Source organism: Pristis pectinata, chromosome 1 (assembly GCF_009764475.1).
Source record: "Pristis pectinata isolate sPriPec2 chromosome 1, sPriPec2.1.pri, whole genome shotgun sequence".
NCBI lineage: Eukaryota > Metazoa > Chordata > Chondrichthyes > Rhinopristiformes > Pristidae > Pristis > Pristis pectinata.
In genome coordinates this window covers 67,285,071-67,538,235 of record NC_067405.1, presented here as the reverse complement: position 1 = coordinate 67,538,235, position 253,165 = coordinate 67,285,071, and the positions used below count along the sequence as shown (strand labels likewise).

General features: G+C 42.0%; 5 protein-coding genes across 13 annotated transcripts; 1 reads left to right on the top strand and 4 right to left on the bottom strand.

Moving 5' to 3' along the window:
- Window positions 1-12,718: 12,718 nt before the first annotated feature.
- On the bottom strand, window positions 12,719-45,057 carry LOC127570995 (cytochrome P450 20A1). Its single transcript, XM_052016970.1, has 13 exons — window positions 44,697-45,057; window positions 40,874-40,923; window positions 36,762-36,928; window positions 32,432-32,577; window positions 25,261-25,428; window positions 24,022-24,100; window positions 20,012-20,127; window positions 18,955-19,009; window positions 18,282-18,402; window positions 16,596-16,707; window positions 16,250-16,314; window positions 15,123-15,212; window positions 12,719-13,818 (listed from the first exon to the last, which is right to left on the bottom strand). The coding sequence occupies exons 1-13, from the start codon at window positions 44,766-44,768 to the stop codon at window positions 13,668-13,670; spliced, it is 1,392 nt and encodes a 463-aa protein (XP_051872930.1). The 5' UTR covers window positions 44,769-45,057; the 3' UTR covers window positions 12,719-13,667.
- Window positions 45,058-49,681: 4,624 nt separating this feature from the next.
- On the bottom strand, window positions 49,682-79,248 carry LOC127574108 (transmembrane protein 237-like). Of its 3 annotated transcripts, XM_052022818.1 has the most exons (12): window positions 79,189-79,248; window positions 70,451-70,482; window positions 66,127-66,180; window positions 65,659-65,778; window positions 64,510-64,609; window positions 61,596-61,747; window positions 60,087-60,210; window positions 59,221-59,412; window positions 55,438-55,511; window positions 54,731-54,830; window positions 51,827-51,948; window positions 49,682-49,935 (listed from the first exon to the last, which is right to left on the bottom strand). In XM_052022818.1, exons 3-12 carry the CDS (start codon window positions 66,170-66,172, stop codon window positions 49,868-49,870), a joined length of 1,098 nt encoding a protein of 365 aa, XP_051878778.1. In that variant the 5' UTR covers window positions 66,173-66,180; window positions 70,451-70,482; window positions 79,189-79,248; the 3' UTR covers window positions 49,682-49,867. The 3 variants fall into 3 exon arrangements, with proteins under 3 accessions (XP_051878778.1, XP_051878769.1, XP_051878759.1); XM_052022809.1 differs by lacking the exons at window positions 70,451-70,482; window positions 79,189-79,248 and adding an exon at window positions 68,390-68,401 and having other exon boundaries at window positions 61,596-61,730; XM_052022799.1 differs by lacking the exons at window positions 70,451-70,482; window positions 79,189-79,248 and adding an exon at window positions 68,390-68,395 and having other exon boundaries at window positions 49,683-49,935.
- A 3,433-nt stretch (window positions 79,249-82,681) lies between these two features.
- Window positions 82,682-130,824, bottom strand: mpp4b (MAGUK p55 scaffold protein 4b). Of its 3 annotated transcripts, none has more exons than XM_052027371.1 (20): window positions 130,592-130,824; window positions 128,354-128,477; window positions 121,034-121,151; window positions 120,008-120,085; window positions 117,592-117,672; window positions 113,313-113,444; window positions 112,492-112,573; window positions 111,586-111,671; window positions 109,942-110,016; window positions 105,610-105,806; window positions 102,458-102,522; window positions 100,701-100,718; window positions 100,564-100,602; window positions 99,289-99,309; window positions 92,042-92,212; window positions 91,179-91,259; window positions 87,943-88,036; window positions 85,831-85,939; window positions 83,784-83,918; window positions 82,682-83,333 (listed from the first exon to the last, which is right to left on the bottom strand). In XM_052027371.1, exons 3-20 carry the CDS (start codon window positions 121,085-121,087, stop codon window positions 83,142-83,144), a joined length of 1,710 nt encoding a protein of 569 aa, XP_051883331.1. In that variant the 5' UTR covers window positions 121,088-121,151; window positions 128,354-128,477; window positions 130,592-130,824; the 3' UTR covers window positions 82,682-83,141. The 3 variants fall into 3 exon arrangements, with proteins under 3 accessions (XP_051883331.1, XP_051883321.1, XP_051883339.1); XM_052027361.1 differs by lacking the exon at window positions 99,289-99,309 and adding an exon at window positions 93,088-93,129; XM_052027379.1 differs by lacking the exons at window positions 99,289-99,309; window positions 121,034-121,151 and adding an exon at window positions 93,088-93,129.
- A 1,920-nt stretch (window positions 130,825-132,744) lies between these two features.
- LOC127567320 (RING finger protein nhl-1-like) lies at window positions 132,745-141,455 on the top strand. The gene is made up of 2 exons (XM_052010112.1): window positions 132,745-134,369; window positions 139,788-141,455. The coding sequence occupies exons 1-2, from the start codon at window positions 133,011-133,013 to the stop codon at window positions 140,496-140,498; spliced, it is 2,070 nt and encodes a 689-aa protein (XP_051866072.1). The 5' UTR covers window positions 132,745-133,010; the 3' UTR covers window positions 140,499-141,455.
- Window positions 141,456-143,956: 2,501 nt separating this feature from the next.
- Window positions 143,957-239,335, bottom strand: als2b (alsin Rho guanine nucleotide exchange factor ALS2 b). 5 transcript variants are annotated; one of them, XM_052016193.1, is made up of 35 exons: window positions 239,276-239,335; window positions 233,696-233,782; window positions 230,251-230,405; window positions 226,313-227,626; window positions 221,633-221,801; window positions 219,913-220,009; window positions 219,470-219,547; window positions 217,317-217,502; window positions 212,079-212,250; window positions 210,969-211,158; window positions 208,345-208,410; window positions 206,951-207,113; window positions 205,645-205,776; window positions 204,860-204,892; window positions 198,136-198,264; window positions 195,752-195,822; window positions 194,963-195,029; window positions 193,727-193,926; window positions 193,303-193,368; window positions 192,286-192,384; window positions 185,176-185,340; window positions 181,198-181,311; window positions 169,130-169,241; window positions 166,353-166,430; window positions 163,668-163,801; window positions 160,817-160,981; window positions 159,802-159,919; window positions 157,912-158,069; window positions 157,716-157,811; window positions 156,617-156,796; window positions 155,390-155,435; window positions 154,257-154,318; window positions 151,111-151,260; window positions 150,810-150,906; window positions 143,957-148,804 (listed from the first exon to the last, which is right to left on the bottom strand). In XM_052016193.1, the coding sequence occupies exons 2-35, from the start codon at window positions 233,713-233,715 to the stop codon at window positions 148,766-148,768; spliced, it is 5,121 nt and encodes a 1,706-aa protein (XP_051872153.1). In that variant the 5' UTR covers window positions 233,716-233,782; window positions 239,276-239,335; the 3' UTR covers window positions 143,957-148,765. The 5 variants fall into 5 exon arrangements, with proteins under 5 accessions (XP_051872153.1, XP_051872170.1, XP_051872161.1 ...); XM_052016210.1 differs by lacking the exon at window positions 181,198-181,311; XM_052016201.1 differs by lacking the exon at window positions 204,860-204,892.
- Window positions 239,336-253,165: the final 13,830 nt, after the last annotated feature.

Here is a 253,165-nt window from a genome sequence, read left to right as displayed (position 1 = left end):
CCAGCAACCACAGCCTATCCTCCCCTAGCAACCACCCAACCCGGCAACCAACATCCCCCCAGCAACCACCCAACCCAGCAACCGGCATTCACCCGCTGAACCACCAGTCTCCAGCAGTCACTACATATCCTGATAACCATAATTCCACCCTAGCAACCACTGACCGTAACTGTCTTGTAACCAGTCATCCTAGCAACTAATAACTATAACCCATCAGTCATCCAAGTATTTACCGTTCATACTAATCACCGCACATTCGAATAACTAACATATTCAGAGCATTCATCACTTATCCTAGTAGCAACAATTGCCCCCTGATATAGTCACCATTTACATTATTAAACAATCCCCCTTGCCAAGCAATAAACTCTACTCTGACTTTGCAATTAGTAAGCCACTCTCGCAACAACCATTTATTTTAATAAACATCACCCACATAGCAACTATCTTAGTAACCAACATCATTCCAATAATTGACACAACAAAAGCGATCAGAATCAACCATGTCACCTCACCCCAGCAAACGCTCATTCCAGCAATCAGCACTCAAGCTGGAATCCATCCCATCTCTCACAAGCTCCACTAATTTGAGCAACCACAGAGGTTACACCAGTACTTCTATAATCCCACATAACCTGTTTTACCCAACTGCAGCATCTGTAGCTTCATCTATTATTGGCTAATAAGGCAAATAAACAGAATAGAGCTTCCAGTCCAACACCCTTTATTCATGGTGAACAACACCCATCTAAGAGCTGTGCTTTATACATTGTATCCCAGTTAATAATACAGTACATGAGACACAAAGCTCTTAAAGGTGTAGACCCACACATATGTCCTCTACTGCTTTCCCCTTAAGTAACAAACCCATGACAACAGTAAGTTTATATATAATAAAATTTTAATCAATTCTTTACATGTAACACAAAATTCTACAATTATTTACAAAAAATATGCAGTCAACACTATAAATGTAGCTAAAGATAAGTCTACTTGTTTTTCCTAACACTCTCAGTTACATCACCATATAAACTGGACTTTACAACTGTGTACCTGATACCAACTAATCCAATAAATGACTTCCACAATACTAACATTGTGTGCTAAAAAGTTACTTCAGCTATACATAACAATGAATACAGCATATCACATGCTTTTTCACCCAAAACTTAATACAAACCAACTCTTCTTCAGAAGTCTTTGGGATTGAGGATGCTTTACTGCCACTGCAGTTTTGTGGGTTCTGCGGTGGTTATGAGGTGATGAAGTTAACGTGGAAACTGCAGGTTCTTCCACACGTGGGTCAGGAGACAACTGACTGGCCAGTTAGGTGGGTAGTTTGTGAGATGTTGCTAATGCAGGGCCTCTGCTTGCTCCCGATGCATTGCCTGAGGTTCTCAATGCCATTTCAGATGTTCTTTCTCCACGTTGTGCAGTTATGGCCCAGAGATTCATAGGGGTCAGTTGAGATGCTGCATTTCTTCAAGGAGGCTTTAAGCACATCCTTGAATCCTTTCCCATGACAGAGTTGGGAAAGTTGGTTTTGGAAGTCTCAGGCTGGGCATGTGAATGACATGGCTTGCCCAACAGAGCTAAATGAGTTTAACTCAGGGGCTGATAGTGGGGATGTTGGCCTGGAAAGGACAGACATTGGTTCACTTGTCCTTGCAGAGAATTTGAAAAATTTTTCAGAGACAGTGGCGCTATTTTTCCAGTTTCTTAAGATGTCTGCCGTGTGTAGTATCAATCTCAAAACTATAAACGAGGGCGGAGATCACTGCTGCTCAGTAACCATGAGTTTTGTGCGAGGTTGAGAACTAGATCTTCAACCATCCTTTCACACATTTGATCAATGGCTGTGTTAGTGCACTGAAGGCAGTGGGGCACCTCATCATCACTATCTGTCTTTGGCGAGAGATAACTACTGAGAATATGGGAAGTGATCCAAATTTTCTAGGGTCGTGCTGTGAACATTTATTATGAGAGGATAGTGTCATGCAGCAGGAGAAAGTTAGAGGACCTTTGTCTTGTGGATGCAATCATGAAGAAGGCATGCCAGCGGCTCTACTTTGTTAGGAGTTTGAGGAGATTTGCTATGTCACCACTGTTACAAATTTCTATAGATGTACAGTGGAGACCATTCTAACTGGTTGCATCACATTGATGTATGGTGGAGAGCATCCTGCCTGGTGTGGAGCCTCCAATGCACAGGCTCACAAGAGGCTGCAGAGGGTTATGGATTCAGCCATCGAGGACATCTTCAAGAGGCGGTGCCTCAAGAATGCAACATCCATCATTAAGGGCCCTCACCATCCAGCACACGCCCTCTTCTCGTTACTACCATCAGGGAGGAGGTACAGGAACCTGAAGACCCAAACTTAATGATTCAAGAACAGCTTTCTTCCCCTCTGCCATCAGATCTCTGAATGATCCATGAACACTACCTCATTATTCCTTTTTTTTGCACTATTTATTTATTTTTGTAAATTTATAGATTTTTATGTCTTTGCACTGTACAGCTGCCACAAAACAACAAATTTCACGTCATACGTCAGTGATAATAAACTTGACTCTGATTGAATGCAAAGCTCATCCTCTCATATGCTTCAACAAAAGCATGAACAATGGCTTGGAGCGCAGCATCTGGATCTGTGCAAATCCAAGGATCAACTGCATACTTCTGCGGAGTAAAAGCCATTTATGCTCCCAACACACAGAGAGCCAGGAACAAGGGTAAACTCTTTGGGGACAGAGAGACAGTCAATGCCACTAGAAGAAACAGTTCAAAGATTTCTTCAAGCGTGATTCTACCCTTGATGCAAGTGCACTTGATTATATCCCACAGCAGCCTATCCAGACCAGCCTTGCCACTACTCCTAACGAACAAAAAATCAAGATGGTTAGGGTTAGGAGCAGATGGTATCTCTGCTGAACTCATAAAATTCAGCAGTGAAGATTTTGAGTCATCAAACTACAGCCTTGTCTCCCACATCTGGGATGGGGATGATGTTCTGGGGGCCTCGGAGGTGCCATAATCATGACCATCTTCAAGAAACGAGGCAAGTCCAATTGTGTTAACTACAGAGGGGTCTTCCTGTTATCTGCCACCGTGAAATGCACCACCCGACAGACACTGTCCATCCAGAGCACAGTGGACATAATCTTCACTGTGAACCAACTTCAAGAAAAATGCAGGGAGCAGCACCAGCCACTATACATGGTCTTTTTCAACCTCACCAAAGTGTTTGATTCCAAGAGAGATTGGATCACACTCCTCAAATTCAGCTGCTCACAGACATTTATGTCCACCTTATGCTTGTATACAAACTGTGATATTAACAAAACCAGTCTTGGTGAAGACCAGTGTTAAACAAGGTTGTGTCATTGCTCTATTGCTTTTCTCAATCTTTCTTGCAGCAATGTTGCATCTCATCTCCAACAACCTTCCTGCAGGAGTGAAGCTCATCTTCAGGACTGATGGGAAATTGTTCAACCTGCAGCAACTCCACTCTGGAAACAAAGAACAATATCCCATAACTACTATATTAATGGAATTATACTTCATTTCCAAAAGTATTCCCAATTATCTCTAACCCATAATGACAATTTCTAATTTAAATATTTCTTAACATTTTCCATCTTCATGACTTCACAGACACACTATTTCACACTGCATTTCACATTTCAGCTTCCAGTGGACACCAAACCTTTTCTTTCCTCTGTTGACCCTTTTAAAGTTAGGGAGCCATCACTTCTGACTGACCTTGGTTCTAAGCCTCTCTTGGCACACCATGGCTACAGTTCACAGGCATCATTTGCTGGTGGAAATTCACAATCAATACTGCAAATGCCCAAGTTTTGAAAAGCAATCTCAAATTCATGGAAGGTATATTCTCCGTTAATATTTCCAATTTGCATTATAACGTCACGTCTGGGAGTTTCACCTATCTACAAACTATATCCAATTCCATTATACCTCCATGGTATTGGATTTTCTGGCACCTCTACTGTATGAATCCACAAAATTGGGGCAACATAGCAGCACATCTAGTAGAGCTGGTGTCAGCTGCAGAGGCCCAGGTTCAACCCTGACCTTGGGTGCTGTCTATGCAGAGTTTGCATGTTCTTCTTGGGACTGTTTCCTCTGGGTGCTCTGATATCCTCACACATCCCAAAGACATGGATTGGTAGGTTAATTGCCCATTATAATTTTTCCCTGGTGTGTTAGTGAGTGGTGGAATCTGTGGGAAGAATAAAAAGGGATTAGTGTAAATGACGGTTGGTTCTGACATGGTGGATCAAAGAGTCTTATGTCACAGAAACAGGGTCTACGACAAAGCCTCTGAAAACATCCTGCCCTAAAAACAAATGGCTCCCAGCAGTGTCATGATGTTTTCAGTTAATAAGGAAGCCATTAATGTATTGTTGGTAACACCTTTTGTGTCCTTGCATCCGAGGCAAACAAGGGCTATCGGCCATACCAGCAGCTGTCTGCTCGACAGTCTCCGCAACATGCTCTGTGCAGTGATAACTAAAAATGTCTTTTAACAGCTATTCCAAGGCTGGGTAGCTTCCTCAACAGCTACTGCAAAGCCTCCCAGTTTTTTCTCCCATATGAATCACAGCCTTCCTCCCTTTGGCACTCATGGCCTATTTTGCTGCCAAAGTTACAGGTGACTCGCCCCAGAGAAGACCACGATGCCATTCCCACCTCCACGGGCTTGTTCCACACCTGCAACTCTGGGTTACGTCCTGACTTAAACAGTTTCACATTTGTTCATGCCTCATCCATACTTGAGGCAGCAGGAACAAAAGCAGCAGGTAAATTGTTTAAAATCAAAAGGGATAAATAAAATAACCACAATCTAATCCACAGGAAGAATACTATTACTCAGCAATTTAACAAACAACACAGCAAAGGAAGATAGGCTTCATCAATAGGAAACCACAGACCACAGTAGCATCAGTCTTAGCAATAATCAACTCAGCCATTGTGGGGAAAAAAACACCACAAAAGGACTGTTGAGGTTTCATCTAGAAATCACCCCAAAACATAGAAATGAGTCAGCTGCAGTTGACATCTTTCTTGACAACAGCAATAGTTCATTGACATTCATTGCCTGCAACACAATTACTCGTGATGTTCTCCCTGCTGCATCCATCGGCAGGAAACAATCAGGAAACCCAATAACCAAAATACATGATCAGGTAATGCAATACTCTAGAACAACTGACACTGAATCACACGGAGAGAGGTGACAGATGGAGAGGGTTGGCTTTTACACTGAATGGCATGTAGAAAGAGATGGCACCAACATTGAATGCAATGTGGAGACTGACAGCAGAACTCTGATCGCCATGCAGAGACAGGTGGCAATGGGACCGAGTGCCATGCACAGTGGGATGGCAGCAGCTCTGTTCAACGTAGAGAGAGTATTGAGTACAATGCAAAAGGAGGTGACAGCAAGACTGTGTCATGTTGACGGTCGCAACATTGAGAATGTGTTCATTCTTGCAGGAAGAGGGAAGATATGGAGGTCAAATTATTGTATTTTTGGATTGAATGATTCTATAATATTAACTATCTCAAGCTTGTTCACATTTTCCAGAACTGCAGAACTAGAGAATGGGACCCATGCTAGAAGGAAAGTCAATTGGAAACTAATAGTGGAGACAATATTTCAGTGAATGAGGAGTCAGTCCATGGCTGAAAAAGCAAAACAAAACTGCAGATGCTGAAAGAACATGAAAATAACAGGTCAAGCAGCATCTGTGGAAAAAGGAACAAGAGTTAATGGTTCATGTCAATGGCCTTTCCATAGAACCCCCATGCTAGCAGACTATGGCTAGCAATTCATATGTTGCTGCAAATGTAAATTTTGTAACACTATAGTTCCCACAAGTCTAATATTTGCTGATTTATTAGCAATTTGAAGTTATAAATTATGGCTACAGGAGTTAGGTGAGCTTCAATCTTTACCTTCTTCATCTCCAATCTACACATTACAATAGTCTTGGTTTTAAGCCCAGCTAAAAGGTCTTCCCATCACTTCTTCTGTGATCATCACTCATAGTTTAACATTGGTATCATTAGCTCAACATACCAAAGATTCAAAATACAGCAGAATGTTACAAGAACTACAATTTCTTCTCCATGTACAGATAAGAATGAATTGTGAGAATACTAGAACTACCCCTGGTTATTTTAAAACAATGAGTTTTGACAGATTCATATAAACTTATCCAAAAAAGTTAACATAATTCAATTTGTGAATTGTATTTAATTCTGCATTCTACTCTTCAAGAGAGATGGAAAAACTTTAGAGAGGGTACAGGAAAGATTTATTGGAATAGTGCTAAGGATGAAAGTTTCTGGTTATTTGGCTAGGCAGAAAAGCTGAAGTTATTCTCTTCTTCTGTAGGGAGACTAAGAAGATACCTGATACTGAGTCACTTAGCTGGAGTAAGTAAGGAGAGACAAAAGTAGAGGAAACACAGGGAAAAGCATCTCTTCCTCAATAGTTCGGAACTGGAATGCACTGCCTGATTGAATGGTGGTAATGATCAAAAAGGGATAAATGAATATCTGAAAGAGAACAAACTGTAGGAATATGATAAAAAAGTAACAAAATTGGATTAATTAGATTATTCTTTGAAAGACCTTGCACGGATTTAATGGACTGAATAGTGGACTGTACAATTCTATGATCTCAATTTATAGGCATTTTACAGGTACCACATATTAGATGCATATGCAATTTTTAAAAATTCTATAATCCAAGATAGTAAAATGAAATCAAATCACTATGTTATCATATAAATAGATTTCTTAACTGCTTGATGAAGTATTCATCAGAAATTGCCAATAGTTCGATTGACGATCAGCACAGACTTGGTGGGCCGAAGGGCCTGGTTCCGTGCTGTACCACCCAATCTATCAAACCTGTGACAGCATCCCATTTTGGAAACTCTGGGAATTAATTTCCCAAGATCCACACCTCATCTTGCTGCCATCACATGCCACCCTCAGGTCGTTTGCAAGTTTCATTTGGTTAATTTATACAATAATGCTGCAGTTAAAGAGAATCATTTAAAAATTATACTAAAGGAAACCTAAGGCTCCTAGTACCAATACCACATCATCAAAAAGCTTTCCCTGGATTTATAAGATCTTCCAGCAGTCTTTTTACTCTTGTGGATATTTTTGAATAATAGTTATTCAGAATTAATTTCCAATTTCTGTCACAATTCTTCCAGTATTTACTCGAGGGAATCCACATCTGAATTTCTGAATTACAAATTCAATACTATTCTCTACTTTAATTTCAATATCTTTGACTGGAACCAGTTCCACATGCGAGTACCTTGCATAATTTTGAAGAAGTCATTTGACATTAATGTACCTCATTCTCCTGAGCCACATAAACCTTTTCATGCACATATGTCTTTGACGCGACTGAACATATCTAAGAACTATTCTTCAAACTCCTTGTGTTATGAATTGTGCATACTGGTTACCTCATAAGAAACAGATCATATCTGCAAACACATAGATCATGCCACATTTTATGTCGAACACGAGCCATCTAAAGGCGGGCATGGGAAGGTGGTGTCAAGACATTCATGATGAGGATTCTTCTCATTGCTCAGCGGCGGTAAGGCTACAACCATATCCAAGAGAAAACAATGAAATAATTATCCTTAACTGGTCCTTACTAACTTTCACTAGCTTGTACATAGATTCATGATTGAAATCCTTCATGAAGTTATTCCCGAATCATGTATGTATCACTCAAGTACAATCACATGCCTGATGAAGGGTCTTGGATTCGAAATGTTAACTCTGTTTCTCTTTTCATAGACGCTGCCTGACCTGCTGACTGTTTCTTGCATTTTCTGTTTATATTTCAGATTTCCAGCATTTGCAGATTTTATTATGCCTTTTTGCCCGATGGCTTTTGATAATATTCTTCTGAGGTCTGTTTCTTTCTACAGATCCACAAATTATCAGCCTTACACAAAATCTAAGCCACTTAATTTGAGCCTTGAAAATTTTCAAAGATGTCTAACTCAGTTCTGTTACTTAGGAAGTTTACTGAGTATTTTAAAGAAAGTATGAGTGTGTGTTCTTAAGTAATAAAATATGCAGAAAAAAAGACAAGATGTTAATTGCTGCATTGGTTGCTCAACACATGCATTGCAAAAGCTGCAGCTGTTCTGTCCAGGCTAAGCAACAGCATGTGGACCAACAGCAAAATATACAGAGTGCCAAACTGTGAGTCCACCAAGCCTGTGTCCTTTGTACTTTGAGCATGGTCAGGCTACGTAGCAAAGCAGGAGTAAAGGCTTAACAGTGTACATCTTCACTGCCTTAGATGCAGCCTAGGCACCACTGGGCATGGGAGGTGAGGGGCACAGAAAGCTTGTGATGAGAAGAGAGCTCAGAGAAAACAGAGACCGTCAAACTGAAGCTTCTCAGCCCGCTGCTTAAAATGCTAACCTTTCTCCACAGATGCTGCCTGACCTGCTGAGTATTCCCAGCATTTTCTGTTTTGTTCTTACTGCTGCAGGAGCAGCTAAGAACTGTTTCCTGAAGAGAATGCTGAAGGAGGGTTTGCATATATGTCTCCAACTCTCCACTGTACCTTCTGTGATTCTTAAATTAATCTATTTTGCTAGTTTGAAATTTCTCTATTTGAGCAGACAGGGATATTTTCTGGTAATTTTGGTCCTCAGATTCATTGTCTTCATAATTACGTGAGAAATAAGAGCAGGAGGACATCACATGACCCTTTGAGCTTAGTCCTCCATTCACTGAGATCAAGGCCGATCTTCTGTCTCAACACTACGATCCCCATACAGGCAGTCCCTGGGTTACAACACTACGATCCCCATACAGGCAGTCCCTGGGTTACAACACTACGATCCCCATACAGGCAGTCCCTGGGTTACAACGCTACGATCCCCATACAGGCAGTCCCTAGGTTACAACAGGGTTCTATTCCTGAGAACTATTTGTAAGTCAGAAGTGAACAACAGTGCGTGGAAGAGGATCACAGAAACAGCTGTGACAGGAGAACGAGCAGGCGCGGGAAGAGCAGCCACCAGCTGGCCTCACTGATCCTTTGAGTGAATGAGTGAGTCTGCCTAGCGTCCCCGACTCTGCTTGGCTTCACTCAGCCCCTGACTATTGCAGCTGCAGGGATGGGGGGGGGGGGGGGTGTGGAGGGAAAGAAGGCAACACAGGAATGCCCTGTTCCCACCAGGCAGAAGATGCCTGAAGCCCCGCAGCAGCCGGCAAATCTATTCCCATCCATCCAGCCAGTCTCCCAACCGCATAAGTACAGGGTGTCCATAAGTCAGGTGTTCATAACCCAGAGAGGGCCTGTATTCCTTGATTTCCTATGCCCATAGTTACCGATCTGTTTTGAATGAACACAACAACTGAGCCTCCACAGCCCTGTCCGTGAAGAAGTTTCTCCTTATTGCAGTCCAAAATGGCTGACCCCTTGTTGAAACTATCCTCTGGTCAGGGAAAACATCTTTCTTACAACTAGCCAGTCAAGCCCTTTAAGAGTTCTGTATGCTTCAATGGTATCTCTTATTCTTCTAAACTTTAGAGAACACAGAACCAATATACTCGATTTCTTCTCAAACAGCAAACCCATTATCTCTAGAATCTTTGCTGTGTCCTCTCTATGGTCAGTGCATCCCACCTTAGGTAAGGTAACCAAAACTGCAATACTCCAGGTGTAGTCTCACCACGGCCTTGCACAATTATGACAAGATTTCCTTACTTCTGTATTCAAATCTTCTCACAATAACATACCATTTGCCCTCTTATTCACTTGCAGCATACAAGATGAACAAGTGGTTTTATTGAAGGATTGAAGTCTAAAGCAGATATAGAGCTGGAGGACATTACAGAAATACAACTTGTTACTTCAACATAGACTGTCAGGTCCATTTTACACATACGTGTGTGTATGTGCATGAACATACATTGGTATCAGAGTGGAATAGTACATTGATCTGTAAAAAGGGAAAGCCATTTCTCCTATTCCTGTTATGAGGACCAACACAAGCTTGAGGAACAGCACCTCATTTTCTGTCTAAGCACGTTGCAGCCTTCTGGACTCAATATGGAGTTCTACAATCTCAGTAACTTGATTTCTTGGTCTGTATCAGCCGTCCATCTGTGATACTGGCACAGCCTGTTTTTTTTTCTCTTTTTCTTTCAAGAACATAAAAAATAGAAGCAGGAGTAGGCCATCTGGCCCATCGAGCCTGCTCCACCATTCAATAAGATCATGGCTGATCTGGCCGTGGACTTAGATCCACCTACCTGCCTTTTCCCCATAATCCTTAATTCCCTTACTATGCAAAAATCTATCTGTGTCTTAAATATATTTAATGAGGTAGCCTCTACTGCTTCACTGGGCAGCGAATTCCACAGATTCACTACTCTCTGGGAAAAGCAGTTTCTCCTCATCTCCATCCTAAATCTATTCCCCTGAATCTTGAGGCTATACCTCCTGGTTCAAGTCTCACCTACCAGCAGAAACAACCTTCCTGCCTCTATCTTATCGATTCTTTTCATAATTTTATGTGTTTCCATAAGATCCCCTCTCATTCTTCTGAATTCCAGTGAGTACAGTCCCAGGCGACTCAATCTCTCCTCATAGGCTAACCCCCTCATCTCTGGAATGAACCTGGTGAATCTCCTCTGCACCACCTCCAAAGCCAGTATATCTTTCCTCAAGTAAGGAGACCAGAACTTCACACAGTACTCCAAGTGTGGCCTCACCAGTACCCTGTACAGTTGCAGCATAACCTCCCTGCTCTTAAATTCAATCCCTCTAGCAATGAAGGCCAACATTCCATTTGCCTTCTTGATAACCTGTGCACGGGCAAACCAACCTTTTGCGATTCATGCACAAGCATTCCCAAGTCCCTTTGCACAACAGCATGCTGCAGTCTTTCACCATTTAAATAATAATCTGATCTTCTATTTTTCTTTCCAAAGGGGATGACCTCGCATTTACCAACATTGTACTTCAGCTGCCAGACCCTTGCCCATTCACTTAACCTATCTATATCTCTCTGCAAACTCACCACATCCTCTGCACATGACACTAAATTGAGCTTTTCCACTCAATTTAGTGTCATCAGCAAACTTAGATACACTACACTCGGTCCCCTCTTCCAAATCGTTAATGTATATCATGAACAGTTGCAGGCCCAGCACCAACCCCTGCGGCAACCTGCTCACCGATTGCTCATCAGTGAAACACCCATTTATCCCTACTCTCTGCCTTCTGTTGGTTAACCAATCCTCTATCCATGCTAATACATTACTCCCAACTCCATGCATCCTTATCTTATGGATAACTAACTTATCAAATGCCTTCTGGAAATCCAAGTATACAACATTCACCTGTTCCCCTCTATCCACTGTGTTCATTATATCCTCAAAGAACTCCAGTAAGTTTGTCAAACAGGACCTGCCCTTCCTGAATCCATGCTGGGTCTGCCTGATGGAACCACTTCTATCCAGATGTCTCACTATTTCTTCCTTAATGATAGCTTCAATCATTTTCCTGACTACAGACGTTAAGCTAACAAGCCTATAGTTACCCGCCTTTTGCCTACCTTCTTTTTTAAACAGTGGCATGACATTCGCTGTCTTCCAATCTGCCAGGACCTGCCCAGAGTCCAAAGAATTTTGGTAAGTTATCACAAATGCCTCTACTATAACTTCCACCATTTCTTTTAGTACCCATCAGGACCAGGGGACTTGTCTACCTTTAGGCCCACTAGTTTGCTCATCACTACCTCTTTAGTGACAGTGATTGTATTGAGCTCCTCACCTCCCATCGCATCCATAACATCTCTCTTTGGCATGTTAGACGTGTCCTCCACTGTGTAGACCAACACAAAATATCGTTCAAGGCCTCGGCCATTTCCACATAACCCAACATTAATTCCCCCTTCTCATCTTCCAATGGACCCAAGTTCACTGTAGCCACCCTTTTCTGCTTTATATAAAAACTTCTACTGTCTGTTTTTATATTTTGTGCTACTTTACTTTCATAATCTATCTTTCCTTATCGCTTGCTTAGTGGTTCTTTGTTGCTTTTTAAAGTTTTCCCATTCTTGTAGTTTCCCACTACTCTCGGCAACCTTGTATGCATGAGCTTTTAGCTTGATGCCTTCTTTTATTTCCTTAGTTATCCAAGGCTGGCTCTCCCCACCCTTATTGTGCTTGCTTTTAACTGGAAATATACTTTTGTTGAGCACCGTGAAAAATTGAGGCCTGACCTGCTGAGTATTTCCAGCATTTTCTGTTTTTATTTTTAGATTTCCAGCATCTGCAGTTCTTTTTCACCTTCAAGTTACCCTATCCTGCGAGTCTGTTCTCTGCTCCTGAACCCCGAGGTCAACCAGCTCCTCCCTCCCACTCAGAGGCCAACTGAGCTCCAGCACTGCACACTTTCAGGGCTCACTAACCTCCAAAATTGAACCACCCCCAACACCAACTCAGTAATTTCTGAGACTGGACATGCTCTTAGCTGTCATCAAGTGCCATGTCTACATACGTCTCAGCTTGTTGGATTGCCACAACTGACTTAGCAGTGAAGGTAAAAAGGCTTAAGCACTTTGCAGACATGTATTGTTAATGAAGAGTTCCGATCTCATGACAGAAGTGACAGAAACATATTTGCTATAAGTTTATTGATAAATGATTATGGAAATTTGTACAGAGTGCTCTTGATATGTACTGGTCTCATGATAACTATACCAAATAACGATGCTATGTCCAATAGCATTTTGAAGGAGAGATCCTCTTCGGACAGTGATGACTTGCAGGATGCTGCAAGCGTAGACTTCCTGTGGATGCCAAGTGTCAGGAAGATATTCCGATTGGGGCTTCAGCTGATTTTGTACAGCCACACTCCACCAGCAGGGTTCCTGGCCAGGAATTTGGAATGGGATCCCTGACCAGTTATTCCATTAACTAAGCTGGAAGTGGGAGGAGGTACATTGAGGCTAAGTGTGGCACCATAACACTGGCAAAGATCAACTAGCTCAGCACGGACCACGAGGTGAGCCCAATGCTTCTTCCTAAACTAGCTTTATCACTGGAAACAAAAGGTAAGGCATATTCTGAAGACAGGCTTGATCTCACCATAAGACCCACCAAAGCCTTTACCACGAAAGTGGTTGTGCACCTTAATGCAACCCAACATTGTTTGATGCTATTGTGTTCACCATGATCTTAAGTTATTTATCATCACTTCTTCTCCACTCTTGCTCCACAAAACAGGTAATTGTTTCCCAGCTCATTGTGTATATTACACTTATGAAAGTTGTGAGTATCCCAGTAAAAAAAAAATTAGAAAAAACTCCAAACAACTGTGATACAAAGAGACGGCTCATCTCTTAAAAGAGGTTTCACTGCATGAATCTTTCTGGTGATGAGACACTATTTCTTTATGGTTAGCTTCAGGTTTTTGTAGAGGGGCCAGGGCTTGGGAGCTGTGGAGTTCTGTTGTACATGGGTACTGTTCCTGGTGTGAATCTTAATAGCTATAGCCACATCCTACCAACAAAATGCCCTCTTCATCAGCACTCGCTCTCCTCAGGCAGGCTTGTTTGGGGCAGGCCTAGCTTCTCTTGCTAACAGTGATCCAAGCCTCCTCTTTTGGGGTAGTTACAAGGTCATATTTCATCTCCACCACCTGGCCTTCCACGGGGTGCAGGCTCAGCTTCCTGATCAGTGTACTCAATATTATTGTAGCCACAGTGTAAGCGAACCTACCAGGAAGGAAGACAAAAAATTCAGTGTGACCAAGATCAGCGATGGTGCAAGTGGTTACAGCAACCTTACAGAGCCACAGGGTTCAATTGCTACTTATATTTCTGACTACAATCCCTCTCAAATCCCCTGATTTTAATTTGAATCATGTCTTCGGCAACTGGGAAGGAACAGCACCTTTAAGAATTGCATGAGAAGCAGACTAAAGGAGGCAAAGTTGTGACGATATCATAACCCAAGCTGTGCTGCAGTAAGACAGCATCTAAACTGGGGACTGAGTGCCGCAGTGATGGTATCAGGTTTACAGCCGGTCAAAGGCCATTTGGCACATCTGATACAAGCCCATGCTTATACTCCAGGAGGCTTCTCCCGCTCCATTTAACCATATTTTTTATTTCTTTCTCCTTTATATGTTTATCCAGCTTTTTTTTCCTTTCTGCCACATGTGGTCATTTGTTCATTATGAAGTGACTCAACTAATTTGCAGCAATAATGTATTCAATACTCCCTTCAATATATTTATTTGGGAAACAGTATTAGGGGTTTAAAGGATGTGTTACAGAGCTCCAGAGAGGAGCAGAAAAAATAGAAGCCAACCAATGACACTCTCTACCAGGGCACAGGTTCTATGGACATTGCTTCACCTTCCAGTTCATCTCTCAAGGGAAGGTGCTTCACAGGGAGGCCAGATGTAACACGTCCTTAAGGGAACAACTGGGAAGCTCAAATTGCTCTCTGGCTGAATTTTGGCAGCAATTACTTTACAGTTTAAATTCACAAACTCCCAAGGGCATGAGGCATCTTTAAACATTTGGAACCACTGTACTTTCAGGGTAGATATGGAAGATCTGCTGGCACTATTTTGAAGAGAGAGATTTCCTCAGTGTCGTGGCCCATATTTAGCCCTCAATTAACAATATATTAATTAAAAACAGATGAACTGGTCATCACTGTTTGGGAGAGCCTGCTGTGCATAAATTGGTTGGCATTTTTCCTGCACTACAACAGTGATTACACATCTAAAAGAAACGCAATGGTTGTAAAATACTTTGGGGCAATCTGAAAATGCTTAAATACAGGTGCTCTTTTTGGATGCATATATAATGAGAGATATTTGTTACAATAAGTTGTAAGAACAATGTGGTCTCAAAAGCAAACAAATCCTTGGGAGAATTGAGCCCAACTTCTCCATTAGGAGCTTGGCCAAACTAAACTCATCTACTCTGATCCAATCACAGGGTATTGGAGAAGGGTAAAGATTACAACTTGAGCCTGTCTTGTACAAAGTCTCTTACTGGTTTACCTGAGCTCTGGGCATTCCTGACTTCCGGAAAATCCCAATAATGTAAACTGTTTCCTGGCTGCTTCATCATTGAACCTTTCAGGATCAAACCTGTAGAACAATGGGATGAGAGTCTTAATTAGAAAAGATTCTCTATCTGATTAACTCACAGAAGTTTGCTGGTCTAGTGCAGCACAATTCTGGGGTTATTTAAAGACTAGACGTGAAGATTTTCAAAGACAAACATATAGTCTTGCGGACATTTTCACTGGGATACATTACAGCAACACCTTGATCTTAAAGTTCACACCCCAGTTTTCAAAAGTCTGTTACCTTGCCTGTTTCCATCTCTGTAATTTCCACCAACTCTATGAGATATTGGTATTCTTCCAAATCCATACTGGGGCCATGTTGTCCGGTGCCAAGGTAATATTCAAATTCCCTGTCTGCCTCTCCTTCCTTCAAGTCACTCTTTGAAAATGATCAAACATTTGGCAATCTGCCCTAATATCTCTTTATGCAACTCCTCATTAATTATTTTGGCCAATAATGCTCTTGAAGTGTTGGAATGTATTTGTTCTGTTGAAAATGCACAAATAGAAGCCGCTGTTGTTCAGCACAACACTATTTCAACAATAAATACCGATAAGTTGAGGCCCTGGAACAGATCTCTGACATAAACTAATTGTTATATCTTGCCAACTCAAGGACCTACGCATTAATCCTATTCTCTGTCTCTTACCTTCAAACCTACTTCCAACTTGTTAAACAACTTATGCTCCCATTTTTACTAAAAAAGAGAGTATTTTGTTGTGTTATATCTACCTCATGTTGTGTTAGATCTTAGGGGACATTGCAAATGGAGAGTTCTACTGTACCCAACACTATGCTGCACTTTGCAGAGAGTGTTTGATGGGATGGTGAAGAGCTCTGCACTGCATGTAACCCACCCTGTTCCTGCCATCAGACTGATGGGTCAGTGCAGAGGAAGCATTACACTCTGTCCGAGCTTAACTGTTACTGACCTGGCTTTGATAGTTACCGACTAAAAAAATATTTATTCCCCGATGCTGATAAGTGTCATTTTATTCAGGACAAAAATTCACAAAACAGAAAGCGGGCACGATCAAACATGAGTACGAAGATACCTGTAAGGTAACTGCCACGAAGCGTCATCCTGAAGCACTACTCCCAGAGCGTAAATAACAAGAGTCTGAGGAAGAGAAGGGCATAGGAATGTGAATGACACAAATGGGGTTGGGGTGAGTGATTGGGTAGTGGTTCGCATGAGGTTAAGTATCTGCAACACCCTTTGTAAAGCACTTAACCAGGTTTGGTATCTCCCTCCCCACTCTGCCCCATTCACATATTGAAACCACATGGGTAAGGGTGGAAGTGCATTCCAAAGGAGAGGTGGCACCTTCAACGTGTGGTCAGCAAATAGAAGGTGAGAGATCAAGCAGAATTGCTGCAGTCCTGTCACTCCTGCCTTACCTCTTTTGGGATGAGGTGTTGATTGATGCTGCCTTCCATCTCCTGAAGACGTGCCGCAACTGGAGTCAGCTTTGCTGTTCGGACCGTCTCATTTAGAATCTGCTGGCAGTACCTGTGCCAGAGGACTACACTGGTCACACACTTGCCTTTCTTATACACAGAAATCTACGACAGGTTGAAACTCTCACATGCTTTTAATCTGTAGTACCGATCTGTACCAATCAATTAATTCTAACTAAGGTCTAAAACGTAAAATTACCTCAAATCTGTGCTAATCTGTAGCTAATTAACCTACCAGTGCAATTTCTGCAATCTCAGCCAAAAGCATTTCTGACTTAGAAACTTCAAGTTACATGGTTCTCAGACACTCCCCTGGTCACGTAATGGTTCTGTTAAGAACAGTTTGAAAGAATAGTTCTTGCTCAGAGGGAGATAATCAGGGGCATTTTCTGTGGTCAGGCACCAGTCAGGTCACAAGGGTGCCGGACGAGAGAGTTTCAACCAGTACAAATAACAATGTAATATAATGGCCATTTCATCTCTGCATCGGTTGAGGTACAAACATTGACCTTGCCTTCTACTCTTCTTCAAAATAGTGCCATGGGATCCTTTATACCCAACTGAGAGAACATCTGAAGGCAGTACCTCTGATAGTTGAGCACTGCCACAGTGCTGCCTGGAGAGTCGGCCTGGATTATGGCTCCAAGATCCCATAAGGCACTTGCACTCACAATCTTTTAACTTAGAGGCAAACATGACATCATTTCGCGAAAGCAGATATCCTGAGGAAACCCCAAGAGCTTTGTAACGGGATTGCTGTTTGCCTGATCCTACTAACTGGTGAACTGTAATGCATAAATTACTATTAAAAGAAACATTAAAAAAAACAGTAAAACTGTCTGACAATAAGGAGACTACATATGAACCATATGACGATATGAACCATTAGTGAACAGGATTATTCCAGTTATGAACCCTTGGTCTTTGGGCAGGGAAAGGAGGTGGAAAAATAACCTGGGTTTTCCAGATTTGTCAACATCCAATGCCCTGTGTTAAAAAGAAAATTGACCAGGACTTTTACCCCTTGTCAATGTCCATTGGCTACTGGGGTTAGTGATAATGGAAATCATTCAGGGCTTCTGTGCCTGATCCTGTAAAATAGCCTGACTCCAATAGATCCAGGCCAGGAGATAATGATTACTTAAGGTAGGACTATTTAAACAGAAGTAAATAAAAATGATTAAAAACTAAAATTAATTTAGGACCACAAAATATTTAGAACTATAAAGAAAACATATTTTTCCCTATTCTCCATGTAGTCATTATTCCACTGAGTAGGCTCCTAGATCCCTGCCAGGTCCACCCTGGACCAGAGTTAGAGAGCAGATGGTCCAGCATAAACGTTGGGTGAGCTTCTCTTCTGTTGCTGTACATCGCAATGAGTCTAATGGTGAAATGCAACCAAGAAATGGAGCTTGGCCAATGCACTTGGGACTTCATGTGGGACTCCTGAAACTTTACTGGCACTTGTGCTGAGAAATACAGGCAGCTCCATGCAGAACTGTTGGCCTTTTCCAACAAAATCTCAGCCAATAAGCTTGCTACAATCAGAAACTACTTACATTTGCCTTTTCACTGGGGATACATCACCTGAAAAGAGAACTGAAAGCAAAAATTGACACGTACCTTAGTTCCTGCAGCTTGTTGAAACTTAGTGGGTTCTTACCCAGAACCTGGTTTACTTCTTGATATAGCTTCTCCTGCACTGATTTGGAGGTGGCCAAAAAGTACGTGGCCCAAATACACACTGTGGAAGAGAAATCAGGGTAAAATCTGATAATTTCAAACAGTGGATATCCACATTGTGTAGGGCTGAGAGAGATAACAAGGAGGTGGGAGAGAACTTCCATGGAGCACAGGGCAGAGAGGATACAAGAAATGCATAGGGCTGAGGGGGCAGGTCTATATGCCAGAGGTTGTTATCTTGAACTGGTTGGGATTATTCAATTTAATTAATTTTCTAAAATTCTATTGTATAATTTTTGAAGATAAATAATAAGGACAAGAATCCATGAGGGGCAATGCTTAATCATTAGCAAAGCAGGACGACTTGGAGAGACTAGTTTGAAGCACTTGCCTCACTTAAGGGAAAGGTTTTCACTCACTGACTTGGAAGGGCAAAATATAAATACGCTTCCATACATAAATATTGTGACATTATACAGTGATAAACTTTGGAACAATTTACTACCTTAAAAGTTTAAACAGACACAAGTTGTGATTTTTGTTTTGCAGAATTAAACTCATGATCAGGTGCGTGCCTTCCACTGCTATTCTGTTTCAATGAGGTGGTACTTACAATTTGCCGTAATCACAGATCCGGCCAGTGAGAAGATCATACAGTCCTCCAGCACCTAGGGAAACAAGCAAAGCTTTCACCATAACACTTGTACACAGAACTGAAGGATTAACACTGCCAGTGTTTCATTCAGTCAACAGAGCATTGGCTCATCAGGAAGGATGGCCATGTAGAACGGGAAACTGGTGTCAGCCTGAACAAATTTGCATGGCGACTGCTTCCACGTGACTTCATGTTGTGAACAAGTAAATTGATCTGGTACTGAAGATGACAGGCCGAGAGCCTGTGACCAATAATGACAGCAGTGGTCCATATCTATCAACTTGTCCTGTGACAAGATGCATGCAGAGATTATTTCCAACACTCTCCCCACCGCCAACCCAAAGTGGTAAGACAAAAAGTCCGTGTCCAGGGTGTATGCACAAAACAATGGGACGTGGAATTGTAAAGCTGATCCTCCCATCCAGTGATGGGGGCAGGGGTCCATATCTGAAGTAGCTTCACACAGTGATCGGGCAAGGTTTGTCCCTGTGATTCCCCCCCTCACCCTTTGGAAGGTTGAGAGTCTGTGCTGTGATTCTCCTGCAGGGTGACGGGAAGCCAATCTGTGTCTCCCCTGTGCACTGTTTAACATATCCACCACCTCTAACGTGGTTAAATGTCCATAGCACTTTCCCAGAGTGATTAACAAAATCTGGTATCGTGCTCCAAAAAAAAAAACAAATTTGCAAAAGTCTGGTCAAAGAGTTCAGCTTCACGAAACATTGCAATGGAGTGGTCCAAGGAGGGAATTATAAAGCTTAAAGAGATACACAGGCAGCCAGAATTGGAAGAGTGCAGAGGTTTGGGATGAAGGGCTAATGGAAATAGTTCCATCACGTAGTTGCCCAATCCTGCTGCTCACACAGTCATAACCTGCCCAGCGACGGCAGAAGGATCTTCCCACAGCCTGTCCCGCATCTGCCCACAGTCCACCCCCCCACCCCCAGACAGTCATCTGTCCCACAACCCGCCCCCATGACAGGCACTCGCCCCTAGCCTGCCATGCCACCTGTACCTGTTTCTCACTCAGGTCACCCTGCAGCAAGGAGTCCACGAACACTTGGCGGCTTGCACTTTCCCCCTTCCTCTCCTTTGCCACCTTCTTCAGTGTAGCTTCCATTTCCCCAAGAGCTAGTAAGATAACAAGAGTTTGTAGCTAGTAAGTATTTGAAAATAATAGGGTACTCCAATAATCAATTACACTCAATGAAACAGATTGAGTAGGTCTGTTAGCCCTTGAGTTTGTTCTGCCATTCAGTAAGATTATGGCTGATTGTGGCCAAACTCCATACAGCCATCTTTCTAGTAATGGCTGCATTCCCTTCAATGTGAAAATATATCCTTTCATAGGTCTGACACCCAGAACTGCCCAGTGTAGTCTAACCAGAGCTTTACATAGCAATAGCATTAATCCTCCGAATTTGCCCTTTAAGCTTAAAGGCCTGCATTCCATTAGACTTCAGGATTATTTTCCACACCATACACCTGTATTCCTAAAGATCTTTGGACCTTCACGGTTTCCAGTTTTTCACATTTAGAAAACACTGTTCTATTCTTCACCTGTCCAAATGTGACAACCTCACATTTGCCTACAATGCAAATCATTTGCTGCAGTTTCCTAATGATTTAATTTATTAATATTTCTTCATAATTTAATGCTTCCAAATACACTGCCCACAGTGCTTCCTCTCTTTCTGCTCTCAGTAAACCTGGATTTGTGATTTTAAATAAAATAGATAGTTGCAATCCCAACAGAGATTCTTGCAAAAAAAAATGAAGGAACTGCTTACATTTCCACAAGGTTTAACTTTAGCAATAGAGTCTTATGAGGGGCTGAGACAGACAGAGAGACAGACAGAATCTTAAGACTCTTGAGTTTGTTTGGTTATTTCTCACTAGTAGATGTTAAGGCCCCCTCTCCCCCCTACCATGTTTCTTCTCTTCTTCCCTTTCCTAGTCTCCTTTTTAGCTTCTAGCTTCTTACCTTTTACCCATCCCCCGGTGAATCTGCTCTCTCCTCGTCCCCAGCACCTGCCCATCACTTTCTCTCACCTGCATCTACCTATCAGCACCCTGTGCCCACCCCGCCTCCCTTCTTTTGTCCACCTATCACTGCTCTGCTTTTCCCTCCTATATATTGGGCTTCCCCTTTTCTTATCTTCAGTCCTGAAACGTTGACTGCCTGCTTTTCTCCACGGATGCTGCCCGGCCTGCTGAGTTCCTCCAGCATCATCGTGTTTTTCATCTAGATGTTAAGGTGATTGGGTTTATAGTTACCTGGTTTCTATCACTCACCAGGTTTAAAAAACACAGGCAGAATCACTTGCCTGACTTTGAACATGCTGGTTCTTAGAGGGGGTCGGGTTCACTCATCCTTAATGTGATGGAACAATTGCACATTGTGATGTTATGGATGAGCACTGGGGTTAGTACTCAAGCTCCTACTTGCGCTTATCCTTATAATATGCTGTAATAAGACGGAAGAGCAGATCAACTGGCCCAAATTCACAAGCAGGATGAAATCTCATGAGTACTACCAGCAACTCCTGTTGAGAGTACATGGCTCTGCTGAGTACAACTTTCTACTTCCAGCCTGATATCCTGCTGCAACTTTCTGCTCACAAGAGAACAATCCCCTAACAACAGAAGAATGAGCATCAGCAACCAGTAGGAAAGAAGTGAAATCTTCAGATTTAAAAAGGAAATAATTCTTCAAATGTGACCGACACAACCTCTTCATGCCTTTTGCCATGCAACAGAGGTTGGTTCAAAATCAATAAGAAAAATTCTCAGTGCCAATCTCCTCAATTTCATTTCCTGCCTGACACTAGTAACTAATGGCGCAATCAATAGAATTCTAAAGTCTAAATGCTAAAAAGAATTACAGGAAGTCACCAGCCCTGAAATCTGAATCAGATATTGATTCTCCTTGCACGATACTTCTTCTGCTATATACTTTATTCCCATAGAGATGACAAGACATGCTGACAGATCTGAACTACTGCCATTCAAATTATCATAGGGTTCCTTCACAAGTGATGCTCATGCAGTTCAGCATGCTAGCTTCAAACAACTCACTGTGTTAAAACCCCTCTCATCTATATGGCTCTTTTGACATTGATTTTAAATCTAAGACCACTGGTAACCTAAAGAGCAGGCAGGGGCATGAACATGGAAAGAGAGAAGGGAACAGGGAGAGAGAGACAGACAGAGAGCAAGCGAAAGAGGGTGGGGCACAAATATACCAGAGAGAAACAGCTATTTGTGACTTGTGGCATCCGCTGTGTTAGTCCTTCAATTATTTACTGTTTTAATTCTGAATGTAATTTAGATGATGGGATAGAAAATCATACATTCAACTTTGCTGCCTACACAAAGATTGGTGGCACTGTAAGCAGTGTAAAGGAGGCAGTAAATTACAGTGAGGAATTAAAACTGAGCAATTGTGGAAAAACAGAAACTAGTTTTAGTTTTGCCAAATGCTTAGCCTTCAGTTTTGCTCTCAAATTTTTCTAAATGGTGAAGAGCTGGGAACAGTGGCATTAAAATGTCATGGGATGGGTACAGAAAATATTCACCAGGGCTCATAGAATGCTGGCCTATATGTAGGGCACAAAGAAAAGCACCAACAGATCAACTATCCTGGGCTCCCTTCCCCTTGCCAAAGGAATGAGGGAGGACACGGCAGACATGTTTAAAGTGATGCACAGTTTAAACAAATTGAATCCCACTAAGGATTTTCTGTTGTGTACAGAATTTAAGCACAAAAGGGCATACTTGCAGATTAAACACAATACAATAAATACCAAGTAACAGTGTTCCAGCGTGGGTAATGGAGCAAAGCACATTAATAGACTTCAAGGAATCAGACCATCTTTTCTCAACATATTGGATTCAGATTCTAATAAATACAAAGGATTCAGAGTTACCAGAAGTGAAGTAATACTGTGGATAGGACTGGATAGACGGAGTTTTTGACCACCTAGACTTTTTTTTTATTATTGTGCTACTACTGTTGACTACTTTACACTCATTCGCTGTTCCCACCTCACTGAATTTCAAAATGACCTGTCACACCAAGGGAACTTTCAATCAAATCCTAGACTTGAACTGTAAGGTTCATAGCTGTGCCAATTCTTTGCTGTCCTGAAGATGGCTGAGGAAGATCTGCAGGTGTTAGCCATTCTCAAGTCGTTCAAGGGAGGGAATATTGCTGGTCACTGGCTGTCCACTGTCACACCCTTCAATGTAATTTCACAATATATCACAGCCAACCTGCCCCCAACAATGACAGTGTCATAGAACAGTACAGCACAGGAACAGGCCCTTCGGCCCACGTCTGTGCTAGGCATGATGCCAAATTCAACCAATCCTTTCTGTCTACAGATGATCCAAATTCCTCCATTCCTGCATACTCTGTGCCTGTTGAAAAGCCTCTTGAATGCCACAATTGTATCTGCTTGCCCTACCACCCCAGCAGTGTGTTCCAGGCACCTACCACTTCCTGTGTAAAAAACATCCCACACATCCCCTTTAAACTTTCCCCCTCTCACCTTTAAGCTATGCCCTCTAGTATTTGACATTTCTACCCTGGGAAAAAGATTCTGGCTGTGTACCATATCTATGACTCTCATCATTTTTATAAACTTCCTTCACGTCTCCCCTCAAGCGTCCGAGAAAACATTATTTTTTCCTCCTTCCTGTACAGAATTCCCCTTGTACGATAACAAACCCTTGCTACATCCATCCTGAGAGTGCACAACGGTGCAGAGCACAGTGAGCCCTTCATCCTCAAGCAGTGATGCCCATGTACATCACTAGGTAGCAGTCAGAATGGGAATCCCAGAAAGCTTACCCACTTACTCTCTTGATCCCAGATGCTTAACAAAATTTAATGATAGCTGGTGAGACTAACACATTCATCACAAGTCCAGAGTCAAAGCAGTAACTGAGATCTCTGGATTAGGTTACAGTCACGACTTGTGCAAAATTTCATTAGAAATCACAACCACAATCTGAAATTACCTGCTTCATAATGTTCCTTCCTGGGGGAGCTTTTATCAAGAGATCCATCCAAAAATCCTTTCCCAATCTCAGACCAAATCTGAAAGCAAAAGGAAGGAACAGTAGTATGCCTCTTGGAAGGCTGGGGTTGCTGGCAGACATCCCTGGAATTTGTGGTTTGCGTCCCCAAATACCAGGATTACAGGAATCTTTTCCAAACACCAGGGCTGTTTGCAGGCATCCCAGAATACATGTGATGTTCGTGCACATCCCAGAAAATAAGGATTAAAGTCATACACTTCAGAATAGGAGATGTTGGAGCAAACATCCTAGAATACAATGTGTCCTAGAAAACCTGAATTTGCGGCACACTGACACTCCCAGAATTCCAGGTAGCTGGCACACCTTCCCAAGTACTCACACATCCAAGAGGACCAGGAGTAGAGTCACCCATTTCATACGTGGGGTAACAACGTGATTAATTTGACAAATTAGTATCCAGGGGCTTTAATCACTGACGCAGAGAGACATGTTCAAAATCCATTGCGGAGACTTGAAATTCAGGGAAATAAATAAATCAGGAAGCAATAAAAGCCATCATTGGTAATTGTGACAAGAGTCCACCAGATGGTTGTAAAATCGCATCTGGTTCACTAATGTCTTTCAGCGAAGGAAACCTGCCATACAAATCCAGACCCACCAATGTGACTATTAATTGTCTCATCAGTTCAGTGGCAATTGCAAATGGAAGGTAAATGTCAACCTGATCAGCAGAATCGACATCATGAACAAAACAAAAAAAAATCTGGTAAAGGAGCGCATCTCAACTTCCACAGTGTGCTGGTACTCACCTGGCACTCCTGCAGCATGCTAATAATTGCAAACTTTTGCCACAGGTCCTTCGAAGCAGAAGTTTTGCTTCTTTTTTCCCAGATCACTGAAGTAATCTCACTGATACTTTTGACCTAACTAAACATGTAGTTCGTTCCAGCTGCAGTAGGAGGGCCATTGTTGAAAAATAAAACTGATCTGACAGCATTCCATGGTACATACAATCGAGCTCAGTTTCAATATCCTTTGTTTATTTGGGTCAGGTCAATAGCACTGAGGGAAGAGCTTCTTCTGCCAGTGTAGTCCCATTCTGTTGTTTTTTTTGAGACAATACATTTCATTCAATTGGATGGAATGATCAAAAGCGAAGTTGGAAACACTATCACTCGCTGCACAATATTGCTCTGTATTCCACCTGAATACACTCACCAAATCATGGTCCTTCCGAAAGCGAATTACTTCTTGATCACTTTCGAAGCGACTGCCCATTGCTGTCTGTGTGACGGACTTCATGGCAAAGCCCAACAGGTGCTGGCACAGAGGGACATGCTGGGATTCAGGATATGAAAGCCACTTTGAAACCAGCTCTTCAGCTAACTGATGGAAGGGAAAAAGAAAAGACAAGGAGGTATTAATCAGCTCACAGAATCATACAGCACAGAAACAGGCCCTTTCACCCCACCTCATCCATGCTGATTGTGATGTCTATCTACAGTAATCCCAAGAGGCCTATATCCCTCAACTCTCTTCCTATCCAAGTCCCTGTTCAAATGCCTTATAAACATTGTAATTGTATCTGCCTGTACCACCTCATCTGGCAGCTTGTTCCAGATATTCACCAACCTCTTTGTAAAATAAAAATTATCCCTCAGGCCTCCTTTAAACTTCTCCCCTCTGTTACGGACTCAGTGAAAGTCCCTTTAAGATAGAGAGTGTGTGTGTATGTGTGTGTGGGGCGTGCTTACGTCAATAGAAGATAAAGGACGTAATGACGTTGTTGAAGAAGTAAGAAGAAGAAGAAGAAGAGAGAGAGAGAAGGGAGAGAGACACCAGCCTGCTTGTTTTCTCTATCGATGGATGAGAAACAATAACTGTGTTTGCCACTGAAATCCATGTATGGAAGTTGGAAGTAATCCGGTGGAGTTCACTTTGTTGCTGACCTGTAGAAGGAAACAGGTATTTGTGTGTGGACGACCACGGTTCGGATGCTTTTCGGGGTGAGGAAGTCACTACCGAGTAAACACTGAAGTGTCGTTTGGGTTCCATCGTGGAACATTTGGATTTCGTATGTACTCTCTCTATGTTTTTCTACATCTACATCTTATCTTCAGACAACGGTGGTTGTTGAAGAAGCCCTTGCTCATGTTTCACCTTATGGCTTGCGGAACTGAACTTTAAGAACCATTCAGGAACTGGGAGTTTTGGACTTTGTCACACACACACACGAAGAGTTTAGTTTTGGGGTTAACGTTCGAGGTTTAACATTTTTGAATTCTAACATACTAACATTTTTACTTTTATTTTACGTATTATCATAAGTAGTGATTAATAAAATAGTTTTTAACACTGAATCATGCTCAGTGTGTTTCTTTTGCTGCTGGTTCGTGACACCTCTCATCTTAAACCTGTGCCCTCTAGTTCTAGACTTCCCCTGCCCTGGGAAAAAGATTCTAGCTATCCCGTGTATGCCCCTCATAATTTCATAAAGTTCTATAAAGTCACACCTCAGTCTCCTATGTTCCAGTGAGAATAAACCCAGCCTATACAATCTCTCCTTATAACTACAGCACTCCATTCCAGACAACATCCTGGTAAATCTCTTCTGCACTCTCTCTATTGCTAGCATCTCTTTCCTGTATTGTGGCAACTAGAACTGTACAAGAGTGGTCTAACCAATATTTTGTACAGCTGCAACATGACTCATGCACTCAATACCTCAGCACCTCACACCTTCTGGATTAAATGCCATCTGCCACCACTCTGCCCGACTTTTCAGCTGATCCATGTTCCACTATCTCCTTAGACAACCTTCCTCGCTAACTATGACTCCACCAACTTTCACGTCATCCACAAACTTACTGATCTTATTACCTACATTCTCAACTAAATCATTTATATACATCATTTGTATATCATTTAAATATATATTAAATCATTTATATACATCACAAACAACAATGGTCCCAGCACCAATCCTGGTGGTACACCACTGGCTACAGATTTCCAGTTAGCTCAATGTTCCTGGGTTTCGATGCTTTAGAAGAGATAGAAAGGGAGGTAAAAGAGGTGGAGGAGTTGCATTACTTATCAGGGAGAATGTCAGACCTGCACTCAGAGAGGACACACTGGAGGGCTCATCCACTGAGGCAACATTGGTAGAGCTCAAAAATAAGGAAGGTGCAATCATTTGTTGGGGTTATGCTACAGGCTTCCCAATGGCTACCAGGAGATGGAGGAGCAGATACGTAGACAGACTACAGAAAGATGTAAAAGCAACAGGGTTGTCATAGTGGGTGACTTCAACTTCCCCAGTATTGACTGGGACTTCCTTAGTGCAGTAAGCTTAGATAGGGTAGAATTTCTTCAGTGCACACAAGAGGGTTTCTTGAAACAGTATGTAGATAGTCCCACCAGATGAAGGGCCATACTGGACCTTGTTTTGGGAAATGAGTCTGGACAGGTGGCTAGCCTTTTAGTGGGAGAGCATTTTGGGAACAGTGATCATAACTCCTTCAGTTTTAAGATGGTTATGAATAAGGACAAGTCTGGACCTTGCAGGAAAGTATTAAATTGGTGGAGGGCAGATTATGACATTATTAGGCTGGAGCTAGGGGAAGTTCATTGGGAGCAGCTGTTATCAGGCAAGTCCACATCTGACATGTGGGAATTGTTTAAAGACCAGCTAATCAGAGTTCAGTACAGGCATGTTCCAGTAAGGAGGAAGGACAAGGATGGCAAGGTAAGGGAACTTTGGATGATGAGAGAGGTTATGAATTTAGTCAAAAAGAAAAGCATATGTATGGTTTAGGAAGCTAAAATCAGTCAGGCCCTTGAGGAATATAAAGACAGCAGGAAAGAGCTCAAGCAAGGGATTAGGAAGACCGAAAGTGGTCATAAAATGACCTTGGCAAGTAGGATTAAAGAGAATCCAAAGGCATTTTATATGCATTAAAAACAAGAGGATAACTAGGGAAAGGGTAGGACTGCTCAAGGATAATGGGGGGAATTTATAGAGTCAGAGAATCTGGGCAAAGTGAATATTTTGCATCGGTATTCACCAAAGAGAAGGGATGGAGGATAGTGAGGGCAGTGTGGAGCATGCTAATGTGCGAGGGCATTTTGATACCAAGAATGTGGTGCTGCTGGGTCTCTTGAAGATCTTCAAGGTGGATAAGTCCCCAGGGCCTGATGGGATATATCGCAGGTTACTGAAAGAGGCAAGAAAGAAGATTGGTGGGGCCTTGATGGAAATCTTTGCATCCTCACTAGCATAGACAAGGTCTCAGAGGACTGGAGAATAGCCAATATTGTTCCTTTGTCCAAGAAGCAAAATAGTGATAATCCAGGAAATTATAGGCTGGTGAGCCCCACATCAGTGGTAAGGAAGATATTGGAGTGAATTTTTCGATATAGAATTTACATGCATTTGGAAAAACATGGCCTGAATAGGGATAGTCAGCATAGCTTTGTGCAGGGCATATCATGTCTTATAAAATTGCTTGAGTTTCTTTGAGGAGGTAATGAAGGTGATTGAGAACTTAATATTAAGAAAAAGAGGATAACTAAGGAGAGGGTAGGTCCACTCAATGATAAAGGAGGGAAATTGTGCTTAGAGTCTGACCAAGTGGCTGAGGTACTAAATGAGTACTTTGTGTCAGTATTTACTGAGGAGAAGGAATTAGAGAATAGTGAAAACAGAGTGGGGCATGCTAATGTGCTGGGACATTTTGAGATTAAGGAGGTGGTGTTGGGTCTTCTGAAAAGCACTAAGGTGGATGTGTCCCCAGGGCCTGATGGCATATATCCCAGAATATTGAAAGAAGCAAGTGAGGAGATTGCTGGGCTTTGACAAGGATCTTTGTGTCCTCACTAGCAACAGGTGCGGTCCCGGAGGACTGAAGAGTAGCAAATGTTGTTCCTTTGTTCAAGAAGGGAAATAGGAATAATCCAGGTAATTATGTGCCAGTGAGCCTCACGTCAGTGGTAGGGAGGCTATTGGAGAGGATATTGAGGAATAAGATTTATGCACATTTGGATAGGCATGGCCTGCTTAGGGACAGTCAGCATGGCTTTGTGCAGGTCATGCCTTACAAACTTGATTGAGCTTTTTTGAGGAGGTGACAAAGGTGTTTGATGAGGGCAAGGCAGTGGACATTATCTACATGGACTTTAGTAAGGCATTTGATAAGGTCCCTCTTGGTAGGTGTAGTAGGAGAGCACATGGCTGTCACATGACAGTAACAACACTGACCCCTCTGGTCGGAGGACAGCATTGCTCCTTGGAGTGGAAGTGACACCACTGTCAATCAAGCTGTGGCTCCACCCCACCCATCAGGTGTGGGCATAGGGATTGGCCCTGGAGAGCACCTTTGTTCCTGAACCTGCCTGACCATTGGCCTGTCTAAATCACCTGGCCAGGCTCCACCCAGCACTATAAAAGAGTGTTGCACTACCCTGGCCTTCTCTCTTTCGACTGCCCTAGGAGTAGTGAAACCACGCTGCAGAGACCACTGGTAAGTGTGTGCACCACCATATGGTTTGGGAGCATCTTAGTCAGATTCCAGGCAGTGTTGGAGCCAATGCTTGCCTAGGTCAGGGTATTCAGGCATTGAAGTATTTATCAATTGATGAGCTGTACCTTGTTTATTGTGTGTACATGTGTATGTATCTCATCCTCATTGCGATTTCCCCCTCATGTTCGTGGTCTCCTGTGTGTGTGTGAATGTGCTTCTGTTCCCATTCATTCTGTCCCCACGTTTGCCTTTGTGATTAAACTACCTTTAAAATCCAAAGCCTGTGTCCAGAGCCCTCCATCTTTAAGATTCCAAAAGAACCTTTTCTGAAGAATTGCAACTTTGGATTCGGAACTGGCTTGCCCATAGAAGACTGAGTAGGGGTGGAAGGTTGTTATTCTGGCTGGAGATCCGTTACCGATGGTGTTCTGCAAGGATCAGTGCTGGGACCTCTGTTATTTGTGATATATCTCAATGATTTGGATGAAAATGGGTGGATTAGCAAGTCTGCGGATGACGCCAAGATTGGTGGAGTTGTGGACAGTGTGAAGGACTATCAAAGAATACAGCAGGTTATAGATCAGTCATAGATATGGGCAGAGAAGTGGCAGATGGCGTTTAATCCGGGCAAGTGTGAGGTGTTGCACTTTAGGAAGTCAAATGAAAGCAGAAAGTATACAGTCAATGGCAGGACCCTTAACATCATTGATGGATCATCTTGGGGTCCAAGTCCATAGCTTACTGAAAGTGGTCAGGCAAGTAGATGGGGTGGTAAAGAAGGCATATGGCGTGCTTGCCTTCAATCATCAGGGCATTGAGTACAAGAGTAAGCAAATCATGTTGCAGCTATATAAAACTTTGCAAGACTCACTTGGAGTACTGTGTACAATTCTGGTCACTCCATACAAGAAGGATGTGGAGGCTTTGGAAAGGGTGCAGAAGAGGAATACTAGGATGCTGCTTGGATTAGAAGATATGAACTATAAGGAGAAGTCAGACAAGCTCGGCTTGTTTTCTCTGGAGTGGTGGAGGCTAAGGGGAAGTTTATAAAATTTTGAGGCACAGAGAGGGTAGACAGTCATAATCTTTTTCCAAAGGTAGAAATCTCAAATACTAGACAACATGCATTTAAGGCAAGAGGGGCAAAGTTTAAAGAAGATGTAGAGGGCAAGTTTTTATTTTTTTTTGAAAACAGAGTGGTAGGTGTCAGGAATAGGCTGCTGGGGTAGTGGTGGAAGCAGACGCAACAGTGGTGTTTCAGAGGCTTTTAGATAGGCACATGAATATGCAAGAAATGGAGGGATATGGATCATGTACAGACTGAAGAAATTTTAGTTTAATTTGGCATCGTGTTCAGTGCAGACAATGTGGCCCATAGGGCCTGATCCTGTGCTGTACTGTTTGAAGTTCTATCGTCCTTTGTCTCACCCCTCCCTCTTGCCTCTTCACTCTCAGTCCTGATGCAGGATCTCAACTCATAACATTGACCATCCCTTTACCTCCACAGATGCTGCTTGACCCACTGAGTTCCTCCAGCAGTTTGTTTTTTGCTAGAGGGGGCTTAAATTAGTATCTACCCTGGTCATTCCAATGCTTACCCTGAATGCTAAAATTGATAACACAAGATGGGCATCAACTTTGTGAAAATAGATGACACTCAGTTTCTTACCGCTGAGCTCGAATATAGCCAACCGTTTGACATGTTTTAATCAGGTGTACAGTTAGGAATGATCCATTAAAATTAATTGTAATGTCAAAGATCCACAGGAAACTGTCATCCAGGCAACTGGTTCTCATTACAGTAAAACTCCGATAATCTGGTAATGTTGGGACCTTAGTAGTGTCAGACCAACAGATTTTCCACGCTATTGGATATTATTTCTATGAATACCTCAACACTCCTTTAATTCACTTTTTAAAAAATATATTACACAGTACGATAATAAATGTTCATGTGACCTTGTTGCGTGGAAAGGGAGCACAGGAACCAGGGCCATGGTGAGTGGGAAAGGAGCACAGTAAACATCACCTGGTGAGCCAGATGTTAAACTGTGGAGATCCACCCCACTCCTGCGCACACACGCACACACAGGCAGTTCCATTATCAAATACCTGTTCTTCTATTGCTCATAAACATTCTCTAATCCATTCTGAGATACCAGTTGCTCTCTGTCTCAAGGGCCAAAAGTAGCAATCCTTGATATAGGAGGCATATTAAAAGATAAATTTTGCAGATAAACAAGATGTAAAATGAACTAGACCACAGAACAGAGTTTTTATTGGGTGAACAAACAATACAGAAATCATTAAGAGAAGGAGAAAAGGGGGAATGGGAATAGCTGTAAGAAACACATAAAAAGCCTTGCAGATAATGAGAAAGGAAATAGCAAAAGCTTTTATGAATAGCTAAAAAGATAAACTATCACTCCTGAATGTGCAAATGATGTGGGATGAAGAAGGGAATGTAATTGTGGAGGGTGTCTTTCAAGCAGACATTAAATACTTTGGCAATAATTTTTTTTACAAATAATGCAGGAAATGAAACAGAAACTGTCAAATGTACTAGGAAGATTTGCACCAATTGTTGTGAAACAGTTAAAAGCTCTCCTGAGGAATTCTGGAATATTTACTACATTATAGGTGCAAATTCTTTGTGTGATGACAATTAGGAAAGACCAACATTTTTAAGGAGTGAAAAAGCTGTAGAGAACAGCTCAGAGTTTACAGGTAATACTTAACAATGATGTATCCTAAAGAAATTTTCTCCAATTGCAAAATGATGTCTTTCAATGAGGAAAGGGAATTGTATTGAAGAGGTCAACAAGGATTGGCACAGGGATTGTTTGAATAGTCCTGATTCTAGTTACCTTCAGAATAACAGTGAAGTTGCTCTCGATTGCTTTATTCACTGCAGCCTCGTAAACTTTCTTCCTTGCATGACTCTCTGCAGCACTACCTCCAAACCCAGCCTGGTATCCTAGCAGCGATTTCAGCATTGTCTCGAATGGGTCAGCTAAATGGAGGTGAGAAGAAGTTAAAACAGTAAAGTGGGCAACTTGACTTTCATAGAACAGTACGGCACAAGAACAGGCCCTTCAGCCCATGATGTTGTGCCAAACTAATTAAACTAGTAATTAAATGCCTAACTAAACTAATCCCTTCTGCCGACACAACGTCCATATCCCTCCATTCTTGGCACATCCATGTGCCTATCTAAGAGGCTTTTAAACACCTCTATCATATTTACCTCCACTACCACCCCTGGCAGTACATTCCAGGCACCCACCACTCTCTGTAATAAAAAAACAACTTGCTCCACACATCTTGTTTGAATTTACTCCCTTCTCACCTTAAATGCATACCCTCTAGTATTAGACATTTTGACCCAGGGGAAAAGATACTGGCGTCTACGCTATCTATGCCTCTCATAATCTTTTAAACTTCTCCCTTCAACACCTGTTACTCCAGAGAGGAAAAAAAACAAGTATGTCCAACCTCTCCTTACAGCACATGCCCTCCAATCCAGGCAACACCCTGGTAATACTAGAGAAACAAAGGACTGCAGATGCTGGAATCTAGATGAAAAAGACGAGATACTGGAGGAACTCAGCAGGTCAGGCAGCATCTGTGGAGAAGAGCAGGCGGTCAACGTTTCGGGTCAGGACCCTTCTTCAGGACTGAAGATAGGGAAAGGGGAAGCCCAATATATAGGGGGGAGAAAGAGCAGTGATAGGTAGACAAAAGAGAGGCGGGATGGTGACAGGTCGATGTAGGTAAGAGATAGTGAATAGGCAGATGCAGGGAAGGAGGGAAGAGCGGATTCACCGGGGGATGGGTCAAAGGTGTGCAGGCAGGCGGCATGGGGGGAGAGGAGAGGAGGGGGCGGGAGGACAGGAGAGGAAAAGGAGAGAGAAAAAAACGAGGAGAAAAAAAGAGGCTAGGAAAGGGGGGGGGGGGGAAGGCAAGGTGGGGGGAGGGGTTGGTTTACTAAAGTGGAAGAACTCAATGTTCATCCTGTTAGGCTGTAAGGTCCCAAGATGGAAAATATGGTTCCTCAAGTTTGTGTTTGGACTTTTCCCAGCAGTGGAGGAGGACTGACATATCACTGATGGAGTGGGATGGGGAGTTGAAGTGACTGGCAACGGGAGATGCAGATCGCAGTTACGAACAGAGTGCAGGTGTTCTACGAAATGGTCACCTAGTCTGCATTTGGCCTTGCCAATGTAGGGGAGGCCACACCTGGAGCACCGAATGCAGTAGATGATATTAGGGGAGGTGCAGGTAAATCTCTGCCTCACCTGAAAGGACTGTTTGGGTCTCTGGATGGAGGTGGTGTAGGGGCAGGTGTTACACCTATGGTGGGGGCAGTGGAAAGTCCCCAGGGTGGGAGCGGGATAGGGGAGGAGTGAACTAGGGAGTCACAGAGAGAGCGGTCCCTACGAAAGGCTGAAATGGGTGGGGAAGAGGAAGATATGCTAGGTAGTGGGGTCCTGTTAGAGATGGCGGAAGTGGCAGAGAATGATGTGTTGGAATGGCTGGTGGGATGAAATGTAAAGACCCTATCCCTGTTGGGTCTGGGAGAGGTGGGGGTGAGAGCAGAGGTGCAGGAAGTGGCAGAGATGCGGGTGCAAGCTCTCTTGACCACAGTAGGAGGGAAGCCATAGTTAGTAAAGAAGTTGGACATCTCTGATGTCCTGGAGTGGAAAGCCTCATCATGGGAGCAAATGCAGTGGAGGCGGAGAAAGGGATAGCGTCCTTGCAAGACACAGTAAGAGGAGCTGTAATCAAGGCAGCTGTGGGTTTGTAGAAGATGTCAGTGGATAATGAATCTCCTGAAATGGAGATGAAGAGATTGAGAAAGGAGAGAGAGGTATCAGAAATAGTCCAAGTGAATTGGATCACCGGGTGAAAATTAGTGGTGAGACTTATGAAACTGTCGAGTTCCACATGGGTGCAAGAGGTGGCACCGATGCAGTTGTCAATATAGTAGAGAAAGAGTTGAGGAGTGGGGCAGAGTAGGCTTGGAACAGAGACTGTTCAACGTAACCAATAAAAAGGCAGGCATAGCTAGGGCCCATGCTACACCTTTGGTCTGTAGAAAGTGAGAGTGGATGTTGCTTAGGGTGAGGACAAGTTCAGCCAGGCGAAGGAGAGTGTTAGTGGAAGACCTGGTAAACCACCTTCTGCCACTGGAGAGGGAGGGGTGGGGTCAGGCGAGAAAGCTCCTAAATATTGTAAATACGGGACTGGGTAGCCCCCAGGGAGCCACATGTGTGGCATCAGTGCTGTTTTTTTAACATAAAAAGGTAACACTAATGAATGATGTGTACAAGAATGTAAAGGCTTGCACTGTTTTATTGTATATAGTTTGTTTTTTTATTACGAATGAAGTTTATTTTGGAATAAAAAATTAAACCTCTTCTGCACCCTCTCCAAAGCCTCCACATTCTTTCTATAATGAGGTGACCAGAATTGAATGCAATCCTTCAGATGCAGCCTATAAGTTTTATAAAGCTGCAACATAACTTCCCAACTCTTGAACTCAATGCCTCAACTAATAAAGGCAAGCATGCCATATGCTGCCTTTACCACCCTATCAACCTGTGCAGCCACTTTCAGGGAGCTATGGACTTGGGCCCAAGATCCCTCTGTACATCAACACTGTTAAGGGTCTTGCCATTAACAGTGTACTGTCCCTTTTATATTTGATCTCCCAAAGAGCAACACTTCAAATTTAGCCAAATTAAACTCATCTGCCATTTCTCTGCCCATATCTGCAACTGATCTATATCCCACTGTATCCTTTGGCAATCTTCTATGCTATCCACAGCACCACCAATCTTTGTACTGTCTGCGAACTTACAAACCCAGCTATCTACATTTTCATCCAGGTCGTTTATATATTTTGACCTCCAGCCACAATGAGTCCCATTGATCACTACCCTCTGCCTTCTATGGCAAGCCAATTCGGAATCCAAACAGCCAAGTCGTGTAGATCCCATGCATCTTAATCTTCTGTTGAGCCTCCCATGAGGGACCTTGTCAAACGCCTTATTAAAATCCATGTGGACAAAATCCAGTTCTACCTTCATCACCTCCTCAAAACTCAATCAACTAAGACATGACTTGCTCTTCACAAAGCCATGCTGACTATCCCTAATTAGGCCATGGTTTTCCAACTGTTCATAAATCCGATCCCTAAGAATCCTCTCCAATCAATTCCCTACCACTGATGTGAGACTCACCAGTCTACAGTTTCGAGGATTATCCTCATTTCCCTTCTTAAATAATGGAACATTAGCCACTTGCCAGTCCACTCAGACCTTGCCTATGGCTAGAGGGGACACAAAGATCTTGGTCGAGGCCCCAGCAATCTCCTCTTGCCTCTCTCAATAACCTGGGGTATATTCCATCAGGCCCTGGGGATTCATCCACCTTAATGTTCTTTCAGAGACCCAAAACCACCTGCTTCCTTATCTCAAAATGCCCTAGCATATTAGCATGCTCCACACTGATCTCATTATCTTCCACATCCCTCTCCTTGGTAAATACTGATGCAAAATACTAATTTTGGACCTCGCCTACATCCTCTGCCTCTAAGCATATGTTTCTTCCTTTATCCTCAAGTGATCCTACCCTCTCCCTAGTTATCCTCTTGCTCTTGATGTATGTATACACATTTCTTATGTTTTTCAGTGACTAGTATAATGTTGAACCATGACTCAAGCTTTGACCTATACCATTTTAACAGCCTACTCTGGTTCAGAAGGTGGGCCACCAAAATTGGCCTCAGTACCTTGGGCTAGATGGTATTCCCAGGCACAAATACCATCTTGGATTCTTACTACAAAGCCTGTGGGCATATCTAGTTTACAGACAGCAACCAAGCCTATTGCTTGGATTCCAGCATTCCTAAATATATGTAATGTCTGAGCCATTCTGAGATCCCATCTCACAGGTATCTGTTATTCAAAAGCCCTAGATTTCATTCCAGCCTGTAACTTATTCTGGTACCTGTCATTCCAAAATATTTACCAATCTTGATTAGATTCTGTTTCTTAAATCTTTTCCTTGCATCAAACCCTGAATGGTTAATTGATTTGAAAGTGGAGACTGTTGGCCTAACATTGTTCTGCTGCCTCCTGACGAGTTGTGCCATGATCTATCCACACTCTACAAAACGTAAGCAGTACTTACATGTTCGGTTTGGATTGATGTGCTCTTTCAAGAGGTCCAAGGAACCCAAACTGATCACCAGCCGTCGCCCAAACCAGAAAGATGCAATGGATCCATACTTTTCATGAAGATTAACCAGGAATTGATGAAGACTGCCAGTGCTCACAATATCTGGAAGATTCCCATCCCTGAGGAGTTGGAACAAATAGTTGCCATCAGATAAAGCAAGAAAAATGGGGATCTGGGAGGCAGGAGATGGGGACCTAAGCTTTGGGCAGGCCAGTGGGAAATGCTGATATAAAATCAACTCAAATGACCTGATGGCACTGTTTTGAATAGAAGAGGAATAATCACCAATGACTGTTTACTCATAATGCAAGTTCTCAAATGAAAATTGCTGTTCTGGGGAGCTTATGTTCAAACTGGCTGCCATAGATTCCACATCACAACAGTGATTTCAAAATTACTTGGGTGGTTGTAAAGCACTTGGGAAATTCTGAAATAGTGAGATGCACTTTAGGAATGTAACTTTCCCTTTTTATTAGTGTTTTATTAAAACAGCTGGATACAGGGACACCAGACTAGGAACAGCAATGTCAAACAATACCAACACCTGAGTGATCGATTTGAAGCACATACTTTATGACTGTCCTCCAGTCACCCCATATTCTATTCAACTTTGGGAGAAGTTGGTGTGGTGTCTGTCATTTCTGAATCTTCCAGTGTTTGAACAATCTTTCCTGAATATTGTGACTGTTTGCCATGAGCCTGACATACTCCCTTCAACTCAAGGGCTGACACAATGTTGCCAATACAGACTGTTTTAATTTCGAGTCATGTGAGGAGCACAGTAAACAATAATAAAGTATTCTGATGAAGGGCTTTTATTTTTGCCAGGCCTTTTTTCAGCAATTTTGTTTTGTTCAAGGATGAATTCTGAGGTCATCATTCATATGACAGCTTCTCTCCTATTCACAGAGAAAGAGGGAAGTGGAACGAAGTGAGAGGGCACAAGTCATTTACCCAGAGACTGACTTCACAAGCCAATTCATTTCAAACAGCATGCCATGTTCCTTCACGTAGCATATATTAGTTATTCTGGGCATTTTACCTTTAGAATTCGGCCATAATTCCAAGCCAGACTGAAGGAGCAAAGTCTCTGGTTAGTTGGAGGCCTCTCAAGTAAAGTCTGTCAAAGCCCTTCCAATCCATCTTTTGGTGCAGGTAAACCCATGGCACAATGGGAATTTGAAACCAACCTAACCAAATTACGATTCTCAAAAGTATATTGTCAGCAGACATCCAAGTTGCGTCCACACCCACATCAGAACTGCCCTCAGCACAGTTTATTGGCTGATTATAAATACTTAATGCCATTACACACTGTTTGTTATCTCTAAGACGTTCTTCTCGAACTCAAATCTTTTCTTTTTGCTGAACCTGCTTAACATTTCTACATAGGAAACTCCCCCAGAACCTTCTTTGAACCACCTCCAATGAAATATTCTATCTTTCCTTAAATAGGTGGACCAAAATTATTTACAGTACTCAAGATATGGTCTCACTCATGTGTTTTACAGTTGCAGTAAGACTTCCTTACTTTTATATTCAGTCCTCCTTGAAATAGGAGTCAACTTTCATTAGCCTTCCCTATTGCCTGCTGCATTCGTGCATGAGCAAGGACCTCCAAATCCACGTGTCACAGCTTTTTGCAGATTTTTCTCTTTTTAAATACTTCTCTGTTCTTTTGTTCTTAATTCCAAAGTGAACAACTTCGCTTTCTTCCATATTATGCTATCCATTTGCCAAATTTTCACGCACTCACCTAACCTGCCAATACCTCTCTGAACTGTTTAAATCCTCCTCACAGTTTACCTTCACTTCTATTTTGTCTCATCTACAAATCTGGCTTCTGCACATTTGCTTCCTTCCTACAAGTCATTATTTTATACAAATATTGTACAGAGCAGCAGTCCCAACACTGGTCCCATCATACCCCTATTGGCCACAGGTTGAAAATGACCTCTTAACTGTATTCATTGCTTCCTGTCATTGGCCAATCTTCCATCAATGCCAATACACTACCTCCAACACCACGTACTCTTACTTTGTTACTCAACTTAAGTGAGGCACCTTGTCAAATTCCTTCTGTAAGGCTAAATATACCTACTGGATCCCCTCTGTCAAGATTACGCCAAAAAATTGGGACAGATGCGATTTTCCCTTCATGAAACCATATTGACTTGCTTGATTAGATACAACTTTCCAAATGTGCCGCTATTACTTCCTTCATAATTAATTCTAACATGTTTCCATCAATTATTTGGCTGATTAGTCTACCGTTATCTTTTTCTCGCTCCCTCCTTTTTGAATGGAGCTGTCACGTAGGCAGTTTTCCAATCCTCTGGCATTTGTCCAGAATCTGAGGACTTTTGGAAGCTCATAACTAATGCAACTACCATCTCTGTAGATACCTCTTTTAGAATCCCAGGATGAAAGCCATCTGGTCCAGGGATTTATCGTCATTTAGCATAGGATGCTTGCAGCATATTCTACTGTAAAAACTGATGCCAAATACTTGTTTAATTCTTCTTCCGTTTCGAATAATTATTTCCCCAGCCTCATTCTCTAGGGTACTTGAACTTTTGGCGGTGAGGACGTCTAACATTGTCTATATTGCTTTCAGTGATTAGCATACACATAGTATTGTGTCGCAGCTTCACCTTGGGTGCTGCTCCTGACATGTTCTCCCACCCTCCTTATTGAACATGTCCCTGGCTTGATGGCAATTACAGAGTAAGAAACAGAGTAAGTACTGTGCACTTAACTATTAATATTGATTTTAAATATTAAATAAGTCAGAAAGTAACAGAAAGATACAGTACCCTTAGGCCTTGCCAACTATCAACCACTCTTTTATTCTAATCCTGTATTAATTTCATTTTTTAATTCTTGCTACATTCTTGTCAACTACTCCCAGATTCTACCACTCCCTAGGGGAAATTTACAGCAGCCAATTAACCTGCCAACCACCATGTCTTTCGGATGTGGGAGGAAACTGGAGCACCTGGAGAAAACCCACAAGGTCACAAGGAGAACATGCAAACTCCACACATAGACAGCACTGGAGGTCAGGATTGAACCTGTGTTTCTAGTGTTTTGAGGCAGCAGCTCTACTAACTGTGCCACTGTTGCACGCAATACATTGGAATACTTACATCCATAAAGACTGTGCAGTGGCCACTCCTACGCTTATTGTTACGAAGAACTGTAACTAGCAGATTGGTGAAGACAAGGTTGGTTCTCCCTCACTTAATCTGCTGCACACCTAACTCTGGCACCTGCTCCCTTCAGGACTCAGCCAGTTCCATTACTGAGCCATTTATGGTGATGGACATTTAAATTCCACCAACTGTGGCAGACACTGTGCTTTTCCTTCTCAGTGCTGCTTCATTGTGTTTGACGTGGATTAGTGCTGATTCGCCAGCTGAGGAACGGTAGTAAGTGGCAATCAACAAGTTTCCTTGGCCCATGTTTGATAGACCTTGGATTCTGGATTCACTGGTGAAGGCAGTTAAGGCCACATAACTGCTTCTTCATCACCACCTGTATGCTATGATGGAGATGCCTGAGGCATCAACTGACAGGAATGTTACATTATTGCTCGACTGAGCTGTAGGATAGCTTTCCCAGTTTAGGCACAAATTCCCAGGTGTTAGTGGGGTGACTGTGCAAGGATGACAGAATGTGTATCTGCTAGTAGGATAATTGGTTCCTGTAAATTGTCCCTAGTGTTGGTGGGTGGTAGGTGAAGAGGAGTGGGCCTGATGGTCATGTGACAGAGAATATATTACAGGCAAATGAATGGGGAAATGGGAATGCTCCAAGAGCTGGCATTGACTCGATGGGCTGAATGGCTTCCTACATCATAAAGAAATATGAAACGACACTCACTGCTGTTTGCGAGTCCTTGCAGTGCTCCAAAAAACTGCCAGATTTCCATTTTTACAACAGAAATTACAGTTCAAATTACTTCATTGGCTTTAAAGGGCTTTGTCTCATCCAGACGAGAAAAACATTTTTCTTTTTACTTTATACAGAATGTCTAGCCTGCAGAGTGAAGGTTGACTTACTTCTCTTCTGTAGGTGTCATTCCTGGAATGCCAGATGCTTGCCTGGATGCCTATTAATAAAACACAGAATAAATATTGAGAATAAAGCAACTGAAGAGAAATTACACATGTCAAACTCTCCTTTCTTACTGCTAGTCAAATAATGGTATGAAATGTGAAGGCACTTATTCCAACATCATCCCTTCCAAGGAATTGAGCTCTACTAGGAATGGCAATTTTAGTCAGGTTATACAATTCCTAGCAGGAACTCACCCACATATGATCCAGCACGGGTTCAATGAATAAGAATCAGGCTTGGTCTCATTTCCCCACTTACAGGTGAGTCTTACAATAAGTCCTGTTTGTCACCCTAGTCCTGTCAGTGACATGTACAACTCGTGAATGGAAAAAAAATGGTGTAAGAGATCCAATGAAGACAGGGCACATGTATCATGAGGTTAAAGTAAATAATTAGGCAGATGTGCAGAGTATGGATATTTCAGCCATACCTCTCAATTTATAACAACTTTTAGAAAAGTACCTTAGAAGTGTAATCTCTATTGTAATAATGGAAATGTGGCAGCTATTTGGTGCAATGCATTGTCTCTCACAAACAGCAACGAGATTTGTTTCACACTTCGTATTTCCTTATGACACTGAATGAAGGAGAACATTCAGCCTATCGAGTTAATGCCAGTTCTCAAAGCAGTTCCATATTACCATATAGATATCTACCAGCACTGTGTCCAGAATTATAGTGGTTGTCCATTACCCAATCTGTAACATGGTGACGGACCACTACCTACTCATGTAAAACCACATTAACAATGACAGTCCTGTACCCAGTGTTCATAAACTAATAGGCCTGTAGCTACCAAAACTTGAAAGTATGAACAGGAGTGTGCCACCTAGCTCCAAACCTTTTCTGCCTTTCCATAAGTTCATATGTGCTAACCCCACAAACCTGCTTCTGCTGCACACCTAACAATATTGATTAACAAAATTTAGCATTAATTCCTATTAGATTTGCATGTAGAAGTGTTTTCTAACTTCACTGGTGTTCAGGCAGTTGTTTATCCCTCAAATAAATCAGATTATCTGGTCACTCACTGCTATCTATGGGACCTTGCTGTGCACAAACTTGTTGCTGGGATTTCATACAAAGTGAATAAACTTGGTAACAAGAAAACACAAATTTAAGAAAATTGGCAAAATCCCAGGAAGTCAATGAGTTATTTTTATGCAGTTATGCTTGTGAAAGTACATTGGTATAGAACACAAATTCTCCAACTGTACAGTACAGTAAGTATACTGCTTCTTTTCAAATTCAGGGCATTTCCAGCACTTGGGTTTTCCCATTTATCACATCCAGTAGAAATATAAAACTTCATTTAATGTAAAAACAGGGAACCAATTCAATACAGACATGACTGTTAAAGCTTTTACAGCAAAGACACTAGTCCTTCATTGCCTTGCTCAAAGATGCACATAAGGTGGCTCATTAATCATTGACAAGTGATGAACCAGCTGCAAGAACACAAGACACTTATTATATATTTTACATGCAACCACTGCAATCAGATATGGGGAATTGCTCTAAGGATATCAACCTCCATCAAACTGCACAGCCCTGCTGTAAACAGCTAGGCAATTTATGCGTAAATAATGAAAATCATCTAAATCTGATTCTTTGCACTTGCATATTTTTGTGTGCACCCAGTTTGCATATTTGCACAAACAATAAGATTTCTTTATTAGTCACATGTACTTTGAAACACATAGTGAAATACATCTTTTGCGTAGTGTTCTGGGGGCAGCCTGCAAGTGTCGCCACGCTTCTGGTGCCAACGTAGCATGCCCACAACTTCCTAACCCATATGTCTTTGGAATGTGGAAGGAAACTAGAGCACCTGGAGGAAACCCACGCAGAAACAGGGAGAACGTACAAACTCCTTACAGACAGTGGCTGGAATTGAACTCGGGTTGCTGGTGCTGTAATAGCGTTACGCTGACCGCTACACTACCATGCAATAGCAAGTAGCCACACAAGTAAATTGGGTGGTAAAGAAGGCAAATGGCATGCTTGCCTTCATTGGTCAGGGCATTGAGTATAAGTGTCAGGAAGTCATGTTGCAACTTTGGTTAGGCCACACTTGGGAGTATTGTGTGCAATTCTGCTCATTCCATTATAGAAAGGATGTGGAGACTTTGGAAACGGTGCAGAAGAGTTTACCAGGATGCTGCCTGGATTAGAGGGTATTAGCTATGACAGGTTGGATAAACTTAGCTTGTTTTCTCTGGAGTGCTGGAGGCTGAGAGGAAACCTGATAGAAGTTTAGAAAATTATGAGAAGCATTCATAGGGTAGACAGTCAGAATCTTTTTCCCAGGGTAGAAATGTCAAGTACCAGAGGGCATGCATTCAGGGTGAGAGGGGGAAAGCTTAAAGGAGATGCGCAGGGCAAGTTTTTTTTACACAGAGAGCGGTAGGTGCCTGGAACAGGCTGCCAGGAGTCGTGGTAGAAGCATATTCAATTTAAGAGACTGTTAGATAGACATGAATATGCAGGGAATGAAGGATATGGAGCATGTACAGGCATAAGAGATTTGGCTTAATTCAGCATCATGTTCAGTGCAGACACTGTGGGCCAAAGGGTCTGTTTCTGTGCTGTACTGATCTATGTTTGAATAGATTCAGCCATATGTACAGAAGCATATATACAGACATCAGCTGTTGACAAAGGCAGACTCGTATCCTTGTAATCATGCAACTACAGATGCACACAGTCTCTCTTTCTCTCTCACATATTCATGTAAGATCATGCATGCAGATTCATATACATACCAAGAGACTTGTACACACAGGCATGCATATGTACAGTCAAGAGAACTTGACTGACTTCAACCCTTGCTGACCACATATATAGTTGGGGACTGGAGAAGGGGTGGGGGTTACCATCATCATAACACAGAGCAGAGATCAAGTCTGGTAATGTAGCTTGAATAAAATCCAAAAATGTTGGAAAAACTCATCAGTCAAGCAACATTTGGTAAGAGGTTATCAACCTGCATCGTTAACTTTGTTTTTCTCTCTCCACAGATGCTGCCTGACTTGATGAGCATCTCCAACATTTTGTGTTTTCATTTGAGATTTCCAGCATTTGCAGGTTTTGTCTTTTAAATAACCATGGCCAGGAGCCCATCTCCAAACCCAAGAGGTCTGCAGTCTCTGCCTTCACCACCTACCAGCAACTTTAATGTTTACTGAAACCACTCACAATGAGCAAGTGAACCTTTAACAAGTTAATAACAAAGGAAGCAGAAGTAATAACAGAGAAACAAAGGACTGCAGATGCTGGAATCTAGATGAAAAACACAATGATGCTGGAGGAACTCAGCAGGCCAGGCAGCATCCGTGGAGAAAAGCAGACGGTCAACGTTTCGGGTCAGGACCCTTCTTCATGAATATGCAGGGCTGAAGGAAATGGAGCATGTACAGGCAGTACAGATTTGGCTTAATTCAGCATCCTGTTCAGTGCAGACATTATGGGCCAAAAGGGTCCCGACCCGAAACGTTAACCGCCTGCTTTCTCCACGGATGCTGCCTGGCCTGCTGAGTTCCTCCAGCATCATCGCGTTTTTCAAGCAGAAGTTATAAACTGTTATCATGCATTAATGAGTTGCGAGCTAAGATCAGGAGTTCAAAGGATATTGGGACGAGTATGTAAACCAATGGCGAAGGCAAGGAGGTGGGATTTGGGGGAGAGGCCGGTAGAGGAATCCCCGGTTGGTGGGCCCTCGGTTGCAACCCCGGTGAACGGGAAAGACCGGGCTCTAAGCCTTACCGGGTACAGGTAGAGCACGGCGCTCATCAGGAACACCACGAAGGTGATGGCGAAGATCGCGAAGTCTAGCATGGTGCCTAGCGTCAGGCCTCGGCCTACTCACGGGCTCGGCCGGAGCTGCAGCTAGAGCCCGATCCCGCCCTGCTGTGGGCCGCGTCCTCCTGCAGGGACACGTCCCCAACCCCGCCTCCAAGGCCAGATCCGCCCCGCCAGCTCCGTCTCCACAGCAACCCGGGCCGGGCCCAAATACCCAGCCCCCGCCCGGGCTGCCCTCAATCCCACCCTGGAGCCCGACCCCATCAACCGAATCTGCCGTTGACTCGATCTCTGTCCCAATAAATCAGCATAACAATTACAATCCAGTTACTTCAAATTTCCAAGCCACATTTTTATTTGGTCTCCAATTCCCACTCCCAGTTCCTCAGTGTCCCAATCACAATCTGTCAGTATCCCAAACCAAGTGCCCTCAGTTTCCAATTCCAGTCCATTAGTTTCTAAATCCCAGTCCAGATCTTTTGGTCTCCAGTTTTCAATTCCAGTCCATTATTATAGAAATCCCAATCCAGATCTTTTCAGTCCCAATCATAATCACCACGTTAGCATTCCTAATGCCAAAGCAGATACTTCAGTTTCCTGGTCCCAGTTCATCAGTATTTCAATCCCATTTTTAAACCTTTCAATCCTAATCCAGAGCCTCCAGTCTCCCAAACCCAATGAGTGCCACAATCGCGATCTTTTACTGCATTATCTCGAGTAATCCTGACAAACCAAAACTAAGGGATGGGGAACAGGAGTAAGAATTTCTTTGCAGGTACGAGTCTATCGGGATGGAAGCAAATTGGGTTAAGGGGAATCCACGGAATTTGCTGGCCATTTTAGGGTTCTATTTCCCCCTTGAGATCAGGCACCTGAGCTTCATGCAGAGCACTTGTCAGGCTGTTGCTACAAAAATAATACCTTTGTTCAATAATTGGCATTAAGAAATGCCGACTTCTTGGTAGCTTTAATTTCTTTCTTTGTTTTAATGGATTGTAGATTTGTAACTTGTCAGGTGCCACTTACTGGGCCCTCAACTATTTATACTTCAAATTAATGGCACAATTGAAAGGAGAGAATGTAGCATTTCAAAGTTTACTAATGTTTTAAGGACAAATGGGGAGGTGAGCAGTGAAGACTCAATTAGTCTGCGAAAAGAACCAGAGAAAATTAACAACACAGGTGACCTGTCATTCAGCCCACTGTGTCAATGCCAATTGAAAATGAGCTACATAATTTAATCCCACCTTCCAGCACTTGATCTGCAAATTACAGCTCTTCAAATACTCATTTAGGTACTTTAAAAAAAATGTGATGGGGATTTTTACCCCTACCACCTTTTCTACCAGCAAATTCCAGATCCCTACTGCCTTCTGGATGAAAAGCCTTTTCCTCATTCACCCTATAATTCTTTTACCAATTACTTTAAATCTATTCTGAAATTTATATAGGTCAAAAAGAGTAGGAAAGAAGATAAAGGGTGGGATATGAGAAAATGTAAGGTTATGCACTTTGGTAGGAAAAATAAATAATAACTCGTTTAAACGGTGAGAAACTACTAGATGTTGGTGTACAGAGGGATCTTGATATGCTAGCTTGGGAGGTGCAGAACATAAATATGCAAGCAGTTAAGAAGGAAAAATGGTCTGTTGGCCTTTATTGCAATGCGGGGGAGGGAGGGTTTGGAGTACCAAAGTCAATAAGTCTTGCCAATATCTTGACATGAGACTTCAGATGCTGGAATCTGGAGCCACACACAACCAGCTGGAAGAACTCAGTGCATTAGGCACCATCTATGGAGGGAAATGGACAGTCAACATTTTGGGTCAAGACCCTTCATCTGGTCTCAACCCAAAATGTTGACTGCCCATTTCCCTACATAGTTGAGTTCCTCCAACTTGTGTGTTGTCAATATGTTGTAGAGTTTTTGTGAGACCTTATTTGGAGTGCTGTGGGCAGCTTTGGTCTCTATACCAAGGAAAGGAAAACTTCCTTTGGTATCAGTTCAGTATAATTTCATTGTACTGATTCTTGGCATGAGGGGAGTTGTCCTTTGAAGAGAGATTATGGAATATTGGTCCATATTCTCTGAGATGATTACATTGAGAGACAGAGTTCTAAGAGGAATTGCCAAGGTACTTCCATTAGCATGAGAGATTAGATTGAGAGGAATAGGCAAGAATTCAAACAAGGAGCTTACTTTTAATGCAGAAGGTTGTAAATCTTTGGAATTCTCTCCTTCAGAGGTCGATGGAGTCAGTTATTGTGTATATTCAAAGCTGAGAGCAGTAGATTTTTGACAAAGTCAGACAAAGGATGTGGGGATCAGGCAGAAACATGGAATTGAGACAAAGGATCTATTGTGATCTTATTAAATGGTGGACTAGGCTGGTAAAACTGCGATTTACTCTTGCTTCAATTTCGTATGTTGCTGTTGGTGCAGGTTCATTGGAGAAAACTGTTCTCATTTTGCACCATGAAATGCAATCCTGGACACCCTCACTTGAATTGTCCTTGAAATTATAGAAACCATACTGCCACTCAGTTAGAACACGGCTGATCTGTTCCTCAAATATTTTTACCTATCTTTGCTCCATATCCCTTGATACCCTGTTCTAAAAAACATGGTCATTTTCAGCCTTCAAAATTTAAATTGACCATGGTTTGCTGAGGAAAATTTTCCCATTTTCACCATCATTTGTTTGAAATGGTGCTTTGTCAGTTCAATCTTGACTGCACTGGTTCTAATTTTAAAATCAAGACCACTTGTACTGAATTCAGCTCATGTGATTGTACAGCTTGCACAGTTTTATAACAAGAACCCGCTACATCATGTTGCTTAAAATGTGAAGTTGAGTGAGATAATTCTGACTAATTGGCATCTTGGGAAACAATTGCTTTTCTTTCAGCCAAATGCTTTTACAGATGGCTGCCTCACTTGAAGCTGAGCTTCCAACCCTTACCCTAAAGCATGGAGACAGCAGTGTGTCTTATCTGGTGTGCTCTCATAGATTTCAATGCCTCTGCACTGAAATAAGAACTATGGTTTCTGCAGGTGACAGCTTTCAGGTAATTCATATATGAACATCAGGCAAGAATAGAATCAGGCAATGCCTGCAGAAAATGTACTGGCATAGTGTCCCATCCTAGGCATATTCTAAGACTACTGCACCCCTGGAAATGTTTGCCAGTAACTGTTCTAAAGGGGGGGGAGAAAGTTAGGGCAAGTAATTGTACTTTGAAGCTTCACTCTTCACATTGTAATATCACAATGACCATTTTTATTCAGATATTTAAATTTTCTTTAAGTGCAAGACTGCACATTTCAAACAAATTTGAAAGAGAACTTGAATGCGTGCGGCACAGTAGTGTACCGGTTAGCGTAACGTTATTACAGCACCGGCGACCTGGGTTCAATTCCACTGCTGTCTATAAGGAGTTTTTAATGTTCTCCCCATGTCTGTGTGGATTTCCTCCAGGTGCTCTGGTTTCCTCCCACATTCCAAAGACTTAATGGGTTAGGAGCTGTGGACATGCTATGTTGGCGCCGGAAGAGTGGCGACACTTGCAGGCTGCCCCCAGCACATTCTCAGTAACGCAAAAAAGACACATTTCACTGTGTTTCAATGTACATGTGACTAATAAATAAATATCTTATCTATATACATAGTGCCTTTCACACTCTCAGGATGTCCCGAATAATCCCGCAGCCAGTGAAGTGTTTCAGAAGCAGTCACAACATATGGTGTGACAAACACAGCAGCCAATTTGTCCACACCAAGCCAATGAGGTAACTGACCAATTCGTTTTAGTGATGTGAGTTGAAAAGTAAATATTGATAAGGGCACCTGGAAACCTTATTTTCTGAAATAAAATGTTTGGTGTCTGCTGTTGACTTCATGATGTGGCCTGTTTCTCTCAACCTCAATCTTCTGACTCAGCAGTCGACATCATTAAAGTACCAGAAACACTTTGGTGAGCTATGGACTTTACCTGATGCCAGGATTATCCAGGCAGGTCATTCAATCCAATTTGTTTCATTATTATTCGTCAGCTTGTCTGGCTCGAATTTAGTGGACTTTGGAAGGGACTGTTCCTAATGCTGGTGTATAAATCCTCAAACAGAACCTTGAACTTTTCTGGTGTCAATAACTATAAGTGCCATCAAAGAGTGGAGGATGAGGCCCTTAAGGTCACTTTTGCTTGGATAATACTGCTTCAAAGGAGGAGCATCTATCTGAAGGGTTAGATATTTCTACAAACCTTTCTTGCAAAAGCTACTTCTCTAACTTCTGCAGGATGGCCATCATTTCTCAAGGTACTGCTTTCATCGCATTCTGATATCCATGTTTAATCCCATGTGTCGGCATGCATACCCTTGATCTCTCTGCAAGTATCTGGATCCCTATCCAAAGAACCATTTTAAAGAAAAGTGCTTTTCACTCAAAATAGAGAACTCATTTTCACTTTGTGAATGAGGCTGATAATTAGTGTGCGTGCAAAGGCACTGACTGATTCAGCTCAACCAACTCAAAGGTATGTTGCATTGTATCCAGTCACCTCTTTTTCAATCATCAACAGGTTCCCTCCACACTGTCCCGACAAACATTCCTTGGGCACTGTCCAAGACAGGTTGGATAAAGAATGAGGATGCTTCTGTAGTGTCTCAAAATGCTCCTTGGTGTCAGTAATGCACAATGTAATCTTTTTACCCTTCTGTGTAAATGCCACTCCCATAATCTCTCCAGGATGGCCATGTTAGTGGCTAAGCGTGCCAAATGAGGGCAGTTTTGAATCATAAGCATTGAACTTCACTAATCCAACTTGATATTGGCAGAGCTGATTTACACTCCATCATTCCGAGCTGCGTTCAGACAAAGGTGCCAGACACTGATCACAGTGTGCTGCTCTACACCGAATTTGCAAATGCTACTACATTTATTGAACAACAATTAATGTTAGGTTGTAACAACCACTTTCCAACAAAGCCGGTCTTTGGTATAAAACATGAGAATACCTACACAATATAAATTCATAATACACACTACAAAAAGGATTTTCAAAGTAATCTATAGACAAACCATTCAGAGAGAATGTTTCATATAACTTCATTCAATATTAAACCATACATTGGTTTATGCTTGTGCTTTGGATTTCTCATCAGATTCGACCATATCATTCATAGCTGATCCAAACTCCACTTCTGCAAAGAAAAGTAAGGAGCTTTATTACAGTGAACAATGAGACAATGTTTAGACAACAGTCACAAAGGGTCACCAGCCAAATAATAACTTTGACATTCTGGACAATGTTTAACTATCTTCATTATATGTAACAAAACAATGGACAGAGTGTGATGGAGACAAGTTCCAACTTCTGTTATTTTCCCTGCAGTACATAATTTTTAAATGGAACTTTTAAAGTGATGCAATTTCAATAAATGTCCTCAGAAAAGTCATTTTCGTTTCTGAAAAAAGAGATTTATGCTTAGGTTATAGCAATACATAAGATCATGTCCATAGGAGGGTTATGTTCAACTGGTTCACCACAGTAAGTCAATAATGGCAAAATACACCCCAACAGAGGTTTACCTTGCCAATGTCAGCCTAATACAGTTATTTATACACGATACAAGGTTATAATCATATTCCTTTCTCCATTTTCCACTTACTTGGCTTCAACCTAAATGCATTTATTACCCAATACAGGTCCTATTAATAATATCCTGTACAGCAGTAAATCTACCATCCTCTCCCCAGTTCAAAAGGTCATCATCGCCGGTTGTGTCAGCTCACACATATCCAACTGGGTGATGCAGGCTTGCTATGCTTGTGGAGTCAAATCCCTCCAAAGCTAATGCTTTCAGCAGGACTAAACAAGCAGGTAAAGACAGTACAAACAAAATGCCTACAAGCAGCAGAAACTTGCTTAAAAGTACACATTTTCCAAGGTTTTCCATCAGACACCAACCCAAAGAAGACGAGGACAGGTGATAGAGAAAAGTCTTAGAGAAGGAAGTAAAACAAAAGGATAAACAGAGATTTAGGAAGGGAATTCCAGAGCACAAGTCAAGGATGCACAAGGGGCCAGAATTCCCAGACGACCGAATGCCTGGAGATTAGTGTTATGGAAGGAAAAAGCCATGAAGGTATTTGAAAATCAAAACATTGTCAAACCTAAAGCCGACGTTAATCAGCAAACAGATTCAAGAGGTGAAAGGGGCTTGAGGTAGGACACTGACAACATATTCAAAGAGTTCAAGTTTTAAGAGGGCTTAAAAGGCAAGACCAGTAAAGGGAATGTTGAAGTAGTCAAAACTGGGATAACAAAGTCATGGATGAGGGTTTTAACTTCAGAAGGGCTGAGGCAAAAACCGGGGGGTTTGAGGGGGAAGATGTTCCACATTGTATTAGGGATTCTTGGTGATAAAGAGGAAATAACTTTGAAAGCTTCATACAATGCCAAGTAGGATTTAACAAACATAGAAAACCTTTAATCTTCAAATAGCAACCCTTCCTTCAGCATCACCAACTCAACGTTACAAGAAAACCTTAAACAGCATACTACAACATAAAGAGCACAGGGGACATCACCAACCCCAGGCAAATACACTGCAGTGGACAGTGGAGAAACTAAGCTCATAAATCATTAACATTTAGGGAAACTATTAAAGACTGCAGATTTATGGTGATGTTTGATCAATACATTGGCTTCCAATTCAATAGAAAGAATCCATTTCTGCATCAGAAAAAAAAAATCAGAAATACACAACAATCCCATCATCAACTATAGAGCAAAGTAATGACAAAAGATTTCAGTTTGGCTCTTCTCTTCACATATTGTAGGGACCTTCCATGTATTAACAGCATTTTCTGTTTTTGTTCTGCATAACCTGTACTTCGATTCTTAGTTGCATTTATGATTTTTTTCTATCCAAAGTACAATTTAAAATTCTTGCAGCTTTTCAGACCCAAGTGTCACTACTTGCCAATTTAGCCTTTTCTTATCCAGTTCACCAGAGAGCGATGATCTAGACTATGGGCCTTGTGCTTTTACTGATTTCTTACCATTGATCAGAATCTTTGCTCACGTACCTTCAGTATGATCAAGCGTAGGTTGATAAGACAGGAAGATCCAGGCGAGTGCAACTAAGATGGTAACTACTAGGTTCACTACAACCCAAGGGTGCAGAGTCAAAAACTCTGATCCAGAGGGCCTGTGTAGAGTCAAATGGAGATTCATTTAGTGACAAGGAATGCACTGAAACACAGTAAATTATATACTTTACAATGTACCATTGGAGCAGGGCAGTGAGGTTACAACACTTAAATGGTTAAGGTGGTCATTTTCAGGAATCAAATTAGATGTTAGAATTTATTCCAGCTTGACAAGTTCTGATCTTTGGTTGTTTATGAGCTGCCACCAGAAAAAATAATTGTGAAAGCTGCCAATTGTTGCAAATTCTCAGGGAACTGCCTGCCATTCTTGATCCAGTCTGAGTTGTAAGTGATTAGTGTTGAACACTATTGCTGTTGATTCTTATTGTTCATAAGGCAACCAGGAATGGCCAATACATTTGGATTTATGGTGTGACCTCATCCCAAGAACATATGGATATGGTGGAGATTTCAAAATTTGACTCATTGAAATCCAATGGAGGTCCACCCCGAACGGAGGTAGAAACACTGATTTGGGTGCAATACTGCTGTAATTGGTGCAAAGGTTCAATGTTGTCCTTGAGCGGAGAAAGGAGCCTCCATGATCACAAGAGGTAGGAGATCCAATGCTTCCCACAGCTGTGATACTATAATGGAAATATGTAAATAATATGGTTCTGCTCACGTTTCCCTCATGCTTTCCAAGTTCAAATGCAGAAAATAAAATCCTGTTAAATCATCTGGGGCAGATATTGTCAATGAACGAAAACATAAACCGGCTCTCCCATTTGTCTAATCCTTTCAGATTTAATGGCAAGAGCAGCCAATCGGTTGGCACAATAACAAATGTACATGAAAAAATATTAAAGAAAAATACATCTAAAATTGCTCTCAGGAGAAATGAAATAGGCCCCCAGCTCAAGACTTACTTAATCTAATAATATCTGGGAGAATTTTTTTGTAATCTCACCACCTCTAAAACTAATTTTAAGTTGCTCAGAGACAAATCGCAAACTAACAACTTGCTCTCATTTTCTCCCCCACTCTTCCCACCCCAACCTTCACTGCCCATTCCCATGGGTACTGATGATTCCTTAGGAGCCTTTGGAATACATTGTGGTAGATAATTTGACTCTGAACAGTATCATGTCAAAGTCCAGACAGTGCATGTTGTGCTGATGCTGGCCAATTTGGTGGCTGAGCCCAAGGAATCCATGTCCTGCTTGAGGTGGGCTCTTTCGTGGTAGAGCAGAGGCAGCTGTTTAGAGGCAGAGCCTTCAGCAAGTTACCAAATGTTGCACTTTATCAGTTTCTTGGATTCCTCTGCTCTGGTACTTTAACTCTGTCAGCATTGCACAATAACTGTTCTCACTGCTACATGTGTATTCAATGAGACAGGAGGGGCTCAGATAACCCTATCACTCAATATCCCATAACCACCACAATGACAGCTCTCCTTATTTCATAGAATGCCAGACAATGTATAGCTTATAATATAACAATATAGCACGTGTCCTATATAGTCTGTGAAGTCAATGCAAGGTAATCTCAGAAGTCAAAGAGCCACAGAGTTGTAAAGCACAGAAACAAGCCCTTCAGCCCAACTCATCCATACTGACCAAGGTGCCTTCATGAGCTAGTCCCACAAGCCTCTGTTTGGCCCATATCCTTCTAAACCTCTCTTATCCATGAACCTGTCCAAATATCTTTTTAATGTTGTAGTTGTACCGACCTCTACTTGCTCATTCCATATACCCACTACCATCTGTGTGGAAAAACCTGCTGCCCTGGGAAAAAGATTGTGACCATCCACCTTATCTATACCCTGCATTATTTTATAAACCTCTACAAGGCCACCCACAGCTTCCTTCACTCCAAAGTGGATTATAAACATTTGGAATGTTACACTGCAAGACGAGACTATTTGGCTCATTACACCTTTGTTTTCATTTAGAGCATTGGGTAAGGCCAATATTTCATGCTCTTCTTTATTTGCACCTGAGAAGACACCATCTTCCTCAAACAATGAGTGGAATGTTAGAGCCCCAGGAAGTACTGGGGAACAAAAGGGACTTTTGGTAGTGTAGCGGTTAGCGTAATGCTATTACAGCGCCACTGACCCAGGTTCAATTCTGGCCATTGTCTGTAAAGAGTTTGTATGTTCTCCCTGTGTCTGCATGGGTTTCCTCCGGGTGCTCCGGTTTCTTCCCACATTCCAAAGATGTACAGGTTAGGAAGTTTTGGGCATGCTATGTTGGCGCTGGAAGCGTGGTGACACTTGCAGGCTGCCCCCAGAACACTCCAGGCAAAAGATGTACATCAAAACACGTGACTAATAAATATATCTTACCTTACATCCAAGGATCCCTGAAAGTGACAGCACAGATACACAAGGTGGTAAAGACAGTATATGGGATATTTGCCTTCATTAGTTAGGGCACAGAATATAGGAGCAGAGCATCCGAGGGGAACCTGTTTCACCCAGTGAATGGTGAATACCTGGAATACACTGCTGGAGAGAGTGGTGGAAGCAGAGTCACTGGCAGCATTTACAAAGTGTCTAGACAAGCACTTGAGTCGCCTAAGCACAGAAGGATCTGGGTCAAGTGCTGAAAAATGGGATTAATATGGACGGGTGTCTACTGGTCACATGGATGTGGAGTTTCATGTGACCTGTTTCCATGCTGTATGACCTATGCTGAGGAACAGAATGATTGCAAGGGCTGATTAGCGAATTTACACAGTGCTGCTACAGATCTGAGTAGCAAGTAAGACACATGCCAAAACAAAATCAATGCATTTTGTTAGACATTAACGTAATAATTGTGGCCTCCAACTTACCAAAGGGTGACATTGGTGATATCTTGTGGTGACCGATACCAGTTAAATTTGTCACTGGTCATCTGCTGGCTGAGTGATAGTATCAGAGCTGCAACATATACTGCCAATAGAAATTAAACTAAATGTTACCAACAAACAAACCAACAAAATGAAGGATGCACTCTTCATTATTACAGATACTGCTTAACATCAATAAATAAAAGAAGATAGCTTTGATCACCGATTTCTGCTGTTAACTGACAGTGCTCTTGCAGAAGGGTCATCACCAAACGACCTTTGAACAATACCTTAAATGGAAAGTATGCATTTGGATATCTGGCAGAACGGGATCAGGCCTGGATCTAACCTACCTTAAGTGTCCTGCCAACAATCCATATCATGAGAAACTGAGGTCAGAGGGAAATTGGCATCTTTGGAACAACACCCAAATGCTCAAGTGTACACAAAAGTAATACTTTTTCTTCACACACCTTGAGCATTTCATTATCCATGACGCTAGTCTCTTTTCGAGATCATCAGTATGGAATTCCAATTATACAAAATAAAACTAAATATAAATAGTTAAAGATCCACAAAACCAGTCAGTGACAGACCAACCAAAGCCAGCAAGCAACATCAGTGAAGGGCCAGACTTGCCAGAAAGCAACTGGCCAATGAGGGGCTGATTCCAGGATATTTTCAACTGCATGAGTAGTGAAGGTACTTACAGAAAGAGGCAACTGCTGTGGGGTCTAGTGTCACCATTCTGCGGAGTGCCATTGATGCATCAGCCATGTTAAGCCTGAGGAGAGCAGAACAAGTAGTAATAAACTTAGTATCAGTGAAACTCATTACAGTTTATTTTATAGGATTCATCAATCTACAATGTCCCCATCACATACCATAAGACTCACTGATGACAAGGGCCAGTTCAAAACCTACTTCCTTCTTCTCCAAACCCACCAATGGGTTTCATTTCCTTCCATAAAAGCAGGAGGAACAGGAGGCCAAACAGCTGCTTGTGTTTCTCATTATCCAACATCACAGATGATCCTCGACCTCACAATCCCCATGGCCCTCTGCTCTCTTCGTTTGCTGATGGTACAAAGCAAGATGGTCGTGTAGGCTGTGAAGAAGATGCAGAGGGGCTTCAAAGGAATATCAGCAGACTAAGTGAATGGGCTAGGACTTGGCAGATAGAATATCGTGTGGAAAAATGTGACTCTTGTCTGATTTGGTAGGCAAAAATAAAAAAAGTCACAGTATTTTTTTTAAAATAGTTACAAGTTGTGTTGGGAAGAATGAAAGGCAATCTCATTGAACCTACAAATTCCGTAACAGCTGCATAGGGTAGATTTTGAGTTTGTTTCTTCTGGCTGAGGTGTCCAGAACTTGGATTCATTGTCTCAAAATAAAGGGTCGTTATTCAGAATGGTGATGTGGAAAGATTGTTGGAAGCAAGTTGCAATTTTGCAGTGAAAAAGATCAAATAAAATGATGTAAACCTTGCTCTGCAGCAGACAATATCCCTGCTAAAGGTCTAAGAACTTGACAGAGAGGAACTTTGGTCACAAATTTACAGCCTGAGCACCCACATCTTAGAAAAGGAGGACATGCCATGGGATTTCTGACCTATTGCAATCATGATCATTGAGAAAAGGAGACAATTTCAACTGCTGAAACCACAGAGAGGTCTTCAGGCTACCTTCAGGCCCCCCTTTTGTGTTATCAGTCACATAGATAATCAAAAATATTGAAAAATCAAGGTACAGTTGATGACTGATTTAAGGCTGGGGTATACCTTTTACAAAAGAACTTATGATATGATGCACCACACAAAAATTGAGGACATCATGTAGCGGTCTGATCAATTGAGAGTTTGAGAATTTCAACTTGCTGTATGTAATGTACAACACATCAAGGGTTTTATGGAGCTTAATAACAGTGTTGTACAGACATGAGTTTTTATTTTGGTCTTATGCTCAACCGTCACCAAGGGCATGATAACCTGAACAACTGAAGGTTACAGATCAAAGTGGTTTTATGCTAGGAAAATAGTGTTTAACTGATTTTGAGAGAGTTTTTTTTAAAAATTCAGATATAATTAGCAGGATAGATAAAGGTCAGCTTTTGGTTATATTTAACCTGGATTTTCAAAAGACATTTAATAAGGTAATATACAAAAGGCTGTTGTATAAAATATGTGCTCTTGGGGCAGGGATAAATATTAGCATGGATAGAGGAATGATTATAGGACAGAAAACAAACAGTAAGCTGGCAGATTGTTATTACCACAAGGATGAACCCCATGTTAATAGATTAGTTAAAAAGAGAGCATGACGTTCAAGTTCTATGATGATATGAAGCTAGGTGGGAAAGTGAGCTCTGAAAAGTCACAAAGAGTCTGCAAGGGGATATAGAAAACTTAAATGAGTTGGTAAGAAGACAGAAGTAGGAGTGTAGTCTGGAAAAATGTCTAGTTCTTCACCTTTGGTAGGAAAAACAGAATATTTTTAAAACCATGAGAAACCAGTAAATGTTGCTGTACAGAGCGATCTTTCTGTTCTGGTTTATGAGAAACAGAAAATAAAGATGTAAATACAGTAAGCAATTTTCAAGGCCTTTTTTTGTTAAAAACAAGGTTGAGGCACAAAAGCAAGGAAGAAATTGCAATGATTGCACAGGGCTTTGTTCAGACCTCATTTGGAATATTGCATGCCATTTTGGTTTCTATACGTAAAGAAAGATATTTATCCCTTGGTGTCAGTACAGTGAAGATTCACTAAATTGATTCCAAGAGTGAGAGGGTTATCCCCAGAGAAGAAACTGAAAAAGACAGAGGGGGATTGATAGGGTAGATACAAAGAGGCTGTTTCCTCTAGCTAGAGCATCTAGAAAAGTCTCAAGATAATGAGTCAGTCATTTAGGACTGAGTTGAAGAGATTAATTTTTCTCGTAGAAGCAAATAATGCATGGTCGCAGCCATTATCCGATTGAATCGCAGAGGAGGTTCCAGGCGCCCTACAGCTCCTTGCTCAAAATCTTATGTTCATCCACCAATGTGCCACTGACACAGACATCCCCGTGGGAAGTGGTGGGTCCAGATCACTACATGTGCACCATCTGGGATATTCAGCAACCCCTGGCTGTTTGCTAGCTTGGTTCTATTTTTCTGTAGAATGTACTGAGCTCCTGGTGCCACTCTCATCACACCTGACTTAAGCAGCACCACCTTCAGCTGGGCCCCTGGTCGTTTCCTGCAAACTCTCACTCAATTCTGAAGATTCCCTTCCCTTCATTTTTTTTTAAACCTTGTCCCCATCATCTGCTGCCAATGGGATCGGATGATTTCTGAGTTTTCTAAGGGCACTCAGAAGTCGTGTTTCCCTAATTTAGATACTTAAATTAGTTCATTTAGATGTTGCTTTCATGTATGTTTCTGCTTCTAATGTGTGCACACAGCTGCCACCTGAAATGCAAAACTTTCCATTTCCACAAAACAACCATGCACTGCCCTAAACATTCACTCCCTCCATCACTGGTTGCAGTCTGTATCATTTTAAAAACACAAAATGGCTGCACACCCCAAAACCATTCAGAGAAAGAATAACCAAATAATAAGTAGAGGGTCAAAGTTAATTTGCTGCAACTCTTCTACTGGCCACCATAGAGTGCCCACTATTCTCAAACTGCAAGCTGCAAGACACTGTGTGCAGTAGAAAAGGCCCTTCCTCCAAGATCTTTCAGTAGCATAAATACCTCGGAGGAAGTTAAGTTGGGAAGATGACCTGGTGGGTGAGGTTAGGTCCAGAGGGAGCTGGAGTTGGAGAGAGGACTGCGTGCATGGAGGATGGAGGCAACAAAGAGAAGGGTTGTGATCAGTCATGATGGAAAGTTAAAAGAAGGAAACCTACAGAGGGGAAGATAAATGCCTTGGACTCTCCAGCCGAGGTCCAAGTAAGGTATAGCCCTTTAATAAATGTCAAAGCAGGCCTTTACCCCACAATTAATATATGCTTCCATGTTTTGTTGGCTTTGTACACCATGTGACTGTACTGTACATGCCCAGAGGCCTCTGTGTAGAGGTACATCATACCTATACAAGGGGCAACAATAATTTTTGCTCACAAATTTTTGCTACAACTTGAAAATGGTCCTCCACACCACACCCAGAATCTGGGTATGCCTAATTCAGAAATATAAAGATAGCAGGCACATAGCAAAGATACAATAGGAACATATTCATCTCCCATTATTATCATGCATCCAAGGGGACCAGATAAAGGCAGTGATGACAGGCATTGTATTTCTTCATCAAGAGACTGACACAGGGCTCCAGCAATACCCAAATGTCCTAAGAAGACTGCAGCTCACTTCCTAGCAGTGAACAAATTGCACATATCCAGTGTGAAAGCTGAACCCCACAGAGTTGGGACCACATCTTGGGAAGTGCTCAGGGATTGGTCGTTATTGGCAAATACCTAAATTTCTCTTTACTGTTCTCTTCTTACCTGTCAAATGCAGAGACAGTGCTGATAGCGAGCAAAAAATACAGGAGACACTGGCTTGGGTAGACTAGCATGCTGTATTGGTGGAGTAGGTTTGAGATGTTGGCGAAATTGTAACCAGATAGCACGTAAACTACCACAATATTCCACACCATGTATCCAGCCAGAAATCCTTGTGAGAAAAGCCCAATTATCCTGGGAGAAGAACAAAAGTAGATTTAGATCTGGGCATTGCAACACTGCAACATGAAGACTTTCTCCATTATATATGTGCCAGACATTCTTTACTTTTGAAAAGAAAATTATTAATGTGAAATACTAAGAACAGCCTCTGGATGTAACCAATGTTCTCCAAGTCAATAAACAATGCTGGAATTACTCTGCATGAGAATTTAAGAGATGATGATGCAAAGGGAAAGACAGTTGAGAAGGAACAAGTAAAGAAACAAAAAGACCAGCTTAGAGGAAGGAAGTAAATTAAAGCAGCAGAATTATTATCTAAAATCAGTGATAAAATCAGTCCAGAAAGCTGTAATGTGCTGAGGGGCTAGAGCAGTTCCTCACTTCACTGGGATTTTGATGGGAGAAGTACTGGTGGCAGAGGGAAAGTGAATTGGAGCAACAGGCAATCATAAGCATAGGGGTCACACTTACAATCTGATTGGAGGTGTTCCGCAAAACAGTGATCCAATCTACATTTTATCTTCAAAGACAGAGTGGACCACATCATAAGCAGCAAATATAGTATATTACACTGAAAATAGTACAAAGGCCAAAACAATCTACAGTAAAAGGAGTTTAAAGACACAGCTGCAGTAGCCTGTCAGAATTGAGCTGCTCCTGGGGAACCAGGAATCAGGCCCCCTTACCTGAATCCGCGGTGTGCCTGTAAAGAGACATCTTTGGTTGTCCGGCTGGACTTAACCTCCATGTATACCTCGACTTGTTTGGCAATTTTCTCTGCCTCTACCCTGTCTGCAGCCTGAAACCGACCTGCGGAAGCAATTAACGACATATTAAAAGCTAGGCACCCAGCAACCTTGCAGGGGAGGCTGCAGATCAAACTTTAGAGGTGAGATCTTGGGGACAAATCAGATCCTGGCCAGAGGAGACAAGTGGAAGACACTGCATTCTTGTTAACTCCTGCAAGCCTTCCTCTCGAACCTTTGGCCCCACATCACTCAGTCACTTTCTCAGACATCAAAGCATAGAGCCTGCTACAGGGTCTTTAAATGAGTAAAATATCCCAAACAAAAATTAACACAACCCAAAGGAGAAGGTCATAATAACCTGGTCAGAAAGGCAAGTCTTAAGTAGCATCTGAAAATATAAAGGCAGGGTGAAGAGGCAAAGGGTTTCAAGGAAGAAATTTCTGTTTAGAATCTTGACCACTGAGACCATGTGCACCAATGGAGGGGCAAAGCAAGCTGCAAATACATAAAGAGACCACAGTTGTGAAACTGCAGAATTTTCAGAGCATTCTATGGTTTGAAAAGGTCAGAGAGAGACAGGAGCAAATTCATTGACATGTTTACACTGAGGGATTCATTTCTGGGTTTGGAATAAAAGTCATAATACTCTGAAACACTCTCCTCAGGGTAAGTATATTGCTGCCTAAATCTCCCTCTAGAATGGACTCAATTCCTTGAATCCCATTCTTTAGATCTACTCTTTCAACAAGAGAACTGGTGGTTTAATGTCTCCATGAATCTGTTGCCTTTGACCACCAGTGTTGCCTGTATGGTACTAAATATCCTGCTTCACTTCATTATGGTGTGAATCATTGGATTCACAGATGAGAAGATGACAAATGGTAATATGAAGAGGAGGGGAAAGTGGAGAAAGAGAAACAAGCAATTATAGAAACAGTCTGCAAAATTAAATGTTGGAAGGATAATAAAAGAAAAATTATCATAACTGAAAGACTAAAACTTTCAGAATAGTTTCAATAAACCGTGTCTCTGTTCTAGGAGGTGGACTAACAGAGGTCTTGAAGACTGAAAAATTTTGATAAAGGTAGATGTAAATATATTTCCACTTGACGGAAGAGACCAAAATCAGAGGTCATGAACATAAGACAATCCAATAATTCTAATAAGGAATTCAGAGAAACTGCTTTAATTATAGAGCAGAGTCAAGGCAACTATTATAGATGGTCTTTAAGGCAAAACCAAATAAACAGATGAGGGAGAATGGAATGAAAGGAAGAAAGATGGAATTATACATGAATGATCTGCTTCAGTGCTGTAAGTTATATATAATATTGTCAATTCCCAACTCTTTTCTATGGTTGCACTGTGATTACAATTTCATAGCTACACCCATGACTGACCTGCTGTCTCCAATTACCACTACTGAGAACTGCAGTAATTACTTACGGCTACGTTCAAGAAACACTTTGTCCACAGGCTGGCTGGAACCCAAGGATGAGGCGAACAGAGGACCTTGAGGCCGGGGAGCTTGTCCATCATCAACAATGTCATCTTCCTCCACTTCAAGTTCATTGCTGTGATCTGCTGGGCAAGTTCTCCTGTTTGTTTTTTTTTTCAAAAATACAGTGACCATATGTGCGCTTTGAATGCACAATTTTTGTTTCTTACAGAAAACTCACAAGGGAAGACAAGTTAAATAATAATTGCTCAAATATTTACATGGATGAGTGAAATGGTCGGTGAGAAGGCAAACACCACAAATCAGAGAGTACTGGAGATGGTCTGCAATTCAGTCAGCATAGTGAGAAACAGAGTTGACCTTTAGTTAGTCATCAACCTAAAATGTTAACTCTTTTTCAGACTTCTCAGATACTGCCTACATGATGAACATCTCCAGCATTTATTTCACATTTTCAGCACCTGCAGTTTTTAGCTTTTAGTTAAATCAGTAAGTCTTTCTCAATGCCTTGTCTGTGATTTTACCTTTGGTGTAAGCTATGCCTCAGCAATTGGACCCAGAGCCCACATGGTCCAGGTCTAGTGATTTCATTGAATCATGAAAGGCTTGTTAAAGTAGATGATGAGGCCTTTCCCAGATGTTCGGAGGCACAGTATCAGGATGGGCTATCAGCTTTATAGGATTGAGACAAGGAGAAATTTCTTCACTTGGACATCTGTGAATATTAGCTATTTCCTAACCTTGATGGCTGTGGATGCTCAGTCATTGAATAAATTTAAGGCTAGTTTTTAAACACTATGGGAATCAGAGGATATAGTGGGTGGGAAGGTGAAATTGAGGTCGAAGAACAGCAATGATAAAATGGTGGCCGTGGCTCTGGATGCCATATTTCTCACATTCCATGGACACACATCAGAAGCCACAAGATGAGCTCATTGTATATTGTAGTGGTGATGCCTTGGTTTCTCTACATACACTTTATGTGCTGACTGAAATGACACATGGCTGTCATAGCTCCATCAGCTCTTGGAATCTCCAGTGTGGCTGAACTACAGCAGTGGCTTATGTGGTAAACATTTTACCTTTTAGCCTGGAGCTGATGGGTTCAAATCCCGTTGGAGCAACTTGACTACGTAATCTGACACTTCACTGCAATGCTGAGGCTGTGCTATCAAAGGTGCCCTCTCATGGCAATATTTGGAGAAACAGTCTCCCAGCCAATTCCTATCCTTCAACCAACACCATTAAAAGTTTCTGGTTATCATCACATAGCTATTTATGAGTTCTTGCTGTGCACAAATCGGCTGTTGCATATCCCTGTTTCATAAAGTGCTTTTGGATGGCCCAAATTCACAGAAGGTCTTCCATAAATGCAAATCTTCCTTTAGCTTGACACAGTTTTGTTGACCGTGGAGTCACATGTTTGATCAACAATAGGATCCTTATGAATACAAAGGATTGGTCAGTCATGCTGGTTCCACAGGTGGCTGTGACAACTAAGAACCCCATGTTTTAAAGTGTCCTAATGTTATAGGAGATATGAGACAGATTTATAGAATAGATCTGGGCTTCAGCAGGTCCCATTGGTTCTGATAATCGTGACAGAATCAATCCCCAAACATTAACTGTGTTTCCAAATGCTGAAAAATTTCTAGCATAATGCATAATTACAGAATTGTTTTTTTAATCTGCTTTACATCAATTTGGCAAACTATTTGTAACAAGGATATCTAAAATTACATGCAAGGAAATCTGCATTTAACTCTAAGTATATGAGCCAGGTTTCAAGGGAATTGGACAGTGCTGTCACTTTTCAGAACTTCCAGATCCCTCATGGAAGGATCTTGGAGTACATTAGGATAAAAATTAATGGTAGTCAGTTAAACATTGCAATCATGGGTTAATAGAGAGTAGCAGAAATGGGGAAAAATAGATTAGGGTTCCGACAAGCCAGAATGTTTTAGATAAAGAATGCTTTTATTGAGATTATGGAAATCATAGGAGAAAGAGCATTTAGCACATTATGCCCCTGTCAGTGGCATATCTGCAATCAATGTTATCTGTTCCAAATTTAATTCCACTGCATCCTTTTATATTCTTGTCACATTTGGGATATGTTTTCCCTGCAAACATTGCAGGTCTGCATTTGTTTAAAAAGCAATCATACAGGAATAAAAAATGGCTGCAGGCATTGAAGAACGTGCATCAAAGCCAGACAAGCTTTGATGCACAGGGATATTAAGGAATTTTAACATCATATGGCTAACTAATGTTTGCACCCGTTGTGGTATGGAGATTCACACAGGTATTGCTTGAATGGCTGTTCACAATTTATACCGGCAAGAGCAGTTTGTTGGTTTGAATGACTGACCTGCTGGCAAACCCCTCTGCATAGAATACATAAGGGATATTTGTTTCCTTGGGTCCAGACTGAACAGACAAAGTCAAGTGGAGTGTGGAGTCTGGGGCGTATGGATAAGTTTTAACAGAAACAGTGTCTGGGTTGATAGCTAAGATGTAAGAGGTAAGATCTAAGTTGTAAGTTTTAAAGCCAGAACTTGCCCTGCAAGAAAGATAATGTAAAATCAACTAACTTGTAAAATGGTGAAAATTGTGCAAAGGGAAATTCAATTGAAACTGTTCCCCTGCACAGTCACTATATTTTGTTTTAAAGTATATCAATCCCCCTTCTGAAAGACAGCAGGAGATAAAACTAATTTGGATCACAAGGTGGTTTGATAGCAAAACTCACAATTGTATTCTTAATTTATCAGATATTGAGAAATGTAAGCACACCCGGGAAGACAGGATGTTTTGTGCACAGATATGCAACCAGCATTACAATACTTGAGAAAATATCAAAAACAGACCAGAAACGCATAACTGCTCATCAGCACTCACTTGGTTCTCTTTCTGGTTTTGCGTGAAAGTTCATTGTTTGGTCCACTGTACAAGTTGCACACTTCAGAGGCATTCTGCTGGATAAAGGTGGTTTCCGAATCTATACCAAACAGTATATTTACAATTAAATTTTGCTCAGTCTTTTCTTTTATTTTTCATAATTTTAATTTGTAGCTTCCTCAAGCTTTACAAAGGCCATTGGCTGGCTTAACACCACTTCTGAAGAAGGTTCACAAACCCAAAACGTTAACTCTGTTTTTCCTCTCTCTGTAGAATGCTGCCCAACCTGCTGAGTGTTTCCAGTGCTTTGTTTTTAATACAAGTCACAGATCTTGGGTTCAGAACAGTCTTCAGAACTCGCATCTGATAGACACATGGGGATAAGAACCTACATCTGACACACACACAAGAGAAAAGGGAGGAGCAGCAACAACTTTATACCTTTTTAACCATATCCTCAAATATCCTCAATCAAACCTGCCAACTTCTTGTCTTAGCACATAAACTAACCACCTTGTCACCACAATGCACATTGCCACGTTATTACCTGTTGAATTTTATCTGGTCGAGTAGTTGGATGCAAGTACAATCATCTGCAGAAGGATATGTGTGAGAAATGCACAAATGAATGGAGTCCAGAGGCACATCAAGCCTCTTGATAATTTGCACACAGGATTTACCCTTAGAACAGCCCATAAGGAGCACATTGGGACAGATTGTCAAATCCATCAGTACCTCAGTGGCCATATCCACAGCTCTGATTACTTAGGATTTAAATAAAGGGAAAGTCTTTAATGAAATATAAAGTCCTATCATATTTCCTTATGATGTAGAAGGAGGCTATTCACCCACTGTCCATGCCAGTTCACAGAGCAATCCCATTCCCACACTAATAATAGAACCTAAAAATTACACTGACTTTAAACATGAGTGAATTTAAACAGCACTTTGATCACTGAATTAATGGCAAATTCTGAAATCCATGCTTCATCAAGCCCATCTTGACATAAGCCACTAGAGTGAGTGTTTTACTGAATTTGATGCATTGGTTTGGATTTCAATATGTCAGTGATTACTTCAGCATAAGGTAAACTTTGCACTCACACAGTGTTCACACTGTGGATTTTCAAGGAGACTGAACCTGCTCACCAGCTGCTGGCAGTAGCTTTCTCTTCTTCTTTTTCTTTTGAGGAGGAGCATCCTGAAGATCTGGGGTAAGGGGCTCTATACTTTCAGACTTGCGCCTTCCTGTTGAGCTCATTAAAGTATCTGTGAGATAAGATGAAACAAACAAGAATAAAAAAAAATCCAAGAACTCTAATTAACATTCAATGATAGTCTATTATTGTGCACACCCAACACCGGAAAGTCTCAGGTATGGTTCCCTCTATGCTGAGTCTGCAACTAGGATGGTTTTCCATAAATGGGCCTCTGCAGGCTCATTCATGGCCATTCCATTTAGTGTGAGGCAGATTGGGGGGGGGGGGGGGGGGGGGGGGGGAGGGGATGTGGTGAAGAAGAGTTGCAGCAGGGACCAGTGCAATGCCTCCCTGGTTAAAAGCAGGTATATTCTTATAGTACAAACAGATCATGTTAACACACTTATGATCAGCTTACCTACTCCATTGCTTGTTCTGGATTTTTTCTTTTTGGTTTTGTTCATAGATAGATCTGCAATAGAAACAGCTGGGTTAATTTGGCTTAATGCAATGATAACACAGATGGTTACTGACTTGCTTAGTAAGACACAGGCCACTCGGCCCATTGGTTCCATGCCATTTCTCAACAGAGCATTTCCCATTCATTCCTCTTTATTTACATGCAGCCCTATAATGAATTTCTCTCTCACATGCCTATCAACTCACCACTTACCTACACTATGGGGTAACTTGCAGCAGCCAATTGATCTACCAGCATGTCACTGGGGTGTGGGAGGAAACCAGAACACCTGGGGGAAACTCACATGGTCATGTAGAGAACAAGAATACTCCCCACACAAAGCATTTGAGACAAAGACTGAATCTGGCACCCTTGAACTGCGAGGCAACAGCACTAACCACTGCAGTGTTTAATGATTATCAATAAGGTCAGTTCAAGACCTCACGTCTAAACCTACACAACATGCTCAGCATTAGGGGAAGCAACCTCAAGAAAATATGCAATATTGAAAGTTTCTACTCTTCCCCCACCCGCCTTCCTGCTCACCCAACACTTACTGTTATACAGGCAACATTTGAGCCATTTTAGAGGTAGTTAGCTGCTGTACAGAGGAATCTATGGAAGATTAATCTTGAGGGGCTGCATGATCACTATTCCAGTAATTATATTTGTGATATGGAGCAGAGATAAGGCATACCTAAGCGGATGCCTCAACAGTTCTGAGGAAGCGCGTTCCTAGATTTTGTTTCTCAAACGAGGTTTTGCCTAAGCCAAGAAGGTAAAGGTTCTTGTACTGCTATTTCAAAGAACAGCAGGAGAATTCTCCTGTTATCCTGGTTAATATTCATCTCTCAAGCACTAAAAGCAGGGAATTTGGTTATTATTACATTGCCGTTTATGGAATATCATGGATTTTCTTTCAACTAGGACCTTGAAGCACTGTTTCTCTGTTGCCTCTGAAGTCATTCTGGTGTCATTGCTGACAGAAGGAATCTAAGGATGGTTTCTGTGATTATAACCAGAGAGCCTTCCAGGGCCACATGACCCACCCCCAGATGGCTGAGAAGTCCTTTCCCAGATCCTCTTCATCTTTTGCTTTTGATTTTCAATCCTTGTCTGTGATGTCTCATAAATGTGACTTTAATGATCAGTTGTAAAGCAAACTGGGAAACTCATTATTTCCTTGAAGTTCTTCCTTTGTTCTGAACTGCAAGTTTTTTTTGGCACAACTAATGCAAAAGATCATGGAATTTTAAGTGCAACTAAAGTGTCTGCAATCTTTTGGGATAATTTGGCTACAAAATTACACAGGCCTTTGGAGTAAATTAATCACCATTAATGATTTCTCTAATTTTGCTCATTTGCAATTATTCAAGCAAATTCCAAAAATTAAATCAGGTCCTAAGGGTCTCAGCCCAAAACATCGACTGTTCATTTCCCTCCACAGATGCTGCCTGACCTGCTGAGTTCCTCCAGCATTTTGTATGATTTTTCCTAAAATTAAACATTCTTTTGGAAGCAAGGAATGGTTTGAAAGGTTTTGACCATTTTTAAACTTTAAAATATTGTACCAAAGTATAACTAGAGAATAGTTCTGCGCATTTTTTGTAAGTCACTTTTAGTAACTGACACCGTAAACACAGATTTAATTAATTTTTGTGTGGAAAAATCCATTTTCAATTATGTTCACTGTTAACATTCAAATATATTGAGGGATATTTTCATAAGCAAATTTTCTTTTTAAAATTATTTGCACTAGGGAAAACGTAAAAATGAATTCCAGTAGAAACATTGAGAGAGGAGCAAAGAATTGATAAGGCCAGAGTTTATTCTGCGATTTGTACTGAAAATGCAAACTGCCATTATTTTATTTTGGTTATTTATTATCCCTTCGGACAAGACCCCCTACTGAGGTACAGGTACAGACACCAGGAAATCCCAGTCAATCTTTGATGGTTGGTGTATAGGGCAACACTTCACACACTGACTGAGGAAGTGAGCTTCAGCATGACATTCAACCATGACAGTCAAATCCAATTACATTTTAATCGATGCGCCTCTGTACCTTTGTAACAAACAGAAGTGGCAGCTCAAGTCAATGGCTTCCCTCTGTCTGTTGGGGGTTAAATGCCAATTGTAATTTAATAACCACACAATAAATGACTATGAAATGACATCAGTAAACGTAGATAGCACTGAGTGATGTTCAAATGAGGCCTACCTTTAGTTTTGCTGCTTCATTCCAATCAGCCCATAAAAGAAAAGCAAACAAGATAAACATACATAAACACTTCACTGTGTGTTTCAATGTACATGTGACTAATAAAAGGTATCTTAATCTTATAAAACATCGCTGAATAGATTAACCGACTTCTATTTTATCAAAAGTCATTGCCGTCTACCCACCTTCTCACTATAATATCACACCTCAATCCACCTTCTCAACATATCCCTCAAACTCACCTACTGTCCTTATCCTTCAATCCCACCCATCCACCTTTTCACCTTAATACTCAACCTCCAAATACTAACCTTCTCATCAAATCCCTTCATTTGCACCAAGCCTGCTCACCATGACCCCAACCCTGTCAATCTATTTCCTTATATCTTCAACTCCAGTTTTCACTATTTCTCTCAATCTAGTTTGTTCCTTCTCTCTCCAAATACCTAATTATCGGTGAACCACATTTATTCTATAGAGTTCAAAGACGTTCTTCCCTCGTAATATATTCTTCCACTGAGTGAACTCATCTTGACTGACTTCCCTACTTACACCAGGATCAGTTTTTAAGCCTTCTTACATTTGTGTGTTGTGTCTCTGCTAACAGAACCTGTAACCTTACTTTTTACTGCTACCAATGTAATAGGGTGATAAAACAAGAAGACGAAAGGACTCGCACTATCTCAGAGACTGCAATTGGATGACAAAGGCACAGCATACCTCATCATTGATTAGTGGATGAGCAGGTTTGGCAAATTCAATTCATTTTTTAAAAATAACTTCAACAGATAAAAATCCATTTTGGGCATTTATTTCAACTTCTAAACTTTATTAAAATTTAGACAGCATGATAACAGGCCCTTCCGGCCCAATGAGCCCACGCTGCCCAATTACACCCAATTTAAGTCAATTTGAATTTTCAGGATTGCACAAAATTAGGATGTGGGGCTATTTATTAATGACAGTACTCCATAAAAAATATGATAACCTACAAAAATAGAGTATCTATTCATAAATCAGTAACATAAATCCTAGCTAGTTTACACTGATGTTCATTTGGCAGTTATATTTGCAAAAAAAAAATTGGGAAATGCAAGTTCAATCTCCTTGCAGCACCTGCTCCATTTTTAAAAGGTTTGTGTGATGGTCAATTAATTAATGAACTCCAATAATTAACAATGGAATTTTCTTTTGTTAATCTGTGTTGACGTTATCAACATTCATCAATAAAGAAAACATATCCTGCCAGATCTGGGCACAACCTCAAGAAACAACTGCATGTTTTACATTGCAGTTATTTCATCATACTTTCTCCTTCATTCCTCAAGGGACTTGAGTATGGATTCATGTGCATTATCAAGCCCCTATTACCTCACCAAGTGTTCATTTTTAATACATGAATATCAGGCATTAAATATTGGTGGGATATCCAAATGCCAAGTCTAATCCCATCCTTATTTCACATCAATTCAGCAACTGGGAACACTGGATAGCAGTCAAAAACAGGAACCCTGCTTTTTTTTCCCCCTCAAAACACAATGGGATTAATTGTAGCACCACTATCAATTGTGTTTACTGATGATCAAAGCCTTGATCTTCCTGCCACAAAATGCCTTGAAGCAAATTCCCATAATCCCCAAGATATGTTATCGTAAACAACTGTGCAACCTAGTTAGGCATTAATTGGTCACATACCAGTGCTTTTCCTCAATAGTTGATTATTTCCACAAATCATTATAGGTCACACTGCCCTATAAAATCTGTCCTTCCCTAACATATTCTCTCAAACTGGAGGAAGGACATACATACCCAGTCTTATTCCAGTAACATTGTAGAATATCCACTCATACTTTACATCCCACTTCTAGGCTGAACATCCACCACAAAGCCCCACAATTTAATACCTGATACTGAGTCACATTATTCATCTGCAATTAAATTTCCATTTTTTAAAAATATTTACCATCACGAGTTATTGTTTATTATTTACTAGTAGCACAGTGTTGTGATGCACTACTATAACATCTGAAGTATTTACACCTCCATATTCAGCAGGCTTACCTTGGCAGTGGCGGAAGAGCACGTGGTGGACGCTGAAAGGAAATTTAAAAAAAAATCAATGACACAAAGGCAACACAGGTCTCTGCATATGCTGCGTATTCACTTCCTGATACAACTGTTACAGCATCTAGATATCGTTAGTGACATACTGTCACATCTCCTCACACAATCACAGCATCTTGAGCCCATAATCCAGGCTGAAATTGGTGCAGTGCTGTTTTTTCCAAATGGGACATCAAACAGAAGCATCCATGACAGGGAGGGGAGCTCTGCTCAATCAACCCAACTGATTCAACATCAAGATCCTGTTGAAGTATAGAACAATGAGAGGGAATCATATCCAAATACACAAGATTCTAAGGTTGGCGGGGGGGGGGGGGGGGGGGGGGGGAGGGTGGGTGGAAGTGGTGGAAAAAGAGGGTGCGAGGTTGATAGAGTGGATGCTGCTCCTAGAACTAGAGGCATAGTTTCAGAATAAATGGTCAGACAGAGATGGTCAACCCGAAACATTAGTTCTGTTCCTCTCTCCAGAGATGATGCCTCACCTGGTGAGTATTTCCAGCACCTTTTTTTTGTATTTCAGATTTCCAGCGTCTCACTGGCCATCATGCTCGCCAAGCACTCTCGCCAGCTGTCACGCTCACCAAATTATCCCACCTTCAGGCCATCATATTGACCAAATAAACTCCAAAGCCGACAGCAGATACCAAAATACCCTGACAGAATCATAGAAAAATTATGACACAAGGCTATTCAGCCCATCAATTCTGTGGAAGTTGAGAAAGAACTGTCCAACTTAATTCCACTTTTCAGCCCCAGATATGTAGACATGCTGATCACAGCTCTATGTACATCCAAGAATTTGTTACGTGTGATGAAGGCTTCTGCCTCTACCAGCCTTCTAGCATAACCTCCTTGCTCTTATATTGTCTCCAATAAAAAGGGAAAGCATTCTGTTATGACTTTTTAAACCACCCTATTGACCCGTCCTGCTATGTTAAGGATCTGCAGATATACTGTACACTCAGTCTTTTTGTTCCTCCATATCACTCAATATTCTTGCCAGTTATTTTATATTTATTTTCTATGTTGTATCTCCCCGAGTGTGTTACCCTACACTTCTCTGGGTTAACATCCATATGCCACTTTTTTTTTTACCCAGCAGAACAGACCAGCTGTAGCTTCTTCAGGTTAAAGCTTTCCTCTTCATGATTAACCACACAGCCAGTTTTTGTATCATCTGCACATCTCCTTGTCATGGCCCCAATATTTGGGTAAAATTCATTAATATATGTAACCAGAAGCAAGGGAACAAGTACCAAATCCTGTGGAACCCTAGTCACAACCATCGCCCACAGTACACTTTCCTTCCTGCTACTGAGCCAAGTTTGGATCCAAGTTGCCACCCTTCCTTGGATCCCATTCGATTTTACTTTTTTGATCTGCTTGCCATATGGGACTTTGCCAAAAGCCCTGCTAGTATCCGTGCAAACAACAGCATACATACCTCTCAATGACCCTCCTTGTTAGCTCTTCAAAAGATTCAAGCAGATTCGTCATCCATGACCTTCCCTTAATAAATCCATGTTGACTGCCCCTGATTAATCTGTGCCTTTCTAAATGAAGATAAATACGGTTCTTTAAAATTGATTCCAATATTTTGCTCTTGTCTAACTGGCCTATAATTATTTGTTTTATCTCTTCCCCCCTTTAACAGTTCTCCAGTCCTCAGGCACACCACTCTTGTAGCCAGGGAGGATTGAAAATTACAGTCAGAGTCTCTGCAATTTCCTTCCTTGCTTCTTTTTAGAGCCTGGGGTCTACTTCATCTGGGCCAGAAACCTAATCCATTTTGAAAAATACTCAGCCACAAATACTATCTCTTTCACTATGTTTATCCCACCCAATATTTCACCACGACCACAGCATCTACATCATCCTCTTCTGTGAATGCAGTTGTAAAATATTCATTAAGAACCTTCCCACACACTCCTCCTCCAGACACGACCTTTATTCTCCCTCACAGACCTTACTCTGTTCTCAATAATCTGTATGTTCTTTATATAGTCATTAAACATCTTTGGAGTTTTTGATTTTACTTGACAATATTTAGTCATACCATCCTTAGCTTTTCCAATTTCACACTTAAACTTTCTACGCTCTTAAAGACTTTCTACTTAAGCTCTTCTTCTTATGTTCTCTCCGACACGTTTCACTATTTTGCCCTACTCTACACCAATGCACCTCATCAACACGAGAGCTGATCTGTCACTCCCTTTTTCTTTGACGGAACATGTTAACTCTGGACTCCTTTAATAGATCTCTTAAATGCCCCAACTGATTTATCTTCAAGTAGCTGTTTTCAGTTCACTTTTGCTGCCGTTTTTCAGTCTAGTAAAATTGGCTTTATTTCTATTAGAACCTTTGTCTTTGTTCTTTTTCACTTGTTAATTCTATCTGAATTACGAGCCTAACAAAAAAAATAAAGCTCTCCCATTGATATTTCTTCCATCAGCCTTGATTCATTCCTTAAAGCGAAATCCAGAATTGTACCCCCTCCTTACATGTTTGCCTGCATGTATTTAGGAATTCTGTGCTTTCTATGCCTTTCACCTTTACTGTATCTCAGATAATATTAGGGTAATTTAAATCCCCCACTACCCTTGTGCTTTTGTACTTGTCAGAAATCTGCATACAAATTTGCCTTTCTATCTTTCTCAGTCTATCAGGAGGTATCTGGTACAGTTCCAACAGCTCCTTTTTTTGTTCATTGGTTCAAACCATAACCTCATCTGAAGGTGACCCTAATAACTTAATTTGAAGATCCTTGGAACATATTATTTCTTTGACCAATATTGCCAAACACCCTCCTTTTTTAAAATCATCCTCTTATCTAAAAACCCTCTAAAAAGGAATTTTAACCTTTCTTGGCCATGGTGTCTACATGGTTGGACCAAGGCAGGCTATTGGTGATGTTCACTTCTAGGAACTTGAAGCTTTCAATCCTCTCAACCTCAGCACCGTTGATGTAAACAGGAGTGTGTGCACCACCCCGCCCCGCACCCCCCTCTTCCAGAAGTCAATGACAGCTTTGCTGACATTGAGGGAAAGGTTGTTGTCATGACACCATGTCACGAGGCTCCCTATCTCCTTCCTGTACTTGGACTCATCAGTATTTGTGATTTGGCCCACTACGGTGGTGTCATCTGCAAACTTGCAGATGGAGTTAGATCAGAATCCGGCCACGCAGTCACGAGTGTATAGTGAGTAGAGTAGTGGGACTGAGGACACAGCCTTGTGGGGCACCAGAGTTGAGGATAATCATTGCAGAAGTGTTGCTTCCTATTTTTACTGATTACGATTACGTTGGACAGGAAGTTAGGGATCCAGTTGCAAAGGGCAGTGTTGAGTCCCAGGTCCCACTGTTATACAACTATTGAATGGTCCCCTCATATGATAAAATGGTCTCTCAACCTCACAATCTACCTCGTTATGGCCTTGCACCTTAATGTCTGCCTGCACCGCACTTTCTCTGCAGCTGCAACACTTTATTCAGCATTGTGTTATTGTTTTCCCTTGTACTACCTCAATGCACTGATGTGATGAAATGATTTATATGGATGGCATGCAAAACAAAGTTTTTCACTGTACCTTAGTGCATGTGACAATAATAAACCAATTTACAGTCCTACTTCTGTTTAAAATATTTCTGTAATAGCTACAATATCATACTTTCATACCCTCAACAGTCTGATTCATGATGCAGCAGTCCTCACATTTAGGTAAATATTGCCACTCTATTTTCAAATCATTGTTTTCTCTGTCATTCAAACTCACATTTCCATATCTGCTTTTCCTTCTTCTGCTCAGCATCCAATCCTTGCTAGGCTAGTTCAAACCCTCCACAATAGCACAAACTCAGCCTGCCCATGAGGATACTGATCCTCCGTCTTATGCAGATCCCACTCTCCCAGGAATTTAAAGGCATCCCTTCAGCAGCATCTCTCCAGCCACACATTCATTTGCACAATCCCTCTGTTTCTATACTGTAGCAGCAAAGTGGAGACTGCAACTTTTGGTTCCAGTTTCTCAATAACCAGCAATTGCCCCGAAGAAACAATCTCTTTCACTTGCAATCAATGATCAAATAATCCCCAATGGAAATAACAATAACTAAACAATGCCTCTAACAGGCAAATAAGATTGATCAAACAATTCCTCTCATAAGCGATCACGTTGACCTGGGAAGTGTCTGTGTTTTCCAGGGTCTCGCTGTGAATTTTTATTGTTGCGGGCAGTATGTTGCCGCAGGGGCAGGATGGTGGAAGACTTTAGTTTTGCAGATTTTTACTGTGGGGCCCATATACTTCAGTGAAAGCATCAATAATGGCTTGAGGTTCGGCTTCTGAACACGTGCAAACACAGGCATCGTCAGTGTACTGCAGCTAGACAACTGAGATTTAGGTAATGTTAGTTATGGAACTTGACCAGCTTCCTCTCATTCGAAAGGTTAGCTCAACTCCTGTGGGAAATCCAATGGAGATGAGATACAATGCTCTGGCAAGAATATTGAGAGAAGTGTTGGGACAGTGATAGAGCCTTGCTTGACTCCTGCCTTCACTGAGAATTGTTCTGTTGTAGACCCACTGGTCAATAACACGGCTTGACACAAAACACATGGTCTCCCGGGCAGCAGTGATCCCTGCTCTCCTATATGCTTCTGAGACCCCAAATATTGGCAGCAGACACTTCAAGGCACTAGAAATGTACCACTACTACTGTCTTTGCAACATCCTCCAAAATCACTGCAAGCCAAGCAGACAACCCAGTTCAACATCACCAGTACTGAGGCCCCAGTTACACTTGATTGGGGATATCAGGCTGGCCTCATCATTCGCATGCCTAGCATGATACTTCAGAAACAGACATTCTGTTGCAAACTCTTTCACAGGAAGACATTACTATGCTGAAAAAAGAAATGGTTCAAGGATGTCCTTAAAGCCTGCTTGAAGAAATGCATCATCACAACTGACTCCTGAGAATCTCTGGCCTATGACAACTGAAAGTGGAGAAGTAGCATTCAGGATGGTGCTAAGAACCTTGAGGTCCTGAATCAGGAGCACACAGAAGCCCCTGTGCGAACGGTGAAAGAGACAACACCTCACAAACTATGCATCCACCTGCTCCACTGAGGAAGATTCTGTGGTTTCCACATTGGTCTAATTAGCCACCTCAGAACCTATAAAACCAGAATGTAAGCAAGTCATCCTCAATGCCTGAGGCATTGCTCAAGAGGAGAAGAAGACATTGACCAAACAATGATGCTAGCCAAGTAATCGGACTCACTGGCAAGTGCACCATCCAAGCAATCTCACTAATCAGTGGTCACTCTGCCTAAACATTCCTTCTTGCTGACAGTCACACTGCCCAAAGTATTTCTCAAACCAGCAGTCACACGAGCCAAACAATTTTTCTATCAAGAGATCACATCAAGTAAACAATTCCTCTCTACTGCAATTTATAGCAACCAAAATAAAACTCCTGCTGCCAACAACACTGACCAAACAATCCCTCTCACCATCAATCACATGAAAAAAAAATCCCTCTGACTGGCAATCACACTAACCATTGGCAACCCTGACCAAGCATTCTCTTTCACGAGCAACCACTCTGATCAAAACTTCCCTCTCCCCAGTGATCACTCAATCCACGCAATTCCACTGGGTGGCCACAGCAACGGACAAACGATTTCACTGTGATCGCACTCACTTAACAATCTCTCTCATCAGCAATGAGAAGGACTGAACAGTTGGTTTAACCAGCAACTGACTTAACCAGCTACCATACTAAACTACTGATGCTTGCAATGTGTTAGCTACAGATGGTTACACCTTACGTTATAACGAGTGTGTTTATAGTGTGTCGTTCACACTGAACTCTCAGTTTTTTGCTGCGAATGTCTGTCACACTATTCACAATTACAAAGAACAGGAAAAACTGAAAAAATACAATTCTATTAATGCCAGAAGGAATTATTTCCCATGGCCCACACTCACTGCCATCTTATCTTAATCTTTTCCCCCTGATGTTGCAGGCGTTTCTGCATATTCCCAGCATCCAGACTGTTCCTTTTCATTAGATCTCAATTGAATACCAGTTCCTCACCACTTGCTTTTTCTTCATGGTGCCTGTGATTCTCAAGCCTCAGTAAGTGGCTGGCAGCTGCAGTACCTTGAACTAATCCTCAACTAAATCCACCTTCTAGAAACATTTGGCCCGTGGGATTAGCTGGGTGACTGTTCCACGTGAAAGCTGTCAGTGACAGAGGGATTTGGAAACCTCGTGGCTGGAAATAAAACACGACACGTTGCTAAGCTCTCCCTCTTTGAACTGGCACTAAAATTGTTATCATTGCTTGTAGAACACCACACTTGAAGAGCATGAGGAGAGAATTAGCACTACAAATATACCTTCCCCCAACACCCCCACCCCACCTCTATACCTGTTATAGCTCTCAATTCCATCCAATGTTATCATGCAAACAAATTGCTTATCAAAATAAACTTAAGATTTAGGTCACCTTTCACTACAGCTCATTTGACAACGACACTGTAAATTACCAATTACTTTTATCATTCATCCCAACAGGTAAAATGTGCATTTAAAATCCAACCTGAATTGTCCTTCAATGGGATTTCAGAGGGCAGCTGAGATTCCATTACTGTGGATCTACAGCAACATGTGGCCCTAACCAGGTGAGAACAGTAGGTTTTCTCTTTTAGTAAACAATCCAGAAGCTTTATGATCACCATTATTGATTCCAGAATTTATCTGACTAAATTAATTTCACTGCTCCAACAATACTGTGGGTTCTAAATGTGCTCTTGACTATTAGTCCAGTAATTTAATTACATTATCTCCACTGTAATGTCTAGCTCATTGTGATTAGGGCAGCAGTTGATTCAATTTGCCCTCATCATCGGTGGCATTAAGATGGTTGGGACAGAAATTTGCCACTGACTGTAATCCAGTGACCCCTGCTGGACATTGAATGAAGACTGGATTGGACTGACTGAGCCCCAAGATGCAGACAAAGCTTGGGCTTCAGGACTCTTCCCTGTCAAGGAGGAAAGAAATGGAGGCAAAAAGCAGAAGAATCAACTGGATAGCTCCTAACAGGGCTGGTGGAAACTCAGTGGATTGATCTGCCTTCTTCTGGGCTGTCCTGTTTTAAAGGCATCTTTGTAAAAGCAGTTGCTCTCCCAACTCTTCCACTGATGGTTGACCAGGTTCAGCAGATCATTCTATTACATTAAAGGTGCCAGTTAACATGCAAGGTAGCAATCGGTCCAGCTTTGAGAGTGCCACCAATGCAATGCAGCAGAAGTTAGCCTTGGGCCATGGCTCTTGCACAGGGCTTCGTGCAACTTTTAATAACACCTAACTTTACAGATGACTAAATTGTTTAAGCAATCATGATGTTCAAAGGACAAAGTGTAAAAAAAATCCACAAGAAAGACATTGATGGTCTAATAAGTGCAGCCCATTAATGTGAATATACATTAATCACAAAAGTGAGATGAATGCTTACAAAAGGTGGCTCCCTCACACCAAGTACTTGCAAATTTTCATTGGTGTGAACTGCTGTCAACCCCTCAGGTTCCCATTCTTCACATACAAGGCAGGGGCAAGGAGGAGCCATTTGAGATTTGGAGCCAGTAAGTGTTAGGTAGAAGCCTGATAAGGAGTCACTTCCCATGGAATAAAAGAGTACTGGGTCCTATGGAAAGAAGTAAGGAAAGAGGAAGTTGCTGGGCCTACACTTTGGCTGGTAGAGATCAGTGTGCTGCACCTACAATGTTGACAAATTATGAGAGTGAATAACACTGCAACAAGAAGACATTTGTGCAATCAGCTCCCCTGACAACTAACTGACCTTTCCACCATTCAACACAACCACAAGAATACAGAGACCAATATCGGGCCAATTATCACAACTGTACAATCCCTGGGCACTGAGACCAAAGGCAGCATCATGACTCCTTTTGTCCTAAAATGTCAGGCAGAGTAGCCACTTTAACCTCAGCTCAAAGTCACTGAGGTGAAGAGTGGCCACGTGGCTTCATCTGCTCCTCTTTTTCTTTATCTGTCTCTACCTATCTCCCACCAGCTGTTGTCTCCTAACTCCACCCCTCCACCACTTGTCTCCATCTGTCCACCTCAGCTGGTTCCACCTATTGTTTACCAGCCCCTACCTCACCCTACCTTCTCACCTCTTTATATTGGCTATCTGCCCTCTATACTCTCAGTTCTGAAGCAGGGTCTTGACCTGAAACATCCACCATCCCTCTGCCTCTACAGGTGCTGCCTGACCCGTTGAGTTCCTCCAGCAGTTTGTTTTTTTTCTTGCTCAAATTCCAGCATCTGCAGTCTCTGGTGTCTCCAGTGACCATTCTATCCCCATCCAATTGTACCTGGGGAGAGGCCAACAGTAAAAACTTTATCTGCATCCCATTATACCTTCAGCCTAGGGCACTGAAGCCGAAAAAAGATGCATCCCTTTACCTCCGGATACTGAGGCCGAGCAGCTGCTTTAGCTTGAAGCCAAAGAAGACCTGCTGCCTCCCCCCACCCCCCAGCGTATCCAGGTCCTGAGGTCAAGGGCAGTCTTCTCAACCAAACCCAACCGACCCCTCCTGGCACGTCCTATCTGCCGCGGTCCACCCGAGTTTATTTACCTCCACCTCGTCCCTCTCCATCTCACCCGTCCCGTTGCCGTAGCAGCCCAAACATTCAGGGTCAACGCCTGCCACACATCTACATCCGGGGGTCACTTGAACCCGTGTCAGTCATCAGGGGGAGGACGGTGCCGGAACCGCTGATTGGTTTTCGGCGTCAGGAGGGACGGGCTCACGGCTGTGATTGACAGCCCTTGCTGGCGGCTCCTGCAAACGTTGGAAGCGAGCGCTTTGCTTGAAAAACGGTGACGCGTGATATTCCAGCGCATGTTATATGGCAAAAAGGAGCCTTTAATTTATTGTAGTTATATTCTGTCACAATTGGAGATAATGCACTGTAATTATTGGGGAATCTAGGGATTCATATATTTTTTCCTTCATAGGCAGCCCCTCGGGACCGAGGATGACTTGCGTCCACTTCCGTTCTGAGGTGGCTGGTCAGACCAATGTAAATCCTGCAGACTGTCAAAGATAGGGCAGGAAGGCTTGACGGAGTGATTTGGAAGACAGCACACTCCTGTTTACATTTGGCATCTGTGTGCTCTTGCGGCATGGATATAAGGTTCTAAATGCCATCCCAAATGCTTTATTTAGAGTACAGTGGGCCAGGTATTCCATTAGTTGGTGGGGATGTTATACTTTTTTTAATGAGGGTTTGAGCACTTTGAATCTTTTTATCTATTTACCTGATAGAGAAGATTTATCTTGCCGTGACAGCTTGGAGTGTCTTTTTTGGGAATGTGATGTTGGCCAAGGCAATGCATGTTTTTTCTGTGTACTGCAACACAGTGACTGAAGTTGGGGTGACCCTGGTTCTGAACAATGTATATTGAACACCTTCCCATTTGTCCCATAGATTAACTCCACTCAAGTGGATGATCAACATGAGGAAATCGATGGAAATTTAATTTAACGTAATCGTATTGGGATTAATGTTATAACTGAGCAATAAACCATCCTTAACCATTTAGGGATTAAATATATTTGTAATCATTGGAGAATTATTGTACAGTAGCCAATGGGGTATTACCACACTGTAATCATGGAGTAATAGTGTTCTTGAATCACTGGAGATAAATATACTGTAATCATTGGGATCATAGAAGGAATTATTCTCTGTGGTTGGAATCATGTACACTAATTGGAGGATTAACATATCATCCTATCATATTTCAAAAATTGTAATCATTGGAGGATTAATCCATTGTAATCATTGGGGAAAATGCTCTGCAACAACCTGTGAAAATATAATTGAGAAATATTCAAAGCAACAATTGAGTATTTAATATTTTGTTGTAATAAGTGGTGGTTTAATGTAGAGAAATAGAAGGATAATGTTGTAATCATGTATCATAATGTATTATAATCATAATGTATTGTGAATTAACACAAGTCAGAGTAGACTCATGAAATCAGAATGGATTAACATTCTGCAATAATTGGAAGATTAATATACTAAAATTAGATGATAATTTAATTATTAGGGGATAAAGTGCACACTCTGGAATTTGTGCTTGAGGTCACGCTCATTTATAACAAATGCAATTTAGGATGAAAGAGTAAACCCAGATGACAAGCAGGAGCACATCTGGCCAATAATTACCTAAACCTTAAATTGCATGCATAGAGAAACAAAGAACTGCAGATGCTGGAATCTAGATGAAAAACACGATGATGCTGGAGGAACTCAGCAGGCCAGGCAGCATCTGTGGAGAAAAGCAGGCAGTCAACGTTTCGGGTCAGGACCCTTCTTCAGGACTGAAGATAGGAAAAGGGGAAGCCCAATATATAGGGGGAAAAGCAGAGCAGTGATATCTGAACAAAAGAGGGGAGGCGGGGTGGGCACAAGGTGGTGATAGGTAGATTCAGATAAGAGACAGTGATAGGCAGGTGCGGGGGAGGTGGGGAGAGCAGATTTACTGGGGGATGGGTCAAAGGTAAGGAGGGAAAGGTATAAAAAGAGGCACATTTGGTTTGTACATTCCCTCCAATAGCATTCAGTTTTAAATTCATATGCATGCCTTGCAAAACACTATACCGCTGGAAGTAGAAATTGGGTTGGCACATCAATACAGATATGAGAGTTGGTGTGGATGTGGATCCAGCCCTTGTGTAACTTCGACGGATTAGGATAGCTTAATTACATCTGAGATGATGGTTGCACATATCCATCATCTCAATTTTTCTTTTATGGAATGTGAGGAATGCTGGGAAGATTACATTTATTGCCCGCTTTCCCTGGGAAGGATGATGTAGCAATGGTGCTCCCCTGATGATATGTTGATGGTGTTTCTGTTAGATTTCCACAAAATTGATCCAGCAATAGTGATATGTGTTCAAATCAGGATGGTGTGTAATGGGTACCTTGGTGCAGTAATTCATTTAGAGGCCTGGGCCAACAATCCAGTTCAAGTCTAACAAAGGCAGATGTAGAATTTAAATTCAAGTAACAACCAGGATTTTTAAAAAATCTAATTTTAGTAATAACAACCTTGAAATCACTGGATTGTCATAAAAGTTTATTGGGTTGACTAATGCCCTTTAGGGGAGAAAATCCGCTGCACTTACTCAGCTGTCCTTTATGTGATTCCGTAACTGGAGTAATGTGGTTGACTTTAAGTGGCCAAGCAAATATTAAACCACATTGTTAAAGCAGCAGCAAAAGAAGAAAACAAACAGATAACACGCCGATGATCTAAACACTGAATTTAGATGTGGCAAAATTAGTAATGGAGTCATACAGCACAGAGACAGGCCCTTCAGCCCACCACGTCTATGCTGACCATCAAGTACCCATCTATACTAAACTCATTTACTGGCACTTGGTCTGTAGCCTTCTGTGCCTTGGTGATTCAAGTGCCCATCCAGATACTTCTTAAATATTGTGAAGGTACCTGCCTCAACCACTTCATCTGGGTTAATAATACCTGGCTGTTGTGTAAGTTAATAAAAAGTCTTTTTTTTTTAAGAGTGAGTTTGAAAAATTCCCTGCAGACAAAATTTGCATGTTGCAGGAGTGGGAATCACTTGGGATAATTTTATGTCGGAAAGAAAATGCTATGCGGAATGAAAATCCAGCTTAAGTATGAGGAGAAAAATTTCCTGATGAACACTAAGGCACCCAGAAGTGTGGGGAAGCTTGCAGTACTCCAGGTTAAGTGCACAATTTTTTTTGGAGTGTGTCGACTAATTTCTAGCCCAGTGAATCCAATGTCAGGAGCACTGCTGAAACAATTACTTTGTTTAAAGTCTTACCAGAGCTCCCATCTTTCCCATTTCATCAGTTCAGGCAAGAATCAGCAGCTTTAGGACAGGAGAGAAGGAAACTGGAAAATGCATTGAAACTTAATTCGGAAAAGTTGTAGGATGGACAAAGAACGAAGTCTTGCAGCTCACATCAAATGAAACAGACAATTAACAAAGTGAAACCAGCAATCATGACTTTTTTATTATTTATTATGAAATATTTATACAGACCCACATATTACTCTTCACGGGTATACATGGTCCACAGCGTAACAGAGCACTATGCCTAGGTTTTTATACACAACTTTTCTGTAGAAAAATTTCTGCTCATCAGAACAAAATTGCTCAGCTTTAGAATATTTCCATTTGGCCTGCCGGCATCAATAACTCCCAAGCTAGGAACAGCACAAGTTAGATACGGAGAAAGGCTTATCTACACTATCCCATCAAATATTCCCAGGCCAGGTCCAGTATTGGTTACATGTAGGGCAAATGTCCATCAAACAATTTCACATCAGGTTATAGCACAGGTTACATACTGAGCAAATCTCATCCACACAAAGCTATCGTGCAGTTCCAGGCAAAGTACAGCACAGGTTTACATGCAGTGCACATGTTACACTATCTCATCAAACTGCACACGTTGGATATCGAGTCTAGATCCCACTAAACAAGTCACCCACCTCTGACGCCCCATGGAAAAGGAATTAAGAGCCTGAGTCTGAACTGAGCCAAGCTGCAGGCACCCAGTGTGAACCAGCCTGTGCCCCTTTAACAACAGAGAGTAGTTGCAAGCGAGTGTCCTGAAGCTCATCATTCACAATCACAGAGTCAAACAAATGTCCAAAGTAGTCCAGCATCTTTTCAGACACATCCTGCATCTCCTGTAAATCTTCCTCCTGTTCACAAAAAATCATAAAATGATGCACAGAAAGAGAGAGAGCTGTTGGGGAAGACAGAAATGACACAGAAAGGCAGTGATAGAGGCATAGGAGGAAGAACTGTGATAAGATGGGAGCATATGACATAGGTAATGTAACATTTAGGCAACCGGGGAATGAGTTGTGTGGAGATGTAGATGATGGGAACTGCTGTTTTGTATTTGGGGAAACTCAGAACCGTTTTCCCTCAAGTCCTGTTGAATTTAGTAGCAGGTCCTGATTAACATTTTCTGGCTCCTTTTTGTACCTTTGTTCAAAGTTCCTGAAAGTACAGTGAGAATCTCTGAAACTCCTTGTATCCTGGATAATGGCTCAAAATCCCCTCTGAATAAATAAGTCCCAACGAGCTGGGATTATGACACAGAAGAGGTTATTTATAGCACTGGTAAATACACTGAGTTAACTCACCTTGAAAGACCTGTTCACATAATACTCGGTGATAATACGACTATGTGCACGAGTCTGCTGCAGACGACTAATGCTTGGAGGTTTGATAAATATAATGAAGGGCTTTAGCTCCTTTGTTCGTGCCTCTGGAATTCTCTGTCCGCAAAAAGAAATTAAAAGCATTTGACAGAATACTGGTGAATCTACACTGTACCAATAACACTTACCTGTCCTGTGATTCTATACTCAATTTCTGACTTCTAGTGCTATTCCCACTCTCCCCTCCTCCATTTGCCTATCATCCCCCCTCACCTGAATCCACCTATCACCTGTCAGCTCTTGCTCCACCCCTTCCCTTCAACTTTTATACTAGCAATCTCCCCTCTTTCACTTCGAAGGGTCTTGACCCGAAACGTTGACTGTCCACTTCCCTCCGTAGATGATGAGTTCCGCCAGCATCTTGTGTGTTGCTGCAGGTTCCAGCATCTGCAGTCTTTTGTGTCTCTGTCTCTCTCTGACTTACTCTGTTCAACATCCCACTGACCTTGACACCCCTTTCACCAAATACAACTTCCGGCTCATCCAGTGGAGAATTCCACACATCCAGAGTCTGACATGTCATCCATTCAGTCCAACATCCCATTCACACACCCCAATAGTGAAGTCGCCAAGACCACTGAACAGCTGGCATCCAGTTGAGTGTCCTACTCCCCCATAATGAGATGAACAATTCAAAGTACTCCAGAACTGTTCTTCGCATAAAGAGTAGTTTACAATCTGTCATGCAACTAATGGATTCAGTTGACGGAAGTTAATTCCAACATTGCAAATGAAATTTGTAGATTGTGCTGCATACAAAGTTAGATAACTTTGCATAACTTAGGGTAGCTGATAATAATGTGGTTATTAGCTAAACAGAGTTAAGTTTTACAATAAGAAATACAAATCCAAGTACTCCAAAAATGATGTTCACATAAACACAAGTAGTTTTCAACGTCATACACTATTGATAAAGGTTAGATCCCAACACTCACTTCCTGGGAGAGTGGTGGAAGTGGTCAGTCAGGATCTTTGAAAAGGCACTTAAGATAAAATAATTTAAAAGACTATTAGGAAAGGAAATGGGACTTTACTGCGAGGATCTGAAGCTAATGGGCTGAGTGGCCTCCTCATGTGCCAGAATGAATCTGCAATTCTATCATATCTCTGAGCTGATTGGTAAGTTGAAGAAAAGTTAGGAGAGATGAAGAGACGTATGGGTAGGTTAATTTGGGTTTAAAACAAAATGGGCGGCATGGACTCGTTGGGCCGGAAGGGCCTGTTACCACGCTGTAAATAAAAAAAAATAAAAAAAAGAGTAGTGAGAGAGGGCTCTGGTGAAGCCTAAGGATCACCATGGACCCATTGGGTTGAATGGTGTCAAGACTCAGAGGAAATAGGACCTTCAGGCCCTCCACACCGACTATCCATTTACATGAATCCCATTTTACTCTTCCTATATTCCCATAAACTACGGCCAAAGTCAAACACTCACCCACACACTGGAGGTAATTAACCAAACAACCCGCACATCTTTGGAGGAAACCAGAGCACTTGGAGAAAACCCATGTGGTCACAGGGAGAACTTGCAAACTCCACACAGACAACACCGGAGATCAAGATCGAACTCGGGTCACTGGAGCTATGAGGCAGCAGTTCCATGAGCTGCACTGTGCTGCCAACAGTGTGGCCTAATTCTGCGCTGAAAACATTTAAATCTCCTCAAAGGTAAAGATTCTAATTTTGATGCTTACAGGAGAATAAAGGGACAGATTGAAGCAGGAGTTGGGTGATAAAAATGAGGCCACCCATCATAACCATTAAGAGTGGGCATTGTGGAATTTATTTTTGGCTAATATTGTGTACTTCAGAGTCAAACTATTGTTAAGTGGACATAAGCTGCAGCAAAGTAGTTCACATTGGAGGGATTTGTGCCAAGATTTGACCATACTGGGGCCAGCTGACCAGGATGAGCGATAAGGAGCAACATAACTATTCTCTACTTTTCATTTGGTAAGTGAACACTTACCTGTGGTTCGAGGTCAATTATGCAAATTAACCCTGAATCCAGAATCAAGCGTACAGCCTCCCTGCTGGTGCCGTAAAGATGGCCTTTGTACTCCCCATATTCCAGAAACCTGTGGTCAGAAGGAGGTACTTCACAAACAGAATGACAGCAGCTCTGCTCTCTCACCCCTCTGTCCTTTGGAGCCCTCCTCTGTGTGCAGGACTGAAAGTGACAGGAGAAGCTGAGAAAGCTTTGGTCAAAAGTAATTGCTTGTACAAGAAGTTGAGACACAACAGTGATCACATCCAGTTGTTGGAAACAGTGGGACATCAATTTTTCCCTTTGTGTACCTTGCAATAGTCAATTGGTAATGACTTAAAATCAAAAATAAAAACTGGAAGCCTAAAATAGAAACAGAAAATGCTGGAAACATTCAGAAGTACAGGCCACATCCCTGAGTAGAGAAACAAAGTTAACATTTCAGGTGGAAGACCCTTCGAGGCTCTCCTGGCTGATCATTGGTTTACTAAGTTGGAGGTAATATTGGATGGTGATTTGATTTGCATGAAGGATTATGATTTTGCAGGCTGCTCAGGTCTGTCTCTCAAGGAGTCCCTTGTTGTTCATTCAGACAATGCCTGCCTTCTCCTCTCTGCTGGGAGACGAGGTCACTAATGTTGAGCAAGGACATTTTTTTGGGATCCTTCCGAGTCCTTTTGCTTCTGCTGGTGTTCAGGGTCCACCTCTTGGTCCTCAGGCTCAGATCTCCTTGCTTCTCTTGGTCTAACACCTCTGCAGTTTGCAAGGTCGTGCAGCTTGCAGCACCCTACGGTGACATCTCTGCAACTATCGGATGTATTTGCAAGGCATCCCTTGAGGAGACTAATGGCATTTTCCACTGCTAACCTGACACTTGAGTGGCTCAGTATCTCTGCACATCTTGTATGATTGGAGAGGGAACTGGTGTGAGAAACCACAGAGAGCAGAGGGTATTTCTACTCTCTCAGGATCCATCTCTCAGGCCATGTCTGGCAATGCACACTCCCTCAGGATGAAGGAATCATGATAGCTGTCAAAAATCATGGTTTTCACAATCAAGGACAGGGTTTTAGTGGCTCAGTCATCAATAATATCTTCAGTGGACTAGCCATAATGCAGCTTCTCAACTTTAATTCACATTTCAATGGAACTAAATCATTTCAAAATGAGACATAGAGGCAGATACTTTGTAACAGTTGAAGGAGCCACAGAAGCTTTATCTGGAGGAAGCACAGGTAGGAACAAAGAAAGCAAGGGCCAGAGAGGAATTGACCATATTTCTAGTTTGATGCTAAGATCCTAGGTTTAAAATACTTCATGCAGTTATTGATTCGCTTGGTGTTTTTGTTGAATGTCTCAAAAATTTAAAAATACAGTGTGACTTTCCTTGGTTTGCTGCTGACCAGACTCACAAATCACTAGAACACCTGTCTTCTTGCCCAGCATGGCAAGTGACAGGCAAAGAAGAAAGAGACATCTCGCTCTCTCTCTCTGCCACTGCTCCTCTTAAACAGTTGCCTTGTTAGTTCTTAAGTCCATCACTCTGGTGTGACCTACAAGCCCACACACTATAGGAAATGGCTCCTTTCCCTCCCACCGCAACCAGTGAGCTGAATTGGCTATAGATTTACAGGTGCACATCAGTCTTTACTGGAGACCAGAATGCACACTTGACTCAGCCCTCATCTCTGGTAGCACAATCACGAAGAACAATTACTCGCCCCACCTTTCCACCTTTGCTGTGTTTTCAGTTTCACCCTGGTTCCTCCCAATTTTCCTCCTCCATGCTTCAAGTAGACTTCCAGGTGTGAGATTGAGCTGAGGCTCTCATGTGTCAGTAACTTTCTGTTGCTATTAGATACAATGAGTGTGCAGTCTGGCTGATGTCTCTCCTCCCAGTCAACAACTTATCATCTTGGGTAGTTCAGAAAGAGAACTGCTTCCAAAATCATTAATATCTCACTGCAAACTAGACCTCATCCTACTGGTTCCTCATTACCCAATAGAACTGCTGAAGTTTTGCTTAAACAAGTGTTGTATTTATCCCCTCCATCACTTTTGAGTTTCACTCAAACAGCTGATATATCTACCTACCTGTGACTCAGTGCCATGGCTTCGAATGTTTCCCTAGAAACAAAGTAATATTCCCGGCCATCTTCCTCATAGCTGATTGGTGGTCGGGTGGTATCTACAGGAATAGAGAGGGGAGAGTCATCACAGTATGTTGACAAGCCGACTAGAGGGAATGCCATATTAGATCTAGTATTAGGCAATGAACCGGGTCAGGTGACAGATCTCTCAGTGGGTGAGCATTTGGGGGACAGGTGACCACCACTCCCTAACCTTTAGCATTGTCATGGACAAGGATAGGAGCAAAGAGGACAGGAAAATATTTAATTGGGGAAGGGCAAATTATGAGGCTATAAGACTAGAACTTGCAAGTGTGAATTGGGATCACATTTTTGAAGGGAAATGTACTATGGAGATGTGGTCGTTGTTCAGGGATCTCTTGCAGGATGTTAGGGATAAATTTGTCCCGGTGAGGCAGAGAAAGAATGGCAGGGTGAAGGAACCATGGGTGACAAGAGAGGTGGAACATCTAGTTAGGAGGAAGAAGGCAGCATACATAAGGTTTAGGCAGCAAGGATCAGATAGGTCTCTTGAGGAATATAGGGTAGCAAGGAAGGAACTTAAGAAGGGGCTGAGGAAAGCAAGAAGGGGACATGAAGAGGCCTTGGCGGGTAGGGTTAAGGAAAACCCAAGGCATTTTTCACTTATGTGAAGAGCAGAAGGATGACGGGAGTAAAGGTAGGGCCGATTAGAGACAAAGGTGGGAAGATGTACCTGGAAGCTGTGGAAGTGAGTGAGGTCCTCAATGAATACTTCTCTTCAGTATTCACCAAGGAGAGGGGCCTTGATGACACTGAGGACAGTGTTGGTATGGATAATGTTCTAGAACATGTTGATATTAAAAGAGAGGATGTGTTGGAGCTGTTAGAAAATATTAGGACAGATAAGTCCCTGGAGCCTGATGGAATATTCCCCAGGCTGCTCCGTGAGGTGAGGGAGGAGATTGCTGAACCTTTGGCTAGGATCTTTGAGTCCTCGTTGTCCACGGGAATGGTACCAGAGGACTGGAGGGTGGCAAATGTTGTCCCCTTATTCAAAAAAGGTAGTAGAGATAGTCCAGGGAATTATAGACCAGTGAGCCTTACGTCTGTGGTGGGCAAGCTGTTGGAAAGGATTCTTAGAGATAGGACCTATGGGCATTTAGAGAATCAGGGTCTGATCAGGGACAGCCAGCTTGGCTTTGTGAAGGGCAGATCATGTCTCACAAGCCTGATAGTGTTCTTTGAGGAGGTGGCCAGACAGATTGATGAGGGTAGCGCAGTAGATGTGGTCTACTTGGATTTTAGTAAGGCATTTGACAAGGTTCCACATGATAGGCTTCTTCAGAAGGTCAGAGGGCATGCGATCCAGGGAAGCTTGGCCATGTGGATTCAGAATTGGCTTTCCTGTAGAAAGCAGAGGGTTGTGGTGGAGGGATTGCATTCAGATTGGAGGGCTGTGACTAGCAGTGTCTCACAAGGATCCGTTTTGGGACCTCTGCTCTTCGTGATTTTCATTAGTGACTTGGATGAGGGGATAGAAGGGTGTGTTGGCAAGTTTGCAGACAACACAAAGGTTGGTGGTGTTGTGGATAGTGTAGAGGATTGTCGAAGATTGCAGAGGGACATTGATAGGATGCAGAGCTGGGTTGAGAAGTGGCAGATGGAGTTCAATCCAGAGAAGTGTGAGGTGGTACACTTTGGAAGGACAAATTCCAAGGCAGAGTACAAAGTTAATGGCAGGGTTCTTGGTAGTGTGGAGGAGCAGAGGGATCTGGGGGTCCATATCCACAGATCCCTGAAAGTTGCCTCACAGGTGGAGAGGGTAGTTAAGAAAGCTTATGGGATGTTAGCATTCATAAGTTGTGGGATTGAGTTTAAGCACTGTGAGGTAATGATACAGCTCTACAAAACTCTGGTTAGGTCACACTTAGAGTACCGTGTCCATTTCTGGTCGCCTCACTATAGGAAGGATGTGGAAGCGTTGGAAAGGGTGCAGAGATTTACCAGGATGCTGCCTGGTTTAGAGAGTCTGCATTATGAGGAGAGACTAAGGGAGCTAGGGCTTTACTCTTTGGAGAGAAGGAGGATGAGAGGAGACGTGATAGAAGTGTACAAAATATTAAGAGGAATAGATAGAGTGGACAGCCAGTGCCTCTTTCCCAGGGCACCAATGCTCAATACAAGAGGGCATGGCTTTAAAGTAATGGGTGGGAAGTTCAAGGGAGATATCAGAGGAAGTTTTTTACCCAGAGAGTGGGCGGGGCATGGAATGCGCTGCCTGGGGCAGTGGTGGAGGGAGGCAGGTACATTGGTCAAATTCAAGAGATTACTAGATAAACATATGGAGGAATTTAAAATGGAGGGATATGTGGGAGGAAGGGGTTAGATAGTCTTAGGAGAGGTTTAAAGGCTGGCACAACATTGTGGGCTGAAGGGCCTGTATTTTGCTGTACCGTTCTATGTTCTAAGTTGAACTGGGGCCCCAGAACAATGTTCAAGAAACACAAGCTAGGCATGGACTGGTACTCCAGAACTCACCAGGTTATCACCACATTCTTCATCTGCTCTTCCCTCTCCCTCTGAGCATCTCCTCATTCCACTTTCCCTGCAGACACTCTTTCCTTTCTTACAGGCCATGTCCCCTTCCACACTCACTGAGATCTCATTGCCTCTGGGAGAATGCCCTTTAGGGATATTGGTGTTGTTACTAATTGGCCACAAATCACCTTTTGAAATCCAAAATCTGTTTTGGAGAAGGGTACCCATCAAATTTTGTAATTGAAAATCAGATGGAATGACTTGGTTCTTGATCTCTGTGTTATTTTAAAATCTTCATCCTTGGCCCTAACCCTTCATCACCATCACACCTCCATTTGCAAACTGGACAAATGGCAGTAGTTCTAATGATGACCATGACATAAATTTAGAGCCCTAAGAGCAAAATTACACAAGGAATAAACTAATTACTTTATTAGCCAATAAAAAAAACATCAACTACTTTATACTCTGTGTTATTCCAAGAATACATGAAACAAGGAAACACCTTTCATACCTTTCAATCAGCTTCCATTACCCCTCACCTACCACATCACACCCCATAACAACCTCCCTGAAAGAAGGATCTCACAGGCCTCAACAACGCACAAAGGGATTTCCACAGTGGAAGCTGATCTTACCTCACACCTCAGTATCTGTTTTCCCATAAGGTATCATACTTACGTGGTACTGGACTTTGGAACAGACGTGGGTTGGTCTCAATCAGTGTTCTTCTGAGTTCATTCACTCCCACACCTGAGGGTCCTAGAAAGTTAGGAAACAAGGAAGCCAAGATATCCCCTTAGTCTCATTTCTTGACACAGTATTCCCAATTATCACAAGTTATTTCTCACCAGCTGGCTAATACTTTTAGCTGGATTCTAGAATCTGGAAACACGCTGTGGGAGAACATTTGATCTCCTTTGTTTTGGCAGAAGAGTTGCAAAAGCTCTGGTAAACCTCTTTTCCCCATGGTCGGTCAGTGTGACTGCCTTCCCACAGTTCTACTCTCATTGATCCAATAATTGCCGCAGCTTCAATGGTCTAGGGGCAGGTTTCACACGCAAGTTGGCAATACTAATCTGTACCAGCGTACCAATTTCCTCGACTCCTCATTGCCTTCATGCTTCAATGCATTCTCATTCCACCTTGGATGGGTTACAATTTTCTTTCGTTAAATATTAGAAAATTGATTTCAGGCAGCAAATACTCTGTTTTCTTACCACTGATTCTATGTCCTCATCAGCCATTCCCATAGGAAACAGGTGGAAGCAGATACAATAGCAACATTTAAGAGGCATTCAGGCAGACACATGAACAGGCAGGGAATGAAGGAATATGGACCACGTGGAGGCATACATGCAGTTTAAATTTGCATCATTGTTGGCACAGACATTGTGGGCTGAATTGCCTGTTCCGGTGCAGTACTGTTCTATGTCCTGGTCTGTGGTTGTGGGCCCTTCATGGGGAGCTGGCTCCCTTTACCCATGTGAGTTCACCAAGACACTGATTGGAGAAGATCCTTATCAAAATTGGTTGTTACTCACCCACAAGGATTATCAACCTGTGCCTGTCGGTGGGGCCACGCTGGTATCTCACTACCTCCTCATATGGTGACACTGTGCTCATATAACAGTTGCTTGGGTAGCAAGCGGAGCACTGTAGTTGGCTGCTCTTCGATTTCCTACGGCAGAGCCGCATGCTCTTCCTGAATCCCGCTTGGGGGGGGGGGGGGGGAGGGTGGCGGTTGGGAGGTAACAATCAATGACAGCTGATTAATATGCAGGAGGAGCAAGAGGTTTCAGAAAAACAGTAAGATGTGGAAGATGCTATAGAAATGCAAATGAATTCTCTTTGTGCCATAAATCCCCATCCTGGCCAAGACAAGGCAACTGGTTCTTCAGTGTCTGAAACTTTTTATGGGAATTGAGTGGGAGAGAGGGAACAGGTCCTTTGTCCTGGTACAGATAAGGAATTTTGCTGGAAGAGCTCACATTTATTTCTTGGTTTTTATGATGTACCAAAGTGCTTTACATCCAATGAATTGTAGTTGAAATGTATTTATGTATACCAAGCCTTCACAGTCAGCAGTATGATAATATCCAAATAGTCTGTTTGAGGGATAAATACCAGCAAGAACACCAAAACCAACTTTGCTTCTTCAAGACATGGGACCTGAGAGGGTCTACATGGTTTAACATCTCATCCAAAAAAAGGCACCTCTGACAGTGCAGCACTTCCTCAGTTTTGCACTATGGTGTCAGTTTAGATATTGAGGTCAAGTCCCAGGAGTGGTTTTTAAACCTTCTGACTTCCAATTTGGAATTGAAATGCTACCAGCCGAGCCACACCTGATACACTTTTGATCTCTGTCCGTAGCAGTATTTTGATTGGCTTGTGTTGGAAGGGGTAGGGAGAGACCTTGAGAAGAATGTCTTGGTTGCTGAAGCCAAATCTGGAGAAATGACAATGGTCAGGGCAAATGCCCAGTTCCCCTGCCAAGGAGGGGGTTTACAGCAGCAAAGAAAGGGAACTAGGGGTTGGGATGCATAATGAAAAACAAAAGTAAAACAGCTGCAGAGCTGTGTCATACCAATGTACAATCCTTGTTTATATCCATTGAACTCAGCATCTTCTGAACATCAGGTGATATCACCAGGAAACAAAACAGGACAGATGTTAACTCAGTTTGTAAGTCATTTACATTAGATTTTAAATCACCTCTGCTTGATCTTAAATCATTTATATTGGATTTTGAATCACATAGATCTTAACAACTCAGCCACCATCAAGAGTTGGCAGGGATGGGTGGGTCGCTGGGGATGCTGGATTTTGATCAGCTAATCCCAATGTTTTGCAAATTCAGTTCATGAAGGAACCAAAGAATTTTATTCTTGTCTCATTACCCTAAGTGACAGCACCATAGAAACTGCAACAAAACTACTTCCCCTCTCCCTCCTGTTAATACAGGCTGAGATCCCTTGGATACCTCACTCTACTGACTAGGAGCATTGGCAGGATGTTCAGGCATGACCAAGCTTGTTCCTGTCCTATCTTTAGTTTGCCTTTGTTACATCCAGACAAGACTATTCCAATGGCCTCCCATATTCTACCCTCCATAAAATTGAGGTCATCTAATATTCTGCTGTCCATTTCCTAACTTGCATTATCCTGTCCACCCTTCATCCCTGTGAATGCTTACCTGTTTTGGCTCTTCATCCAACAATACAATTATAAAATACTCCACTTGTTTCCAAATTTGAAGTTTGCCTTGCCTCCTCCTTAATTCCTGGTCCTTAGACCTGTAATTCTCTGAGATGTCTGCAGTCTTTTGACTGTTTCTCTAGGTCATCCCTGATTTCACTCACTGCACTATTGATGACTGTGTGTAGAGCTGACAAACCACTAAGCTTTGGAAGTCCCACTCTACATTTCTCTTTCGTCCTTTAAGATGCTTAAAATCTGCCTCGTTGACCAAGCTTTCAGTCACCTCTCCCAAGAGCAGTATTGTAAATGCACATAGATATCGAAGACACGGGAGTATGATCAAGAATGGCTGATCTTTGGCCCTTCCTCAGCCCAAGGGTATTGCAGATAACTGAGGTTAATCAGGTTCAGTGGATAGCACTTGTGCCTCTGACTCAGAAGACAATAAATTCAACCCAGTGCTCCAGAAACTTGGGCCTGAAAATGTATTTGTGTTAGTCTGCCAGAATTTAATGGGTGAGGGTACACTCCCTGCTCCTGAACACAATTTACACAAAATTCATTTACATGGTTTTCCAACATGAGGCTCAGAGTTAATTACATGAGTTTTCTGCAGTATGGTAAACAATGTTTTAAATACAACTTTTGCTGATGCCCAGTCCGATGAAATGTTCTCCATGGTGCATTAATCACTTAGCCCTGCCGTTCCTGCTAATGGGATCCCTTAACCATCCAGGGTTCTTCTTCCTGGTCTCCCAAGCTTGGTTTGGTCTTTTCAGTCACCCAGATATCTCCATTCTGCACTCTAACCCGGCCCCGCTACTATATCTTTGGTTCCACCTTGCAATGTGCGGTTCAGAAAATGGTGAGGAATTGTGTTGCAGAAAGAAACAGGAGGGTAAGGTGAAGAGAGGGGAAAAGAGGAGGAAACTGATAGAAACAAACACTCAGCAGATCAGGCAGCATCTGTGGAAAGAGAAACAGTTAATGTTTCAGGTCAGGGTGGGAACTGGCAGCAAAAGTAATGAAATTTTCAAGTTCTGTAGGAATGCAGGAAGCAGCACCAATGGTTAACATACTTGTAAAAGACAAAGGTCTTTAACCTGAAACATTAATTTTGTTTCTCCTTTCACAGATGCTGCCTGACCTGCTGAGAGTTTTCAGCACTTTCTGTCTTTATTTCAGATTTTCAGCATCTGCAGTTTTTTTAATTTGATTTTCAGCAAGTCGATAGAAATGATAGAGGAGAGAGAAGTATGGCAAAGGGAAGGATAGAGAAGGGGAGAATGGAGGAAGAAAAAAACTGAATGCAGGATAGAGAGAATAGTGAGAGAGTGAGAAATAGAAATGAAGAGAAAATCAAGCAGGTTTATGAATAATCCAGTGCCAATGCCATTAGTTAAGAGAGAGATGGCAGTAGTTTGGTAGGTGGAACCTGTACAAGCTTGGAATTAATGTCCTAATGCAGGGTTTCAACCCGAAATGTTGACAATTCCTTTTCTCCCACAGATGCTGCATGACCTGCTGATTTCCTTCAGCAGATTGTTTGTAGCTCAGGAATACCTTTGGTTAGATTTATTATTAAAGGTGAACACTGAGTCAGTTTTTTTCAATCAGTTTCAGGATCTGGCATCATTAGCAAGACCAGCATTTATTGCCCATGCCTAATTGACCTTGAAAAGTGGTAGTGAGCCATCTTCTTAAACCACTGCAGTCCTTCTGGTAAAGGTACTCTAATAATACTGTGAGGTAGGGAGGTCCAGGACTTGGCCCCAGCAACAATGAAAGACCGGCAATACATTTCCAAGTCAGAATGGTATAACTCTAATCACTGGAGTGTTTTCCCTTTTATGTCCATTAACCAGTTTTCCCACGGGGCCTTGATGTTGAGCGCAGTCACTCTTGCTACACCTCTGGAATTCAACTCTTTGGTCCATGTTTGGACCAAGGCTGTAATGATCCGATATGCTCCTTGCAAGACCCACTTGGTTTTATTAGTGATTCTAGTGCAACTAGATAGCATTGCCAATGGCAGCTTCCATCACTTTTTTGATGATTGAGAGTAGGGGGGCAGTAATTAGTTGGATTGGATTTGTCCTCTTTTTTTTAAACAGGACATACTTGGAGAATGTTCCACACTGTTGAGTAGATGCTGGTGTTGTAACCGTACTGGGACAGCTTAGCAGGAGGCACCACTAGTTCTGGAGTGCAGTGAACAAAGTGGGCTTAAAAAACACAGCGAAACATTACTCAAAGTCCTCAGAAATCTGTTCTGACCTACAACATGTCCACCCAACTTTTAATTTAAAAATCACCAAAGCTTTACACAAGACGTAAGGAAAGCATACGCTGAGCCAAAAAGGAGGTATTATCAAAAGGATGCGTGAAGGTTTTCAAAGGAGGTAATTCCAGAAAGTGGGACTCATATAGCTGAAGACTTGCTACCATGGTGGGATGAAGGGAAGTTCAAAAGGGAGGAACAAGTTGAAGTGGAGAGGAGAAGATGAGGGTGGTACAGCCTTGGTCCAAGGAGCAATTGGAAAATAAGGATGAAGACTTTAAATGAAAGGTGTTGGGAACAGTCTGCTAGCACAGATCACTGAGGGTGGAAAGATGGTCAGGATTAAAGCCAAAGAGTTTTAAAGATTTACCTTCTCTTAGTTCCTCTTCAGAAAGCAAACAAGAGGTAGGAATTAGGAAAAAGAATAAATTTCTTAGATAAATTTCTTCTATCATCTGCCCATTAGACAATCTTATAGAAAGTTCTCAGCATTAATCGTGGCCTCTTGATTTAAATAATGCACATTAAATATTGGACAACAAATAACATGTGCAAAAAGTTCCAATTTAAGTTGAGCTTGATTAAAACAGACTAGATTGCACTAGATTATATTGTGCTTCTTTCCTGCTTTTGTACACTTTCTAGTTTCTAGTACTTTTTATATCAACAATTATAATGCAATTTTCCTTTGCAAATATTTATATGGAATTCTCAATATGTAAAGATTTCACTGTCTGGTGAACTAATCAAATTACATATTGAGAATTCCATATAAATACTTGCAAAGGAAAATTACATTATAATGGTTGATATAAAAGGTACTACAAATCACATTGAATAATTTAAAAAAATCAATGAAAATGAGCTGTTAGTTTCGAGCTGACAGTCTGCTGTGGTTGATTGGAACAGGCATAATTCTTCCATTTTTGATTTGAGGTTTCAAATTGGAAACATTTATATCAGAAATATGGGTATAAATTCCCAACTTCCCAATGTCAAGCAGTCTGCCTGGCTAAGGTAGGAAAGCTGCTATCCTTACCTAGACTGGCTGAAATGTGATAGCCAAGCCCTCTGAAATTGCTATTCAGCTCAAGTAATACAGCAATGTGTACATCATGTGCAGGATTAAAATATAGTTGTTAACTAACCACAGCATTCAATCATAACCAATTAGTGTACAATACACCCAGGCAGTGGTAGAGAGCTTTGAGAATCATAGGTCCAAAACAATATACTTTCCTAGTTAGGTCTCATTGAATTGTTTGTCCATAGTTGCCAGAGGCTTCGGTTAGAATTGGACAACATTCTAGGAGAAAGACAAAGTTGCATCCTCAGAACTTGCAGTTAGCCATGCAGCTCCCAATCTTATAACTATCCCCATCAGGTTTGACTCTGATAACACAGAAGGAACCAGAAAGAATCAAGCAAAAGTCTCCAGGCACCTGAGGGTGCTGTCAAAGAATCACAGAATGATTACAGCCAAAAGGAGGCTATTCAGCTCATCAAGTCTATACCTGCTCTATGTAAGAACAATCTAGCTAATCCCACTCCCTTGCCCTTTCCTATAGCCCTGCAAATTCTTTCCAATCAGCTGTACTTTTGATCACTACAATGGATTCTCCCTTCACTACTATGCCAGAAGTGAATTCCAAAACCTAATCATTCCATCTGTAAAACATTTTTCCTCACGTCACTTTCAGTTCTTCTGCCATTTTCATTCTATTCCCTATTTCTCGACCCTTCTTCCAATTGAAACATTTTGCTCTATCTATTCTACACCATTCATGATTTTAAATACAGATCCCTTTGCAGTCTCCTCAGTTCCAAGGAGAAAAACACTTCTCCAATCTTTCCGCATAACTGAACTTCCAAGGAGAAACACTTCTCCAATCTCTCCGCATAAATTATTGGAGAAGTGATTTTTCTCCTTGGAACTGAGGAGGCTGTAAAGGGATCTGTACTTAGATAGAGCAAAATGGAACCATTTTAGTAAATTTCGTATGCATCCTCTTTGTACCCTTTCAAAGGTGTGCCCAGAACTGGGCTCAACTGGGTTCAATAATCTAGATGTTATAAAACCAGCCTTTTATAAAGCTTTATTATGTCTTCCTTGTGCTTCTACTCTACATTTTTATATTTACATCAATTACAGTTTCTTCATTACTTCATCACAAAACACTATCAAGACGGTTGGACATGATTTCCTTTTAGCAAATTATATTGGTTTTCACAACATTACATTGGGTATAAACTCCGAGCTCCATCCAGAATTTCAGAGACCTGATGTGCTGAACAGTCAGTCACATGTTCTGAGATGCCTCCTGTACCTGTTCTTATACTGGCAGATGACCTCTTGTGGATGCAGGAGGTGAAGATGCATTTGCTCTTTTCTCCACAGAGTTAGCATCAGCAATTACATCTGAGTATCAGTTATGGCTGAATGGTAGCATTCCTGCCTCTGAGCCAAAAGACAGAGGTTGTGGTTTCAAGTCTCCTTCCAGAGACTTGAGCACAAAAGTTGGTGCAGAACTGAGGGACTGTCCTATAATTGGAGGATCTGTCTTTCAAGTGAGATATTAGACCAATGCTGGATGTAAAAGATCCCCCGTTAAGGGAGTTATGATCACTGTAGTGGCATATATCCCATAGTCAGCATGAGTACATCAGAATAAAATTTGAATATCACATTGGTGCTTGATGGAGATTGCAATGCAATAATTGATTGCCTTTCCTACATCACTACAGTACTTCATTGGCTATGAAATGCTATGGAAATTCATGGGATTTGTGAATGGTTCTATTTCAATGCAAGCCACTCTTTACATCTTACTTCTCAATAAAACATTCCCCTTTTCCATTGGAGAGGCTGGTCAGCATTCATTCCTCTTCCAAAATGCCTCATCATTGGCAATAATCTCTACGTGGCAGCATTACTACTTCCTGCCTAATTAGGGCACACTGAGGAGGGTCTTGGCATATTTTAAGATTATGGGGAGGGGGCAGGGGAGGTGACTTTTTTTTTGAGAAGGGACAACAGCCTCTTACTTAAGAAAAACTTTTAATTCCTACATCTTATGATGCAGAAGATCAGAATCTCAGCTAGTAGAACTGGGGGAGAGTGGATGCAGTGGAGTGGGGTTAAGTATGGGGGAAAAAGGGGGCTGGATATTGCTCTTGATCAGAAAATATGACATCCCCAAGCACTTAGAATCAAGGGTATATGGGTCACAAGAAGGATTTTAGCCATTCAAGCTCTTACAGTTTACAGACACATTAGCACTGCAATTAAACACAGGAATCACCTACCTGATTCAAAAGTTTCTTCATCTGTGGAAGTAAGGAAGTGAATATTAGCATAATTTTTTGAAATACAGATATTATGGAAAGCAAACTATGTGGTGCTGGCAGAAAGTTTGACACTGGTAGCCTGGGAATCGGTGTCAATATTTCCAATAAAATCTCAGAAATGGGTGTCAATATTTCCAATAAAATCTCAGATCATCTTTAAAAATGACAAATCAACCAGCCCTTAGTCATTGATTCTCCAGTAGAAGTGGGTCCACAATACACCCACTTGTCCTCCCCCTTTTCACCATCAAGGTACTGAATACCACTTGGAGCTGGAATTTTCATTTTGGATCAGCTGTGTGGTGTTGCATGATCTTTGTGCCATTCCTTCTGAAATAAAGAACAGCCATCATCTCACGTTCTCAAAATATATCAGCAGGGGACCCTCATCAGCCAGGCTGACCACATCTTGTCTTGCTCCACAGAATTTAAAAGATCAGGTTAAGTTGAAGCAAAATCAGGAATGCTGGAAGAAGTCAGCCAGTCAAGCAGCATTTGTGGAAAGAGAAACATTTGGGGTCAGTGACCCTTCCTCAGAACTGGGGGAAGAGTGTAGGGTTTGCAATTTTCAAAGCAGAGCAAGGAGAAAGAGTGAGGTGTCAGACAAAAGACTATATAGAGATAGGTTAAAGAAGATCAGATGGTAAGGAGCATGAGTACTGACAATTAATGAGGGATTTAAAAGAAATGGGACAAGAAAAGGACATAAGCATGACATTGAGAAAAGGTGAGAGAGCAGTTTATCTGAATTTGGAAAACTCAATGTTCATTTCAGGTAAAGTTGAGTGGTTTTAGACAAGAGTTAAATTTAAAAACTAGAAAAATGGAGTGCAAATCACCACTCTAATTCACTCAGAACTCTGAAATGGGAAATGGAGTATCTTGCTTTTCACAGATGAATACACCTCTACACTTTCTCACGGTGTTCCTCAGTCCCATTTATCCAGCTGTCAACGTGTCCTTTAACTCTACCTGTCCATCTTTTCAGCCTGCTTCACCCAGTTTTGTATTACACTGGTTCACACCATGTTAAAGAAACATCATACTCCCAGACTACTGCTCATCAAGGAGTATCTGAACCCTGTCTTCCAGCACTCAAGGACAATATTGGAACATGGGCCGCAATTACTCCTCTTCAGCTGTGGAATTGTCCAGACTCCAAGAACTTTGAGGGAGCATGGAAAGCTTAAGCTAAAGGAACACGGTTTTTATAAAGAAGGATTGTGGAATTACCTGTTTCAACAAACTTCTCATCGATTGCTATGTCCTGTTCTAAAAGACACAAGAATGACACACCGGTGAATTGGGGGCTTCAAGGCAAACACTGCAAGCAGAATTTAACAGCTAAGCATGCCATTGGACATACTCACCTTCTTCCACTGTACTCACTGCGCGAAGCCCGTCAACAGAAGAAAGATAATCAGGTCAAGTTCAGTGCAGCAGCATTTACCGACAGTAAGAGTAATAAGACACAAAGCTAATAGCTGTCCTGGGCTTCTTTAAGGTGAAGGAGTTACTAAATTCACAGCATACTCTTCACTCTTAAAGGAAAATCTTTACCGTCAGTGTAAGGTTTCTGTTGTAATGAAAACTTATAAATCCAGCAAAGTCAGGGATTAGGCAACAGAGGATGAGAGCAGACACAAGGATAGTCCCTTATACAATTTCCAGGACAACAAACTGTACCCATGAATTTAACAACATCATGGCTTGGAGGTGTAATGCCTGCACACTAACAGTAATATCACCACATCCAGATCGTAATATCCCACAGCCTGACAGAAACTATCTCCATACCTTGAATCTGATAGTAAAATCCCAACATACTGACAGTAACCCATCATCACCCTGACAGTAACATCCTCACATTGACAGCAACCATTCTCACTGCTTAACAGTAACCACTCTTCACAGCCTTCCAGTAACATCCTCACACCCTGACAGTAACCACCCCTCACATCTTGACAGTAACATCTTCACACCCTGACAGTAACCACTCCTCCTACTGACAGAAACCACCCTCACCACCTGACAGTAACATCCTCACACCCTGATAGTATCCAGCTCTCACACCCTGACAGTAACATCCTCACACCCTGACAGTATCCAGCTCTCACACCCTGACAGTAACATTCTCACACCCTGACAGTATCCACCCCTCACTCCCTGACAGTATCCACCTCTCACTCCCTGACAGTATCCACCTCTCACACCTTTACAGTAACATCCTCACACCCTGACAATAACCACCCCCACACCCTGACAGTATCCACCTCTCACTCCCTGACAGTAACATCCTCACACCCTGACAGTAATCACCTGTCACACTGATAGTAACCACCCTGACAGTAACATTTGCACACCCTGACAGTAACCACTCCTCACACTGACAGTAACAACCCTCACAGCCTGACTGGAACCACCCTCATACCCTGACGGTAACCACCCTGACAGTAGTTAGTAATCATCTCTCCACCCTAACAGTAACCATCCCTACTAACATCTCCCTACTCTGACAGTATTACACTCACACCATGATAGAATATGTTCCCACATGCTGACAGTAACACCCTCACATAAGGCATAGCACACAGTACCCATGAAGCTAAACAACAGCAAGGCTCAGAGGTGTAACATCTACAACTGACAGTAATCACTGACAGTAATCCAAATCTGAATCACTTAATATTCTTATCCTTGTGTTTAAATCCTCTCCTGACCTTGCCTCTCCCCATTTCTTTGCCAATTCACCACAAAGCACATACCTCATTCACCAAAAATCTAACCACTCCTTTTCAATGCTTTCAACCATCACAGACCCACAATTTGAATCCTCTCCCCAAATACAACAACCCCACCTTCTTAAGTTATTTTTTACTGCTCCTTTGACCACACTTCTGTTTACCCGATATAAGCTCTCTTTCCTTGGCCTTGTGCCCACTTCTTTTCCTGCCAACACAAACTGCATTTTATTCCACATGAAACACACTAAATATATAAGGGCTGTTGAGATGTCTCTGCCCCCCACAGCTGTGAACCATTGTCTACAGACAGTCTAAAGCCTTCTCGGTTACATTAAAAACAGTAGCAAAATTGTAAGGTTAATGGAGTAGCTGACACTACTTACAGGCTGTTGATTTGGTGCAAGTGTGCAATTGGAAGGAGTGGGACCACCAGAACTCCCTCTGCTTCCTGAGGAAACAAAAGAGAAAAAATTAAAACCCATGAAGAGAGGAGCATTGGAAGTTTAGGAAATGAACAGGCAATACACATCCTAAGCAAGCCTTTCATTGACAACCAGCAAACTATTTGGTGTCAGGCAATGGAAGGAGAGAGAGTGTCAGAATGGATGGGAGGGTAAATGTATTGGGGATGGGCTTTGATGGGAGAGTTAATATTGGGATAGGGCCTGATGGAAGAGATAAAATAGATAAATGCACCAGCAGAATAAGCCTGATGGGTTAATGACTTTTTCTTTGCCTTTGAACCATGAGATACGTATCCCAGGAAATTCTGGAGGGACAGCACTTTGGATTGGGATTAATTAACATAATGAAGGTTAAAGATCATAAACAAACTGAGGTTTTGAATTTAAGATTGATTGATTTTAAAAGATTCTAAATTAGGATGAGGTGTTAAAATGTAAACATTTTCTAAGTTATTCAAGGACCTGGTCTGGAACCTAAGTTGATCACATTTATTAATGACCTGGACAAGGGAAAAGAGAGTTTTGTTATGAAGGTAGAAGTCATGCTAAATTAGGAAGAACAGCAAGTACTTCAGATGGAGCAGGAAGTTGCAAAGGGACATGGACAAATTAAGGGAGTAGGTAAAATTGCAGTAGATGGGTATCAATTCAGTGTGAGGTGCAGAAAGCCATATAAAAAGTAAAATTAAAGATGTTTTATGTCAAGGGGGTGGTTTTACAAAGGAAAGGAAGGCATGCTTCAGTTGTTCTTGGAGTACTACATTCAGTGTAGATACAATGACTCAAAACATATCCATTGCCCTTTGAGGGATGCCATATAGATTGCACCAGAATGATACTGTGGCTCAGAGGATGAGATGATAAGAACAAGTTGCATAGACATGGGTTGGGTGTAGGGGTGATCTGATTAGAGTGTCCAATAGGATAAAATGATTTAATGTGCTAAATACAGAGCAACTCTTTACATCGGAAATGCAGAATGATGGGAATATGCTTTGGGCAACGTGGTGGGACAGCAGTCTTTGCCGCTGCCTCAGCTTTAGGGATCTAGATTCCATCCTGATTCCAGGTGCTGTTTGTGTGGTGTTTGCTTGTTCTCCCTGCGAAGTGTGTGTTTCGGCCAGGTTCTCTGGTTTCCTCCCACAAAGATGAGCTGGTAGGTAAAATTACCCCTTAGTTTAGGTAAAAGGCAAAAGAATTATAAAGGAAGTTCACAGGCATGTGAAGGAGGATAAAATGAGGTAAAGGAAAATAAGGAGAGGGGAAATGGACTGATGGGATTGCTCTGTTGGGAGCTGGTATGGATCAGGTGGGCTGAGTGGCCTCCTGTGTTATTATAAAAAACTAGAACTAAATCAGAAATCAGGAAGCAATTTTTTCCACATAAAAGGTGTTGATATTTTGTAATTCTTTCTCCAAAAAAACCCATGGAAGTTGGGAGATTTGGAGCGAAATCCAAAGATTTTTGTTATTTATGGGATCAAAGGATTACAAAGCAAAAATTGCCGATGAGACATATGAGCTTTACTATATCCAACCCATGAAATACTTGCCTGGAAGTGTCAAATGGAACAGCATTGAGAGAGTTTCACTCAGCATTTAGCCTGTATTAGAACTGCCCAAGGAGTGCAGAGGGAGTTTTATTCTGCATCTAACCCATGCTGCATCTGTCCTGTGTGTATTAGATGCTATACTTTTGTATCTCATCTCTGATGTGCCGGGCCTGGGTCCTTCAAAGAACACTGCAGATGGAGCTCTACTCTGGACTTGACCAGTCCAGTGCCTGTTCTGGGAGATATTAATGGCACTGACACTATGCAAAGAAAAGCATCAAGACTACTTGATGCTCTGACCACACCATAAAGCCAAGCTACCATAAAAGTTACCACAACTCACCTGCTCATTCATCTCATTCACTGGGATCTCACAGTGTACAAAGCAGTCACCAGAACAAATCAAGCATTGGGGTGTTTCTGAGATACGTGAGTAGTATTATATAAAGACAATGTTGGCACTGGAATGCTCAGATGAAAATTGTCAAGTCACGGAAGCCTGCTTCCTAACTTCTTCTGCCTAACCCACTTCCTCTTCTCCTTGAAGACCCTCCTAAAAATCCCCTCTCTTAGCCAAACCTCAGCCCACCTTTGCTAACATGTCCTCTGCCTTCATGTCTACTTTTTGGGTGATTACTTCTAAGTAAAGTAGTTTAGGATGTTAAACGAAAGATAATTTAGAAATTTGCAATAAAATGAAAATTGCTGAAAATAACCCAGGCTGACGAAGGAGAGAAAAATGGAATTAATATCAGTTCTGTTCATGGACCTGAAACATTAACTCTTGTGTTTTCTCCACAGATGCTGCCTTATCTGCTGAGTATTTCTGGCATTTTTTGTTTAATATATTCCAGTATCTACAGTATTTTCCTTAGGAAATGTGAGCTGTCTAGTTGCCCCAACACCCTCCTTTCCAACAGTGTGAAGTTCATACAATCCACCTGGTCAACATCAATGATAAATAAAGATTGGCATTTGTGTAGTGTCTTTCTTGTCCTCAGGATGCCTTCATGTCCTGGCCCCGGAGTCTCTCTGACAGCTAATCTGGACATTAACGTTCATTGAGTAAACCAATACCACTGTGTGGATTCATGACTTTGGTGGTTGGAAAGGAGAAGAAGGATGTTCCAAGTTCTTAGGATGTTCCAAACTGCTTCACAGACAACAAAGTACTTTTGAAGTGTAATTACTGAACTATTGCAGTAAACACACAGCTAATCTGCACACAGCAAGTTCCCACTAACAACAGTTAACAGATAATATTTTATTTGTAGCATTGATTGAGGAATAAATATAGTTCAGGACACCATAACTTAAAAGCAATACTGTGTGATCTTTCATGACCCAAGAGTACAAATGGGTCCTTGGTTCACCTGAAAGATGGGAGATTTTGAACCATTCACTTTTACCTTGTAAACCACAAGGCCTTGCAATCAACAGCAATACTTTAATGAGAGAATGATCAATCACCATTTCACACTAATCCTGCTGTTATATCTTGTGAATCAGTTGCTTTACCTCTTGAGCAAGTTGCTTGAAGGAATTAGACCTGCGCATCTCGAGAGAGTTGTGATGTTCCGGGCCTGCCACCAGAGCGCATCATTCTGGTCGACAATCTGCAGGATGTCTCTTCTCCTGAAGGTTAAACCAGCTTCGGGACAAGGAATGGTGGGATCGTACCTTGGGCAGTAGTCCACTAGCGCTCTGACATAAATCTACAGGAAGAGAAGAGCTTCAAATAGTGCCATTATGATTATACTGAGAGAACTTTAGAGGAAATCCTTAAAACTGAAGCAGAATACATAGCAAGCCAGTCAGCAAATGAGAAAGAAAAAGATGGGTTCATATTTGTTCCAACTTTTCAACAAGGCAAGACTATAGGATGGTGGATGGTCATCCTTTGAAGGATAATCAAAAATAAATGCCAGAAGGATAAGAACAGAAACCACAAGGGCATCTGATGGTGTTCATGAGATTTTAAGAAGCTGCAGAAAGGAAAAGTACTGAATAAGATATAAATGTTATCCCAAGTTGCTATCCACTGCATGTGCTCTCTCAGTAGGGATTCCATCATAGTTTCAGGGATAATCACTCTTTCCACTCCCTCTTAGAGTCATAGAGTACTATATCACAGAAACAGGCCCTTCAGCCCATCTACTGCCTACCCGATCTACTGCCTAGTCCCATCTACCTGCACCCGAACCATATCCCTCCAAACCCCTCCCATCCGTGTACCTATCCAAACCTTTCTTAAATGTTACAACTGAACCCGCATCTACCACTTCCACTGGCAGCTCGTTCCACACTCGCACCACCCTCTGAGTGAAGAAGTTCCCCCTCAGATTCTCCTTATATATTTCACCTTTCACCCTAAACCTATGTCTTCTAGTTCTAGTCTCACCCAACCGGAGGGGAAAAAGCCTGTATGCATTCACCCTATCTATACCCCTCATAATTTTGTATACCTCTATAAGATCTCCCCTCATTCTCCTGCGCTCCAGGGAATAAAGTCCTAAACTATTCAACTTTTCCCTATAAATCAGCTCCTCAAGTCCCAACAATATCCTTATAAATTTTCTCTGCACTCTTTCAAGTTTAATGATATTTTTCCCGTAAGTAGGTGACCAGAACTGCAAATAATACTCCAAATTCAACCTCACCAACGTCTTGTACAACTTCAACATAACATCCGAACTCCTGTACTCAATGCCCTGATTTATGAAGACCAAAGTGCCAAAAGCTCTCTTTATGACCCTATCTAGCTGTGACGCCGCTTTCAAGGAACTATGGATCTGTATTCCCAGGTCCCTTTGTTCTACCGCACACTTCAGAACCCTACTATTCACTGTATAAGTCTTACCCTGGTTTGTCCTTCCAAAGTGCAACACCTCACATTTGTCTGTATTAAATTCCATCTGCCATTTTTCAGCCCATTTTCCTAGCTGGTCAAGATCATGCTGCAAGCTTTGATAGCCTTCCTCGCTGTCCACTACGCCCCAATCTTGGTGTCATCCGCAAATTTGCTGATCCAGTTTACCACATTATCATCTAAATCATTAAAATAGATGATAAACAATAACAGACCCAGCACCAGTCCCAGCGGCACACCACTAGTCACAGGCCTCCAGTCAGAGAGATAACCATCTGCTACCATTCTCTGGCTTCTCCCGCTAAGCCAATGTTGAATCCAATTGGCTACCTCATCCTGAATACCAAGTGACTTAACCTTCTGCAGCAGCCTCCCATGCAGGACTTTGTTAAAGGCCTTGCTAAAGTCCATGTAGAAAACGTGCAATGTTCCCATCAGCAACCTTCTTGGAAACCTCCTCGAACAACTCTGTAAGATTGGTTAGACACGACCTACCACGCACAAAGCCATGTTGAATATCCCTAATTACCTGTCCATCCAGATACTTGTATATCCTGTCCCTTAGAATACCTTCCGATAATTTACCCACGACTGACGTCAGGCTCACCGGCCTATAATTTCCCGGCTTATTCTTAGAGCATTTCTTGAACAACAGAACAACATTAGCTATCCTCCAGTCCTCTGGCACCTCACCCGTGGCTAAGGACATTTTAAATATCCCTGCTACGGCCCCTGCAATTTTGCCCTAGCTTCCCACAAGGTCCGAGGGGATACCTCGTCTGGCCCTGGGAATTTATCCAACTTCATTCGCCTCAAGACAGCAAGCACCTCCTTTTCCGTAATCTGGATACAGTCCATGACCTCACGACTCTTTTGCCTTAGTTCTATAGTCTTGGTGTCTGTCTCCAGAATAAATACAGAAGCAAAAGATTCATTTAAGATCTCCCCCAACTCTTTCAGCTCTATGCATAGATGACCATGCTGATCTTCAAGAGGGCCAATTTTGTTCCTTGCTACTCTTTTGCTCTTAATATAGCTATAGAAACCCTTGGCTCTTCTTATTAAGGTTCTCCCCATCTTACTTTAGAACAATTAAAGTCAATTGTGTTGCAATGTTATGGATCCAAGAATGTGATCATTAAACAATATTGAGGAAAATTAATTCAGTAAAATTCAGTAAGTCAAGTGAGTAAAATCTTGGTCAGGGGCATGTTTTAAGGAGCAGTATATTTAAGGAGGAAAAGTAGATGGAGAGAAAGAGAGTGTCAGGTAGGGAATTCCAGACCTTAGGGCCTTTGCAGCTAATGGCACAACATCAAAGATAGCGCCATGACCAATTGCATTATTACAAAGACAGAAAGATAATCAAATAACTGATTGGCGCTGCTTCGTTTCCTGTTTATTCTTGGGTCCAGCTTCTAATCTCATATACCTGCTGTCACAAAGACTGTCCACTTCCATCTCTATAAGAAGCCCAGCTCTCACCCTATCTCAACCCACCTGCAGAAGAAACCAGGCCTTTGTCATCTTTAATGTCTCGAGAATTCGAAAACTCTCCTGGCCAGTCTCTCATCCTATACCCTTTGTAAACTCCAATTCATACAAACACTGCTGCTCACGTTATGCCCTACACCAGATCTCATTCACTTATACAGGGTGTTACGGACTCAGTGAATGTCCCTTTAAGATAGAGTGTGTGTGTGTGTGTGTGTGTGTGTGTGGCGTGCTTACGTCAATAGAAGATAAAGGACGTAATGACGTGGTTGAAGAAAGCAGAAGAGAGAGAGAGAGAGAGAGAGAGAGAAGGGAGAGAGACACCAGCCTGCTAGTTTTCTCTATCGATGGATGAGAAACTATAACTGTGTCTGCCACTGAAATCCATGTATGGAAGTTGGAAGTAATCCGGTGGAGTTCACTTTGTTGCTGACCTGTAGAAGGAAACAGGTATTTGTGTGTGGACGACCACGGTTCGGATGCTTTTCGGGGTGAGGAAGTCACTACCGAGTAAACACTGAAGCGTCGTTTGGGTTCCATCGTGGAACATTTGGATTTCGTATTTACTCTCTATATTTCTCTACGTCTTATCTTCAGACAATGGTGGTTGTTGAAGAAGCCCTTGCTCATGTTTCACCTTATGGCTTGCGGAACTGAACTTTAAGAACCATTCCTGAACTTGGAGTTTGGGACTTTGTCTCACACACACACACACACACACACACACACACACACACACACACACACACACACACACACACACACACACACACACACACACAAAGAGTTTAGTTTTAGGGGTCAACGTTCAAGGTTTAACATTTTTGAATTCTAACATACTAACATTTTTACTTTTATTTTACGTATTATCATAAGTAGTGATTAATAAAATAGTTTTTAACACTGAATCATGCTCAGTGTGTTTCTTTTGTTGCTGGTTCGTGACACAGGGCATGGTACAGACTGATACCCAAAGCAACTGCACATGAATACCCATGTCATCTAAAGTTCTACTGTGTGAGAGTGAGCATTGTTGAGACCAGTTTAGAAGCAGGATTGAATATGGGAAGTAATGGGACTACAAGATGATGAAAGTAGGATTATGGTGGGACAACGAGGTGGAGTGAAAATGAGAAGAGGTTCAGAAGGCGAGAAACTAAGAATAACATATAGAGAGAGCAATAATTATGTGGGTAAAAGACATGTTGAAGAGTTCTGATGGTGAAAGAAACCTCAGTAGAGAGGGTCAGACTTTGGTCCACTATGAACGATGGAGAAAATGGTGAAAAGATGAGAAAGACTGATAATAGTTTCCATGTGGTGGCAGTGACGGGGGGGGGGGGGGCGCGGGTAAATGGGGGAAAGTGATTGAAGGTAGAGCTATAGCTTAGCTCAAAGGTTACATAAAATCCCACTTCAACATCAAGCAAAGTCCTGCATTAAATGAGTGTGTCTCTGGGGGATAATGAGTAGGACAAGAGCCTTACCGTGCTTTGTGAGGAGTTTGCTGGTCGATGGGATGCTGGAATAAGTTTGAACATGATGCTGCCTTCAGACTTGCTCTATTTGAACAAATAATAGATTAGTTGTCACTTTTGTCAAAAACATGTTCACAAATAGTATAACATGATAGCAAAAACAATTTCCAGTCAATTATAAGGCAATCACTTTGTTCAAAAGTATCTCCATCCAACTGCCCATTTACCAATCTTGCTCAGGTTCAGGTCCCATCTCCCACCAGATGAAGCTTGAAGGGGAAGTCATTACCATCTACACTCTCTCTCTTCTCATCTATGCAACCTTCATTCATCTTGTCCCCTGTCCCAGAGGGAAACCTTACTTAGTCAGGTCTCTATTGGCCTTGGGTTATGTTTCTGCAAGTATTCCCCTGCTGGGGAACCACCAGCAATTGCTCTCTCATTGCTCTAATTAAAATCAACGATTGGGCCCAGACCCCAGCTATGTTGTGGGACTCTTGTTGTATTTAAAGAAGATTCCATTGGCTTGGGATGAATATCTTTGATACCTGCAATTTAACTTGCAATCAATTAGACTTGAGGTGGCAACAAAATGCGACGATACCAACTCTATGGTGGTGAATGTCAGGTGTCAAAATCAATGTCAGTGGGTAAGTGGCCAAGGCAGAGAGATAACATGCTACAAAGGCCATGATGAGCCATCCAATCTCAATCAGAATAGGATTTACAATAGAGTAAAACTCCGATAATCCGCTATCCAACTATTCAGAAATCCCAATGGTTCAGCACCTGGCTCACCAAACAAGGTTTACTGCACTCCCTTTCCCTCACCCAGGCCCTGGTTCCCGTGCTCCCATTCCACCCACTGGGGCCCCAGTTCCCACTCTCCCTTTTAACCTAACCTGCATTGGACAATTTATTATCAGAATGTGTAACATCTAAAAAAATTAAGAGTTCTTAAGTATTAATTGAAATAACATCCAATAATCTAGAAAATCCACTAATCCAGCAGCACTAGAGTACTGAGCAGGGCAGATTATTGGAGCTTTACTGTGGCAACTGGCCTCAGGATGAGTCCTGATGATCATGCAGTGCCCAATGCTAGAATGTGCATGGATCTTTTGCAAATCCAGACAGGATTCAAGGACCACTGTCATGTGAATGCACTCGGTCTTTTTCCCAGAGTTGGGGAATCAAGAACTAGAGGGCATAGGTTTACGGTGAGAGGGGAAAGATTTAATAGGAACTTGACGGGCAACATTTTTTTACACAGAGGGTGGTGGTATCTATATGTAATGAGCTGCCAGAGGAAGTGGTTGAGGCAGGTACAATAACAACTTTTAAAAGACAATTGGACAGGTACATGGTTAGGAAAGGCTTGGAAGGATATGGGCCAAACCCAGGCAAATGGGACTAGCTTGGATGGGCATCTTGGTTGGCATGGACCAGTTGGGCTGAAGGGCCTGTTTCCATGCTGTATGACTCTATGTATGACTCTATATGCAGTGGTCAGGTAAAGTACTGGAAGGAAGCTAGTAGCTACAGAGATCAGCTAGCGGGAGCACTGTTTGCAGAAGGTTAAATACTGGAGGCAGGAAGGATGGCAGTGATTACAAAGGGAGAGCTGCCATTACACTGCAAGAAGGTCCTTACCAGGAGCTTGATGATGTGTTCAGGATCAAGCCCCGCAACTGATATTCCGTTTACCTCGACTAGTTTATCCCCAGCGAACAACAACCCTGAAATACAGAGAGGAGGTATCCAGTAATGTGGTATTGTTTATTAGCATTGTACATGAGCCTAAAGAAAACATCATGCCCCACCTCCTGTTTATCTTTTGTTTCCTACTTTTCCCAGGCAGCTATAGGAGAACATCAGTAACTTCAGCCATCTACAGTCCATGCAAAAGTCAGTGACTGATCCTCACTGGAACACATTTTTCCTCACTTGTCTAGTTCTAACAAAAGGTCTTAAGCCTGAAACATTAACTCTGTTTGTCTCTCCAGAAATGCTGCCTGACCTGATGAGTGTTTCCAGCATTTTCTACTTTCATTTCAGATTTCCAGCATCTGCAGTTTTTTGGACAATCCCACAAAGAGGTATGCTTACTTTGGGCATAAGTGTGTGCTTATCTTTGATCTGGAGAAAGTGAGTGGAGTTGAAGAAGTTGTTCAATGTGGGAATGAGCTGAGCCAGATAAATGAGAGTGGTGGTGGAGGAGAATGTTTGGGCCTCTGTTCCAGAAAGAAGCAGAGGCCCTTCAGACCATAGAGATTTGGGATGGAGATGGAGAGGGATTGAGCATCCTTAATGAAGACAGGCTAGTAGGGACCAGGAAAGTGGCGGAGAGCATCAGAGTATTCACAGATGAAAGGGGGAAGGAACTAAACAAAAGAAGAAAGGATGGAGTCAAGGTAGGAAGGAACAAGTCTGGTGGGGCAAGAATAGGTAGAAACCATGGGTCTGCTAGACAGTCTTGCTTGTGTACCTTGGAAGAGAGGTAAATGTGGGCTGTGTGAGGTTGAAATCTGTGCTTATTTTCTCTTAGGCCATACTCACCGCTACGGTCAGCAAGACCACCACGGATCACTCGAGCTATCACTATGGAGCCAGTCACCTCATGACGTTTGATTGTAGCACCCTATGTACAGAGAAACAAGGTATTGTTAAATATATGGATCCTGTTTGCAGATCCTTCCCAGTTTCATGGTAGCCATATAAACCTGCATTGTCCTCGAATGTGTACACAGTATGGGAAGGCAGCTCCACTAAATGCAGCCTGGAAACACAGTTATTGAGAGTGTCAATGTCAGTCGCTGCATAATCACTTCTGTTGTCAGTTGGTCTTCACCTGCTGTCCAATTCTCAGATATAACAGGGAATTAGCAGGTACAGGCAAGGGAGGCAGCCATATATGTAACTAACCTGTACAAGTAACCAACTCACTTGGGGTATCAAACCACATTTGTAACCAATCCAGTCATGTAACCAATCCACAAGTGAAACCCATCCACAAATATCAGTGATATTTTAATGACAGGAAGGCTGTTTGCAGCGGGGTTCCTCAGGACTCAGTGCCAGGTCCCGTGCTTTTCATAGTATATATCAATTATTTTGTCTTAAATGAAGGGGTATGATGAAGCAGATTGAGGATGATACAAAAATTGGCCATGTGGTTGACAGTGAGGAAGAAAGTTTTGGGCTTTGGGAGTTTATGTCAAAGCACTGGTGGGCAGAAAAATGGCAAGTGGAATTCATTGTGGAGAGGTAGGAAGGCTGGGAGTGAGAGAGAAGAATAGGCTGAGAGATGTTCTCAATTTGAGCAATTTTTAATATAGTGAATTACAGCTTGACAGCAGACTTTCATCACCTGTCCTTACCAAAGGGTGGTTGTTTTTCACCAGGCACACTATCCGCAAGGCTTCCTCATCTTCAGGGATGTTATCTGGCAGCGGAGGGAGCAGAGGTTCAAAGTCTTTCTGAGCCACAGCATCATGAGCAGAGAGCAGGGCCTGTCATTCAATCAAACTTTCAGCTGTTACACTTTGCAGGAAATGTTAATGTGTTGAATTCATTTAAGTTCCTCAGAAAGTAATTTTGTTGCAGGATAGCTGCTTATCCGTACACTGGACCTTGTGTGTGTATGTACATGTCCTCTTGCACTAAATGTGCATCCTTCTGTGCACATATACAGGCTCTAACACACATATATTTTGATATGTATAGTCAGACATCATGTGTAATTAGATCATTCTTGTATGTTCCTCATGTGTACATTTAGGCCTGTATACATGTGTAGGTACCCAGGCTTTGTCTATATCAATATGTACCTTGCATCTATATATGCATGTTTGTGCATCAAAACACACACCTTACCTGTGTGTACACATGCCCTTCCTTGTGTGTGTTATTGTAGTGTTCAAGTTCTTGTAAAAGGAAAAGAACAATCTTCTTTTTTTTACATGATCCTTTATAAGGGTTAGGGTTAGAGCTCAGCTGTGCAATTACTGAGATTCAACTGACAGATACCCATATGGTTAAAGACGTGTGTTAATTTGGGCTGGAATCAGGAGCCCTTTTGGCATTTCTGCTGGTTCACTGCTCAATCCCTGCTCATGAAATTCAGCTGGGAATCAGAAATAGAGTGTGCATGTGTGAGTGAAAATGCACCTTTAAATCTCTGTGGGTTTAAATCTGTGTGGGTTCAAATCTGTGTGGATTCAGTCTCAGGATGTAGTGCCCACCCCCAGTTTCCCTGAGAAATGGTGGGCAGCTTTCTCTTTGAAGAACTGGTTTCATACAACTTCGTGGATTGCTAGGCCATTTCAAAGCTCAGTTGAACATCATTGGTGGCACTTAAATCACATATTGACTATTCTGAGAAAGGGTAGTAGGGTTTCTTTTGCTGAAGGACTTTCATGAACTAGATGGGCTTTTAAGACATTCCGGAAGTCTGACACCAATTTCCAAACCCATAGTGGATACTAAAACAGGATCCAGAATAAATAAACCCAAGAATCAGAGGGATAATAAGGTATCAGTAGGGAATGGACGAAAATGGCAAATGTAATTCAACATCTAGTAAGTAATAGCTTTTAGTAAAAGTAAAAGCAGTAATTCTACAATGAATACAGGAAATATTGAGTAAATCAGATTTGGGAGTGCAGGTTCACTACACATTATAATAAAGTATCCCAAGTGGATGAGGCAATAAAAAAAACTAATGGAACTGTGAGCTTAATGATGGGAAGTAGAGGATATGAAAGCTATGATGCATTCACAGTTGGAGGTTTATGTGCAGCTTTGAGTTGCACACTGCAAGATGCTGAGGCAATAGAGAGGCCACCGTTCACACTTGCAAGGTTGCTGGCAGGTGTCATGAAGGACATGAAAATTTGTGATTGTTTCATTAGGCATCGATAATTTTAGGGTGAATCTTAGGGGTACTTAAAGTTCTGAAGGGATTTTTAGATGAAGGACATAGATGGCGGGATAGGAATGATAGGTAGAGGCAGTGTTTCTTGAAGGCTAACAAATGTAGGGACACAAATATAAGATGAGACAAAAATTGATGATGTTGTTGATAATGAGGAGGGTGGTCACAGGCTTCAGAATGACTTAGGCAGGGCAACAGCAGATGGAAGTTAATCCTGATAAATGAGGTTGTACATTTTGGGAGGTCTAATAAGGGTAGGACATACAACTTGAATGGTAGGGCCCTAGGTAGTACTGAGGAACAAAGGGACTTTGGTGATCAAGTCCAAAGATCCCTGAAAGTGGCAGCACAGAGTGGTGAAGAAGGCATACAGGATGCTTGCCTTTATTAGCTGGGGCATAGAATATAAGTGCAGGGGGTCTGGGTATAACTTTATAAGATAGTGGTTAGGTCATTGATGGAATTTCATGCGTAGTTCTGATTGCCACACTATAGGAAAGAGGTGATTATACTGGAGAGGGTGCAAACAAGATTCACTAAGATGGCGTCTGGGATGGAATATTTCAATAATGGGAGAGAGTGGATAGGCTGGGTTTGTTTTCGTTGAAATAGAGGAGGCTGAAGGAGTACCTGATAGAACTATACAGAAATAATTCATAGATAGGGTAGATAATAAGGAACTTTTTCCCAAGGCAAAGGTATCTAAGGACAGAGGGTTTAAGGTAAGGAGTAAGAGGTTTAAAGGGGTTTTGAGGAAGATTTCTTTCACCCAGAGTGCGGTTGCAATCTGGAACACACTGCCTCAGGCAGTGATGGAGGCAGAGACACCGACAACATTTAAGAAGCATCTGGATGAGCATTTGAATCACCAAGGCAGAGCAGGCTATGGACCAAGTGCTCTTAAATGGGATTAGTGTAGATAGGTACTTGATGTTTAGCGTGGCCATGATGGACCAAGGTGCTGTTTCTGTGCTGCCTGACTCTATGAATTTAATACATTTAAGGGATTTCACTCTTAAAGCAGGAGGGTGAATGAGCTGAGAATGAACTGCCACAGTAGTGTTTTAACCAAAGACAATTTCAATATTTTATCATCAGTTCGGTATGTGATTTAAACAAAGAGAGAAAAGGGATATAGAATCAACACACACATATGGTATTAGGATATGACTTGGAGTCAGAGTCGTTTAGCACAGAAACGGACCCTTCAGGCCAACACGTCCATACAACCTTTTTGCCCAACTACACTAATCATATTTGCCTGCATTAGGACCATGTTCTTTCTCTGCCTAGCCTATTTAAGTAACTGTCCTAAGCATAGTAATTGGACCTGATTCCACCAGGTCCACCGGCAGTGCGTTCCAGACATAAACCACTCTCTCTGTAAAAAAAATTACCCCTCAGATCCCCTTTAAAACTCTTTCCTCTCATCTTAAACCTTGTTTTTAATACCCCTACCACGGGAAAAAGAGTTTGACTATCTACCACCTGTGCCTTTCATAATCTTATACGCTTCCATCGGGACTCCTTCGCTCCAGAGAAAACAAGCCCAGCCTATCCAATCTCTCCCCATAACTAAAGTCCTCTAATCCAGGCAACATCTTGGTGAATTTCCTCTGTACTCTCTCCAGCGCAATCACATCCTTCCTACAATGTGACTTGTGTGGAGAATAAACAATCAAGGCAGAATAGTGGATTGAATAGTGTCTTGTAGGAGCCTAAAAATAGGTTGGACACATTGGCAGATGAAACTTAGCACAAGAAAGTGTTAAGTGACTCATTTTTGTTTTAAGAATGAAAAAAGAACTGGGTTGAATTCCAAAGGGGGTGCAAGTATTTGTAAGTTTATAAATCTTTGTTGATGGTAGGGAGGTTGAGAAAGTGATTTAAAAAGGATGTGGGATCCCAGGCTTTATAAACTGAAGCCTAGAATATAAAAACAAAGAGATTTTGTTGAACCTTTTTGAAACACTAGTCTGGCCACATTTAGATAATTGCATCCAACTTGGTCATTGAAACCCCAAGAGAGGATGTAGATGATGCTGGTAATGAATGGCTTCAATAAAGTGACTGGGGTGGAGAAATTGGGCTGTTTGCCTTAGGTCAAAAGAACATTGAGAGGTGATTTGATAAATAAGGGTATTGATAATTGACTAAAGAAAATCTCCTTCCAATGGCAAAAGGATCAAAAACCAGAGGACACTGATATGAGCTGAATAATTAGCAAAAGATCTAGGACTGATGTGAATAAGAACTTTTCTTCACAGCAGTCATGATCTGGAATTCATGGGCTGAGACAGGTGACAGAAACAGATTGAATCATCACTTTCAAATGGGAATTGTACAAATACTTGAGAAAACATTTCAGGGCTACGTGGAGAGGGTGTGGGAATGGAATGACTGGATGGCTGTTGCAGAGAGCCAGTGCAGGCTTAATGGGCTGAAAGGCCTTCTTTGTTCAGTAACAATTCTGTAAATTCTATGAGTTTCACAGTGAGCAGATGATTGTGTGTCCTGTGAATGTAAGCTTACTGAGTGAATGAGCTTACAGTAATAACATGGTGCATGTAAACATCAGTTTGCATTCATGCATGTGTTTGAGCAGATGTAAAAGAATTAAAACACTTATAGACTTGGAAGAGATGGTAAGTATTATAGTTAATCCAAGCTGATTTGAGCTATATATAACACAGTAACAGTAACTCAGAACCGCCCATACCTACCTGGAAATCAGGTTTTCTCAGGAGCCAACGTAGTTCTCTGAGGTCAATGGACCGAGAAGCTTCTCTAAGTATCTCTGTCACCTGTAAGGAAGCAAACCACACTGAAACATGCAGATACCCAAGTAGACCCACATCCCACCCATCTTCCCTGCACATGTAAAGACTCAACAAATAGATCGCGCGCGCATGTGCACGCACGCACGCACGCACGCACACACACACACACACAGGCCCATATACGCAGAGACACAAGAGACTCCATTTGCTGGAATCTGGAGCAAAAAACAAATGACTGGAGGAATTCAGCAGGTCAAGTGGGTCAGGACCAGATGCAGGCTCTTAGGCCGAAAGGTCGACCATCCCTTATCCCGTTGTCTCCACAAATGCTGTTTGACCTACTGAGCTCCTCCAGCAGTTTGTTTATTGTCCCATACAATCAGACTTCCACAGAGACAGATCTATATGCACTAAGTCCAAATACAGACAGAGATCCCAACAAAAGAGCTATTCTAGTCCATCCACATTCAAACACAGCTCCAGTAGACACAGACCCCCACATACCACACATTCATATAGTTCCATGCAAAACCAAATGTTGGCATTTATTTATTTAGTTGCATATATATCCATGCGAACACATACATACACAACTGCGATCACATCCTATCACACTCACAGTACTTCACACCCACAGATGCACACATCCACAATGGCAGCACAGTGGCACTGCAGGCAGAGCTGCTGCCTCACAGCTCCAGCAACCCAGGTTCAGTCTTGACCTCAGGTGGAACCCATGTGGAATTTACATGTTCTCCCTGTGACCACATGGGTTTTCCCTGGGTGCTCTGGATTCCTCCCACATCCCAAAGAGAGCAGTTGATAAGTTAATTGGCCACTGTTAAATGCCCCTTATGATAGGTAGGACCTAGAGGGAATTATAAAACATCTCCAGGGCAGATACAGCATAGCTAACTACAGAGTACTACATGTAGAGTACAGACTCTACATGTCCAATCAAATATTCCCACAGCAGGAACAGCACCTGGTTTACTATCCCATCAAGATAATTCACTAACTACAATGTTAGTCTTTCACACTGCATGACCCCTGACGTTTGTTAGAGAGGGAATCAATCTGAGGGAGCTGCAGTTTCCCAGTGAGGCCCAGATTGTATTGTACTGAATGTTTGCTCATTGAATGTCTGGGCAAGACCAACATTTATAGTCCATCCCTAATCTCCTTTGAGAAAGAGGTAGTTAACCATTTTTTGAACCTCTGCAGTCCACGTGGTTAAGATATTCTCACAGTGTTGTTTGGTGTGGAGCTTCAGGGTTTTGATCCAGTGACTGTGAAGGAAAGGCAGGTGATTTTTGACTGCCCATACTGCTGAGATAAAACAGACCAAGAGCTCAAAAACTACTGAGTTAGCAACTGTTGAAAAAAAAGCTGTCAGAAAGAACATTTCAGTTATGCAAAGAAACAATGCTGCTATATTGAAGTTATGTGCATGAAGTTGGTGCTGGGAAGTTTTAAAAGCTTTTATTTACCATCTGGACTTTTATTGAACTAAAGCAACTATGAAACCTGTTTTTGACCACTTGAAATGTAATATCAAAATTATGACTATGTAACATTGAAAATTGTTTCAAACAGCCGACACGGATATTGGGCAGGAGTGGGGAAGAGGGTGGGGCATTGTTTGCTCAGCCAGAAGGAGAGGGGCAGGGCAAAACTTGGTCTTATATCACAATTGTTTATGGCCAGTGTAGTTTGAGCTTAGGAGGAAGTCCTCTCAGGAATGAAGGCAAGGAAAGGTGACCTGGTCAATCACTTGGCTTCAGTTTGTGGCACAGAGAGGTAGAATGAATGGCAAGGGTATCCTAGTGCCAGTTTTTACTTTATGTTACCGTAATCTCTCAACCTTAAGTAATGGTATTTCACTGCAGAATAAAAAAATTGTTTTTTTTTCATTCATTAAAATTCTTTGATCAGAACTTCTGCATGACTGATGGTAATTCAATTACTGGCTCGTTGTAAATGTAGGTGGACAGGGGAGATAGCAGTCCCGCACAGGAAATATCTGGGCAATTGCCCAATATATGCTGGAGTGGTAGATGTACTAGAACAGGTTCACTGGCGGTTTGGCCAGAACTGCTAGTTCACCAGCAGAAGTCAGATGTTGTTGGGTCCTGTACCATTTGGTGCACTTGTTGATATCACATGGAACAATTCAAACTGGCTGAAAATTGGCTTCTGTGATGGCAGGAATGTCACAAGGAAGTTGAGATAGATCATATAATTGGCAATTCTTGCCTGTAATGGGATAATTGGCAGTAACTTTATTGTGGCATCATGACCTTCAGCATGTGAGAGATAGAATAAAGCCCTTTCTAAGCCTCAAAAATTCTTTCCTCACCTCTTGACAAAGTACAGATGCCTGCGGCATGACCGGCAATGGTCTTCTCCACAGGTACTGATGTAAGGACTCATAGACCTGAAAATGCAAGCCAGTAAATGTCAAGTGAACATCTTCTTATTTCATAATGAACTTGAAGACCCATCAAGTCTATTGTTTCCACAGAGAGAATGATAGGTTAGATATCAACTGTTCCCCAATATCTCTATTGTTTATCTTTTTTCAGCAGTCATATCAGATACATTTGATCCTGTCCTCAAGTATTAGGACATTCAAACTCAGAAGAGTGAAATAGAGCAGAAAATAATAATTTATATTAACAGTATCTCAGGTTACCCAAAGACTTCCGACTCAATGGTAAAACTGATACCACTGAACTGTGATTGATGACTTCAGTTCTAAAAGAGGCTGTAACTCTACAGTTCTGACAGAGGGTGGCTGACTGAAACATTAACTCTGTTTCTCTTTCCAGAGGTGCTGCCCAATCTGCTGAGTGTTTTCCATTTTTATTTGTAAGTATACCTGTCTTAACCATTCCAGAGCCAGGAACATAGCTGATATAAATGTAAGTGATGTACATTAAGTTTGATATCTGGACATGAATTCACTGAAAGTACTTCAGAACTGACAGCAGTTGTACCCTTTCAACATTAAACCTATCACATTGTGTAACAAAGACTCATTGTCTAACAATTTAACTTTGGGAACATTATTGGTATTGACCACTCGCAATTTCAGACACCCAATTATTTCCAGAAATACTTTGAGAATTACTCCTTCAGTTGCCATTATTTTTTCTCAGTAACTGAAATTTCTAATGTCCAAAATCTGGGGTAATTTTGACTAATTTCAGAGTCACATGATTAATTGCATCCTCTGAATGAATTATTGGATTGAATAGGAGTTGCATCATTAACTGTTCAGTATGGGTGCTCAACGGAGGTTGGGCTAAGGCAAGGCTCAGGCACAGTTATTGGTGCAGCCTTAAAGAGGTTTTCATGCCACAGTCTTTAAATGTGCTATTACCTTCACTAAAGACTGCAGCCACCTTGTATTAAGCAATCCATGCAAGACATCCATCTGTTCTTGTTGCCCAGGGATGAGGTTGGTTCCTTAACTGCTGCTTCCAGGAGTGGAGAAAAATCTGAACAAGAACAGGTTGAGGTTCAGTAAGGCAAGGATTAATTGGCTCCTTCTGTATTGCTCTAACTACCGTCCTTCTCCATTTTATTGGATTTTCCCTTATGCTTTGTGACATCCCTACTGGAGAACTCTGATTCCATTGTTATAAAGACAATCCAAAAAACTGCTGGAAATCTGAAATAAAAAAAGGAAATGCTAGAAACACTCAGCAGGTCAGGCAGCATCTGTGAAAAGAGAAACTGTTAACATTTCAGGTTCGGTACACTGAAGATCTGATGAAGGATCTCAGTCCTGAAATGTTGATTGTTTCTCTTTCCACAGATGTTGCCTGACCCACTGAGTGTTTCCAGCACGTTCTGACTTTATCTATGCATTGGTTCCCATTATAACTCTTGCAAGAGAGTAATTGATATCACACAACAAAAAAATGTTCTGGCTATCCCAGATTATTGCCATATTCAGGAATTTTCTAGTGATATTATAGACATTAAAAATTGAGGCTAGGGTTGATCACAAGGCATGGGTAGGGGGGTTAGAGCTTTTCAGTGTACGTGAAAGGGACTGGAATGTTTGACTGTGCGTGCAAGAGTGATTGAACTTTTCTCAGTTTGCATTTGAGAGAAACCAATATTTCTTTGCTTGTCCGTTAGAGGGACCAGAATGCCTCGGCGTAGATTTGAGAGGCGATGGACTGCCTCAGTGTGTATATGAGAATATAATGACTGCCCCAGTATGTACCTAAAGTGGCTGGAGTTTTTCAGTGTGTAGCCAAGATGGTCTGCACTATCTGAGTGTGTATCTGAGAGGGAATAGAGCTTTCTAGTGCATACATGAAACATATTGCAGTTTCTTCACATGTACCTGAGAGGGACTGGAAATTTATGGTGTGTATATGAGAGAGATTGGGGTTTCTCAGTACGTACCTGAGAGGGACTGGGGTTTCTCAGTATGTATCTGAGTAGGACTGTAATTTACCAGTGTGTACATGAGAGGGGCTAGAGTTTCTCAGTGTGTAAGTGAGAAGAACAAGACTTCCTTGTGTAAGTGAAAATGGCTGGAGCTTTCTGGTAGTGTATGTGGGAGAGACTGGGCTGTCTCTGTTTGTACATGAGAAGGGCCGGTTTATGTCTGTGTGTATATGAGAGGGGCTTGTGTTTCCCAGTACATGCGGGAGAGAGGATGGACCTTCTCAGCGTGTAAATGAGAAGGACTGGAGTTTCACAGTGTATATGAAAGAGTAGTGGAGCAGAAAGGCAGTATTTGAGTTTTGCAGTGTCCACATATATCTAAAGTGACAGACATATTATTTTGAGGTCTACTCTTTCTATGGGAAGCCACAATAATTGATTCTTAAAGTATCACCAGCTCCTTCCCTGATGCAGATTATTTCTCTTTATTACCTCTACACTTAATCTTCATTTTAAGCGCTATTTAAAGTTTCACCTGTCAATCACAATGTGACAAGGGAGAGTGATCAGAAACTGTTAGCAGTAAAGAAGTGGAATAGTGGAAAGCACTCCCAGGCAAAGCAGCTCGCAAGAGGTGTGAACAACAAAAGGTTTCCCCTTCTCAAACTGGGAACCCCATTTCCATTCCATCTGCTGATCTAGAATCAATCAACTCAGTGCAATTGCAGCATCGTTCTTGATTGTAGTAACCTGCAATAAGTGTACAGGCAACCCCCATGTTACAGTCGTTTGGGTAATGGAAATTCATCCTTACAGGATTCACAAATCACTACCCAAATGTTTAAAATACGGAATAAGATTCGCTCTTACAGAATTTATGTGAAAAGGAAATAAGTAAAAACAAAATTTATTTTTTTCAACTTGTACATACAGACGATGCATGTTGGGAAAATCTCAATACGGACCATTTTCTAGGAACACAACCCCCCTGTAACGTAGGGTCACCAATATGTGCCTGGATGCATACTTGCGTTTGGTTCAGGATGCACTTCTCTATTTGGTTGAGGAGTTTGACTCGTGAAAGGCCTTGGAGGGCAATGTCAACTTCCAGTGCTCTGGACAGCACTGAGTGAGATCATGCAGAGATTTATGGAAGAAATTCCAGTGCAGAGATCCTCTAGAGTGCCTCGCAGCTCCAGAGACCCAGGTTCAATCCTAACCTTGCATGCTGTCTGTGTGGAGTTTACACATTCTCCCTGTGGCCATCTGGGTTTCCGCTGGTTGCCCCAGTTTCCTCTCACATCCCAAAGATGTTAATGGAATGGGGGCTGGATTCCAAAAGGAGGAGAGTAATGCTACTTTGTATGAGGCTTTGGCCACGAGCCCTTCTGGAGCAAAATCACTTGTGAGTGCTCCACGTCAGGAACTACATGTTTGCCTTTGAAGAGATGTGGCACAGATATGGGGAATGTTCTTCTGGGTTAGATTGTGAGGAGAGGTTGCATAAACATGGTTTGTATTCCTTTGATAGGGTCAGCTCTGCCATAATGGTTAACACTTATGTCTCTGAATTGGAAGGTTCACATCTGGCTCCAAAGGCTTAACCTCTCACATTTAGGCTGGTGCGTCCTTGCCCAAGTACTGAGTTTGAGTTGCACTGTTGGAGATGCCATCTGTTTTGGATGAACTGTTACACTGCCAGCCTGCCTGCCTTCTCAGATAGATGTAAAAGACTACATATTACTTCAAAGGGGTTTTCTGTTGCCCTAGCCAATATTTATCCCTCAGTCAAAGTCATTAAAGCAGATAACCCAGCCTACCAGTACGAAACAAATGAATCCCTTTATGTGACAGTTTAACAGGTCCCCAGTGAAGACCCATTCTCACCAACCAGTATATGAACAATGGTGAGTTGGGATTGATCTGCAGGAATATATGATGAGTTCCATTTCAAACCCAGATTGCCCCTGGTGATTGGCTAATTTGCAGTCCCATCACTGAGATGACTCTTTTCCATTACTTGACAACCATTTTGGGCAAAGTCAGTGCCATAGAAACCAATTACAAGCTCTGCTCAATGCTGGATGTGCTCTAATCCTTCTGTAATTAATCTGCTGGACAAACTCACAGCTTCACATTACTTAATCTCTGAACCTCACAAGGTTTCAGTCAATGAACAGTTCCCATTGAGGACTGAGGTGATTTTTAATATATTTCATATTTCCTTATTACCTAGAAGGAGACCATTCAGCCATCTAGTCCTTGCTGGCTCTCAAAGCAATCCTTTCAATGCCATTCACCCCCCTATTTACCTGTAACATATTCTCTTGCACATGCAAGTTGACACCCCCCTGATTCTCCCACCAGCCACCTACATTAGAGCTATTTACAGGAGGCATAACAAAAACAGATCAGGAGACATCTATGGAAAGAGAAACAGTTGATGCTTCAGGTCTAAGACCTTTCATCAGAGTCTGGACTGAAAACATTGTTTCTCTTTCCACAGATGCTGCCTGACTTGCTGAGTATTTCCAGCATTTTATGTTTTTATTATAGATTTCTAGCATTTGGAGTTTTAATTTTCATTTACAGTGCCAATTAACCTGACAGTTGGCACAATTTTGGGATGTGGGAGGAAACTGGGGCCTCTGGAGAAAACCCATGCAGCACAGACAACACAAAAGGTTAGAATTAAATCCTCACTGGCCCTGTGAGACAGCTGCACTACCTGCAGCACCAGTGTGGTGTCACAAGGAGCCAATGGATAAATGAGGAAGAAATTAGCAAACAGAGAAAGATGATTACAGGTGCATACAGAAAATGGAGTAATATATCATAATACAGGGCCAGTATGAGAGTTCAAATCTCATCAGGGCTAGTTGAGAAATTGAATTTGGTTTAAAAAATATGGGGTAAAAGCTGGGTTAGATGGGATGAGGCTTCATTAGACAGAGAAAAGGAGGTATAATTATAGAGGATGAAGTAAAATTAATGTACCTTACATTGATACAACACTGATCTGCTCTGTATACAAGTATACTTGCTGTTGCCACCACAACATTTTCCCTCTCTCTCTATCTCCTCCCTCTCCCCTCCCCTACTTTTTCTTTAGTCTAGGCAGGATTCTGCCTGGGGAAGCCATTCTATAACCAATGGAAAGTTAGAAACTATTTATCTGAAAAATCAGTTTCATACCAGAAATCCATAAGATTTTAATTGGATGAGCATTGGACAGGAATTTATCACAGACAGAACTGCCTAGACTTTTTCTCACCTTGAGATGCCAGTGAAATTGAAGCACAGCAAATCAGGGACAAGAACACATCACTGAGTCCTTCCAAACTTGCTCTTCTGTACATTAATTTTCTGTCAAGGCCCATTTGTTTGCCTCATTAAGTCTTCCACGGAAAGCCATCTCTCTGGTCCACTACTTTCTGTCCGTCCCTCCAGCATACTTCCATGGGTGTCAAAGCTCCACTGACTGAGGTCAGTTAAATCAACACAGGTCAGGAGAAGAACTGTCAGTTAACAGTGCTACCCATCAACTTTCAGATCTGCTGATCTACTCCCCTCATCTGACACCAACAGAGTTCTTTTCAAATCGGAAAACATATGGGGAAAATGATATTGAGGCAAACTGTCCTTGAAACGGGCTATAAAATTATTAAAGTTCTCTCTCCTCACACTTGCTCTGTTTGCCATTTCACTTACAGCACTTGAGTTATGACTGAAAGTTGGTGTTTACTTACCATTGATAGGATAGCAGTTACTTGAACCCCACTAAACAGCACTTGGATATGAAGCAAACTGTGTTTGTTCTTACTCTCTCACAGACTGTTTTCTCCACAGCTGTCAGTGCAAGGACCTAGTAATCCCTTAATGCTCTCAGGATCCTCTGCAATCCTTTCACAAGTACACATCCAACACTGACATGCACCAAGCCATCATTACTTAAAGCAAACCAACCACTCTATTTCCAATACACCAAGAAGGTCAGCCTTCTTAGTATAGTTTAATAATCTGTACAAACCAGTGAGCTGAGTCTGGGATTGAAGGTTTTATTGTTGCAAAGCAAGCAATCCATATTGCATTGGGAATGTTCATTGAGGTAGTTTAAAAGCAGCTTTATTCCATATCTGACCTGTGCAACACCTCCTCTGGATAGGGTAGAGAGAGACTTACTCTGTATCTAACTTGGCTTGCCCATAGAAGACAGAGTATAGTGGTACAAGGCTGTTATTCTGGCTGGAGGTCTGTGACCAATGGTGTTCTGCAGGGATCAGTGTAGGGACCTCTGTTGTTTGTGATATATATAAATGACTTGGATGAAAATGTAGATGGGTGGGTTAGTAAGTTTGCCTGGAACGGGCTGCCAGGGGTAGTGATGGAAGCAGATATGATAGTGGTGTTTAAGCGGCTCTTAGAAAGACACGTGAATATTCACAAAATGGAGGGATATGGATCATATACGGGCAGGAGAAATTGTTTAATTTCACATTGTGTTCAGCACCAAAATCATGGGCTGAAGTTCCTGTGCTCGACTGTTCTATGTTCTTATGTGTACCTGAGAGAACTTGATAGAATGATGCATAGGGAGCTTTACTTTGTATCTTGCTCACATTGTACTTAGAAAGGATTTTTATCCATTTTATCACTCTATTGAGCACACAACTTTGGTACAAGCATAAAAGTTTCCTCATTTCTCCTCACTGGTCCCTTATGTTTCTGAAGATTTTGGGCACAGAAGTATATTAAAATAATTTAATCCAAAAACAGCTATATTCTCATCATCTAAGTTTCAACATCTTCAATCATTTATTTTCTCTCATCAGGTTTAAAATACTGATTCCCTTCTAATGATGAATAACTCAGAAGGTGCCAATTACACGAAAGCCACACACTATGTATTAGAGACTGTTGGCATCACTTATGTAACAGTTTTCAAAAGCAGCCTCCAATTAAAAATTGGTATTCCATGAGGATTATCTGGTCCTGTGTCATTATTTGGTTCTGTGCATGACTCAGTACACCCAGATTTTTTTTTATGCCTGGCGCAGTGAATCAAATTAGCTGAAAGCTGGCTTTTGTGAAGCCGGCAACCTGTGGAGGAGGCAGTGACAGAGCACTCCATTCACAGTGTCAGAATGAAGACACAGGAGACTGCAGACTGGAATCTGGAGCAACACAGAAAATGCTGGAGGAACTCAGCAGGTCAGGCAGTGTCTATGGAGGGAAATGCACAGTCAACATTTCAGATCAAGATCCTTCATCTGGACTGAAAGATAGAGGGGAGATAGCCAGTATAAAAATGAGGAGGGAAGGGGTGGAGCAAGAGATGATAGGCGATGGGTGGATCCAGGTGAGGAGGGGTGTCAGGCAGATGGAGGGGTCAAAGCGGGAATAGTGTCAGAAGCTCTCAAGTGATAGGTGGAAGCGACAAAGGGTTGAAGATGATGGAATCCGATAGGATAGGAAGGTGGAGCGTGGGATAAAGGGAGGGATGTGGGGAGGGCAGGTGGGAGTTGTGGGGGAGGGGAACCAGTTGGAAAGTGTGTAGGTGATCGGCAGACAGAAAGGGTGGTGGAGAGGAAAGAGACGTGGTGCTGGGGGCCAGGTGATGGATGCCAATGCCTCCGCCTTGCCTTTTGCACTTACGTGTAGGCCTCCACAATCAATTGGTATGTTTATGGATCCTCCTCCTCTTGTAAGCTGTTTAACTGTCAACCAGTTTAATATGACCTGTTGGCAGGGCGATTGTTCAGCTCTGTCTTTTGCACACAGACAGTCTGGTGTTATAGCTTTACTAGGCTGATGGAGTCTCAGCAAGAACATCCACATCCCCACCCAGTGGTCTATCTACTGATCATGTTATACCATTCACTAAACCAATACCACTGAACCTGCCAGTGGATGGATCTATGATTTGATGAACGGACAGGAGAAGACCACTGGGTAGATGGCCCACAGCTTCTCATGGATGCCCTGCCTTGAACTGCTAGATCTGTTCTGAATCTTTCTTATTTGGCAAATTGGCAGTACATCGCAGCATTGTAGACGGTGTCATCAGTGCAAAGACAGCGTGTTAGTTCGACAGAGCTCAGAGATGATGCGTGATAAAGTGTGGAAATGATACAAAGGAAGGTCAAGGTTCTGCCCCGGTATGTTTACAAAATCAGAACTGAATCAGTAAAAAGCTACCCTCAGTGCTTCTTCCAAGTGATGTTTTACATGAAGGAACACTGATTCATTCAGCTGAGGGAGGATGACATATTGTAATTACAGAACATTTCCTTACCCATGTTTAACCTGATGTGATGAGACTGCAATGTTGAGTCTGGGATCAATACCTAGGACTCCCGAGGATACTTTTTCCCAACTGCATATAGCTGATCCATCACCTCTGAAGCTGGTCTGTCCTGCTAATGAGAAAAATCATATAAAGTTGGTCAAGGGGGAGTTTAGAACAATGGCTGAAAGGTATGATTCTGTAAATTATAGATGGCTGCTGGAACAATCTGTGATACAGCTCTCTCAATTTTGGTAAATCTCGAGAAATTTAATGAGGCAGATTTGCATGGTTGACTACACAGGATTTGTTGTGCCTCAAACTGATGATTTGGTTCTGGGATAGGACATCATTTTAAGATTTGATTCCTCTGGCTGTTATATGATCCCCAAGACATTATCTGGTCCCTAGTAATATTGGCTCCTACATGTATCCTGGTATCATTTGGTTTCTGAAGTACTTTCTAGTTCTGAGAAAATTATCTCATTCTTGAGATATTATTTGGTTTGTGGGAATTATCTAGTTCCTGGGACTACTATCTGTTTTATTGACGTTATCTAGTTTTGGAGAGATTAACTGTTTCCCGTGTTTTGTTTGGGCTTAGATTGTTATTAGTTCTCGGGTTATGTGGTTCCTGGGGATCAATCGGTTCCATGAGTGTTGTTGAAAATCAAAAAAGAACAGCTGATGCTGGAAATCTGAAGCAAAAACAGAAAGTGCCAGAAACACTCAGCAAGCTGGACAGCATCCACAGAAAGAAGCAATCAGAAGATTTTGACCTCATAGAAGTTTATAAAATCATGAGGTGTATGGATAAGGTGGATGGTCATAGTCTTTTCCCCAGGGTTGGTGAGTCCAAAAGTAGAGGGTACAGATACAAGATAAGAGAGATTTAATCGAGACCTGAGAGGTAACTTCTTTACACAGAAGGTAGTGAGAACCTGGAATGAGCCGCCAGAGGAAGTGGTCGAGGCGAGTACAATTGCAACATTCAAGAGGCATTTGGATTGGCACATGGAGGGGAGGGGCATGGAGGGTTATGGGCAGAATGCGGGCAACTGAGACTAGCAGGAATGATGCTGTGGTTGGTATGGACCAGATGGGCCAAAGGGCCTGTTACCATGCTGTATTACTCTATAACTCTATAAAGGTGTGAATGGGAGAAATGCAATCAGTGTCTGAAATTACCTAAGGGAAATACAATGGATATTAGAAACTGGTAAAAAATAAAGAACAAAAGTTCCTGGAAGTGCTCATTTTCTGAAACCGTCGAACTCAAGGTTGCATTTGGAAGGCTGTGGAGGATGAGGTGCAGTTCCACAATCCCACATTGAACTTTATCGGAAGTATGTGGATGGCTGAGTACAGAGGGGTCAGGTTAGGAACGGGACAGAGAACCAAGCTAACAGATGACTGGAAGCTCAGGGTCATGCTCAAAGACTGAATGCAGGTGTTCTGTAGTCACCTGATCTGTGTTTGGACTCCCCAATGCAGAGGAGAGCACATGATACCCATAAGTGTTCCTACATTCCTGGAGAGTTCTATTCTTACACTGTCTGAGCTCCACCTACATGCAATATGTTGAATAGGTATACATTTGCAGAGGCCATGTGGTGAAACATGTTCTGGTCTCATCTCTATTATACTGTTATTTTCTTTGAATGTGAAGGACATAGGCATTTCACTTATAATTTTATTTGTTTATTTATATCTTCTGTCAAAAAGTTGGGGGCACCAGACCTTTATAGCTGCCTGGCCTTTCTGCCTTTCACTTGTCTAACTTTGCTCTCTATCTGAATGACTCTACCGTTCTGTGTATCAGTCTTTTTCTCTTTATGGAAACCTTCTGACTTCCTCAGTATGTACGTATTTTCCTGTCACTGTCAATGTCCCTCTCTGTGTCTGCCTTTCCAGTGAGTGTGTATATGTCCCTCTCTCTCTGGTGCTTCCCTGTATCTGTCTTTATGTTTCTTCTATGTCTGCCACCATGTCTCTCACCATATTCCTATGCATGTGTCTCTCTCCCTCTTTTACTCCTCTTCCTCTCTCCTGGAGCCCAGGGTGCCAGCTCCCCTCTCTGGAGTAGCTGATCCGTGGAGGGAAAGGATCCAGTGTCTGTCGGATCAGGTGTAAAGCTTCTCTCCTTACCAAGCAGCCTTGCCATCCGTCACTTAGGCTTGCGAGCTGACAATAAACAGACACCCTGGGAAGGCAACGGAGAATAACAACAGTTCAAGCACCACTTACTGTGATGGAGCAGGATTCCGGGAGAGCAGCACAGTCAACCCGAGGGCAGCAGCAGGAGGAGGAAGGTTTGCTGCTTTCTTTTATATTTACATGTAAATGACGGGCTTTACTTCTGGTTGGTTAATGCTTTGCTCATCTTTCAGCCAGTTTCTCATTCATATAGGTGGAACAATGAAAATTAAATGTGGAAGTGCGGGCTTCAACGTCTTTCTGTTTGAAAAATGGATTTCCAGGGTTTCACTGGCTTCCTTATTGTTCTATTTCAGAGAGTATAGATTAGAACTTGCTCCTTTTAAAAATACAGATTAGGTTGCACTCGCTTGCTTTACTCTTAAAGGAGGCATGGCCCCTGCTCAGTCCCCTGTAGTTCGTATGGATTTTCTTCCACTGTTCATTGATCCCATTCTGTGGCTTTTTAAAATTCATTCTCAGGGAGGTGAGCAAAGGTGAAAATTATGGCCTGCTCTCTGTGAAGAAGTCAATAACCGTTGACCTGAAACATTAACTCTGATTCCCCCTCCGCTAACGCTGCCTGATCTGCTAAGCACTTCCAGCATTTTCTGTTTGTATTTCAGATTTCCAGAGTCCACTGCATTTTGCTTTAATTTTTTTTATATAAATCTTGCATACCTGTTTAGGGACCATTAATTTAGCATTCAGACTGGGAGATATCTTTTTCCACTTCCTGTAAGCAGTCTGATTCAGTATCACCAATTACTGGGTGATACTTAGCTCGTGACTCCCACAGGAGCAGCCAATTACTGTAATGTGCTGCATATTCCTGGCTGATGCCCATTTCTTCCTCTTGTTCTTCACTTCCTGCTTCAAGTTTTCCCATCAGTGTTGTCATGGAAATTGGAGAGTGTGAACTCAAGAGAATTATGCTATTCCTTTTAGATTTTACTCCAGGTTTTCTCTTCTTCCCTAATACCGCCAATGTAACCATTACTGCTGATTACAGTACCAGGTCATTACAGCCTAGCCCAACTAACATTCTTTGTGTAGGTTACTGGATTTCTCCACTCTACTCCCTCATGATCGATCAACACGAAATCTTACCATCAGTTTGTCTATTAAGATCAACTGCATCTCTGGTCCCTCCAGTAGATTCAGGGTTGTGTGTCTGAGAGTCATACTGCACCTGCACTCACATTCATTTCAGGACAATTTCTCGGTTTCTTACAATCCTGAAAAAAAGCTGGCCTTGGTTCAGTTAGCTTTTCATAAAACCAAAGACTGCCCAAGAATGACTTTTCCTGCACAGCCTGCCAGCCATCAGTACTTGGTTATAGAGACATACAACAGGAAATGGCCCTTCAGCTCACTGAGTCCATGCTGACCATCAACCACACATCCACACTAACCCTACATTAATCCATTTTTTATTCACCCTGCATTCTCATCAGCTCTCCCCAGACTCTACCACTCACCTACACACTCGAGGCAAGTTACAGTGGCCAATTAACCTGCATGTCTTTGAGATGTGAGAGGAAACCGAAGCACACAGAAGATACCCATACAGTCATGGGGAGAATGTGCAAACTCCACAGAAACAGCATCTCCGGTCAGGATTGATTCCGGGACTCTGGTACTGTGAGGCAGCAGCTCTACCAGCTGTACCAGTGCACCACTCTGATGACCCTACCAGAGTGAATTCAGGGCTCTAAATAAGTGTAAGTGGTCAAGAAGGAAGAAGTCAAGGAGATTGAGGTTACTAAGGGGAAAATGGGTGGAAATGAAAGGAAAATGGAAGAAGGAATGTTTGAGAATAAAGAGGTGAATATTTGGGAATGAAGCATATGAGATGCAAATTAAGAGGAGAGAGCAGACAATTGTAATGAAGGAAGGAGGAATGGATGGGAAGGAAAAGGAGATTGAAGGACTGCATTGGAAATGAAATGGAAAAGGAAGAGAGAATGAATGGGAATGGAAGGGAAATGGATGCAATGGAAAGAGAACGAAGAATGGAATGGAAGGAAGTTAGCGTGAAGTGCATAGATAGAAATGATGGAAAAGAAATGGACTGGATTAAGATGGAATAAAAAGGAACAATCAAAAGGGATGAATAGAAAGGAGGGAGTGAATGTGAATGGATGGTAATGGAAGGAGGCAGTAAGTGAAAAAGGGCTTCAGCTGGGAACAGTGTTTTGACCTGGAGAAGGCGTGCACATATTAAATGAGGGGCAGAGGAGAGGGTGCCAAAAGGAAGGAGAGCTGGCTTCTGCTGAGGACGTAAGACAATGTACCATATACACCTGCACACGATGAGGATCAGGAACTCAGGTTGTTCCATTTTCTGGCCTGAAGGTATCAAGATCAACATCAGTCCCAGGTTGTTGACTTCTACAAGACAGGCTTAGTCCTCGCTGAGTCCCTTCTGTGCCCTGCAGATTGAAGTATATTGAGTGGCAGAGTTTCGATGCGGCACCAGAGGGTGGCAGTGACTGTGCTTTTGTTGTTTGCAGGCTGCACTGAGCAAGAAATGAACCGTCACCTCATTGAGCAACTCCTGACCTGTTCAGTCTGCCTGGACCGATACACCAAGCCCAAGCTCCTGCCATGCCAACACACCTTCTGCCAGGAGCCCTGCTTAAGTGGCCTGGCAGACAGAGCTGGCCAAAAGGTGAAATGCCCCGAGTGCCGGACAGTCCACAGGATCCCCCAGGAAGGTGTGGCTGGGTTCCCGAACAACAGGACCATCCTCGGTTTTTTGGAGATCCCCATGGAGCAGATCTCCAGCCTGACCACCCACAGGACCCTGGCCTGTGCCGCCTGTGGCCTGAAGGAGGAGTTGGCCATGTGCCACCACTGCCAGGAGAAGCTGTGCCACTCCTGTAACTCTGTACACAGGGAACGACTGCGGCTGGATCTGAGAGGTCTAGTGTGTCAATTGAGAAGGTCCCTGCCCAAGCTTTCTGCTGTCCTCGGGGTGCTGGAACAGAAAACTGCATCCCTGCAGGAGAATGGGGAGTTGGTGCGAGCAGAGATCAGCCACAGTGTCGAATGCCTCATCGCTGAGCTGAGGGAACGGGAGCAGGTGCTGACTCTGCAGTCTGAGCGGCTGGTACACAGTGCCCTCAGGGATCTCCAGAGGAGACAAGAGGACCTGGAGGTTGGGCTGGCCACTGTTTCCAGTCATTGTGACTGTGTTGACAGCAGCTTGGCTGATGACCTCAACCTCCCAGGCACCATACTCTGGCAGCTGCATAAGCAGTCCGAAGAGCTGATCAACCATGTAAGGGAACTGGAGAAGCCTGGAGAGGAGCCGCCAGAAGTTCTCAGGTTTGTGCCTGGCACTGTCCTTTATTCTAATGTTGTTAACTTTGGTTCTGTATCCTGGGCAGCAAAAGATGCAATTCCTTCACAGATTCTCTCCTCTGATTTATCCAGAAGACTAGGAGTTCATAGTTCATTTCCAAGCATCTCCTCAATGCCAACGAGCATTGAAGTGTGCTCCCCCATGTCCATAAGCAACTTGTCCAGCATCCTGGCTAGGCCAGCCACTAACATTTTAACTCCAAGGACACAGGCAAGGCAAAGGCTGAACACACCAGACTCCCAGTCTCTGGTCATTGAACTGCTGGACACTGGCAATCACTTGCTAGGCTTCCGACTGAAAGGCCAAGATCTCCTTCTTCACTATCAAGAAAAGGGAAGTATGAAATGCAAAATTGGATCAAAAGGGAGTGATCTGGGTTATTTCACGTGGCCAAGAGGGGTAGCTGTGATGCCGGAAGGTCACCTGGTGGTGGCAGACAGCAGTAATCACAGAGTGCAGGTAAGACATATGTCAGCTGGCACCACGTACATCAAAGTTGGCCGAGTGCTGAGAGACAGCAGGAAAATAGAGATGAGGAACAGAGAAAGACAAAATATTAGCAAGCCACATTAAAAAGAAACATATTTATAAACAGATAAAAAAGTATAGTTAAAAGGAAAGGAGGAGCCAATTTGGGATCAGGAAGAAAATGCTCTTGTATAAGTAGAAGGCACTCTTGACCTACAAGGCATCCATTTTCACCAGTGAAGATACAATCAATGCACCAGGGAAGGAGCAAGCTGAGAAATTATATTTAATAATAATCAACAGATGGGCAGTACAGTGACACTACTAGTAGAGCTGCTGCACACAGCTCCAGCGACCTGGGTTCAATCATGACTTACACTGCTGTCTGTGTGGAGTTTGCACTTTCTCCCTGTGACCGTGTGGGTTTCCCATGGGTGCTCCTGTTTCCCAAAGATGTCCTGGTTTGTAGGTTAATTGGCCACTGTAACTTGCCTCTAGTGTGTAGGTGAGTGGTAGAGTCTGGGAGGAGTTGATGAGAATGTGGGGCGAATAAAAAATGGATTAATGTAGGATTAGTGTAAATTGCCCTTAGTGTAGGTGGGTGATAGAATATGGGGGGAGTTGATGGGAATGTGGAGAGACTAGCTTAAGAAAAAAAATAGTGGGGGAATTAGATTGCTCTGTGAGCTGGTGTAGAGTCAATAGGCCAAAATGGCCTCTTCAAAGTCATACCAAAATGTGCGTGAAGATCAGCACCGATGATATCAAGTGATGGAATAAAACAGAAAGCGTTGGAAATACTCAGCAGGTCAGGCAGCATGACATAGAGAGAGAACCATATTAAATACTTAAGGTCAATGGTGCATCATTGAAACTGAAGAATTGAGAAATATGTTTTAAGTTGCGGGAAGGGGTGGAGAGAACGGAGAGAATATCTCTGATTAGTTGGAGACCAAAGTTATCCTGGCAACACAATGGTCTCTAAGACCATATGATATAGGAGCAGAAGTAGGCCATGAGTTGGCTCCATTATTCAATCATTTTTTTTCAACCACGTTCTCCTGCCTACTCCCCATAACCCTTAACCCCTTTACCAATCAAGAACCTATCAATCTCTGCCCTAAATACACCCAATACAACGAATTCCACAGGTTCACCGTCCTCTGGCTGAAGAAATTGCTCCTCAACTCAGTTCTAAAGGGATTGTCCATTTATTCTGAGGCTGTGCCATCAGATCCTAGATTCTCCAACTAATGGAGACATCCTCTCCACATCCACTCTATCCAGGCCTTTCAATATTCAGTAGGTTTCAATGAGATCCCCCCTCATCCTTCTGAACTCTAGCAGGGTGGGTTCAATAGATGGGAAAAGCATGGATAAAGTAAAAGCGAAGGAGAGCACAGGAGAGGTTACTGAAGTCTCTAGAATAAAAAATAATACAGGAAGTTTAGAAAGGGTTAAGAATTTAACTTCAGGCAACATGGAGACAAATTTGAGAAGAGGGGTGGTGAATATAGAACTGAAGGTGTTATATTTGAATATATGCAGTATACAAAACAATGTAGATCAAAGCTTATAGTGCAGATAGTGCAGTTAGAAATTGGCAGGTACAATGTTGTGGGCATCACAGAGTTGTGGCTGAAAGAAGATCATAGCTGGGAGCTAAACATCCTAGGATACATATCCCATCGAAAAGACAGGCAGGTGGGCAGAGGGGGTGGGGTGGCTCAGTTGGTAAAAAATGAAATTAAATCCTTAGCAAGAAGTGACATAGGATCAGAAGGTGTAGAATCTTGGTGGGTAGAGTTAAGAAACTGCAAGGGTAAAAAGACCCTGATGGGAGTTATATACAGGTCTCTGAATAGTAGCCAGGATGTGGAGTAGAAATTACAACAGGAGATAGAAAAGGTATGTAAGAGATGCAATGTTATGGTGGTCATGGGGGACTCCAACATGCAGGTAGACCAGGAAAATCGGGTTGGCACTGGATCCCAAAAGAAGGAGTTTGTATAATGCCTATGAGATGGCTTTTTAGAGCAGCTTGTGGTCAAGCCCACTAGGGAAAAGGCAATTCTGGATTTGGTGTTGTGCAATGAACCAGATTTGATTAGGGAGCTTAAGGTAAAGAAACCCTTAGGAGGCAGTAATCATAATATGATAGAATTCACCCTGCAGTTTGAGAGAGAGAAGCTAAAATCGGATGTATCAGATTACAGTTGAGTAAAGGTAACTACAGAGGCATGAGAGAGGAGCTGGCCAAAGTTGATTGGAAGGGGACCTTAGAAGGGATGACAGTACAGCAGCAATGGCAGGAGTTTCAGGGAGTATTGGTATTGGTTTATCATCGTCACTTGTACCGAGGTACAGTGAAAAACTTGTATTGCATACCGATCATACAAGTCAATTCATGACACAGTGCAGTTACATTGGGTTAGTACAGAGTGCATTGATGTAGTACAGGTAAAAACAATAACAGTACAGAGTAAAGTGTCACAGCTACAGAGAAAGTGCAGTGCAATAAGGTGCAAGGTCACAACAAGGTAGATTGTGAGGTAAAAGAACATTGTTAATAAGTTAGTGACATAGAGTTTAAATTTAAAAGTGTAGAACAATTATAGCAAGGCTAATGAGTAGACCTGTAGATAGCAGCTTGCAACGGGTCGCCATGCTCCGGCACCATCTTGGAGTAATTCGGAAGATGCGGGATCATTTCGTCCCAAAGAGGAAGCAACATTCTAAAGGGAGGATGAGGCAACCGTGGTGACAAGGGAAGTCAAAGACAGCATAAAAGCAAAGAAGAGGGCATACAATATTGCAAAAATTAGCAGGAAGCTGGAGGATTGGGAACCTTTTAAAACCCAACAGAAGGCAACTAAAAAAAGCAATAAGGGGAATGCAGTATGAATGTAAGCTAGCCAATAATTTAAAAGATACCAAAAGTTTTTTCAGATAGATAAAGAGTAAAAGATAGGCAAGAGTGGACATTGGACCGCTGGAAAATGATGCTGGAGAAGTGGTAATGGGGAACAAAGAAATGGCGGATGAACTGACTAAGTATTTTGCGCCAGTCTTCATTGTGGAAGACACCAGCAACATGCCAGAATTCCCAGAGAGTCAAGGAGTTGCTATTACTAAGGAGAAGGTGCTTGGGAAGCTGAAAGGTCTGAAGGTGGATAAGTCACCTGGACCGGACGGACTACACCCCAAGGTTCTGCAAGAGGTAGCTGAAGAGATTGTGGAAGCATTAGTAGTGATCTTTCAAGAATCACTAGAGTCAGGAATGGTTCCAAAGGACTGGAAAATTGCAAATGTCACTCTACTCTTTAAGAAGGGAGGGAGGCAAAAGATAGGAAATTATAGGCTGGTTATTCTGATTTTCAGTGGTTGGTCAGATTTTAGAGTCCATTATTAAGGATGAGGTTTCGGGGTACTTGGAAGCACATGATAAAATAGGTCAAAGTCAGCATGGTTTCCTTAAGGGGAAATCTTGCCTGTTGGAATTCTTTGAAGAAGTAACAGGCAGGATAGACAAAGGAGAGTCAGTGGAGGTTGTTTACTTGGATTTTCAGAAGGCCTTTGGCAAAGTGCCGCACATGAGGCTGCTGAACAAGATAGGAGCCCATAGTATTCCAGGAAAGGTACTAGCATGGATAGAAGATTGGCTGACTGGTAGAACGCAAAGAGTGGGAATAAAGGGGGCCTTTTCTGGTTGGCTGCCAGTGACTAGTGGTGTTCCTCAGGGATCGGTGTTGGGTCCGCTACTTTTCACATTATATGTTAACGATCTGGATGACGGAATTGACGGCTTTGCGGCCAAGTTTGCAGATGATACAAAGATAGGTGGAGGGGTGAGTATTGTTGAGGAAGCAGGAAGTTTGCAGAAGGACTTGGACAGGTTGGGAGAATGGGCAAAGAAGTGGCAGATGGAATACATCGTGGGGAAGTGTATAGTCATGCACTTTGGAAGAAAGAATAAAGGTGTAAACTATTTTCTAAATGGGGAGAGAATTCAGAAATCACAGGTGCAAAGGGACTTGGGAGTCCTAGTGCAGGATTCCCCAAAGGTTAACTTGCAGGTTGAGTTGGTAGTAAGAAAGGTAAATAAAATATTAGCATTAATTTTGAGAGGACTAGAATATAAAAGGATGTAATGCTGATGCTTTATAAGGCATTGGTCAGACCACATTTGGAGTTACTGTGAGCAGTTTTGAGCCCCATATCTAGGGAAGGATGTGCTGGCATCGGAGAGGGTCCAGAAGAGAGTTATGAGAATGATCCTGGGATGAAAGTGTTAGTGTATGACGAGCATTTGATGGCTCTGGACCTGTACTCGCTGGAGTTTAGAAAGATGATGGGGGATTTCATTGAAACCAACCGAATATTGAAAGGCCTGGATATAGTAGACGTGGATGTTATCAGTAATGGGAGAGTCTAGGACCAGAGGGTACAGCCTCAGAATAAAAGGAAATCCCTTTAGAACAGTGATGAGGAGGAACTTCTTTAGCCAGAGAGTGGTGACTCTGTCGAATTCATTGCCACAGACGGCTGTGGAGGCCAAGTCATTGGGTATATTTAAAGTGGAGGTTGATAGGTCCTTGATTAGTAAGGGTGTCAAAGGTTACAGGGAGAAGGAAGGAGAATGGGGTTGAGAGGGAAAATAAATCAGCCATGATTGAATGGCAGAGCAGACTCAATAGGCCGAATGGCTGAACTCTGTTCCTATGTTCTATGGTCTTATGGAACTGCATCAATTACAGGCCCAGAGAGTGCTGATCTTCTATGTAATATTTTAATATGATGTTGAAGGACCCTAGTTAATAGATGTGAGGGCCGTTTGCAGAGTATGAAAAAACATAAGAACTTGCCAGGACTGTGAGAGGCACAACGAGTATCATGGGAAATCTGATGTTGCCTGGATTGGAGGATTTTGGTTATGGGGAGCGACTATTTTCCCTGGAGTAAAGGAGACTGAGGGGTGATTCTGAGCAGCACAGATCAGGTAGACAGTCAAAATCTTTGTCCCCATAGTAGGAGTATCAAAACCAAGCGGGCATGGATTTAAAATGATATGAAAGGGTTCTAAAGGGGATCTGAGGGGAAAGTTTTTTTTACAAAGAGAAGGGTTGATATCTGGAACCTACTGCCAGAGGTGGTGAAGTCAGGTACAATCACTATGTTTAAGAGACATTTAGACAGATCTTTAAATAGGCAAGGTATAGAAGGAAACCGACCTAATGTGGGCAAATGGGATTAATATAGACGGGATCAGTATGGATGTTATGGGCCGAGGGGTCTTCCTGTATTCTATTAACAACAATAAACCTTGATGCAAAGGTGAGGTAGCCCGAGTTGGTCACCTGCCGCTCGCCTCCTCCCCCTCCCACCAGCCCTGTCATCTCTCCCGAACAGATCTTTGACCGACGAGGCCACTTCGTCCGCAGCTTCGGCTCCTACGGCAGCGGCGAGGGCGAGTTCGACTGCCTGGCCGGGGTGGCGGTCAGCGACCGCGGCTGGATCGTCACCGCCGACCGCTACAACCACCGCCTGCAGCTCTTCGACAGCCGCGGCCGCTTCGTCCGTCTCTTCGGCCGGGAGGGCGCTTGCCCCGGCCACCTGAGCTACCCGTGGGGCGTGGCCGTCGACCGCTCGGGCCTCATCTACGTCTGCGACAAGGACAACCACCGCCTGCAGCTCTTCTCTCTCGACGGCCACTTCGTCCGGACCTTCGGTTGCCACGGCAACGGTGCCGGCCGGCTGGATCAGCCCCACTACGTGGCCGTTGGCCCTGGCAACCAGGTGGTGGTCAGCGACAGCGGCAACCACCGCCTGCAGGTCTTCGACGGCGCCGGCGGCTTCGTGCGCACCTTCGGCTGCGAGGGCACGGGCCTGGGCCAGCTCAAGTACCCCCGCGGCGTGGCGGTCGACCACGACGGCAACATCCTGGTGGGCGACAGCGGCAACAACCGGGTGCAGCTCTTCCGGCCGGACGGAACCTTCCTGCAAGCGTTCGGGTGCTGGGGGACCGGTGACGGGCAGCTGAAAGGGCTGGAGGGGGTGGCCTTCCGCGGGGGCGATATTGTGGTCAGTGACCGGGAGAACCACAGGATCCAGGTGTTTTAGTGCGGTGTGGGTACTGAGAAGAAAGGGGGGGGGGGAGGTCTGATGGGCGCAGCCACACATGGGATTGGTTTTGAAAGTCTTCTGAAGTATGCATTCATCTCCTCAGCACTGCTCCAGTCCAGAGATGGGAACAGGGCAGGAGGCTGGAATCATCTGGTAAAGTCTCCAGTAGTTGCCAGCAACCCTCTGTCACGGGAAGAGGTTTAAGGGTCGAGGGAACCTGTCCCAACCTTGTTGTTCTCTAACCCTCCCCGTGGCAGCAACTTCAGAATTGAGCTCACGGACCCTACAGCCACCAGGGAGGAAATTCATCATGTGGAGTGCTAATGCCTTTCAGAGCAGCCACTTATTCCAGCCTCTACGTGGACATCAGTGGCAATGCTGTATCCAGCCAGGTTCTCACAGCTGATAGTATCAGCGGCATGCTCAATAGGCTAGACAACAGCTGGATTGCAGTAGCTGTTATTACTCACGAAGTTCTGCCTCTCCTGGATTCCTTGGAGACTAGAAGAATGAGGGGTGACCTTAAACATATGAGATCCTAAGGTGGCTTGATTGGTTCGATGATGGGATCTTTAATACTAGTGGGATAGTCTCAAACAAGGGGATTTAGTTACAAGATAAGGGGCTGATCATTTAAACTGAAGTAAGAAAGTTTCTTCTTTCAGAGAGAGTGAATCTCTGGAATCCTCTGCCCCAGCGAGTGGTACAAGCCAGATCATTAAATATTTAAGGTGCAGATAGATAAATATTTGAAAGATCAAGGAATTGAGGGCCTGTAACTCAGATAAATGGTGTTAAAATCCTAACATGCACTCTGAGAATTTTCCAATTCTGCAATGGGAAACCTGGTGCAATAAATGTAGCAGAAAGCTCTGATCCTTTCATGAAAAAGCTGCCATAATTTTGCATGCATTTGCAAGTCATGTATCAACTCAAAGTGGTTGACTCTGAATGTTCCACTAAAACGACTGACCCTTCACTGCCAATTAAGTGAAAATATTACCAGCTTTATGAACATTTTGAGAATGAATAATAAAGAAATGAGTTACATTTGGTGGGAAATACTACTGCTGCCCACCCCCAAAGTCTTGTTTAATTTTTAGTAAATCTCACTCTTCCTTGTATACGTACTCGATCAGGAGAGTGGGACTGAGTTGACCAGAGATTCTCCATTGATAATTTGAGATAAGGCAAATTGGACATCACAGGTAGGGGTTGCTTCCTGGACAGTCTCCTACTCTTCCAAATGACCCACTTGCAACCTGGTGTTCCTAGATGCTTCCACCAAGAAGTTAGAGAAAATGAGTTGTTCATTTCCTTATAATTGGATTTATAAACTAGTTTTCATCAACAGTGCACAGGTGAAGTACTACATGATCATGAATAAACACAACGATTAGGCAGCCTTAACTCGCCTCTTTTGATTTCAGTTGGGCAGGTTGTATTTCATGCAATACATCAAACCATTTGGGTAACAAATGATTCTTGATATTGGTTTCAGCCCTCTGCACTGTTGATCCATTTCAAGCAAGAAGTTTGCTGGTAGAGATTAATGCCTGAGAACAGGCTGCATTCCCTAAAGGCCCACCAGCAGCAACTGCCCAGCCTCCTCCAATGATGTTCACTGACTGACTGCAGGATTTCCACCTGCCTCCCAATCATCAGACACCATTTTCCTGGGATGCCCCTGTGCTGTAGAGTGGAGAGGGGCCGTGGCATCTCCCTGCACTGGTGGTAGCTCCTACTTGAGGACCCTCAGGCAGCAGCAACAGGAGTTGGGGTCTGACGTTCTGAAAGTGCTTCTGGACCTCATAAGGCCTTACTGGTAGTGAGAAAGGCTGATTATCAATTGAATTATGTGCATCCTCAAAAGGTTCTGCCATGGATGTACACTAATAACTTCAGGCATGCCAGCCTTTGTGATCCTTCTTCTGGCCACTCTGGGAGACCTTTAATTCCATTTCCAAATTCCCCTGGCCCTCCCACAATCTCCCAGTGTCCAGCCTCTCCCCAGTAACTCTACTGATCTCCCCACCCTCCTCCTCCTCCAATGAAGCTGCAGTGAAACTCAATGGAGAGGCCCAGACTTGCAGATAGCCTTCCCCATCTGCCTAGGGACTACCCATTATCAAGAGAGTGGAAAGATATTGAGGGCACACCAATGCTCCTAAACCAGGTTATCTGGTCCCTTGTGTCACTGCTGCCAGGTTTACTATGTGACCCCACTTCCAAAGTACTTAATTGGCTGTGAAGCACTTCACAGTGCTTTGGGAGATCTTGATGTTGTGAGTGTGTTGACTTAATACAAGTCCTAAGATTTATCACCTTACATCAGAGTTAATGAATGTAATTCAACATGGTCAGGAAGAAACAAGATAACAATAAGTTTTACATTTTAAGTGGTGAGAATGGAACCTATTCTAAGAGAAGGACTGAAGTAACTTTTTGTAAAGTTGCCAGCTTCACAACACCCTGCAGGAGAAAACCCATTGACCCCACTGAACTGCTTTCAGACAGCTGCCAATGAACTTTATGGTATGAGTTATTTCAAATGTTACTAGGATTAGACTTCATTCCATTGTGACTTTTTGCCCGTGTCCAGTCAACTTCAGTTTGTCTCAAGGCTGCATCATCAGCTTTTGGATCAAACAGAATCTCAGAGATACCCTTCACTCTTGGGTACTCAAGATGCTGATGGTACTAAGTAGTACTTTCAGTACCTGTAGTTCTGGCACCAGATTACAGAACTTTAGATAACAGGGAAGTCATCTGACCAATCCTCAGTCACCCAAGAAGCATACAAAATAGAAGTAGGTCACTTAGCCCCTCAAGCCTGTTCTGCCATTTAATAACATGGCTAATCTGATTGTAACCACAACTGTGCATTCTCATCTACATCCCCCTTGACAAAAATTGACCGAAGAAAAAAATTCAAAGACCCTCTTCCTCGAAGGGTAGTGCAAACACTCTCCCTTCAGGATTGGGTTGGGTCAAGAAAGTAGTCAGAAGGAGGGGTGGTTTACATTCCAAAGTGGTTGGGGTGAAGAAAGTGGGAATCCTAGATCGTCTCAAGGAGGGAAGGAAAGGTAGATTGAGGGAAATTGAACTTTGATTTGTATGGGGAAAGGAAGCATATGCTAGTGAGAGATGGAAGTAATGGAGCAAGGTCAAAACCACCTGTGCAAGGGTGAATAGGGTAAAGTTACTGTTAATGTAAATCTGAGTCTGGTCTGCTGAATGTCCCAATATTACTCTGAAGTTGTTAATCTCATAGTACTCAGATTATTACTGCACACAGCTTGTCTCATTCACCCAAGATGGTTTGCCTGCTCTTTAGTCATTTACACTCATTCACTCAGGGAAGTGAAGTTTCAAATACATACGATGCTTTTCACACTGACCAATTATCACTTCTCCTTTATGAGTGTACAAAACAATATAGTGGTATGAAGAAATCCAAATTCCACTTTATTGCAGCCAAGTAGGTCACAATAGTTCAATGTACCATGAAGCACTTCAGTATACAGCATCAGTTCTAAACAGCTCTGTACATATTTCAGAATTAAATTCAATTTATTTTTAAACAATTTTCACAAGAATACAAAATATTAAACCTTTTATTAATAAATAGGACACTGCAAACCATTGAGACATTTTAAAGAAATGAAGCAGTAAGACTCTCTCTGCAGGGTTACTGTTCGGGAGGCACTCTGCACCAGATTTGCAATGCCCTGCTTTTCATTTCCAGACAACTTTTTTTGGTTACCTGTCTCATTGGGTAGTCTTATTATTACCTATGGCCTTTGTAAACAATGGAGTCATGTCAAGATCTAAATGTGTCAGCTTAGAATAATGGTCACTTTCTGCCAGTTACAGTGTGGGACTGACACCAAATCAATGGAGAATACCATTTACAGTAAATTAATTTCACTATTCAGAGATCAGCAAGTTCCCCATAATACTTCATGCTCTACCCCAAAAATATAAAACATAGCAAAAATTTAAAAAAAACAATTCAAAGTCCTTGTAAGAGAATGAAAAGTACATTCTACCTACCCATGCCAGTGTGTCAATTCTCTCTACAGCAATCAACACAGGCATTCAAATAGGTAGAGTGACAAGGAGAGGAGGTCTCAGGCAGACTGCCCAAGGAAAGGCCCATAAAGCATCAAAGCAGCCAGCTGGATGGGATACTTGATCAGCTGCTGTGGGAAATCTCAGCCATCCTGGAAGTAGAAGTCTGTGGACTTAGTTGGGATAGAAAGGTTGCATTGGCAGGGAATTAAGCAATGATTCCCAGGACAAGCACCCTGCAGAGTTAGAAGAGCCAAGTGTCAAAGGTGAGGGCATACAAATGGATTTATCAGTAAAGATTAAAGAGACTCATTTATAGAACTGGTCAACAGCAGGTCACTCAAGCAGCGATGTCAGTCAGCATTGCACTAAATACGCATTTAAGCAAACTTAATTCAAATGATGTGTTGAAAATACTAAGGTAACTGTCAGCTCACTGAACTGCAACTCCTCCAGAGAAAGCAGGAAAGTTAAAAAGGGGTAAATGATGCAGTGTGTGGGTAGATAAGACAGGGTCACAGTTGGGTATGTGCTGAAGATCCTGCAATAGTTAAGTACTCTCTGGCACTGTGAATAGTACAGATTGGCACCCCATTTGAGAAACAGATGGCAGGGAGCACTTCATCCCGGAGGGTGTGGCGGAGGAGGAATTTTGTAGTGCTTAATATTCATACAGCTCTTGCAGAGAAAACAGATTATCTACTCACAGGTTGGAAGGGAACTAAACAAATAGCTTTGAGCAATGGAGGTGGAAAAAGTAGGGAGACTAAATTAAATACCTCTGTCAGTTAAAAATACCCAGCAATGGATTAAGATTGCTATCACTGTGTAGAGTTATGTTGCAGTCAAGTGTTAGCAATTTGCTAACCAGAGAAAATCATGGACAATTGTGTACAGCAGCATATTGGCATATATATAATAAAACAACCAGTTTGAGAACTTTTTTTTTGCTTTTGTGTAGCTCCAAGTTTATTTTTTTTAAAATAAAAGATTTCTTATAAATTCTAAATCTCTCTCAATGGTAACTTGAAATGCTCTCTTCAGAAACAGAGGGGCTCCAGAAGGCATTAAACTCATCTCTCACTTTTCCTTCTGGCCACTTGGTAAAAGAAAAACAATTCATGAAAAAATAAAATTTCTCACTCTCGTTCAAAACCAGAGAGAGAAGTAGTAACTCTGCAGATCATCCTACACTAAGCTGCACTACACCCTAAAGCATTTATCAGCCATTTCATTAGCCTGAGGCATGGTCTCTGGTTTGAGGTCAGAAACCTAGCAGACAATTTGAATAGAAGCCCCCAAAGACAAGAACATGAGAATAAATCAGATTTTGTGATGTTGATTGAGGGATAAACATTGACAAGAATATTGGAGAAAATGCTCCTGGTGCTACGTGAAACACCACCACCAAAATGATGTCCATCCAAAAGGAATTTAAGGTATCATCCGCACCTACAACAACCCAAAACATTCCAGAACAGTGTCCAACTGCCAATCTGAAACACATGCTTAGATTTCCAGAGTGGGATGAAGCCACAATCCTGACTTGGAGAAAAGTGCTACTGAATGACCATGAAAACAACGGTGATACTTTGCTCTTATGATCTACTTTCCTTGCAGGGCTAACAGAACAGAATTTACCCTTCCCAAGTTGGACAAGTACAGAGATGTAAAATTTACAGTATTGATGAACTGCAGAGTATCTGGAAGTACTTTGGGAAGATGGGAGTAATCTGTGCAGGAAGATTCAATTGCAAAGAGCTGTTTATAAGGATCAAACTCCCCTTTGCCCATTTCTACACAAAGGTGAGATTCCAATGCACTCTCACTGCTCCAAGTAGGGCATTTAAAAGGGGAGAGGTGGGGAGAATCATGCAGGGTACCTTAACCTGTGCATGGACGTCAGGAGAGAACAGGCCTGCAGGTGGTGTACAGGATATGAAAATCAGAAAATGGGACAAACAAAGACTTTCAGTGCAGGGGATCCATATCAGCAAGAGAAGTATCTCGGGGCAGAAGGATCTGGCATTACTTGTACCCCTCCCAGGATAGAGGAAGAAAGTAGTAGTCTCACCCTCCTGAGACTCAGGAGAGAGCCAGCAATCACCTTTTCTTCCTCTTCATCAATGGCATTATAGAGTCCAAGAATCAAACTGCATGAATATGGGCCTCTGGCCTACCAACACCACATCAACTATCAAGCACCAATGTATGTTAATCCTCCTCTAATCCAATTTTATTCCTCACATTCTGATCAACTCACCCCAGATTCTACCACTCACCAACAGACGAGAGGCAATTTAGTGGCCAATGAGTCTACCAAACTGCACACAGAAACAGGAATATCCTGAGGAAACCCACGCAGTCACAGAGAGCACAGACAGCACCAGAGGTCAGGATCAGACCTGGGTTACTGGAGCTGTGAGGCAGCAGCTCAACTAGTTGCAACACTGTGCTGCCCACTTACATTCTGCTGTTTCCAAGTCAATCTTTGACTCTCTCCTACTTCTCTTCTAGATGCAGTTCCTCAGTATCCTGAAACACAATGTCAATTTCTACACATTAATGACAAGCTGCTTTCTTGGCCCCTCCACTCTCAAATTGTCAGAATTCTGCTCAGATATCCAGTATTAGATGATTGGAAATTTCTTCCAGCTAAACTCTGGGCTCCTTCCTTGCCACCGACTCCATCCCTCTGGAAATAGGCTGTACTAGATGACTCAAGATGTAAACTAGAACCTAACCTGAACTTTTGACTTTAGATGCAGATCCTTCTTTAGACCACAAACTCCCACGTCCCAAACACCATTTTATTCTGCTCCATCTAAGATCATTTGCTGCAACACATCTTTGTTATCTCTAGGATGAACAATTCCAACACACTCATCATTGGCCTACTTCATTCTACCCCTTTAAAAAATAAATCAATCCAAAACTCTGCAGAAATTGTACCCTTTCACCCATCACTTGTGTGCCAGCTGACCTAAACTAGTTCTCAGTTAAACACTTGGATTTGAAGATTCTCTGAAATCCCACTCATGGTTTCACACCTCCTAATCTGCTATCAAATCTTGTAGGCCTGAAATTTGTCATCTTCCAATTTTGTCTTCTGGAACATGCCTGAATGTGACTGCTTCACTAAAAGGAGCCCACATCTTTAGCTAATAAAGCCTGAAGTTATAGAATTTCCTTGCTAAAAACTCACCAGCTTTCCACTTTTATTTTAAAATAAGCAATCTTTAAACTCCCACCTCTGATCCACATTCTAAAGCCCACAGTCACTGGACATGGCCTGTTTTTGACTACCTTGTTTCATTCCATCAACCAAGAGTCCTTTATTCTAATAAAAACAGTCCTAATTCTCAGAGGAGGAACTATCTTAATTAATCTGTGCAATACCCATGCTGTTACCATACATACTTCCTAGGATGTGAAGCCCAAAATTGCACAGCTCTCCAACTGTATTCTATTTAGGTTTAATATAGATTCACTTAGTTACATTGTGATTTGTATGTCCATCCAGGCCAGTCTCATACCGCAACCTGCATCATCCCAAACAGGTGGGGACAATTCATGTGCTCATGAAATATTAATGACCCAAATGACTGAGTAGTGACAGTGCTTCCCATCCTTGAAGCACTGCATTAGTACAGAAAGCTTTTGACAAATGCTGAAATAATGTCATGTACTATTTCCAAAACAGTCCAGACTTATGTGACACAAAATATATTTTCATCCACTATTTCAGTGTAATGCATTTCACTTCAATACACTGTTGCATTCAAAACCTTTTATCCTGGAGTAACAATTTACCCTTTATTATTCAATTAAATACCAATTCCATCTAAAACAAGATCTACATTCAAATATTCAGACTTAAAACACTGCAGAGCATATCATCACTGGGCTTGTATCTGCAAGATGAGTAGTTGCTGGCTGTGAAGATATGGAGAAGGACAGTTGTGACTTGGGTGGGAGAGTAGATGGGAAATGGGTTTGTAATGAGCAGGAAAAGAACGGTGGTAGTGGGTGAGAGGGATGCTGTGGTTGTGGGTAAATGTTAATGTGCAGGGATGTGGGGCAGTGCATGAGTACATGAGGTAATGTGTCCATGTTAGCCTGCCCACAGACCCACCCTCCAAATTGTGCAAAGGACCATTCCATCAGCGAGAGGGAGAAGGGTTGTTCTTCTATGTTAGCTTCTCATGCTGAATTTGATAATAACAGGCCTAGAGATTAAAAAACAAAATTGTTAGTAATGGTTTTCTCTATTTCCTACTTCAATCATTTGCACTAGGCTTGAACAAGTGACTTAACATCACTAAATCATTACAGGCCATAAGGTGTGAACTCAAGTGGAACACATTACTCCTTCATCCTACACTCCAAACAAAACAGGGTGAGCCACCTTCCACCATCCTAGATGAGCTTGATCCTGTGTGTTCTCCCAGTTCTGCTTTTCTCCTTCTTCCACACCACCCAACTGAACACATTCTCTTTCTCCTCCTCATCAGTATCTTCTCCTCACATCTGCCTGTTGACTGGATTCTCCTTCCCCCACTTGTGTGCCACCTCCACCCCCCATTCATCCCACTGATACTGCCTTCTTTTCTCCATGCCACTTCCCTTGTGAACATGGAGACACAATGGACTGCAGGTGCTGGAATCTGGAGCAATGAACAATCTACTGGAGCAACGAACAATCTACTGGAGCAACTCAGCGGGTCGAACAGCGTCTGTGGGAGGAATGAAATTGTTGATGTTTTGGGTCAAAACCCTGCATCAGGACATGCAAGGTGACTTAGACATAGGTGGGAAGGGACTGGACAAGGGGAAACAGGATGGAGTCAAGGTATGAGGAGATAAGTTTGGTGGGGCAAGAGCAGGCAGAAACAATGGGCCCACCAGGACAGTCCTATTTGTGGATCTTGGGTAAGAGATAGAAGCAGGAAGTGTGGGTTGAGGCACTATCAGGTTTGAGTCTGTAGAGAGATCTCCTGATGTAATGAGATCTGCGACAGAGCGGGAGATGACGGCCTGGTGTTTGTCAGTGGGGTCATCGTCCAGGGGTTGGTAAGAGGAGGTATCCAAGGGCTGTCATCTGGCTTCTGCAAGGTAGAGGTCAGTCCACCAGATTACAATGGCATTGCCCTCATCTGTGGGTTTGATGATTAGGTTGTGATTGGTGTGGTGAATAGAGGACTGTGTTCTGAGGGGGCAAGGTTGGAGCAGACTGGGGAGTGGAGAAATTGAGGTGGTTGATGTCACGGCAGCAATTGGAGATGAAAAGGTTGAGGGAGGGTAAAAGACCTTTAGAGGGTGTCCAAGAGGAAGGGGTGTGTTGGAGACGTGACAAAGGATCATCTGTGGGGTGCGATGACTCCTTGCCAAAGAAATAGGCAGGGATGCGCAGATGGCAGAAGAAGAGCCCCACATCATGGAGGGCCCAGAACTTGTTGAAATATGTGCGCAGGGGTACAAAGGTTGAGGCCTTCGCTGAGAACTGACCGCTCAGCATCTGAGAGGGGGAGGTTGGGGGAGGGGGGGGGAGAAAGGAGGATAGTGAAGACTTGGCAGGGGTTAGAGCTGGGGCAAGGATTAGGGTCAGAAGAGGGAGATTGGTGTAATGGGAGGGGGAACTTGGAGGTGAGAGGAGGGGAGGGGGCGGTGAGGCGAGATGAGGGGAGGGATCTCGGGGTTTAAAAAAAAAGGAGGGGAGGAGGGAGTAGTATGTGCCGTGTGAGGGCTGGGGATGGGATACGAAGTCAGAAGGCGAGGGGCTGTGGTGAGGGCAGAGGTGGTGGAAGGACAAGAAGGATCCGGTGGGGCATTGAGAGCTAGGGGCTATCCGATGCAGTGGTTCAACCCAAAATGCTGACAAATTTCTTTCCTCCCACATATGCTGTTCAATCCACTGAGTTCCTCCAGCAGATTGTTTGTTGCTCCTCTGTGAACATGTAGAGATTCATATTAGTTCAGTCATATACATCAGGGTACAATGAAATTCCTTGCTCGTGTGAAGCTCAGAGTAAACAGTATACATGATAATAATAAACAGAGCAATGAGCACAAAACAATGGCACAGCAATCTGAAAGTGTAAAAAGAAATGCTAAAAAGTGGCAATAAAGGAATAACAGAGAGGGGTAGAATTAAGAATAATGTTCTCTCTAACCCTTTCCATTCATTCTCCACCACATCCCAACAATGTGACCTGTACTGTTGCTGTCACTGACCTTAAGTGTAGTGAACATTATCCCCTGCTCTCCATGTTGGACAGAAGGGTCCATCAGATCCTCAATAAGATGAACTTCTGATCCCAGATTCCTGATCCTGGTGGATAATAATGCAGGCTCAAGTTAGGAGATAACTTGGCATTTGACATGGGTAATCAGAGCTCCTTCAATTCACATGAGCAATAAGAGGTAAAAAAATGTTTCAATTCATGCTATGTGCCAAACTAAGTGCCAGTGGTTAGATGAAAATATTACATGTAGCCACATTGAAAGGGGGCGGTACAGAAGAGTATTCCCTCACCTTGCCCGAAGCACCACATACAAAAAGACAGGGAAGAGATCATCCATGGACCACAGGAAGTCTTCCTGCAGCATAGTCAGCACCTCCTGTGTGATCTCCTCAAAGGTCTGCTGGATGACCTTCAGCTTGTCAGCTGGAGTGAAAGTGGTGCTGGTGGGGGGGGGGGGGGGGGGGAGAAAGGAAAAGAAAAGGACAAAATTATCTTACAACTCGAAGTCATCTTGATATGGCACAGTCAAACACATGCCAATACGTGGAAAATAACTGGTTCAAATTACCTTGTTTGTATCCACACCAATATGAAGGTGCCATCTTCCCAGATTAAAGCATTTAAAAACAACTACCTCACAACTGTCTACACCCCATGGTCTGGGTTGAGCAGGTGATTTCAGCCAAGGTGAAAGCAAAGAGCAATGAACAATGTAGTTACCATTGATTAGAAACTAACATAGCACAGCAGAGGGCTATTTATCCTCTGGTTCAAACTCTAAAACTAGATGATATAGATTTGGGGGCAAGGGGGGAAAGAGATTTAGAGGAGATCCAAGGGGGATCTTCTTCACCCAGAGAGTAGCAAGTCCCTGGAATGCATTGCCTGAGCAAGAGTGGTTGAAGTTGGGTCGCTGATGGCATTTAAGTGCCTGGATGATTGCTTGAATTGCTTCAGCACAGAGACTATGGACCAAGTGCTGGACATTGGGATAAATAAGGATGGGTGCCCACTGGTCAGCACAGGCCATTCAGCCCAAATTGCCTGTTTCTATGCTGTGTGATTCTCTACCATTCCCTCCTCCTTTCTCCAAAACTTTGCAAATTCTTCCTTTCCATCTATTTATCCACCTCCCTTTTGAAAGTCACAATCAACCTGCTTCCATTGCCCAGATGTACATTTAGATCACAACTCAGAAATGTATACTCATTTCCCCACTGGATTGTTTTGCCAGTTATCATAAATCTATGCTCTCTCATTGTTGACCCTCAGGCAGAGGATAAATTATTTGCCCAGTTCTTCCAAAGCCCTCATGATTTTGAGCATTTCTACCATGTTTTCCCATGACTTCTTTTGCTTGAAGGATATTAATTCCATTTTCTCTAGTCTTTTCACACAACTGGAATCTTTTATTCCTGGGACAATCCTGGTAAAACTCCTTTGTGCACTCTCTATGGGCTTCTATATTCTTCTGAATATGATACTTAGATTTGAACAGAAGGCCCAACTAGTGTTTTAAAGGTTTAGCAGAATTTACACCTTTTTGTACTCTCTGCCTCCAAGATCCAAGCTTCTATGTGCCCTCCTAGAGATTTATGTACTCAAATCCCCAGGTCTCTGTTCTTGCATCTCCATTAAAGTTGCAAAATTAACCTTTTTTAAAAAAATCACTGTGCTCTACTTTTCCTTCCAAAATATATCTCTTCACATTAATGCAATAAGATTAATTTGCCAACATCCTCCTGAATTATAAAAAAACCCAGAAAATGCTGGAAGTACTCAGCAGATCAGGCAGCATATGTAGGAAGAGAAACAGTCAAATATTTCAGCATTTAAAAATTAATGAAACATATAACTGCTCCACAGCCTGACCTGCTGAGTATTTCCATGATTGTTTTTTTTTCCTTTTAGATTTCCATCATCTATAGTTTTTTTTTATTTTCCCCCTGAATTATGTAATTATCCTCACTGTTTACTGCACTTGCAAGTTTTGTCATCTGCAAACTTGAAATGATATCTTGAATACCCATACAAATCATTATATGAAAATTCAGTGAGCCAAATACCGATTTCCAAAATACTTCCCTGTCTGATAAACAACTATTCACTGCAACTTGTTGCTTATTCTTAAGCAATTCAAATCATGACACATTTACCTCTAACCACACAGGCTTCAAATTTTGCTCACAACTATTATATTTTCTCAGTTCTGACAAAATGTTTTGTACCCAAAATATCAACTCTGCTTTTCTTTCCACAGATTCTGCTTGACCTGTTGAGTGTTTACAGCATTGTTTTTATTTCAGATTTCCAGCAACTGCAGTTTATTTTTTCTGCTTTTCTATCATGTAGCAATACTTTCTATATGTCATTATACATATTAAAGCCCTACATTTTTTTCTTCAAAGAACTGGCCCATGTCTGAACAGATGAAACACAATGGAGGGGACAAAAATTTAAAAATCACAGCCAGTAAGCCTGCAGTATGTATTCTGCCAATTCTGTTTGCTTATTATATGGATATTCATGTGAAGCAAAGGGAGGAGAACTGATGGCAGCCAGGAAAAGTCAGGTGCAGAGGAAACTAAAGCAGATTTGAAACTTCACTTGTTATTCTGCTTCTGAATGGGCAATGTTTTTCATTCTTCAGTGGACTGTAGCTCACATCTTCCTGCGCTCTAGTAAGCTTTATCTAGAGGTTTGAAAAACAGAAATGGATTCACAAGCCACAAACTGCAAATCTATAAAAGGGTTAGGAAAAAGGTGGCCAAAGATTTAAAAAAATTTGAAGCACTCTGGATTCAGAGACCACTTCTAAAATCAAGTAGATCCTTTGATCTGCTTCCTCCATCCTAAAGAGCCTGAAATCAGTTAAAAATTAGCTGGAAGGATAAGGAAAAAAGGTGTCCAAACTGTCACCTGGTACCAAGCTGCCTGCTCAAATTAGATGACACGAGAGAGACATTAAGAGTTAGAGTAAACTGCTTTTAACTACTTAAGCCCATTGTGTGTACAATGGTGATGCAATAGTTAAGTTGCTGAACTCATAACCCAGGGGACTGGACTAACAAACTATGGCAGTTATGGAATTTAAATATAGTAGATAGTCTGGAATATCAAAGAAAGCAGTCATTAGCAAGTAATGACTAATTGTTACAAAATAATCTGATCCACTATTGCACTTCAGGGAAGGAAATCTGCCAACATGACCTGGTCTGATCTTTATACAACTCCAGATCCACCAACATGGTTGACCTCAAAATGGCCCAGTAAGCCTCTCGATTCAAGGACAATTAAGGATGGGTAATAAATGTCAGCCTTGTCAATGACACCAGATCCATTAAATATTTCATAAAAGCATTTAAAAAAAACATGTCCCCAAAACCCCAGATTTCTCCTTCCACAGAAATGAATACAAGAATGACAGCTGCTTTACCTGATCTGCTGTAAACTTTCAACAGCAGAAGCATAGCAAACATCCTTTGTGGTGGATTGAATCTGGAAGGATGAATTACACATCATTAAAAGAGGTGAAAGACTGATCTGTACAGATAATAGATTGAGTTGTTGCTCCTCTCATCCCAGGAATGTTGGGAGTGGGGGACAGACACACAGGCAACAGGGATGCAATAAGCCCAGAGTACTGGTGGGGCAAGAATAGCCTTAGAAGGTTTTCAAATACTAAGCCTACAAACAATTTGCCAACAGCACAAACTGCACTTTGCCCAAGTCTGGTGTGCAACCATTTATGAAAACCTTGCTCTAAGACCCATGTTAACATGCAACATACAGTCATTAAGATCTTTCCTGGCCCATGTTTGAAGGTCTAGGAGACAGCCCAATGCTCTGTTGGCAAAGCTTTCCTGCACAGGACTAGATTCTATTCCCAACAGGAGCTTATTTTTTTTTCTCCCTTTTAGTCGCAACCTACTATCAGGTATTAAAAGAAGTTACCTGTGGCACAGTGGAATTGCAACTATATTTTCCAATTCAGCAACACTTTGCAGAGATGGCAGTAAAAAGCACAGAACATCGCAATGGATCCAATCCCACTGCTAAGCATTTGTAGTTAACATTTTAGGTTGAAAGTTTAAGACAAAGACCACCAAGTTCCTTTTTTTTTTAAAAAAGAAAGATATATAATACTGCCATTGCATGCCATAATATTTCAGTAATATATTTGTGTACATGGAGTGACTAACAGAGCAAAACCAACTGATGACATCTTGGCTTGATCCACGTCCAAGGTTAAAAGCCCATCAGAGCATGGGAATTTGGAGTGCTCGACCCAATTTTGGAATCCTAGGATATGAGATTGGGCATGACTGTGAAGATATCTGTAGTAGAATAGTTAGCCACTCACATTGTTCTTCCACAGGAAGAACATTCACTTAGGTAGACCATTGCAGGCTCTGTGAACTCTCCTTTGGAATGAATCATCTTTTGGAAGATAATAAATGTGGTGAGTGGAAAGGGTGGGGGGGGTGGTTTAAGAGGATAAATGGTGGGAGCAAGAAAATAGAAGTAAAAAGGAAGCGAGGATGAGGGAATAACAGAAAACATCCGTACCTCTATCTTCTCTCCCAGCACAAAGACAGTAATGGGCCAGAACTTCCTGAAAGACAAGTCAGGAAACCAGTCAGTGCTAACTAGATGAAGCAAAGATAATAATATTAATGTGTATTTAATTATCTAAGCACAAGCAGGCACAAAAAGAGAAATGGCCATAATACTAGGCAGGTCAAGTGGCACCAGTGAAGAGAGAGAGTTAACGTTTGAGGCCCATAACATTCCATTACATGAAATGTTGTTGATGACCCAATATGTTAACTTTCTCTGTGCACTAACGTGATTTGCTGAGCATTTCTAGGGTTTTCTGTTTTTATTTCAGATTTCCAGCACCTACAGGATTTTGCTTTTAGATAAGCAGGATCAATAATGTCAGTGTGCTAGAGGACCTATAATAAACCAAGAGACAACCCAAGTCTTCAGCAATTGCATCAGACATCATGTACTCACCATGTCACAGTATACATTGATTTAGATTAAATCCTGAAATCTTGAACCAGAATAGCTCTGATATCTAACAATTTGTTGAGTGGTCAAGTCACAACAAACTGTTGGATTAATGTGTTTTATTTTTGTTAAATGAGATGCAAGAACTCTGTTTAAGATGCCCAATGTCATTATTATACACCTCTGGGGACAGGACAGAAAAACATAGTGAAGCTCCCTTTATAATGTTCTATTAAAAATGCCCAGGGCAAAAAACAGTGGGTTTAATGATGAAAGGTCAATAACCCATGATACTCATGTCATCACAGGTGCTGCCTGTATTTTCCATTTTAACTTCAGTTTTTCTAATCCTATTTTTCTTGCAATTGAGCTTTCACCTGTTTAGTATTAACTCTAACTTGGCTCCCTCAAAACAGCAGCAGAGGCATTTGTATCAGACAATGTACGCTGCTCCTCAGTAGGGGGTCTGTTGAACTCCTGACAGTATTGCTTTGGAGACTGATGCACAAAACAACAATGGTGAGGAATGTACACAGAAGGACTTGGTGCCCTTTCACTGGCTGCCTTTTGACAACCAACTGTTTGCTCATACATTCCTAATGATGCAATTAGTTTGGATTAGCATCATGGTCAGCACAGAAATTGTGGACCAAATGGCTTGGTCCTAGGCTGTGATGTTCTAGGTTTTGTGTTCCATGTCCTAATCCAATTGCACTGGACTGAAAGATTGCAGTTTCTTTTATAAATCTTGCTGCTGAGATCTTCTGTGGTAACACTCACTGCTGCACCCCAAGGAAGCCCAGCAGCGCCAGGTCCGGTTGCTTGTTGAGTCGGAGCACACACTCCCAGTAAATGTCTTCTTCCCGCTCGTTGTCCAAGGCGTAGAGCGTGAAGAGGGGTGGGTAGAGCCGGGGTAAGAGAACTGGAAGGAGCAGACTGCAGCTTGTGATCATTTGGCTCCTACAAGGATAAACAGAGTTAACCAATGAAGAGCATTAGGCAGAATCACCCTGCCATTTGCACTGACACTTGCATCCCCCTCCACCCCCAAATCTTCTCCCTGCATCCTCTATAAGAGAGGTACATCTGGAAAAAACAAGCATGAAATGTAGGAATGGGAATACAGAAGGATGAACAATGCAGTCTACATCCATTGACTCTGCAAACCACTGATTATCTTAAAGGGCAGGTTGACAATAAGATAAGATTTCTTTATTAGTCACACGTACATCAAAACAGTGAAATGCATCTTTGCGTAGAGTGTTCTGGCGGCAGGCTGCAAGTGTTGCCACGCTTCTGGCACCAACATAACGTGCCCACAACTTCCTAACCCATACGTCTTTGGAATGTGGGAGGAAACCCACGCAGACATGGGGAGAACATACAAACTCCTTACAGACAGTGGCTGGAATTGAACCCATGTTGTTGGCACTGTAATAGTGTTACGCTACCTTCACCCTTCCTCTACAAGGGGTGGTGGTGGGGGCAGTAAGTGGTAGTGGACAGATGTGGACTCCATCTGTGGCTGCACTAGAGAAGCAACAGACAAGCTGAGGGGCTGCCAGGGTGGGAAATGGCAAGTCTGTGCCCAATGCACTGTGCTGCTACATTACAATACCAACAAAGCCTGACACAATAGGAGGCAAATTTATTCAGAACAGGGGATGTTGTTCCCAGTGAACATGCCACCAGTGCAGGATTTTCAGAGCTAGACAGCTCGATTAACTCCAAAGGCGAGCTGTGATCATTAAAACATCACAGCATCTCACTCCCCACTCTTTCATTGCTATAATTATCTGATCCAACTGTGCTCCTCTCGGCTCTTTAGATATTCCATTCTGTCAAGGTAGAAAAACAGTGTAGTCAAATGAATACTTACCCATTATCAGAGGAGTTCCCTTCCTCACTGCCAAGTGGTTTCTTATCTTTTACTGGAATCAGACTGCCCCCATCTGGGAGATCTGGAAAGAGAAATCTGGAAGAAAACAGAACCACACATCAACTATGCTAATAACAAGTCTGTAACTTCAGAGCAGTTAAACTAATCAAAGACCATTGAAAGGAGCTGTCTTTACCTGACCAGCTGAAAGATGCGTGTTAGGTAGGACTTGATTTCGTTGACTGCTTGCTGAAGTAACCGCCGGTTAGCACCGACTCCCACATAAGTCATTCTATACACTGCCACCAGCGTCTCCAGGAGGTTCCCCAGTGGGTGCAGAGGTGTGTCGCATGCCTGCCCGAGGGTGCAAGTCAGGAACACTGGTCAGTCTGAAGCAAGGTAGCTTTTATTTTTAAAAAGTAGTCTATACTGTTTTGGAAGAACTGAAATCAAATATCTGAATAAGAGGCAGGAGTTGGGATATACACACACACACACACACACACACACACACACACAAGGAAAGACAACTACAAAATGATGTCCAGGTAGTTCTGCTACAATGCGATAGTTGGGTTCCTAAGAAACTTCGTATTACAGAAAATAGTGTTACAAAAACAACTGTCAATCAGGTCAAGGGGGTTAGGGACTAGAGTTTCAAACTTGCAATAACAAAGTTATTTTCTCTGCAGGATTTTCAAAAGTGAAAAGGTGTTTTTAAATAAAGTTTATTTTGTTACTGCAGGCTAAAAGTACTCAAGTCTGTACGTTACATTGTTTAATAGAATATTGTTACACAAAGGTTCAATAGAAGCAGCTGTGTGTCAATTTGCAATGGCTTCCCGTGATCAAACTGACAGCCTGTGTTCTTATATGAGATCATGGTGTCTGGTTACTGCAGGGAGGTTACATGTAAACAGGCTCTCCACAACACCCCCCCCCCCCACCCCACTGTTTCTCCCCCCAAGACAGCCTTTTTTCTGTTCGTCAATTTTCCAACTCTCAAGTGGTTCTCTAGTTCCCGATTGAAATAGTGTTTATAACCAATTTGGCCCATGTAATACAGGGTTCTCAAATTCACCAATGGCATTGTATCCAATTTGCATTACAGCAGAACTACCTGCACCACTGCAATGTTCTGCGCTGTCAGGGAGAGGAGGTGGGGGGCGGGGGGTGGTGGTGGGGAGGAAAAGTTTGGTATCAACATGCCATGCAGCTACCAGCATCAAATGCCTAATGCAATGCCACAAAAATTGGCTGCAAGTTGATTGCACCATTTCCACAGTTAACTTTAAAACCTGATATTCAGTTGCTGCTCACACATAGGCTGTACTGGTTCTGCTACATCTTTGCTTCTCCCCAACATAGCTCCCAAGAAAATAGTTTCGCATGGTTTTCAGCATCAGTTACCCTGGGATACTATAGGAAGTATCTTCATCCAATAGCCTTCATTTGGCCTGTTTACCTCCAGGGAAGAGGGAAATTTGTGTTTGGTCATGCAAAAAGACCTCAATATAACTAAGTTTCCCCAGAGTTATACTAGTCCAAATCAGCATTAGATTTACTGCTCATTTCTCTTTTAACAGGTTCAGATTTAAAATGGAGTCCAAGGTCCCACAAGGGAAACTTAAACCACTCTTATCTAGTCAGGAATCAGTCAACACATTTGGCCTCAAATGTTCATCCCCACAAATTCCCTAATGATTTCATTTCTAATCAGGGCTGAATTTCTGAATTTGCCCATATTCAGTGATTTCCAAAAGCAAAATATCGCGGAGGCTGAAAATAGGAAATAAAACAGAAAATATTAAAATATTCAGGAGGTCAGGCAGCGCCCATGGAGAAAGAAACCGAGTTAACCATTCAGATCAGTATTCTTTCATCAGACCTCTGATAAATGGTTAATTCTTTCTCTCCTCATGGATGCTGCCTCACCTGCTGAATATTTTTAATTTTTTTTTGCTTTATTCAGAAATCTTCTATTTCACTAGGGAATCCTTGGGAGTTTATGCATTGTATGTTATGCACATCCATCTTACTTTATTGCTGAAGAACTAAGAAAAAATAGCAAGTCAAGTTTCAATACCTTTATTAAGTATTTTCTGATGGCCTCGTACTTGTCCAGTGTGATGGGGCCAACAATCTGAGGGATAATTTCCAAACTCTCCAATGTTTGCGCATGAGATCGACTCCGGAAATCAGGGCTGGATGAGTCAATGGGGGGGGTGGGGTGGTAGAATGGGAGAAACAGACTTAATGTTGCCATGTCAAATGATGAGAACAAGATCCAATTGGATGCTGGCTTAGAAACAAGAATTGTTTTGGAAATATGGACAACACAGGTGAGGCCACCTTTAATGCCAATCAACAGTTACCTTAAAAAGGCACCAAGATCCTCTTCCCCCCCCCCCCCACGTGCCAGGAAAGTAGTATCACATGCAAGTCAGACTGGTAAGGGTGGCAGTTCCCTTTCTTGAAGGAAATTAGTGAACCATTTGGGATTTCATGGCAATCTGGCAGTTCTAAATGTTATTTTTGAGTGTTGTCCGCTCATAAATTACCAAATTCATTGAATATATTCTCTAAATTTGCACTGAAGATGCAACTTTGGAGACCACAGGCATTAAGCTGCTGAACAGGATTTACACAACAGTGTTCATGTTCTTACAAGGAACCAAAGCATTTTGCAGCACATCAACTATCTTTGAAGTAATAGTGATGGTTGGGTAATGCTGCAAACAAAATATACACGAAGCTTCCACAACCAGGAATGCAGTAAATAAACAATTATTCTGGGTGTTGGGGGTGACAGTGGCAGAGAGAAACAGAGACAGAGGGCAAAAGTTGAGAAGAACAAGACTTGGGGCAATCAAGAATGAGTAAATGAGAAAGTATGGCCAGGGGAGAAAGCGAGCAGTGGACATGAGTGACAAGGCATGAGGGCACAGGTCAAAAAACCTTCAGCCTCAGTGGAAACAAAGATGGAAACAATTGGGAAACTTCCTGCCATGGTTGGAGTCCAAGCCATGCTTTAACAAGCAGCTCTCCAAAATAGTGGCAATCGTCAGAGGCCATCGGTTCCTCTGGCTGTTAACACTCACCTGTCCTTGTGCTGCCGTTTGCCTGTGGTGAGACACACTGCAATGTTCTCCCAGGCCCTGAAGACATCTCCCTGCCCAGCAGATTCGCAACCAAGCTGACTCCAGCACTCCTCAAACACAGCCTTCCACTTCTCATCAGGGTCGACTGCCAGTTTACCCAGCTTCCTGTAATTACATCCACAAGGTCCCATAACCAGCTAAATTAACTTCACCATCAGGATGAGATATCAATGAAAAGCAAGCTTGTGCAAGGAGCACAGTTGATGGAACCTGGAATTTTCTACCTCAGATAGACATTGACCCCACTGAACACACAGGAATTAAGTGGTGCCAGATTAGCTGATGTTATTATATTAAAATGTAAATTAAAACTGTTTGAGATTTTTTTTTAAAAGAAACAGTAGAATAATAAATTTTCTAGTTAATCCAATAAGTTTCAAGGGAGCATGGGAACTAGGGCCCTGATGAGTGGAACAGGAGCTCAGCAAACCTCACCTGTGAGCCAGATGCCCAACCATTGGGATTTCTGAATTATCGGATAATGGATTTTACTGTACAGGTTTTACTTCAGCCCAGACTGTGTTGATAATGTTTTACCGTATAACCTTTTGCCAAAGCCAAGGACTTGGGCATAAGTGACATAGAAGCATAGAACACTACAGCACAAAAAACATCCATTCGGCCCTTCTAGTCTGTGCTGAAATTTTATTCCGCTAGTCCCATTGACCTGCGCCCAGTCCATAACCCTCCAGACCTCTCCCGTTCATGTATCGATCCAATTTAAAGCTTATGAGTGAGCCTACATTTACCACGTCAGATGGCAGCTTGTTCCACACTCCCACCACTAAGTGAAGAAGTTCCCCTAATGTTCCCCCCAAATCTTTCCCCTTCCACCCTAAAGCCATGTCCTCTCGTACTTATCTCTCCTAATCTAGGTGGAAAGAGCCTACTCGCATTTATTCTGTCTATACCCCTCAATTTTGTAAACCTCTATCAAATCTCCCCTCATTCCAACATGGATGGCACAAGCTCCCTGAACACTGAAATCACTTTATGGGATAATGAAATACACACAGGACCCTGACAATGGAGCAGCGTTCTGAAAATTGCCGTGCCATTGTGCTCACACATCCTACAGTCACTTGGAAAGTAGCCAGTGTGTTGATGCATGCCAGCCACATTACTGCACAATATATATTTCACACCTCCAGATTCATTTCAAATCAGACCAAACCAAAGACAACAAACTTCCCCATACCAGAGTGTGGCAACTCTTTGCAAGCTGCTTTCAGCAGATCTACTACAGTCATTCTACCCTTTTAAAGCTTAAATTACACTATATTCTGCATTGTTATTGCTTTCTCTTTGTACTACCTCAATGTACTTATGTTTTGAAATGATCTGTATGGATGGCATGCAAAACAGCTTTGCCAATCTCAGTACCTGTGACAATAATAAACCAATTTGCCAATTACAGTTTGGTGTTGGCACCCATGCATACTAGTCAACTGCAGAGCTGGACCCCTTGCAGGTTGATTCTCATCAAACAGGCATGAGCGTGCATTGCAAATCCTCATTATAAATTAGTCACCACTCTGGATATTCATACTGGTCTATTCTGCTTTATTTCATTGGAACCCAATGAAAAAGAGTATCCTTTGAATGTACTAGTCATTCAATAGCATGATCTGTGGCATGAGAGGGATGCAGTCAGAACAAAGTCCCTGTTGTGTGCAGAGCATGTTGAAATATTCGCAGTAAAATACTTACATCTCCAGGATGATAACAGAAACACAAAATAGCAAATTAACAACATGATGCTTTTTAAATAAGTGCAGCAGACACAAGTCAGTCAACTTCGATTTGACCCGCCAGCATCTCTCTGGTATCACATAATCAACATTGATCAGACAAGGAATTTGCCCTGAATGAGGCAACTTTAAAAGTCTCTTTATTTTAGTGACTTCAATGACAGGGCAAGAGGACGAACATTGAGAATTGGGAACAAACAGAAAATGCTAGAAAAACTCAGCAAGTTAGGCAGCATCTGTGAAAAGAAAAACAAACATTTCAGCTCTGCGACTTTTGGTCAGAGTTAGGAAAGAGATGCAAGTTAGTTTTCAGTAGGAGGGAAAGTGGGGAACGAACGTGTAGAACATGTTCTGTCTGTGATAGGATGAGATTTTTTAAAAAAATTTTCATTTACTGTTGAAAATTGGGATTGGCTGCGATTATGCAATGAATGAATGAATAGCATTTGAGGTGTCCCAATGCCCATGAAATTATTCCCCTTGCAAAAAATCATTAATTTCGGGACAGAAGGAATTAGAATCGTCCTTATATCCTCTTGTTGTAAATAGAAAATGCTTTTGTTAATTCCGTGTCACAGGCATGGCATGTGCTTAGTATTCAAATGAAACTTGAAAGGTTACACAATGTCAAGAACCCTCTGTTTGCTGCATCCATGCTGCTCATAATAGATTTATGAACAGCTTGCTGCTCCATACAACCTGACACCAAATGTTTACAAGGGCTATTTCAGCAAAATAGCCCAGGAACCGCCATCAGGGTTTAGAACGCTCTGATGGGAAGAGAAGGAGAAATTGATGGGAAAGGATTAGTATAGAGATTCCACAAAATGAGTTTTGCACTACAAAATAATCACTCTTGCCACCACATGTCACTCTGCAGACATTTCATCACTTACCGAGAACTGAGCAGACACACATGGTCTGCTCTGAGACTTCTGACATAGTTTCAATTAAGATCTTGGGTCAACCCATCAGAGGAGACTCCAGACACAGTTGCCAGCTGGACAATACAAGGTTTTTCCAAAACTGATACCACTTACAACACACGGGCTTTTTCTCTGTCGGCATCATATAAATTAGGTTTGAAGTACATTCCGGCAACTTTAATCCCTGCTCCCCACTCTCCGCTGAAAGTTCCCTCAAAGTAGTCACCATTTGCCATGGTCAGAACTCCCTGCAGATGAATAAAAGCATTTTTAGGACTTAATAGGTCACATTTATTTACAAGTAATCAGAGATTTCCAGGTATAAATCATAGCCTAACCCACTTTTCCCTCAGGTTCAAGGAACAAAACAAAAACCTAGCAGGTGCTGAAAATCTGAAATAAATACAGAATATGCTGGAAACATTCAGCTGGTTACACAGCACCTAGAAAAGGGAAGCAGAGTTAGAATGTCAGGTTCAATTTCCTTCACTCTGAAGTTTATCTCAGCCCAAAAATGTAATAAGCTTCTTTTTCCACATATGCTGCCTGACCCATTGATTGTTTGAGTATTTCCTGGTTTTTATTTTTCAGATTCAGGTCTTGCTGGGTGTTTATGGGACCATACAAAACTTCCATGCATACCATGAATGACCACCGTGAATATTTGACAACAGGTCTCAGGATTGAGAAGTAAAATCCAACTACCAACAAATACTTGGAACAGCCATGCTCCAGAATTTAAAATGAATAATAACAAAAAACACTAATGTGGAGTCATGAGCTTTTAGTGGAGGAATCTACCCTCATTTCCTGGCCAATATTTATTTCCCAATTAACTTCACTTAAACAGCTCATTTGGTCATTAACATATTGCTGTTAGTGGGACATCACTATGTGCAAGTTAACACATCAACTAGCCTTGGAAGCTAACTCTTAAAAATTCTCAATTATTTCTTTGCTTGGCTCTTACTTCCTTTATCAATAAACAAACTAACTGATAATTTAGTAGTTAAACATGCTTTGAGGATTTGGTTACAATTTAGAAAACATTTCGGTTTATTGAGATTTTCTTTGTCTAGTCCCATTTTTTCCTAACTGTTTTTTTAAACCTATGACTGATGTAGTTTTTAAAGAGTGGGACAAATTGGGTATTACGTGTTTTCAGGATCTGTTTGTTGGAGGAAATTCTTCATTTGAACAATTGTCAACCAAATGTAGTTTACCTAAAACTCATTTCTTTCGATATTTACAAATTAGAGACTTTCTTCGATCTCAATTACACTCTTTTCCTATGAGTCCTGATAAGAACTTACTAGATGTAATTTTTAATATGAAGCCTTTTATGATGGCTCAATATCTAATATTTATGACAGGTTATTAGGAATGAGTAAGGCTCCTTTAGATAAAATTAAAAACACTTCGGAACAAGACTTGCAGATTTCAATCTGAGGACACTTGGAATGAAATTTTTATATTGGTCAATACTTCATCATTATGCGCCCGTCACTCTCTCCTTCAATTTAAAGTGGTCCATAGAGCTCACTTGTCTAAAGACAAGTTACCCATTTTTATTTGGATGCATCTCCTTGTGATAAATGCAATAATGGAGAGGCTTCTTTAATTCACATGTTTTGGACATGTCAGAGTCTTAAAAAAAATTGGACAGAGGTGTTTCAAACTTTTTCTGTGCTCTTTAAAATCAATTTTAAACTTAATCCTCTGACTGCATTATTTGGGATTGTTGGAGAAAAAGATATAACTTGAGGCTTCTGACCTACACATTCTGGCTTTTATTTCTCTCATAGCCAGGAGGGCTGTGTTGCTTAAATGGAAGGAAGTCATCTGCCTACTCATGCTCAATGGTTACAGGATGTTATGTCATACCTAAATTTAGAGAAGATCCGTTGTTCAATTTCTGAATCTAACTTAGATTTTCAAACACTGTGGGGACCTTTCTTGAATTATTTTCAAAACCTTTGATTTGGTGGCTAAAATACGGATATTAGCTGATATCGCCACGTGTCAAGTGTTTTTTCCTTGTCCTTTCCTTTATTAAACATCTCTGGTCTTGGTAGTGGGTTTAGATTTTTTTTATAATAAAATTATTCCAATTTGTTCATTATTAATTATGTGTGACTATTAATATAGAGTATTGTGATTTCAAGTATGATTTAATACAATGTATTTAGTAGTACTTTTACCTTTTTGATTCATATACTCTGTATTTTCTTTGCAGAATTAATAAAAATATTGTAAGAAAGAACACATCAACTAGACCTGGATTTGGCAGTCAAATGTTTTAGAACAATCCAGACTTACAAAATCCTTGCTTTTCTTTCCTTCCCATTCAGTCTGGCACAGTGCAATCTCAAACACCTTCCACTGTTATGGTTCACAATTACCCAAAGCAGGAACAGTGGCAAACTATCTTACCGACTCTGTGGACTTTACCCAATGTCTACAAGTTCACATTTGTTGCCCAATAAAAATGCAAAGTCTGAACTGAAACCACAACAAGATCAGCAGAATCACAAAAACCTTGGGGTCCACACAGCCAGATCAACGTTAGGTCAGGAACATAACAAATATAAATAATCCCATTTGCTTTCGGCCATTCTGCCCCTCAAGTTGTCGTAACCTGCATTCTTCTGTGTTATCCAAGTCATGAACATAATGGAACACTACAAGTCACTGCCTTCCAACTGGAGTTCACTGCCATTATCCTTCAACCCTGCTCAGTCTGTAGCCCTTTGTAAATGCCAACTCCTTTACATCCACACTTATAGTTGATGATTTTACCTTTCCATTTAAGATCCAGTCATCAGAGAACTCTCCTTCAAAGCTGGTGTCATCCTCAGAGAGCAGGATACCATTGCCCTGTGCAGGTGAGGTAAGCATTCAACTATTGGTCAGCACTTGTTGGTTTTTTAAAAAAAAAGCACAAAAACAGAAATCCACAAGAAACATACACGTAGCAATATAGAATGCCCTTCCTTTCTCTGTCTAAATGCCCTTTAAATGCTGTAATTGTATCTGCCTCTACCACTTCCTCTGGCAGTTTGTTCCAGATACCCACCACCCTCTGTGTGAACATACTCCTCAAAATCTCTTTTAAGTTTCTCCTCTCTCATCTTAAACCTGTGCCCTCTAGTTCTAGACTCCCCTGCCTTGGGGGGGAAAAAAAAGACTGAGTACCTATCCTACCTAAGCCTCTCACAATTTTATAAACATCTATAAAAGGAATGAAAAACACCAAAAGAACATGGTCAGATGACCAAGGGCCTCGGGGGAGGGGGGGGGAGGGGAGGTCACAGTGGTGTTTAGGTATTTTCTAAATTTATAGACTATTTTCTAAACAGGGAATGAATTCAGAAATTGGAGGTGCAAAGAGACTGGTCAGTCCTAGTGCAGGATTCCCTAAAAGGTTAACTTGCAGGTTGAGTTGGTAGTAAGAAACACAAATGCAATGTTAGCATTCATTTCAAGAGGACTAGAATACAAAAGCAAGGATGTAATGCTGAGGTTTTACAAGGCATTGGTCAGACCACATTTGGAGTATTGTGAGCAGTTTTGGGCCCCATATCCAAGGAAAGATGTGCTGGCATTGGAGAGGGTGCAGAAGAGGTTTACAAGAATGATCCCAGGAATGAAAGGGTTAACATAAGAGGAGCATTTGATGGTTCTGGGCCTGTACTCGCTGGAGTTTAAAAGGGATTGAGTGGGGGGGGGGGGGGGGGGGGGGAGGGGGAGAGAATCTCATTGAAACCTACTGAATATTGAAAGGCCTGGATAGAGTGGACGTGGAGACGACGTTTGCAGTCGTGGGAGAGTCTAGGACCAGAGGGCACAGCCCTTTAGAACAGAGATGAGGAGGGATTTCTTTAGCCAGAGGGTGGTGAATCTGTGGAATTCAATGCCACAGATGGCTGTGGAGACTAAGTCATTGGGTATATTTAAAGCAGAGGTTGATTGGTTCTTGATTAGTAAGGGCATCAAAAGGTTACAGGGAGAAGGCAGGAGAATGGGCTTGAGAGAGAAAAAAAAATAAAATCAGCCATGATCAAATGGCAGAACAGACTCAAAAGGGCCAAGTGGCCTAATTCTGCTCCTACGTCTTATGGTATAACTGGGTAACAACCCAAGAAAAAGCAGTCCAGCGTAGACGGGCTGACCAACTAATACTCATCCTGCCACATTCTACCATAGAATCCCATATGTTTTTGATTCAAATGAAAATGTAATTGTCAAGGAATGGGCATGTCATTCTTCCTCTTTCTGTTTGCATCAAGAGGCATGACAAAGCATGGGACCCATGGGTAGCTTCAAACTTCATCCACCACAAATCCCAGGAGCTCCTATTGCCACAGACACCACTCAAGGTAACAGTTTCTTGGCGTAAATGTGATGTGCACCAATAGGGGATTTTATTTCCTATAATACTCTGTGGTGAGACCAAACAGGGCCAATCGTGGGTCAACATCCATAAGCTTGAAAGATAGTTCAATGGCTCAAAGTCATTACAGCTGCAATGGAAACATGCTGCCAACAAAGCTAAGTTGAGTTTGAGCCTAGGTTCTATGCACCAAGCACAATTTCCTCAGAATGGACTTTCAAATCTGGGACTAATTCCTCTCAAGAATGTAATAAGACTGTGCCTTAATCATCCCAAAAGCAAAGTGATACAAGGATGTTTCCACAAATCTCTCTCTGACAATGTTAAAGAAAATGACTCACCATGATTGAATCACAAGTAATAATTCACATTAGTTTCAAAATTCTTAATGGATTTGAAGCTTCTAAATAGTCTTAGTTTTTCCTGCTCTATTGGAATAACCCCAGTACCTACCTCATTTCTCTTAACCTTGATTAATCCTGAAAACAGTATTTTACACAATTTACTATTATTACTTTACAAAAATGCCAATGCCTCTTTACAATTTTATCCATCTGCACACAAATTCAGGGAAGTATATATTTGAACCATTGGGTCTTTCCTCACCCATATCTTTCAGAGTCAGAGATTAGTTTAAGTTGACATCATGGTCAGCACAGACAGTGGGCTGAAGGGCCTGTTCCTGTGTTGTACTGTTCTATGTCTCATCCACTTCCATTCTGTTTTCTCCCCACCACCCCACAATGAATCACCTCATATCTTCATGTTAAACTGCATCTGCCCCATCACTGCTCATTCTATTTTAATGACTTAATTGTTACTTTTGACATGAATTCTGCACCCAACTTCAAATAATTTAAGTATTTAGAAACAATTGTCCTTGTGTAGTTGCCCCTTTGTTGGCAGTCAATGATCCAAAGGATTAACCTGTTCCACTCTCCATAGATATTTCCTGACCTGCTGAGTGTCTCTGGGTACGTCTTTGCCTCTTTACTGACTTCTGATAATTGCTTGTAAACTGAATCAAATATGGTCCATACTGAGATCAAGGATTCTTTGCCACAGGATCTCAGTAAGAGAAGTGGCGAGTTCCAAATATATCTGCTCCAGTAGGAATGATGAGTGGGTAGCTTGTTAATAGTGCACAAACTGTCTTATCCATGTGACACAAACATATACTCACCGCCATTTTGTTATTGCTGAAGGCACCCTCATAGTACAGGCCAAACTGAGTGACCACAACTCCGTTGCCATGGCGAGCATCATCCAACCACATGCCCATGTACTTCTCACCTCTGCAACAAGGGGGAAAAGCTGATAAGCAAAATTTGTTAATCAGGATTAAGGTTGAAGGTATTCTGGCAACTTCCATAAGGATTTAAACAGAGCAACATACAAGACTGTCAGCACATGAAAGAGGAAAGGTAGATGCATGTTTGGCTGAGGACATTGAAGAGATCTAAACACTGAAAACAACAAAACAAAATGAGAGGAGCAGACAGCACAGGATGAGAAAGAACAAGCAAGTGTAGGCACAGAATTAAGTGATTTGTTTTACCCAGGTTTTCTTCTAGTGCCAACATCCTGAAGAAGTCCATGATATTTAGTAGTCTTTTACAATACAAGAGCTGACATCAACAACTGATTCCTACTTAGTGCAAGGATGCATCTATATCACCAAGGGAGCATCAACTATATGGCCTGTTTTTCCAGATCATTGCACTTCCCAATAACAAATAGTTCAGGACTCCTGCTGAGAAATGTGATGGCACTTCATATTCATCATCACCCAAAGACTTGCAACTATAAATAGAACTTAACATGGGAAAACATTAATAGTTGCTTCACAAATCTGTCATCTGCCCAAAAAAAAAAATGGATAGCAAGCCAAAGGATATTTGCAACAGACAATTTAGAGCATGGCTTCTAAAATGATTGAGCCCAGGGAATTTGAACTTTGGAGTCTGGAATTCAGAAATATCAATGGTAGGGTAAAGGAAATTGGAGATGTTCAGTAATACAGAGTGACATCTGGGATAGACGGTGGGCGTTGAGGGAGGGCAGTGGTGGTGGGAGGGGTAGGAATTCTGAAACAAAAAACAGTTAGAAGCATTGCATTAGGGAATTGGGTACAAAAGGAGGACTACAAGCATGACAATGAGAATGTTAGATTGGAAGCATTAAAGGACAGTTGGGTTGTAGGTCAGTGAGGATAAGATAATAGGCAAGTAGTATGGTGTCAATGTTCTATCTGGCGCCAGAGTTTTGGATGAACTGAAATTTACAGAGTTTGCTAAATGAGAAGATGATCAGAATAGCATGAGAATGGAGATGACAGAAAAAATATGGATGTGTTTCAGGAGGAGATGCGTTAAAGCAGAGCAGATTAATCTAACAACTTTTATCCTGAGACAGGCAAGAATGGGAAACTCACCACCATGAGTTGTTGGGGTAACTAACATAGGTGAAGAAGAAAGGAATGCAAAGCTATGCCAGTAGAATTATTTGAACAGGAGTGGGAGAAGGCTTACAGGGAGCCTAGACGACAGTGTGGACTGGTAGGGCCAAATGGTTGGTTTCTCTGTTGTACTTCTATGCAATTCTGAGAGATTACAAAAATGGAAGTAGTGGCTTTTGTAATAGAGATTCAGTTGGTGCAGAAGGTGCAAATAATTAGTCTCAACTTAAGGCAGTTGTCTGGAAGGGGGTACGATGGGATACAAGTCCATGTCAAGGATATAGTTTGTGATGACAGCTTAAGATGCTGATGGGGAAATCCAGAACCAGATGACAGTGGCAGCAGAAATGTGGCATCCCCACATCAATGTGGAATCTAATGTCATGACCTTTTATACTTGCTCTAAGTTGAGATTCAGATATGAATCGGGATGGGTGTAAAGAAAGGTCATTTTTATTGCAAAGTTAACCTTCTGGAGCTCCAAAGAGAAAACCATTGCTGCAGATTCTCATAGTTATATAGTCTGGGAAGGTCCCATTCAGCTGAATAATGAGGAGTCTTGGTGGTATATTTCACCAAATGATTCAAAAAGTGAGGATTGTTTATCATGCTCAGAGAGCCATTTCTGTGTTTTGCTCCAAAACCCAATTAGCAGGGTTTCAATGAGAATAGTTCCAAGAGGAAAGAGAAGATGGAGATGGTTAGCAGGTTGCAAGAGTAGTTGTTAAGTGATTTTTTTTTGTGTGGGGGGAAGGAGGATGGAAGATTGATGGTGGCTTTGAAGAGAGAAGGACAGACTGAGGAGTGAAGCTGTAACCTCAGCTACCATGAACACCAAAGTGGCAACATAGGTGGAAGTAAAGAGACCAAGCACTGGATATCATGGAGGATACACAGCGAGGGCACATGAACAAATAGGAGAGGATTTTGAATGAGTTGCTGGCTCAGAGTTGGACTGATAGAAGGGAGGATTTGGGGCGAAATAGCAGAGGGATATGAACAGATGTAGTTTTAAATATCATTTTAATGACAAAAGAAATCCACAATATTCTCACACATTGTAGTTGGTAAGGGAGGAAAGTACAAGGAAGAGGAATTTAACAGTTGAACGGCAAAGCATGTTTTTGAATGTTATCTTGGTACAGAAAGTAGTTTTCGCAAAGGACCGCAAGATTCAAGATCATAGCTGCTAGTCATTAAGACCCATCTTTTAACTGTTCATCTAGATTTGATGGACAGCTAAAAGATGGGTCTTAATGATATGATATCCTTTACGATGGAAATTGCCTCAATAAATAATTTGCTGTGATCTTTATGTCTATGTTTATACCAAGTCCCATTCTCTCAATTACATCAGAAGCAGAATACATCTACAGAGCCACTCTGGCAAGCATTTAATAAAGTAATTCAACATTATTCATTAACACAATTCTCTAATAGAAGCTTTGCCTGTGTACCAAATATTACTGAGCCCAAATACTATATTGTGCCCCATGTATGCACACAAGACTAGCTCAGTTCTGATCTTACTTTGGCACCAATAATGATACTCCTCCTCCCTCTGTTGTTGTTTGAAGGTGAAGAGTATTGGTAGCCGTGGAATTGTTCCCCAGCAAGAGTCGTCTCCTTTACAGCTGTGTTGGGGAAAGCACTGAAACTCCTCCTGAAATTAATGCAATACTTCTATGCTTAAAGCCAAGAACTGTTGTTGTTATGGCACCAGATGAGTGTCCCTGTAATGGATCAATGGTGAGTGCTGGGTGCCTGGTTAAATAAGCTGTTACCCTCAAAGTACACCAATAGTTTCAAGCTTTCCCCACCATGGGATTAGCTTTTAAAACACATTAGTAGAAGGAGTGAACACTCAGCTATTCATGCCCACTCCACCACTTAGTTGCTTTCACTTCAGGGTCATTTTTCTGCACTAAAACCACATCTCTTGATTCCTTAATATTTATAAATCTACCAATCTCCATCTTAAATATTCTCAGTGACCAAGCATTCACAGCCCTTTTGGATAGGGAATTCTAAAGATCTGCTGCCCTCTGGCTGAATAAAAGGTTCTTTCCAACTTCATCCTGAATAACCAACCCCTCATTTTGAGACTATGACCCCTGGTTCAAGACAATTCTGCCAAGGGAAATACCAACTCCACATTAACCCTGACAAATCTCTTAATGATTTTGTTTCCAAGAGATCACATCTCATTTTTCTAAATTTGAAAGTCTAAGCCTCACCTGCTTAATCTCTTCTCAAAACAAAGGTGTCATTGCAGGAATCATTCTGGTGAACATTTGCTGCACTCCCTCCATTGAAAGTATACCCTTCCTTCAGTAGCAAAACCAGATCTTCACACAATAGTCTACATGTGGTCTCAATAGGGCTTTACATTATTGGAGCAAGACATTACCACTCTTCTCCTCAAATTCTCATACTGCTTTCCTTCCTAATTCCTCACTGTACCAGCATGTTCACTTTTAGTTATCCCTGTTCAAGAACAGCCAGGTCCTCTAACCACCACCACTTTTCATCTCTTACTATTTAAAAAAAGAATCTGGTTTCGTATTTCTACCACCAAAGTGGTAACCTCACATTTTGCTGAATTATATTCCATGTCCTTGATAAACACAAGAAATAAGGGAAAGCTATTTGAGACCCCTCACACCTGCTCTATGACTTAAGATCATGACTGATCTTTTACCTCAATAGCTCTTTTCTGTACTAACTCTATATCCCATTATTTCCCTGCTGTTTTAATTCTTCCTTGATTTCTATATTCTGCTTGATTTTCCATTTTTGTTTTAATTCAAGTTCTTCTCATGTCCATCTATGAAAATCATAGATCTCTCAAACAGTGAGCACAATGGCATCAGTCTTCTCCCGTTTCAGCCCCATTTTCTGAAATACAAGCTTTGTTTTAGTTTAATCTGTATTTTTACTTGGAGACTCCAGCTTTAGTGCTTTCTTTCACCCTTGTGGGAATGCTTCCAGTCAGCACACAAATTCTCTGCTTAGGTCTTCCATTGATCATTTTATCTGCCAAACTTGAGTTCCAATCTACCCAGGCTAGTTGCTTGATTAACTCATTGTACCTTTGATTTTTTGAAAAAACTAGACCAGATAATACTATGCTACCATTTCCCCAGGCACTAACTGAAATATGATCCACTTGATTCTCTGGGAGCAAAGTGAAGAATGTTTATAGCCCCAAGAGGAAGGAAAGAGCAAGTGATCATGAGCTCTCTTATGGTCATTTCAGGAATCTCTGCCTCTCACATTTTAACTTTGTTTTACTTAGTCTGTGTTAGGACAAGTGTTGTTTACTAGGCCCTAATATTTAAATCTGTTAGCTACTTGCAATTTTGTTTTTCTATCCAATTCACTCATCCACGGCACACACCAGGCAGCATACTGGCTCCTCTTCCACTCCAAACTGTCAGCCAGAGATTCCAGCTTTGATTCTTCAAGTGCATTCCTGTTTCCAGAGATGGAACAGTGTATTTGAGCAGTGCTATCATCCACCCTACCACCTCCTCTTATTCTTACCCCACTCCTTCTGAATGCATTGCACCAAGAATTTGAAGTCCCTTGTTTGAGATAGTACCATCAGTACAGTTGGCTAATACCCTCAAGGCAAATGATGCCAACAGGTCACTGATTTTGTACTGTAAAATTCCATTAATCTGGCACACTGGGGTCTTTGTGGTGCCAAACTAGATTTCCAAACTATTAGAACATTATTTGAATTAATATTCTAACACACTTTTAATTCATGTTTCTTGTAAGATGTTACACAGTAGAATAATATATTTTCCAGTGAACCAAGTTTCAAGGGAACACGGGAATTGGGGCTTCAATGATTAAGGGAGAGCAGGGACCCTCCTCTTCTTATGATTAACCCCAGTTCCCTCCCACAACCAAATTATTTAATCCCCACCACAAACCACTAGTTAAATTCCTGATGAGGACATGTTTTCAGGGCACCTTAGTGTGAGAATTCAACCGTTTGGGCCCAGCCCAGCGGAATGCAACTCACCTTGTGAGGGTCCCTCCTACCCCAGAACTGGTCCAAGAAGTTCAAGCCAGCTTTGCCTCCTACATCATCTCTCCAGCCACATAGAAACTTACATTCTTTTGCTGTCCCTTACATAAAAGATGCACCACTAGGAATAATCTAGATATTCGCACCTTTTGAAGTCATAGAATCTCAGCATTTTAGAGCATCATGTCTAATTTTTTTTGGGAGATGTGTCCAATTTAATCCCATGAATTATATCTCCACCACCCCCTCACCCCCCTACCCCATGTCCCTGCAGTTACCCTTCCAGGCTTAGATCTAACTTTTTTTTTTAATGAACTTATTGTGGAATTTGAAACATCCAACTTCTTACTTATTTGGTATCACATTGCATCTTCTCCCTGGAACCTCAACTCTTTTCCTTCCTACAACATTGATTCTAACATGGACCTTGATGATTCTTCCCTCCGCAGAAGGTTCTTCACCTGTTCATTATCATAGTTAACCCTGGCACCAATACATCCTTGATCAATGAATGTCCTGTTGTGTGACTATCAACTTCCCCCATCACCCTCCCTTGGGTCACAGACGTGCTCAAGTTCAGACCTCCACAGCACAAGCATCCTCACCAAAATTAGGATTGGAAACTAGCTTGCGACTGAAACTCCTGGAAAATTCCTCATTACTTCCCAAGGTGCCTGCTACTTATTATACTACCAAAATTTTGTTGCTGTGGTGTCGCCACCTTCTATGAAGTGAGAAACCAGGAAACTTTCAGTCAGCACACCAGCAGCTCCTGAAGCACGTGGGAGGCATTTCTAGTATGTAACTGCTCAGAATTTAAACAGTGGGTCACAAACATCATACTGCTTGCTTACTTACTTAGAACTCCTTTTACTTTCTCTTGTTTCCTACTTTTATCATTTCTGATTATTCCAAATCTCCATTTTAAAGCCTTCATTCAGTTTGCAATTCATTCGTCTAACCAGTTCAGCACTCTCTGTATACAGAGCTTTACAATATTTTACAACACTCTTGTAGCAAAAAAAAATCAGTTAGAAATTTTGAAGCCGTGTTTAAGCAGGCTCCATTTTTATCTACCTATCAAGGGAGATGCTTGCAAATCTATATTCTCAACAAGTTTTTTGTCCCCCCAAATAGTTTACACTCATGGCAGCCACAGGATAATAAACATCAGTAACCTATGGTCCAGGTGATTAACATTGCCCTGCAGTTTTCAGAGGTAGAAAGTTTAAATTTAAAGTTTGATTAAAAAAACTAACCTACCCAATACTTACTAGTGAATTCCCACTCTCACTGTCCCGGCTTTAAAGTCATCATTCAGGTTGCAATTCACTTCCCTCTGCACAAGACCTATTTGAGAGTTCTTGCACAACTTGACTGTGACCTTTTCTAACCTACAACAACTACATTTCAAAAATACTTCATCACGTATAAACTACACAAGTGCAACTCCATCTTCCATCCTCCATCCTTTGATCACACTCAAGTTACTGGACATGGGCTGGTAAGGACTAGCTTGGACATAAGTATTAACAAAATTGGTATATTAACATCAACTAGTCTAGAACATAAGGGAGTTGGGCAGAGCTTCCTTCTAGTTTCCAGGTCTTTAATTCACCTTAAGTTTCAAAAGCAAATACACTGGACAATAACATTAGTTCAAGATAAGCCTGCTTATCATGCATTTTCTAATGACTTGACAACAACATATTCATACACCAAAGACTAATATTTTTCCTGGATACAGCACAGGCATCCTCTCCAGATACAGGATATCAGCTCCTATCACTGGATACAGTTCATGGTCATTGCTACCTCGTGCAGCCTATCAGAGGGTGGATATTCATATTATTATAACTTAAGACTTCTTCACATTTGATCATTCTATTCTATTTTAGGAAGGTTACAGCTTGGGATAGCCTGATGACCAATTTGAGTCTACATGAGAATGGGTAGATTTTAACCCTTTGTCTGTTTCATGCATAGAGTTGCTGCTGACAGTGGAATGAGTGAACTGGGGCAGACTACCAAAACAATTATAGGAGGAGGGGTGTTACAAGAGAATCTTGTTGAGAAATGGATGTGTGCTGCCACTCCTCTTTACCTGGTGTGGTGACAGAGTGGGTCAGAACTCTATCAGGGATCACAACCATGTTCGGGATCCCAATTGGCATCACCTGACATTGCAGAGGAACTTTACTCACATCAAAATCAACCACAATGAATTCAGCAACCAGGAGACAATGCAATGTCCTGAACTCTCCTCCCCCTCATTCAATCTTTGGGAAGTACTGTACATTTTAAAAACTCAAACCAGTTTCAGGGAATAATCACGATTAAGTATGGCTGAGTGATTCACTTTGTGATCTGGAACACAAAGGATGTAATGAAGGCACAGCATGCCAAGTCTAGTTTAACAACATTACAAAAATAGAATCCTTCAAAAAAAGTGACAATTATAGGCAGGGGAAATAGGTTGGAAGTGGTTAGCTACAAAGGCCAGTGTGGATGCACAGCGTGACAACATTGTTACGTGTATTGTCAGTCAAGTGGTAACAATCTTCAACATGAAATGCAAATGCTAATTTCAAGGGCCAACACAGTCGGTAGCAACTTCAGAGTACGAAGACTGTGGATTCAAGTCTACTCCAGCACTCCCTCAGTAATGCACCATCCTGTTCCCAGAATAGATGCCATGCCACGATGGAGGGGCTTGCATGTTTAAATGATCAAGAGAGAGGGATCATCTGGAGCCAATGCTTCTGGTGGAGTCTCTAGAATAATCCAAGATTACAGAGAATAATCCAAAAAGTGCTCACTGAAGGAAGAGACTGAGAAAGGCTGTGACCCAAACAGTTGTGAAGACAAGTGCAATGTCGGTGGCCCCAGTCACCCTGGTCTGCTATGCCACCGAACAAGATTGTGCGGATCGAACTGTGAGCTGGCATTCCCGCACTGTGAAACTTGCGCAGGCTTCTGTCATATCCAAAAAGTCCTGCAGCAATGAAGGATCAATGAGGGGTTCAGGGCTGTGATATCTGGAGGCTCCTAGCCAAAAATCAGTATGAAGGCAGGTGTGATGGCTCTTGGGCATCAATTTAATTATGATTCCCCAGTAATTTCCTCAGGAGCTGTATCTGCAACTGAGTGGTCCTCTTCAAGATGCCCTCTGCTTAAGGCACCATTTTTCAGGTCCTTCCTCACCTGGGGCGAGCAGAGACTATCCTACCTCTCCTGGTTGGGAAAGAGCACCCAGCAGCATCATTACTACAGTCGTCAAAACACAGAAAAGCTAAACTTCAGGACTCGGAGTGTCACAGTCTTGGCCTGATTTCCCTTTCCAGAAGATGTACCGTCCATGGACCTCCTTCCAACAGCCATTCCTGGCACACTGAGTTTTGCTGAAATGTCAATGTTATTCTCACCAGCTCCTGGGCCACAATGGCAGTTTGTCTTTCTGGTTGATCATTCTTCAGGTTGTCAGAGAGCACTCACATACTCCAGAATCTGTGACCACCATGACAAATCCAAAAGGAGGGACAAATCCAATTTCCACCCTGGCCATCAGGGTCAAGATCCTGGTCTTCATCCTTCTTAGCCACCTTTGTTCCATTGGTGAGAAACCCAGTTCAGCTCCATCCATCCTGGGCTACTGGTCTACCATTGCCAGGCAAATCCAAGAAAATTATCTGGAATTATGTCAAGGATTGTTCTTCATCTTCAGTGATCCTAACCAAGGCATTTGACTCAAACTTTGTGGACTGCCCCCCCAGAACACAGCATCAGGGCCCTGATATTTCTGCACAATGATATCAAGATCCAAAATTGACACCTTCCACAACTGGACTTGGTCAAACAAGACAAGATTATCCCCACTGTGTTCAACGACTATCATCATCCTCCTGAACAGAGATGATCCACCTGACTTCAGCCTCTAGCATTAACTGGATGGGAAACAAAATCATTGTTAGGATTAAAAGTCACTCAGGACATCCACAATGTCACCAACTGCACAGGATCTGCAAGTGATATTAATTCTCTTCCACATTTCTAATTATGACTTGGCCCATCATTGGCGAGATGCTCTCCAGCAACCTCCCCCATGCCGGTTGAACATTGCTCTTCAGCAAAACCTGGACCATTTACTAGCACCAGATTAAAGACCCTTGAGAGCTTCCACTTGGTGCTTAAATCTAATCCTGGGGATCAAACAGGAGGATTTCTGGATGAATGAGGTTGTCCTCCATGAATCCACGTCCACCAACATCCAAGCCTTGCTCTGGGGGTAATGCTCCAATGGATAAACATAGAACAATTACAGCACAATTCAGGCCCTTCGGATCACAAAGCTGTGCCAAACATGTCCCTACCCTAGAAATTACTAGGCTTACCCATAGCCCTCTATTTTTCTCAGCTCCATGTACCTATCTAACAGTCTCTTGAAAGACCCTATTGTATCCTCCTCCACCACCACTGCCAGCAGCCCATTCCACACACTCACCACTCTGAGTAAAAAACTTACCCGACATCTCCTCTATATCTACTCCCCAGCACCCTAAACCTATGTCCTCTTGTGGCCACCATTTCAGCCCTGGGGAAAAGCCTGACTATCTACCCTATCAATACCTCTCATCATCTTATACACCTCTATCAGGCCCCCCCCATCCTTCGTCACTCCAAGGAGAAAAGGCAGAGTTCCTTCAACCTACTTTCATAAGGCATGCTCCGCATTCCAGGGAGCATCCTTGTAAATCTCCTCTGCACCCTTTCTATGGCTTCCACATCCTTCCTGTAGTGAGGCGACCAGAACTGAGCAAAGTACTCCAAGTGGGGTCTGACCAGGGACCTATATAGCTGCAACAATACCCCTCTGCTCCTAAATTCAATTCACCGCTTGATGAAGGACAATACTCCATATGCCTTCTTAACCACAGAGTCAACCTATGCAGCCGCTTTGAGCGTCCTATGGACTCGGACCCCAAGATCCCTCTGATCCTCCACACTGCCAAGAGTCCTACCATTAAGACTATATTCTGCCATCATATTTGACCTACCAAAATGAACCACTTCACACTTATCTGGGTTGAACTCCATCTGCCACTTCTCAGCCCAGCTCTGCATCCTATCTCTGTCCTTCTGTAACCTCTGACAGCCCTCCAAACTATCCACAACACCCCCAACCTGTGTCATCCGCAAAATTACTAACACACCCCTCCACTTCCTCATCCAAATCACAAAGAGCAAGGGTCTCAGTACAGATCCCTGAGGTACATCACTGGTCATTGACCTCCACACAGAATACAACCCTTCAACAACCACTGTTTGCCTCCTATGGGCCAGCCAGTTCTGAATCCACACTGCAATGCCCCCTTGGATCCCATGCCTCCTTACTTTCTCAATAAGCCTTGCATGGGGTACCTTATCAAACGCTTTGCTGAAATCAATATACACTACATCTACTGCTCTCCCTTCATCGATGTGTTTAGTCACATCCTCAAAAAATTCAATCAGGCTCGTAAGGCAGGACCTGCCCTTGATAAATCCCTGTGCTCAGATGCCCCCAACACCCAGGTTCTCTTTTCCAGCTCTTGAATGGCCAACAGTTAAGAGGCAGCTAATAAAAACATTAAAGATATGCTCAAGGTCCCCTCAAGCAGAGGTACCAACACCAATAACAGGGAGAGCAATCTGCTAATTGATTAGTGTCCATCAAAACATTTATTATTGAGGCCCAATGACTCAATGCAGAGGTGGAATAGTTGCAATGGAGAAAGGGGATTATTGAGGCTGCAAAACCCATCTCCACAAGCAATTACTGCCAAAGAATGAATGCATCCTGAGCTAGGCTCCTCAATTGTCCAAAGACCCACTAAGCCTGACAAACCTCTTCCACCATTCTGAGAACTGCAAGACCTGAAGTGCTTTTTTTTTGGACTGATACTATACCCAAGTTTTGTCAGCTCTGTGGTTAGGAAATTCTTGGTAACTGTCTGAAAGCAGATCAAAGGAGTGGAGTTCCCACACATCCTGGCTTGAATTATCAACATCACTAAAACAGAATATACTGTAATTAACACACTGCTGGGAATTTGCAATGTTCCATGCCCTACAAAATTACTGCAAAAACTTCATTGTTTAAAAGCAACTTTGTGACATTATAAAAGGCACCATGAAAATGCACCTCCCTCCTACAGTTATATACTGGGGATAATGGCTCTCCTCATTGAGGCAGTGAGCCAGGAGAGGAAAACACCAAGTTTGATTCCTTGATCTGCAATAATAGTCAGTCCATTTCAAACAGGCTGCCATTGGAGAACTTTTAATTAGCCCATCACTCATGTGAAGAGTATAACTGGTCATGGATTCCATTTCTAATTTATTACGCCTAGCTGTGATATTCTGAATGATTGAATGGAAGGCTCACATTCACTTCTGAACCTAGAGTAGTAAGATGGTGGCTCTGGCAAGGGACAGCATATTTAACCCATCAGTGGGAATGGAAATGGGGTGGACTGTTGCCGCGGTCGATGTGAATGGAATTGGCTGGGTTCAAGTCTGCATTGAGTACCTGAGGCTCTGGATATACATGTAACAGCATCTGTCTCATAGTGTGAAGAGTCAGGCCCTGTAGCTTTAGTTTTTCAGCCAGGACAAGCTGTTGGATGGGATGCCATGCAGGGGTGAGGTGTTCCATGCATGGGGGGGGGGGGGGGGGGGAAAAAGGGTAAAAGTGCATCATGGCTGGGCTCACCCTGTGCCTCCCACTGGCTGGTCACGGAGCTGCACTGATGATGGCACCCGAGATGTCCATGGCCAGGACCATCCCACCCTCCTGGCGGAAGCAGGACATGTGATGGCAGGTGTCCTGCAAGGGGACAAGAATAGTCAGAAAATTGGGCTGGAAATAAAACACAAAGAACGAATTCCCTCCATATCAATGAGTTCTCACCCCTCTAGCCTGCATCTTGATTTTGGAGGGGGGAAAAGAAAAGGAGGGAGGGAGGGAAGGGCTGTGGTGTGTGATGCAGGGTACAACCCCACTGGTATCAATTTCCATCCATCTCTCATCCCAGGAAAGCTGTTCTCCTGCAAGCTAGATCCTTTCCACACTGAATGCAGTAAAACACACAGTAATCAGGAGCAGTTTTCTTCACCATCCCTGCATACCAACACAGACCTTTCCATCAAAACCACTGATGCCTCATAGATCAGAAATAAAATAAGGGTCCTTGCCCCAAGACAGACTTTTATGGCAAACTTGTGACTTTATGCATTAGGGCTCTGGAACACTTTTGCCACTTCAAACACTCTTAGCTATTCTGCAGTGACCAATTTTAGTGCAGATGCTGGAAGAGTCCAGTCAGAAGCAAGGGACAATGGACATTGTTGGGGCAGCTGAGTTTTACAGGCTTCATATGACCTGCATGGGACCAACTGCATTGAACAAGCATGCCAAGAGGACAGAGGAGATGCAGAGGTAGCTTGGGAGTTGGCAATATTGCCACGGGAAAGCAGCAAGAGCAAGGCCAATAATTGGAGCAATAGCTACAGTTGCTGGAGGGACAAAGGAAAGCTTTAAGGAGCTGTGCAAATCTCTAGGTTATGAAAGAGTTGGTCAAAAGGACAAATGCAAACTCCCCATTATACAGTGGACATAGTCACATTGAGCAGTTCAGTGTAGCATGAAAATAAATCAAGGGACACAAGGATTAATTCACTACAAGTTTTTGAAAACTTTGTAGGTGGGGTTGGAAAACTTCCTCAAAGAAAACAAAAACCAAAGGGATAGGAATGCAAATCATTCAATTGTCTAAGGTGTTGGAATGGAGAGATGCAGAGAGACTCATTTGCTGAAGGAAGAGGATGAATCGATCCAATTTGTGGTTTGTGTCCAAGCTCCTTATTTACATGTAAAAAATTGGATATTTCTGAATGGACTTCACATAATTAGGTTTCTGTTTTTCCATAGTGAAAAACTTCTACACAATCCCAACAGTTTTGTGAAGTTGATGGATCAGATGATTTGTACTCAGTTTGGAGACTCAGTGAATCACTGGCCCAAAGACCATCATACATCCCTTTCTGAAAATTCAGGAGGCATTAAGTACAATCACATAATGTAGATATCCAGAGCTGTACAAACACCAACTCTGATGACACTCTTCACAGATACCAGTCTGACATGTGCACTGCTGCTGAACACACATTCAAGATGCCCAACTCTTTTGCTCAGTGGTTTCACTTTTACCATGAGGTCAGAAGGTCAAAGGTTCAAGTTTTACTTCAGAAACTTTTAGTGTATAATTATGGCAGACAGTTCAGTGCAGTTCTAAGAGAGCAATACTGAACTGTCAAAAGGTTATAGTCCATTTTCTTAGGTGGACATAAAAGATCTCATGGCACTATTCAAAACAGAGCAGTAGAGTTCTCTTTGGTTTACTGGTGAATATTTCCTTTTAACACTGGAACAGGTGATCAGTTCATTGTCACATTCTTGTTTTTTGAGTGATAGTCACATGTAAATTACCTGCTGTGACCTCTACATCAAAAAAAGTGTCACATTTCAGAAGTATTTAATTGTTTCAAATTGGAGAGCACGATAGGATGTCTTGTGGTTGTAAAACACTGCCTAATTGTTGGAAATAAATTCATTAGAGGTCTTCAAAAAGAAGTGGATAAGCAGCTGAAAATAACAACTTGGGGATATGAAGAAATAACGTGAGATAGTGGATTACTTTTCAAAACTGACACTGATTCAATAGGCCAAATGCCCTCCATCCTTTCACATTATTACACTTCAGAGTATGTAACTGGCTGTTAAATACTTGGTAACCTCTAGAATGTCCACAAAAAACTGCCAATAAATTTAATTTTTTTTTGCAGTATTTTTAACTAAATTGCAAACAAACTCTTCCAGAAAGGAAGGGATAATAAATGAATTAAGTAAATGGAATATTGTCCATATGGAAACTCCATTGTCCTGTGTAAACTGTTAATCTACACCATTTTCCCAGAAATCCAATGCACTCTATAGGGCACACTGGATGGTGTTAATGTGTTGGAACTGACCCACCACATCAGAATTTACTGTAACCCACTGCATGTACAAAAATGTCCTACTTGTCTTCCCCTCCCAAGTCTGGGCTTAGAAGTCAGACAGTCTCATTTGGGCTTGTAGCTGAGTTTTGGGGTGATGGGGCCCACTGGTTTTGGAACTTATTTATTGGTGGCAATGCATTCCACAGAATAGGGTAAAGGGATGATGGGATTAGGATTGGGAAAATATTCAAGAAAGGGATTAGGGGCAGTTGGCTCAACATGTTATAGAGAGAGAGGCAGCGGAGAGAGAAATTGTAGCCTTTGTTGAGGCAGGTGGTGTTTGAAAGACCAGAGTAGTGCACAGCAGATGAAGAGTTTGCTGAACTGAAGGGCTTTAAGGATTGAGGTATTTACTTGCTGGCAGCAACTCCCTGTCCAGCACTGCAGGATCGAGATCACATTGTTCCAGGAGTATCCCAAGAGGGGCATCTGGTCCAGATTGCCTTGCAATGTTCCAAAAGGTGCATTGCATCCAGAACAGCATGATCACTTGTGTCCCCAACACCAAAATCAAATGGGGATGAAAAGGCAACTCAAGAAATTAAGTACCCAGGCCAAATTTCACAATCAGTGCAACTTGGTCACAAATACAGTTTATTCTGGGTTCAGTCAACTTTCTATGAAATGGCACTGAAAAAATTCCCAGGGCTAATCAATCCAATTGCCAGGCAAGTGCAAGAAACTATGTATAGTGGCAGTAATGGGATGCTTGTGTTGTAGCTGACTACAGTAACATCATTTGGTCATTATTACATTGCTGCTCTAAGGAGCAAGCTTGCACAAGTTGGCAGCTGCATACCCTGCAGTTCAAAACACCAAGTAATATTTCTTTGGCTAAAAAGCACTTCGGGATGTTCTCAAAGGGATGTGAATGATGCTATGTAACTGGATGTCTATCACTTCCAAAACCCACCTCTGTGGCTGAGCTTTTTGTCATTTTTCAAACCATCTCCTTTGGCTTGACGTCCATTTGTTTGGTCTGATTTTATTCATGAAGCAGCAAGTCATATTTTGCAACATTAATAACATTACATTAAAGCCAATGGTTGTCGAGGCTCCACAGCACAGACTGGTAAAGTGTTTTTTTTAAGGGCAAATGGTTGGACAGCAGGAAGAAGCAGGGTGTTTGAATTAGTTTGAAGAGAATCCAGCTGGCAATAGAAGAATGGATTATGATTAATCTTGTGGAAGACTCCAGCTGAATACTTGAAGGTAGCTGGTTTGAACAGATCTAGGGTAAAAATGATGAAGTGGATCTAACTGAACAGCCAGAGACCTGAAAAGGAAGATTTTATTTGTCTCAGAAGCAAGATTCTTTTCAATTGGTTCCAGGACTCCACTCAACTCTGGGTTCATTTAGATCTGCTGCCTCCAGTAGGTAACAAAATCTGCCTCTTCACCTTTTCAACACTGCCATCATTGGAATGTCAAACATTAGAGCTATCAACAATTTTTTTTGTGCTATTTCCAAAAAGGCACAGAAGAAATGGCACAGTTCAGAACTCCATTTGCAAATTAGACAGAAGAGCATACAAAACAGAGACAGAATCCAGACTTTTTTCCCCATAAATTATATGCTGTCCTTCGACTCCAACAGAAGGATTTCATGTTGCAAAAAAAAATCCATTACCTCGTGATATCATCAAATACGCCATAGCCCATTTTTTTGTCTTGTGCCCACTGGCCAATGAACATGCTGGGACAGGATGATGTCAGCTTTCCACTTCGGAGCAAGCCATGCCCATGACGCATGTTATCTTGAAAACTGCCCTCATACACCTCTCCTGTGGCATACCTGTGAGTATAGAATATACAGAAAGTAGAGGCTATACATTTTTAATTCATAGTCTGCTCTGTGTTTAAGATGGCCACTGATCTCCTTAAGATGGCCGCTGGGCCTCCTTCAGCTAGAGCATGGGAAACTCTTAGTGCGGGAAATGTAGCTCATTAAAGAAAGTTACCCATTCTTAGGGAGACACTTTTGATTTATTGTAGCTCATTAAACAGATGGTTATCCCATTCCTAGGAAGACACTGTTGATCTATTGTGTAGCTAATGGTTGTTGTGGCTAGTGCGACTAATGATTTTGTAGCAGTTCTGTAGCTGATAGTTTTCATAACTGATAAGCCAGGTGCAAGCGAGTCTTAGAACTCATAAGTAATAGAGACACATTGTAATGTTTTATACCTGTTAGCCTTATAGCGAATAAGCTTAGTATTGTTTTATAACTGATAGTTCTGTAGACTAGTACCAGTACTCCCAATGGCCATAAATAATTGGGACACCCTGCAATTGAGTCAGGAAATGACTGTGACAAAAGACAAATGGTTGTGAGCCAGGAGACAACTGTAAAAGGAGGCAAATGGTGAAGGATGAAACTGTGAAGATAAGCGAGGACATGATGGATTGTAACAACGTAATGAGCTATGAAAAAAGGTATAAAAAGAGGCCCGTGAGCTTTGCTCAGGGGCAGTCAGAGGCCAGTAGTCAGAGGGTGTCTGGTATCTGACTGTCTGGCTGTCACAACTTTTGTTTGCAAATAAGGGTTTAATTCTTGAGTAATCTTCTGCTTCTCCTGGTCATCTATTTATTGCGGGCAACCACGACATGAGGAAAGAGTGGGGGAATTGGGGAGGATGGGGTGTGAGGTCAAAGAGCCAGGAAGATGATCAGAGATAACTAATTATTAATAAAGTCACCACAGAAAAGCAGTCATGGACATGAGTAAAACATCATGCTTGGTATCAGACAGTCACCCATTTCTGGATCTTACAGGCCTTGATTCTGTTTGGGATCTTCTTTGAAAATGTTGATTGCAGCAGGTGAACATGATTTTTGTTTTAAAAGTTTATGACCAAATGGATTCATTTTCACTATGAACACTGACAAAAGATCAGTACTCCAGGGTAGATGGACCAAGGAACTTCCACTGTTCCAAGTCAGTATAGCAGGAATATACCATTCAGCTCAAATCTATACCACATTTATTCCGTCCACAGCTGATCTGCACCTGATCTTCATCTCTTGCTGCCTACTAAAGATCTGTCCAATTGTATTATAACAACATTTATTTTTATTAAAGAACTTACAGTCTTTTGGTGGAAGTATCATCCCAAACCCTGGCCACCCATTTCAATTTCTCTGCTCAATTCACAGATGTCAGTGGCAATGTTGCAGTTAAACATTTTCAACTAGAGTACAGGAGAATACTTAAAAAGAAAAATTAGGTGGGCAAAAAGGGAGCCATGAAATATCATTAGCAGACAAGATTAAGAATATGTATTATCAGGAACAAAAGGGTAACCAGGGAAAGAACAGGTTCCCTTGGAGACTAGAGGGGCCATCTGCATGTGGAGCCAGGAGATGTGGGCAAGGTTGTAAATGAAAATTAAAACAGAAAATGCTGGAAATACTTAACAGGTCAAGTCACATCTGTGGGAAGAGAAACAATGTTAAGGTTTCAGGTCAAAGTTTCTTCATCAGAACCAAGGAAAGAAAAGCTCAAATGAATACCTCTCATTTGTATTCACCAAGGAGAAAGATGTGGGAGATGGAGAATTCAGGGAGAGGGACTGTGATATTCTGGAGTATGTTAGCATTGAGGTGGTGGAGGTACTAGATGTCATGCAGCATTTAGTGTTTCCACCTTCTTAATGCTAACATGCTCCAAACCCCCAAAGCCTGATAAATTGTATCCCCAGGTTGCTATGGGAGGTAAGAGAGGAAATTGCTAGGGCCCTGAGAGATTTTTGCACCTTCATTAGCCACAGGCGAGGTGCCAGATGACTGGAAGATAACAAGAAGGGCAGCAGGAAACTGCAGGGCAGCAAGTCTTACATCAAATGGTAGGGAAGCTATTAGAAAAAGTTATAAAGGACAGGATTTATCTACACTTGGAAAGGCAGGGTTAGATTAGGGCTAGTCAGCATATCTTTGTTCATGGGAAATCTTCTCAGTAATTTGATAGAATTTTCTTTGAAGAGATAATCAAGCACGTTGATGAGTGCAGTATGGTAAATGTCATTTACATGGACTTTAGCAAGACCTTCGACAAAGTTCGACATGCCAAGCTGATCCAAAAGGTTGGAACCATGGGATCCTGGGCAAGCTGGTAGAGTATATCCAAAACTGGCTTATTATTAGGAGGAAGAGAGTTGCTTCTCATTGGAAGTCTGATCAGTGGTGTTCCACAAGGATTGGCGTTGGGACCTTTGATGTTGTGATATATACACATGACTTGGATGTGAATGTAGGTATGAATAGTAAATTTGCAATTCACAAGAAATTTGGTGTTGTAGAAAGCAACAGGGGTCATCCAAGGTTACAGCAGGATGTAGATCAGCTGGAAAGTTGGGGAGAGATGGCAACTGGAATTTAATCCTGACAAGTGCAAGATGGTGCATTTTGGGAGGGCAAACAAGGATAGGACATATATAGCAAATGGCAGGGTCTTAGGGAGTGCTGATGAACAGAGGGACCTTGGAGTACATGTCCCTGAAAGTGGTAGCACAGGTAGAGAGGGTAGCAAAGGCAGAATATGGGACACTTGCCAACATCAGCCATGGCAATAAAATATAAGGGCTGGAAACTCATGTTACCATTATATATGTTGATTTACCCATACCTAAAGTATTTTGTGAAGTTCTGATCACCACACTTTCAGAAGAACATTATTGTGCTGGAGAGGATGTGGAGGAGATTCATTGGGACGTTTCCTGGATTGGAGCATTTTAGTTATGTACATGGAGAGATCAGATCCCTCGAGCAGGAGAGGCTGAGGTATACAAAATTTTGAGGGGCATAGATAGTAAGAAGCTTTCCCCCCCATAGTTGGGGTGTCCAAGGCGAGAGGGCATAGGTTTAAGGTGAGAGCTAAGAGGGGATCTGTGGGGGAAATCTAGATCACACTGAAAGGAGGAGTGATGGGGGCAAATACTCTCAATACATTTAAGCATTGAGACAAGTACTTGAATCGCCAAGGCACAGAAGGCTACAAATCTAACATGGGTAAACAGGATTAGTATAGGATGGCACAGTAGCATAGCAGTTAGTCTAACACTATTAGAGCCAACGATCAGGGTTCAATTCTTGCTGCTCTCTGTAAGGAGTTTGTACGTTCTCCCTGCAGGTTTCCTCCCACATTCCAAAGACATACAGGTTAGTAGGTTAATGTGGGTATAATTGGGTGATGCGGGCTCATTGGGCCAGAAGGGCCTGTTACCGTGCTGTACAAATAAAAAGTTAGAGTGGATAGGTACAATGGTTGGCACAGATGCAAAGGGCCTGTTTCTGTGCAGTACCACTATTTTTCCCAATCTCACTATTTAAGAAAATACTCCATCTTTCTATTTTTGATGACTTCATTTTTTCCCCTCCACATTCCATCTGCCTTGTGCCCACACATTCACTTAACCTGTCACTAGCCCTGAAGCCTGTCTCCATCCATCCTACTCACACTGTGACCCAGCTTCATATCATCAGCAAATACTGACTGAGAATATTTGCTCCCCTCATCCAAACCATTGATATAGATTGTGAACAGCTGGGGCCCCTGGTTCTGATCCCCACTAGTTGCAGCTTCTCATCTCAAAAATAACCTGTTTAATCCTACATTCTGTTTTATCAGACAAGTAATCCTTAGACTATACCTGTATATTCTCAATCCCACATCTCTAATTTTGTTATATACTGTACTTTGTGTGCAACACCTTAAAGGTTTTCTTAAAGTTCACATACCGCACATGACATCCACTGGCTTGTCTCCATCTATCCTGCTAGTTGCAATCTCAAAATAAAACTCCAATAATCTGTCAAACAAGACTTCACTTTCATAAATATCCATGCCGACTCTGCCCAATCCTGTTACGTCCTCTTACCACTCCTTAAATTATAGATTCTGATATTTTCCTATTACAGATGCAAGGTTAACTGGTCCAATTTTCTCATCTTCCCTGTTCTAGACTGGAATTTTAGAAGATAATAGCCAATATTTCCACTCTGCCCAAGGCCACCTTTTTTCAGTCCTTGTGGTGCAGGTCACTCAGCCTTGAGGATTTAAAAACTGACTTCCAAATCCACTAATTTCTCCAATACTATTTTTGTTTCTAAAGATGATTTTTCTGGCTCCTCATTTACCCTAGGCTTGCTGTTTCCAAAAGTTATTTTGTATCTTCTATGAAGACGGATGCAAAACATTTATCTTCCCTGCTGTTTCCTTATTGCCTAATATAGTTTTATGCTGTCTCAATCTGCAAGGGACCCAAATTAATTTATACTATCTATAGAAGCTTTCAGTCTGATTTTATGTTCTTGCTAGATTATTCTTCTATTTCACCTTCCCAGCCCTCCTTTGCCAAATTCTGAAATTTTCCAAAACCTCTAGCTTATTGCACCCTTCAGCAATTTCTTTTCATCTAAAACTGTCTTACTTTTCTTGATAGTCACTGTTATACCATTTTCCCCCCCTACTGGATTTTCATGCCTCAAGGTATACATGTATTATTTCTCTAAATGTCAGCTATTGATCATCTACTGTTATATTTTAAGTTTCCCAAATCACATCTCATGTCATTGTAGCTCCTTTAGATTTATGACTCAGGTTTTTGGAATCGAGCAGAGTCATTTGCAAACTTAATAAAAAAGTCTATCCTCTTCCCTAAAAGACCTTCAACTGGATAATTAACCCTTTCCCCATTGCACATATCTGTAATCTCAAGTAGCCTGCTCTCTGGTTTGTTCAACAGAATGATCCAGAAAGCCATCTCAGGCACTTCATGAATTCATTCTTCACTTTATTATTGCCAAATTTGGTTTGCGTAGGATTTAAGACTTCCCCCATAATCATTTAATTACTCTTGTATGCATCTCTATTTTTTTTTATGAACATGTGCCTTAGACTACTAGTAACATTTGAGGGCTCCAAACAATGTTTGTCAAACCTTGCTCTTTCCCAGTTCCAACTTCTTAACTTTGAGCCAAGTCCCTTCCTCTCCATTTGCTCCATCCCATCCTTTATTACCAGGGCTGACCATTCTCTGCTTGTCTGGCTCTGATAAAAAAAATGAGCATTCTATAATACTTAAACCCCAAATTTGTTAACTTTTCATCCACACCTCTTTTGACTATTAGATCTGACCCATTTAGTTCTGTTTGCATTGTCAATCTTGTCACAAATTCTTCATACACTCAGATATGGAGCCTTCAATTTTGTCTTCTTACCATTTTTCCCCTGCTGTTCTGACCAAGATATAATCTGATGTTTGTATGCTCTGTCCCTGACTCTCATTGGTTATCATTATTCATTTCACTACTCTGCATTATTGCATAGTCTTTCCTCTTCAACCTTCTAAATTTTACCTCCCCAGACCTCCCCTCCCAGTGCTTAGTTTAAAGCCACAGTTACACAGTCACTGGTTATAGCCCAACCCAGGTGAAGCCTATCCCAGCAAAATAGCTCTTTTCTCCCCCCATGCCTGGCATAGGTGACACACAAGTTGGAACACATTTCTCCCACACCAAATTTTAAGCCAAAAATTCAATCAATTTACTGACCCATTACCTTGGGTAGAAATCCAGAAATTATAACCTTCTTAATTTGGACCCTAGTTGTTCAAATGTTTTTAGTAGAACCTCCCTCGTCCAAGCTGTGTCATTGGCTCCTACATGGATCTTGACAATTACATCTTCCCCTTCCCACCCTGGTATCAAACAGGCAACACAGCCTTTGGCAAACACACATTGATGTTATTATCTGCAGCAGTGTATTTTACCACATGGTACCCTATCACTATGATATTCCTAGTCACATTTTGCATGATTCCCTGGTACCATGGTGCTGTTCATCCTTCCTGCAGTCTCTGCTCTCACCCATACTGCCTGTAAGAATTTTGTACTGTTGGACAAGTGCAAGGCTGAAGTTGCCCTGGATCCCTACACCTGGCTCACTTGTAATCACACCAACTTATCCCTCTACAAACCAATGCTGCTGCACATAGTCTAATGGATGTGACTGCCTCTTAGAACATCGTATCCAGATAACTCTGCTCATCTGATGCTTTGCAATATCTGAATCTCAGGCTTACTTATGCCCAATTACTGCAGATGTGGTCACATCCAATCTCAGTGGTTTCCCACCAGTTCCTGTGTTACAGATGCAACACCCATCTTAAATTTCATTAGTAATTAAGTTATTAACAGTTTTTTTTAAATATTTGTTAACTATAATAACTGAAGGCACCAAAAAAAAACTCCTGAAGCATGGAGGTGGGGTGTTACTTCTCTGTCCCCCACCAGGCAAAGAGATGCCACCTAGCCAACTGCAATTGCCTTTGGGCCTGCCAGTACAGGTACTTGTCACTACTAAGAAATCATTTTGCTGGGATTAAAGTGGAAATGGTTGGGAGGAGGGGTACAGCCTCTGACAATTTTGAATTAACTGCAAGTTGATAATGGAAGTCTTAACTGAAAACTCATGGAAGAAATACAAATTTAAATCACCATACCAAAAGGCATACAAGGAACCAATCAATTACTAAACCAATGGATACAATGAAGATTTAAACACCTCACAAAAGCAATCAACAGACCAAATTCCTTGCTAAATCAACCAAGAGATCCAATCAGTACCCTAACCCCTTCCACCTTGCTGTAGCAACAAACAATTCAGATAATCCTCCAAAACATCAAAGATGTCAAACCAGATGCCAAACCAACTAGCAGATGAAATGAGAACTGAGCCTACTTGTAGATTCCATGGCCATGCATCTTGCCTTCTTTCCAATGGCCCTGATAGTGGTCATTCTTCTTGAGTGCTTTGCAGGGCACAATCAACTCTCCATACCTGATGAGAGAAATACATTAGCACTTTGTACCCACATCAAGAAGTTTATCCCCAAAGTCAAGAGAACACGGCTCCACTTTGCATCATTTATTTGTTCTATGGACTTTTATAGCCCCACTCTATTGCACTCTCTAAACCAGCCTCTGCCTGGTAACAACAGGATTGTTAATCTCAATATTACCAGAGTAACTGTGCCACTTCTTAGATTAGGTAAAGTCTGGCTCAATCCATGGAACATCACTTGTACCATGCATTCCTCAGGGACATGACCAAACAAGTATCAACAACTTAGTCCCAACAAAAGAGCCAAACAAAAAACTGCAGATGCTTAGAATCTGAAATCAAAAAGTGTTGGAAATACTCAGTTCAGGCTGCATCTATGGGAAGAGAAACGGTTATTGAAGACCCTTCATCAGAAAAAGGAAGGGGACAAAAGATTGCCAATCTGCAAAGATGGTGGGCAGTGAGGCAGCTGCACTACCAATGGCAATAAAATTACCCAGGATTGCAGGGATAATTTCAAAACACTGCCATCACCTGCATCTGCCTCAGAGGGGAGACAGGACTTCAGTTTAACATTTCATCCAAAGAACTGCTACTCCAATTGCACCGCACTCCTTCAGTACAGCACTGAAACAAAAGCTTCATTTATGGGCTCTAATTCCTCGTGTTACTACCCATACAGTTGGCATCACCTTGGATGATGCTGTGACAAGATGTCAGTATTTATAATCAATAAGCACTAATTCTGCTCCCAATCAAAATCCACACAGGTGTACACACTAATAAGTGGAAGCAAGGGCAGCTCCAACTTATATTTTTCACCTCATCTTCTGTACTGCAGTTGTTATGATAGACGAGATTGGTAAACTCTATTCTGGGATCACAAAATTTTAACAACAGATTTCCAATACTCACCCATCCTCCAAACCATTTTTGAAATCACCAGAATAGGATCTCCCATCAGGCCACCGCAATACACCCCTGGAATTAAGAAAACAGGGTTAGGAAAAGCTGAGAATCAAGCCAAAGTCTCAGTCACAATAGAAGTTATAATTTCTTCTCCTCATTCCCAAGTTTATTCTCTCAAAGCCAACAGTTTGAATCTTTCCAAATTGTTCCTCAGGACACTTGAAACAATACGCTTGCCAACACACATCTTCCTTACCCATGTATGCTTGCATCACAACACATACTGTATGTGCATGTGCCACATTGACAGTGTATGCACATACATTTGTGCATACACAAGTAGGTGCATGCATGTGAAAAGATATTGAACTTCATGTACATACAGAGCTTTGCATTTACTGTAAATCTACAGTATTGTGCTAATACTAACTTGCCATGTGGTTTTCCAGCCAACCAGCGGCCTTCATAGGTTGCCTCCTTCAGCCGTGGGTCCTTGTAGAAGGTGTAACTGGCAGTGCGAGAAATCGGAGGTTCAACTCGCATGACACCACCCAGTCCAAGAGCCATGTTATCTGAAACACCACTCAGTGCCTGATCCACAGCTTGGTTAATTGCTCTTAACCACTTTGTCTGAAATGGGATTACAATGAAACACATTTTACAATTTACCATTAGACAAATGCAACATCACCTATGCAAACCACTTTACTCACCAGCTGCATTGCCCCCGTGGACTACCTAACCCACCTTTCTAGTCTACATTAACATAACTCAAGGTGGCAAGAGCCTGTTTGTCATTCATTACCACAGCTGACCTTTAACCTCAGTGCCATTTTGCAGCACTATCCCAGTATCTCACAATTCCTTTAATGTTTGAAAACTAATTGGTCTCTGTTTTGAATGAGCACACCTAAACATCCACAGCCCTCTGTGGTATAGAATTTCAAAAGATTCAACCTCTGAGCAAAAAGGCCTATCCCTTTTTCTGAAACTGTGCCGCCTGGACCCAAACTCCCCAGTTAGGGGAAAATAGCCTTGCAAGATCAGAGTTAAAGCCTTTCGTACTTAGAAGAACAAGAGGTAATCTCATTGAAACTTGAAGTTCTTCAGGGAGGACAAAGTCCTAGTCTTCTCACTCTTTCCTCATACAGCAAACCAGCTAACTGGTTTGAAACCGGTCTAGTGAATCTTCCCTGCACCACCTCCATGGAAAGTACATCCTTCCCTGGATAAAGAAACTAAATCTGTGCACAATAGTCCAGGTAGGGTCTCACCAAGGCCCCGTACAGGACATCCTCACTCCTGTAATCAAACCCTCCCATAATAAAGGCTAACACACCATTTGCCCTCCCAAATGCTTGCTGCACCTTATGCTTGCCTTCACAGCAATGGATGTACAAGCATGCCCAGATCCCTTTGAACATCAACACTGCCCAATCTATCTCCATTTAACAAATACTCCGCTTTTCTGGTGCGTGCACCAAAGTGGATGACCTTACCAATTTTCCACATTTGTGCCAACTCAGTCTACTCATTCCCTAACAAAATCCATTGACTGCCTAAGCCTATTTGGTTAAATACTTCCCATAAACTCCAAATTGTACATCACAAAACAACTCTTTTCCAATGCCAAGAAGCTCTGACGAATTTGAGATGCTCACTTTACCTTTTCCTGAGGTGATGCTGCTGTGAGGATGAACTGTTCTTCAGGTGAGGTTATCTTCAAGGCATTCCTAAACACACAAAATAAAACAACAGCTAGCAGCTGGGGGTGGGGGGGGGGGGTCCAGAGGAACTTGCTTTACTTAGAGAGAAACGAGCCAGAGCAAGAGGTCACAGACACCATTAAAAGTATTTTTAAGCAACATCACCTGTACCCATCTACTTTCTAATATCTGCACCGTTGCCTTGCACATCAATACAATATCTTTGCCTTAATGTGAACGTTCAGTGGAAGCAGCTACAACCAGGCACTGCCCTCCACTAAGCATGTATTTATCCCATTTCCACTACTTCTTTACTCCTCAATTTGTTGCACGAGGATGGATAACTGTGCCCACATTTACATCTCAGGAGTGCCCAGGCAGCCTCACTGGCATTGATATCAATAAAAATGACAACAGGATAAAGTGGGAAGTTTACATTAAATTCAGGGATACCTTCCCAAAAAAGATAAAAGCACTGCAAACAATTTGTTTTCAAACAGCTCAGACCTATCAACCAACCCACTACAAACAATTGATGCCCAAATCAAAAAGATTACATGACAACTGGGCCTGAAGAAAAAATGATGGCAAGGAGCCTTGGACAATGCTTGAACAGAGATTAATGGGGGAAAAATCCAAAAATAAATCATTGAAAGAATCAGTTGGAATAAAATAAAACACTCCTGCTAAAACAGTACATTTATTACAAGGAAGTGCTTACAAGGGATGCAAATTACTTTTATACTCACGGGTTGCTGATTTCTTCAAATTGGGATTCTATCCAAAGCGTGGTAAGGGGGAATATGTGGTGGGTCGAAAACTGAGGAAATAGGGGAAAAGAATGAAAACTTACATTAGTAAACGCACATGGAAAATAAACAGCTCCAACCCCAGGCAGTCAACGCCAACTAATCTGTGAAAACCACCAAGAACAGTTGAAGTACAAGGCTCAACCAGAATGATGGAAAACAGGAACATTTCGTGGCAAACATCAGCAAAACAGTAGTCCTTCTGTTGTGGTGAAGACATTGTGGGAAACATTCTTCAGTTTGCATTACCCAGCTGGTACCAATTCGTCACTGACCCAGCAGTCACATCAAAAAAATTGAACTAATACTTGACCACTTTCAACAAAATTGATCATTAAGCGTTAGCAACAAAATACCTTGAATAAATGGCTTTGGAGGCTACTTTGATGATTGTTCTGCAAGAAGGAACTGAAGGATTTCTCACAGATGCAGCCAACAGGGAAATGGGGAAAATGTGTAATGAAGCCATATAGACCCATTGTGGAAGGACCACTTTAAACCAAGCTGGCAAGAAACAGTGAACTAAAGCTAGATTTGAAATTCCATCAGTGTCAGAAATTTAAGGCAAAAGAAACCATTTAACCAACCATGTGTAGGACAACTAAAAAAGATCTATTTAGACTAACCACACTTCTTTGTTCTTGGTCCTAGACCTGCAGCACTTTTTAAATCTTCTGATTATTTCCACCTATTAAACCTTCAACCCTCAAGTTCCAGACTTTCTCCAAACTTTGCATGCAAAAAACCAATCAACTCTTCCATTTTCATTCTTTCATGCTGCCAATTACTTAAACATTTTATGGTTACTGACCTCTTAAGGACAATTCAGTTACATCCACTACCTAGCTTACTTTATATTATATACGTTGATTGAAAAGGGTGTGAGGTGGGAGGGCTTATAAGAGGCCAATTGCATTTGTAGGCCTATTGATTGACAGGGAAATCCTTAAAAATTTAGGTAATATTCCTACCTCCTGCGATAAAGGAATAAATGAAGTCAGCTGATGCAAGGGAATCTGGCCCAGTGTGGAGAACTTATTCACTTTGTGTGTAGTCTCAGTCAAAACCAGAATAGTGAACCGGATGTCATTAAAGTTAACTTGATATCAAAGACTGAACAAAGGTTATAACTTAGTTTTATTATCAACACAGAGGCTTGAAGTTAATTGAATTTGTGAAAAGACCAACAATTGCTATGTTCACTTATAGTTCAAACAAAGATACTCCAAACTCACAGCTGATGCCACCTCTCTGAAGAGAGGTTAATTGCAAGACTGGAGAAACATGATCAGTGATGTAATTGTAGCAAATAGAACATAGGAACAGAGGTTAATTGACTGGAGTCACCTGTTCAGCCTCTCAAGCTTGTTTCACTGTTCAGTTACACCATGGCTAATCTGACCACCATTTTCAGACATCACTCCAAATCCCTCAACATACAGGCACAAAAACCTCATTACTGCAACCAGCAACCACAACCATTTGGGCAAATTCCAAATCTACCACCCTTGGAATTAACAACTAAGTTTATGCAGGTTTAACCCTACAAGTTTTGATATCATTCCTGTAAACATCTGTTAGAAACCCTTCTCCAAACCACCCACTCCCAAAGGCCAATACATCTTTCCCAAGCTTTGAAGTCTGAAATTAGCCACAGTTTCCTTGATGGAGCCTGGACGTATAGAACTCATTCCCTTACATTAAGCCCACTGGTGATTAGGATGGGCATTATACTTAGTTTAGCCCTTTATGAATTTTGTGCTCAGGCAACCAATATTTCCAGTCCTACATTTAGAAAACATTTTGACACATTTTTCTTGGATCCAAGGTGAATCATCTCATACTTGATGATGTCCGGTTCTGATTCTGGGACACACGATTAGATACTTGGGTATTATGGCTACAAGTTGTTGCAACCACTTACGGGATGGTCAGCAGCAATGCACAAAAGGGAATAGCCATGTCTAACCTATAAACACCTGCAAGTATGGCAGTTCAGGAAACAAACATAAATCAATATTCTGGGTAGTAAATTGAAGAGATAGAAAGTTATTATCCTTCTTCAAAGAAGTGTTACACACAAGTAAACTGTACTCCAGCTCCAAGTACCAACAAAGACTCAATAGGCTGAATGGCTCCATCCTATGTTGGAATAGAAAATGAGAAGCACAAAAATATTCCAAGTTCAGAATGACCATGTCGTCTTCTCCACACACAGATAAATGATGAAGTGAATGGGGACACCTTTCCTCCAGTGAATGATCAATCTGGCTGGCATTCACAGCTTGAATGAGAAGCTACTGTAACTTGCTCCCTTTACTGACCTGAGCATGGACAAGTGCATCATTGAAGAGGATAAACCAGTTGATGGAGAATCTCCCAGCATGTTGCAGCGTCAAGCCCCGGTTACTGCTCTCACATATGAGGCGACGTTCTGGTTTCCTCAGGGAATCCTTGGCAGAAAAAGAACAAATTGACATTAAAGTGAAGTGTATTCATATCAGCAGCAACCTCAGTATAGTTGAGAGCAAAAATAGACTAATGACTCCTCTCACTAACATGTGATGAACTGGGAATACACTATCAGCTTGATGTTTTGTCCAAGGCATCTGGCTATCATTGTTTTAATGCTCTTTCTGTAATAGGGTGAACAATAGTAGTCAAACCAATACAGTGGTATGTTATATTGAAAGGTTGCAGTCCTGAAAAGTTAACCATTTGTCTTCCCACTGATATCTGCCCGAATGGCAGAGTGTTTCTGGCATTTTCTGTTTTTATTTCCGATTTCCAGCATCTTGCTGTTTTTTTGTATTTTTTTTTACTACAATGGACTTAACACTGCTTATTAAAAATTTATCATTGTTCTTGCTCTGACACTCAAGAATGATTTACTAAACCTAACATTTCACCTGAAGGACCATTTTGCCTGCCCACATCCAAGCAGCACTTATTCACCAAGATGGCATTTCACTTCACCCTATCCCTAAATAACAACCACATGAGAAAAGACCTATCAGTAACTGCCCTTGAATAAGATTATAAACAGAAAACCTTTCTCCCAACCCAAACCAGGTGTGGAACAGAAAATCAGGTGCCAAGAGCAGAATTGTCCAGGAGTCCGAACACAATTCTCTGAAAGCTAAAAAAAAAAGAGGACACAGCTATAAAAAGATCAGCAAGGGAAAAGAATACAAGGTAAATGATAAACTTGCACAAGGCAATGATTAGGCCAAAGTCTAAATAAAGTAGACAGGAAAGCTCCAATTTTTGGAACTCTCAATGGTTTGGCATATGGCTCACCAGATGATGTTTGCCATTCTCCTTTCCCACACACTGGGGCCCTGGTTCACTTGCTCCTGTTCAACTTGGCTGGTTCACTAGAAAGTTTACTATAACCTCTAAAGACAAGAGAATTAAAAGTTTCTTGGTGTATTAATAGAAATAATATTCAATGGTCCAGAACATCTGCAAGTCCAGCATCAAAGTCCCAGGCCTGCTGGATTATTGGAGTTTGACTGAACTGCATTATTGGCTGACAATAAAAAAAAATGTGAAACCAATGAGAGATTCATCCATTGCCAAGTCTCTCACTTTTAACACCCTGGCATGTCACCTCTGGCAAAGAAACTCAGCTGGACTAACTACATGAATACCATAGCTATAAGAGCGGGTCAGAGGCTGGATATCCTGCTGTGAGTGACTCACCTCCTGACACCAAGGACTTTCCACCACCTACAGGCCACAAGTCAGGAGCACAAGGGAATACTTTCCACTTGCCTGGACTTGTGCGGCTCTAGCAACTCTCAAGAGGCTCAATATCACCCATGGCAAAGTAGCTTCTTTGAGTAGTACCCATCAACCATCCTAAATACTCATTCCATCACTTTTACACAGTGGCTGCAGTGTGCATCATCTACAATGTGCATTGCAGTTACTTGACCAGACTACTCTGATAGCACCTCCCAAAAAAAACCTCTTCCACAAGAAGGACAAGGGCAGTAGAAGCATTGGAACACCACCATGTGCAGGTTCCCCCAAAGTATCCTGCCTTGGAAATATAATTGCTGATCCTTCCCAGTTATTGGGTTAAAACTGTTGAACTCTCTACCCAACGGCACTTTGGCAATAATTTCACCAGAAGGACAGTAGCCATTCATGGCAGTGGCTCCAACACCAGAGGACAATTAGGAATGGGAAGTAAATTGTGGCTTTGCAGTGAACCCAGAAAGTGAATAAGCAAATTATGCCAGATTTGAAAATATTTAGGAATATTTGCATTGAACCAGAGGAAGCTGAGGAGATTGTACGAGTTTAAAATTATTTTAATGCATCAGGGAAAAATAACTTGATTGTTGGTAAATTGGCAATAAGGAATCATATTAAAAATGAGCAAAAGATCAATAAAATGAGAGATGAAGAATATATTCATTAAAGAAACAACAGAGCCATACATGAACTGACTTGACTAGGAATCAAATATATGGCACTGAATAGTGAAGAGGCTGCAGTGAAGATAGAACACCAACTACAGACAGTCAATAATGACAGAACTTTTTAAATATGTAATTCTAGGTAAGGAATGGAAATGTTCCTGGATACAATTTATTCAGGAGAGGAAGGCAAACTAGGAGGTGGAGGTCGTATTCAAGGGTTCAAAGTCAGAATATTTTTGGTCAGTGATAAGTGAAATAGGAATTGCATTGCTGAAACATATATACACACACAACACTACTAAATGATGCGAAGAAAATGGAGCAAATCTGTGAACATATTTTAGAAATGGAGTGGGAACGAGGGACTTAATTATCTCAATACAGACTGAGCAAAACCAAGCATTAAAATGGAAAAAGGGGAATTTCTGAAGTTTCCTACACCAACACATTTCCAATCCATTGAGAAAGTGTATCAGTGTTTGTTCTAGTTCTGAGAAATGAGGTGGGTTTACTGAGATAATATCTGGGAAAGAAATCACAATAATTAAGGGTTGGAATAATTATTGAAAGAAACAAGAAAAGTAGTCAAAAGAAAAGAAAAGGCATTAAAATGGAGGACGTTTTGTTTTATTAAACCCTCCATTTAAAAGTAAGTTATTGGTGTGGTGATGACAGATTGGGTTAGGGTACCTTGGGAACTCACCACCTCTGCTCAGAAAGTCAACAGCAGGGTTTGGGGGGAGTGGGGGGGGGAATGAAAAGAGGTGCAGCTGAAGATTTTGATGCCTGTGGGAGTTATAGATATTTTCTCATTAATCCTGTTGCCCCTATTAGAAACTAATTGTGGCAGAATGTTACTCAAAATGAGATAGGAAGGTATGAAAGTCTGCTCACTGGAGAATTAGATGATGTTTCTGACTGGAATTTATGAATCCTTGAAATGCACAGGCTGGCATTCAAGAACTAGGCAAGTTTTAAAATTCTCTCATGTCAAGATTGGACTACAGGAACTGGTGAATGGCCAAGAGACTACTTTTCATCCTCAAATAACTGGGACAGCATTAGACCATGCAGAATTCACTTAACCTTCCAACAAGCCCACCCCAAGAAACACATCAATGTAAAAGTGAATACAAGTGTATTTATCAGACACAAAATATTCCAAGAGCATTACCATACCAGAAGGAAATATTAAGGCAGACCACACAAAGCATGGCTAAATAAGTAGGTATTAAGGAATGTCTTAAAAAGGAGGAAAGGGTGCAATAGAAACATATTTTGGGAGCATCTCCAGAGGTTTAGATAGGTGAAGGCAATAATGGAATTTAAAATTTGAGGTTAATCAAAAGACTAGAAGTGCAGAGTTTTGCAAGCTATGAGCTAGAGGAGATTACAGAGATTGACATGAGTTAGGTCATTGGAGAGATTCACAAAACAAGGATAAGAATTTTTTCCTCAATCAAGATGTTGGTCATCTGGAAACCAATATAGGTCAACAAGCAAAGAAGAATGGCAACATTTTTAATGACCTCTTAGATTAATGAGGGGAACTAGCATAAGTAAACTAAAATGCACAGGAAACAACTATCTAGCCCATCAAGTCCATACAACCTCTGAATTAATCCAAATCAGTTCCATTCCCTCACTCTGTCCCCATAGCCCTACATTTATTTTCCCCCCAACTATTTTTGATCCAAGGAGAACCACCCCAGTTTCTCCCACCTAACCTTGTAGCTAAAAGGTATTCTGGGTAGACCTCCACTACACCCTCTCAATGATTTTTACATACTTCCTACCAGAACTGAGAGCAGTCTTCCAGCTTTATACAAGGCTCTCATTAAGCTTTAAATCTCTGCTTCTGTACTCAATCCCCCATGAAACCCATGCATTTTGATCACCTCTGTCACAACGTCCTGTTATCTTCAACTATGCATATTAACCCCAAAATCCCTGTTCCTACATTCTTTAGAACTAGAACTCTGCCATTTTATGTTTTCCATCCTTAAGCCAATTTTTTAATCCTTTGACACCAATCGACCTATTCCACAAGCCTCAATTTTGTTAAGCAGTTAATGTAATACTTTGTCAAACACTTTCTTAAAAATGCATACATGACATCCATTGCAATCCCATCATTAATCTTCTGTTACTTGATCAAAAAATTGAATTAGGTTAGTCAAACATGATCAGCGTTTACAAATCTGCTGGCTCTTAACTCACATCTCTCCAAGGGACTGTCAATTTTTATTCCCCTCCACAATTATTGTTAAAATTCTACCCAGTGTTCAATCAGCATCTCTAATGCTCTGGCACTCCCCTCATGTTGAGGGGAAATAGGAAGATAGAAACCCCTTCCATCAATTCCAATCCATTTCATTTAGCAGTTAAAGCCATAGTTGTACAGCATGGAAACAGGCTCTTTGGCCGGACTCATCCATGAGACTGGGATGCCCTTTTACATTAATCCCATCTTCCTGCTTTTGGCCCACATCTCTCTATTCCTGTCTAAATGCTTTTTAAATGCTGTGATTATACCTGCCTCAACCACCTTCTCTGGCAGCTTGTTCCACATACCCACCACCCTCTGTGGAAAAACTTGCCTTCATCACTATCCTGCCTCCTATCACCAAGCCAACTTTGGATCCACTTTGCTTAAACACCTTGGATCTCATGTGCACCAACTTTCTGGATCAGCCCACTGTGCAGGACCTTGCCAAAAGCCTTGCTAAAGTTCATGTATACCATCAGTCCCTGCCTTTCCAAGTGATCATTATTTCACACCCCACCCCACCCCCAAAGTTTCCCTACTACTGACATAAGACTCACCAGCCTGTAGGTTCCTGGCTTATCCCTGTTGCCCTTCTTGAATATGGAAACATTAGCTACCCTCCAGTCTTCTGCCACTATTTGGATGCAAGAAATGCAAACCAGGCAACTTATCCACTCCAAACATAGGTAGGATGTATTGGAAAGGCTGGCTATCAATTTTCACATGATTCATTACATCCACAATGACTGATATTTTCATCAGCATTCTCTTGGTAAACACCAATAATAAATTAAGTCAGTCATACAGCCTGGAAACAGGCCCTTTGCCCCACCGTGTCTGCTTTGACCATCAAGAACCCATATAGGCTAATCCAATTTTTCTTCTCATATTCCCCATCACTCCAATTCTCCTGCCACCCACCTACACTAGGCGAAATTTACACCAAGCTCCACAACTTTAGCACATGAGAGGAGACTGGAGCACCTGGAGGAAACCCAAGCAATTATAGGGAGAATGTGCAGACACCACACTGACAGCACCAGAGATCAGGGTTGATCCTGGGTCTCTAGAACCAAGGCAGCAGCGATAATCACTGTGCCAGTCTGTCCCGCTTTTCATCGTGACATTTTGCTAGTTAACTATTTAGGGACAGTCCCTATCCTTGCCTTTTAAGTATTCCAGCCCATTCTTGGTCTCCAGGCATATATTATCTTTGCCCCTAATTAGTCCCAACCCACCTCTGACCAACTGCTTATTATTGACATGCTGACAGAACACAAAACAATAGCAGGAGGCCAACAACACCCACTCCCTCTCCCCACCCCACAAGCTTGCCCTGCCTTTCAATATCATGGCTGATCTGCCCTAGGCCTCAATTCCTCCTTTGTGCCCAGTTCTGAGCCAAAAACACCAATCTGCTCCCTTTCAAAGGCTGGCAACGTATTGTATCTTTCCAGCATTTCCAACTTTAGACTCCAAAATACTAACATGTACAGTTGCTGTCGAATAAGCAAAACTAATCCTAGGCTCCTCGCCCTGGGGCAGCATGCTTGCCATTCGAATGTGATCTTGGAATGTTTACTCATTTCTGCACCAGTGTGGCCTAGGCCAGACCCCAGATCTCAGACCTCAGACCTCCTGTTCATTTACTATTGAGGCCAGCACATCAGATATTTTTCCTGCAGTGTCAACGTCCCATTATAAGCTGCCTACAGGTTAAATCAAGCTTCCTGCACCATTTTCCACCCCACCCACCTCAACCCAACCCCACCATCAATATCCCAGTGGCTCTTTTATACAAGCACCACCTTCCCCATCAATAGAGTAGGAATCTCATTGTTAGTTAGTGAGCAGTTTTCAGAGCCTAGCTTTTTCTTTGAGAGGGTGATGCAGTTTCACTGAGGATTTAACTGTACAAAAGAAGATATGGTAGACAGATTCACTTCTCAACCATCATGACTGGGGCTGAGTCAAGTCCAGAAAAAAGTTCCCTTTAAAGCCACAACTGTTTGCTATGACACAAGTTTTATTCTGTGGGAAAATAAAATGGTTACAGAGCAAAGAATTCTTATTTCAAAAGCTGTTTCATAGGCAAAGACTGTTTAGTGAATTAAACCACAGCAACGATAGACAACTTCAGAACACACTATAAAGCACTAAGTTACCAAACAAAGGATGTTAAAGGAGCAGGAATGGAATGCAACTTAACTTATCTGGTAACAGTCAGCAAGGGAAGGGTCACTTCTATGGAACCACTTGCACGGGAAACTAAATCTAGAGCAAGGGGTGCTGCATTCTCATTAAGCACACGCCCCACTTTAAGCCGCACAAGAAATGCATACTTACACTCAGGGTAGGAATATGTCTTGTCAGAAAACCCTAAAAAAAGTTAAACCCATATTAACCCTTCCACTGCTGAGCAAGGAAACATGCTTCACACAAACAGTATCTGCCACTTTTAAGGCCTTTACACTCTGGCTTCAATTTATATTGAGTAGAAGCACTGATGAGTCACTGCCATCCATTGCTACATGTTATTTCATGGGGTAGTATGTACTAAGCCAATACTGTTGGCTTGCTGTCTCCTATGAACAGCATCATTAAAAAGGCATGCAGAAAATAGCCATTTTACAGCATGGCAAACAGTGCTCCCATTGCAAGTGCCATTGTTAGTTTGACAAGCTAACCTTTAATGTCACCAGGTATAAATGCCCAATATAAAGAGATAACGCACACTATACACTAGACTTCTGCTATGTGCTACAGACCAGACAATCAAGTAATTCAGATCTGATAAGTCATAACGTATGAAGTTCAGGACAGCTTTGATTGGAAACCTACAAACACTGCTCTGACAGAGCTTCCATTGGAGTTTCAATAGGAGAGCAAGCATGAGAACATGCGACATGTGCTCTTTCACACACATAGAAAATTAGAAGGGGCCAGCACAAAAGGCAGGGGTGCCAGCAGAAAAAGCCACAAATAAAAAGTTGCAGGTATGTCAAGGTTCATCCTCCAACAAAAGGATTAATTAAGTAGCACCCAAGACATGGCATTGTGCATTGTACAAGGACAAAAGCTTGTAATCCAAAGACAGTAAACATAATAGTCACCCTTAGTGTTATGCATACCGTCATTTTCCCTGGAAATGTCTTCCAAAAGCTGTATGTATATTCTGCCTCCTTCTGTTTCTTCTTCAAGTGTAGACCAAGAGCTTCACACTGGCAACTGACTTCCTGCAATTTGTGGTATTCCTTGGAGGCCTGCCACAGTTTACAAAACAGGATTGAGTTATCCTATTCAGATCTGCTTCACCTCTCCTCCATCCCTGGCAAAGCTGATCAAATAGTATACCACAGCCACCAAAAATTCTGTCAGGCTGATTCACACCAGGTGCCTTTGCAGCCCAAACACATTTCAGCAGTGTAATGAAGTGTTTGCAAAAAGGAAGAGGCTCATCTTTCAAACCCAGGAGATGCACAACAGTTTTCTACCCTCTACATCATGCCTCAGTACAATGATTTAAGTCATTTGGGATGTGCACATTATTGGCAAGGTCAGCATTTATTGCTTATTTCCCCCCCCCCCCCCATTAGACCTTTAATTAGACCATTTCAGAGGGCAATGAAGTGTCAACCCTATTGTTGATGGACTGGGGTCACATTTGCAAGACAAGACAAGACAGTAGATTTCCTTTGATAAAGGAATGGAGGTCTTTTAAAATACAGTGCAACCTGTGGGTGGCATGGGGCAACTTTAATATCCAGGTTCTAAATGAAACTAATATTTACACAAGTTATATCCAAAATGACATGATCATATGCTGGTTACCTCTGAAACCCTGACATAGCAAGGTTGCACAATTGTTATCTGGTAATATTCTGGTCACCATTACTACCAACTTTTATTCCCAAATGTTGTTATTTATGCAACACAACTGAAATGTCCCCATTGGCATGGTTGGAGTTGATCATGGTTCAGTGACCCAGAACTGTGGCTGCTTGACCTTTGATCACCACACTACCACATTCTCCAACCGATGCATCAGTTTCAGGTGACCAAGGCTTATGGATACCTTACATGAAAACTGAATCTTTGGAACACTTCAACTTTCACAAAGGCCTCCAAAACTGCATTTGGCTAACTGGCTTGACCACATTACCCCAAAATACCGTAGTGACATCCATGATCTACTGGTTCAAATCCAGAATTGGGTTTCTCTCCATCACCAACTTATTGCTCTCCATTACGGTGTTGTCTGCACAAATTATAATGAAGGCTTTGTTCAAGGTCAGCTGATGTCATCAGACTCTGATTTCAAGCTTGGAGAAAGCTTTGCTTTGACCATATGACTCATCAGTGAATCAGGCCATATGAAGGAGCAAGACATGAAACAAGAAACACAGAGGGACATGGCAACTGTGAGCTTTCACTTACCACTTCAAAACAAGTTGCAAGTTTTAGCAGCATACGGGCATATTCATGCAAGTGCCTGATAGGTATGTAGAAGAGAATGTGCAAGAGGTCAGCAGCTGCGACATTCTCATCCGTCACTTCTGACAATCGCTGGAGGGTCTGAAGATTTTTACTGAAGAGCTCCCTATGCAAGACAATAAAAACACTGATCATTGGGCTGTGAAGCATCGAGAACTATGCTTAAAAAATACTATTACCATATTACTCAACCAAAAGAGTGCACAGTGAGGAGGCATCTCATCAGTGCCCATGGAAAGGCAGGGTGGGTGCTTTCTACATACAGGATACTCAGTGGAAGTCTACATCAACAACATTTCCTTCCTCTACAACCTTCACCACCAAGCAGGACAAGACGACTAATGAACTACAAACACAATCACCTTCAAGTCCCCTCCACATCACAAACTATTTTGACCTTGTTGTTGACTCTGTTTCTCTATTGTTACTGGGTCAAAATACAAGAACTCTCTACTTGCCAGCATTGTGAGAAGTCCCTCAACACATGGAAAAGACCCATTCACCATCTTCTTAGGGCAACTAGCCTTGGAAATAAATGCAGCCTTATCATCATTGCCCATACAAGAGAGGAAGTGAGATGTTTGGAATTGATACAAGGAAATGGGATTGGTTTGGAACTGACTCAGAGCAACTGGGAAAGAAAAGGGTCATAGAGATTACACCAGAGAGAAAGCACAACCAAGCCAAATGTTTTAGCATCCACAAGTGCAAGTAAATTATAAAGGTGCCAATTAGAAAATTGTTTTAAAGCCTGCAGAAGGAAAATTAAGGATGGTGCTGAGCTCTGGGTGGAAACAGTCATGTTTGTATCTCACAGATCATACATTCTCATGAACTCTTCAGCACATCACCCACTTCAACATCATCCCTACCCTCATTCTCTCACCCCTATTCCCTCAACAGAAATCCTTTTAATTATTGCAACTTATTCCATTATTGAATAAACTTGCCCTTACTACCCTTCTTATCCACAACTGGCTTGCCCAAGCCTTTGACTCTTTCTCGGAGAGATAATTTCTCTGCATACTCCCTTAACTGTAAGAGTATGGACTGATGGAAGCTGATCATTTTGAAGTTCAGAAAGATGCAGAACCCAGGAATTTAATTGAAGATAATATACTAAATAATGTTTTAGTTCTTCTCTGGTGTTCACTACTGCTTTGGGACAATCAAGGAATAGACAGACTGAAAGTAACAAACTAACCATTCAGCCTTGCAAAGAGATCTGGTGTCAGTTCCCCTCCATCCATTTGGAGCAGCATCCTTTACACAAGGTTACTGGGATATGTGCTGCTGGATAATATGGTTTTAGGGAGGTAAGATTCAGCCATACTTACACTGTTGGTTTAGCCAATGCTTGAAAACCACCAACCACCACAAAGTTCCCCACAGAGCTGGAGTACCTGAAATCAGAAGAGCGCAGTCATAAGAACCAATGGTACAAAAGTGAATGGACACCTCCCATCAAGGACAGGACTGAGGCACTGGCACCCAGAATGTCAGCAAGATCTGACAGACTCACAAGGATCCTAGAAGGTACATGTACTCTGAAAAATGCAGAAAGCAATTCAGTAGGTGCCCATCTCTGGCCAGGAACCTGGGAGACAATTGAAACACCCAACATGCTGCTCATCCAAGATGCTCATACTCAGCAGAGACCAAGTAAACCGCAGAGGAATTTTATATTTTGAATTGGTATCATGCTTGTCTTTTCCTCGCAGAGATAATGTATTAAAATGCAGTTGGAGATGTTGAATGGGTTAATACAGAATTAGCTCTGTACTGCAGTCAAACTGCATTGCAATACATTATGCATCAATATAGTAGAGCTACCTCTTGCATCTAATGGAGAAGGGAGTTTAAAAAAAGCCAGTACAATTAAAGCTCAAGAGGGCTGCAATAAAATGTCTGACCTGAAAAATCTTGGAGATTTAACATTTGAATGGCAAATCAAATTGAATACAAATAACTGTAAGAGAGGGTATTTTTGAAGGCATATCCCTTGGAGAATGGATGCTAAATGGGGTTTTAAAGAAAGTGATTAGGAATACAATCGGAAGTCGCAAAGACTACATCTCTACCTCTTCCCAGCTTAGGAAGAGCCACTAGTAACCAGACAGTCTTCCCATATAAGGGCCAATTAAAAACCATGGCAAGAAAGGGCACTTCAGCACAAGATGGGCAGAGATAGAAGTGGCAATGGGCAACGTTGAGGCAGATTGGTCTTGGTCAATGTGAAAACAACGTCAGAAGTTCAGGCTGGGGTCTAACAGGATTCCATGGCCAGGACAGAGTTCCAACCTGGCACTGAAGACAGTGGGCTGTGCTTTCCAAATATTCAGAAAATGGACTAAGTTTCTGTTCATCCAATACTGGATGTTAGAATGTCCAGGAAGAGTGGAGGAAGTGAAAGGTGTGGTAGGGACAGAGTTGTGCATCATCAGTAGGCACATGAAACTCAGTGCTACAAACAGAATAGGAAGCCAAGCATCAATGCATGGGGCAACTTCAGGGATAACAATACAGAAGCAGGGAGGGAGGTAATCACAGGGGATTCCTCAGCTGGAATTGAAATAAAGTAATGGAACAAGGTGGTTGTGCTTCCATCCACCTGGTCTATATAAAAGAAACATTGGAGGTGAACAGTGTTGCAAACCAAGGTACTACAGTCAGGTTGAGAAAGGTAAAAAGGATCATTTAGTCAGTTGGGACATCATGTGGATTTGACTCACTTTCTGAGCAGTGGCTTGGGAAGAAAATTAATTGGAAAGATTCAAACACGATGGCACGAATTTGGAAGATGACAAATTATGAAGGAAGTCAGACATGGGGAGAGGAGATAGAATCTGACTCAAGGACCAATGGGTGAAAGATGGGTACAACCAAAGTGTACAAAATCAGTGAGCCTACCAAAGGTTTACATACCTTCACAAACAATGTGTCAAGCTACATTATTGCTAGTGTTAGCCAAAATATCTGGTAAAAGTAACATTGAATATGGAGGGAGAAGCTAACTTGTATGGACTTCAGACAGACAGCTGAGAGGGGACAGGGTGCCAACCAGCTTCAGCATCACTGCATCAAGAAAGGAAAATAGGGCTGACAGGATATAAGGCAAAGACAGAGCTGTTCAGCTCAGCCCTCCTTTCCACGCAGTTAAGGATCCCAAAAGTTCTAATGGAGGATGACTCATGTCTGGACCACTTATAGGCATCACTTTAAGAAGTGGAACAAGCAGAAAACTAGTTTTACAAAAAACAGTCACAGCCAGCACAGTAACAAAGCAATGGACAAGAGAATGAGATCTCCAGCACAAAAGGGGCAAAAAAAAAATCAAACTAGGAATTCTGTACTAATCATCATCTCCAGTCATATACACTATGTGACCAATTTGAGACCAGAAACAGTTAATCACAAGATGCTTGGAAACAATGCATTCCTCACTCCCTCAATACTGGCATCCCACAGTGTTGATTTGTTACTGTCCCCCAGTCCAAACACACGTGCCTACTGCCTTATATTTTAAAGGGGCCTCCTTTCAGGCTGTACACTGCTGTACCAGGAACCCACTGTGAACACCTGCATTCCCTACTGCATTGGAAACCTGGCACAAATCCCTAACCTTTGCCAGCACTCTTACAGCAATGAATTGACCAGAGCTTGGGGTGGAGGGACTGCCTGGCATGAGTATTGCTGCCATTGCATACCAGCATCACTGTGGACTAGCAACAGGATAGGAGCTTCCACCACTGGTAGTAATGCACCTCAATGCTCCAATCATACCATTATCTCTCTCGCCTGTGGGAATACATCAAGGGCCAAGGTACCAGCATCCAAGTTAACATGTTAAACCTTTGTGCCATTGCTCCCTTCAATGAGATATTAAGTACACCCTTGCTCATTTGTACCCCCTGCAAACATTGGCACTACTCCACTAACAGTAACAGGGTTGTGTACTTGCTCTTTGAAAGTGTCCAGGAAGACCTTTGAATGTTCCAACATGACTAGTGTCTTGACATCTTTTGAACTGTGAAGAAACTTATTTAAGGTGAAACTGTGTTGTCCAATCAGGTAGCATAGTTTGCTAAATTTGCTAGCAGCATCCTGTAGTAATTGGCTCAGTGTTGAACCCAAAGCAGAAGTCAAGTTATCTGCAAGAAAAAAAGTCAATAAACCAGTATTATTGACAATCTGCATTATAAATCAAGATGTTCAGCACATCACACAATCCACAGCACACTTCACAGTTGTTGTTAGAACTACTGTCACACCTACATACTGAAGGGTGGCCTTACAATGTTATTTCAGTCCCCAAAAGCTTGGTGATAAATCAGATGAATAGGCTTACAATTCCAGAAGACACCAGGCAGTACAATGCTCCCAGGAGGCTAGCACTGTCCAAATTATTATGTTAGACTAAAAGATTCTCAATCTCTCTCTTTTTAATAAATTCCTTAAGGACACTCAAAATACAGGTTCACTCCATCTTTTGGCTACGTTCAAGGTATTACCCTACCTGGAACCAGGTATCTGCAAAATGTTTCTGGAGCCTCAACACCAAACCCAACAGCAATTTGATTTTGGTTAGTTAAGGCAGGAGTACTGGCAAGTCTCTATGATGTCCCCGCTTCTTCACATAGTATCAAGTCATTATGGGTTACAGGGATGATTTTCTTTTTTGGCTTGTGCTGTATAATACTGGGGTACAGTACTAGTGGACACAGCTGTCACAGTGTAATGCCAGACTACAACACTAGTGGTACAGGCCTACTGGGATACAGCACTGGTGGGTGCAGGTCTCAATGTGTGATATCAGTAGGAACATTTCATTATGTAATATTGCAAGTACAGGTCTGCCATCATATAACAATTCAGTCTTAAAGTCTAACATTACTCAGTTCACACTGCTCTGTCTATAATAATTGAGGACATACAAGCTCTAATCATGTCATTGATAATTTTTCCAGTTTGGATGAGTACCACACAAATATTTTCTGATTATTATTTTGCTGTACAAAGTGATGGAATGAACAGTCAGCTACAAGCAGACAAAAAATATAGTTTTCCATACCTAAACCCAGCAGAGGTCTGAGAATCTGATTTTTCATATCATTTAGCTTACAGTGGAACTTCCTCTCTGATGAAGCCAATTCATGTAAGCTGGCGATATAGCCCATTATGTTCCTGTCTGCAAGAGCGAGGCACCTCTGCCCCCCAGCAAACAGACTGTTTATGTAGCCAAGCTGAAATCAGAGCATGACATTATCACCAACCCAGCAGAACAACAAGAACAGGTTAACAAGATCACAGTAAAGTAGTAATAGTGACTCTGGGCAGGGCTTTAGAATATTTGTCAACACCACAGCCAGAGCTAGAAAATGAGTCTAAAAACACACCCCTACGATTTATTCAGTTCTCAAGGAGATAAAGAAACTATTGTCCTTCACCCAGGGCACTAAGCTAGGAAAAGTGCTTACAAAGTGCCTTTCACATTGAATACAAGAGTTTTTTTTTCCCCATTGCAGACAGTTATAATATTATGTGCCACTATGCAAACAGCAAGACCCTACAAACACCATTGTTGGGATAACCAAAGTCCAGAAGGGGTTTTATTGCCTTTTCAAATTCCACTTCATTCTTACAGACTGTTTAAACTTTGAATTCCCTGTGATTTTCTCTGTGCAGTTTAATCAAGTGAGGGGAAATAGCAAACACCCAAACACATTTTACTTCAGTGAAATAGACTTCCTACTTTTGGACACCCCACCCCCAACAAAACTGATTTCTATACATGGATCACAAGGATACGGTCTTAGTTTCCTTTAAATCACCAATGGCTTTAGGGAAGATATCAGCTGATTGATAAGAAAAAGGGCCACCTCACTTCTTTCTAAAGAAAACTTTCAGCATCAGGATACCAGAGAGAAAGTTGCAAATGTAACAGTAAAGCACAATATGAATTGCTCCTCCCACATGATTAGTCATGGCATATACTAGAAAATAATTAAGTGATTTTTAAAATCTTATCACTTTGGAGTAATGTTCTGTAATGCAGAACAGCACACACTCGCCATCCTACACAAACAGCAACTCCCTAGTTAGTATTACCCTGTTGACAAAAATAACTCCCAATAATTTCACAATGAAAATCCTTTAACCTACTGCATGGTCAGAATTCTGTAACTACATTAATTTAGCCATAATCTCCTGAATATTGTAATACAGTGTAGTTACATAGCAAGTATACCTTACCAGCTGTGTAAATAGAAACCCATAAGAGTTTTGGGAAGAGAGAGAAATTTAAAATTGCCTGTTCTTTATTAATTTGATCTGTAATCTCAAACCTCCGAGGCAAGGTTTATTTTAACAGTAATCATTTTGTCATAAGCTTACATCATGGTGAACCTTAAAAATAAAAGGTCAACTTAAAATATCTCACTTCTCTCAATCAGAAAGACTAACTTTTCCCCTCTAGCTATACAGATTGAATAAAAACTAAGTGATTAGACAGCCACATCTTAAATATCCACAAATGAGCTGCAGCAAAACTTCATGTTTGGTAGATTAAAATTGTAACCCAATTGTTTAGGATACAGACCAGGAGATTTCCAGTAATCTAAACGTATGAGCAGTACCATACTTTTTCAACTAATCGAGAAACACTTTTGTTCTTTCAGTTATGGTCTAATTAACAATAGCCAAAGTAAATTAAAAAAAAGCAATGCACTCAACAGCAACAGAAAATAAGAAATCTTGATCCAGAATTTAATGTATAATAAAAGTAGGAGTCAAAAATTCTACATGAAGTGTAAAGGTTTGGGGGGTAATCAAAAGCATGACAACCATACCCAACTGAAAATAGAAACGCTACTAGTTCCCCAAAGGTGAAAAAAAAGGTAATGTTTCAAAACGCTTTCCTCAAAACACAGTAGGTGATCAGCTCAAAGTATGCTCAGAGACAGTAATCAATCCAATCACATACACAAACAAGCTTTACTGCAACCAAAGCTGATACAGCTTATAAAATGCCCAAATAGTTCTATGGTTCTAACTACTTTGAAAGGAGATTCATACAGTGTGTGTGTGTTGAAATACTTCCATTCTCCCACCACCAATAAGATTAAAGCTATGACTTGGTCCACTAATGGCCAATAAAAGGCCCATAATTGCCAAAAGTGGCTGCAGCTGTTGTTGCACAGACACATCATGCTGAACTGCAGAGAAGCAATCAAGGTCAGAAGTAAGCATGCTTATTTGCTTTTTATGTGTATTTTTCCTGAAAACATTACCAAACCAGCTGGTCATAATCTTTCAGCAGCTATTTTTATTTAACCTATGATCAGAGTGACTCAATCAATGATACAGTGTAGAACATTAATGTTTAAATAACTAAGGAGCACAAAATGAATTAGGATACAGACTTGGAGGAAAGGAAGGAAATGTTTCAAGCAATAAACACTTGAGAGTGGGTGTCAGCTTCCATGTTGAGAGTACGTAAAGACATCATTTCTTGACCCTATTTAATAATACAGCATAGAGAAAGGTTGTTTTGGCCTATTGGTTTTGGGCTAATTCTGCTATGAGAGCTCCCCTGAAAAGCTCTCCAATTAGTTTCACTTGCTTTTTCCCTGTACTCTACAATTTTTCCCCTTTCACATCTTTCTCTTTGGAGCTGCTTAAATCCTTCCTTTAGGTATTGTTGTCCAGATCATAACTTTGTACTCCAGAAGTTTGTTGTGTTGACTTTGGTTATTTTGCTAATTGCCTTTAAATCTGGTTAGTGATCTTTCACTATATAATTTTTTTCATTACTTACTATGTGCTTTGTATCAACACTCCCTTCTCCTGGCCCCCAGCTTCTCTGCTCCAAGGACAACCCATCCGGGTTTTGTTTTGGTCCCCTAACTCTCCATTTAGCTGATCCATGGTGTGGCAAATCTCCTCTACTCTCTTCTAAACTTTGACATTGTTCTTAAAATACAGTACTGAAAGTTATCCACATTACTTCAGCTGAGGCCTAATCAGCATCTTAAAGGTTTTGCATTACTTTCTCTCCATGTCTGTAGTTATTAAACCAGTGCCTATTTAACAGTTGTGTGAGATTGTGACAATGTACCTTTTGCCCATTTCACTGATGTAAAAGCCCTCCTGAATTCTCAATGTTTATGACTTGGCTTCCAACCTGGACTTGGGCATATAGGAGATAATGTATCAAAATGAGCAGTGGTCCCAATAATGACCAACACTTGTGGCACAACATGAGACTTTCTTCCATTTGGTGGAGGAGGGAATAGTTCACCACTATGCACTGCTTTCTGACCATCAATGTTATAAAAAGGCTGCTACTGCTTCTTCAATCCCAAATCCATTAACCTTATGTTTGTCAAATGGCTTTTGAAAGAAAGTCTATATACACTGACCAAGGTATCTTCATCAACCTTTTCTGCCAATTAATCAAAAAACATTCAAAATAGCTGAGTACTTTAACAATTATGAACTAATTTTTCCAAGCATTAATATTTTGTCCCAGATTATTGTCTCAAAGTTTCTCCATCAACGATACAGGGCTGCCTAGGCTTTGAATCGCTAGATTTATCCCCTATTTTTCTGTTGGAACATCAGAGACTCTCCAATCCTTTAAGGATAATTGCCACAATCTAAACAGGATACCAGATGTGACTAACCTCTCTACAATTTTCCACCTTTAGGATTCCTTCCAACTAGGATGCAAACCATTTACCCTGGATGTTTTTTCTCCCCCCCCATTGCCCTGCCATCCTTTCTAGTATCTCCTATTTTGTGCTAGTTTCTCTGCAAACACTTCTTTTCATGACATTGGTAGCATTCTTTTCTCTAACCGAAGAAAATCCCCATTAAGATTCCTAATCAACTTCTTTCCATCTTTCATTAATCTTTCACAATTTATGCTCATCTATTTATGCTTTTTGCCCTTCAGTTTGCTTTCAGCTATTTCAGTTTGCTTTGCCACTGAATTATCCTGACACTACTTAAATTTTGTTCTGTTTCATTATAACAATGTTCATCTTTTGTCATTTGGAGCACATTAACTTTGAATGACTTTCCTTGCCTAATGGGAATATATCCAATCAATGGCTATCGTCTATAAGAAGGTCTCCATTAACCCTTTTACCTGTTAATCCTCTATTCTATTCCATCTTGGTTGGATGCCATTTAACTGAAATGAGCTCTCCTGTAGTTGAAATGAGGGGTTTCTTAGGTTTGTTTGTTCCTTTGATTGTTCCTTTACTATAAACCTAAGAAAAATGGTCTACTTTAGTTTCACTTTATTCTTCTCAACTAGTTCATGCATGAGCTTCTTTTTCTTTAGACACGAAGCCTACTTTGCTCTGCGCTGTCATTTTCTTATCCATATTAAGATAACTTGAAGAACCCATTACTAATCCTCATGATCATACACCTTTCAGTAATTTTACTGAGTTCCTCTAGCTATGTGTCAATCGTCTTCCCTGGTAAATTACTTTGACTTTGCAATGGTATATTAGCTTTTATAGAAAAAGTTCCTTGAGATTTTTACTTTAAAATCTTCATTTATAACTGATATTCTCTCACTTCTTAGTTTTTGAGTAAAAGCATTCAAGTAAAGTATGTAATTTACAGGAAAATGATGTAACTGGGAATTTGTAAAATTAAAGGATGGGAACAGAATTTGGCCTGTAGTGGTGGACTGCGTTCCACCCAGCCCTCTGTTGCACTCGCTCTCTCCAGTTTCCAATTGTCCCAGTCAAATTTCTAGCCTGGCTTCAAATGAATGTTGAGTTTTCCCAACTTAATACAGCCCACTCACACGTGACCAGAACACACACATCTAGCTGACCTTCCCAGTGCAGGACTAAGCAAGAACAGACCGGACAGGCCTTTTTCTACATGGGGCACAAAGACCCAACTGCCAGCTCTGGAGGACATGAAGATCCCATGGCATTGTTTTGAAAAGAAGTGGAATTTTCCTCAATGTCTTGGGCAATGTTAACCCCTCAATCAACATCACTAAAACAGATTATGAGATTATTACTCTACAGGAGTTTATGGGAACTTTCTGTATGCAAACTGGCTCCAATGATTCCAACATTGAAGTACATTCAAAAAGTACTTCAATGATTGGGATGCAGTTGTGAAAGATGCGATGTAAATACAAATCCTTTCCATTCCAGTAACTTAAAATTTGTTTTAAGATTTATGCTCTATCAGCATGACTTTCTTTGGACTAATATTTGAGGTTCACTACTTCTAATCTCATTGAATAATAAATAACATAATTAGCTTCACTTGCCTTACTACAGGATGACAGAAGCACAGGTTGTTTGGTGTAGGTCGGACTGTGATCAGTGTTCCTGGTGTCATGCACCACCTGCTGTCCACTGTAGTAGACGTTGGGCTGGAAGAATTCCCCATCAGTCAAAAAGAGTGTATGTCCCTGTCCTGCCGCCACATCCCACACGCACGTGCCTTCAGGGAGCTGCACCAGAAATGCATTTGTGATGTCGGGTGCCTTGAGTTATTCCGTAATCAATAATCAAAGTCTGTTTAATTCTTTCAAAATGGCTGTATGATTTCTGTATCCAGACAATAAATGTTCCTCAGTAGCATCACCTCCTGTAAACCTATTTAATGCTTTCTTCCTCCTGAAGCTGATGTAGATGTCCAGTTCCGTGAGCCGCAAAGATAATTTCTTTAAACTGGTAAAGCATCCAAGGCGAAAGGCAAGGGAGAAAAGAAGTAGCCACTCAGCATTCCCAATGGAGTTTTGGAAAGTTATCAACAGCTTGGTGAGTGAAATTATGAAGGGTATAGATAGGGTAGACTGCAAGAATCTTCTCCCCTTCTCAGAGGTGAATGAAACTAGAGGACATAAATTTAGGAGGAGGAGTAAGAGGTTTAGAGGGGACCTGATGGAAGTGGTGAGTACCTGGAATGCATTGGCTGAGAGAGTGGTGGAAGCAGAATCAATGACAGCATTTAAGAAATGTCTAGATGGGCCTAGGCATTGAAAACTAAGGACTTGCAGTTGGAAGATGAGATTATTACAAGGCTGATAAGTGGCAGGATGTAGGCTGCATTGTTTTGGATCATTTGGCAATTGAAGGATGAAAATTGCCGTCATGAGGTTTGGACAACTGAAACTATGAACATGCCCATCTTTTTCTCTTGTATATTGAGTTAGGAGACTGGTATGTTCAAGCTTCTTACTTTGGAATTGGGACTGAACTCTAAACCCTTTTGGTGCACTACTGAGGAAATGCTGCACTCTCAGAGAGGCTGTTTATCAGATATGGTGTTAAACCAAGGACCAGCCTGCCCTCCCATGTGGGCACTTATAAAAGAAATTCTACCCAAATTCCTCAACTAGCATCATTAAATCCAGCAAACCAGTTCATACATCACATGGCTGATAATCCATTAAATGGGAGCTTACATTTGAATTCAGTCTGAAAAATATAAAGGCTACTACCAGCAACAGATGTTGAACTTTCATTAAAAACATAACTGGTTCACTATCTTCCTTTAGAGAAGGTAACTTGTCATCCTTGTTTCATGTGTGAGTACTGTCCCATTGCCAAAATCTCCTGAGTTGGATTTGAACTCACAACTAGCTGACCCTCAAGCTCACTTGGCGTTCATACTTGCGATCCAAAGGACTGAAAAAGTCTCTAGAAACATTGGGACATTCGCAAAACCTACCCACAGGTTTAAATTTAACATTAGCTTTTCATGAGGTTTGTTTTCTTTTGGAAAGTTGAAAACCAACCAGGTCAAAGATCTTTCCGCAACCCATGCAGATTGTCAATGCAAATAGTTTTTTGCAATGATTTAGCTGTTGAAAACGGGTACTCGGTTAAACTCCTAATCAATTAATGCACCTTAATGCTTCCTGCCTCACTAATCTCCTCAAGTCTCATCATATTCTGGGATAAAAATCTTCCCCTGGCTACTTATTTGGGTTGAGCCCTTAAACCACTCTTTGACTTCCCAGAATAGCACAGCAACAAAAATATATTGTCCTCCTGTTTTTCCTTAAGAATTTGATTTTGTTGGGTGAAGTTCCATGGCTATCAGCCGTTAATCCTCTGTGAACAAGATGATCAGTGTTAGAAGCTTGTTCATTTCTGGGTGACAGCAGCAGTAAAATCTGATCCTCCTCACCCAACATCTGTACATGAACTTTCCAGTGAGGAGAAAATAAAACCCTGTCTGATATCCCTTTCCCTTGTCCAGCATCGATTAAAGTCAACTATTTCAAAACTGTCCAGTGCTCATTTAGGGGTCTCTTGTGGTCTCTGTAACTTGTATATCGTGCATCGGACCAGACAATCCTCAAAGTAGGAAGGAGATGCTTTATCTGGTTCATCTTTGTCAGTAGCTTCTATGCATAACTTAATAACTAATAGTTTGTTTAAAACTGTATAAAAGTTAGGCACCCTGTACCTTGGCAAGGCGAGGGATCACAGTTGGTGACTCTGCATGACCAAGTTGTCCAAAGGTGTTACTGCCCCATGAATAGACCTGGGGGAAGAAATTTGGAGTCAACAGATACATTAGTTTTATCTAATATGTTTGTACTAGTACATATGGGATATTACAGAATAGTTTTCGAGAAGGAGGCCATTGAGATCTGTACTCTTGAAACAATGGAAGAAAAGCAAAATCTTACCATACCATTGGGTATGCCCCTCTGTCCCATCACTCCTAAAACTTTGATTGTGTGTTCCCTTTCATGCATTCCATGCTGTGCGGAACTTGTGCACAAAAGGGAGGTGAAATTTTTGTTTCAATTTGCATTTGTGATCTCCAGAACATTCAAGAGTCTTCCTGGCTCTCCTGTATATGGAACATGAATTGTGAAAAACGAGCACAAATTTGGGTCTTACCTGTGACCTGGCAGTTAAGGCCAGTGAATGATATGCTCCAGCAACTATTTGGACTACTTCTTTATTATTCAGACTCTTGATGCACAAGGGTTGAAGCCTAGAGACAGTATTAGAATTTTGTTTCAGCAAATGAGTGAGCAGTGTTCATATCGTTCAACATTGTAATCCTATTAATCAGTGACCCAGATTGGTTCTCAAGTCACAGTGACTGAAGGTTCCACTCAATGCAGTCTAATCCCTGATCAGAGTTGTGTGAACTGATCTCAGACAGGGCAATCACAGATTTTATAACCGGCTAGGGGATGCGGGTAGAGTGCTGCTGGACTTTATTCATTGATGCCAGACCTTTTCCTTTTTCCTAATATACATGTTAATAATTTAGACCCAAATGTAGAAGACCTGATAAGGAAATCTGCAAGTTAAAAACTGGCTATGCTATTGACCACGAGGAAATCTTTAGATTGTAGGAAGAAATAAATGATCCAGTCAATTGGGGTGGGGTGGTAACTGGAAAATGGAATTTAATCCAGGGAAGGGTGAGGTTATGCATTTTGGGAAGTGCAACATGGCAAGGGGATACATAGTAACAAATGGGAGGGTAATGAGAAGTATGGAGGAACAGAGGGGCTTTGAGATATATACCAACAGATACAACAGGATGGGTCAAGAAGTTGATTAAAAAGGCATCATTAATTGGAAGACAGAATATAAGAGCTAGGGAGATTATGCTAGAACTGAACACGACTATAGTTGAACCACAGCTTGAATACTGCATCCATCTCTAGTCACCATATTACAACAAAAACGTGATTACACTGAAGAGGGTTGGAATTGAGGAAGTGTCAGGACTGGAAAATTATAGCTATGAGGAAGAATGGGATAAGCTAGGATCATATTCTTTGGTGCAACAGCGACTCTGGGGGACTTGGTTGAGATGTATAAAATTACGAGAGACCTACAATAATTAGAAAAACAATTTCCATGAGCAGAGGGGTCAAAACCCAGGAGTCACTGGTTGGGTAAGAACTAGAGAGGATATGAGGAAAATATTTTCATCTGGAGGGTAGTAGGGGTTTGGAAGTCGCTGTCTGAAAGGATGGCAAGACACAGAAATGTCTGTCATATTTTAAAATGTGCCTGGAATGCTAAGGCCTGCAATTTTACAGACACAGTGATAGAAAGTGGGATGATACTGAGTAATTCTTTCTTGACTGGCACACTGCAATGGGCTGAATGGCCTCTTTCTGAGTCATAAATATTTGCTTCTGTTGAATGAAGACAACTGACCAAAAGCAACATGAGAATACACTGGTAATGCACAAAATGTTTAGGATCTGGACTGGCTATGGGGAAATGGGAGGGGAGTGGCACAAACTGAATTTATCTTGCTTTGAACCAAAAAGGGTCAAATGGCCTCTTTCTGTCTGTGAGTTTCTGTGATTTCTGACCATTTAGGAAATACTTTTTTGGGTCCAAACTGGATATCCTTGCATTTCTCTAGATGAACTCTCTCTGCCACAGTTTTCCCACTCCATTAAATGTTCCTTGCAGCTTTGAGTCTCCCCAACTTCCTGTGACACCTTTCTTGACATCATCAGCAAACTAAAATATACTGTACATTTCTCCTTCATTAAACTGAGCCATCATTGTATTTGGCAGAAAGCTGAATGTGTTGTTTTCGGGATGCATCAAGAATGGAGAGCTTTGAGATTTGTAATACCTGGGAAGCACATCTCCATGACCCAGCTGGCCCTCTTTACCTCGTCCCCAGCTCCATAGCTCAGTCTGTAAGGAAGGAAGGTTTGTGTCAGTGTCGGTTCCTGGCGTGGGAGTTAGGCTCACTCGTTTGATTCTGGCATGTCCTGCTTTTCTGAGAAGCCTTGGTGAAACTGAAAAGAGAAGACACAATCAAGCAAACAAATGGAGTAGTGTTCACTACCAGACAACCCCATATCACCCATGTATATTTGTGACCCTAAGCCAGAAATTTTGCTTAGTTTAAGTCCCATAGTCCAACTTCCATCTCTAGTACCTGGAATGTTCCTTTCCCAATCCAATGTCTAGGTAAATACACCACTGAATTAAGCAGTCATTCTGAACTATTTCATCCACTCGTATTGTATGTGGCAGTACACATATCCTAACAGGCTGACGGTAGTTCATTGTATAGTAGCTGCTAGATAAACAGTAAACCTGTTTTTCCCCATCCCATCCTAGCAATGACTGTTACTCACCAACCCAACATGATCATTCTTCCCTTCACACAGTGACTGTCCATCAATGGAGCTGTCTCATGTTGCCAACCAGTGTCACATCATGGCAGAGTTTTATTCAGTGAGGTGCATGCTCACTTGGAACAGTATTAAGAATGTTTAGCATGGTGAACCATTGATCCTATTTATTTGAGGAAAAAATGGCGATGTGCTTCATGGACACAAACTGGTCATTAATGTACGTTCAAAGAAAGAGGTTATAAATGAGATGGGAAAGGGATAGATTTAAGGAGGTTATCTCCAGATCACAAGGACAAGACAGACAGAGAGACATAACCATCAACTATGGGACAAGAGTTTGCAAAAAGACCGGTGGCTGAAGTTAACGCTCCTCCAAGTTTTCATGAGCAAAGGCATGATCCACCTGTCCTTCACAACACCGATTATGTGAAAGAGTTTAGAGGCAGTTATGGGGCTAGACAAAGTTAGAGATATTTTAGAAGTAAGTCACTGGTTGTTTTAGGAATTATCATTGGTCAACAAGACCAGGATGACAAGACCCTGCTGCAAGACAGGATAGAAGTTTTGGATGAGCTTATGAATGCAGGGTGGAAGGTAGAAGGTACAAGGTCTCTGGAGCATCAGTTCAACTCATTCAGAATACAGCAACGATAATGAGATGGAGTGATATGGCCTTGAAAGCTGTGAGACAGCAGGAGTTGGAAAATAATTATATGTGGGACCAAAAGCAGTGAAGAATGAGGATCTGTGGCAGTGATCTCTCTTAGGGTCAGTCATACAGCACAGAAACAGGCCCTTTGGACCACCATGTCCAGACTGACAGTCAAGTGGCCAACTACACTAATCCCATTTTCCAGCACCTGGCCCAGAGCCTTCTAAGTCTGGGCAATTCAAGTACTTGTCTTGGTATTTCTTAAGTATTATGAGAGTTTCTGTCTCCATCAACCCTTCAGGTGCTGCATTCCAGATTCTAACCACACTCTAGGGGGGAAAAAAATCTTTCAATCTGCTATAAACCTCCTTACCCTTAAACCTATACTCTCTAGTCTTAGACACGTCTGCTATGGGGAAAAGCTTCTCACTATTTACTCTACCTATGCCCCTCATAATTTCATACACTTAAATCGAGCCCCCTTTAGTTTCCTCTACTCCAAGATACACAAATGCAGTCTCCTCTCAGAACTGAAATGCCCAAAGCCAGGCAACATCTCCTCTACACTTTCCTGGCTTATCCCTGCTGTCCTCCTTGTACAAGGGTACCAGGTTTGCTGTCCTCCAGTCATGTGGCCAGTGAAGATGTAAAAATCTGTCGGAGCCAAAGCAATATCCTCCCTTGATCCCTAAAGCACACTGATTTACATTTCATGCAGCCTTGGGGACTTACTCCCTTTAGACCCATTATGACACCTAATTCTGCCTTTTTAATGATAACTTGTTCTAGAATTTCACCGTTTTCCCCCTCCTGAATTCTCGAACTACAATGTCCTTCTCCTTTGTGAATAGAGATGACAAGTATTAATTTAAGACTTTGTCTAAATATTCTGGCTCCATGTATAGCTTGCCCATGTCTGTAATGGGCCCTGCTATTTCCCTGGGTACCTTCTTGCTCTTAAAATGTTTACAAAATGCCTTGATTTTCCTTAATTTTGTCTGCTCATGACTTTGTGCCCCCATTGCCCTCCCAATTTCTTTAATTACCCTGTATACTTTCTACATTCTTGTTGGGCCTCAGCTCTCTCTGACATATACTTCCTTTTGTTTTCTTTATCCAACCTTGATGTCCTTTAAAATCCAAGGTTCTTTGGATTTGTCCTTGCTCTTATGGGAACGCATTGGCACTGAACTCTCATTATTTCATTTTTTTAAATAACTGCCACTTCTTGGATGCAAACTTACCTACTTCCAATCTATTTTTGCTACGTCTTGTCATATGATATTGAAATCTGTCTGTCCCCAATTCAGGACCTTAATTTCCTGTCCTTTTCCATTACTACCTTGAAACTTAAGTTATGGTCAATATCTCCAAAAGATTACAATCACTTGCCTGATTACATTCCCAAAAATTAGGTCCAGGACTATCAGTATACTGGCATAAAAATTTCTCCTGGACACAACTTTTAAAATCCCATCCCCACCATGCCTTTCTCACTAAAATGGGCAAGTTGAAATTGCCTATTAATGTAACACTATTATTCTTGCACCTCCTGTGATCTGCCTGCATACCTATTCCTCTACCTCCTGCTGACTGTCAGGAGACCTGTAATACATGCCTGCAAAGTGATTACATCCTTTTTGTTTCTACCTCCATGGCCTTGAAGAAATTTCAAGAATAACCTCCCATTTTGCTGTAGTAATGGACTTCTCTTTTTCATCCCCCACAGTACACCTGAAGATTCTACACTTTGGATTATGGAGCTCCAGTACTGCCCTCCTTTCAACCATGTCTCTGTGAAAGCATCAAATATTGTACTCCCATTCCCATCTGCTAATCAACGTTCCCAGTTCATCTGCCTTACTAGTACACTCCTTGCATTAAAATCAATGCAAGTTAGACTTATCCTGCATGTATTGGACTGACTTAGTTTTCCTCCTATATTTGCCTGTAAACCCTCCAACCTCACCCCCATAACTGTACATCTACCATGCCAAATTAATTTCACCGTCAATAGCACTTGCAAACCTCACCACAAGGATGATGCACCTTGTGGTTCAAGTGCAACCTATCCAGTTTGTATAGGTCCCTCCTTCCCCAGAAACTGTCCCAGTGATCCAGAAATCCAAATCCTCACTGCTACCCCCAGCACCACCACACTATCTCTTCAGCCACACATTCATCTGACCTATTTTCCAATTCCTATTAGCTGCTTGGACTTTGCACAGGGATTACACCATCAGTGCTCTTTAATGTGCAATTTAGCCCCTTACTTCTAAGTTCCATGACCTTACCCGTTTTTGTACCCATGACATTAATACCAACGTGAACCACTACCTCCCGTTGTTTTCCCCCTCTCCTTTTAGAATGCTCTGCAACTATTCTTTGACATGCTTGATCCTGGTTATGGAGGTGACAGCCCCTCCCAGATTCACGTCCATGGCCACAGAAGTGCCTGTCTATTCTCCTCACTGTTGCGTCACTGTCGTCCTTGTACTCTTTGTCCTCCCATCTTGTGCTGCTGAGCCATTCACAGTGCAATGATCTTGGCTCTGACTGGAGTCTCCAGGGATAAATTCACCTCCATGAGAAACAGTGGGTAAAGTGAAGGAAGGGAGAGGCATATAAATGATAAATCTGGGGGGAAAAAACTGCTTTGAATTAAACCAAGAGGGTACCAGTAAAAGGCAAGTTGAGATGTGTCAAGATAGTCTTCACAAAAGGACTGACCAACACATGGGTCAGACATTCCAACAGACCAATGGAGCAAAAAATGTTATGAATTAATTGAATACTGGAGAGACCGAGCTTTAGGATTTCTACGGATGGCCCTCAGCATCTGTCATATTCAACTAGTGCAGAACAAGCTCCATATACCATTACGAGGCAGGCACTGAGACACTGTATCAAGCTTTAGTTGAGGGTTTGTGATTATTCCTACACCCAATTCCTGTCACATCATGAGTGACGTGGAAGCCCACTATATAATGGCTGTATACACAGGGTTCTGATAAGAATAAAGAAATAACCTGTACAAAGAAGGGAGAGCATTTAAGCAGGAAGCAGGCAGTGAACTTGGGGAAATGTGGGTAGTTGAAAGGAAATGGATTCCCGATACATTGTGAACCCAACAATTAGATAATACACATCAGACATCATATATATTCATGTCAGGCATAAAATGATGGTTTAGTTATAAAACAATAACCCATGAAAAAGAAAAGCATAAATGTCTGGAGTAACCTACCACCAGTGTCCCTTATTCCACAGTTTGCAAAGAAATATGAGATGACATTCACAACACGTGGGACAGAGTGAAAATGAAATGTACAACAAATGGGTCAGCGAGAGACTAAAATGGCAGGTGAACAACTGATCTGTTAACCCAAGATCTCTATAGTCTACACCTGCCTCTGCTGAATGTTGTCACTCCTGTTTCACCTGGTCCTTGATGACTCCCTAGAAAGAGTCCCTGACCTGACTGAACCATACTTTTACTTGCAATTGTGTGTACCTTGAGATAGAAGTCCTGGCAGAGACAAGCGGCGGCACATGCCCTCTGACCCTTGCTCTCGGATATCCCCCAGGCTGAAGCTCTTCTTATCAGGCATGCTTTCTTCAATTTTCATCCGTTCCTCCCTCGTCTCCTTGTGCTGGGTTCCACCACTTGCTGTGCTGCTGCCACTGCTTTCTGGCAGACTGGGAGACTGGTAGTAGTAGTTCACAACTTTTCTGAGGGAGAGGGCTTCATAAGTGGCTGCTACTCTCTCCCCAACCACTGAGGCACAGGAGACCATCAGATTATTAAACGTCGACGGAGCCGCGGATGTAGGACTGGCGGGACGAGCATCGTCCGATGAAGGCAAAGTCTGTGGGCATGGAAGGTGTGTGCCTTTCACAGGGTCGTCCTGCTGGGAAATGTCCGACAATTTTCTGAGGTACTCCTTTACAGCCTTTTCATCGGGGTACTGAGAGCTCCTAGGTTTCGGGTTACTCGGGGCTCCATTGGGCTCCAGTAGTGAATTGGATGTACTGCCCCCCTCGGTTCTGCCCGGATTTTGTGCCAGTTCCACTTGATCGGCAACAGAAGGGGCGTGTTCGGGCTGCTCTGTCTGAGGTAGTCCTGTGGTGTGAGATTCTGCAGTGTGATTGGAAGGGAGAGAAGGGGAGTGGTTTTCTAGGTCTGGTTGAGAGGGTTTGGGATCAGATTCAGACAGCACTACGCCCAGGGGGCAGTAGTGACTGTCCGATATGATCACGTGGTCTTCTTTGTCAGTCATGGTCAGCAGCAGCTGGTGACAGTGGTGGCATTTTTCAGAGTTCTGCTTCTTCTCATGGGGTGAGGGTCTTTGAACAAGTGCCAGGCTGTGGTGGGCACCGCAGGCGATCTGCACCACCACCCGGCCGGCCAGGTGCTCTAGTTTCTGAGGCTTCGCCACGGGGAAAGCTGCAGTGACGAGTCCAAGCTGGCAGCCGCTCCCCCAGGCCCAGACCTCCCGCCTCAACGACAGGGCCAATGTATGGTGCTCTCCGCAGGCCAGCTGCACTATTTGGGTCAGCTCGGGGGGGCTGGTTTCAGGGTCAGAAATTGTGACCAGAGTGGGGGTGGGGACCTGTCTCTGACTCTCGATTGCACACTGACAGGATGAGTTCTCTCCCCACATGTACACAGCTCCATCCTTGGTTACTGCTCCACTGTGGTAGCTTCCAGCTGCCACGCTAACCATGTGCAAACCAACTAACGTCTTCTCCAGTATGGGGACTGCTGACTCTCTGGTGTCACAGTCCAGTCTCCATGGGAAGGATCCAAAACTGTAGACTTCGCCATCTGAAACGGGAGAAAAAGATTTCAGCGATCAGTTCAACCAAATAACCTGCATTTTGAACAAAAACTGCTCCAGGTAAATAGTTGCAAAACTAAAGAAGGAAATGGAGGGGTAACAAATTCTGAGTTTAGGAAGTTGGATTTGAAGACATTGAAGGAGGAGGCAAAGGTGGATAGGGAGAAACTCCAGAGTGGCTAAAGGCAATGATAGGACAATGGCAGAATGATACATTAGAGGCCAGGGCTAAAGAAAACTAGGGTCTGGAATTGGGGGACGGGATGCAGGGTTTATATTTGAAGGGAATTGGACAGATAAAGTAAAAGTCTGATAATTCGCTATCCAACTATTCAGAAATCCCAGTGGATCGGCCTCTGACACTGCAGCTCTGGTTGTCACACTGGACTCAAAACTTCCAGGGTTCACTAGAAATGTACTATTCCACTGCATAACGTCTTAAACTAAAAAGTGAATTAAAAGTGTGATTGAGTATTATTAGGAATAACTTCCAGTGGTCCAGAAAATCTGCCAGTTGGGCACCACCAAAGTCCCCACCAAGTTGGATTAATGGAGCTTGACTGTAAAAAGCTCGTAGGGTTTGATGGGGGTAATGAGGAACATGAGCACTGAAGGATGCTAATAGGAAATATTGAACTTAAATTTGAATTCTTGCTTAACTAGGAGTTCATGTAGGTCAGTGAGTACAGAGGTATTGATTAGCAAGAATCAATGTGAGTTTGGATGCACAGATTTGAAAGAGATTACATTTGTGGAAGATGCCAAATAGGGGTCTGGCTTGAACTATATTGGAATAACCAAGACAGGAAATGAAAAAGGATAGTTGGAAAATCAAAACATAACTCAACCACTGAACTTCTTGAGCCTGTTCTGTCATTCAAAGTCATTATGGCTGACACTATGCCATTTTAATACCTTTGGGTTACATAAATCTATCAATATCGGATTTAAAATTAACATCTGACGAAACATCAATTGCCATTTGAAGAAGAGGACTTCAAAGTTCTGCCGTTCTTGAACAGAGAGGTGGCGCCTAAGTATATTACTGAAAGAAAAAGAAATGCTTGAAATGTTCAGCAGGTTGGTCTGCTTCTATGGAGAGAGAAACACAGTTAATTTTTCAGGCTGATAATCTTCCAGTTCAGCAAGGTTAATTCAGTGTTTCTCTCTCCACAGATGCTGCCTGACTTGCTGGGTGGTTAGATTTTTAGCAGCTGCAGTGTTCTCAGAGTCATGCAGCATGGAAACAGACCCTTTGGGCCACAATATCCATGCTGACCATCCAGCACCCACTTGTACTAATCCCATATTATCCTTCCCACATTCCCATCAACTCCCCTGAGATTTTACCACTCATCTACACACTGGGAGCAATTTACAGTGACCAATTAACCAACCGACCCACAGATCTTTGGGCTGTGGGAGGAATCCAGAGCACCGGAGGAAACCCACACAGTCACAGGGAGAATGTGCAAACTCCACACAGAGAGAACCAGAAGTCAGGATTGAACCTGGGTTGCTGGAGCTATGAGGCAGCAGCTCCACCAACTGCACCACTGTGCTGTATCCAGGACTTTTGATAGAGGCATTGGGAAGACCAGCCACCCTGTTATATGAGCAGATATTTCAGAGCAGGTGACCAAAAACTCATTTGGAGAGGTTAGTATTAAGGAGATATTGAGAGGCTAAGGGATGTATCTCACAGTTCTAACATTGCCTTTTTTTCCTCTCTCATTTACCACCTTCTATTTTCATCTTCAAACAGATCATTTAGAATGAACTACCCTTTACCACCCTCTTTCAACCACCATTTGCACCAGAGCCTTTTGGTGGAAAAATGGGATCAATGTTGAGGGTTGAAAGACTTAAGCAGGGACTTAAGACAATGGTTTTGGTTTCCTTCATGTGCAACCATTGGAATTTTGTCTCTTCCAGGATTTAGTGAGATGCAAACAATTGAGAAGTTGAGAGATGGTCCAGAGGTAGAGCCAGGTGTGAGTTCAGTTCATGTTACTGCGGAGAGTAATTGCAGCTTAACAGGGACAGCAGTTATTATTTGTCTAGAGAGGCCAAGGAATAGGAGGATAACAGGAAGACAGGGGCAAGAGTTCCTCAAGCCTTCACTATTCAATCATCTGTAAATCAGCTTCAGTTTTTGATTCATTTCCTTTGTAATTCTTATCCACCAACAATCTAAAGAAATGCACTCAAATTCAATTAACCCAAAACTTTTCGGGAGGGTGTTCTGGATTTCCACTATTCTTTGTACAAGAAGCTGCTTCCTGAATTCACTTTTGAAAGTTCTGACCTTGTACTCGGGAGTGGGTGGTGGGGCAGCAGGGGGAGATGTAACAAGTTCTGGCAAAGTGATCCCATGCTATCCACCACATGTCATCTTGTCACATCACATCACAATCTCTCAACTCTATCTATCCCATCTTGTAGACCAGCAAATAGGTGGCTGGAAGTTAGGCAACCCTGGTTCACCTTTGCCAGCTTACCCCCTTGTAACAGTGTTATCTCTGTTCTCCTCCCCAAGACACCCACTCTGGAGCAAATCTTACAACCCACCACTATTATGTGTTGGGCGACTCCTGCTCAACCCACTCACCTTCAGTCAGGAACAGTCCATGTTCTATTCCCAGGGCAGCCTGCAACACAACCTTGCTGCCAAAACCAGGCAGCAACTCTGGGATTCCAGAGCTACCATATCCTGTCCAGACATGCAGAATGCCTCGTTCCTGAGGATTCTCTTGCTCTTTCAGGCTGTACAACATTAAATAGAAAAACATGTTGAAACATCTTTAAAAGCTGAACCACTTTTTTTAAAGAAATCTTCCCTCTGTGTACATTGTCTTTGTATCTTTGTTTCCTTCATTCCTCCTGCCATTTATTTTGTTTCTCTCACCGGATGAGCTGAGGGCCAGCACATGGCTTGTGGTTGTGTGAAACAATTCCATGCCAATCATTCTGCAACAGCCTCTAACTGGCAGCTCATAGTTTAAGTCAGCTTTGATGCGGATCCTGTCGGTGACCACACAGCACTCAGCAGGGTTCCTTTGCTGGAAGGAGTGATATTTCGCACCTCCCCCCTCCTAACCATCTTCCTGTTCCTCTGTCTTATGACGAGGTCTAGAAGACACTTGCAATCCTACAGCATATTTTACAGTCTCTTGCCCACTTCAAAAGTGCAGTCTCTGATGCAATGCTCGAAATGTGGTAGCTAATGTGATAATAGCAAGCTCACACAAACAGCAATAAGATTAGTTTTTTTGTGAAAGTGTTTGTAAGGCAGAGGAACAATATGGAGCATGGGAAGAAAGGCCCTGCTATTCTCTGAAACACTGTTGTAAGATTGATACATCCAACTAACAACACAGACCAAACATGAGTATAATGATTTATCTGTAAGATGGCTCCTCCAGCAATGCACAACTCCCTTAATAATACACTGAGAGCACCACCAAAGATTATATGTTTAAGCTTCTGGAATGGGCTTGAACACACAGATTGGGTAGATAGGTCGAGTGACTGGGTGAGCAAGGGTAAATGGAGTTCAATGTAGAAAGTGTGAGGTTACGAACTTCAGTAAGAGGGATCACTGCGGAAGACACCAGCAACATGCCAGAAATTCGACAGAGTCAGGGCAGAAGTGAGTGTAATCACTATTACTAAGGTGCTTGGGAAACTGAAAGGTCTGAAGGCAGAGAAGTTGCCTGGACAAGATGGACTAGACCCTTGTGTTCTGAACGAGGTAGCCGAAGAGATTGTGGAGGCATTAGTAACGATCTTTCAAGTATCACTAGAGTCAGGAATGGTTCCAGAGGACTGGAAAATTGCAAATTTCACTCCACTCTTTAAGAAGGAAGGGAGGCTAAAGACAGTAAATTATAGGCCAGTTAGCCTGACTTCAGTGGTTGGTAAGATGGTAGGGTCCATTACTAATGATGAGGTTTCAGGGTACTTGGCAGCTCATGATGAAATAGGCCGAAGTCAGCATGGTTTCCTTAAGGGGAGATCTTGCCTGACAAATCTGTTGGAATTCTTTGAAGTTACAGGCAGGATAGATGAAGGAGAGTCGGTGGATGTTGTTTACTTGGATTTTTAGAAGGCCTTTGACAAGGTGCCGCACGAGAGGCTGCTAAACAAGATAGGAGCCTGTGGTATTACAGGAAAGGTACTAGCATAGAAGATTGGCTGACTGGCGGAATGCAAAGAGTGGGAATAAAGGGGGCCTTTTTTGGTTGGCTGCCAGTGACTAGTGGTGTTCCTCAGTAGTTAGTGTTGGGTCTGCTACTTTTCACATTATATGTTAATGATCTAAATGACAGAATTGCTGGTTTTGTAGCCAAACTTGCAGATGATACAAAGATAGGTGGAGGGGCAAGTAGTATTGAGGAAGCAGGGAGTCTGCAGAAGGACGTGGACAGGTTGTGAGAATGGGCAAAGAAGTGGCAGATGGAATACAGCATAGGGAAGTGTACAGTTGTGCACTTTGGTAGAAGGAATGAAGATGTAGACTATTTTCTAAATGGGGAGTGAATTCAGAAATCGGATGTGCAAAGAAAGGGGCTTGGGAGTCCTAGTGCAGGATTCCTTAAAAGTTAACTTGCAGGTTGAGTCTAGTAAAGGAAGGCAAATGCAATGTTAGCATTCATTTCAAGAGGACTAGAATATAAAAGCAAGGATGTAATGTTGAGGCTTTATAAGGCATTGGTCCTACCACATTTGGAGTATTTTGAGCAGTCTTGGGCCCCATATATAAGGAAGGATGTGCTAGCATTGGAGAGGGCTCAGAGGAGGTTCACAAGAATGATCCTAGAATGAAAGGCTTAACATATGAGGAGCATATGATGGTTCTGGGCCTGTACTCACTGGAGTTTAGAAGGATGATGGGGGATCTCATTGAAACCTACCAAATATTGAAAGGCCTGGACAGCGTGTACGTGGAGAGGATGTTTCCAGTAGTGGGAGAGTCTAGGACCTGAGGGCACAACCTCAGAATAGAAGGACATCCCTTAAGAACAGATATGAGGAAGAATTTCTTTAGCCAGAGGGTGGTGAATCTGTGAAATTCATTGCCACATTCAGCTGTGGAGGCCTAGTCATTGGGTATATTTAAAACAGAGGTTGGTGGGTTCTTGATTAGAAAGGCTGTCAAAGGTTATGGGGAGAAGGCAGGAGAATGGGGTTGGGAGGGAAAAATAAATCAGCCATGATGGGCCAAATGGCCTGATTCTGCTCCTATTTCTTATGGTCTTAAAAGCAAACTAATAATTAAATGGATAAAGACTGCAGGTAAGTACTGTCTTATCGATCCCTCCCCCACACTCCCCCCACCCCACAGCTTGATACGGGCTTGTTTTCCCTCCTTCCCAGTGATGACGGAGATTCTTTGAGCTGAAACACCAACTCTGTTTCTCTTTCCACAGATGCTGCCTGTTTCCCTGAGTGTTCCTGGCATTTTCTGTTTTTTTTTTCTTTTCCGTTGTTATCAGAAGTGAGGGAGGAGGAACATCAGGAAAGGGCTTTAAGTACCATTTTGAAAATAAAATATGCCAGGGTTTATCTTTGCAGCAAGGATTCTCCTGGAACAGTGACAAGGGTGAAAATAAAAAATCAAGGACAGGTTTAAAAGTCAAGTGTTTCTTTGAGTACAGAAAATTAACAGGTGATTAAGGTACTTAATAACCAGCTCCTGGGGCTAAGTTATCTATGAAAGTGTTCTCATGAAAGTGAGAGGAAAAATAGTAAAAGATTCAAAATCTAAGAACTGAACACTGATAATATGTTGAAGATTGGCACAAAGTCCGGAATCGGTGAATAGGATGGAAGATGCATTAACAGTCTAGATTAACTATTTTACATAGGATGGTGAATGTGTGGAAATGACAGTCCAGGAGGGGTAGGGGATTAAAGGAGAAATGGACAAAAGTATGAGGATTTAGGGAATTTATTTTTGGCATCGGGTATATTTTCCCCAGTGTCTTTTCTGGTGCTGGACTCCCAAGTTTCTCAATCCAGATCCAATTAAAGCGTTCTGATGCAAATGTTACCTTGTGTCCTGGCCAGCCATTAATAGGTGTTTCCTTCGCCACTGTCCATTTCAGTCCAGCTCTTCATTAACTTCCACAGGGTTGAACCTTGAGACAAAAAAAAAAATTGGTCAAATAGCACAACAAATCACCATGTCTATCAGACCCACTACCACCTCTCTTGACCATCAAATTGCTAACCATATTAAATTCTCTTCCATGCTCCCACTTGACACTGAAAACGGGGACTGTTCCCCCTCCCTTAAAGTATCTGCTATCAGTAGCCATGCCTTCCAAACACCTACCCCTGATATCTTTGTTCCAAAAGACAACTGCCCAGCTTCTCCCTTCCAGTCCTCAGCAGGTTGTCGAATGTGTTATTGCCTAATTTGTGTTATTTGCGATCTAAATGTCCTATTTGACTCTGAGTTGAGCTTCTGACCTCATGCCTTCTCCATCTTGATCAATTACTTCCAGCTCCCTAAACTGCTAATCTCACCCAAATCTCAGCCCAACTATGCTGAAGTATTTATCTGTTATTTTATAAATCCAGATTCCATATTCTAACAAAGTCTCTCATCATATTCTATCTGTAAATTTAATTTCATCCATAACTCTGCTGCCCATCCCCTAAATTCCACAAGTTTTAGGACACACCAGGTCTGCACTGATCTGTGTTGGCTTCTAGTCCTTGAACACCTTCATCTGAACACTGTCATTCTTGTTTTCAAATCCCTCAAGGCCCCCATCCCTACACTTCTCTGTAGATTCTTTAGTTCCACAACCTGCTGAGATCTCCGCATCCTTCCATCTCCAGCTTCTTGTTCATCCACCCCCTTCCTTCCCTTCCCACCACCATTCACAGCCTTGGTCTCAGTACCAAGGTTTGGAATTTCACCTCTAAAGTTCTTCACCCCTCTCTCCTGTTTGAGATACTTTGTAAAATCTACATCTGAGTTGCCAGTTCTTATTTGGCTCTGTCATTTACTGTATGAGTCTGCTCAGATTAAATAGCTTTGATATTTTACTATTAAAATGCAAGTTGTTCCTTGACTAGAGAAACAAAGGACTGCAGATGCTGGAATCTAGATGAAAAACATGATGATGCTGGAAGAACTCAGCAGGCCAGGCAGCATCCGTTGAGAAAAGCAAGTGGTCAACGTTTCGGGTCAGGAGCCTTCTTCAGGACTAAAAATAGGAAAAGGGGAAACCCAATATATAGGAGGGAAAAGCAATGCAGTAATAGGTGGACAAAAGAGGGGACACTGGGTGGGCACAGGGTGGTGATAGGTAGATGCAGGTAAAAGATAGTGATGGACAGGTGCGGGGAAGGAGGGGAGAGCAGATCCACTGGGGGATGGGTCAAAGGTAAGAAGAAAGAGGGGAAAAAAGCTAGGAAAGGGAAAAAGAGGAGAAGCATGGTGTGGGGTGGGTTTGTTGGGAAGGGGGGTGGGGATTACCTAAAGTGGGAGAATTCAATATTCATGCTGTTAGGCTGCAAGGTTCCAAGATGGAAAATGAGGTGCTGTTCCTCCAGCTCGGAATTCTCCTGGCAGTGAAGGAGGCCGAGGACTGTCATATCAGTGATAGTGTGGGAGGGGGAGATGAAGTGACGCAATGTGGAGATGCAGATCGTGGTTACAGATGGAGCGCAGGTGTTCTGTGAAACAGTCACCGAGTCTGCGTTTGGTCTTGCCAATGTAGAGGAGGCCACACTTTGAACACCAAATGCAGTAGATGATACTAAGGGAGGTGCAGGTGAACCTCTGCCTCACTTGAAAGGACTGTTTGGGTCCCTGGTCCCTGGATGGAGGTGGTGTAGGGGCAGGTGTTACACCTATGGCGGGTTAGTGGAAAGTTCCCGGGGTGGGAGTGGGATGGGTGGGGGGGAAGGGAGGAGTGAACGAAGGATTCACGGAGAGAACAGTCCCTGTGAAAGGTAGAATGGGGTGGGGAGGGGAAGATATGCTTGGTGGTCGGGTCCCGTTGGAAATGGCAGACTTGATGGTCGGGTCCCGTTGGACTGACTACCAGCCCCAGCCTCCTCCGCCTCCCCCCCCCCCCCAGTTAACTGAATATCATAATCAACATCCTCTTCTTTCCACAATTTGACTTTTCCAATTTATCTTGACTGACCTGTTATTGTACTTTGAATCAGCTTGATGTCGAGCAAACTTCTTGCGTCCAAGTCCTACCTTGCATCAACTTCATCATGCTTATGACCCTTCCACTCACTGGCCTACAGAGGCTCCTGGACCCCAAGTGCCTTCATTTTCAACTTCCAATTCTTGACTTCAAGTGCCTCCAAGGCCTTCTCAACACCATTATCTTCTCAAGGTTGACAACCTGCTGATGTGTGTTTTCCACCAACTCCCTCCTCTTGTTCATCCACTCCTCCCTATAACATCACCATTGCTGGAACTCCCAACCTTGCAGCAATGTGGGGGTACTCTCACCAGGTGCTCACCACCACCTCTCTCAAGGGCAATTAGAACTGTGCAGAAAATGCTGACCTTGCCAGCAATGTCTACATCCTGAAAAACGTATAGATAAAACAGCACAGTAGGAGGTACTTTGAACAAATAGATTATAACTTTTCAAAAAGCTGCTCACTGTTACTGTGTCAAAGCAGGTGGAGATGGGTGATAAATCCTGGTCTTACTATTGATCCCTTTGTTGCAAGAATTAATTAAATAAAATTATGGTGCACTATTTCTTTATGGTGCTGAACACCTGAAAGCACCTTCAAAGAACACAATTTCCCACCACCCCTTCACAATCCGTCAAAGTGCTCCATCTTCCACTGTTTCTGTTGGTGCCATTGCAAGTTATCTGAGAGCCTCAGGGTGTGTGAATAAAAGGAAGCTAGAACCCTGACTGATATAAGCACCAAAAAGAATGCTACACTTCAGGAACTTTCATCTCAAATTTCTAGTTCAAGGAAGTTATCACTTTCCTATAAACCAGAGCAAGATTGTATGCTGAATTACCTAAAATATTAGATGGGAAGTTAAATGCATCAAAAGGAAATTTAAAACAGTTGTGGGACACTTCGAGTCACCAAGAGCAATTGCTTATTAAAAAACTTAAGTTGCTAAGTTGTTATGACTGCAATGAGTCTTCAATTATCTTATATTTATGACCTCTAATTTTAAAAAGTCTTTGATGAGACACAGCATAGTAGACTAATAACTAAGGTCAAAGTACGTGAAGACAGGACAGGAGGCAAACAGAATGCAACACGGCAGCCACTCAGACTGGCAAAATGTGTTCACTATGTTCACAATATGTACACACTTTGGACTCTGGAATTGGAAGCACTACTCCTAAATTTGCAGATGACATCAAATTTGAAATTTCATTAATGAGAGAGTACAGCAAAATATAAAAAGAACTTTAAAAAACTTGCAAAATGTAAATTTGTAAAGCAATTTCAGCATGACTTAGTGCAGGCAGATGAGATTAGTTTAAATTGGCATCATGGTTGCCACAGACATCGTGGGCGGAAAGGGCCTTTTCCTGTGCTGTACTGCTCTATGGTGAGGTAGAGTAGAGAGGCACCAGTGGTTTGTTTCAGCAGAGGGAATCTGGCCACACAAATACACAAGTCACTAAAAGCGGCATTGTTTGTTAATAAAGCCATAAAAAAAACACACATGAAGCACTGGGGTTTACTTCGAAGCAAACTGAATTAAAAAGTAGCAAGGTCATACTAATGTTGTACTGAACCTTGTTTCAATCTTACTTTGGGAATACTGTGGTTTCCAAATTATCAAATATGGAAGCATTGAGAAGAGAGAAAAGATTCACAACAGTGATACCAGAATCAGAGATTATAAACCAAAAGAGATTGAACAGGTTAGAATTCTTTTCTCCAGAAGGGAAAAGGCTAAGAAATGATCTAATCAAAGTCTTTAAGGTTGTGAAATGAATTGCCAGGGTAGATGTGGAGAAGATGTTTCCAGGTGTCGGACAAGGAGGGAAGGGGGGATGGGGAAAGACAATATAAGATTAGAACCCATTAATGTAAGATAAATGAAGGCTCACTGCTGTTATTACAAACAAGCAACTTCTGCTTTCTAATAGTAAATTGGTTCTGATGACTCTATAAATGTCTCAGCTGAAAAAGGATAATTCCTGCTCATGGTCAACAGAGCTCTACATGTGTATCCAAGCACCTCCAATTAAATTGCCCACGCACCCCATCCCAGGTGAAACCACATCACCATAATCCCATCAACCGTGCCTACTCCATCCACTGAGAGCAGATCCTCATCAGTACTGCCCTCCAACACCACACTCTTATCCAATGAAACTGCTCATGCTTTATTCACTCCAAGTGAAACCAGCAGCAGACCCGCATCAACACAATCACATCAGCCAGCCCTGATCTTCCAGTTAAAACACAGCGAAACACAAATGAAAAATGTTTACCTCTTGCCCTAACCTGTTTGGTTTGTACTTACAAAGCTGGAATATCTAAACAACAACTATTGCATTGCCAGGGAAACAGATCGTCAGTGATACATCTCTGCAACCGTATTAAACAAACCCAGATTGTTCAGAGTACCAGGACACAGCACCAGTAGATATAGGTTTGATACAGTGAAGGATGGCATTGGTAGCTGCAGACCCGTAAATATAAAACACTGGGGTACGTAGTACTGCTAGGGTACAGTTCTGTTACTCTATAACACTGGGGTCATTACTGGTAAGTATGTATCAGTGACTAAAAATCATTGGAGTGGGTGGAAGATGGTGAACACAACACTCATTGCACAACAATGGTATATGATACTCAATGAGTAGAGTTCTGAGACTACAGCACTGGGAACATTACCAGTGGATCCAAACTAATAAAGTATAATTTTGGGGGTTCATGAATGGTGGGCATAGGACACTAGAATACAGTACCGGTGAATATAGAGTCATTGAATAAGGAGGGAGGTACAGGTTTGGTACTGTGGTACTGCAATGTTGGAGACAGTTCTGTCATTCCCTAACACTAAGGTCAATATTGATGGGCTTAGCTGTGTCATTGCAATAACAATGCACATTCCCACACTCGTGCATTCTCCCACTCTTTGACACACACACATTCCCACACTTTCTGACAGTCACACACACTCTCACACTCTCTGACAGTCACACACATCCTTGCACTCTCTGACACACTCACTCTCTGACATACACACTCGCACACTCTGAAGCGCACACACATCCTCTCACTCTCTGATACACACACATTCTCACGCTCTCTGACATACAAACTCTCACACACTGAAGCACACATTCTCACTGACACACACACATCTCACACTGACACACACACACACTGACACACACACACATCTCACACTGACACACACACATCTCACACACACACTGACACACACACATCTCACACATTGACACACACACACTCTCACACTGACACACTCACTGACACACACACATACATCTCACGCTCGCTGATTGATTCTCACCCTGACTCACTCACACAGTCACTCTCACTGTGATTTACACACGGAGTTCACACTGGACCAGGACCCTCGCTCCTCGCTGGCTCCTCTCCGCCCGCTCCCCTGGCTTTGGCCTCACCTCCCTCCCATGATCGTTGTCCTCTCGGATACAAGACCAGACTTTCGGCTTGGAAGCGCGGCCTACACAGGGGCCGATGCAGACCAGAACACACGAAGACGGCCGGGAAACGCGTTTCGAAATGAGGAGTCATAGCGATAGAAATTGACAGAGGAAATGAAAGATACGCATTGAGGGGGCATTCGAAAGAGAAACAGAAGAATGTGCTAAATGAAAGTTTAAAGTGAGGCACTTTCATTTGGAGACCGAGGCAAAAATGAGAGAAACTGATGAATATAACAAAAAAGAGAAGTTTCAGCTGGGTTAACAGGCTGCTTTGGAATTATTCTAACCCCAAGATACATTGTTACCTTGGGGGTACTAAGAGCTCTGCGGTTACATTTTCTTAGTTTCTCTGTGTTTTGGGGTTACGTTGTATCCTTACGTTACTCTGCTCTGGGTTATATTGTCTATTTCGGTGCCTTGTATTCTGGGGCTAATCTGCGTTTTGGGGTTACTGTGTCCTTAGGTTATTCTACGCACTGGGCTGGGACACAATATTTCATTTGGTTACAGTGTCTTCTAGAGTTTCCTTGGGTACACTGTACTCTGGGGTTAGATTGTTTCTTTAGGTTAGTCTGTGTTTCAGTGTTATTCCATGCTCCAGGGATAGATTGTTTCCTTAAAGGTTATGCTGCGCTTTGGGTTTACAATGTGCTATGAAGTTATGCTGTTCCCTTTGGTTATTTTGTGCTTTGGTGTTACAGTGTGCTCCAGGAATATACTTCAATCCCAGAGTAACCTAAGGGGACAATGTTACAGGGCTACAAAGTTTCTTCAGGTACGCTGTACTCTGAAGATGCACTCTACTAGGGTCTTTAGGTTACTCCGTGTTCTGGGGATACAATGTTTCCGCTGGCTATACTGCGCTTTAGGGTTATGTTATTTCCCTACGTTGTGTTGTGTCCTAGGTTATATTGTTTTCTAGTTTATTCTGTGCTCAGGGGATGCACCGTTTCCTTTACGTCGTTTGTGCTGTGGGTATACATTGTTTCCGTGCAATACGCTGTACTTTTGAGTTATATTGCCTACTTAGGTTACTCCGTGCTTTAGCGTTGCATTGCTTCCTTAGGGTACCCTATACTGTGGGATCACATCATTTCATTAATTACTCCGTATTATGGGGTTACACTGTGCTCTGAAGTTACATATTCTTAAATTATCATGGTTTTGGACACACAACAATAGAGCAAAATAAAAGATTGAGTTAAAGTCCCCTTTGCTGTTAAGCTTTCAACCAAATATCCAATTTACTAATTATGAATGAATTAAAAAGTGGCTAAAGGTATCTGGTGGTTAAAGATCTCTTACTGCCCAACACTGTGCACGTGGATATGTCCATCACTTTTTGTACCAGGTTACAGTGCCGGTGAATTCACACCTTTGCGTCAAGTGGGTAAGGGATACATTGAATATGGTGCAGTCATCCTATCCAATGGTGAATCATTAGTATAAAATTCTCTGGAATAATATGAATTGTCATTTTGAAAGATACACATTAATCAAAGACAGTCAGCATGGTGTTCAGGAAGGAATGTGTCTATAAGGAAACCACATTTGATTTGATTTAAATGACATTACCAATGGCAGGAGAATAGAGCCCTTAGGACACAAGAATCAGAATCAGGTGTATTATCACTGACAATATGAAATTTGTTGTTTTGCAGCAACAGTACAGTGCAAGATATAAAAATTACTATAAGTTACATAAATAAATAAATAAATAGTGCAAAAAGAGGAATAGCGAGGTAGTTCAGAAAGCTGATGGGGGCGGGGAAGAAGCTGTTCCTAAAACATTGAGTGTGGGAGCGTTGAGTCAGAATGCTCCCCACCGTACATCTGTAGAAATTTGCAAGAGTCTTTGGTGACATACCAAATCTCCTCAAACTCCTAACAAAGCAGAGCCACTGGCCTGCCTTCTTCATGATTGCATCAATGTGTTGGGTCCAGGATAGATCCTCTGAGATGTTGACACCCAGGAACTTGAAGCTATTTACCCTTTCCACCACTGACCCCTCAGTGAGGACTGGTGTGTGTTCTCCCGACTTCCCCTTCCTGAAGGCCACAATCAGTTCCTTGGTCTTGCTGACATTGAGTGTGAGGTTGTTATTGCGACACCACTCAACCAGCTGACCTATCTCACTCCTGTAAACCTCCTCTTCACCATTTGAGATTCTCCCAACAACAGTGGTGTCATCAGTGAAGTTATAGATGGTGGTTGAGTTGTGCTTAGCCACACAGTCATGAGTGTACAGAGAGTAGAGCAGTGGGCTAAGCATGCATCCTGGATTATACATAAATTGGCTATGTGGTTGATAATGAGGAAGAAAGCCTTAGATTGACTGCAGAAGGGTATCAATGGACTAGCCAGGTAGTAAAAAAATGGCAAATGGAATTGAATGAAGAGATGTGAAGTGATGTATTTGGACTGGGAAAACAAGGGAAGGATTATATAATGAAAGTTAGAGTGCTGACGAACATAAAGAAATAGAGGAAACTTAGATTGCATGTCTAAAGATCCTGGGGATGGCAGGATAGATAGATTATGGTGGTTAAGAAAAATATAAGATACTTTCAGTTTTTAGTTGAGCATAAAATAAAAGAATTAGGAGGTTAAGGTAGAACAGTTTAGGTCACAGCAGTGGTATTACAGACAACTCTCATCAGTACATCTCAGGAAATTCATTGGCACATATTCATTACTTACCCAATGATGTTTGAGTGGATTATCTATGTGCAACAGATGGTTACTGCCCTAATCCCAAGTATATCTTGTATGGTGATCTCAGGATCAGATTGGATTCAGATTCAGATTAGTTTATTCTTATATACACTCAGGTGCAATGACAACTGGTCATGACCTGCTTGAAGTCATAGTCACAGATACAGTCCACCGAGTCTGCACCAACCATCAACCACCCATTTACATTCATCTTACATCAATCCTTTTTTTTATTCACCACTCATTTTCCTCATCTCTCCCTAGATTCTACCACTCATGTACACAGCAGGGGCAATAGATGTAAACATCACCAATAGCACTTGGTCTGACCATGTAGATGCCATCGCCTAGAAAGTACACCAGCACCTCTACTTCCTCAGGAGGCTAAAGAAATTTGGCACATCCCCGTTGATCTTCATCAATTTTTGATAGATGTACTATGGAAAGCATCCTATCTGGATGCACCACGGCTTGGTACGGCAACTGGTCTGCCCATGACTGCAAGAAACTTCTGTGTACACAGCTCAGCACATCATGAAAACCAGCCTTCCCTCCTTGGACTCTATCTACACTTCTCACTACTTGGGTAAAGCAGCCAGCATAATGAAAGACCCCACCCACGCAGGACATTCTCTCTTCTCCCCCCTCCCATCAGGCAGAAGATACAAAAGCCTGAAAGCACATACCACCAGGCTCAAGGACAGCCTCTATCCTGCTGTTATAAGACTATTGAATGGATCTCTTGTACATAAGATGGAATCTTGACCTCACAAGCTACCTCATCATGGCCTTGTATCTTACTGACTACCTGCATTTTACTTTCTGTAACTGTAAAACTCTTTTCTGCATTCAGTTATTGCTTTTCCCTTGTAGTGCCTTGATGTACTGATGTGATGAAATGATCTGCATGGATGGCATGCAAAACAAAGTTTTTCATTCCATCCTGGGTACATGTGACAATAATAAACAAATTTACCAACCTGCATGTTTATGGAATATAGGAGAAAACTGGAGCACCCGTAGGAAAACTACACAGTCACAGGGAGAACATGCAAACTCCACACAGCATCTGAGATCAGGATTGAACCCTGGTCTCTGGAGTTGTGAGGCAACAGCTCTACTAGTTGTGCCATCTGCCACCATCATGAAGAAGACACGCCAGTGTCTCTACTTCATTAGGAGTTTGAGGAGATTTGGTATGTCACCAAAGACTCTCGCAAATTTCTGCAGATGTACGGTGGAGAACATTCTGACTGGTTGCATCACTGCCTGGTATGGAGGCTCCAATGAGCAGGATCAAAAGAGACTGCAGAGGGTTGTAGACTCAGCCAGCTCCATCACGGACACATCCCTCCCCACCATCAAGGACATCTTCAAGAGGCGTTGTCTCAAGAAGGTGACATCAATCATTAAGGACCCTCACCACCCAGGACATGCCTTCTTCACGTTACTGCCATAGGAGAGGAGGTACAGGAGCCTGAAGACCCACATTCAACGTTTCAGGAACAGCTTCTTCCCCTCTGCCATCAGATTTCTGAACGGTTCATGAACCCTACCTTCTTATTCCTCTTTTGCACTGTTTATATTTGTAACTTATAGTAATTTTTATGTCTTTATGTCTTGCGCTGTACTGCAGCCACAAAACAACAAATTTTACAGCATATGTCAGTGATAATAAACCTGATTCTGATTACTTCAGCTATACTGACAACTGTAAGCAAGAAGATGGCAGGCATCAATGCAAACAAACGGCACACAGAAACTTAAGTGGGACCTCTGGAGGCTGACTACTCAGGAGAACATCAGAAGGAGCTCACAGAAATGGAAAACTCTGCCCACTGCAACAAGTGTGTCAGAAATTGCCAGGCCCAAAGGGGCTCTGAACTGCACCGGACCATGTTCAGCATGAAGTTAAGCACAAACCATTGTCCTACAGGGCAGAAGCCTGCCACCAGAATAAGAGGGCCTTTCTGCTGTTTCTAATAGAGCTCAATAAATAAGGGGTAAACATATAAAATAATCAGTAGGGTTAAAGGGGAGTTGAAGAGAATAATTTTCACCCAGAGGATGCTGGGGGTCTGGAAATTGCTTGACAGGTTGTTGGGGGCAAAAATCCTCACTGTATTTAAAATATACTTTGATATGTATTTGAAGAACTGGAAGGCTAAGGTCCAAGAGCCATATAATGGAATTTGACTGATTTGCTGTTTAGCAGCTGATGGCCTCCTTTTCTGTGGTACTGTTCTGTGACCAGAACTGGAAAGTATTTGAGATTTTAAGCAAGTCATTTTTAACTGTGTATCCTTCTTTCCTTAACCATGATAATCCGATATTCCAATCTTGTGAGAGAGTCTGCCTCCACCAACTTCTCATGCAGTGCATTCCAGACTGCAACCACCCTCTGGGTGAATTTTTTTTCCTCAAATCCCCTCTCATGCTCTTATTCCACCTTAAACCTGTGTCTTAGACTCCTCTGCCATGGGGAAAGGTTTCCTAGCATCTATGTCCCTGAAAATTTTGTATCTATCAGATTTCCACCCCCCCCCCCCCCGATCTCCTTCGCTCCAAGGAAAACAAGCCCAGCCTATCCAGTCTCTCCTCATAATTGAAACATTCCATCCCAGGTGACATCCTGGTGATAAGCTGTTTGTTGACAAAGCCATCCGGTTGATAGGTTAATGATGCAGGTTAGAGAGAGAGAAAAAAACAAAAGAAGATCTGTAAGCCGGTAAGTGCAGGTCTGGAGTTTAGGAAATCCCCAACATTTTCATCAACCCTTTTATCATGTCATGGCTCATTTCTTGCATCCTATCACAACCATTCTCTTTTAATTCCTTCCTCCTCTCTCCTTTTCTCCCAGATCATACTCACTTAAACATTGTTAAGCTGATGAAAGGCCATTGATGGAAAACAGGAGTGACACGGTAGCACAGCTGGTAGAATCGATGTCTCACAGCACCAGTGACCCGGCTTCAATCCTGACCTCTGGTGCACTCTGTGTGGAGTTTGTACATCTGTCCTTTTCTCCGGGTGCTCCAGTTTCCTACCACATCCCAAAAAAAATGCGCATAGGTAGGTTACCTGGCTGCTGTAAATTGCCGCTAGTGTGTAAATGAGTGGTAGAATCTGGCGAGAGCTGATGAGAATGTGGGGAGAATAAAATGGATTAGGGGCAGATGAGGGTTAAAAAAGGGTGCTTAGTGGTCAGCACAGACTCTGGGGGCTGAAGGGCTTGTTTCTGAGATTCTCTATGACTTTTTCTCCTTTCACAGATGGTACCGAGTGTTTCCACCAACACTGCTTTTAGTTTAGATTCGTAGTAACATTTTTGTCTTTATTGGTATTGGTTTATTATTGTCACTTGTACCAAGGTACAGTGAAAAGCTTGTCTTACAAACCGATCGTACAGGTCAATTCATTACACAGTGCAGTTACATTGAGTTAGTACAAAGTGCGTTGATGTAGTACAGGTAAAAACAGTAACAGTACAGAGTAAAGTGTCACAGCTACAGAGAAAGTGCAGTGCAATAAGGTGCAAGGTCACAACAAGTGATGTGAGGTCATAGTCCATCTTATTGTATAAGGGAACCGTTCAATAGTCTTATCACAGTGGGGTAGATGCTGTCCTTAAGTCTGGTGGTACGTGCCCTCAGGCACCTGTATCTTCTACCTGATGGAAGAGGAGAGAAGAGAGGATGTCCCAGGTGGGTGGGGTCTTTGGTTATGCTGGCTGCTACACCAAGACAACAAGAGGTAAAAACAGAGTCCAAGGAGGGGAGGCTGGTGTCCGGGATGTGCTGGGCTGTGTCCACAACTCTCTGCAGCTTCTTCCGGTCCTGGGCAGAGCAGTTGCTGTACCAAGCCGTGATACATCCAGATAGGATGCTTTCTATGGTGCATCAGTAAAAGTTGGTGAGAGTCAAAGGGGACAAACCAAATTTCTTTAGCCTCCTGAGGAAGTAGAGGCGCTGGTGAGCTTTCTTGGCCGTGGTAGCTACGTGATTTGACCAGGTCAGGCTGTTGGTGATGTTCGCACCTAGGAACTTGATGCTCTCAACCCTCTCGACCTCAGCACCATTGATGTAGATGGGTGCATGTACACCACCCCCTTTCCTGAAGTCAATGACCAGCTCTTTTGTTTTGTTGACATTGAGGGAAAGGTTGTTGTCATGACACCATTCCACTAAGCTCTCTATCTCCTTCCTGTACTCTGACTCATTGCTGTTTGAGATACGGCCTACAATGGCGGTATCATCTGCAAACTTTTAGATGGAGTTAGAGCAGAATCTGGCCACACAGTCATGAATATTTAGGGAGTAGAGTAGATGGCTGAGGACGCAGCCTTGTGGGGCACCGGTGTTGAGAATAATCGTGCTGGAGTTATTGCTGCCTATCCTCACTGATTGTGGTCTGTTTGTTAGAAAGTCAAGGATCCAGTTACAGAGGGAGGCGTTGAGTCCTAGGTCTCGGAGTTTGGTGACAAGCTTGCTTGGAATTATTGTATTGAAGGCAGAGCTGTAGTCAATAAACAATAGTCTAACATATGTGTCTTTACTGTCCAGATGCTCCAGAGCTGAGTGTAGGGCCAGGGAGATGGCATCCGCTGTAGACCTGTTTCGCCGATAGGCGAATTGCAATGGGTCCAGGTTGTCTGGGAGGCTGGAGTTGATGTGTGCCATGACCAACCTCTCAAAGTACTTCATGATGGTGGATGTCAGAGCCACTGGTTGGTAGTCATTGAGGCACATTACCTTGCTTTTCTTTGGTACTGGGATGATAGTGGTCTTCTTAAGACAGGAGGGAACCTGAGATTGAAGCAGGGAGAGGTTGAATAAGTCCGCAAATACTTCTGCCAGCTGATCAGCACAAGATCTGAGCACACGGCCCGGGACACCATCTGGGCCAGGTGCTTGCCTCGTGTTCACTCTCTGGAAGACTGATCTTACGTCCTCCACTGTGATCACAGGTTCAGCCGCGTTGGTGGCTGTCAGGGTGGATGGTGAAATCCACTTCCCTTTTGTTCAAAACGTGCATAGAATGCGTTAGCCCCTATTCACTAGCCATTATTCCTTCTACTCTGCGGTAAGTAGCTTTGAGAGGTGGTGACAACTGTTTTAGATAGTGAGGAACAGTAATGCTCCTCCTGTTTTGAGAATGCAGTAATTTACCTGTTGATTTGCAGACACAACAAGAGAGGGCGCTGCAGTCTCTTATTAACTCCTGAATGTTCCCCATTGCTATATTTTATTTTCAAATAACAAAAGAAAACACATTTATATTGCATTTTCATTGTTTCAGGGTGCCTCGAATGTCTTATTGCTAGTGAACGGTTTTTAGTAACTTATTAAATGTTGTATTGTAAGAAATTGAACTGCATTTAGTGTTTTGCCTTTTTAGCAGATGATGGACAGTGATTTGTAGCAAACATTGTGACTTTGTTCTGAAGCTAACAACCAAGCTCTCGAAATGAAATAATACTAATGCATTTTTTTAAGCACCTGATTAAATTGAAATATGCCAAACTGCTTTGGGCAATGAATTCCTGCTGCAGCATTCTGGGAGTCCATTGACTCTGTTAAACAGGGAAACACATTCTCTACCAAAAACCAGGAGGAGACCTGAGAAGAGTTGGGTAACCAAGCAGAGACAGAATGGGAGGAAGTTTATTGCAGGAGACAATGAGAAAGCTCTTGGTTTTATTCAAGTTTACTTTATTTTCACCTCTATGGGAAGATGTGCCTTTTTTTCATTCATTCGTGTTTTGGTGCCTGGAATTGCTGGCAAGGCCTGCATTTATTGCCCATCTCTAATTGTCCATCTGGATGATAGAGATCACAGGCTTTGGAAATGTTTGTGTAACCTGAAAGAGTAACTTCAGTGCTTTTTGTAGATGGTACACACTCTAGCCACCATGCAACAGTGTTGGAGGGAATGAATGCTTAGGATGGCGATTGAGATACCTATTAAGTGGGTTGCTTTGTCCTAGATGGTGTCAAACATTTTGAGTGTTGTTGGACTTGCATGCATCAAGGCAAGTGGACAGTATTCCCTCATGCTCCTGATTTATGCCTTGTGGATTGTGAAAGTGTTTGGTGTGTCAGGAGGTAAGTCAGTTATCAATGATACCCATCATCTGAACTGCCTCGTAGCCATTGGATTTATGCAACTAGTCCTGCTGAGTCTCTGGTTTATGGTGACTCTCAAGATGTTGATGGTGGAGGACTAGGTGCTAGTAATGCTGTTAAATATCCAGGATAGGTGGTTAAATTCTCACTTACTGCAGATGGTCATAGCTTGGCATTTTTGTGGCACAAATGTTACTTGATACATGGGTAACAGAAACATGAAGCTTTGAGTGATTATACATGTTTTGCCGCAGTTTGTTGTGGAATGTTGTCTGGGTTTTGCTGCACGTGGGCATGAGCTGCTTCATTTTCTCAGGAGTTCAAAACAGAGTTGAATATTGCATAATCATTACTGAATATTCCTACTTCTGAGCTTACGATGAAAGGAAGATGATTGATGAGCAATTGAAAATAGTTGGATATAGGAGGAACTGCCCTGATGAACTCCTGCTAGATGTCTGAGACTGGAATAATTGACCTCCGCCAACCACAACCATCTTCCTTTGTAATTCCAACCATCAGAGTATTTTCCCTTTGATGCCCACTGCCTTCAATTTTACCAGGTCCCATTGATGCATGCTCAACAAAATTCCACCTTGATGTCAAGACCAGTCACTCTCACCTCACCTCTGAGATTCAGCTCTTTGGTTTATGTTTGGATCAAGGCTGTGATGTGGTCTTGAGCTGACTGGTCCTGGCAAAGTTCAAACTGTATGTTGATAAGCAGGTTATTGTTGGGTAAGTGCAGTTTAACAGCACTCTTGATTATACCTTTTCTTGATATCATGTGAAGAGAATTGTATTGGCTGAAGACTGGATTCTCTGCTGGTGGGGATCTCCACTTGGCACAGCAGGTTAAACACAGTTGCAAATGTTGTCTTTAGCAATTGCATGCAGGGCCCTGCCAACATGGAGATGTTCTCAGAGCCTCCTTCTTTATTTGTTGTTTAATTATCCAAAGACAAGGTGGTGCAGCAAGTGTAACAGCTGTGACCCAGGTTCATTCCTGACCACTGGCACTGTCTATGTGGAGTTTGCATATTCTCCGTGACTGTGTGGATTTTCTCCTCCACACTAGGGGCAATTTACAGCAGCTTGCCAATCCACACATTTTTGGGATGTGGGTGGAAACCAGGACACTCAGAGGAAATAGGGATAACGAGTAAACCCCACACAGGCAATGCTGCAAGTCAGGATTGACTTACTGGTGCCATGAGGCAGTGACTCTACTTGCCTTTAGGCTGCCCTTGACTTGTCCACCATGATGATGCAGGTAGATTACTGCTGCACCTCTGACATTGCCAGAGCCCTAGCATAATTTCCTGGGTCAGACTTCATTCCATATGTTTGGCTGGTTCCATGGAGCATTCCTGCTACTCAGTGGAAGTCTACAAACTCCCAATAGTACAAATTTCCAAGAGATCGGTGGGAGTTAATGCAGAAGTACAACAGCGAGATAAAAATGAGTTGCCTTCCCATTCAGTCCTCGTAAAAGAATTGACAGGGGGCAATCTGCTGCGGACTGGGAGTAATCCTTTCCATGTGGTGGGTCAATAATGGTCAGCAGTAATGCTGGTGAAAGTTGTGAGAGAACATAGCCAAAGCAATGCTGGCCTTGCCACCTACATTTTTGATAATTCTCTGCCATGATTTCACCTTTTGTCTGTTGCTGATGGACAGAAAAGGAGAAGGTCTGCACTTACTTCAAACTGTTCAAGGGTAATATTCTGTATTGCCTTGCTCCCTCAGGAGAAGGTGGCAGCCCAGGAAACACAAAGCATTGGTAACGGTTCTACAAGCATACAACAGCAGAGGGAAGCTGTAGAGCAACAATACTTAACTCTTGGTAAGTGATCTGAAAGCAGGTTACAGGTATATATGAAAGGGTTGTGAATAAGCTTCAACAATGAACTATTTTGTATACATTTCTGAAAGAAAAGAAACTGCTTCTGCTACATTTTATGTAATTATTTTCATATTAATAAAGTTATTTGAATGTGCTACCAATATGCAAATTAAATGTCAAATTTCTGTTGTAATGTAAAGGTGCCATGAGATATGGGAAATGTATGTTCCCCAGAGCTTCCAGGAAAGAGTGTGCACATTAATCACAAAGTGAGTCCTAATTTTGTTTTGTTGAATTTCACGAATATGTAACATCCCATTCCAACCATAATTACCAGTGATACTATAAATTCATCAGAGCCCAAGCAGTTTTAGCTGAGGCCCTGCTTAATGCAATGTGTTTTTCATTTATTGAGAGCTGAAACTGTGAACACACTCTGCCCTGTGTAATCTGCAGAACTGTTGGCAAATGTATTCCTTAGTTACCGAGGCATTTGGAAAAAGGCACCATAGTTGAAATGAAAAGCCTCTTGGTGTTTTTACATGCAGAAGCCAAGGTTTGGAAATGTCACAGGAAGATTTGAACGTATATGCGTGGTCCAGAAGTTCACGTGACATACCTTGTACTGAGCTGAACATTGCATTGCCATGTGTATGCTTAAATACTCGTACTTGAGCAGAAGAATTATTTTCAACTTCTGTTGCCATGTGTGCTGAATTGTTGAAGAGCCATTTGCAAATAAAAGTATCATTCTTTCCAACAGTACAATAGAGCAGATTGGAATATTGCAGTAGACATCAAACTCAAAAAAGAAATGATTGTCTTTCCATATCGCAAGTACTTTGATTTAGTTAAATCTACAGATATATGAAATTGTGTGATCTTGCTGATGTAAGTGAATCTTATCTGGGAAAGTGATTTCTGCACACAGTGTTTTATTGTGGATTTGTCCACTTCTGCTACTGCTGATTATATTCGGTGCATTGGATAATTGACGAAGGCATCTCTGGGTATTATAAGAAAAGTGGGGTACCAATGAAATTGTGTAACATGAATACTATAAATTGCTGTAAGTTTTTTTGAATCAGTGGAGAATCTTTGAGCTCTCACGCAAAGTGCTCCCCAGCGTACACTGTAATAGGCCTGAATAAACTGACTTGTTCGAGAAACTCACTGCTGCCATATGAGAGATTTTCTTTGCATGCTGTCCTGATCTGAGTCGTAATTAAGACGGTGACTGTGCCCCACATGAAGGCCAGATTCCAGTTGCAGGTTTAACACACAAATTCCTCCACCATTCTTTAATTATTTGGATTGAGTTAGTCTTAATGTGTGTTATAACTGATGGGATACTTCAATAAAGAGGAAATACTCAGTAGATCTGGGAGCATACATGGAGAGAAATAGAGTTAATGTTTCAGGGCAATGATCTACCATGTTGTTGCAGTTGAAGGAATCCTTTCCAAAGCACCCAATGGAACACTGAATCACTGATTTCTACATAGTGATATCTATGTAGAAAATACCATGTATCAAAACTGCAAATCTCCAAGTAAAGAAGGCAAATTGTGAAATCTATCTAAAAATGCAAAATATTCATCATGCTTAAGTTTTTTTTAATATCAGGAATTGATAACTTCATATATGTACAGAGGTTTGTTGGTTCTCCCAAGGCAAAATATCTAGTTTACCCAAACTTAAAAGTGAGTTGAGAACTTTTCACGAAGAAGAAAAATCTCACTTGGCAAAGGACTTCTGTAATTGAACATGAACAAGCAGTATTTCATATCAGGCAGATCTCCTTGAACAGCTGAATGATTTGAATCTGTTTTTATATGATGGAGGGGACAATTGTTTTGAACAAGTTGACAAAATTATGGTATTATACAAGAAGCTTACATAGATTAAACATGTTTTATATAATATGGATAGGTTCCATAATGCATCTCTGAAACAAAAAGTACTGTCCACTATCGGAGAGGCACTGAAAAAACTATAAATATTGTAATGGTTTAAGTGAATTATGTTCAAGAATCTATCATTACCTCTGTCTTTCAATATTTCATCCATTCACTCTTCAGTTTTCTCAGTTATAAAGACTGAGAAGTCCACTCTGAACCCATTCGTTGTCACATTATTCAATCTGCTACAAAAACCTTTCTTGCATTGTGTAAATATTCTGTGCAAAGCATAACCTGCAACCAATGCAGTTGCTACATCCAGCTTGATTCATTCTACTGCTTGATCCCCAATCTAACAGCTGCTGAATGTTATGTGTAGTGGACCAATTTGGAGGTAGTTGTATGAAATTAAGGACTGGCAGCCATGTGAGGTTCTGGGTTTGAGATACCCCTTTGCAAGCTGGACCATTAAAGAGGCTATATTGCAGCAGTTTCAGCATTCATGGAAGAATTTAAAGCTGGCAGATAGATCTTACCTGCGAGGGACTGCAAAGTTGGTGGCTCTACTGCTGTCACCAACTTCAAGGATACAGTGTAAAGGAGGTAATGCTTGGACATAAGAACGATCAGAAGTGATTTATCTCAGAAGTCAGTACTGGGTTAAGTTCCTGCATGATATCATTTTAACACAGCTACAGGTAACACAAACTTGAAATGTGCTCATGGTATTAAAGCAGGAATGTCTGGCTAATAGGTACAGATACTGTAAATAATTACAGGATGACAGAAACCAGTTAGCAGCTGAGTGATATTTGGAATAGAAAAGCATTACTCATTGTTCCTTCTAATGACTTGCAAATAATAAGCCTTTGTTGCCCTCCTTCAACCAGCAGCACCATCATTTGCAACATAGCTTCCTTGTCTCCAGCAGTTCTCTAACACTCTTATTTGTTCCCTAGAACCTCTATTTTCTCAGCAATTAAAAACATGCTCAATCTCAAACTCCTTGTTCTGATGAAGGATTATTGAACTGAAATGTTAACTGCTTCTCTTACTACTGATGCTGCCTGACCTGCAATGTACTTTCAGAATTTTTATTGGTGATGTCTGTAGTTTGACATGAGGTCATAGTGGATTTTATGAGGAAAGAAATGCACAATAGAAGATTGCACAATGGAAATACATTAAATGGGATTCATCTGGGGATTCAAATACAGCAAAGTAAATAGAATTTTCTTGTATATATTGGCATAAAGA

Bases quoted from the DNA above. Each gene is read 5' to 3' on its own strand.
- LOC127570995 (XM_052016970.1), bottom strand. From the start codon at position 44,768: ATGCTAGACTTCGCGATCTTCGCCATCACCTTCGTGGTGTTCCTGATG. The intron at 24,101-25,260 runs GTGAGTGTATTC...TTTTGCTTTCAG, and splicing joins TTCGGAAGGACCATGATTTG to ATTTGGTCTGAGATTGGGAA. The intron at 16,315-16,595 runs GTAAGGCAGGAG...TCTCTTCCTCAG, and splicing joins AACACCTCATCCCAAAAGAG to ACTCTTGTTATTTACGCTCT.
- LOC127574108 (XM_052022818.1), bottom strand. From the start codon at position 66,172: ATGAACAAAACCAAAAAGAAAAAATCCAGAACAAGCAATGGAGTAG. The intron at 64,610-65,658 runs GTGAGCAGGTTC...TGTTTGGTATAG, and splicing joins AAAGCTACTGCCAGCAGCTG to ATTCGGAAACCACCTTTATC. The intron at 59,413-60,086 runs GTAAGGGGGCCT...TTCTTCTCCCAG, and splicing joins CAGGCACACCGCGGATTCAG to GATAATTGGGCTTTTCTCAC.
- mpp4b (XM_052027361.1), bottom strand. From the start codon at position 121,087: ATGGATGTCTTGCATGGATTGCTTAATACAAGGTGGCTGCAGTCTTTA. The intron at 93,130-100,563 runs GTAATTCCACAA...CCTGATGTTCAG, and splicing joins TGAGAAGTTTGTTGAAACAG to AAGATGCTGAGTTCAATGGA. The intron at 83,334-83,783 runs GTGAGTTAACTC...TTTTGTGAACAG, and splicing joins ATGTGAACAGGTCTTTCAAG to GAGGAAGATTTACAGGAGAT.
- LOC127567320 (XM_052010112.1), top strand. From the start codon at position 133,011: ATGCGGCACCAGAGGGTGGCAGTGACTGTGCTTTTGTTGTTTGCAGGC. The intron at 134,370-139,787 runs GTAAGACATATG...TCTCCCGAACAG, and splicing joins GCAGTAATCACAGAGTGCAG to ATCTTTGACCGACGAGGCCA.
- als2b (XM_052016193.1), bottom strand. From the start codon at position 233,715: ATGGCTGGCCAGGACACAAG. The intron at 227,627-230,250 runs GTGAGTGGGTTG...CTCCCGTTTCAG, and splicing joins TGGACTGTTCCTGACTGAAG to ATGGCGAAGTCTACAGTTTT. The intron at 208,411-210,968 runs GCAAGTACACAA...TTCTGATTTCAG, and splicing joins TTCCTGGACACTTTCAAAGA to GTACTCCAGCTCTGTGGGGA.